Source organism: Pelophylax lessonae, assembly GCF_965119305.1.
Source record: "Pelophylax lessonae genome assembly, chromosome: 4".
Lineage (NCBI taxonomy): Eukaryota > Metazoa > Chordata > Amphibia > Anura > Ranidae > Pelophylax > Pelophylax lessonae.
The window spans coordinates 655,315,575-655,603,932 of NC_138771.1; the positions used below are offsets into that span (position 1 = coordinate 655,315,575).

Below are 288,358 nucleotides of genomic sequence, written 5' to 3' on the forward strand. Positions count from 1 at the left end.
TTCACTTTAAGCATCAATAAATCACTGCTCATTTAAAATGTATGTTTTTTTTACAAACTTTTTTTTATTGATACATTTCCCCCAGAGCAGTACCCGGAACCCCATAACCATTGTATGCCCAATTACTTGCCTAGAAAACTTCAAAATAGTCACTTTTGATTTTTCCAGTTAAGGTCCTATAGACTTCAAAGGGGTTCGTTATTCGGTTTGAAATTTCTGCAATGTTCAAAAGTTTTAATGCAAACTGAACAGGGGTTTGTTCGGCCCATCTCAACTTACAAGCATGAGTCCAAAGTCAGCCTTGCCTCGTGTTGGTAAATTTTAAAAACTTGACTGCATTCTTGCCCAGTGTCAGAGACTTTCACTGTCACTTTGTTTTCTGCTGTCAGGGATGGTGACTGGTGATCTGAGCCTCTCTGGAAGGATGCAGCCACTCTGATTGGCTGTGGAGTGACAGGTAGCCAAGCTTAGCAGGGACTAGCTGTGAGCTGATTAAATTATGCAGCAGATCTATAGTACTCAGTTCCGTGCAGGAACAAGGTCAGAACAGAGCACCTGTTTCCAGAACTGCAATAAACAAAACAGTTTTGCATGTTATGATTGTGGAACTACAAGTAACAAATCAGCTTGCTTGCTGGTCTGTAGGACTACAAGGAACAGTTTATTAGCATTTTTTTTGCTTTAATCTGTGGCAGTTTTATTCTGTGTTTGCATGCCTTTTCATTTGTATGGGGAGAAAATCAGTTCTACATGAAAGTTTGTTGACACCGGCCCTAATTATCACCAAAGTGACCTATATTTTTCCAAGACACGCAAATTGTTATGGATGAGTTTCTTTAAATATTGATGTCTCTCTATATAACGAATCCTATGAATAAAGTACAAGTCACAGCTTAGCCTCACCCTGTGTAGGAGACCATGACCCCTCCCAACTGCATTCTTCCCTGGTGTCAGAGGCTTTCATTTCTCTTGTCTGCTTCAGCAATGGCATCTGCGAATCTGAGAGCTGAGCTGGAATGTTCCATCTGTCTGAACATTTATACAGATCCTGTAAACCTGAGATGTGGACACAACTTCTGCCGGGTCTGTATTGATGGTGTGCTGGATACACAGGAGGGGTCTGGAGGATATTCCTGTCCTGAATGCAGAGAGAAGTTTCCGGATCGGCCTGCACTGCAGAGGAATATAACACTGCGTAACATAGTTGGGAACATCCTGTCTGCTCAACCTGATCAGGAGGAGTCCGAGGTCTTCTGTACTTACTGTGTGGACTCTTCTGTACATGCTGTTAAATCCTGTCTACACTGTGGGTCTTCTCTGTGTGATAAACACCTGCAAGTCCACAAAAAGTCCCCAGAACACATCTTAATTGAACCTACCTTATCAATGGAGAGCAGGAAATGCTCCGTCCATAAGAAGATTCTGGAGTATTACTGCACTGAGGATCATACCTGTATCTGTGTGTCCTGCAGTTTGGCTGGAGAACATCGTGGACACCAGGTGGAGATGTTGGATGAGGCTTCTGAGAAGAAGAAGGAGACACTGATGAATGTTCTGCTGAAACTTCTGCCAAAGAGAGAAAAGGTGGAGGAAAGAGTCCAGAGTCTGCAGGAACACAGGAGGAAAGTAGAAGAACAAGCAGCTGGTGGCACCGAGAGAGTCACTGCCCTGTTTAGAGATCTCAGGAGACATATGGAAGACCTGGAGAAGAGAGTCCTGAAGGAAATCTCCAGGCAGGCAGAACGGATCTCAATCTCCATCCGGGATCTGGAAATAAAGAAGGAGGAGCTGTCAAGGAAGATGCTTTACATTGAGTCACTGTGTAACATGACGGATCCACTGACTGTCTTACAGGAATCAGACACAGGTGACTTGTGTGATACTGAGGATGGAGATAATGACGACAGAGAGAGACATGAAAAGCTCCTCCATGATGGTCTGGATGTGGGTGGGATATCCCACACATTACACACAGGTTTATCTGATATAATAACAGAGTTAAATGTATACTTCTATATACAGGGAGCTGCAGACATATTACTGGATATAAACACAGCTCATAATACTCTACATATATCAGATGACAGGAAAACTGTATCCTGGTCAGAGGGAAACCAGAATCCTCCAGAAACACCAGAGAGATTTCAGGATTGTGGCCAGGTGTTGAGCAGTCAGAGTTTTTCCTCAGGGAGACATTACTGGGAAGTGGAAGTTGGGGGATCAAATAAATGTGTAGTCGGGATGTGTTACCCCAGTATAGACAGGAGAGGAGAGCAGTCACTGATTGGATGTAATAACAAGTCCTGGGGTTTGTTCAGGTCTGGTAATCAGTATTCAGTGATACATGACAGTGATGGGATCCTCTTACCCCCCAATATCTCCAGTAGAGTCAAAATATATCTGGATTATGAGGCCGGGCGGATCTCCTTTTATGATCTGTGTGACCCGATCCGACACCTCCACACCTTCACCACCACCTTCACTGAGCCCCTCCATGCTGGGATATGGGTAGAGAGAGGTTGTGTAAAGATGTGTGGGGGGGATGAGAAGGAGAAGGAAGCCTGAGCACTCAGTCGGTGAAATACTATGAGGTTAGCACTGGAGTGGAGAGATTTTGGCACTTCACATTACTTAGCTAACAAATTTTTTTGGTTTCATCAATGAACTTTAATTTGGCTTCATACTTAAGGGAATTTGCACTTACATAGTTAGTCTGATTGAAAAAAAGTCTATTTAGTTCAACCAATAAAAGGGGGATCTTATTTCTAATATAATTGTTTTCTCTTTTTCTTTTGCTATGTTGATTGCATTTTTTTTATACTTACTTAGTTTCATTGTTTTAAAGGGATATAGCACTTATTATATGTTAAAGAGGAAGTAAACTCCTCAAATTTTTTTTTCTTTTTTTCTTCCCTGCAAAGTAAATGCATAATGTGCTAGTATGCATCGCACAAATATCTCCTAAATGGTGCAAGTTGAGGAGATATTTACAGCACCTATAGGTAAGCCTTAATATAGGCTTACCTATAGATAAAAGTAATTAACATGGGTCTTACAACCACTATAATAGTCCTGCAGGGTTTTCTATAATAAATATATTTCTATGAGACTTCTCCATCACTCACTCTCAGATCACTGTGATTGGCTGGAATAACAATAGCAATGGGGTGGGGACGCACCGATACTGAGTATTTTCATGAGTACTCTATCTATCTACGTTTAACTAAAGGCACATTCTTTTATAGTTTTGAATAGAAGTACAATTTTGAGTGGAGAGGGATTGGAGCCCCTGTCAGGTTTTTATTGCTGTCTCTGTCCCATTTAGAGAGAGCCCCCCCCCCTCTATATTTGTCCTGGTGAATGTGATCACCCAAAGTGAAAGAAATACCCAAATTCCAAGTTGTTACCAGAACTGAAATAGAGGGGGAATCTTGTAATGGGCACACTAATATTGGTGATAACCAGGGATTTTCTAACTTTGGAGGGATCTGCTGTCACTTCCTGTTTTGGGTATTGGACACAAAGCGAAGAGAAGTCTTCCCAATGGAAAACAGACAGTAATAAAATACTAACAGGAGTTATAACCCATTCTTACTCTCTCCAAAATGAAAACAAAATTGCCTCTAGATCTACTTTAATTTTCCAAACAGTAAGTTACCATGTTATATCTGGAATTTCCCTTCCCCCATCCTTCCCCCTATGTTCTGCCTCTCCTCATCATGGTGGTGCTATGTGCAGCCATGATCAGACACAGAATATGGAGATGATCCATCAGTATAGAGAATGCAGTGCAGTCATTGTGATAGGGTAGGATGTGGTCACCTCTTTATCTAAGAGAGGTCACATGAACCCATCTGGGGAAGGGACTGGGAAGGACAAAAGTGAGGTCTGGTAGTCGGTGGTGGCTGATGAGCTCCATCTGTACTTGGAGGACTCATGGAGATTGGCTCCATCCAGGGCCGCTGATAGGGGGGGACCACCAGCCCTCTTGTAGGGGGCTGGAGCACACAGGGGGGCCCACACAGAGAGGGGGATTAGTCATGGACAACAAATACAGAAATCTTCCTACAGCACCTGAATCTGATCTGTCCCTCTCCCTGCTATCAGCTTTTATTTGTTGAGAAAGAGACAGTTGTCCCTCACTACTCCCCCTCCGTTGTGTGGGCCCCCCTCCCAGCACTTATCTCTGATTAGGAGTTTATTTGTAAATTGTAACTTTGAAGAAAGAAAACTTTGTTTCTCTCTCTCTGTCTCTCTGATCACTGAGCTCCAACTGCCCAGCCTGTATATTTTTCTCATCGCATCTTCTTTTTTATTTAACATTTTTTTTTTTTAGATTTAGCGAGTTATGTTATATTTGTGTCTGATAATAGTGATTTTGTTGTAATTTTAGCTAAATACGTCTTTAATATTTTCTTGGGGGGGCCCTGCCAGGTAGTCTGTACGGGGCCCCGCGATTTCTAACAGCAGCCCTGGCTCCATCACACAAAAAGTGGGGGAGGGGAGAGGGTCAGTGGCATTTTCTGCAGATGGGTGAGGGGTGACAATAGAGCAGGTTGGGGGGGGGGGCAGAGGAAGAGGAATGGTATAACCCGGTGTGTGTCTGTACAGAGCAGCATAGAGCTCTCACCTTCCCCAGGATGTACAGAACATAAAAAGGAGACACACACTGCTAATATATCATCACACACTAACCTGTCTGCACCCTACACAGTTGTATTATATGAATCTGTGTGGAGGAAGTATGGTGGCAGCCATTGCTAACTACTTCTAAAGAATACTAGTTCCCTGGATGTCATTCTGATCCAATGGCTTCTGTACTTTCTATGTCAGTAACCCGCAACAAGTATTCAGACTCTGAGTTCTGACTTATCTCTGATTTCCAGATCTGCATGATTGTTCCAGGTCAGTGTCCCCAAATACTGAGTCCACAGACAGCCAGGAGAATAGCATTTTCAGAAGACATCCAGCAATGCCCCCTCCATATTCCCCTCAGTACAGGTGTAATGTAAGTCACAGCCAGGGAATTTCTTGTGTTGTTTATTTTCATTTTACCCGAATACAAAATGCTGAATGATAATCTATAATGACTTTTGGTTGGTTTTATTACATTTTTTGGAATATTTACAGATTCATAAATTGATCTTTTATGTTACTTTTCTTATTACTTGTATGACATTTTCATTTTATAAATAAACATTTAATACAGATCTCTTCCACGACACCGTGTTATAGAGACTTCTGAACTTTCCAATAAGACAGCCCAGCACTAGCTGATCACTTGTGGACTGTCTCCCTCTAATTGTTCTCCCATACAGAGACAAGGAGGAGGTGGAACAGAGACAGGTAGAGGGGGGTGTCCTTCCGCTGACTCATCCAGCTTTGGTCTGAATAGCAGGAAATCAAATTACAATCTTCACCCCCGGACAGAGAAGAATGGGTTAGTTGGAGAATTGACTCATCGGCGTCACCTGCTGGCTGCACTGGACTAATATAAATAATTAACATATCACAATATTTCCTATTGATATGAGTAAAAACACATTTAAAACATTAATTTATAGTCCTAAACATTATACTGTATTTGAACAAAGAACACCTGTACAACAACACTACATTCCCTCCAAGTCTGATTCATACTTGGAGGACATTGTTGGATAAAGAGAGCCCATCAATAGTACATTACCCCCACCAGCCCAGATTATAACTTAGTTTGTCTCCATCCTGTTATGTGTGGAGCCCCCAGTGTTCTTCCAGTGTTAGCATCTGTATAAGAGCTGAAATATAACATCAGGAGCTCCATGTACACTGTGTGTTCACCTCCCCAATTCCTGAGACAGGAAAGGGGAATGTCTTCCTACAGAAAATATTAGAATCAGAAGATCCACCACTCTCACTTCCATCATTTAACAGAAAATACAAGAGTTTTCTATATAAAAAATATTTTAAACATGAAGAAGTTGTTTGATCTGCAGACTGGACCAATGGTCTAAAGCTGGATACTCACTATCCAACTTTTGTGGTTAGATGTCCTTCAGATTTACCTTTTCTATGCAGTGCAAGGGCTCCCAGATTGCATACAAATTGAAAGTGTTTAGGTTTGACCTCATATTATATGGTTTTGGTAAGTCTAAAGGAAAAAGACTTCAGAAAATCCTATAGTGTGTATGGCCCATAAGTTTGACCTACATACAATCCTCTCACTCCTCATTTGTGGTCCTCAGGGTTAAAAAGATCTCAGATGAATGGGGCTCCTGCTGTTCTCTGGGTGATAAAAGTTACACCTCCATATGTCATATTACAGCTGAACACTTCAGGAAATGTTTTATGAAGCTGCCGAGGGAGGAAGGAAGAGGAATACTATAGAGTGGAACTCTGGTCCGGCCACATCTGGAGTATGCTGTCCAGTTCTGGGCACCGGTCCTCAGGAAGGATGTGCTGGAACTGGAGAGAGTCCAGAGAAGAGCAACAAAATAATTAGGGGAATGGAGGACATCAGCTATGAGGAAAGACTACAAGCACTGAACTTATTCTCTCTGGAGAAGAGACGATTGAGGGGGGGATATGATATCAATGTACAAATACTGTACTGGCGACCCTAGCATAAGGAACAAAGTATTCAGAGAAAGGGAATACAATAAGACACGTGGCCACTCACTAAAACTAGAGGGAAAACGGTTTAACCTTAAAATACGTAAGGGGTTCTTCACTGTCAGAGCAGTAAGGATGTGGAATTCTCTTCCACAAGCAGTCGTATCAGCAGGGAGCATCGATAGTTTCAAAAAACTATTAGATGGGCACCTTAAAGACCACAACATACAGGGGTATACAATGTACGGTTAACAGCAAACACACACGCACATCATAGGTTGAACTGGATGGACGGATGTCTTTTTTCGACTTCACTAACTATGTAATATGTTGAGTCTGCTGAGATTAAATCCAAGATGGGGGCACCCAGCAGCAGCCTCAGAACTTTTGAGTGTCTACTCAAGGGATAATTTTACCAACATTAATGGAATGCATTTAATGCACATATAATTGTATGTAAAGATTGTTGTTAGAATGAATGGTCTGGTGACAGAGATTAGAGTGTCAAAGTGCTCTTCTCATCTTCTGGTGTGATCCTCGGTAGATGTAACATAGCCCCATTGAGGTTTTATTCCACTCAGATCAGCCAGTTTTATTTAGATATGACATGTCTGACCTCACTGGCCCAGTCAGCAGTCCAGGTGCTGTCATATCCATCCTCCCGTGTCATTTCCGTCATTTTCATTGTCACAAGCATCTGGAGGGTCATGTTAATAAAAGTATATATAAGAGTATGTTTCAGTCACCGATCCCTAATACCAACGAGAAATCCATCTATTGACAATAGGTCTGAGCCTATTTAGCAAGACTTAACTCCAACCAAGGTTGAGTGATTAGCTAATTAAGCAAAGGTTAAATTGACATTTTCCTTACATTTTTTTTGTATACAATACTTTTTTATTAGGGTGAAAAAATTGTGGTACAAAAGCGTATATTAACAGTGAGGTAAACAAAAATAAACAATAGTCATTGTTACAGAAAGTATGTATAAGTTCTTATGTCAGATATAATTAAACAACAGGATCAAGAAAAAATAAGACTTCGTATGAGTGGTACCGAGTAGCGGACCTATGACAATTTCCATAATACTGCATAAAGCAGTAAACATTCAAGAGTATATAGAGAAGATATCGTTAAGTACAAAATGACTACAAATTACAAACTACATCTTTCACAATCACATCGTAAAGATATACTTGTGATTAGGAGCCCATCGGTGGAAATAGAATGTTAGAGTGATCAAACCAAGGTTCCCATTTGTTATCATAGAATTTTGTTGAATTATAAATTACATGGAAATTTTTCTCCATTTGGTTAATCGAAGAGAGTCTAGCCTTTAATTGGGCCTGGGGGAACGAAGAGGATTTCCAATTCACTGCAATCATGCAATGTATGGCAACACATATAGTGTGAATAAGTCTCATCTGAGGAACAGACAAACCAGGTATCGTAGTGAATAAAAGACAATTGGGGAGAGTGAGGTTTATTTGCCTGTTAGAGATTTTGGAGGCAAAATTATCCAGTTGTTGCCAAATAAAGGATATCTTGTTACATTCCCAAAAAATATGGGTAAATGATCCCGGGGCATCACATCCTCTATAGCAGTTAGGGGAAGAAGATGGGAAGATGGCATGCAGTTTAGATGGGGTAAAGTACCATCTGGTTATTAGTTTGTAGGGGGTTTCATGAATCGTGATAGATCTGGTGCATTTTCTGAGGTTCAAAATACAATCCTGCCATTCATCTGATGTGAGATTTAAATTACATTCTTTCTCCCATTTGTGCATATAAGGGAGTTTTTCCTCCGAGATGGAGTGTGTCATACTTTGATATATTTCAGATATAATACCCCTACCTCTAGGATTTTTAAGGCAAATCTTTTCATAGAATGTTGGGCTGGGGGTGTCTGTTAATTGATAGTGCTTTTGGAAAAATTGCCTGATTTGCAGGAAGTTGTAGTGTTCGCTATGAGGTAATTTATATTTGGATTGCAAAATCTCAAACGATGTAAATGTGGAGTTAGTTATAAATTTATGTAGGAATGTTAAATTTCAATCAATCCAATGTTTGAAAATGCTATAATTATGGAGACCGGGGAGAAACTTTGGATCCCCTAAAAACATAGCACCTGGAGGAGCACATGAGATGAAGCCGAATTTATTACCGAATGATCTCCAAAGAGATAAGGATTGTGAGACTAGAATATTACGTGATGCTATCACATTAATAGGGACATTTCTGGTCCACATTAGACCTGTTATCTGATAAGGTAAAATAGATTCCTTCTCAAAACTAACCCATGGGATTTTCGAATCAGGGATGTGCCACTGAGCAATCTGGGTGAAGCGAGAGGCCAAGTAATATAACCAGAAATCTGGGAGACCAACTCCACCTCTCTGTTGTGTAGTGTACAACACAGATTTGGAGAATCGAGGATGTGAGTCAGCCCAGACAAATTTATTAATTTCTCTCTGGAACTTCGATATGCAAGTTTTATTAATTCTATTTGGGATTGCACGAAACAAATAAAATTTAGGGAGTACAATAATTTTAACAGCGATAATTCTCCCCAGAAAAGAAATGTGATAGGACTTCCAAGCCTTGAGGGATTTTCTGATTTTCAGTAGTAGTGGTGTATAATTTTTGGGAAAGATGTACTTTAATTCCGTGGTAAGGCGTATACCCAGATAAGAGATAGCCTCCATAGACCAAGAAAAAGTGAATGAGCTTTTAAGAGTGTTAAATAAGGAACTAGGGATATTCAACGGCATACCTATTGATTTAGAAACATTAACAGAAAGTCCAGAAATAACAGAAAATTTTTGAAGTGTGTTCAATAGGTTAGGGAGAGAGGTGATTGGTTGTGTGATAAATAATAGCATGTCATCAGCATACATACTCAATTTGTATGTGTTATTTGAGGAGGTATAGCCTTTTATATCTGGGTTATCGATGATTGCTGTGGCTAATGGTTCGATGGCAAGCACAAAAAGAAGAGGGGAAAGTGGGCAGCCCTGTCTTGTACCTCTGCTAACTTTAAAGAACTCTGAGTTACAGCCCGGGAGGCGTATCCTAGTTCTTGGGGAATTCTATAGAGCGTGAAAGCCATGGAGGAAACCATTGTTTAAACCGTACCTGGGAAGAAGTTTGTCAAGGTATTCCCAGGAAACGCTATCGAAGGCCTTGTTAATGTCTAGGCTTAGAAGCAAGAGGGGATTGGTTTTTGCGTTGGCATCTTGTATTATATTAGTCGCCAAGCGAATATTATCAGTGATTTGGCGTCCTGGGATGAAACCAGATTGGAACGGGGAGATAAGGGAGGGAATTACTAATGATAGTCTATTTGCCAAAAGTCTGCTGAAAATTTTTAGGTCATTGTTTATTATTGAAATGGGCCTATAATTCTGCGGGAGGGAGTGATCTTTATCCGGTTTGGGAATCAGGGACATGTTGGCCAGTAGCATTTATTCAGGGAAGATGCCACCTTCAAGGATATTATTATAAAGGGTTGTCAGTCTAGGGGTAAGCTGGGGGGCAAATTGTTTGTAATAGAAGGACGAAAATCCATTGTGGGCCTGGGGCAGAGCCATTTTTAAGCGATTTTATAACCAAAGAGATTTCATCTGCAGTGCATGGGGCATTTACTTGCTCTATCTTTAAAGTGGTTAATTTAGGGACAGGGATATAATCCAACCAAGAATAATCAACAGGTCTAGAGTCATTTGAGGTTTTAGAAAGGAGGTCTTCGTAAAATTTTCGAAATAGAGAGACTACCGTTCTAGGGTTTGTTTCCAATTGGTCGGATGGGTTTTTGAGTTTATATACATGAGGGGGTTTCAGTAATTGATTTAATTTACGCGTGAACATAGTGGAGAAAGAATTGCTGGAGAGAAAAAATCTGGCTTTAGACCATCTAATAGCCTTCTCCGCTTTGTAGGTCATGAGGGAGTCTAATTCAGCCCTCTTGGTATTAATTAAGTCAGCAATCACCGGGTCATGAGTATTCATATGTGTTCTGTAGATTTTTTGTAGATCTTTGGTAATAGCCAGAACTTTTTCCCACCTTTGTTTGTTATGGGCAACAGCTAAACTAATCAATTTACCCCTGAGGACAGCTTTGTGTGCATTCCAAATTGTTGAGATTGATGTTTCCGGGCTATCATTTAGGGTAAAATATTCTTCAATAGCTAAGGCCACTTCAATTTGTTGTGAAGGATCTGATATTAGAGCTTCATTGAGTCTCCAGGAGTAAGGTGTAGGGGAGAGACCTATAAATTCAGTGGAATTGGTATTGATTTGGTGGTTTGACCATACACATGGGGATATAGAGGCATTAATCGAGTTTGATAAAATGATTGGAGTGCAAAAAATGTAGTCTATACGGGAGTATGAATCATGAGGGTGTGAATAAAAAGTGTATTCACTAGCCTTCAGATTTAAAGATCTCCAAGCATCAACCAGCTGCAATGTATTAAGATGGTAGTTTGTGGTTTTGGAGAAAGCGTTAGAGTGTAGAGAGTGTTTGCTACGGTCCCAGTTAGGGTGTGCGACAGAGTTAAAATCTCCTCCTAAAATAATGTTTGGGGAATGGTAACGTTGCAAAATGTCAAAAAACATTGTGAAAAAGGATGTTTGGGCTTCATTGGGAGCATATAAGTTACCTATAGTCAATTCACGGCCTGCTAAGAGGCCTTTTATGACAATAAAGCGACTTTCCTCGTCTCTATAAATCTGCTGGACCTCCATAGGAAAAGAGCGGTGTAGTAGAATCGCCACACCTTTGGTTTTGGAGGTTGAGCTGGTGTAAAAAGATTGGTTAAAGGACTTATGAAAGTATGTGGGATGTTTGTCTTCAAGAAAACGAGTTTCTTGTAGCAGAAGAATTTTAGCATGTAGTTTGTTATATTGAAAAAAAGCTTTTTTCCTTTTGTTGGGAGAATTAAAGCCTTGAACATTGTGTGATAAAATTGTTATAGCCATAATGCAGTAAAGAAATTATAGCTTATGGTGTAGTCAAACATGTAAATCATATATTTCTTACTAAAGTTGTAGGTGTGAATATCAAAGTTTATCCATCCTGAGTAACTAACTAAACCTGAATATAAGGGATATCCGGTAAATAACATCTCTCTGTATACAATTGAAAACATTATATCGAACATATGTACCACAAGAAATAAAGTAAGGTATTACGTGTATTTTTATAGTGTAGAAAATCGTAACAAAAAACATCAAAATTGCATATTTTATATTTGGGGTCCAAGGGAAAGAACCTCCTCAGACAACAGAGTAAAATTAGCAGGAGAACAAAAGATCTCCATCTCCGACTAGCTTTCTCAGGTATCATGGATACAAGCGGGAAAAGAATGAAAAACGTAACCCTGAAAGGGTTGAAGAGACAGGGCATATTCACAGTTTCTCCGCTTGATGCATTTCCCAAAACAGCTAGAGCCGAGTGGGGGAAAATCATGTCGGCATGTGAACGGGCAGCAGCAATATGACGATGGTGTTTGACCGTGCATACCTGTTATGTAAATTGAGTGCAAACAAATATGAACTAACATGCCAGAAGAGCCTCGTATATATAAAAAGAAAAGGGAGAGACTTTGCCTCCGCAAAGAGTGATGAATGGACAGTGGTGTAACTCTCTAGAAGAGCAAGTGGGAGGTAATAAATTGAGGAAAGCAAGAGAGTGAAGAAATAACCAGGGGTTGCATAAAATTAGCTGTATTAAACGATTCAACCCTCAAATGTAGTATTTTCCAAAAGGCATTAGGTGTCACCCATGGGACAGTAAAGTGAGCTTGTGCTCTATAAAGAAACAAAAAAAAAAATTAGAGTAAATCAATTAACCATGTGAAACTGGGTGTAGTATTATCAATTCAGCACTAGGTGTCACCCTATGCAATATTGTCAAACCAGAGAATATCATTCACTGAATACAGTATGGAGAATCTGTTCCAGGACAATATGATCATTTAACAGTGAGGTATAATATCCACAGAACTATACAGTTACATGAAGGTAATCCTGAGAATCTCTTTATGAACCTATTAAGCATCAGTGTCTTTGGAGTCCAAAAATACTGTTAACCCTGGGGATAAAATAAAATTTCCTGAGGGAGCTGAAAATAATGAGGTCAGCATTAAATTGAGGTGATATAGAAACAAAATATATAGAGTAACTACAGAGTCAACCAGATATGACTATTTCAAAAAGGATAGGATTGATTTTGAATATGAATGGTTTTAAACCGAGCCAGAGTTTATCAATCCAGAATAGGGGGTCCTGCATCATGTCTGAATCTGCGTCTGTCTCTACGAGGGGTTGGCATGTTCCAAATAGGGATGGGGCGAGGTGTAGATGGTGTCCGTGGTATAGTGCTTGGGTCCAAAAGGCCTAATTTTATCAATATATCCTGCCCTTCCGGGATTGATGAAGCGATATAGGTAGTGCCATTGTGAGGGACAATCAACTTAAAGGGGAAACCCCAGCGGTAACGAATTCTGGCAGAGGTGAGGGCAGATGTAATCTCCTTTATTTTTCTCCTCCTGTCCAGTGTAGCCTGGGATACATCTGGATAAATTTGTAAATGGATTCCATCTAGCTTAATGTTCCTTGTATTACGTGCTGCTCTCAATATCTCTTCTTTAATGAGAAAGTCTTTTCATCCTTGGGGGGTTTGTCAGGGGGGGGGGGGTTTAGCTCTCAGAGCCCTGTGAACTCTGTCACAAATGAATGCTTGTGCTTCCTGGTCTGGTAATAAACTTTGAAAAAGTTTAGTGGTGAATGCAGTGAGATCCATGATTGATTCTGGGGCTCCTCTAATTCTGAGGTTGTTTCTCATGTTTCTATTATCTAAATCCTCCACATGAGACTGTAACTGGGTGAATGCTGTGGCTAAAGCCTCATGTTCCCTGGAAAGCTCATTGTAAGCTATGGCTAATTCATCACGCTTGTTTTCTAGTAAGTCTGTGCGAGAGCCAAGTGCAGCAATCTCCTGTGAAAGGGTTGTGGTGGATTTTTGTATTTCAGATTGAAATTTGTTCATGAGTTTGGAGCGCAATGTGAGAGGATTATACTCACATTTCTGTGGTTTGCTTGTAGCTGATGGTAGAGCTGAGGATACAGTGGGCAGATGAAGCTCTTCTGGAGAGGCTGCATGGGAGGGGGGGGGGCTGGTGCCATCTTCAGCCATGCTGTATCTCTCTCTGGAACGGAGCAGATAGTGAGTGAGAGACTTCTGAGCACCTCCTCTCTTCTTTTTCTTGCTGGTCGGCATGCATGGAGCATAGGAGACACGGGGGTTAATGTTTGGAATGCTTATCAGCAGTTGATAACCCTGTAATTGCTGTGGAATGCCCTTTGAAGGATGGAGCTCTTATCTGCTGCTTCCATTCAGGTCCATGCCGCACATGCTCCCCCCATTTTCCTTACATTTTAAGATCAAAACTGACATAATAACAAGGAGCACACATTATTTTATCTTTGACATTATGGTCTCTAAGGGACAAATCACAAGTGATACATTGAATCCCTGATTGATATGAGCTTCCATTAGAGCTGGATCCATGTATATCACCAAAGGGTATCTGCTGTATATGGGGACAAGACTTCACTATACATCTACAGATCTCAGTATGACATATAGCTTGGTCTATGGGACAATCATTGTTCATGGGAAAGATACAAAGTTATCTGAGCCATTCTAAGGGAAGGATGTGGATGAGGACAGTGTAATATAGTGATTGTGATTTTTACAGATAATATCCATAAATTAAGAGAGATGGTTTGGAGGTAAGTGTCCAAATAAAAGCTATTACAGCAAGAAAAATATATATTTTTTTATCTGTATATGGATACACATATGATAGAAATAAAACAAATGGTGACAACTAGTGATGGACCAACATTGGCAGGGGCGGTTCCCAAATGCCAGCCGCAAATTTTCTCAAAAGTCCGCGAACCGCGAGTTCACGGCAGGCCCCATTGACTTTAATGGGAGGCGAACTTTAAAAACATTTAGGTCATATTTGCAGCCACAAAAGATGTACTAGCTGTGCACAAATAGTCCCAGCACATGGACAATGTCATAACAGAACTAGTGCAATTGAAAAAGTTGCCCTAAGTTTTTTTTTTTCCAGCAAATTTTTTTTTATTTTTCATAAATCAGCCAGAACTGACAGCAGCCAGTAAATACATTGTCTAATACATATAGGGTCCATTCACACATCTGTAAAATGGGTCCGCATCCATTCCACAATTTGGAGGAACCTTTACAGACCCATTGTTTTTCATTTCCAGTCTGAAAAATTTGGCATTCACAGGATAAAGAAGAAAGTGTTGGCCATTCCAGGCACCAAAAATTAGCCCACATGCATATACCTGACAGCTAAGAACGTAGTATTCTGTGGCTGAAGGTACATTAGGCATTCACATGATACAGAAGTAAGTGTCGGCCATAAAAGGCCCCAAAAATTAGCCCACATGGGTTTAACTGACAGCAAACAACTTCGTTTTTGATGGCTAGAGGTACAGTAGGCGTTCACAGGATACATAAGTAAGTGTCGGTCTGTATAGGCTCCAAAAATTAGCTCACATGGTTTGAACTGACAGCAAAGAACTTTGTTTTTGATGGCTAGAGGTACAGTAGGCGTTCACAGGATGCATAAGTAAGTGTCGGCCTGTATAGGCTCCAAAAATTAGCTCACATGGTTTGAACTGACAGCAAAGAACTTCAATTTGATGGCTAGAGGTACAGTAGGCGTTCACAGTATACAGAAGTAAATGTCGGCCTATATAGGCTCCAAAAATTAGTTCACATGGTTTGAACTGACAGCAAAGAACTTCATTTTTGATGGCAAGAGGTACAGTAGGCGTTCACAGGATACATAAGTAAGTGTCGGCCTGTATAGGCTCCAAAAATTAGCTCACATGTTTTGAACTGACAACAAAGAACTTCGTTTTTGATGGCTAGAGGTACAGTAGGCGTTCACAGTATACAGAAGTAAATGTTGGCCTGTATAGGCTCCAAAAATTAGCTCACATGGTTTGAACTGACAGCAAAGAACTTTGTTTTTGATGGCTAGAGGTACAGTAGGCGTTCACAGGATATATAAGTAAGTGTTGACCTGTATAGGCTCCAAAAATTAGCTCACATGGTTTAAACTGACAGCAAAGAACTTCGTTTTTGATGGCTAGAGGTACAGTAGGCGTTCACAGGATGCATAAGTAAGTGTCGGCCTGTATAGGCTCCAAAAATTAGCTCACATGGTTTGAACTGACAGCAAAGAACTTCAATTTGATGGCTAGAGGTACAGTAGGCGTTCACAGTATACAGAAGTAAATGTCGGCCTATATAGGCTCCAAAAATTAGTTTACATGGTTTGAACTGACAGCAAAGAACTTCATTTTTGATGGCTAGAGGTACAGTAGGCGTTCACAGGATACATAAGTAAGTGTCGGCCTGTATGGGCCGCAAAAAATTAGCTCACATGGTTTGAACTGACAGCAAAGAACTTTGTTTTTCATGGCTAGAGGTACAGTAGGCGTTCACAGTATACAGAAGTAAATGTCGGCCTGTATAGGCTCCAAAAATTAGCTCACATGGTTTGAATTGACAGCAAAGTAGAACTTTGTTATTGATGGCTAGAGGTTCAGTAGGCGTTCACAGTATACAGAAGTAAATGTCGGCCTGTATAGGCCGCAAAAAATTAGCTCACATGGTTTGAACTGACAGCAAAGAACTTTGATTTGATGGCTAGAGGTACAGTAGGCCTTCACAGGATACATAAGTAAGTGCCGGCCTGTATAGGCCGCAAAAATTAGCTCACATGGTTTGAACTGACTGCAAAGAACTTCGTTTTTGCTGGCTAGAGGTACAGTAGGCGTTCACAGTATACAGAAGTAAATGTCGGCCTGTATAGGCCGCAAAAATTAGCTCACATGGTTTGAACTGACAGCAAAGAACTTTGTTTTTGATGGCTAGAGGTACAGTAGGCGTTCACAGTATACAGAAGTAAATGTCGGCTTGTATAGGCTGCAAAAAAATTAGCCATTCAATGGACATGAAATGCCTTTTATGCCGCTGTATTTAGCGAAGACAAGGACCAGGGATTGTTGTGGGTCTGGCAGATATTTGTGGCCTGTGATGAGGAATTTCAATGAAACATGATCTACTGGTGGTCACATGTGTTGAATTTCTCAGAGATCAATGCCTTATTTATTTTTATAAATGTGAGGTGGTCTACACTGTCATGAGCTATCACGATCCCCGCTGCTGTGCTGAACGTCCTTTCGGATAGGACACTGGACGGGGGCAAGCCAACAGTTCCAATACAAATTGTGCAAGCTCTGGCAAGAGGTCAAGCCTGCCCACCCAGTAGTCCAGGGGTTCATCACTCCTCAGAGCATCCACATGGGCCGTTAACCCGATGTTGTCGGACATCTTTTTTTACGCTCCAACATTTGAGCCACAGAAGCCTGCCTTTTTCCAGAACAACGTGACGACGGCATCATGGAAGGTGGAGTGTTGGACAACTGTGAGGAGACAAGAGAAGAAGGAGAAGAGGCTGGACTGTGAGAGCATGGAGTGTGGCTTTGTTGGTTCTGACGGTGTTGCTCCCACTGGGCTTGGTGATGGGATTTCAGGTGCCTTCTTAAGGCGGTTGTCCCTAGGTGAGTGTTGGGCTTACCGCGACTTATGCATTGACTGCAAAGGCTGTAGATGGCAACACTGGTGTCAGCAACGGACAGATTAAAAAAAGCCCACACTGCGGAGCCATGTGCCGGCGTCCTGGGAGCGCCAGATGTGACTGTACATGGTTGACGGCTTGCTCCTGATACATTTGCAGTCTGCTTTGTACCTCTTGTGCAATGCAAGTTCTGCCTGCCTCTCCTCCCTATCTGCCAGTCCATCAGTCTGCCAGTTCTACAAATAATTGGCTAGTAACTGTTGTCACTGTGTGTAGCACAGTTAACACAGCAAAAGAGGTCAAATTTTTGCAGGACTAAAATACAATCTTAGAAAAGTATACTGTTAAATAACACCTCAATTCAATCTGTGGTATTGGGGGGCCACAGGTTTATCACACCAGTTCTACAAATAATTGGCCAGAAACTGTTGTCACTGTGTGTAGCACTGTTTACACAGCAAGAGGCCAAATTTTTGCAAGACTAAAATACACTCTTAGAAAATTATTCTGCTAAATAACACCCCACTTCAATATGTGGTATGGGTGGGGGGGGGGGCATTGGTGTATCACACCAGTTCCAAAAATTGGCCAGTGAGTTTGGCGTTGTGTGTACCAGACTTTACTCAGCAAACGAGGCAATATTGTTGCAGGACACAAATACACTTGAAAAAGTTTACTCAGATAACACCCCACTTTAATATGTGGTATTGGGGGGGGGCATTGGTGCATCACACCAGTTATAATACATTATAAGTGCTTTTGTCACTGTGTGTAGTGTTGCTGCAGAAACGCTTAGTCTCACCACCACACCTGTCACAATGCTGCACAGTGCAAAATAATACTACTAATCCACTATAATATGCTTTCTACAAAGTATATTATACTGTGGATTACCCCCCTCCCCACCCCCCCCCACCCTTTTTAGTGCACTGCACAGCAATACCAAAAAAATTGCAGCCCTTTAAATGACTTTTGTGGACATTAACAGAGCAATTTTTGTCACTGCAGATGACGATCTCTAACTGCCCCTACAGCACAGACTGAATAACCTGTCCCTATACTGAAGAGAGACTGGACCTATACCGAAATACCAGCCTTGAAAAGGACTTTTGTGGATCTTCACAGCGCTATGTGTGTCTAGCAAACTCTCCCTGATGAGCACAGCAGACCTCTCCCTACGCTGGCAAAAAGCGGAATGTGAAATGGCCACCAGGTCAGGTCTATTTATAGGGTAGGGGGACTGTCCATGTGCTGGAATGTTTAAATTGGCTGTCCCGTTCCACCTGACGGCTGTGTCATGGGTCAAAGTTCTCCCCAATGTAAACAAATATGGCCGCCGCGAACGACACCATGTGTTTGCAAATTTGCCAGGTAGCGAACAAGCAAAATTCACCGCGAACCGACCACCGGGCGAACCACAAGGCCATCTCTAGTGACAGCATCCAACATCCAGTATGTCCTATCAGTCTCGCCAATCTGCATCTATGATTTATGAGGAGCTCCAGCTTGGATGGACGATTTTTTGTTCCTTATGTAGCACCCTCCTAGTTAGGTGCTAAAAGAGAGAGTATGGTTTTTGGGTTTTTCTGCTTACCAGGAAGATTGCCAGGTAAATGTATATTGCTTTCTGCCTACCATTGATCAGTATCTATTGGTAGGGTCTGCTTATGGTGCTCAGGTCCAGCCCAGCTTGTCTGAAATGTTTCACACGGATCCAACAGGGAGGCATATTAGACAGTGGGAGGAAACCTGACAAGTGAGGTCACAGGCATTGTTACAGCAGAGGAAAGTGCCTCGGTGCATGCTGGGATACTGTATAAATGCCAGGCGCACATGTACAAAGTAGTTGGGGTCTTTCAGCTGAAGAGTGGGGTCATGGAAGTAGGGGGCGGCTGCCCCTCCTCTGTAGAAGTTGTCATGTGGCCTAAGGTGGTTGAGTCAGAGAGGACCTGAACCCAGTTGTCCTGCAGAGCTGACTGAAAGGGAGACAGTGAAAAGGATCTGAATCTGCCTACAGTGAGTACAGATCTGTGTCATGGGGCCTGTCCTGAGAGGGCCATTCCTCTAGAGGAGTCAGTGGATGGGTGTCAGTAAAGGGGATGCTAGAGAGTGTCCTGAAGAGAAAGTAGTTGCATCAAGTCTGCTGCTGAAGAGAGCAAGAAGACTTAATTCTTCCATACAAGTGGCAGTATGGTTAAAGCAGTGTGTCTGCTTCCAAAAAAAATAATCTGGTGAGGCCGAGTGAGAGTTATACTCATCTACTGTGAATAGTTCAGTTGGAGTATCCCACTATTCCCTTCTCCCATCCAAGTTCCACAATAAATATAAAACCAAATCCCCTGGACTGTTTATTGAGTAACGAGCAACTGGGAGTACAGATGGATGTGTGAAAAATTCCCCTAGTGACTGTCTGTAGGTAATCAGAGGGAGACCCAAGAAGTCAACACACAGCACAGGACAGTGCTACACTTACTTATTAGGCACTTGATGTCTATGTGAAGTCCATGGAAATTGTACCCATCTATTACTAAATTGAAGTACATCCCCCATTATCTCTTTCATAAACATCTATCTGGTGGTTTGGTACATTGTACGTAGACCTCCAGGATTTTCTGGAATTACTGATCAGATCAAATTCATGGGTTGTTCTTGTATCCTATTGACATACTGACACTGCCAGATGGGTTTATACATACAAACCCAATTGCAAAAAAGTTGGGACACTATACAAATTGTGAGTAAAAAAGGAATGGACTAATTTAGAAATCTCATAAACTTATATTTTATTCACAATATAATATAGATAACATATCAAATGTTGAAAGTGAGACATTTTGAAATGTCATGCCAAATATTGGCTTATTTTGGATTTCATGAGAGCTACACATTCCAAAAAAGTTGGGACAGGTAGCAATAAGAGGCCGGAAAAGTTAAATGCACATATAAGGAACAGCCGGAGGACCAATTTATTAGCTCAATTGGCAACATGATTGAGTATAAAAAAAGACCTCTCAGAGTGGCTGTGTCTCTCAGAAGTCAAAATGGACAGAGGATCACCAATTCCCCCAATGCTGCGGCAAAAAATAGCGAAGCAATATCAGAAAGGAGTTTCTCAGAGAAAAATTGCATCATCTACAGTGCATAATATCATCCAAAGAATCAGAGAATCTGGAATAATCTCTGTGCGTAAGGGTCAAGGCCGGAAACCCATACTGGATGCCCGTGATCTTCGGGTCCTTAGACAGCACTGCGTCACATACAGGAATGCTACTGTAATGGAAATAACAACATGGGCTCAGGAATACTTCCAGAAAACATTGTCGGTGAACACAATCCACCGTGCTATTTGCCATTGCTGGCTAAAACTCTATAGGCCAAAAAAGAAGCCATATCTAAACATGATCCAGAAGCACAGGCATTTTCTCTGGGCCAAGGCTCATTTATAATGGACTGTGGCAAAGTGGAAAACTGTTCTGTGGTCAGACGAATCAAAATTTGAAGTTCTTTTTGGAAAACTGGGACGCCATGTCACCCGGACTAAAGAGGACAAGGACAACCCAAGTTGTTATCAGCGCTCAGTTCAGAAGCCTGCATCTCTGATGGTATGGGGTTGCATGAGTGCGTGTGGCATGGGCAGCTTACACATCTGGAAAGGCACCATCAATGCTGAAAGGTATATCCAAGTTCTAGAACAACATATGCTCCCATTCAGACGTCGTCTCTTTCAGGGAAGACCTTGCATTTTCCAACATGACAATGCCAGACCACATACTGCATCAATTACAACATCATGGCTGCGTAGAAGAAGGATCCGGGTACTGAAATGGCCAGCCTGCAGTCCAGATCTTTCACCCATAGAAAAAATTTGGCGCATCATAAAGAAGAAGATGTGACAAAGAAGACCTAAGACAGTTGAGCATCTAGAAGCCTGTATTAGACAAGAATGGGACAACATTCCTATTCCTAAACTTCAGCAACTTGTCTCCTCAGTCCCCAGACGTTAGCAGACTGTTATAGAAAGAAGAGGGGAGGCCACACAGTGGTAAACATGGCCTTGTCCCAACTTTTTTGAGATGTGTTTATGCCATGAAATTTAAAATTAACTTAATTTTCCCTTAACCGCTTGCCGACTGCGCACAGTATATTTACTGCGGCAGTCAGCCCCGTCCAGGCAGAGTGACGTAGATCTACGTCGCTAACCTGTCACCGGGTTTTGAGCCAATAGCGGGCGAGCGCGCGCCCGCCTCGGCTCGTTCACAGAGGAGCCGGGCATGTGACCGGCGGACCCGATGTGCGCCGGTCACACTACGATCGTCGGTACAGCGGGAGAAAGGCGGGCGGCTTATGTAAACAAGCCGCCTGTCATTCTCCCCTGTGTAAAAATGGAGATCAGACGGTTCTACTATATAGAACCGTTGATCTCTATTTTTACAATAGGAGACCTGTCCCATCACAGTTAGAAACACACCCCTAGGACACACTTAACCCCTCCCTCTCCAATACAGTTAACCCCTTCCCTGCCAGTGTCATTTTTACAGTAACAGTGCATATGTATAGCACTGATTACTGCAGTAATGTCACTGGTACCCCCAAAAGTGTCAAAAATGTCAGTCAAGGGTCCGATCTTTCCGCCGCAATGTCGCAGCACCACAAAAAAAATCGCAGATCGCCGCCATTACTCGTTAAAAAAAAAAAAAACACCAAAAATGACAAAAATCTTTCCCTTTGTTAGTAAACGGGATAACTTTTGTGCAAACCAATAAAAATACGCTTTTTGCAATTTTTTTTTACCAAACATATGTAGCATAAAACAAATTGGCCGAAAATGTTAAAAAATTTTGACTTTTACATTTTTTTGGGGGGGAATTTCATATAAAAAAATTTGAAAAATATTGTTATTTTTGCAAAATTTATGCTCTTTTTTTGTTTATAGCGCATGATCAAAAAATTGCACAGGTGATCAAATACCACCAAAAGAAAGCTGTTTGTGGGAAAAAAAGGTCGTGAAATTTGTTTAGGTACAGCGTCGTACGACCGCGCAATTGTCCGTTAAAGTCACGCAGTAAAAAAATCGCAAAAAAAACCCTGGTCAGGAAGGGGGTAAAATCTTCCGGGGCTTAAGTGGTTAAAATTATACATTTTCTCAGGTTAAACATTTGATATGTCATCTATGTTGTATTCTGAATAAAATAATGAAATTTAAAACTTCCACATCATTGCATTCTGTTTTTATTCACAATTTGTACAGTGTCCCAACGTTTTTAGGCTCAGGTTTGTACATACATGTTATCAATGAAGTCATGGCTTAGGTATGTACCAGTGAATGATGGGGGAACTTTGCCTTCGGGGGCAGACACAACTATCACTTTCATGGTCAGAACAAATTCCAGTGGGTTAAGAAGGTGCTAATGATGGAAGAACAGGTTTGCACACCTCATTGGGGCATACTGTACATGTGAGGTCTTTTAGTTTTATTTGCTTATATTTTGCCTCCCCCCAAACCCCTTCATCTACATGTTTACAACGTTTTTAAATAAAATCTTTCTGGTTTCATTACATACCTTAATGTAGACTCAGAGGCATCTTCAATGGATCTCTGTGCTTCTCAATACAATTCAGGCAGATCATGACTGGTGAGGGAGAAAGTAGGGTACTGTACATAGCTTTCTAAAAATATATATATATGGGGACATAAAAAAAGAGAAGAAAAAAGGAGAAACAAACTCAGATTCCAAAGTAAGAAATGACAAAAAAAAAAAAAAAAGCTTTGGATAGTTTTTTTTTTAAATTCAATCGAAACAAAACGAACAGTATAAATATCAGGATAAACATAATAACAAAAAATATATCTTTATTAGCTGATCATCATCTAAGAAACAAAAAATAAAAACAAAACAACATTAGACATGTACTGTACCACTATGACCGATAACCTCAATAAACAGCCACCTCTATACCATAGATTACAAATACTAGAGTTGGACATAGAAATGGGTGAAGCTAATCATATACTGTGTGTGTGTGTGTATGTATATATATATATATATATATATATATATACCGTATATACACACATGCATACATTTTATATATATTGACCTGATATGATCTAATCAATAGCCCTATATATAGATAGAGATCAGATCAATATAGGGTATATGCAACTGACCGATAGATACTTAATGGCCTGATATCTAATCTATTGCCCTATATATAGATATAGATCAGATCAATATAGGGTATACGCAACTGACCGATAGATACTCAATGACCTGATATGATCTAATCAATAGCCCTATATATAGATAGAGATCAGCTCAATATAGGGTATATGCAACTAACCAATAGATACTCAATGACCTGATATGATCTAATCAATAGCCATATATATAGATAGAGATCAGATCAATATAGGGTATATGCAACTGACCGATAGATACTTAATGGCCTGATATCTAATCTATTGCCTTATATAGAGATAGAGATCAGATCAATATAGGGTATACACAACTGACCGATAGATACTCAATGACCTGATATGATCTAATCAATAGATCTATCTATATATAGCGCTATTGATTAGATAGTTATATAGTTCATATGCAACTGGCCGATAGATACTCAATGACCTGATATGATCTAATCAATAGCTCTACATATAGATAGAGATCAGATCAATATAGGGTATACGCAACTGACCAATAGATACTCAATGGCCTGATATCTAATCTATTGCCCTATATGTAGATAGAGATCAATGTATGGCATATGGTCTATGGTATATATACTATAAAGACAAAAAGGTAGCGCCAATACAATGAAAAAAAAAATATATATATTAAAACATATGTATTGAAAGTCCATCATCCACTTATAGGAGGCTAGCCGTAATAATAAAGTCCATATATGATAAAAAAAGAGGTATCCAACACCAGCGTGAAAGGTAATGTGCACACAGCAGTCACCCTGTGAAGATGCAAGCAGCTTACCGGACATATATGACCCGCATTCAGAGTGGTCATATAAGGCAGAGATGGCAGATAACCAAAATGTCAGGCAGCAGATGAATGGATGGAACTCAACTCTCATAGGGAAGAATCAGCAAACTCCATAACATCCATAGCAACCGTCATGACAGGAAAGGCACCAGATGCTCAGCAGGTGACAATTAGCTGACAAGCTAACAGATCTCAGATAGTGTCGGTACAGGTAACCCCAGAGCAAATAAAAAGCCAATAGTGCAATATGTTTCAAACGATGATGAACATTTATTAAAAATTACACTCACATGATTCAGATTGAAAACAGGCATATATAAAATTCAAAAGACCGCGGTGCAAGCGTGCATCCGTCAGAGCGCCTTACGCACGTTTCGTCATAAATTTGACGTCATGAGAGGCGTGGTATATACTGCTCTACTGAATATACTTGACTGTCTGATCTCTTAAAGCGGAGTTCCAGCCATTCCCTCACCTGTCCAACGGTCCAGCGATGCGGCCGCCCGAAGCCTCGATCCTCTCCCTCGGCGCTGGCATCACTGCTGTGGGCACCCGGCTGTGACAGTTTGCGGCTTCACAGCCGGGTACCCACTGCGCATGCGCGAGTCACGCTGCGCGTCTTGATTGGCCGGCAATCTTCTGGGACCTCTGACGTGTCCCAGAAGATTGCAGGGAGGGAGGGGGAGAGGAGAACTTCCGTTCAGGGCGCTGCGGCGCTCCGAGCGGAAGTGGGAGCGGGTACCTGTCAAAACTAGGTACCCGCTCCCCCCCCCCCCCCCAAAAAAAAATGACATGCCTAATGTGGCATGTCAGGGGGTCAGGACTCCCTAAAGCGGAAGTTCCACTTTTGGGTGGAACTCCGCTTTAACTTGTAAAAAGCACAAATCTCTCTCCCTGCCTAACTGCTACCAATGTCTCTAATTACACTAAACTGCACTGACTGAAAAACTGCAAATGACTCTCCTCTCCCTGCCTGAAAAACATGATCCTCTCCTTCCCTATACTCACACTGCTAGCATGGTCTCTAATTAGACTACACTGCACTGTCTGAAAAACTGCAACTCACTTTGCTCTCCCTGCCTGAAAAACACGATCCTCTCCCTCCCTAACTCGCACTGCTAGCAATGTCTCACTACACTGTCTGAAAAACTGCAAAATAACTATTCTCTCCCTGCCTCAAACACGTTCCTCTCCCTGTCTCTTATCTCACCCACACAATCACACTACACTCTGCAGCTGTGCGAGCAGCCTTTATATAGTGTGGGGCGTGTATTTAGCTCCTTAGCAATGATTGGCTAAAGGCAGCCTGCCATTTGTCCAATCATGGCAGAGATGATTTGATTGGAGCATGGAGGTCAGGGTGCAAGCTTTGGCCGATCACATAACGTGTGCGCAGTGTATTATGGGCACTCGAATTTCCCGCGAAGAAACAAAAAATGTGAGGGGTGTACTGACTTTTGTGATACTGTATATATTATATATACTCCAGTAGCTGTCACTGCACACATAGCTGAGATAAAATGGTATAAAAAAAATATAATACAAAAGATAAGGTGCGCACTTCTGTTTGCGTTCCACCCGGACCGGAAGTGGCGTTGCTGAAGACCGGAAATTGCGTCAACGCATTTTACTTCTCCCAGTGGGCGTTGCCACAGACAGAAATTTTCGGTTCTGCAGTACGTTCTTATAGTCCTACGCTGATGGTCACATGACCTATCCCTGACTTCCTGTTTGGTGTACACGGCTTCACAAGCACCCAAAAGTTGCATTTGGGTAAGGAGCTGACTTCCTGGGGATATATACTGCCATCTTCTAAAAACATTTTTAGGTTTGGACAAATTTCAAGCCATACTCTCAAAATGATATTTTTATTCCCCGCCTCCACATAAAATCTATATGAATCTTTAAAATTGTTATTATTAAATAAAAATGTCATTATTAAAATACCCCCAACAGTTTGCGCTTTATATAAACCCAGACACTAAGTGCCAGAGAGAAGTAAAAGACATGACTGAGCATCATGTGACCTGAGTAAAATGGCCGCCGAAGTCAGGTCAGGGCAGGGATAGGAGAATATGGTGGACAGTTCAATGTACAGGAAAAAGTACAAGGGAGGTTCTGAGAGGAACCTGCAACACCAGAGATAGAGATGAAGAGACAAGTCCAAAACCAGACATGAACCCGATATAAAATCACCAAATAAATGTGCGGAGAGTGAAAATAAACAGAACTGGGAGACAATAAACTCAGAACAGGGGGAGCACAGAAGGTTTCCGGCACCCAGAGCAGAGCGCTCCCACAGGCAGCAGACGGATCCATGGAAATACTGAGGAGACCTGTGATAGGGATCTCCATAGGGAAGATGACTGGAGGGTGAGGGGGCGGGACCCAGGAATGGAGGGAAGGCTCTGGAGTGGACAACTAGCAGCAGTGGGCGGGAACAAAGTGTGTTAGTATCACAGACTGTAAAGCACAGATCCAGTGACATTCATATATATATATATGTATAGTACAACATTTTATATACCTGTAAGCATTAAAAGGTGACAAAACCTGAGTACAAGAAGTCATCCACAGCCGGCCTCTATCTCCCTCAGTGTTCTCATCTCCTCACACACCACTTCCTGGTCACACTGTGATGATGAAACCTGGGTGGAGCTTCATGATGTCATCACAGTGTGACCAGGAAGTGGTGTGTGAGGAGATGAGAACACTGAGGGAGATAGGGGCCGGCTCTGGGTGACTTCTTATTACTTCTACTCAGGTTTTGTCACCTATTAATGTGAGTGAATTTTTATCTTATCTCTTCTCCTTCCTCTATAACTCTCCTCTCCTGAAATACTCTGCACTGCTGGAGGACCCTGCTCCTTCCTCTATAACTCTCCTCTCCTGAAGTACTCTGCTCTACTGGAGGACTCCGCTCCTTCCTCTATAACTCTCCTCTCCTGAAATACTCTGCACTGCTGGAGGACCCTGCTCCTTCCTCTATAACTCTCCTCTCCTGAAATACTCTGCACTGCTGGAGGACTCTGCTCCTTCCTCTATAACTCTCCTCTCCTGAAATACTCTGCACTGCTGGAGGACTCTTCTCCTTCCTCTATAACTCTCCTCTCCTGAAATACTCTGCACTGCTGGAGGACTCTGCTCCTTCCTCTATAATTCTCCTCTCCTGAAATACTCTGCACTGCTGGAGGACTCTGCTCTTTCCTCTATAACTCCCTTCTCCTGAAATACTCTGCACTGCTGGAGGACTCTGCTCCTTCCTCTATAACTCTCCTCTCCTGAAATACTCTGCACTGCTGGAGGACTCTGCTCCTTCCTCTATAACTCTCCTCTCCTGAAATACTCTGCTCTGCTGGAGGACTCTGCTCCTTCCTCTATAACTCTCCTCTCCTGAAATACTCTGCACTGCTGGAGGACTCTGCTCCTTCCTCTATAACTCTCCTCTCCTGAAATACTCTGCACTTCTGGAAGACTCTGCTCCTTCCTCTATAACTCTCCTCTCCTGAAATACTCTGCACTGCTGGTGGACTCTGCTCCTTCCTCTATAACTCTCCTCTCCTGAAATACTCCTCTCTGCTGGAAGACTCTGCTCTTTCCTCTATAACTCCCTTCTCCTGAAATACTCTGGACTGCTGGAGGACTCTGCTCCTTCCTCTATAACTCCTCTCCTGAAATACTCTGCTCTGCTGGAGGACTCTGCTCCTTCCTCTATAACTCTCCTCTCCTGAAATACTCTGCACTGCTGGAGGACTCTGCTCCTTCCTCTATAACTCTCCTCTCCTGAAATACTCTGCACTGCTGGAGGACTCTGCTCCTTCCTCTATAATTCTCCTCTCCTGAAATACTCTGCACTGCTGGAGGACTCTGCTCTTTCCTCTATAACTCTCCTCTCCTGAAATACTCTGCACTGCTGGAGGACTCTGATCCTTCCTCTATAACTCTCCTCTCCTGAAATACTCTGCACTGCTGGAGGACTCTGCTCCTTCCTCTATAACTCTCCTCTCCTGAAATACTCTGCACTGCTGGAGGACTCTGCTCCTTCCTCTATAACTCTCCTCTCCTGAAATACTCTGCTCTGCTGGAGGACTCTGCTCCTTCCTCTATAACTCTCCTCTCCTGAAATACTCTGCACTGCTGGAGGACTCTGCTCCTTCCTCTATAACTCTCCTCTCCTGAAATACTCTGCACTTCTGGAAGACTCTGCTCCTTCCTCTATAACTCTCCTCTCCTGAAATACTCTGCACTGCTGGTGGACTCTGCTCCTTCCTCTATAACTCTCCTCTCCTGAAATACTCCTCTCTGCTGGAAGACTCTGCTCTTTCCTCTATAACCCCCTTCTCCTGAAATACTCTGGACTGCTGGAGGACTCTGCTCCTTCCTCTATAACTCCTCTCCTGAAATACTCTGCTCTGCTGGAGGACTCTGCGCCTTCCTCTATAGCTCTCCTCTCCTGAAATACTCTGCACTGCTGGAGGACTCTGCTCCTTCCTCTATAACTCTTCTCTCCTGAAATACTCTGCACTGCTGGAGGACTCTGCTCCTTTCTCTATAACTCTCCTCTCCTTAAATACTCTGCACTGCTGGGGGACTCTGCTCCTTCCTCTATAATTCTCCTCTCCTGAAATACTCTGCACTGCTGGAGGACTCTGCTCCTTCCTCTATAACTCTCCTCTCCTGAAATACTCTGCACTGCTGGAGGACTCTGCTCCTTCCTCTATAACTCTCTTCTCCTGAAATACTCTGCACTGCTGGATGACTCTGCTCCTTCCTCTATAACTCTCCTCTCCTGAAATACTCTGCACTGCTGGATGACTCTGCTCCTTCCTCTATAACTCTCATCTCCTGAAATACTCTGCTCTGCTGGGGGACTCTGCTCCTTCCTCTATAACTCTCCTCTCCTGAAATACTCTGCACTGCTGGAGGACACTGCTGATCTTTGATTGAAAAGAATCCAGCAACAAATTGTATACAAAAGTAAACAACAAAACCACAGTACAATACTCCGACAGAAAGCACCCGTCCCCTTTTCTCCTACCATGGGGGGCTGCCAGTTCTGGCTGTGCTACTGCCCTCCCTCCTGTAAGATCATTGCTCTGTCCGGGGGGTGTTGCGGTTGGCCCGCTAAGAGGAGGCTGAGCTCTGTTACTATGACTGAGAGAGTCAGCCAATCCATGTAGAGAGTAGAGAGGCGGAGGTTTTTGCTGAAGGAGAGTCAGCTGACCAGAAGGGGGAGGAGCTCTCCCCTCTGCGAGGAGACCCCATGTGACACACAGGCACCCTTGGAGGCCCTTTTCGTGACTACTGAGGGGAATCAACTGATGGGCGGCTATGCAAGTTACAAATTGCCAACCTCCACCACTGATCCCAACCTCCCCCACGGATCGCAACCTCCCCCAGGGATCGCAACCTCCACCACGGATCGCAACCTCCACCACGGATCGCAACCTCCACCACGGATCGCAACCTCCACCACTGATCGCAACCTCCACCACGGATCGCAACCTCCACCACTGATCGCAACCTCCCCCACGGATCGCAACCTCCCCCAGGGATCGCAACCTCCACCACGGATCGCAACCTCCACCACGGATCGCAACCTCCACCACGGATCGCAACCTCCACCACTGATCGCAACCTCCACCACGGATCGCAACCTCCACCACGGATCGCAACCTCCACCACGGATCGCAACCTCCACCACTGATCGCAACCTCCACCACGGATCGCAACCTCCACCACTGATCGCAACCTCCACCACGGATCGCAACCTCCACCACTGATCGCAACCTCCACCACGGATCGCAACCTCCACCACGGATCGCAACCTCCACCACGGATCCTAACCTCCACCACTGATCGCAACCTCCACCACGGATCGCAACCTCCACCACGGATCGCAACATCCTCCACGGATCGCAACATCCTCCACGGATCGCAACCTCCACCACTGATCGCAACCTCCACCACTGATCGCAACCTCCACCCCTGATCGCAACCTCCACCACTGATCCCAACCTCCACCACTGATCCCAACCTCCACCACGGATCGCAAACCTCCCCCACGGATCGCAACCTCCACCACGGATCCCAACCTCCACCACTGATCGCAACCTCCACCACGGATCGCAACCTCCACCACTGATCGCAACCTCCACCACGGATCGCAACCTCCACCACTGATCGCAACCTCCACCACGGATCGCAACCTCCACCACTGCTGCCTCTCACTGATCCCACACCACAGATTTCATAATTACCCCCGCCCCGCATCACCTCAACAACAGAGATCCCTGGTGGTGGGGGGATGGGATCAGTAAGAGGCAGAGGTGGTGGTAGTGGGGGAGAATGGCACCACCACTAAACCCATTCCTCCTCACCACCCCTACCCCCTCACCACCACTGATCCCCCCCCCCTCACCACCATCTCTGATCCCACCTCAACCCACCACCATCTCCCCCCACTGATCCCACCCCTCCCCACCATCGCCGCCACTTATACCTCCCCCCACACTACCACCGCCTCCGCCCCTGATCCCACCCCCCCCACCACCACCATCACCACCATCACCATCATCACCCCTACTGATTCCACTCCCCTCCCTACCATCACTCCCACTGATCCCACCCCCCACCACTGATTTCACTCCCCCTCTCTACCACCGGCTGGTAGAGAGGCGGAGGTGGACGCTAAAAGATAGTCAGCTGACAGGCTGACACCAACAGCGTGAAGGGGGAGGGACACACAGGCATCCCTGGTGGCACTTGTGAATACTGAGGGGAATCGACTGACAGCTATGTAAGTGACAAATTGCCAGTGCAAATGATGATCCCAACCTCCACCACTGCTGCCTCTTACTGATCCCACACCCCAGATTTCATCCCTACCCCCCTCCCCCCTCTACAACAGAGATCCTTGGTGGTGGGGGGATGGAATCAGTAAGAGGCACAGGTGGGGGAGGATGGCACCACCACTAATCCCACCCCCCCTCACCACCATTGATCCCACCCCCCTCTCTCCACCTTCACTACCACTGATATCACTCCCCCTCCCTACAATCGCACCACTGATTCCACCCCCTCCCTACCATCGCCCCCACTGATCCCACCCCTTCCCAACTATCGCCCCTACTGATCCCACCCCACCTCCCTACCATCGCTCCAACTGATCCCACCCCCACCACCATCGCCGCCACTGATCCCACCCCCACACCACCATCACCGCCACTGATCCCACCCCTCTCTTTACCATTGTCGCCACTGATCCCTCCCTACCATCGCCCCCACTGATCCCAGCCCCCTCCCTACCATCTCCAGCCAGTGATCCCTCCCTACTATCGCCCCCCCCTGATCCCACCCCCCTCCCTAATATCGCCCCACTGATCCCACCCCCTCCCCACCATTGCCGCCACTGATCCCACCCCTCCACACCACCACTAATCCCCCACACCACCACTGCCACTGATCCCACCCCCTCCCCCTACCGTTGCCCCCACAGATCCCACCCCCATCACCACCACTAATCCCTTCCCCCCACACAACCACCGCCTCCACTGATCCCAACCCCCTCCCCACCATCGCCCCCACTGATCCCACCCCCCTCCCTACTATCGCCCCTACTGATCCTACCTCCCTACCATCGCTAACACCCCCCCTCCCTACCATCGCTTTAACTGATCCCACCCCCTCCCTACTATCGCCCCCACTGATCCCACCCCCAACACCATCGCCGCCACTGATCCCACCCTCAGGCCACCATCACCGCCACTGATCCCACCCCCACCACTATCGCCGCCACTGATCACACCCCCACACCACCATCACCGCCACTGATCCCTCCCTACCATTGCCCCCACTGATCCCAGCCCCCTCCCTACCATCTTCCCCACTGATCCCTCCCTACCATTGCCCCCACTGATCCCAGCCCCCTCCCTACTATCGCCCCCACTGATCCCACCCCCCTCCCTACCATCGCTCCCACCCCCCCTCCCTACCATCGCTCCCACCACCATCGCCGCTACTGATCCCATCCAACTCCCCACCATTGCTGCCACTGATCCCACCCCCCCCCAACACCACTAATCCCTTCCCCCCACACCACCACCACTGATCCCACCCCCTCCCCCTACCGTTGCCCCCACAGATCCAACCCCCACCACCACCACTAATCCTTCCCCCCCCCACACAACCACCGCCGCCACTGATACCACCCCCCCACCACCTTCGCCACCACTGATTGCACCCCCCCCCCGCACACCACCGCGGCCACTGATCCCACCCCCCGCACACCACCACCACTAATCCCTTCCCCCAACACCACCGCCGCCGCTACTGATCCCCCTCCCCCTACCGCCGCCCCTACTGATCCCACCCCCCACCACCACTAATCTCTCGCCCCCACACAACCACCACCGCCACTGATCCCACTCACCACCACCATTGCCACCACTAATCCCTCCCCCCCCACACCACTGCTGCCGCCACTGATCCCACCCCCACACCACCATAACCGCCACTGATCCCACCCCTCTCTTCACCATCGCCGCCACTGATCCCTCCCTACCATCGCCCCCACTGATCCCACACCCCTCCCTACCATCGCCCCCACTGATCCCACCCCCTTCCCTACTATCGCCCTCACTGATCCCACCCCCTTCCCTATCATCGCTCTCACTGATCCCACCTCCCTCCCTATTATCACCCCCACTGATCCCACCCCCCTCCCCACCATCGCTGCCACTGATCCTACCCCCCCCCCACACCACCACTTATCCCTTCCCCCCACACTCCCCACCAGCCCTAATACTGATCCCATTCCCCCTTTCCCCACCAGCCTGCCACTGATCCCATACCCCCCTCCCCACCAGCACTATTACTGATTCCATTCCCCCCTTTCCACCAGCACTGGCACAGGTCCCATACCCCTCTCCCCACACCAGCACTATTACTGATCCCATTCCTCCTTTATCCACCAGCACTGCCACAGGTCCCATCCCCCCCTCCCCACCAGCCCTGCCACATATCCCATTCCCCCTTCCCCACCAGCCCTGCCACAGATCTCATTCCTCCCTCCCCACCAGCCCTGTCACTGATCCCCTCTCCCCTCCAGCACAATTACTGATCCCATGCCCCCTCTCCCCACCAGCACTATTACTGATCCCATTCCTCCCTCTCCATCAGCCCTGCCACTGATCCCATACCCCCCTCTCCCCACCAGCCCTAATACTGATCCCATTCCCCCTTTCCCCACCAGCCTGCCACTGATCCCATACCCCCCCTCCCCACCATCACTATTACTGATTTCATTCCCCCCTCATCACCAGCACTGGCACAGGTCCCATACCCCTCTCCCCACACCAGCACTATTACTGATCCCATTCCTACTTTATCCACCAGCACTGCCACAGGTCCCATTCCCCCCTCTCCTCCAGCCCTGCCACTGATCCCATCCCGCCTCTTCCCACCAGGACTATTACTGATCCCATTCCCCCCTCCCCATCAGTCCTGCCACTGATCCCATACCCTCCTCTCCCCCCCAGCACTGTTACTAATCCCATTCCCCCTCTCCCCACCAGCACTGCCACTGATCCCATCCCTCTCTCCCCACCCAACCAGCACTGTTGGGTCGTATTATATAAAGTATATACAGTAGGTTTTTATACCCTGTCTCTGCCCAGGGGGCCTTACAAACCTGTTAGAGGTTGAGGGTCTTGAAGGAGTTCTAGAGGATGACTAACATTAAAACTTTGATGTCTCTCAGAAGAATAAACGTTTCCTCACACTGGAAGAATATATGAGAATATGTGGCTGCTGTACCATTTACTGGTATGAGGAAGTCTCCTGTTCTCTTTGTATTACTTCCTTTATGTGAAATCCCTGATGTTCCTGCCAGTCCCTCTGCTTTCCTATTAAATACTGCCCACACTAGGCAGGAGAAAGTCAGTTCTATAATTATGCTGGGAACTCAGTGTGATCTCCTCCAATGATCAGACTTGTCCTAACACATCCCCCCGCCCTGCTTAGCCATTCACCGGGAAGCTCAGTGTACTGTTGCTTCTCCTTCCCTTAGATATTAAGCAGCTGAGAACAGGGAATGTGATCATTTGTAAAAAAAAAAGAAAAGTATAAAAAAATGTGATTATAATTGTTTTTTTTCTATATCTATACACAAATGTTTTGGCTTTCATTTCTATTTTAAACTGAATGGGTTGTTTTACAAGGTGATCGTTTACATACAGCAGAGGTGGGGGACTCGAGTCACATGACTTGAGTTAAGTCACCAGTTTGAGGACTTGAGACTTGCTTGACTAAAATGAATAAAAGACTCGACTTGACTTTGACTTGGTATTCATGACTTGAGACTTGACTCTGACTTGAGACATATGACTCGCAATGACTTTACTTTTTTAAGTTATTAAATATTTGCATTTTCTCAAGATGTGTTAAAGCAAAATGAATGTGCCTGTTATGTTTCTGACACCACAGTCACTTAAAACACCTCGGTGTGTATTTTTAGGACACTGGCTGTTTAACAATGGAAATATTTAACATGTTTTTAGTGACTGTGGTGTTGATGACCGGACGAAGGATTTTGAGCTGTTTGGGCATTCAAAGTGTTTCTTTAATATGCCAAGAAAAAAGCACTAAGCAGTTTTGTTAATTTTGAAAATAAAACAAAATTTTTTCTGACCACTGACTTTTAGAGCCCATTCACACTAGCGCGACTTGTGTGCCCTCAAGTCGCCCCAAGTCGCTTGACATAACCAAAGCAATGTTAATCAATCAGTGCCGTCTTAATTGGCACTACTGAAGTCGCTCCGACTTCAGAAAAGGGTCCTGTACTACTTTGAGGCGACTTGTGATCCGACTTGTCCCATATACTTCAATGGGAGTCGCCTCCTTATCTTAATTGACACGACTTGTTATCAGACTTTCCAGGAAGAAGAAAGATTAGCCAGGCATTCCCCACATTGCAGCCATGCTATATGGTGTATATATATATATATATATATATATATATATATATGTAATGGTATATATATTCCATTATCTCTGCTTGGTCTGTGTGAGTGGCACTGGTGGACACAGATAAGTGGCACTGGTGGACACTGATTCGTGGCACTGATATGTGGCACTGGTGGACACTGATATGTGGCACTAGTGGACACTGATACGTGGCACTGGTGGACACGGATACGTGGCACTGATTCGTGGCACTGGTGGACACTGATTCGTGGCACTGGTGGACACTGATTCGTGGCACTGGTGGACACTGATTCGTGGCACTGGTGGACACTGATTCGTGGCACTGATATGTGGCACTGGTGGACACTGATTCGTGGCACTGATACGTGGCACTGGTGGACACTGATACGTGGCACTGATACGTGGCACTGGTGGACACTGATTCGTGGCACTGATATGTGGCGCTGGTGGACACATATGTGGCACTGGTGGGCAGTGGCACTGGTGGACACATATGTGGCACTGGTGGGCAGTGGCACTGGTGGACACATACGTGGCACTGGTGGGCAGTGGCACTGGTGGACACTGATACATGGCACTGGTGGGCAATGAGGAAATGAGTAAAAAAAAAAACAGAAAAGGGGAGTTAGGTCACAACACATCATATTCTGATTGGCCAAATACAAAGTTGTCTGTCATGTAATAAGTCGCGCAAAATAATTCACAAGTCGCGCTGAAGTCGCGGTAAAGTCGCGGTAAATGTGAACCGGCTCTTAACCGATTTAAAGGTGAAAATTGGGGTAGATCAGTATTTTGACTTATGGAGTATGAATGGAGTTCAATGGAGTTCGAAAGTTCTAACGAACTTGGCCCCCCTCCCTTTCGCGGTGTTCTGGTGTGAACCGAACCGGTGGGTGTTCGGCCCATCACTACTCTACAGCAATGCTGGCAGCACTTATATGTCTATTTCCCAAAGACAACCTCTGGATATGACGCTGAGCACGTGCACTCAACTACTTTGGTCAACCATGGCGAGGCCTGTTCTCAGTGGAACCTGTCCTGTTAAACTGCTGTATGGTCTTGGCCACCATGCTGCAGCTCAGTTTCAGGGTCTTGGCAATCTTCTTATAGCCTAGGCCATCTTTATGTAGAGCAACAATTCTTTTTTTCAGATCCTCAGAGAGTTCTTTGTCATGAGGTGCCACGTTGAACTTCCAGTGGCCAGTATGAGAGAGTGAGAAAGATAACACCAAATTTAACACACCTGCTCCCCAATTGTCACTTGGGGGGTGTACTCACTTTTGTTGCCAGCGGTTTAGACATTAATGGCTGTGTGTTGAGTTATTTTGAGGGGACAGAAAATTAACACTGTTATACAAGCTGTACAGTCACTACTAGGGATGGCCTTGCGGTTCGCCCGACGGTCGGTTCGCGGGAAATTTTGCTTGTTTGCTACCCGCCAAATTTGCGAACACATGGCGTTGTTAGTGGCGGCCATATTAGTTTACATTGGGGAGAACTTTGACCCATGACCCAGCCATCAGGTGGAACGGGACAGCCATTTAAAATATTTCAGCACATGGAAATGCCCCCTACCCTATAAATAGACCTGAGCTGTTGGCCATTTCACATTTTGCTTTTTGCTAGCGTAGGGAAAGGTTGCCTATGCTCATGAGGGAGAGATTGCCAGACACAAATAGCTCTGTGAAGATCCAAAAAAGTCCTTTTCAGGGCTGGTATTTCGGTATAGGTCTACTAGTATCTTTTCAGGTTAGGGGCAGGTATCCAGTCGGTGCTTTAGGGGCAGTTAGAGATCGGCAGCAGTCACACAAATTGCTCTGTTAATGTCCACAAAAGTCATTTAAAGGGCTGCAAATTTTTTGGTATTGCTGTGCAGTGCACTAAAAAGGGTGGTGGGGTGGGGGAGGGGGGTAATCCACAGTATAATATACTTTGTAGAAAGCATATTATAGTGGATTAGTAGTATTATTGTGCACTGTGCAGCATTGTGACAGGTGTGGTGATTGAACGTTGCTGCAGCAATACTACACACAGTGACAAAAGGACTTATAATGTATTATAACTGGAGTGGAGACCAATGGCCCCCCAATACCACATATTGAAGTGGGGTGTTATCTGAGTATACTTTTACAAGTGTATTTGTGTCCTGCAACAATATTGCCTCTTTTGCTGTGTTAAGTCTGGTACACACAGTGCCAAACTCACTGGCCAATTTTTTGAACAACTGGTGTGATAGACCAATGGCCCCCCAATACCACATATTGAAGTGGGGTGTTATTTAACAGTATAATTTTCTAAGAGTGTATTTTACTCCTGCAAAAATGTGGCCTCTTTTGCTGTGTTAACTGTGCTACACACAGTGACAACAGTTACTGGCCAATTATTTGTACAACTGGCGGACTGACGGACCGGCAGATAGGGAGAAGAGGCAGGCAGAACTTGCATTGCACAAGAGGTACAAAGCAGACTGCAAATGTATCGGGAGCGAGTCATCAACCATGTACAGTAACATCTGGCACTCCCAGGACGCCATCACATGGCTCCGCAGTGTGGGCTTTTTTAATGTGTCTGTTGCTGACAACAGTGTTGCCATCTGCAGCCTTTGCAGTCAACGCATAAGTCGCGGTAAGCCCAACACTCACCTAGGGACCACCACCTTAAGAAGGCACCTGAAATCGCATCACCGAGCCCAGTAGGAGCAACACAGTCAGAACCCACAAAGCCACACCCCAGGCTCTCACCGTCCAGCCTCTTCTCCTCCTTCTCCTTCTCCTGTCTCCTCACAGTTGTCCTCCACTCCACCTTCCATGATGCCATCGTCACGTTGTTCTGGAAAAAGGCAGGCTTCTGTGGCTCAAATGTTGGAGCGTACAAAAAAGGTGTCCGACAGGTGTCCGACTACATCGGGTTAATGGCCGATGTGAACACTCTGAGGAGTGATGAACCCCTGGACTACTGGGTGGGCAGGCTTGACCTCTGGTCAATAAAAAAACAGGAATATCGGCGCAAGCATGAATAAATAAATGGATGGAAATAGATAAAAGCAGCTGACACCAAGGTAAAAATATGTAAAACCCAATGTAAAACTGATAATGAAAAGTGCAGCGCTAAAACAATAGGACAATAAAAACATCAATGGATAGATGAAGAGTCTATGAATGGCACACAGTAGTCTTGTAAAAAAGAGGAGAAAACAGTCCAATACGAAATCCCAATGAAAGTGCTCAGTGCTGATCAGTAAACAGGACACAAGTGCTTGTTCAGTGCAATCCTTCACCAGAGGTGCTAGCCTCTCACCTGTACCTGTGAAAAGACAGCCTTAAAAGTACACTCCCAGCAATGTGAAAATCCTGACCAGGACAGCAATCACAGAGGGCATCTCTCCTTTTTGTTAAGGTGTTCACAACGATCCCCATGTAATAGAAAGGGGGCAGACCATAGTGCAATATGTTTCAAACACCACAATTTATTAATAAAACAAATGGACAGCCTCTTACTTCAAGGTAATGCAAAAACGAGCAGTACAGCAATCCAGCTGGTCTCCAGACAGAGCGGAAAGCTCTGCTGACAGGGGCTACGAGTGACGTCACGATCTCCTCCCCCTTGCGCACGCGTATCGTCCGTGGGCGGGACTTCCTCAGCGTATGGGCGGAGGGGCGGACGTCACTCTTTTTATATGCATCACTCCGCTCAATTCAGCGTCGCTGCTGGCATAGCAACGTCGGAGGAAAACCGGAAGTGCCCCAGGGCCCGCCCCACACAGGAAGCAGTACATTGACCCAGGAACATAAACAGAGTCCTCCATATACACCGAGACAGCAACAAGGGCTAAAGGGCTAGTAACGCCCATTACTGTTCAAGAGCGGGGGGATATAGAATATCAGAACTAACATAAATATGGCAAAAGATATATTAATAAAAATTACAGAAAAAACATATATTTGGGAACTAATGCCCCTAAATGTATAAATACATGAGGGGATCATGATAAATCACTTGCAGCCCCTGTATACAAAAGAAAGCAGTACAAAAAAAGGCAATATATAATAAAAAACATATGATAAAAACATCAAATGTAAATCCATAAATACAATAGTGTTCAAAGGTCAAAAAAAAACATACATAAAATGGGTATATAATAGAGTCCATATCATAAAAGCCCATATGTATAAGGGACCTAAAATTCATATGTTGATAAAAAGTATTGATAAAAAACTTGAGGGTAAAAACGAAGAAAAACTACCGATCTGAGATAAAACAGTTGAGGTCGAAGTCCACATTTAGACCTCTGGGGACCCCAACTTTTGTCTCAAAGATCCAGTAAGATTCACGCTTACTTATTTGCCTAATAAAACATTGGAGGGGGGGGTAATTTTATTAGGCAAATAAGTAAGCGTGAATCTTACTGGATCTTTGAGAAAAAAGTTGGGGTCCCCAGAGGTCTAAATGTGGACTTCGACCTCAACTGTTTTATCTCAGATCGGTAGTCTGAAAAGCCTGAAATGTGGCAAAAGGCTGCAAAGTTCAAGGGGGCCGAATACTTTCGTAAGGCACTGTACTTCTGTATACTGTGAATGCCTAATGCACCTCTAGCCATCAAATACACTACAAAAAAGATAATAGAATCCGCGCTAAGGAATCAAAGGATATAAATAAGTACTAATAAGCTGCAGCCTCACTTAAACTATAGCCAAAAGACTATATAAATAGATAAGAATGGAGGTGATGGCGCTGCTTATATTATAAGGTGTAATTAGGTGGATATTCCTATGTAAACATATATCATCGGATGAATTGTATATAAAAAAGGCTATGGAGAATAGCCACCAGGTGGCGAAGTGTAATGTGCAAAGAAGTGCGGAGATAAATAAATATGTGTATATATACAATATGCAATAGTGATAAAAATAAATAGTCAACAGAGTGAATCTATAAACAACATTAAATAAATCAATCAATAAATAATATAAAATGACTCAAAAATCACGATGATAAAAATTAGTAAAATAGTGCGGGAAAAGCTTGACCAAACAGAATAAATGTGCAAATATACAGGAGAGTATTATTCAAAGTGTACAAATAGGTGATAGTACTAAAAATATAAAAATTATTATAAAAATTAAAGTTCGTGATCAAAAAATTGTGCAAAAGCAATAAAGTGCGGGAAACTTCTTTCCAAAGTGTGCCAATACGTAATAATCAGTCAATTCATATACTAGAATACATCCATAAGTAGGTGAGTGTACCCAGTGAGATAGGTGGGCAGTGACTTACGGTGACCCCCAAGGTGGGTGACTGGTGAGCTGCAAAGTGGCTACTGATGAAAAACCTACTCACCAGATATACCCACCCCACACAGGGGTATAGAGTGGGTATTGTAGATATGCCTCGCTGGTCCTTACTCTGTGTAGTGGTTCCCTTCCTGGGGGAGAATGGTGTGGGGTCCGCGGGGTATCGCAGATATCCTAGCGTGGGGTCCAGTACTAGGGTCTTGTTCCAATATGTCCGATGCTCCGTGGAGGGATCTAGTATGGCCACTCACAAGTATATGGATGGGAGGGTCATAGGAAGTGGAAAGACTCGATAGTGTGATATCGTAGGGGATATTTTATTCAGCAGTATACAATAAATGAATACTCACATTCAATCATATGGAAAACAGCGTGGTATTGGCGTCCCGGAACGCAATGCGTTCCAACTGGAAACCGGAACCGGAAATGACGTGACGGCGCTGTACGCGTTTCGTCATGTGACGTCTTCTGCAGCGTCGCATCATTTCCAAGCCGGCCCTTTTATATACGGTGGTTACCAAGGCTACGGGACTCGTTATGAAGCATAACGAGTGCTGCATGTAAGCCCTGCTGCGGCTCATGCTTTCCTATGTAAGACAAAACCTATGCCTTACAGTCAGAAAACCGAATTGATTCATATTGATGGAAATATTAATAGAATAAATAAAATGATTAAAGACTGTATATATATATATCCCGTGCCAAAATTAAATCATGAACCACCATATATACATACAGGGAGTGAGTGCAGTATATTAAAAACATAGTATACATTATTTATTAAACATACGTTAAAAATAAAAAAATGTAAAAATAAAGATAAAAAATAAAAAATAAATAATATAAAAGTAATAAGTGTTAAAAATATAATAGGAGGTAATCTTATGTAGTGCGCCATCTTGTGGCTAAAAATATGTATGGTAATAACAGATGGTGAATGTATATTATTACGAACCGAGGATGAGGATAATAATGTATATATATATAAATAGTGTGAGTATGAATAAAAGAATGTACATATAGGAATGTGTATAAAGAAAGAAAATTTAGTGGATATTATGTGTACTTACTTAATTGATAAATAGTAACTGTTAAATTTCATGTAAGTATAAAAAACGTGAAATAAATGAATGAGAACAAAAATACAAAAATACGTAAATTAAATGAATGAGAACAAAAATACATTGTGTATACTCAAAAAATGTGTATGTATAAAAATGTATACATATAAAAAAGGCGACATCTAGTGGAGATTGTGTAGATTGCACAAACCATATGTATATAGATATTAACGATATGTGACCTATAGGCTCAGATACCGTTAGATCATGTTGGGTATTATGCAATATATGAATAGAAATGGTAAATTGGAGTTAGTATTATAAAAATTGGTATATATAGGATGGGATGAATAAAAGACAGATGTTGTGGCATATATAAAAAATAAAAATATAAATATAAAACATATATAGAGAAAGGAGGGAGGATTTAAAATTTAAAAATTGGAGATGAAGCAGTTAAGGTCTATGTCCAGGTTTAACCCCTTAGGCTGGAGAGTATTGAGTCGATAAATCCAACTCGTTTCATTTTTAGAGATTTTAATTTTCTTGTTATCACCTCTCCAGTGTCCAGCAATAGAGTCTATACCCACAAAGGTGAGTCCCCTTGGGTCCTTATTATGTACCTCTGCAAAATGTCTCGGGAGACTATGCTTTGGAGACCCCTTTCTTATATTCTTGATATGCTCCCTGATTCGTACGAACAGAGGTCTGGTGGTCCTGCCGACATACTGAAGTCGACAGGGGCACTCTATTAGGTAGGTTACATGGGTGGTCTGACACGTAATTAATTTATTAATCTTGAACTCTTCTCCACTCCATCTGGATTTAAAATGCAATGTCTTCCTAGGTTGTTTATTCGTAGTTTTACACGGTAAGCACCTATTACACCGAATAAACCCTTTTAAGTCAGGGAACATTTTCACTGGTTTGGGGGGATCAATTGCATTATGGACAAGTTGGTTTCGTAAATTAGGGGCTTTCCGATATATAAATTTCGGTTGTTTGGGTAACAATCTCGACAAAGTTTTATCGGACTTTAATATAGGCCAGTATTTTTTCACGATCTTTTCAGTCTGTCTGAAATTATGATGGAATCCTGTGATAAATGCTAATTCTTTGGGTTTTGCTGGCTTCTTACTCTTATATAAATATTCATCTCTGTCCGTATTTAGTATTTTGTTTCTGGACATAATCAATTTCTGTCTGTCATACCCTTTTTCCTCAAATCTCTTTATTAAAATATCTGTCTGTGATAAATAGTCCTCAGGGTTGTCACAATTTCTTCGGATCCTCACGAATTGACTTCTTGGAATTCCTTCTTTCCATATAGGATGGTGGCAACTACTAGTAGGTATATATCCATTCCTGTCTGTAGGTTTAAAATAAGTTTTGGTTTTAAGTATGTTATTTTCTTTAAAAATATTAAGATCCAAATAATTTATCTGATTAAAACTCCAATCTCCTGTAAACTTGATACCATATGTGTTCTCATTCAGTTTTGAAAAGAAATTGTTTAAAGATTCCTTTGTTCCCTCCCATAAAATGATGATGTCGTCGATATAACGTCGGTAGAATTTTAATTCCGGAATATTTTGGGTATAAATGGTCTTTTCTTCTAGGAGATCCATAAATAGATTTGCTACGCTAGGTGCGTAGCGGGCTCCCATTGCGACTCCTTTGGTTTGTAAATAATAGTCATTCTTATGCCAAAAGAAGTTGCTGCTCATAGTAAGTTTTAGACCGTCCAAAATGTATTTAATTTGTGTTTGTTTTAACTGGGTGCGTTCATGTAAAGCAACATCTACCGCTTGTAGTCCATCTGTTTGTCTTATGCTGGTGTAAAGGGAGTTGGCGTCTATTGTAGCCAAGATGCAGTCTTCTGGTAGCTGTACTTCCTTGAGTATTTTTATCAGCTCCGAGCTATCTTTCAGGTACGATTTGCCCATTTTTACTGCTGGTTGTAAATATCCATCCAGATATTCACCCAATCTGGAAAACAGTGAGTCCACACCGCTCACTATGGGTCGTCCAGGGGGCTTAACGGGGTCTTTATGTATTTTGGGCAAATAATACAGTACTGGAATCTTGCTTGTCTCAGGTAGTAAATATTGTGCTTCTTTATCATTTAGTATTCCTAATTTTGTACCTTTATTAATGAAGTCTTTGAGTTTTTTCCTATATGTCTTAGTTGGATTATTTCTCAGTTTTTCATAGGTGCCTTCTACTCTTAGTAGATTATTCATTTCTTCTTCATAGTCAGTCTTATTTAAAATCACTAGTCCTCCTCCTTTGTCTGCGGGTCGAATTATAATTCCCTTCCTATCCTCTAATTGTTTAATTGCTGATTTTACCTTATCATATTTTTTGTGTGGTTTCTTAATTTTCCTCAGGTCCTCTTCTACCATTTTTTTAAAAGCGCTAATACACTCTCCGCCGGGTACTTGTGGATTAAAAACCGAGTGATTCCTGAGACCTGAGTGTACAAAATTGGGGTCAGGGGTGGAAGATGTGTACCCTTTTAATTTAAAGAACTTTTTAATGTTCAATTTTCTTAAAAATTTGTGAAGATCAATAAAAATTTCAAAGGGGTCGGCATCTTTGGTGGGAGCGAATTTGAGGCCAAGGTCTAAAAGATGAAGTTCTTCATCATTAAAAACAATATCTGTGAGATTAAAAATACCTTGACCTAAAATTCTCGCCTTCGTTTTCTTCCTCCCACCTCTCTTCCCCCTCTTACGTCTTCTTCTTCCCAGTATTGGCTCTGTTGTTGGGGTCTCATATATCCTCCTGGGGGGGGTCCCCTCCATTGATTCTGGTATTCTCCTCCTCTGTATGTGTTGGGTCTTCTGTCTTGAGGGTAATTGTAGTTCCATCTGTTCTGCTGATCTTGTGGTCCTCTCCATCCCATTCTTCCTTGTGGTCTGTACCATCCTTGTTGTCTGTATGGAGGTGGTGGTCTTCTTTGGTGGCCTCCGCGGAAAAAATCCCTCTGTGTATTGTAATTAGGTCTGTCTCTATAATCTCTGACAGGAGTGTGTGTTTCTATCATGGCTAACGGAGAAAATCTATTGTACGTTGGAAGATTATAATTCCTTTGGTTGGGTGTGTTAACTCTATCATAGTCCCTAGGTGGTGTGCGTGGTCTCTCTTGAATTCTAGGGGTATTCCTGGGTGGTAAGAATCTGTTCTCTTGTATAGATGGTCTGTTGTCTTCTGTTTCCCTGTTAGGTCTGAAAGTAAATACCTGTGGGGTTCTTGGAGCTGGCGTGGTTATGGATTCCTCATATTCTTCTTCGTCCACTGATGTTTCTCTAGACTCGAAGGCATTAGGGGTATTGGGAATCTCCATTTCCTCTTCTGCTGCTTGCCACTTATACACTTTGGAGTTTTTATAGTCGGTGACATCTCTGCTGTACTTTTTTTGCTTTTTCTGTTGTATAGCCGAATCGTACTTGGCAATATAAGTTTGTAATTCTTTTTCTTTGTCCTTATATTCTTTATGTAGTAGGAATGGAATAAGTGCCGTTTTCAGATCTGTTATTTGTGTTTCTATATTCCTTAATTTAGTCTGTCTCCTTTTAATGATAAGTGTGAGGAGATCTGTCTCGCACCGGTTAAAAAATATATACCATTCCTCTGTTAAGGTGATGTCATTAAGACCATCATTGGGATTGATATCCCACCTTAGTCGTCTGGGGGTAATTTTATCTCTAATGTACATTTCTAAAGTAGAAATGTCCCACCAGACCCTGAGCTGCTTCTCCAAAGCGTGTTTAAGTTGTTTAAAAAGCCCGTCCATATCCTGTCTGTTGGTTACTCTCTCCTGATTAAAAATATCTTCAATATTGATTTTCCTATTATTTATATATCCGAAGATATCCGAAGCTGCAGGATTGGCCATGCCCAAGAAAGGGTATGTGTATGTAAAAAGATAATAGAATCCGCGCTAAGGAATCAAAGGATATAAATAAGTACTAATAAGCTGCAGCCTCACTTAAACTATAGCCAAAAGACTATATAAATAGATAAGAATGGAGGTGATGGCGCTGCTTATATTATAAGGTGTAATTAGGTGGATATTCCTATGTAAACATATATCATCGGATGAATTGTATATAAAAAAGGCTATGGAGAATAGCCACCAGGTGGCGAAGTGTAATGTGCAAAGAAGTGCGGAGATAAATAAATATGTGTATATATACAATATGCAATAGTGATAAAAATAAATAGTCAACAGAGTGAATCTATAAACAACATTAAATAAATCAATCAATAAATAATATAAAATGACTCAAAAATCACGATGATAAAAATTAGTAAAATGGTGCGGGAAAAGCTTGACCAAACAGAATAAATGTGCAAATATACAGGAGAGTATTATTCAAAGTGTACAAATAGGTGATAGTACTAAAAATATAAAAATTATTATAAAAATTAAAGTTCGTGATCAAAAAATTGTGCAAAAGCAATAAAGTGCGGGAAACTTCTTTCCAAAGTGTGCCAATACGTAATAATCAGTCAATTCATATACTAGAATACATCCATAAGTAGGTGAGTGTATATCTGGTGAGTAGGTTTTTCATCAGTAGCCACTTTGCAGCTCACCAGTCACCCACCTTGGGGGTCACCGTAAGTCACTGCCCACCTATCTCACTGGGTACACTCACCTACTTATGGATGTATTCTAGTATATGAATTGACTGATTATTACGTATTGGCACACTTTGGAAAGAAGTTTCCCGCACTTTATTGCTTTTGCACAATTTTTTGATCACGAACTTTAATTTTTATAATAATTTTTATATTTTTAGTACTATCACCTATTTGTACACTTTGAATAATACTCTCCTGTATATTTGCACATTTATTCTGTTTGGTCAAGCTTTTCCCGCACTATTTTACTAATTTTTATCATCGTGATTTTTGAGTCATTTTATATTATTTATTGATTGATTTATTTAATGTTGTTTATAGATTCACTCTGTTGACTATTTATTTTTATCACTATTGCATATTGTATATATACACATATTTATTTATCTCCGCACTTCTTTGCACATTACACTTCGCCACCTGGTGGCTATTCTCCATAGCCTTTTTTATATACAATTCATCCGATGATATATGTTTACATAGGAATATCCACCTAATTACACCTTATAATATAAGCAGCGCCATCACCTCCATTCTTATCTATTTATATAGTCTTTTGGCTATAGTTTAAGTGAGGCTGCAGCTTATTAGTACTTATTTATATCCTTTGATTCCTTAGCGCGGATTCTATTATCTTTTTACATACACATACCCTTTCTTGGGCATGGCCAATCCTGCAGCTTCGGATATCTTCGGATATATAAATAATAGGAAAATCAATATTGAAGATATTTTTAATCAGGAGAGAGTAACCAACAGACAGGATATGGACGGGCTTTTTAAACAACTTAAACACGCTTTGGAGAAGCAGCTCAGGGTCTGGTGGGACATTTCTACTTTAGAAATGTACATTAGAGATAAAATTACCCCCAGACGACTAAGGTGGGATATCAATCCCAATGATGGTCTTAATGACATCACCTTAACAGAGGAATGGTATATATTTTTTAACCGGTGCGAGACAGATCTCCTCACACTTATCATTAAAAGGAGACAGACTAAATTAAGGAATATAGAAACACAAATAACAGATCTGAAAACGGCACTTATTCCATTCCTACTACATAAAGAATATAAGGACAAAGAAAAAGAATTACAAACTTATATTGCCAAGTACGATTCGGCTATACAACAGAAAAAGCAAAAAAAGTACAGCAGAGATGTCACCGACTATAAAAACTCCAAAGTGTATAAGTGGCAAGCAGCAGAAGAGGAAATGGAGATTCCCAATACCCCTAATGCCTTCGAGTCTAGAGAAACATCAGTGGACGAAGAAGAATATGAGGAATCCATAACCACGCCAGCTCCAAGAACCCCACAGGTATTTACTTTCAGACCTAACAGGGAAACAGAAGACAACAGACCATCTATACAAGAGAACAGATTCTTACCACCCAGGAATACCCCTAGAATTCAAGAGAGACCACGCACACCACCTAGGGACTATGATAGAGTTAACACACCCAACCAAAGGAATTATAATCTTCCAACGTACAATAGATTTTCTCCGTTAGCCATGATAGAAACACACACTCCTGTCAGAGATTATAGAGACAGACCTAATTACAATACACAGAGGGATTTTTTCCGCGGAGGCCACCAAAGAAGACCACCACCTCCATACAGACAACAAGGATGGTACAGACCACAAGGAAGAATGGGATGGAGAGGACCACAAGATCAGCAGAACAGATGGAACTACAATTACCCTCAAGACAGAAGACCCAACACATACAGAGGAGGAGAATACCAGAATCAATGGAGGGGACCCCCCCCAGGAGGATATATGAGACCCCAACAACAGAGCCAATACTGGGAAGAAGAAGACGTAAGAGGGGGAAGAGAGGTGGGAGGAAGAAAACGAAGGCGAGAATTTTAGGTCAAGGTATTTTTAATCTCACAGATATTGTTTTTAATGATGAAGAACTTCATCTTTTAGACCTTGGCCTCAAATTCGCTCCCACCAAAGATGCCGACCCCTTTGAAATTTTTATTGATCTTCACAAATTTTTAAGAAAATTGAACATTAAAAAGTTCTTTAAATTAAAAGGGTACACATCTTCCACCCCTGACCCCAATTTTGTACACTCAGGTCTCAGGAATCACTCGGTTTTTAATCCACAAGTACCCGGCGGAGAGTGTATTAGCGCTTTTAAAAAAATGGTAGAAGAGGACCTGAGGAAAATTAAGAAACCACACAAAAAATATGATAAGGTAAAATCAGCAATTAAACAATTAGAGGATAGGAAGGGAATTATAATTCGACCCGCAGACAAAGGAGGAGGACTAGTGATTTTAAATAAGACTGACTATGAAGAAGAAATGAATAATCTACTAAGAGTAGAAGGCACCTATGAAAAACTGAGAAATAATCCAACTAAGACATATAGGAAAAAACTCAAAGACTTCATTAATAAAGGTACAAAATTAGGAATACTAAATGATAAAGAAGCACAATATTTACTACCTGAGACAAGCAAGATTCCAGTACTGTATTATTTGCCCAAAATACATAAAGACCCCGTTAAGCCCCCTGGACGACCCATAGTGAGCGGTGTGGACTCACTGTTTTCCAGATTGGGTGAATATCTGGATGGATATTTACAACCAGCAGTAAAAATGGGCAAATCGTACCTGAAAGATAGCTCGGAGCTGATAAAAATACTCAAGGAAGTACAGCTACCAGAAGACTGCATCTTGGCTACAATAGACGCCAACTCCCTTTACACCAGCATAAGACAAACAGATGGACTACAAGCGGTAGATGTTGCTTTACATGAACGCACCCAGTTAAAACAAACACAAATTAAATACATTTTGGACGGTCTAAAACTTACTATGAGCAGCAACTTCTTTTGGCATAAGAATGACTATTATTTACAAACCAAAGGAGTCGCAATGGGAGCCCGCTACGCACCTAGCGTAGCAAATCTATTTATGGATCTCCTAGAAGAAAAGACCATTTATACCCAAAATATTCCGGAATTAAAATTCTACCGACGTTATATCGACGACATCATCATTTTATGGGAGGGAACAAAGGAATCTTTAAACAATTTCTTTTCAAAACTGAATGAGAACACATATGGTATCAAGTTTACAGGAGATTGGAGTTTTAATCAGATAAATTATTTGGATCTTAATATTTTTAAAGAAAATAACATACTTAAAACCAAAACTTATTTTAAACCTACAGACAGGAATGGATATATACCTACTAGTAGTTGCCACCATCCTATATGGAAAGAAGGAATTCCAAGAAGTCAATTCGTGAGGATCCGAAGAAATTGTGACAACCCTGAGGACTATTTATCACAGACAGATATTTTAATAAAGAGATTTGAGGAAAAAGGGTATGACAGACAGAAATTGATTATGTCCAGAAACAAAATACTAAATACGGACAGAGATGAATATTTATATAAGAGTAAGAAGCCAGCAAAACCCAAAGAATTAGCATTTATCACAGGATTCCATCATAATTTCAGACAGACTGAAAAGATCGTGAAAAAATACTGGCCTATATTAAAGTCCGATAAAACTTTGTCGAGATTGTTACCCAAACAACCGAAATTTATATATCGGAAAGCCCCTAATTTACGAAACCAACTTGTCCATAATGCAATTGATCCCCCCAAACCAGTGAAAATGTTCCCTGACTTAAAAGGGTTTATTCGGTGTAATAGGTGCTTACCGTGTAAAACTACGAATAAACAACCTAGGAAGACATTGCATTTTAAATCCAGATGGAGTGGAGAAGAGTTCAAGATTAATAAATTAATTACGTGTCAGACCACCCATGTAACCTACCTAATAGAGTGCCCCTGTCGACTTCAGTATGTCGGCAGGACCACCAGACCTCTGTTCGTACGAATCAGGGAGCATATCAAGAATATAAGAAAGGGGTCTCCAAAGCATAGTCTCCCGAGACATTTTGCAGAGGTACATAATAAGGACCCAAGGGGACTCACCTTTGTGGGTATAGACTCTATTGCTGGACACTGGAGAGGTGATAACAAGAAAATTAAAATCTCTAAAAATGAAACGAGTTGGATTTATCGACTCAATACTCTCCAGCCTAAGGGGTTAAACCTGGACATAGACCTTAACTGCTTCATCTCCAATTTTTAAATTTTAAATCCTCCCTCCTTTCTCTATATATGTTTTATATTTATATTTTTATTTTTTATATATGCCACAACATCTGTCTTTTATTCATCCCATCCTATATATACCAATTTTTATAATACTAACTCCAATTTACCATTTCTATTCATATATTGCATAATACCCAACATGATCTAACGGTATCTGAGCCTATAGGTCACATATCGTTAATATCTATATACATATGGTTTGTGCAATCTACACAATCTCCACTAGATGTCGCCTTTTTTATATGTATACATTTTTATACATACACATTTTTTGAGTATACACAATGTATTTTTGTTCTCATTCATTTAATTTACGTATTTTTGTATTTTTGTTCTCATTCATTTATTTCACGTTTTTTATACTTACATGAAATTTAACAGTTACTATTTATCAATTAAGTAAGTACACATAATATCCACTAAATTTTCTTTCTTTATACACATTCCTATATGTACATTCTTTTATTCATACTCACACTATTTATATATATATACATTATTATCCTCATCCTCGGTTCGTAATAATATACATTCACCATCTGTTATTACCATACATATTTTTAGCCACAAGATGGCGCACTACATAAGATTACCTCCTATTATATTTTTAACACTTATTACTTTTATATTATTTATTTTTTATTTTTTATCTTTATTTTTACATTTTTTTATTTTTAACGCATGTTTAATAAATAATGTATACTATGTTTTTAATATACTGCACTCACTCCCTGTATGTATATATGGTGGTTCATGATTTAATTTTGGCACGGGATATATATATATACAGTCTTTAATCATTTTATTTATTCTATTAATATTTCCATCAATATGAATCAATTCGGTTTTCTGACTGTAAGGCATAGGTTTTGTCTTACATAGGAAAGCATGAGCCGCAGCAGGGCTTACATGCAGCACTCGTTATGCTTCATAACGAGTCCCGTAGCCTTGGTAACCACCGTATATAAAAGGGCCGGCTTGGAAATGATGCGACGCTGCAGAAGACGTCACATGACGAAACGCGTACAGCGCCGTCACGTCATTTCCGGTTCCGGTTTCCAGTTGGAACGCATTGCGTTCCGGGACGCCAATACCACGCTGTTTTCCATATGATTGAATGTGAGTATTCATTTATTGTATACTGCTGAATAAAATATCCCCTACGATATCACACTATCGAGTCTTTCCACTTCCTATGACCCTCCCATCCATATACTTGTGAGTGGCCATACTAGATCCCTCCACGGAGCATCGGACATATTGGAACAAGACCCTAGTACTGGACCCCACGCTAGGATATCTGCGATACCCCGCGGACCCCACACCATTCTCCCCCAGGAAGGGAACCACTACACAGAGTAAGGACCAGCGAGGCATATCTACAATACCCACTCTATACCCCTGTGTGGGGTGGGTATATCTGGTGAGTAGGTTTTTCATCAGTAGCCACTTTGCAGCTCACCAGTCACCCACCTTGGGGGTCACCGTAAGTCACTGCCCACCTATCTCACTGGGTACACTCACCTACTTATGGATGTATTCTAGTATATGAATTGACTGATTATTACGTATTGGCACACTTTGGAAAGAAGTTTCCCGCACTTTATTGCTTTTGCACAATTTTTTGATCACGAACTTTAATTTTTATAATAATTTTTATATTTTTAGTACTATCACCTATTTGTACACTTTGAATAATACTCTCCTGTATATTTGCACATTTATTCTGTTTGGTCAAGCTTTTCCCGCACTATTTTACTAATTTTTATCATCGTGATTTTTGAGTCATTTTATATTATTTATTGATTGATTTATTTAATGTTGTTTATAGATTCACTCTGTTGACTATTTATTTTTATCACTATTGCATATTGTATATATACACATATTTATTTATCTCCGCACTTCTTTGCACATTACACTTCGCCACCTGGTGGCTATTCTCCATAGCCTTTTTTATATACAATTCATCCGATGATATATGTTTACATAGGAATATCCACCTAATTACACCTTATAATATAAGCAGCGCCATCACCTCCATTCTTATCAAATACACTACGTTCTTTGCTGTCAGTTAAACCCATGTGAGCTAATTTTTGCAGTCTATACAGGCCGACACTTACTTCTGTACACTGTGAATGCCTAATGCACCTCTAGCTATCAAATACTACATTCTTTGCTGTCAGTTAAACCCCTGTGGGCTAATTTTTGGGGCCTATACAGGCCCGACACTTACTTCTCTATCCTGTGTGAATGCCTAATGTACCTCTAGCCATCAAATACACTACATACTTTGCTGTCAGTTAAACCCATGTGGGCTAATTTTTGGGGCCTTTTATGGCCAACACTTACTTCTGTATCCTGTGAATGCCTAATGTACCTTCAGTCACAGAATACTACGTACTTAGCTGTCAGGTAAACCCATGTGGGCTAATTTTTGGGGCCAATACTGGCATACACTTACTTCTGTATCCTGTGAATGCCTAATGTACCTTCAGCCACAGAATACTACGTTCTTAGCTGTCAGGTAAATGCATGTGGGCTAATTTTTGGGGCCTGGAATGGCCGACACTTCTTTGTCCTGTGAATGCCTAATTTTTCAGACTGGAATTGAAAATCTATGGGTCTGTAAAGGTTCAGCCAAATTGTAGAATGGATGCAGACCCATTTTACAGATGTGTAAATGGACCCTATATGTATTAGACATGTATTTACCGGCTGCTGTCAGTTCTGGCTGATTTATGAAAAAATATATATATTTTTTGCTGTAAAAAAAAAATAAATTAGGGCAACTTTTTCAATTGCAATACTTCTGTTATGACATTGTCCATGTGCTGGGACTATTTGTGCACAGCTAGTATGTCTTTTGTGGCTGCAAATATGACCTAAAGGTTTTTAAAGTTCGCCTCCCGTTAAAGTCAATGGGGCCTGCCACATACTCGCGGTTTGCAAACTTTTGCGGCTGACCTTCGCGAATCGCCCCGGCCGATGTTTGTCCATCTCTACTCACTACTTTACATTGTAGCAAAGTATAATTTATTTAGTGTTGTCACATGAAAAGATATAATAAAATATATACAAAAATGTGAGGGGTGTACTCACTATTGTGAGATACTGTATATATGTGTATTTACTGTACATTTTGTTTATGGCTCTATGTATGTTTGATTGTTTTACTTTTTCCAACATTGCTAATACAATTCAGTCTTATTTTCTCTGACTTTCTAGAACTACAGGTTTAATATTTGAGGGTGTTATCTTACAAAGTAAAAGGTCTAAATTCTCTCCTGAGGAGATGGTTTGCCCTAAAAGAATTTAAAGCCTCTCATACAAATGTCATATTTGTACAAAGACATTTTTGTGAGGGGAGTGATCTCAATTTTGTTTTGAAACATTTCTCAACCTATTTTGTAGCCTCATACTTCCGGCAAAGCAGGTATTGCTACTTTGATTAAAAATACTTGCCTTTTAACCACCTCAACCTCAACCCACTTCTGTACACTGTGAATTCCTATTGTACCTCTAGCCATCAAATACACTACCTTCTTTGCTGTCAGTTAAACCCATGTGGGCTAATTTTTGGGGCCTATACAGGCCCGACACTGACTTCTCTATCCTGTGTGAATGCCTAATGTACCTCTAGCCATCAAATACACTACATACTTTGCTGTCAGTTAAACCCATGTGGGCTAATTTTTGGGGCCTATACTGGCCGACATTTACTTCTGTATCCTGTGAATGCCAAATGTACCTTCAGCCACAGAATACTACGTTCTTAGCTGTCAGGTAAATGCATGTGGGCTAATTTTTGGGGCCTGGAATGGCCGACACTTCTTTGTCCTGTGAATGCCTAATTTTTCAGACTGGAATTGAAAATCAATGGGTCTGTAAAGGTTCCGCCAAATTGTAGAATGGATGCAGACCCATTTTACAGATGTGTGAATGGACCCTATATGTATTAGACAATGTATTTACCGGCTGCTGTCAGTTCTGGCTGATTTATGAAAAAAAAATTATTTTTTGCTGTAAAATAAAAAATTAGGGCAACTTTTTCAATTGCAATACTTCTGTTATGACATTGTCCATGTGCTGGGACTATTTGTGCACAGCTAGTACGTCTTTTGTGGCTGCAAATATGACCTAAAGGTTTTTAAAGTTCGCTTCCCATTAGTCAATGGGGCCTGCCGCATACTCGCGGTTCGCGAACTTTTGCGGCTGACCTTCGCGAACCGCCCCGGCTGATGTTTGTCCATCTCTACTCACTACTTTACATTGTAGCAAAGTATCATTTCTTCAGTGTTGTCACATGAAAAGATATAATAAAATATATACAAAAATGTGAGGGGTGTACTCACTATTGTGAGATATATGGGTATTTACTGTACATTTTGTTTATGGCTCTATGTATGTTACAAATGTCATACATTGTACAAGAAAGACATTTTTGTGAGGGGAGTGATCTCAATTTTGTTTTGAAACATTTCTCAACCTATTTTGTAGCCTCATATACTTCCGGCAAAGCAGGTATTGCTACTTGGATTAAAAATACTTGCCTTTTAACCACCTCAATACCAGACACTTTCACCCTCTTCCTGATCAGGCCATTTTTAAATTTTCAGCATGTTTTTTCCCCCTGGTAGGTGATGAGCAGCTTGATGGAGTGACCCCATTGGTAGACAATTTTTTGGGTTGCGAAAAGCTTTCGTAATAGTGGAAAGTTGACGTCAGGCTTGTATAGTGGCTGTGGAGAGATCAGTGTAGTGGGAAATCCTTGCAAATTTTGCAGATAACTTAGGGTTTCTTCTTGTGGCTGTCCTAGGTTGCTCTTTGATGTGGTAAAAATGTATGCGTGCAAGGACATCTCATGGAATAGAGTCCAGAAGGTGGCTTAGGGACCCGATGCACCCGTTCAATAATTAGGTGGACATCCAAAGCTGAAGGAAGCAGTTCCATCAGAAGCTGACAAAAGAAATCTTGTAAGGGAGGCTGAGTGACCATCTCAGGAAAATCTGGAAATTTTATGTTATTGCGGCAAAATCAGTCCTCCAGGTCTGCAAGCGAAAATGCGTTGAATCGCAGCATCATGATCAGTGAATCCATCTACGAGATCATTGTGGGCATGACAAATGTCAGTGAACTTGGTTTCAGCATGAAACGTTCTTAGGGACAGCTCTTGTACAGCTGCGTAGACATGATCTATCATGGATGACATGTCAGATAGTAGAGAGCCTCTCAGGGCCAGCAACGTATTACATAAGTCAGACAAAGTGGAAGGCTGGGAAACTCCTCTAATGGGCGCTCTGGAGGGCTACAATACAGGTACCTCATGTGGGGTATGGTGGGAACCCTGTGTGTCTCCCTGTCTAGATTTTTTTAGTTTTAGCTGGGCTTCATGTAGTGGGAGTAGTGGGATTATTGGGGGAAGAGGAGGACTCACCAGAGTGCAGCCGAAGGAGTTCTGTGTCTGTGTCACAGAAACCATCCACTGAGTGCCCCGTACTAGCCCTGACACCAGGGGTGGAGGCGGGAGAGAGGCTGCCACTGCCATGCTGGATGAGTTGGTCTCCGGCCAGAGGGAAGAATTCTATACGCTTCTGCAGGCCAGAGTGTGTATTGCCTCTCTTTGCCATGTCAGCAGAAGGCATGGGAGTCAACAGGATAGAGTTGGCTGGTGCTGCTAGGTCTCCAGTACCTTGTGAGCCACTAATAGAACTTTGCGCCAGAGCTCTCTCACTCTGCATCCATTCAGGTCCACGGCCGGCCACGTACCCTACATCCCTCTTTCGAGACAAAGATACATGAGAGTTTTATGTCCTCCCTTTAGCTACCCAAGTTAACCCCAACTGACTTATCATCCTGAAATGAGGAAATTACTTTAAAAGAATTTATGGCTGTCATTAAACAGCTTCCTCTCCACAAATCCCCTGGAACAGAAGGCTTACCCTATTCCTATTATAAACAATTTGTACCCGTATTAGCCCCTTATTTTTTAGAACTCTTCATTTCTTTACTCAGGGAAAATACTCCACCCCAAATATTTGCATTTGTATATAACTGTTATACCCAAACCTGGAAAAGATACAACCTCTCCAGGGAACTATAGACCAATAGCTCTACTTGATTCAGACTATAACATTAAATCACTCTGTGAAAAGTGATGTGTCCTTCAGTGTGAAGTCCATGTAAACTATATAAACAGCAAAATGTGTCCAAAATAATCCAATTATCTTCCAAGATAGCAGTCCAATATAACCCACTCAAACATTCCAACGTCCACACCTCCATGCATAAAAGTGATTTATTTTACCACAGGCCACCACACTCACCAAATGGATTTGCCTCTCATTTCAATGATTCAAAATGCGTTTCTTTCAATTTTCCTTAAAATGGCTCCTTCGGTTTTCACCTCTTTTAGTCTCTAGCACCACTCTTAGCGCCACTGGGAAAGGTTCCATAGCGCCATACCTTATTAGCTCGTTTATTAACCACTGCCTTACCGCTGGACCTCATATGATGTCCAGGGCTTTAGTTGGGGATATCTGAATGATGCCTGCATCTGTAGGCATCATTAAGATATCATTTTTTTCAGCTGGTGATTCCCTTCACCATAGGAACAATCATATCGGCTGTTCAGCAGCTTGATAGTTCTTATAGGTGGTGGGGGGGGACATCCCCCCTCCCGCCGCCCTCCGGTGCTACTATCGGCTCGCCCATGCAATTGACGAGCCGGAGAAGGAATCGGCCGCCGGCGGAAGTACACCATAGAGACTGCCGAGGACCAGATGGACCCCGGAAGTCTCTATGAATCTCAGAGGCCCGTGCGCGACGTAAGGACGTCACACACGACCCAGCAGTTGTCAATACTGCCGTAAACTCAGGTTGTAATAGGAATAAAAGTGATTAAAAAAATAAAAATAAAGGGAAAGTGTAAAAATAAAAAAGTAAACATAAAATAAACAATTAAAAAAATAAATAAAGTGCCCCTGTTCCTGCATGCTCGCACGCAGAAGCGAACGCATATGTTAATCTCAGCCACATATGTAAACAGCGCTCATTCCATACATGTGAGGTATCACCACAAACGTTAGAGTGAGAGCAACAATTTTAGCCCAAGACCTTCCCTGTAACTCTAAACTGGTAACCCATAAACATTTTGTAAAGCATTGCCTATGGAGATTTTTTAGGTACCGAAGTTTGGCTTCATTCCACTAGTGTGCGCAATTTTACAGCGTGACATGTTAGATATCTATTTACGCGGGGTAACATAATCTCACATTATACAAAAAAAATTGGGCTAACTTTAGTGTTTTTTTTTTTTTAACCAGTTCCATACCGGGCCATAGTAAAATGACACCAGCAGGAACATCTCACCGATCTGGGGGGCCGTCATATGTTGTCCGCCCGCTCTCACCGCTACTGCACGCCCCCGGGGGCGCCCAGCGCGGCGATCAGGGATGAGGCTCGTCCCTTGGACAGAGCCCATTCCCGATCAAGGTAAACAGTCAATGAAATTGGCTTTTTACCATGTGATTGGCTGTGTCCAATCACAGCCGATCACATGAGAGGCTCCAGTGCGAGCCGCTCGTTCTCTCCACAGTGTGCGCCCCCGGGGGCGCACAGCATGGCAATCGGGGACGAGGTTCGTCCCTCGGACAGAGCCCATCCCTGATCTAGGTAAAGAGCCAATGAAATTGGCTTTTTAACACGTGACCGGCTGTGCTCAATCACAGCCGGTCACAAATGTCAACAAATATGTGGTAACTCACTGTTACCAGGTTCTCCTCCTCAGACACTGATCCAGTGTGAGGAGGAGATTTGGAAACAGTGAGTTACGACTATACTGTGAATACTACTTTGCCTTGATTGCCCCACCAAATAAAGAGGACCTGTCACCAGCTGAACTAGTACCTATCTGTGAGCCCATCAGAGTACCTGTCCCCTGCCCATCTGAGTACCTGTCAGCTGCCCATCAGAGTACCCGAGTACCTGTCACCTGTCCATCAGAGTACCCGAGTACCCGTCACCTGCCCATCAGAGTACCCGAGTACCTGTCACCTGCCCATCAGAGTGCCCGCGTACCTGTCACCTGCCATCAGAGTACCCGAGTACCTTCCACCTGCTCATCAGAGTACCTGCTGCCTGCCTATCAAAGTACCCAAGTACCTTCCACCTGCTCATCAGTACCCGAGTACCCGTCACCTGCCTGTCACCTGCCCATCAGAGTACCCGAGTACCTGTCACCCTTCATACAGCCACCATGTCCAGGTCCAAAAAAAGTTTTCACTGCCGAAGAGGCATATCAACTTCTAAAAATGATGGATGAGAGCAGCGGGGAGCTCTCACTGTCCGATTCCAAATCCAGTTCAGAAACCGGTTCAGAATCCGAGCCCTTTGAAGGCTTTACATCGGGGACTGAATCGGAGGAGGAAAAAGTTTGGCCTAAAAGAAGACGCACTGAAAACCAGGCAGACACCAGCAGCGCCATACACTCCAATGGCCAATCGGCAAACGCCAACGGCGCTAGACCCCAGGAGGAAAGGCCCAGTACAAGCACTGGAATTTCACACCAGCCCCAAAGAATTAGAGCCCAAATGCAGCTTCTGGATGCCTTAGCAAACCCATTGTGGCTGCTTTCTAGCTCAGTGTCAGCTACACACAGCCAGGTTTGCAGGTGTAGCACTGTACAGGTAAGTGCTAGGTAAAGTATAGTGGGCTTTGGCTGCTTAACAGCAGGGCCATGATTTCAGCTGTACTGTCATGTCTCCCAGGTTAGGTTACTGAGAGGGGAGTCTCCCCACTGGCTCTGTGAGAGGATTCTCATAGGGCAGTGGAGGAAACCCAATCAGTGGCTCAGGCAAGCTTGTATCTACCCCAGAAAGCAGATTCTGCCGCAGAGAATTCTGGGAGTGGGTATAAGTTAAAGGGGAACGCATGACGCAGCGTCTTTGGCGGGAAGCAGAGTCCCAGGAGGGAAGAGTACGGCTGTCTCTCCTCCTGTCAGACGAAGCGGGTGTCCCAGGTGGCGGTCTGGGAATCCAGAGAGAGTGAAGCTGAGCTGCAGAGGGGATCGGTGTGCCGAGAACCAGTGGAGAGAGAGAGGGGTCCAGTTCCAGGAAAGCCTACAAAGGTCATGAGTACTGTGGACTGCCCCTGGGGGTCTGCCTAGTGTCAGAGGGGACCACTCCAGAGAAGGTTCTAGGGATCCAGGAGCCAGCTGGTGGTTAAAGGGGGTACCTAGTCAGAGGAACCTGAAGTATTAGAGGGGGTACCTAGTCAGAGGACCCTGAAGTGTTAAAGGGGGCACCTGTAGTTTGGGCCCTGAAGAGTCAGTGTGAAGTGTATAGAGTTGAGAGTTGCAGCAGCACAGGAATTTACACGGAGCTACCTCAGCCAATGCAGGGCTGGAGGGAGCCGTTTAGTGACTTTTGAGCTAAAGCAGTGTCAGGAGTCAAGTGTTCTACAGTCCTGCATCTTCTGGATTAAAGATCGAGGATTCCAGCACAGTTTTATTACTTTAATATTGTCAAGTGCCAGTAAGCGCTGGTTAGCTTGCAGCCGGCGTCAGGGCAGCGCCAACAGGCATTTTTCTTCAAAAGTGTCCCAAGTGTATCTAGTTGAGCCAAGGGAGTATCCGACTCATTCCCTTCTCCCATCCCCTAAATACAATTAAACCAACAAACCAAAAGATGCCGGAATGGATCATTGTCTCAGTTCTCACACCTCGGGTCACAACATACATGTGCTGGGAGTGTCCTGGAAAACCTGCTACACATGTCAACACTGAAAATATTTCCTTGAGTTCCTTCAAGGCGTCGTGGACCAAACAAATATTTTTGTCCAACAGTTCATAGAGAACAATCCCACCTCAAATCATGTCCGTCCTTTCGAATGGAGACCCCTAACATTAGAAGAGCTTAAAGTGTTTTTGGGCCTTACCATCAATATTGGGCTTATAAAAAAAAAAAAACAAGTTGCATTCCTATTGGTCCACCAAACCCATCCACCACATGCCAATTTCTTCATTGGTCATGTCCAGGTCCCGCTATGACATTATAATGTGCTTCCTGCATTTCAACAATAACTCGCAGTGCCCTCCCCGAGATCATCCCAATTTTGACCTACTCTATATAATTTGCCCCCTAATGGATTTATTTTCTAAGCGGTTTCCCGAAGTTTATGTCCCTGACCAGAACATCTCTGTGGACGAATCACTGGTCCATTTCACAGGCCGGCTGGGATTTAAGCAGTACATTTCCAGCAAGAGGGCTAGGTATGGCTTAAAACTAAACAAGCTCTGTGACAGTACCACTGGGTATGTGTACGCCTTTCGCGTGTACGAAGGCAGATACTCCCAGCTCCAGCCCCCTGAGTGCCCAACGTACATGGGAATAAGTGGAAAAATTGTATGGGACCTAGCCTTCCCACTGTTGCAAAAGGGGTACCACATTTATATGGACAATTATTATACCAGTTAGCCCCTTTTCCGCCACCTGTACCTGAAGAAAACCTTGGCCTGTGGTACAGCAAGAAAAAACAGGAAGGGCTTCCCGCAGCATCTAGTCACCACAAAATTACAAAATGGGGAATCTGCAAGCCTTACGAATGAGAAAGTGTTGGCTGTGAAGTGGAGGGATAGGAAAGACGTTTACATCATGTCCACAATCCAAAAATGACACCTCAGTGGAACTTCGAAGAAGACGCGATCCTGTTCGAAAGCCTGGTTGTATCCACGGGTACAATAAGTTCATATGGGGGGGGGGGATTTAAATGATCAAATGCTGCAGCCCTATCTCCCGACACGAAAGTCCCTCTTTTGGTATAAAAAAGTCGCAATTTACTTTTTCCATTTGGCCATGTACAACGCATATGTCACCTATCAAAAATCTACAGAAACACCAAGCACCTTCTTCTAGTTTATTGAAATTATTGCCACTGCCCTGATTTACCAGCAAGGATCCCCCCCAGAAAGCATTTGTTCCGATTGTGTCAGCAGACTTCATGAACACCATTTCCCTGACCATATCCCACCATCAGAAACCAGAAGAAGACGCAAAAAAAGGTGTCGGGTGTGTAGCAGGAATTAGGAAAGAACCAGGTTTTTATTGTGCCCAATGTCCCTCCCAACCTGGCCTATGCATCAGAGATTGCTCTAGACCATGGGTGTCCAACCTTTAGGCTTCTCTGGGCCACATTGAGTGTAGAGAAATTTTCTCGAGCCGCATATAAAATATATACTATAGTTAAGATATGTAAGTACTAAAACGCTGCCGTGGCCTTCCCGCGGCACCGCGCCCCGTCCCCCAGCACTAATTTAACACAACTAGAGGATGATCAAATCCAATGGAATCAGTATACAGAGGTTTACTTCTGAGAGATATTAAAGGAACACTCTAACCACCATGACCACACTTCAGTGATTTGAAGTGGTGATGGTGGTGGGTGTCAGAAACACTGCACATGCTGGGATATTTACAGTTATGTGCTTGGGGCTAGTTGCACCCCTAGCACATGTGACTTAGGCAGCCAGAAAAGGTCATGTCCTTATTTGTACATGTATGAACAAGGACATGACATATTATGACAAAACACAACTAGTTATTAAAAAACACATTGCAACAATTTACACACGCTAATGCACATACCTTTTCTACTTATTTTTCAGACTGCAGGCGGTTACTGCTGGCAGGTACTGCTGGTGTGGTTACTGCTGGCAGGTACTGCTGGTCATGCGGGTACTGCTAGAGGAAGTAGCGGCTGCAGTAGAGAGCAGACCTTCTGCTTCCTGTATGGCTCCTGTCACAGGCGGAGGAGGGGTGCATTTCATAATAAATGTGTAAATCCTGCGAGCAATCCCGGGGTCTCAAATATATGGGCAATCTGCTGCAGACACTCCACTTCTCAAAATGGTGTAAGTGATAAAGTAAATAAATAGTGTCGCGCAAATCTATATTAACCACTTGCCGCCCGCCCGCCGTCAATTGACGACGGAGCGGTGCGACCATTATCCTAGGAAGACGTCATATGACGTGATCCCAGGAAACAGGGCAGGCGTGCGATCGTGTGCGCGCCGCCCTGCACTGCCGGTGTCGGGGTGTCCCCGGGACACCCCCCGTCACCGGCAGGGGGGAAACAGCCAATGGGCGTGGCTGTTTCCCACGTGATCGGCTGTGTTCTAATGACACAGCCGATCACAATAGAGGAGCCCGGGAGATGACCGCGCATGCGTGATCGGGAGCGCACAGCGCGGTCATGTCAGTGGCACTGTGTTCCGTAGGAACACAGCTGTCACCGGCAGTAGTAAACAGTCACTGACAGTGACTGTTTACTATGTGATCGGCTGTGAATCCATTCACAGCCGATCACAAAATGTAAACAAAGAGCAGTAACTGACTGTTACTAGCTCTTCTCCCCTCATACAGTTTCCAGTGTGAGGAGAGCAGAGCTAGAGACAGTGAGTTACTGCTCTGTACACCTGTAAAATGTAAAATCACACTAATAAAGGTCCCCACACAGTCCTCAGCCCCCCCCAATGTCACCTGTCACCCAACAGTCACCTCATCAGTGCCCAGAAATTGACACCCATAAGGCTACGTTCACATGTGAGCGTAGCGATCGCAGGCAGAATCACTGCGATTCTGCCCGCGATCCGGAAATCATTGCGAATTGCGGGACGCCTGTGCGTTGCCCGTTTTTTGCAATAGCATCCCAAACGCTGTGCAATGTTGCCGCCATTTCTGCCTGCCGAATGGCGGTAACATCGTGCAAACAACGCAAGAAGCCCAAAAAAGGTACAAGAGCTTCTTTGGGGCGTCATGCGTTGTTTGCGTGAAGTTACCTCGATTCGGCAGGCGGAAATCGCAGCAACATCGCACAGCGTTTGGGGTGCTATTGCAAATCACGGGCAACGCACAGGCGTCCCGCAATTTGCAATGATTTCTGGATCGCGGGCAGAATCGCAGTGATTCTGCCCGCGATCGCTACGCTCACATGTGAACATAGCCTAAAGTTCACCGGTCACCAGAGACTGCCATCAGTACCGCCGTGCACCATCACCCGTCACCTGTCACCCATCAGTGACCATCGCCCGTCACCTGTCACCCCATCAATCACCGTCACCTGTCACCCCATCAATCATCGTCACTTGTCACCCCATCAGTGATCGTCACTTGTCACCCCATCAGTGATCGTCACTTGTCACCCCATCAATCATCGTCACATGTCACCCCGTCACTTGTCACCTCATCAATCATCATCACCTGTCACCTCATCAATCATCATCACCTGTCACCTCATCAATCATCGTCACCTGTCACCTCATCAATCATCGTCACCTGTCACCCCATCAGTCATCGTCACCTGTCACCCCATCAGTCATCGTCACCTGTCACCCCATCAATCATCGTCACCTGTCACCCCATCAGTCATTGTCACCTGTCACCCCATCAGTCATCGTTACCCGTTTGCCATATACATGCAATCACTTACTGACCGCCTAACGACTATATGCGTCGGCCATTAAAAGCTAAATACTGGGGTTATGGCAGCAGATAGCCCCCATAACCCCGGTATTTTTGAAACGGCGGGCGGTCGGCTTTCAGATAAGGGTGGTCCCAGGGGCGGATTCGCCGCGGAATTACCCTTACGGTGCACGGGAAGAGGTGCCCCCCCCCCCTCCCGCCGTGTCCCAGACGTTTTCCCAGCTTACCGGGGAAAACTATCCGGTCCCGGATCCTCAGAGACAGGAAGTCGAGTGAGGGCAAGATGGCCCTCACTCGACTCTATGGTCTTGGAGGACCGGAGCTACGTCAAAAGACGTTGCCTAGCAACCGGTTTAAAGGGCCGCTTTTTTTCTTTTTTCCTCTTTCAACAATTTTTTTTTTTCTTTTTTAGTGTAGTTGTGAGTAGTGATGTCGCGAACCTAAAATTCGCCGTTCGCGAACGGCGAACGCGAACATCGGCAAATGTTCGCGAACCGGCGAACCGGGCGAACCGCCATAGACTTCAATAGGCAGGCGAATTTTAAAACACACAGGGACTCTTTCTGGCCACAATAGTGATGGAAAAGTTGTTTCAAGGGGACTAACACCTGGACTGTGGCATGCCGGAGAGGGATCACGCAAAAAAAAGTTCTTAAAAATTTTTTGATAGAGAGCCAATTATTGGAAAAATTAAAAAAAAATAAAAATAAAAAATTTCTTTGGATTTAGCATCTGGGGGGTCTAAAAAGTGTACCTGTGAAGTTTCAGCTCTGTAGCATGTCCAGAACCCCTAAAAAACAGCATTTGTCTTATATTTTCAGGAATATGGCTTCTCTGCGGCTGGCTTTTTCTCTTGCAGGCATTTATCGGGCATTTTTTTAGGCAGGCATGTCATTTTTTGTATTTAGTGTCTGGGGGGTCTAAAAAGTGTACCTGTGAAGTTTCAGCTCTGTAGCATGTCCAGAACCCCTAAAAAACAGCATTTGTCTTATATTTTCAGGAATATGGCTTCTCTGCGGCTGGCTTTTTCTCTTGCAGGCATTTATCGGGCATTTTTTTAGGCAGGCATGTCATTTTTTGTATTTAGTGTCTGGGGGGTCTAAAAAGTGTACCTGTCAAGTTTCAGCTCTGTAGCATGTCCAGAACCCCTAAAAAACAGCATTTTTCTTATATTTTCAGGAATACGGCTTCTCTGCGGCTGGCTTTTTTTCTTGCAGGCATTTAGCGGGCATTTTTTTAGGCAGGCATGTCATTTTTTGTATTCAGTGTCTGGGGGGTCTAAAAAGTGTACCTGTCAAGTTTCAGCTCTGTAGCATGTCCAGAACCCCTAAAAAACAGCATTTTTCTTATATTTTCAGGAATACGGCTTCTCTGCGGCTGGCTTTTTCTCTTGCAGGCATATATATCAGTGGTGGGTGGGCAGTGGCACAGTACACTCTCTGTGGACCTGACAGCAGTCACTGGCACCCAGGCAACTGCAATTTAAAAAATATATATATATTTTTTTACTTTGCAAGCTGCTGTGCCACTTTATATATCAGTGGTGGGTGGGCAGTGGCACAGTACACTCTCTGTGGACCTGACAGCAGTCACTGGCACCCAGGCAACTGCAATTTAAAAAATATATATATATTTTTTTACTTTGCAAGCTGCTGTGCCACTTTATATATCAGTAGTGGATGGGCAGTGGCACAGTACACTCTCTGTGGACCTGACAGCAGTCACTGGCACCCAGGCAACTGCAATTTAAAAAAATATATATTTTTTTTTACTTTGCAAGCTGCTGTGCCACCTTATATATCAGTGGTGGGTGGGCAGTGGCACAGTACACTCTCTGTGGACCTGACAGCAGTCACTGGCACCCAGGCAACTGCAATTAAAAAATATATATATTTTTTTTTACTTTGCAAGCTGCTGTGCCACCTTATATATCAGTAGTGGATGGGCAGTGGCACAGTACACTCTCTGTGGACCTGACAGCAGTCACTGGCACCCAGGCAACTGCAATTTAAAAAAATATATATTTTTTTTTACTTTGCAAGCTGCTGTGCCACCTTATATATCAGTGGTGGGTGGGCAGTGGCACAGTACACTCTCTGTGGACCTGACAGCAGTCACTGGCACCCAGGCAACTGCAATTTAAAAAATATATATATATTTTTTTACTTTGCAAGCTGCTGTGCCACTTTATATATCAGTAGTGGATGGGCAGTGGCACAGTACACTCTCTGTGGACCTGACAGCAGTCACTGGCACCCAGGCAACTGCAATTTAAAAAAATATATATTTTTTTTTACTTTGCAAGCTGCTGTGCCACCTTATATATCAGTGGTGGGTGGGCAGTGGCACAGTACACTCTCTGTGGACCTGACAGCAGTCACTGGCACCCAGGCAACTGCAATTAAAAAATATATATATTTTTTTTTACTTTGCAAGCTGCTGTGCCACCTTATATATCAGTGGTGGGTGGGCACACAGTGGCACTGCAGTGGGCACAGTACACTCTGTGGACCTGACAGTAACTGGCAGCCCAGGCAACTGCAATAATAAAAAATATATTTTTTTTTCAATTTATTGCAACAAGATGCTGTGCCACCGTATATATATCAGTGGTGGGCAGTGCACTGCAGTGGGTACAGTGCACTCTGTGGACCTGACACAGCACTCACTGCAATTATGACAGAGGAAAAAAAAAATATTTTTTAAAATGCAAGGTACTGTGCCTGTGCCACCCGAAATGAGTGTGGTGTGCACACAGTACAGTCTGTGGTGGGTCTGTGGCCTCTCACACACAGCGGGCAGGCAACTGCAGTGTACAATAGATATATATAGATATATATATAAGGAAAAAACTCTATTACCTTACCAGCCCTTAAAAGGGCTTTTGGGGACACTATATATATATATATATATATATATATGTATATATATAAATAAAAAAAATCCTCAATTACCAGCCCTTAAAAGGGCTTTTGGGGACACTAGATAGATATAGATATATATATATATATATAAGAAGAAACAACTCAATTACCAGCCCTTAAAAGGGCTTTTGGGGACGCTAGGTATATATATATATATATATATATATATATATATATAAAAAAAAAAACACAAATACCAGCCCTTAGAAGGGCTTTTTGGGGTGCTGATATTACAGCAGTAGTGGACCAAGAACACTGCAAGACCAGGAACACTGACTAACTGTCCCTAGCTTAACAGCAGCAGCAGCTCTCTCCCTACTCTCATTACACACACTGCTTCAGAATGATCTAAGATGGATGCTGCCCTTGCTTATTTATAGGAGGTGGGAGGGTGTGGGAGGGAGGTATGCTGATTGGCTGGAAATGTGTCTGCTGACTGTAAAGTTCAGGGTCAAAGTTTGCCTCAATGATGTCTTATGGGGGGGCGGACCGAACATCGCATATGTTCGCCGGCAGCGGCGAACGCGAACATGCTAAGTTCGCCGGGAACTGTTCGCCGGCGAACAGTTCTATACATCTCTAGTTGTGAGGTGTGAGGTCTTTTTGACCCCAGATCTCACAATAAAGAGGACCTGTCATGCCTATTTCTATTACAAGGGATGTTTGCAATAGGAATAAAAATGATCAAAACATTTTTTTTTAAACTGTGTAAAAATAAAAAAATAATAAATAAAATAAATAGGAAAAAAAAAAAAAATTAAAGCGCCCTGTCCCCGTTAGCTCGCGCGCAGAAGCAAAACGGTGTTCAAACCATACATGTGAGGTATCTCCGCGATCGTTAGAGCGAGAGCAATAATTTGAGCCCTAGACCTCCTCTGTAACTCTAAGCTAGTAACCTGCAGAAATTTTTAAAATGTTGCCTATGGGGATTTTTAAGTACCAATGTTTGGCGCCATTCTGTGAGCATGTGCAATTTTGAAGCATGACATGTTGGGTATCTAATTACTCGGCGTAACATTATTTTTCACATTAAGGCAAGAAAGTGGGCTAAATTTACTGTTTTCTTATTTTTTAGTTCAAAAAAGTGAATTTTTTTCAAAAAAATCGCATTTGGAAGACTGCTGCGCAAATATGGTGTGATAAAAAATATTGCAACAATCTCCATTTTATTCTCTAGGGTCTCTGCTAAAAAAAAATATATAATGTTTGGGGGTTCTAAGTAGTTTTCTAGCAAAAAAAATGATTTTAGCTTGTAAACACCAAGTGTCAAAAATAGGCCCAGTCTTAAAGTGGATAAATGGACAACTTTGTGTAAAGCGCTACTTGGATGTTAGGCCTATGTATGTGGCCAGGCTGTGAAAAAGTGTTACACATGTGGTATCGCCATACTCAGGAGGAATAGCAGAATGTATTTTGGGGTGCAATTTTTGCTACGTACATGCTATGTGTTAGAAATATTGCATAAATGGACAGCTTTGCGTAAAAAAAAATGTGTTTTCATTTTCTTTCCACATTTTCCAAAAACTTGTGGAAAAAAATCACATATTCAAAAGACTCATTATGCCTCAAAAATTATACGTTGGGCTGTTTGCTTTCCAAAATGGGGTCATTTTATGGGGGTTTCCATTGTCTTGGTGCTCCAGGGCCTTCAAAAGTGCGATAGGTTGTCAGGAAATTATATGTGTAATTTGTGCTCCTAGAATGCCGGACGGTACTACTTGGATGTTAGGCCTCTGTATGTGGCCAGGCTGTGAAAAAGTCTCATACATGTGGTATCGCCATACTCAGGAGGAGTAGTAGAATGTGTTTTGGGGTGTAGTTGCAAGTATACATATGCTGTGTGAGAGAAATAACCTGTTAATACGTCAATTTGTAAAAAAAAAAAAAAAAAAAAAAAAATCTTCATTTTGCAAAGAGTTGTGGGAGAAAATGACAACTTCAAAAAACTCACCATGCCCCTTATTAAATACCTTGGAATGTCTACTTTCCAAAAAGGGGTCATTTGGGGGGTATTTGTACTTTCCTGACTTTTTAGTGTCTCAAGAAATGAGATAGGCCTTCAGTACATCAGGTGTGATCAAGTAAGGTCAATTTACAATGATTAGCGCCATAACTTGTGGACTCTAGAACTTTCACAAAGACCAAATAATATACACTTATTTGGGTTATTTTTACCAAAGATAAGTAGCAGTATAAATTTTGGCCAAAATTTGTGAAGAAAAATGACTAATTTGCAAAATTTTATGACCGAAACAAAGAAAAATGTGTTTTTTCACAATATTTTCAGTCTTTTTTTATTTATAGCACAAAAAATAAAAAACCCAGTAGTGATAAAAAAAGCCATCAAAAGAAAGCTCTATTTGTGTGAAAAAAAGGACACAAATTTTTTATGGGTACAGTGTTGCATGACTGAGTAATTGTCATTCAAAGTGTGAGAGCGCTGAAAGCTGAAAATCGGTCTGGGCAGGAAGGGGGTGAAAGTGCACTGTAGGCAAGTGGTTAAAGAAGATTCTTCCTATTCTTTCCCTCAAAGCAATCTCCAGCCTGACCCTACAGTAATCTCCTATCTCTCCCTCAGCAGAAGTATCAGGATCCTCTCCCTAGTATAGCTATAGCAGAGTGACGCGCGGCGCTATGTGACTCCAGCTTATATAGCCTCTGGGTGACATGCTGCACTGGCCAATCACAGCCATGCCATTAGTAGGCTTGGCTGTGATGGCTTCTAGGGCACACTAGTTAAACGCTTGCTGATTGGCTGCTGTTAAATATTTATTCCAAATTCATAATTCGGCACTTATTGGAATTATATTATATTCACAGCAAGCTTGCAAAATATATGTAATTTTATGATTAATCATAGTATTATTATGTGTGAATGACCTTGATCCAGTGATTAACAATGAGATTCTTCATCTGAGCTGAGACAGTAAAATGTCAGATAATTCTGGAGTATGTAGCTAGTTGGAAGATGACATATAAGGTATCTGTGGGATAGTATGTCATGGAAGTCAAGAATAGGATCCATGTGTAATACTAGGAATAGCATATATTAGTTTAAATAATGTTAGGATTAGTGTAATCCCAGTCATAATTAATCGTATTTGTAAGTCGTATAAGTTGGTTATATGTGTTAATTTTGTGTAAGATAAATGATGGTTATATGGTTTACATGACATAAGCCACATTAAACGTCAAGAATAGAGTGTTACATGTGGGCTTGTCAATCAAAGTAGTTCAAGACTTATCAGCTTTTTGGTCATATACATATTAGGAATTATGACTTTATGGGCTTAGTACCTCCTCTTGTATAGAATAACTGACGTTAGCAGAAGTTATGATGCCATACAAGGCTTGGAGTATTGGAAGCTCATGACGTATACATGTAAGATAAATTGCCACGCGATTCGGACCTCGACAGAACAGACAGACACACAGACTAGCGAAGATCACACACATTACTTCTGCTCTACACAAATCTATTCATAGACTTTTTTTTACAACCTAAGCAGGTGTTTTGCTCTCTGAAACCTAGCAATGTCATTTCCTGCTTCTAAACTAGACATTTGACACTGAAGTAGGACACTGAGGATCACACATGTCTATATTGCCATGAATTCAGGCTGAACACATTTTTCCCATGAAATATTGTTTTTGTTCTTCATATTTTTTGACCTACACTGAACTGAACTGTTATACTTTTTACATTGTATTGTTGATGCCACGTGTGTTTGAATAAAATCACACTTTGTTTTTGAATCAGTCTGGCTATCAATGCTAATCAAATCGAAACGCCTAAAGAGATTAGAATATTAGAGATATTCTATATTTTACAGCTGCCTTGCACCTGTTGAAACCGCGCCATTAAAACCACGCCAAAACATCAAATAACGTTAAAGAACAACGGACAGTACCCGAACATACAGTGAAATGTTCTGGTTCAGGTCCGGGTACCGAATACCCAAAAGTCCAGTACAAACCCGAACAATACAGTCCGGGTTCGCTCAACACTAATGATTATCTATCGGACATGATATCTTGTGTATCACAAAAATCAACCAACATTATATAAAAAACAGTGTACTGTAATGGTCGCCTCTGTATAAATGGTCAGGTAGTATAGCTTAGTGCAGTGGTTCTCAACTCCGGTCCTCGGGACCCACCAACAGGCCAGGTTTGTAAGATAACTAAATTACATCACAGGTGATCTCATTTGCTGCTCAGTGATTGCAGTATTCTAGTCTGCATCCCCCAAGGTAATACTTAAAATCTGGCCTGTTAGTGGGTCCCGAGGACCGGAATTGAGAACCACTGGCTTAGTGTAGCATCACCTGTACCAGTCCCTATTCCTATAAGCCAAGCAAGCCTAACCTACTGGCAGCCACCAGGAATGCCATGTTCCCTGGCCAGGAAGTACAAGAGGCTGTACACAGGGTGAACAATGAGTTTCTGTGGTTCATTGTGTTGTCTGTGGTGTAGTGCATTTGTCCAAAAGGGATGGCTGGGACTGTTGTCTCACAAGATCATAGTCAGTAGGAGGTACAGGTGGGTTAGTTATGGCGGCAGGCAGAGATGTGATCAACAAACAGGTGAAGGATCGGTCCAGGCAGCAGACATAATCATGGTCAAAACACAGGCCAGGTCAGTACAGGAGGCTGACAGAGGCAGCACTGCACTGGTTTGGCAGCGGTCAGGAAACTGTTGTTTGCTGCACTGGCTCTGCTGACACTGTACTGATGTGATAGTATTTAGGGACTCTATTGATAGCTGCAGTGACTCTGATGACACTGGCACAGGTGTGAAGTGATTGTGAAGTGATCCAGAACATTGTTGCTGGCTGCACTCATCTAGTGACACTGTCATGGGTGTGGCAGCTATCAGGAACACTGTTGCTGACTTACACATGTCTTATGGCACTGGGACTGATGTGGCAGTGATCACTGTTTCATTCTTACATTGGTCTGGTAAAACTGGGACTATTTTGGCGATGATCAGAAACATTGTTGTTGGATCAAACTGGGACTGGTGTGGTGGCAATCAGGGACACTGTTGCTGGCTGCACTGGTGTGGGGTAATCAGGAACACTTTTTTTGTCATAGACTGGTGTGGTGACATTGGGATTGGTGTAGTGGTAATCAGGAATACTGTTGCTGGCTTACACTGGTCTGGTAATAATGTGACTGGTGTGGCAGTGATCAGGAACATTGTTGTTGGCTGCACTGGTCTCGTGACAGTGGAACTGGTGTGGCAGAGTATTGTTGCTTCCTGCACTAGTTTGGGTCACTGACACTGGTATGGTGGTGATCAGGAACACTGTTGCTGGCTTGTACTGGTCTGATGACACTGGGACTGGTGTGGTGACAATCAGGATCACTGTTGCTAGCTACACCGGTCTTTTGACACTGGGACTGGGGTGGTGGTGATGAGGAGCACTGCTACCAGCGTACACTGATTTCATGACATTGGGACCCATGTTGTGGTGATTAGGAACACTGGTACTGGCTGCACTGGTCCGGTGATACTGGGCCTGCTGTGGCTAGCAATCAGAAAGACCATTGCTAATTTGCATCAGTCTGGTGGCACTGGGAATTGTGGGGTGTTGATTAGGAACACTGGTACTGGCTGCATTGGTCTGGTGACACTGAGACTGGTGTGGTGGCAATTGGGAACACTGTTGCTGACTTACACTGGTCTGATGACACTGAGACTGGTGTGGCAGCAAATAGGAACACTGTTCCATGTTTACGTTGGTCTGGTGAAACTGGGACTATTGTGGCAGTGATCAGGAACACTGTTTTTGGATGAAACTGGGACTGGTGCAGCGGCAATCAGGGACACTGTTGCTGGCTGTACTGAATGTGATGACACTGGCACTGGTGTGGGGGTAATCAGGAACATTAAAACATGACGGTTGTATCCATACCATACTGGGCAGGCTAGGATCCCAGGAACATCTGAGGACATACAGAACATAAAAAACATTCCGAGGAAACTTCACCTTCCCATTTTGTTAAACAAAACCATTCTCTTTACTCAGGTTCCGTCAATAGATTTTATGATGTCTCTGGCATTTTTGAGGCAATCAGCATTTCCAGCAGTGTCACAAAAATAAGCATCAAGGTGCTCAATGAACATAAACATCAGAAACCACCTCATATGATCTCTGGAGAGTAGAGGACCAGGCATGGAAAGAAGGAGTTCATCTTGGGCTCACCATTAATTGGCTGATTTTTGGAAATGATGATCCCCGTTTGAGAATCACTTGTGATGAATGGACACTATTGTCCTTGAGGACAGCAATGGACACCTCATAACGTCAGAGGCTTACAGCGCACAGAGGTGTTCCATCTTGTTGGAAACTGTTAGATGTGCAGCCACTGTTCCTTCTCTCTTTATTGGTGATAGGGAGAGAAGAGTATGAATGCAGACCCAACATTGTCCTACATCAGCTGAATTTCATGGCCAGTACGGGCACTCTGGCAATAGGATGCAGGATGAGCAAAAGTCTATTCTCTTGTTAGTCACTTTGGTCTTTTAGTAAAGAGGATTTCACAGGAAGAATGCACGTTTCCAAATCCACAGAATATTTGTCCCATAATGGCCTTTATTTTCCCCAGACAGACATTTCTCTGTATGAGATCCTTTTATGATTTGTTCCTCCATATAACTAATTATATGAATACAGTATGTAGGCGGGGCATTAAGAACGTGAGTATAACGTTTTTTTCCCAAACAGCACTAACTGGTCTCTGGCCCTAAATCCACGTTAGTGTAAGTTCCCACACCCAGAGGATGCAAATAAACCAGCACATGTACAATACTATGCCTGGCACTTCACCCTGGCAGAGCCAGGTACCCGTTCGATGGATAGATCAATGGTAGCAAGAAGAGGCGAGGCTAATAACTTTTCAAAGTTTTACTTTAACAACATCAAGGTAGACAACTTCAGGACATACAACGAGATCGTTGGCACTTTCCAAGGTAATCTATGTCCTGCCCCATCTTCCTCTTATCTAGGGCACCAGGACCCCTTCAGGTATACCCCAGCTGGGGAATACTAATCACTGAAAACACTACATTTCTGTAGAAAGGGCCTCACCAAGTCCCATGGGGGCCATATCCAGAGTCTCACTCCTCTTCCCCACACCTCGTACCCAAACTCCTCCTACTCCCAAACATAACTCACCATTTGTCTATGGGGAGGATGCCACCTAGTAGCCAAACTGTAAATTGCACCTACACCCTCTTACAAGCATGAGTCCAAGGTCAGCCTTGCCCCAAGATGGTATTTATTAAAAACTTGACTGCATTCTTCCCCAGTGTCAGAAACTTGAAAGGGTTTGTAACCTTACACTATGATTCACTGCCAGCCCTTCTCTTTTAAGCAGCCATAATGCACTGTGTAAGTGTTTGGTAAAAATGAAGCCTCTAAATACATTTTTTTCAAGTATCTTCAGGCCGGTCATGTGACTCTTGGCCGCTCTAATACTCCGATCCAGGGCTACAGTGGGAGGGGCCAAGATCTCCCTCTGACATCAGCCCCTTCTGCTGTAGCCCTTAGATAGGGGAGGAGAGTGGTCAGGAGTCACGTGACTGGCCTATAGATACATGAAAAAGGGTATTTACAGGCTTTGTTTTTAACAACACAGTGCATTATGGCTGCCCAACCCCTTTATGACTAAACCTTTTTCTGACATTTGTTGCTTCAGTATTTTTTGCTAGAAAATTACTTAGAACCCCCAAACATTATATATATTTTTTAGCAGAGACCCTAGAGAATAAAATGGTGGTTGTTGCCATATTTTATGTCACACTGTAATCGCAAATCTTACAAATGCAGTTTTTTTTGGACAAACACACTTTTTTTTACTTAAAAATAGGAAAACAGTAAAGTTAGCCAATTTATTTCTGTAATGTGAAATATAATGTTATGCCGAGTAAATTGATACCCAACATGTAATGTTTTAAAATTGCGCACACTTGTGGAATGGTGACAAACTTTGGTATTTAAAAATGTCCATAGGTAATGTTTTAGAACTTTCTACAGGTTACCAGTTTAAAGTTACAGAGGAGGTCTAGGCCTAGAATTATTGCTCTCGCTCTAACGATCGCGGTGATATCTCACATGTGTAGTGCAAACACCGTTTACATACGCAGGCGTGACTTGCGTATGCATTCACTTCTGCACGGAGCGCTTTAAATCTTTTTCCTATTTATTTCATTTTCATTTTATTTTTTTTTTACACTGTCCCTTAAAAAAATGTTTTGATCACTTTGATTGCTGTCAGAAGGAATGTAAACATTACTTGGGACAGTAATAGGCAGCAACAGGTACTGTTTATGGAGGGATCATTTTTTTAAATTGGGCACCTTTAAGGCTCCAGTACCCAGAAGTGATTTCATGATATCGCTTCCCGGTTTTTACATTGGAGATCCGATCGGAGCCGAATCCGGCTTTGTTTGGGTCTTCGGCCAGCCGGTGGATGTGCCGGCTGGTCGCTTGGGTCCCCCCGTGGGATGGGAGACACGGGCGAGCCACGGAAGGCGGGGGGGGGTTACAAAGAGGAGGGCAGAACCAGGCAGGATCAGCCAGGTTTTATACAGCTTCCAGAGGGACAGGGTAGACAGTACAAGCACTGTGCAACCTGCTATAAGGGGACAGGAGCTCTTATTTTTTTTTTAGGGTTACAAACACTTTAAATGTCACTTTGCTTTCTGCTGTCAGAGATGGCGTCTGCTGATCTAAACCTCTCTGGAAGGATGCAGCCACTCTGATTGGCTGTGGAGTGACAGGTAGCCAGGCTTAGCAGGGATTAGCTGTGAGCTGATTATATTATTCAGCAGGTGAGGCTGGCCGACGTCTATAGTACTCAGTCCCGTGCAGGAACAAGGTCAGAACAGAGCGCCTGTTTCCGCAACTGCAATAAACAAAACAGCTTTGCATGTTATGATTGTGGAACTACAAGTAACAAATCAGCTTGCTTGCTGGTCTGTAGAACTACAAGGAACAGTTTAGTAGCAGTTTTATTGCTTTAACCACTTCATCCCCGGAAGGTTATATCCCCCTTATCCACTATTATACGGCGGCAGGTCGGCAGGTTCCCGCAAATTGCCGTACCCGTAGGGCAGTTTGCAGGAGTGATCCTGTGGGCGTGCACCCACTCGCCAGTGGGGAAGCTGATCCACGGGGCCGGCCACCCGCGATCGCTACCCATGGAGAGAGAACAGTGGTCTGCTGGTGTACACACGGCAGACCGTTCTTCTTTCTGGAATCCAAACAGAGTTCCTGTGTTCCTCCCATTTAGGATCACAGGTCTCTGTATTGATTTCACAAGCCCATCCCCCACACAGTTAGAAAACACCCTCCAGGATCACATTTAACCCTTTGAACGCCCCTTTCCTGCCAGTGTCATTAGTACAGTGACAGTACATATTTTTAGCACTGATTACTGTAGTGATGTCAATGCCCCCCCCCCCCCCCCGCAAAAAGTGTAAAAAATTTAAGTTAGGGGTCCGATCTGTCCGCAGCAATATCGCAGTCCTGCTAAAAATCGCCACCATTACTTGTAAAAATAAATAAATAAATAAAAATGACAAATCTTTCCCCTATAGACGCGATAACTTTTGCGCAAACCAATCAAAATACGCTTATTGGGATTTTTTTACCAAAATATGTAGCAACATACAAATTGGCCTAAAATGATGAAAACAATTTAATTTTTTTTTATTGGGAATGTCATAAAGCAGAAAGTGAAAAATATTATTATTTATTTATTTTTTTTCAGAATTGTCGCTCTTTTTTGTATATAGCACAAAAAATAAAGAAAATAAATACATTTTGGTTACAGCATCGCACAACCACTCAATTGTCCGTAAAGTAACGCAGAGCCGAATCGCAAAAAATGGTCTGGTCATTAGGGGGAAAATCTTTTGGTCCAGAAGTGGTTAATGACCAGGCCATTTCTTGCGATACGGCACTGCTGACAATTGCGCGGTCGTGTGGTGCTGTACCCAAATAAAATTTATGTCCTTTTTTTCCCCACAAATAGAGCTTTCTTTTGGTGGTATTTGATCACCTCTGTGGCTTTAATTTTTTGCACTATAATCAAAAAAAAGAGCAAAGATTCTGAAAAAATAAATAAAATAAAAAAATAAATCTTTTTTATTTTCTGCTTTAAAACATCCAATAAAAAAAAAAAAAAAAAATTTGTTTTCATCAATTTAGGCCAATATGTATTCTGCTACATGTATTCTGCTACATCTGTTTGGTTAGGAAAATCCCAATAAGGGTATATTGATTGGTTTGTGCAAAAGTTATCGCATCTACAAACTAGGGGAAAGATTTAAGTCTTTTTTATTAATTATTTTTTTTTACTAGTGTAGCAGGATTCCCAGACGTTTTTCTGGATGTGGGTCCGCCAGGGTTACCGCTAGCAACAACAGCACATTTAATCATGTTCTCCAAGTGTGAGCACTGAGACAATGACCAGTCTAGTATCTTTGGGTTTTTGTATTTATTGAGAACTTGGATGGGAGAAGGGATGAGTGGGATACCCCTTTGGCTCAACTATGCACAAATTGCTAGGGACAACTGAAAAATGCAGAGTGGCGCTGACTTGACGCTGGCTAAATGCCGGTCAACGCCAGTTGATGCTGATTAACGCTGGCTTGCTGCCTGTTAACTCCAAACTGACTTTGGACTTTCTTGCATAAAGAAGTCCTCTTTGAGCTCCCTTAAGCACTCCTTGCTGAGGTAGCTACCTGTATGACTGCTGCACTGCTGAACACTTCAGGGCCCACACCGGCACCCCCTTCACATATCTTCAGGGCTTAGACTCTGGCACCCCCTTTTCTAAGCCTTCCTCTACTGGTTAGCTGGCTCCCGGATCCCTCTAACCTTCTGGAGTGGTCCCCTCTCCTACGCAGACCCCTGGGCTGTTTTGAGTACCCACAATACTGTTTTTCCTGGAAACCTTTGCCCAGCAGCTCCACTCGGTCTACAGTACACTGGATCCCTCTCTGCAGCTCAGCTCAACCTTTATCCTCTAGGCCGAATGCCCAGGACACCCTCATTAGCGCTGACAGGAGGAGAGACAGCTGTCACCCTCCTCCTGGCACTCTGCTTCGCGCCAAAGATGCTCTGTCATGTGCTCCCCTCAGACTTATACCCCATCCCAGGGTGCATTGCAGCAGGTTCCGCCCACTGAGACTAATATAAGCCCCAGGGCGCTATTGGCCAGGTTTCCTCCACTGCCCAACAAGAGCCCTCATTGGACACAGTGGGGAGACTCCCCGGACTCAACAGACATCCCTGGAAACACATGACAGCCTAGCTAAAATTATCAGGCCCCCCTGATAAGCAGACAGGGCCACAATATGCTCTTTCCTAGCACCTACCTAGGAGGGTGCTACACTATTAATGGCAACAATATTTTGGGGGACTGCGACATTTCAGCGGACAGATCATACCTCTAACTGACATTTCTGAGGGGACCAGTGACATTACTGCAGTAATCAGTGCTAAACATATGCACTATTACTGTACTAATAACACCGACAGGGAAGGGGTTAACACCAGGGGCGACCAAAGGGTTAAGTGTGTCCCTAGGCCTAGGGGTGCTTTCTAACTGTGTGGGGGATGGATTCAATAGATAAACACAGAGATCAGTGTTCCTAAATAGCAAGAACATAGGATCCCTGTGTTCATCTGTGAAAGAATGGCGGTCTGCCTTGTTTACATCAGCAGACCGTCATTCTGTCTCTATGGAGAGCGATCGTGGGTGGTCGGCGGCCATCGCGTCTACCTAACCCGCTGATTGGCTCCCCCTCTGGCCATCACGCGTGCGCCCACTGTCTATTACACTAAAAATTTTGCGTAATAGAGCCAACCTGCCACAGTAAAACTATGGCAGGCAGTCGGCAAGAGGTTAATCTGTGACAGTTTTAATTGTTTTTTGCATTCCTATTCACTTGTATGGGGAGAAAATTAGTTCCACACGAAAGTTTGTTGACACCGGCCCTAATTTTCACCAAAGTGACCTATATTTTCCTGAGACACGCACATTGTTATGGATGAGATTCATCCAATATTGGTGTCTGTAACGGATCAACCGACACCCCGACTGGGTACCTCCATTGACGGATGCTCCTAATGCTTCCCGAGGGCTCCAAGCACTCCACCAGACACCATAAACACCTCAGACCCCACGAACCGCCGCAGCTTGGTTGGGGTCTCACCGCCTCCTACCCATCCTGGACCTATGACAAGGCTCCAGGTTCCAGTGGGTGAACCTCTCTTTCCCCAGAGAGTGAAGCAGGAACAGGTACAAGCTCTTACAAGAGCTTAATGATTATCCAAGGGAGTATGAAGAACATAACAATCCCTTGTAGTATATTCCCCCAATAAGAGACAGAACTCTAGATTGAGGGTGAACTAGAACTCTTTATTGAACAAGAAACAGACTTTTATACAGTTTTCCCCCACAAGGTTACCGCCCAGGTAGACCTTGTGGAGGGCAGGACATGACATTCACAATCCAATGAAAACAGAGTTTTACACTCCCATACAGTGTACACAATCCCTCCCCCCTGCCTGATTACAGTAGCATATGCAGATGAAAGTGTATACAGGAACATAATCAACCTAAACTAATTATCTAGCCACCTGGACTGAACAATGTGAGGTTAATAACATTTAACAATGGGACATGCACAATCCCCAGGGAAATGGTCTATAACAGTCTAAGTCTCCCAGTGTAAAGTGGGAATAAATCTTCATATTTCTATATGAAGATATTGCTGCCAAATATTACTGTCCCATCTGAAGCAATTCAAACCATCAATTATCTGCTCCTCACCTCCAGTGACGGTGAAGACATATCTTCCCCCCAAAGGTAGCCTATCCAGGTACAAGACCTCCAACTGGTCTGTGCCTGAGTTAGTCGGGTAACAAGTCCCCAGTGTCAATCCATCATGGCAGCTTCCTTGACAAAGTTCCACATAGTTTGTAAGTTTGTCCTGGCAAGGCGCATGGAGCTCTCATAGCCGATCAGTCTGTGGAAGTCTGGTTTGGGCAGGCCAGACTGGGCTTCTTGGGCACCCTGTGTCCCTAATAGACACAGGGGGACTTAGACATAAGAGGGGCCTAGTGGGCTGAGAGATGGGCTTTCCAGCCTCTCTAAGGTAGGCTGTGTTCCACGGGCCCTCCCAATGTCTGCACCCACCCAGTACCCCAAATTGTCCAGAAAACAGCATTATTTATTCACCCAGCCAACCTCTGCCTCTTTCATAGCACATACTCACCACTGGGGACTGGTCCTTCTCCTGGGAGTCCTTTCAGCCGCTGGAGAGAAGACAGGGTGGTGGGGCTCACTTCATCAGGCTGTTGGGGATCTGGGCCGACTGTCCAGCATCCCTGGGATATAAACGTGAAGACTGCAGTCTCATCCACTACCACAGGAACTCCATGTTTTGTACATTGAGAGCAGAGTCCAGCTGCACTCTGCTCTGTTGCCAGCCCTTCTGCTGGGTTGGAGTCATCATTCTGGGGCACCAACTGCTTCTGGGAAGGGGAGTCAGCTGCTCCATCTTTCTTACCCCCATCTGGCGGTTGGGGCAACCTTTATCCGATACTGTCTCCCAGATGCACAGATCCTGGCTGGAGAGAGAAGACAGTTTCCTCCGCTCTGACTGACTGTTGGGGAGGGAGGGCAGCAACCTCCTCTTCCTTCTCACCCTGGGCCTCCGGAACTGCCACAGGTGTGGGGCAGAGGTTATTAACCCTCTGTCCGGCTGCCAGCGCTTCAGCTGGGTGTAGAAGCTTTAGTTCATCAGCTTGTTGCTGGGGCAAGGGGCCGATTTCCCCAGCTTCCTGGAACTCTGTAGCTTTTGCGGGTGCTGGGCAGAGGTTGTTAGCACTTTGTCCTGTTGCCAGCACCTCTGCTGGAAAGTAAACTGTAAAGTCAGTGGCCTTGCACACATCTTGCTTGGTCACCAATTGTTGCAGGCAGAGGTCAGCAGCAATAGGCCTGAATGCCCGGTATTCTGCTGTAGGCTCACTGGGACGCTCCTCCTCAGCAGCAAAATCTATTAAATCCCCAGCCTCTGGAATTGCTGAAAGTCCAGGGCATGGGCTGGTGACAATTGAGTCCAGTGCCAACACTTTGGCAGGTGACTTATCATCCATAACATCCTCAGATGAAACGTCAATTACATCTATGATCCGTGGTTGGGGAATGAAGATGGCTTTCTCTTCTCCCATACCTTTATCCAGTGGCTGGACAGACGCATTTCTCCATCCAAGCGCGTCCCGTGCAGAAGCAGGTTTGTCCAGGTGAGTCAGCACTTTCTGTATCCGCCATAAGACATCCGCATCCAAGACCGTGGGTGCAGGTGAGCAAAGCACACTACTAATGTGCCATATTGTCGATTCTTCAGTTAGGATTTCTGGACTGTCAGCTGGTTCTTCTGGATATTCCCAGGCAAAGGGAGCCCAGCCCTGGTGCTCAGCAGAGTCTAGCAGCCGTCTGTAGGCGATCTCCAGCTCCCATTCCTGAATGCCCAGAAACTCCACATCTTCCAGTGCCCAGAGCACTTCTGAGATGTTCAGAATCCTTTCTCTGTAATCCATAATTTTCTCCAACTGCCACTCCAAATCGCTTCCAAAGTTAGGGTCCCCTGACAGCTTCTCGTACAACAGGCCCCGGCTGCAGTAGCCAAAGCCATCCGTTGGGCAGTCATCCGCTATCCAAGGGCATGTTTGGGATACATGCACCCAGAGGGCTCTATAGCTCTTTTCCAACTGCATCGCTGCCCAGACCAGCCTGCTTAATTCAGCTGTCTGCTCCTTGTGCGGTGTATCTCCCAAAAACAGCTCCCGCAATCCATACTGCGACCAGTACCTTTTCTGGAAGGACAGAAGGATTTTTCCCTGATAGTGCTGCTCACAGGCTAGCGTTTCCTTCCATAGATCCAAGCGCACAGAATCATGCCATCCTAGCAGGACCTGGTATGACACTGATCCCCTGTGCTGTATCTGCATCTCTCGCAACCTCCTTACGAATTCCTCTTCCATGGCGGCTGATATCTGTACCTCCCCCACACGAGTGTTAGCTCACTCTATAACGTTACCGGTGTCTCCAAGAGCTGCTTCTCCTCGCACAAGGATGCCCTCCCACCGCTTGCCACCAATGTAACAGATCATCCAGATAACTGACTGGGTACCTCCATTGACGGATGCTCCTAATGCTTCCCGAGGGCTCCAAGCACTCCACCAGACACCATAAACACCCCAGACCCCACGAACGGCCCCAGCTTGGTTGGGGTCTCAGCGCCTCCTACCCACCCTGGACCTACGACAAGGCTCCAGGTTCCAGTGGGTGAACCTCTCTTTCCCCAGAGAGTGAAGCAAGAACAGGTACAAGCTCTTACAAGAGCTTAGTGATTATCCAAGGGAGTATGAAGAACGTAGCAATCCCTTGTAGCATATTCCCCTAATAAGAAGCAGAACTCTAGATTGAGGGTGAACTAGAACTCTTTATTGAACAAGAAACGTACTTTTATACAGTTTTCTCCCACAAGGTTACCGCCCAGGTGGACCTTGTGGAGGACAGGACATGACATTCACAATCCAATGAAAACAGTTTTAAACTCCCATATAGTGTGCACAATCCCTCCCCTCTGCCTGATTACAGTAGCATATGCAGATTAAAGTGTATACAGGAACATAATCAACCTAAACTAATTATCTAGCCATCTGGACAGAACAATGTGAGGTTATTAACATTTAACAATGGGACAGGCACAATCCACATTCCCTCCCAATACACAAACAATAGGGAAGTCTGCCAAGGACAGTCTGTGTGTGTCTCTCACAGACAAGCACACGGAATACACATTATCTAGAAGTCAGACTTCATGGAAATGGTCTATAACAGTCTAAGTCTCCCAGTGTAAAGTGGGAAAAAATCTTCATATTTCTATATGAAGATATTGCTGACAAATATTACTGTCCCATCTGAAGCAATTCAAACCATTAATTATCTGCTCCTTGCCTCCAGTGACGGTGAATACCATCACAGTGTCCCTCCATACAACGAATACTATGAATAAAGCACAAGTCACAGCCCAGCCTCACCCTGTGTAGGAGGAGGTCACTCCTCCCAACTGCATTCTTCCCTGGAGTCAGAGAATTTTACTTTAATTTCTCTCTTCTGCTGTCAGCGATGGCGTTTGCTGATCTGAGAGCGGAGCTAGAATGTTTAATCTGTCTGAACTTTTATACAGATCCAGTAACGCTGAGATGTGAACACAACTTCTGCCGGGTCTGTATTGATTGTGTGCTGGATACACAGGAGGGGGCTGGAGAATATTCCTGTCCTGAATGCAGAGAGAAGTTTACGGATCGGCCTGCACTGCAGAGGAACACAACACTGCGTAACATAGTGGGGAAAATCCTGTCTGCTCAGCCTGATCAGGAGGAGTCCGGGGTCTCCTGTACTTACTGCGTGGACTATCCTGTACCTGCTGTTAGATCTTGTCTACACTGTGAGGTTTCTCTGTGTGATAAACACCTGAGAGTCCACAAAAAGTCCCCAAAACACATCTTAACTGACCCCACCTTGTCCATGGAGAGCAGGAAATGCTCCATCCATAAGAAGATCCTGGAGTATTACTGCACTGAGGATGATACTTGTATCTGTGTGTCTTGTTGTATGATTGGAGAACATAAAGGACATGGGATGAAGTCACTGTATGAGGTTTCTGAGAATAAGAAGAAGACACTGAGGAATGTTCTGCAGAAACTTAGAACAAAGAGAGAGGAGACAAAGGAAAGAATCCAGAGTTTGCAGGAACAAAGGAGGAAAGTAGAAGAAAAAGCAGCTGGTGAAACCAAGAGAGTCACTGTCCTGTTTAGAGATCTCAGGAGACGTCTGGAAGACCTGGAGGAGAGAATCCTGAGGGAGATCTCTGGACGGGCAGAACTTATCTCCATCTCCATCTGGGATCTGGAAATAAAGAAGGAGGAGCTGTCCAGGAAGATGCGTCACATTGAGGAGCTGTGTAACATGACGGATCCACTGACTGTCTTACAGGAATCAGACACAGGTGACTTGTGTGATACTGAGGATGGAGATAATGAGGACAGAGAGAGACATGAGGAACTCCTTCATGATGGAGGGGGTCTGGATGTGGCCGGGATATCACACACATTACACACATTATCTGATATAATAACAGAGGGAAATGTATACTTCTATATACAGGGAGCTGCAGACATATTACTGGATGTAAACACAGCCCATAATTCTCTACATATATCAGATGACAGGAAAACTGTATCCTGGTCAGATAGATACCAGAATCATACAGAAACACAGGAGAGATTTCAGGATCGTGTTCAGGTGTTGAGCAGTCAGAGTTTTTCCTCAGGGAGACATTACTGGGAAGTGGATGTCGGGGGATCAGATGGGTGGAGAGTCGGTATGTGTTACCCCAGTATAGACAGGAGAGGGGAGCAGTCACAGATTGGATATAATAACAAGTCCTGGGGATTGTACAGGTATAGTAATCGGTATTCGGTGATACATGACAGTAAAGAGATCCCCTTACCCATCAATATCTCCAGTAACAGAGTCAGGATAGATCTGGATTATGAGGCCGGGCGGATCTCCTTTTATGATCTGTGTGACCGGATCCGACCCCTCCACACCTTCACCACCACCTTCACTGAGCCCCTCTATGCTGGGATAGGTGTAGGCAAAGGTTGTATAAAGATCTGTGGGGGGGATGAGAAGGGGAAGGAAGCCTGAGTACTCGGTGGGTGGAATACAATGAGGTTAGCACTGGAGTGGAGAGATTTTGGCACATAACATTACTTGGATAAAGAATTTTTTCAGCTTCACTAGTGAACTTTCATTCATATGGCTTCATACTTAAAGCAATATACACTTATTTCTTGCACTGATTTCTAATGCAATTGTTTTCAATTTGTATTTCTACTATGATGATTGCAATTATTTTATACTAATTGATTGTTTTAAAGGGATAGAGCATCTATTATATGTTAATGGTCCCAAAGGGTTTTCTATGATAAATACATTTCTATGAGACTTCTCCATCGCTCCCTCTCAGATCACTGTGATTGGCTGGAATAACTGTATAATTATAGGAATGCAGTGCGATTCCTATCTGAATTGCATAAGGTTTCCCGGACTGCTCCTGTGTGAATTCAAGCTGAAACCACTATGACAGGCCTGGGTACACACATGAGCGGTGTGGGAAACCACATGCAACTTGGACAGGAATCGCACTGCATTCCTGTTTAAATGACATGCAATTATTTGCAGTGCGATTTGAACCCATTCATTTTCTATGGACACAAATTGCAAAGTATTAGTACTCAGACTCACCGATAAAAAAAACAGCATCAATGCATCCCTAGCGAGGGGGATGTCATCTATCTATCTATCTATCTATCTATCTATCTATCTATCTATCTATCTATCTACTTAAGACACATCTTTTTATAGTTTTGAATAGCGAGTAGAGGAATTTGAGCCCCAGTCCGATTTGTATTGCTGTCTCCGTCCCATTTAGAGAGAGCCCCCCCCCCTCCCTCTATTTGTCCTGGTGAATGTTATCACCCAATGTGAAAGAAAATCCCAAATTCTGAGTTGTTACCAGAACTGGAATAGAGGGGAAAACTGGTTTTAGTGACAACCAGGGATTCGAGAGATTTCCTGTCACTTCCTGTTTTGGTTATTGGAGTTATTGGAGGGGAAGTCTCCTCGATGGAAAACAGATGGTAATAGAATACTAGCTGGAGTTATAACCCTTCCTTACTTATCCAAAATGAAAAAAAAAATTTGCCCTTAGTTCTACTTTAATTTTCCAAACAGTAAGATACCATGTTATATGAGCAATTTCCCTTCCCCCACCCTTCCCCCTATGTTCTGCCCCTCGTCCTCATGGTGGCGCTATGTGCAGCCATGATCAGACACAGAGGGTGGAGATGATCCAACAGTGCGGTGCAGTCATTGTGATGGGATAGGATGTGGTCACCTCTACATCTAGGAGAGGTCACATGACCACATCTGGGGGGAAGGGACTGGGAAGGACAGAAGTGAGGTCTGGTAGATGGTGGTGGGTGATGAGCTCCATCTGTACTGGGAGGACTCATGGAGATCGGGGGAGGGGAGAGGGTCTGCAGAGGGGTGAAGGGTGACAATAGAGCAGGTTGGGGGGCAGAGGAAGAGGAGCGGTATAACCCGGTGTGTGTCTGTACAGAGCAGCATAGAGCTCTCACCTTCCCCAGGATGTATAGGACATAGAAAGGAGACACATACTGCTAATATATCATCACACACTAACCTTTCTGCATCCTACACAATTGTATTATAGGAATCTGTATGGAGGAAGTATGGTGGCAGCCAATGCGAACTACTTCTAAAGAATACTAGTTCCCTGCCTGTCATTCTGATCCAATGGTTTCTGTTCTTTCTATGTCAGTAACCCGGAACAAGTATTCAGACTCGGAGTTCTGACTTAACTCTGATTTCCTGATCTGCATGATTGTTCCAGGTCAGTGTCCCCAAATAGTCCACAGAAAGCCAGGAGAATAGCATTTTCAGAAGACATCCAGCAATGCCCCTCCATATTCCCCTCAGTACAGGTGTAATGTAAGTCACAGCCGGGGAATTTCTTGTTGCGTTGTTTATTTTCATTTTACCCGAATACAAAATGCTGAATGATAATCTATAATGACTTTTGGTTGGTTCTATTCATTTTTTTGGAATATTTACGAATTAATAAACTGATCTTTTATGTCACTTTTCTTATTACTTGTATGAAATTTTCATTTTAAAATTAAACATTTAATACAGATCTCTTCCATGCCACCGTGTTACAGAGAATTCTGGGCTTTCCAATAAGACAGCCCAGCACTAGCTGATCATTTGTGGACTGTCTTTCTCTAATTATTCCCCCATACAGAGACAAGGAGGAGGTGGAACTGAGACAGGTAGAGGGGGGTGTCCTTCCTCTGACTCATCCAGCTTGAATCTGAATAGCAGGAAATCAAATTACAATCTTCACAGGACAGAGAAGAATGGGTTAGTTGGAGAATTGACTCATCGGTGTCACCTACTCCTCTTCCTCATCCTCCCTTTAGGGGCCTAGTCTGTGTTTGTACGTGTGAGATACACAGTTTTATATACTTTTTTCTATTCCGCTATTCAATATACACCCTTTTGGGGTGAAAAAAATTAAATTGCAGGATAGTCTGTATCGCTACGTGTGAGATACACCTTTTAAATTTGTTTGGCGCATCTCCCTCTACCGCCGAGGATTGCAGGGCGCTTCAGTTTGCCTCCTGTTCCCAAACTCCTCCTACTCCTCTTCCTCATCCTCCCTTTAGGGTACAAAAAATTGTAATCGGGGCCTAGTCTGTGTTTGTACGTGTGAGATACACCGTTTTATATACTTTTTTCTATTCCACTATTCAATATACACCCTTTTGGGGCTAAAAAAAATTGAATTGCGGCATAGTCTGTATCGGTACGTGTGAGCTACACCTTTTAAATTTGTTTGGCGCATCTCCTTCCACCGCCGAGGATTGCAGGGCGCTTCAGTTTGCCTCCTCTTCCTCATCCTGTAACGCTCTAGCGTTTGTTTAGAGAGTTGGATTTGCAGCTGCAGAATCTCCACTCAGTAGTCATGTAGAGATGTGTTGAAACACCATGTCCAACTCTCCAGACTCATCATTGTGGCCAGCCTGCTGTTCTTTCTATGTCAGTAACCCAGAACAAGTATTCAGACTCGGAGTTCTGACTTAACTCTGATTTCCTGATCTGCATGATTGTTCCAGGTCAGTGTCCCCAAATAGTCCACAGAAAGCCAGGAGAATAGCATTTTCAGAAGACATCCAGCAATGCCCCTCCATATTCCCCTCAGTACAGGTGTAATGTAAGTCACAGCCGGGGAATTTCTTGTTGCGTTGTTTATTTTCATTTTACCCGAATACAAAATGCTGAATGATAATCTATAATGACTTTTGGTTGGTTCTATTCATTTTTTTGGAATATTTACGAATTAATAAACTTATCTTTTATGTCACTTTTCTTATTAATTGTATGAAATTTTCATTTTAAAATTAAACATTTAATACATATCTCTTCCATGCCACCGTGTTACAGAGAATTCTGGGCTTTCCAATAGAGCTGCACGATTAATCGTATGAAAATTGCGATCTCGATTCACCCCCCCTGACGATCTAAACCTGAAATTTGCTCGATTCTTTGCATAGCTGCATAGCAGAGAGAACAGCTGTGGAAAAAAAAAGAATAAAAGCCTCCCGGCAAACGCCTATCAGCAAAGTCTCCCAGTAACTATAAACAAAAATGATTACATTGTATCTTTCCTCCCGCAAACGCCTATCAGCATCAGTCTCCCAGTAACTATAAACAAAAATGATTACATTGTATCTTTTCCTTCCCTCTGCCAGGGAGAAAGGAAGTTTAACCTGTTAAAGACTAGACCTTTCTCTGACATTTGTTGCTTGCAAGTTAAAATCAGTTTTTTTTTGCTAGAAAAGTACTTAGAACCCCCAAACATTTTATATATTTTTTTAGCAGAGACCCTACAGAATAAAATGGCGATTGTTGTAATATTTTATGTCACACTGTATTTGCGCAGCAGTCTTTCAAATGCAATTAATAGACTTTAATGAATAAAAAAAAAAACATAACAGTAAAGTTATCCCAATTTTTTTTGTTACACAGAGAATCGTGAGAGAATCGTGATCTTTATTCCAAGCTAAAAAATCGTGATTCTCATTTTGGCCAGAATCTTGCAGCTCTACCTTCCAATAAGACAGCCCAGCACTAGCTGATCATTTGTGGACTGTCTTTCTCTAATTATTCCCCCATACAGAGACAAGGAGGAGGTGGAACTGAGACAGGTAGAGGGGGGTGTCCTTCCTCTGACTCATCCAGCTTGAATCTGAATAGCAGGAAATCAAATTACAATCTTCACAGGACAGAGAAGAATGGGTTAGTTGGAGAATTGACTCATCGGTGTCACCTACTCCTCCTTCTCATCCTCCCTTTAGGGGCCTAGTCTGTGTTTGTACGTGTGAGATACACAGTTTTATATACTTTTTTCTATTCCGCTATTCAATATACACCCTTTTGGGGTGAAAAAAATTAAATTGCAGGATAGTCTGTATCGCTACGTGTGAGATACACCTTTTAAATTTGTTTGGCGCATCTCCCTCCACCGCCGAGGATTGCTTGCAGGGCGCTTCAGTTTGCCTCCTGTTCCCGAACTCCTCCTACTCCTCTTCCTCATCCTCCCTTTAGGGTACAAAAAATTGTAATCGGGGCCTAGTCTGTGTTTGTACGTGTGAGATACACCGTTTTATATACTTTTTTCTATTCCGCTATTCAATATACACCCTTTTGGGGGTAAAAAAAATTGAATTGCGGCATAGTCTGTATCGGTACGTGTGAGCTACACCTTTTAAATTTGTTTGGCGCATCTCCTTCCACCGCCGAGGATTGCAGGGCGCTTCAGTTTGCCTTCTGTTCCAAAGTCCTCCTACTCCTCTTCCCCATCCTCACCCTCCCTTTAGGGTACAATAAATTGTAATCGGGGCCTAGTCTGTGTTTGTACGTGTGAGATACACCGTTTTATATACTTTTTTTTATTCCGCTATTCAATATACACCCTTTTGGGGGTGAAAAAAATGAAATTGCGGCATAGTCTGTATCGGTACGTGTGAGATACACCTTTTAAATTTGTTTGGCGCATCTCCTTCCACCGCCGAGGATTGCAGGGCGCTTCAGTTTGCCTCCTCTTCCTCATCCTGTAACGCTCTAGCGTTTGTTTAGAGAGTTGGATTTGCAGCTGCAGAATCTCCACTCAGTAGTCATGTAGAGATGTGTTGAAACACCATGTCCAACTCTCCAGACTCATCATTGTGGCCAGCCTGCTTCAGCATACAATATACAAACACTCAATAAGATGTTCCTGGAGTGATAGGTTGTATATGATAGTATAGAGGTGATGTGCTGAAAGGACAGGCGTGAGTTGTGATAGCAATGATGAGTACTCAATAGTAATGTTCAGGAGAGTAGTAGATGATGGTAGATAGGTTAGCAATCATGTGCAACAACAGGTGGTAGGGGACAGCAGATGGAGTGTACAAGAGAGGCTAACTTAGTGCAAGGATATAGATGGTATAGTATGGTGGCAGCCAATGCTAACTACTTCTAAAGAATACTAGTTCCCTGCCTGTCATTCTGATCCAATGGTTTCTGTTCTTTCTATGTCAGTAACCCGGAACAAGTATTCAGACTCGGAGTACTGACTTAACTCTGATTTCCTGATCTGCATGATTGTTCCAGGTCAGTGTCCCCAAATAGTCCACAGAAAGCCAGGAGAATAGCATTTTCAGAAGACATCCAGCAATGCCCCTCCATATTCCCCTCAGTACAGGTGTAATGTAAGTCACAGCCGGGGAATTTCTTGTTGCGTTGTTTATTTTCATTTTACCCGAATACAAAATGCTGAATGATAATCTATAATGACTTTTGGTTGGTTCTATTCATTTTTTTTTATTTACGAATTAATAAACTGATCTTTTATGTCACTTTTCTTATTACTTGTATGAAATTTTCATTTTAAAATTAAACATTTAATACAGATCTCTTCCATGCCACCGTGTTACAGAGAATTCTGGGCTTTCCAATAAGACAGCCCAGCACTAGCTGATCATTTGTGGACTGTCTTTCTCTAATTATTCCCCCATACAGAGACAAGGAGGAGGTGGAACTGAGACAGGTAGAGGGGGGTGTCCTTCCTCTGACTCATCCAGCTTGAATCTGAATAGCAGGAAATCAAATTACAATCTTCACAGGACAGAGAAGAATGGGTTAGTTGGAGGATTGACTCATCGGTGTCACCTACTCCTCTTCCTCATCCTCTCTTTAGGGGCCTAGTCTGTGTTTGTACGTGTGAGATACACAGTTTTATATACTTTTTTCTATTCCGCTATTCAATATACACCCTTTTGGGGTGAAAAAAATTAAATTGCAGGATAGTCTGTATCGCTACGTGTGAGATACACCTTTTAAATTTGTTTGGCGCATCTCCTTCCACCGCCGAGGATTGCAGGGCGCTTCAGTTTGCCTCCTGTTCCCGAACTCCTCCTACTCCTCTTCCTCATCCTCCCTTTAGGGTACAAAAAATTGTAATCGGGGCCTAGTCTGTGTTTGTACGTGTGAGATACACCGTTTTATATACTTTTTTCTATTCTGCTATTCAATATACACCCTTTTGGGGGTGAAAAAAATGAAATTGCGGCATAGTCTGTATCGGTACGTGTGAGATATACCTTTTAAATTTGTTTGGCGCATCTCCTTCCACCGCAGAGGATTGCAGGGCGCTTCAGTTTGCCTCCTGTTCCGAACTCCTCCTACTCCTCTTCCTCATCCTCCCTTTAGGGTAAAAAAATTGCAATCGGGGCCTAGTCTGTGTTTGTACGTGTGAGATACACCGTTTTATATACTTTTTTCTATTCCGCTATTCAATATACACCCTTTTGGGGGTAAAAAAAATTAAATTGCGGCATAGTCTGTATCGGTACGTGTGAGATACACCTTTTAAATTTGTTTGGCGCATCTCCTTCCACCGCCGAGGATTGCAGGGCGCTTCAGTTTGCCTCCTCTTCCTCATCCTGTAACGCTCTAGCGTTTGTTTAGAGAGTTGGATTTGCAGCTGCAGAATCTCCACTCAATAGTCGTGTAGAGATGTGTTGAAACACCATGTCCAACTCTCCAGACTCATCATTGTGGCCAGCCTGCTTCAGCATACAATATACAAACACTCAATAAGATGTTCCTGGAGTGATAGGTTGTATATGATAGTATAGAGGTGATGTGCTGAAAGGACAGGCGTGAGTTGTGATAGCAATGATGAGTACTCAATAGTAATGTTCAGGAGAGTAGTAGATGATGGTAGATAGGTTAGCAATCATGTGCAACAACAGGTGGTAGGGGACAGCAGATGGAGTGTACAAGAGAGGCTAACTTAGTGCAAGGATATAGATGGTAGTAGACTCAAGAGCTAGCAATCTATGTAACAGTGCAGATGATAGAAATAGTAATGCGTAGATATTAACAGTCCTTAGTATGCAGAGGTAGATAGTGTAAGTTTGATAGGAAGGAATCCCCTGTGGGGTACTTATCACTAGTTAGATTAGTAAGCTGAAGGGTCCGGTAATGAGTGAATGATCGGGTAGCGAGATACGGGATCAAGAGCGAAGTTCCGGTCTATCCAGGTATGGCAATAGCTGGAGGCTCCGGCAGCGTAAGAAAAGGCTGTATACCATGCGGTTTGAACGAACAATTTGTGAGAGAGAAGCCGGCGATTGAAATAGTCGCTCAGAGCGGCGCTTAGTGATGACGTCATGCGGCTTAAAGGTATATGCGTTCCACCTAGCTGAAAAGGTGGGACGCAATATGAAGAAGGAAATGACCTATAAGGGTACCGAAGGTACCAGAATCTTACAGTACCCCCCCCCCCTTAAGGCCGGCTCCGGAAGGCCTATAGCACTGGTCTCTCCGGGTATTTGGAGTGAAACCTTCGTATAAGCCTGGGTGCGTGAACGTCAGAAGTATCCAACCAGGTGTCGTCTTGGGGTCCATAGTTCTTCCATCTTATGAGATATTGGAGTTTTCCTCTGTGGATACGAGAATCCAAAATCTCCCTAATCTCAAATTCCTCTCCGCCTTCAACTTGTACTGGAGGTGGAGGCGAGATGGTAGGCCTTATTCCTTGGTTGGGAACATGTGGTTTCAGTAACGACACGTGAAAGATGGGATGTATTCTAAGATCTGCCGGTAAAGTGAGTTGCACTGCAGCTCTTCCAATGAGCTTTTTAATTGGAAAAGGTCCGAGAAATAGAGGTCCAAGCTTTTTACTGGGTATCTTTTTTGTAGTGTCAATTTTGGACCTTGCACAGATGTCACATGAGGAAACAAACTTTTGTACAGACGTTTTCATATCAGGCCACCAAAACTGCCTGGTGAGCAAATTAAATGTCTTAGTCATACCCATATGTCCTGCCATAGGTACGTCATGTGATAATTCCAAGATCTTGGTACGCATACTAGGAGGTATGTAGAGTCTGTCGTTAAAGTAGAGGAAGCCTTCTGCATCAGCACTTAGTTGTGGTGGAGGTGAATCCAGTGCTATACTGTGCATAATCTCTTCCTTCAGGGTGCGAACAACACCAACAATACGATCATAGGGTATTATAGGAAATGAAGGGATTTCGGCGCAGTTATCTTCGGTTAATCGTGATAGCGCATCCGCTTTTTTGTTTTTGTCTGCAGGCGTGTAGGTCACTAGGAAGTTGAATCTTAGGAAGAATAGTGACCAACGTACCTGCCGGTGGGAAAGGGTCTTGTTAGTCTGAAGGTATTGGAGATTTTTATGATCTGTATATATGAGTATTGGCAATCGAGTACCTTCAAGTAGATGTCGCCAATTCTCTAGTGCCAGTTTTATGGCAAGCAACTCTTTTTCACCCACTGGGTAATTCACCTCTGGGTTGCTTAATGATTTAGAGAAGAAAGCAACTGGGTGAAGTGGTGAAGTATTTGTTGGTCGTTGGGAGAGAACTGCTCCTACTGCCATATTTGACGCATCTACCTCCAGTATATATTGGAGGGATGGGTCTGGATGGCGTAGTATGGGAGCGGAAGTGAAGCTTGATTTTAACAAGCGGAAAGCTCCATTGGCTTCTTCAGACCATTTAAATGGTTTCTTTACACTTGTAAGTTGTGTGAGAGGTCTCATAATAGCAGAGAAGTTCTTGATGAACTTCCTATAGAAGTTTGAGAATCCAAGGAATCGTTGTAATGCTTTACGAGTTGTTGGTACAGGCCAATCCAGAATATCCGATATCTTGCTCATATCCATTTTGATTCCGTTCTTAGATATGATGTATCCTAGGAATAGTACTTCTTCTTTATGGAATAGGCATTTTTTTAATTTTACGTATAAATTGTGTGCGAGTAATCTGGACAACACAAGTCTTACATGTTTTATATGTTCAGACAAAGATTGAGAATAAATGAGTATATCATCCATATATACCACAACACAAACATCAAGTAAGTCTCTGAAGATGTCATTTATGAATCGCTGAAAAGCTGCGGGAGCATTACACAACCCGAAAGGCATCACAAGATATTCGAATAATCCGTATCTGGTTCTGAATGCTGTTTTCCACTCATCCCCGTCACGGATTCGGATTAGGTTGTATGCCCCTTTGAGGTCCAATTTAGAGAAATAGGTAGCTCCGCACACTTGTTCAATGAGTTCAGGAATGAGAGGTAAAGGATAGCGATCCTTTATCGTAATGGTATTTAATTGCCTATAGTCAATATTAGGCCTAAGACTTGAATCCTTATTGCGGACAAAGAAAAGTCCTGCAGCTGTGGAAGAAGTAGAGGGTCTGATGAACCCTTTCGCTAAATTCTCATCCAAGTATTCCTTGAGATGAGAAAGTTCATCCTGAGAAAGAGGATAAACATGACCGAAAGGTAATTTGCTATTAGGGAGTAGATTAATAGAACAATCATAGTCCCTATGGGGAGGCAACATTTGAGCGTTTTTCTCAAGGAAGACTTCTGACAGATCCTGGTAGCATGGTGGTGGTGTAATTTCATCTGACACCATAGACAGGATTTTTTTATATGATTGGAGGTTACACATGATCTCGCAATAGTGAGAAGGGAAGGTTAGAGTCCGTGTCTTCCAATCAATGGTTGGTTGATGTATGTGTAACCAGGGGAGTCCCAAAATAATGGGAAAATGTGGTGAAGGTAATACATCAAAAGTGGTTGTCTCCGCATGAGACTCGTTAGCAGTAACAAGGAGTGCTGGTGTCTGATTGGTGATTGGACCAGAAGATAACGGGATACCGTTAATGAAACTAACAGAGACAGGTTTAGGTTTTGAAATAATAGGTATTTTATTTAAGGTAACAAAACGAGTATCGATGTAGTTCCCACAAGATCCTGTGTCGATCATAGCCTTGGTGGTGATCCTAATTTGGTCCCATTGTAGCGTCAAATGAATAAATAGATAGGGATTAGAAAAGGAATTCGTTAAACCCCTCAGCAAGACATGTGAACACTCACCGTCTTTTTTGCGGACAAGGGGACAGACGCTTATCAAATGATCCAAGGAGGCGCAGTACATGCAGAGGTTTTCGGATCTTCTCCTGGCTCGTTCAGTAGTCGATAAAGGTGGGCGTATCGTTCCTACCTCCATAGGAGTAGGGTCAACGGGCGAAACCCGAGAAGAACTGGACAATGGCATTCCCATCTTCTCAGCCTTTCTTTCTCGGAGTCGCCTGTCAATATTGATGCTGAGCTGTATTAAGGCATCCAAAGTGCCAGGTAAATCCGCTCGGGCGAGCTCGTCTTTAACGGCTTCTGATAACCCGAGTCTGAACTGTGTTCGCAGAGATGCATCATTCCACCCAGAATCAAGGGTCCATCTTTTGAACTCTGCTATGAAGTCTTCAACAGGTCTCCTTCCTTGTTTTAACGCCCTCAATTGGCTATCAGCAGTACTCTGCCTATTGGGGTCTTCATATAAGCTAGCGAGTTCTGCTATGAACAAAGGATAGGAGTTGAGAAGAGGGTCCTCTTTCTCAAAGAGAGAGTCTGCCCAAGCCCGTGGATCACCCGATAAATATGAAATAGTAGTACAGACTTTAATTTGGTCTGTAGTATAAGTACGAGGTTTTAAAATAAAAAGCCATTGACATGCCTTTTTAAATTCACGAAATTTTTTCCGATCACCTGTAAACACTAAAGGAGGGTTTATTTTAGGCTCACGAGGTTGAGCAGCAGTGAGTTGTGAAACACGGGCTATCTGCTGTCTTAAAGTCTGATTTTCATTTTTTACTTCAGTAAGAGCAAGGATTAATGCATCTACCTTTTGTGTTAATTGTATCACTTGAGTGGTTAATTCTGCTGAATCCATGTTTTAAAGGTTCGTTCAATCTGTAACGCTCTAGCGTTTGTTTAGAGAGTTGGATTTGCAGCTGCAGAATCTCCACTCAGTAGTCGTGTAGAGATGTGTTGAAACACCATGTCCAACTCTCCAGTTTAATCATTGTGGCCAGCCTGCTTCAGCATACAATATACAAACACTCAATAAGATGTTCCTAGAGTGATAGGTTGTATACGATAGTATAGAGGTGATGTGCTGAAAGCACAGGCGTGAGTTGTGATAGCAATGATGAGTACTCAATAGTAATGTTCAGGAGAGTAGTAGATGATGGTAGATAGGTTAGCAATCATGTGCAACAACAGGTGGTAGGGGACAGCAGATGGAGTGTACAAGAGAGGCTAACTTAGTGCAAGGATATAGATGGCAGTAGACTCAAGAGCTAGCAATCTATGTAACAGTGCAGATGATAGAAATAGTAATGCGTAGATAGTAACAGTCCTTAGTATGCAGAGGTAGATAGTGTAAGTTTAATAGGAAGGAATCCCCTGTGGGGTACTTATCACTAGTTAGATTAGTAAGCTGAAGGGTCCGGTAATGAGTGAATGATCAGGTAGCGAGATACGGGATCAAGAGCGAAGTTCCGGTCTATCCAGGTATGGCAATAGCTGGAGGCTCCCGCAGCGTAAGACAAGGCTGTATACCATGCGGTTTGAACGAACAATTTGTGAGAGAGAAGCCGGCGATTGAAATAGCCACTCAGAGCGGCGCTTAGTGATGACGTCATGCGGCTTAAAGGTATATGCATTCCACCTAGCTGAAAAGGTGGGATGCAATATGAAGAAGGAAATGACCTATAAGGGTACCGAAGGTACCAGAATCTTACACATCCTCCCCTTAGGGTACAAACATGAGATACACCGTTTTATATACTTTTTTCTATTCCGCTATTCAATATGCACCCTTTTGGGGTGAAAAAAATTAAATTGCGGCATACTTTGCATATTTGACTGTGAGATACACCCGTTGTATTTGTATACTGTTTTTCTATTCCGCTATTTAATAAACACCCTTTTGGGGTAAAAAAAATTAAATTGCGGCATAGTTTGCAGTTTGTGAGATACACCCATGGGATACTGTTGTTGTTTTGTTCCGCTATTCAATAAACACCTTTCTAAGGCAAGATCATAAATTACAGAAATATGAGGAGAACGTCAAATAGGGGCCGTGGCTTGGGTCGTGGTGCTGCTAGTAGAGCTCCTGTTGCAAGGAGAGGACGTGGTCGATCTGTGCCAGCTACACGCACAAGTGAAACACCTTCCTCAAGTGTGAGTAGGCGACAGAACCTGCAGCAGTATTTGGTAGGGCATCATGCGCCTCTACAAGTGTTGAGGCAAGAACAAGTACAGGCGATAGTAGATTGGGTTGCTGACAGTGCCTCCAGTTCCTTCACATTGTCTCCCACCCAGTCTACTGCAGAAAGGTCAGAGTTGGCACCTGCAGCCGATGTCCAACCGTCTTTCACCTCACCCCCTTGCAAATCAGGCAAGCAGTCTGAGCCCCAAGTCATGCAGCAGTCTCTTCTTCTTTTTGATGACTCTGTCAGCAGGGTTTCCCAGGGCCATCCACCTAGCCCTGCCCCAGAAGTGGAAGAGATTGAGTGCAGCGATGCCCAACCACTTATTTCTCAAGAGGATTACATGGAAGGACCATCGCAGCACGTCTCAGATGATGACAAAACACAGGTGCCAACTGCTGCGGCACTCAGAATTGTGGAGACCGACAAGGAGGGCAGGGGTGAAGACTGGGTGGAAGATGATGTGGAGGACGATGAGGTCCTCGACCCCACATGGAATGAAGGTCATGCAGGTGACCTGAGTAGTTTGGAGGAAGAGGCGGTAGTCGCACAGAACCACCAGCACCGCAGAAGAGGGAGCAGGGTGCAGAAGCAGAGCGGCCGTGCCCTAGACACTACGCCTGCTACGCAGCAAGGGACCGAGCGCACCAAAGCCAGGTCAAAGGATTTCTCTAGTGTGGAAGTTCTTCAGACAATGTGCTGATGACAGGACATGAGTGGTTTGCACGCTGTGCAATCAGAGCCTGAAGCGAGGCATAAACCTTCTCAACCTGAGCACAACCTGCATGATTAGGCATCTAAGTGCAAAGCACGAGCTGCAGTGGAGTAGACACCTTCAAAACCAAGAAAGGTCTCTGGCTCCTCCTGCTTCCTCTTCTGCTGCAGTCTCGGCCTCTTCATCCACCTCTGTAGTGATACCGGCACCTGCCACCCTGCAAACAGATGATCTGTCAGCAACACCACCACCTGGGTCACCAACCATCTTTACAATGTCCCGTTGAAGCGTTCAGCTTTCCATCTCCCAAACACTTCAGAGGAAGAGGAAGTACCCCCCTACCCACCCGCGATCCCTGGCCCTGAATGCCAGCATTTCAAAATTCTTGGCCTTTGAAATGCTGTCATTCCGTCTGGTGGAGACGCACAGTTTTAAAAGCCTTATGTCGGTGGCTGTCCCACAGTACGTCGTGCCCAGCCGCCACTACTTTTCCAGGCAAGCCATCCCTTCCCTGCACAACCAAGTGGGGAAAAAAATCAGGTGTGCACTGTGCAACGCCATCTGTGGCAAGGTCCACCTAACTACCGATACGTGGACCAGTAAGCACGGTCAGGGGCGTTATATCTCTCTAACGGCACACTGGGTAAATGCAGTGGCGGCTGGGCCTGAGGCGGATAGCAATTTGGCGCATGTCCTTCCACCACCGAGGATTGCAGGGCGCTTCAGTTTGCCTCCTGTTCCTAACTCCTCCTACTCCACTTCCTCATCCTCTACCGCCTCCTCATCCGGTCAGCGTAACACGTTCACCACCAACTTCAGCACAGCCAGGGGTAAACGACAGCAGGCAGTTTTAAAACTTGCCTGTTTGGGGGAAAAACCACACACCGCGCAGGAGTTGTGGAGGAGCATGAAACAGCAGACCGATGAGTGGTTGCTGCCAGCGAGCCTCAAGCCCGGCCTGGTGGTGTGCGATAACGGGCGAAATCTCATAGCAGCTCTGGGCCTAGCCGGTTTGACGCACATCCCTTGCCTGGCGCTTGTGCTGAATTTGGTGGTGCAGAGGTTCCTTATAAATTACCCCGATATGTCAGAGCTGCTGCAGAAAGTGCGGGCCGTCTGTGCTCATTTTCGGCGTTCTCACCCTGCTGCTGCTCGCCTGTCAGCGCTGCAGCGTAACTTCGGCCTTCCCGCTCACCGCCTCATATGTGACGTGCCCACAAGGTGGAACTCCACCTTGCACATGCTGCAAAGACTGTGCGAGCAGCAGCAGGCCATAGTGGAGTCTCAGCTGCAGCACGAACGCGTGAGTCGCTCTGCGGAACAGCACCACTTCACCACCAATAACTGGGCCTCCATGCGAGATCTGTGTGCCTTGTTGCGCTGTTTTGAGTACTCCACCAACATGGCCAGTGCCGATGATGCCGTTGTCAGCTTAACTATCCCACTTCTATGCCTCCTACAAAAAACGATTCTGGCGATGATGGAAGAGGATGTGGCACAGGAGGAGGAGGAAGAGGGATCATTTCCAAGACTTTCAGGGCAGTCATTCACAAGTGGCTCCGAGGGTGGGTTTCTGCACCCACAAAACGCCAGGTACACAATTGTCCAGCAGGGGCACAGTTCTGGAGGATGAGGAGGATGAGGAGGAGGAGATGGAACCATGTTCACAGCAGGGTGGCACCCAGGCCAGCTCATGGCCATCACTGGTGCGTGACTGGGGGGATACAGAGGACACAGACGATACACCTCCCACAGAGGACAGCCATTCGTTGCCTCTGGGCAGCCTGGCACACATGAGCGATTACATGCTGCAGTGTCTCCACAACGACCGCCGAGTTGCCCACATTCTAACTTGTGCTGATTACTGGGTGGCCATGCTGCTGGATCCCCGTTACAAGGACAATGTACCGTCCTTAATTCACTCACTGGAGCGCGATCGCAAGAGGCGCGAGTACAAGCGCACGCTGGTAGACGCGATGCTGCTGGCATTCCCACCTGACAGTGGGGGCCACAGTGGAAGCATAAGGTCAAGGCAGAGGAGGAGGAGGAAGAGGTCGCCAACGCAACCAGGGCACCGCCAGCACCTCAGAAGGCAGGGTTAGCATGGCCGAAATGTGGAAAAGCTTTGTCAGCATGCCACAACAAACAGCAGCACCAGCAGCTCATATGGAACGTCTTAGCAGGAGGCAGCATTTCACCAACATGGTGGAGCAGTATGTGTGCACACGCCTACATGTAGTGAATGATGGGTCTGCCCCCTTCAACTTCTGGGTCTCCAAATTGGGCACATGGCCTGAGCTTGCCCTTTATGCCTTGGAGGTGCTGGCGATTTTAGTGCCTGAAAGTTCGGGTCCCCATTGACTTCAATGGGGTTCGGTCTCCGGGTCAAGCTCGGAAAAAGTCCGGGTCACGGACCCGGACCCGGACTTTTTTTTTCAAGTTCGGCCGGACCCACCGAACACGGACATCCAGGTGTCCGCTCAACTCTAGTCCTAAACATTATATTTGAACAAAGAACCTCTGTACAACAGCACTACAAACACATCTATTTCATATATGGAGGACATTGTTGGATAAAGAGAGACCATCAGTAGTACATTGCCCCCACCAGCCCGGATTATAACCTAGGTTGTCTCCGTTATGTGTGGAGTCCCCGGTGTTCTTCCAGTGTTAGTGTCTGTATAAGAGCTGAGATATAACATCAGAATATCCATGTACGCTGTGTGTTCACCTCCCAAATTCCTGACACAGGAAAGGGGAATGTCTTCCTACAGAAAATATTAGAATTGTAAGATACCCCACCCCACCCCCACTTTCACTTCCATCATTTAACAGAAAAAAAGAGTTTTCAATATAAAAAAATATTTTAAACACAAAGTTGTTTGGTCTGCAGACTGGACCAATGATCTAAGTTTGGCCTACATACATTCCTCTCGCTCCTCATTTGTTGCCCTCAGTGTTATAAAGACTTCAGATGAATGGGGCCCCTGCTGTTCTTTGGGTGATAAAAGTTACACTTCCATATGTCATATTAAAGCTGAACACTTCAGTAAATGTTTTATGAAGCTGCCGGGGGAGGAGGGAAGAGGAATACTATAGAGTAGAACTTGAGTCTGCTGAGATCAAATCCAAGATGGGGGCACTCAGCAGCAGTCTCAGGACTTTTGAGGGTCTATACAAGGGATACTTTTACCAACATTATTGGAATGCATTTAATGCACATATAATTGTATGTAAAGATTGTTGTTAGAATGAATGGTCTGGTGACAGGGTTTAGAATGTCAAAGTTCTCTTCTCATCTTCGGGGTTGAGGTCGGTCTGATCCTCAGTAGATGTAACATGGCCCCATTGAAGTTTTATTCCACTCAGCTCAGCCTGTTTTATTTAGATATAACATGTCTGACCTCACTGGCCCAGTCAGCAGTCCAGGTGCTGTCATATCCATCCTCCGGTGTCCTTTCCAAGAGATCCCAGTGGTGTAAATTGTCACAAGGGTCAGGAGGGTGATGTTAATAAAAGTGAGTATGTTTTAGTCGCCGATTCCTAATACTAACAAGGAATCCATCCATTGGCAACAGATCTGAGCCTGTTTAGCAATGACTTGACTCCAACCAAGGTTGAGTGATTAGCTATGGATATATGGTCCATGATTCATACCAAGCTATGACCGGGCATTGTTAAGAAGGAGTTCATCTTGGGCTCACCATTATTTGGCTGATTTTTGGAAATGATGATCCCCATGTCTGAATCACTTGTGATGAATGGGCACTATTGTCCTTAGAGGACAGTAATGGACACCCTATAACGTCAGAGGCTTACAGCACACAGAGGTGTTCCATCTTGTTGGAAACTGTTAGATGTGCAACCACTGTTCCTTTATCTTTATTGGTGATAGGGAGAGAAGAGTATGAATGCAGAACCAACATTGTCATACATCAGCTGAATTTCATGGCCAGTATGGGCACTCCAGCAATAGGATGCAGGATGAGCAGATGTCTCTTCTCTTCTTAGTCATTTTTGTCTTTTAGTGAAGAGGATTTCACAGGAAGAACGCATGTTTCCAAATCCACAGAATAATTGTCCCACAATGGTCTTTAATTTCCCCAGACAGACACATTTTTCTGTATGAGATCCTTTTATGATCTGTGTTCCTCCATATAACTAATCATATGAATACAGTATGTAGGCCCTTCTCTAAGTGCTGTTTGATATTCAGCTTCTACCAACATCCTGTTTCCTGTTTCCTGTGATTCCTGGTTCCTGACTCGGCTTGTTGCACCTCCATCTCCAGCTTGCTTCCTGACTTTGACCTCGGCTTGTTTAACAGATCTCCTCTGCCTGCTACCTGTCCAGACCTTGGCTACCACTTGACCTTGTCTCCTCCGCTACCCACCTGGCATCGAACCTTGGCTTGAATCAACCACCCTCTGTCTCAGCGATCCCAAGTACCTGCTTCATCTCACAGGTGCCACCTGCCTGCAGTAACCCCGCAGCACAACAGCGGTATCCCTGAACCCTTTTCTGCAAGCAACTCTGCAGGCGACCTGTGCGACTTTGGGCCTAACTCCTCCTGTCTCATCTCCAGGGGAGTTTGGAACTTAGCTGCAAGGGAAGCCCTCTCTCCATTGGCCTCCAGCACTTGATACCTGATAGTATCAAACAGCCAGGATGTCTGAGGCCGAGAGAGGTGCTTCTGCACTTGAAACCCTATGTCAGCAGATGGCGGCTCTGACGCAAGCAGTCAAAAATCTGCAGGAAGGTTACTTCAAACTTGAGGGGCGGTTCCATGCCCTCACAGGTTCTATGACTTCCACCGAATCCAACCAAGCCTCTAGCCCCGCCTTTACACCAGCGTCCTCCACATCAGCTGTTGCCGCTCCACCCGCTGTGGTGCTGCCTCCTCCAGAGCCCAGAGTTCCGACTCCTGAGTGCTTTTCAGGCGACCAGCGGAGGTTCAGAGCTTTCAGGAATGCCTGCGAACTTTACTTTGCCCTGCAACCTAGGACCTTTGCTTCAGAAACTGTCCGAGTGGGGTTCATCATCTCCCTTCTATCTGATGAACCACAATCCTGGGCCCATAACCTCCTAGAACGAAAGGATGAGGTGCTGAACTCAGTCTTGTTTTTTGAAGCCATGGCTACTTTATATGATGACCCACAGAAAACTGTCACCGCAGAGTCTGCCCTTCACTCCCTGGTGCAGGGAAGACGACCAGTAGAGGATTACATTGGGGAGTTCCATAGATGGGTAGCTGATACCGGATGGAATGATGCAGCTTTGAAGTATCAATTCCGTTTAGGCCTATCTGAAACAATCAAGGATGAGCTGGCCAGGTCTGAAGCTCCCGCCACGCTAGAGACTCTGATCCAAACTTCCATCCAGCTAGATAGGCGTCTACGGGAGCGACGCTTTGAGCGTGCTCAGACCTTTCAGGCCAACCTGGGTACTGCCCAAGGTCCCGGCTCCAACACCTCCTGCCGCTGCTCCTCTAAATACCTCCAATATAGAACCAATGCAGATTGGTCTGCTTCGACCCACTCTAACCCCAGAAGAAAGAGGACGCAGGCGGCAAAACAATCTCTGTCTCTACCGTGGAGCATCAGGACACTACCTTCGCAACTGTCCGATTCGGCCAAGTAAGTCCAGGCACCGGTACCCTGCATATCTTCAGCTATCCGGATCACTATCTACTCACATTATTCTCCCCATCTCTCTGCAGGTGGCTGGAAGAGAGGTCAAACTGCAGGCAATAATTGACTCTGGAGCTTGCAGCTGCTTCCTGGACATCAACCTGGCTAAAGACCTGCACATTCCTCTGACTACCAAGGATCAAAGACTAGACATACACCTGATACACAGCTGATGGAAGTCCACCTAGTTCAGGACCTGTTACCCAAGAAACAGTCCCTATTTTCACAACCACAGACACAGGGCACCAGGAACTTCTCCGTTTTGATGTGATCAGATCTCCCATTTTTCCAGCTATTCTTGGAATCCCGTGGCTACAAGCCCACAACCCATCAGTGGACTGGTCCCGAGGGGAGGTCGCCTTCTCATCCAGCTACTGCCGCCAGCATTGCGGTATCCCCATGCTAACCAACCCCCATACCAGCCTGACCATACAACCAGCAACAGACACCAGTCTAGCAGTCCCTTCAGTCTACCATGACTACCTTGACGTCTTAGACAAAAAGAAAGCCGAAACCCTGCCTCCACACCGATCATATGACTGTCCTATTGAATTGCTCCCTGGAGCAGAAATTCCCTTCGGGCGCATCTTCCCTTTGTCCGAGGTGGAATTGGAGACTCTCAGACAATACATAGATGAGAACCTAGCCAAAGGTTTCATTCGTCCCTCTTCCTCACCTGCTGGAGCAGGCATCTTCTTTGTTGAAAAAAAAGACCACTCCCTCAGACCCTGCATCGACTACCGGGAACTCAACAAAATTACCATCAAGAATAGGTACCCTCTTCCCCTCGTTCCGGAGTTGTTCCAGAGGTTTCGAGCGGCCCGGATATTTACAAAACTGGACTTAAGAGTGGCTTATAATCTGGTTCGCATCAGAGAGGGGGACGAGTGGAAAATGGCCTTCAGAACACGCTTTGGCCACTTCGAATACCTCGTAATGCCATTTGGGTTAAGCAACGCCCCCGCAACATTTCAACACCTGGTCAATGATATATTCCGAGAGTACCTTGACTTATTTCTGATCGTCTACCTGGATGATATCCTGATCTTCTCCACCTCTCTCGAGCTCCACCGAATTCACTTCAAGAAGGTATTGAGTACCCTCCGCAGGCACGGTTTGTATGCCAAGGCCGAGAAATGCGATTTTGAAAAACAATCTATTCAATTTTTGGGCCTCGTAATCTCCCTCCATTGGGGGAATCTCTATGGATCCCCAGAAGGTCGCAGCAATCCTAGACTGGCCTGCACCTACAGACCGAAAGGGAGTCTGAAGATTCGTAGGCTTTGCCAATTTCTACCAGAGATTTATTAAGGACTTCTCCACTATCATCGCCCCAATTACTCAACTCACACGTCTCCATACCCGTTTCCTCTCGAATCAGGAAGCCCAAGTAGCCTTTGAAAAACTTAAAACCTTGTTTACCTCTGCTCCGGTGCTGCAACACCCGGACCCAGCACTCCCTTTCGTTCTTGAAGTAGATGCTTCTGAAGTGGCAACGGGAGCCGTGCTTTCTCAGCGGCTGGGCCCAAAAGCTCTATTACACCCAGTAGCCTTCTGCTCTAAGAAATTAAACCAGGCAGAGAGAAACTACGACGTAGGTGACCGAGAGCTTCTGGCTATTAAAGTGGCCTTCGAAGAGTGTAGATATCTATTGGAGGGCGCCAATCACCCGATCATGATCTTTACTGACCACAAAAACTTAGAGTATCTGAGGTCCGCCAAACGTCTAAGACCCCGACAAGCTAGATGGGCATTATTCTTCTCAAGATTCAACTTCCAATTAACCTATAGACCAGGATCCAAGAACGGGAAGGCAGACGCCTTGTCCCGGATGTTCCCTGAATCCACAGAACCTGCTCCACCGAGCACTATTCTTTCCGCCCAGAACTTTTTATTGATTCAACCCAGCTTGAAATCGGTCATTGAACGAGCCTCTGCTTCATGCCCTGAATCTGAGCAGGTCTCGTTAAGGAAACAAGATGGACTACTCTGGCACCAGGATAAGATCTTCGTGCCTCAGGAGGCAAGGCTTCAGGTCTTCAAGACGTACCACGACCAACAGTTAGCTGGCCACTTTGGAGTTCGTAAAACAAGTGAGCTCATCCAACGGTCCTTCTGGTGCCCCAACCTTAGTCGAGACAATAGAGCCTATGTTAAATCCTGCTCTGTGTGCCTACGTAGCAAGGGTGACAACACAAGGCCCTGGGGACTACTGAGACCCTTAGCTATTCCTAACCGTCCATGGGAAGGTATCTCGATGGATTTTATTGTGGAGCTTCCGCCCTCGGAGGGTTTTACTGCCATTATGGTGGTGGATCGCCTGTCGAAGATGGCCCATTTCCTACCCTTGGTAGGCACTCCTTCAGCAACCGAGACTGCCCACATCTTCCTCAAGGAAATTGTGAGACTCCACGGCTTTCCCAGAAGCATTGTTTCTGATCGGGGGGTTCAATTTACCTCCAAGTTTTGGAGAGCTCTGTGTAACGCCCTGAAAATAGAACTTTGCCTCTCATCAGCTTACCATCCTCAGAGCAATGGACAAACAGAGCGTACGAATCAAACCTTGGAGCAGTACCTCCGCTGTTTCTCAGCCTTTTCACAGGATGACTGGGCCTCGTTGCTTCCATTTGCGGAGTTTGCTTATAACAATTCACTACACTCTGCCACAAACCAGTCTCCATTCTGGGCCAACTATGGATTCCACCCACTTGCCTTGCCTGACACTATATCCAAATCTGCAGTACCTGCGGTCCAGGACAGACTCGCTTTTATACAGCAAAACTATCAAACCCTTCAAGAATGCATACTGAAGGCTCAAACCGACTACAAGAAATTTTTTGACAAGAAACGCAGGGGGAATTCCTCCTTTAAAATTGGGGATGAGATATGGCTGTCTACGGCCAATCTGAAACTGCCTTGCCCATCGAAGAAGCTGGGGCCTAAATACATTGGTCCGTTTCCAATTAAACGAGAGGTAAACCCAGTGGCTTTTGAATTATCCCTGCCAGATTCTTATAGGATTCACCCAGTTTTTCATGCCTCTCTCCTAAAATCGGCCATTCCGGATCCATTTCCTGGGAGAGTGGACCTTCCTCCACCATCAGTAACTGTTGGTGAAGAAACAGAATATGAGGTGGAGTCAATATTGGATTGCAGGAAACATGGCAGGCAAATCCAATATCTGATCAAATAGAAGGGGTATCCACCCGAAGAAAGCTCTTGGGAACCTAAGATCAACATACATGCCCCTAGACTCCTTCGGGAATTTCATGCCAGATATCCGAGGAAGATGGCCCGGTTGGGCATCCGGAGGCTGCCCATTGGGGGGGGGGCACTGTCAGGGTACCAATAGCAGGAGGGCTCTAGGACCCAGTATCCGTCAGAATAGGAGAAGGGCTCTAGGACCCAGCATCTCCGTCAGCCCCTCACCTGGGCCTTTATAAGGGAGCCAGCCCTTCTCTAAGTGCTGTTTGATCTTCAGCTTCTACCAACATCCTGTTTCCTGTGATTCCTGGTTCCTGACTCGGCTTGTTACACCTCCATCTCCAGCTTGCTTCCTGACTTTGACCTCGGCTTGTTTAACGGATCTCCTCTGCCTGCTACCTGTCCAGACCTTGGCTACCACTTGACCTTGTCTCCTCCGCTACCCACCTGGCATCGAACCTTGGATTGAATCAACCACCCTCTGTCTCAGCGATCCCAAGTACCTGCTTCATCTCACAGGTGCCACCTGCCTGCAGTAACCCCGCAGCACAACAGCGGTATCCCTGAACCCTTTTCTGCAAGCAACTCTGCAGGCGACCTGTGCGACTTTGGGCCTAACTCCTCCTGTCTCATCTCCAGGGGAGTTTGGAACTTAGATGCAAGGGAAGCCCTCTCTCCATTGGCCTCCAGCACTTGATACCTGATAGCATGAGTCCAAGGTCAGCCTTGCCCCGAGTAGGAAATTAATAAACACTTGACTGCATTCCTTCCCAGTATCAGAGACTTTAAAGGGTTTGTAACCTTACACTATGGTTCACTGCCAGCCCTACTCTTTTAAGCAGCCATAATGCACTGTGTAAGTGTTTGGTAAAATTGAAGCCTCTAAATACATTTTTTCATGTATCTTCAGGCCGGTCATGTGACTCCCGACCGCTCTAATACTTCGATCCAGGGCTACAGGGGGAGGGGCCAAGATCTCCCTCTGACGTCAGCCAGGGAGGTCACATGACCACCATGCTGGCTGCTCAGCCTCTCCTGCTGTAGCCCTTAGATAGGGGAGAAGAGCAGTCAGGAGTCATGTGACCGGCCTATAGATACATGAAAAAGGGTATTTACAGGCTTCGTTTTTAACAACACCGTGCAATATGGCTGCCTAACCCCTTCATGACTAAGCCTTTTTCTGACATTTGTTGCTTTAAAATTAGTTATTTTTTTCTAGAAAATAACTTAGAACCCCCCCCCCCCCACACACACACACACACATACACACACATACACATTATATATATATATATATATATATATATATATTTTTTTTTTTAGCAGAGACCCTAGAGAATAAAATGGCGATTGTTTCAATATTTTATGTCATAGGGTATTTACGCAGCAGTCTTTCAAATGCAATTTTTTTGGAAGAAATACACTTTCATGGAAAAAAAAAAGAACCAAAACAGTAAAGTTAGCCCAATTTTTCTATAATGTGAAAGATAATGTTATGCTGAGTGAATATATACCCCACATTTTTAAAATTGCACACACTTGTGGAATGGTGACAAACTACAGTACTTAAAAATCTCCAAAGGCGATGCGTTAAAAAATGATAACGGTTACCTGTTTAGAGTTACAGAGGAGGTTTTGTGCCAGAATTATTCCCCCTAAAGATTGCAGCGATAACTCACATGTGTGGTTTGAACACCGTTTACATATGCGTTCACTTCTGCACGTGTGCATAAAGGGATGGGGCGCTTTCATTTTTTTTTTCTCCTTAGTTTTTTTATTAATTTTATTTTTACACTGTCCCTTTAAAAAAAATCTTGATCACTTTTATTGCTGTCAAGGAATGTAAACATTTCATGTGACGGTAATAGGCAGTGACATGTACTCTTTATGGAGGGATTGGGGGTCTAAAAGACCCCAAATCCTTCTGCTGCACTTCAAAGTATTCAAAACGCCAAGTTTGGCTGTTTTGAATGCTGTCATTTTTTTTTATTTTTAATTTGGCACCTTTAAGGCTCCGGTACCCAGAAGTGATGTCATGACGTCCCTTCCAGGTTTTTACATCAGAGCTCCGATCAGAGCTTAATCTGGCTTTGTTTGGCTCTTTGGCCAGCCGGTGGACGTGTCGGCTGGTCGCTCGGGTCTCCCAGTGGGACGGGAGACCCAGGCGAGCCGCGGAAGGCGCCACCTCCCACTCCTTGCAGTAACAACTGAGTGGCTGCTCAGCTGCATCGGTTTTATTACAAGAAAGCCGACTATTGGCTCCAAACAACGGTACCGGGGTGATGCCTCTAGCTGCAGGAGTCACTCCAGTACAACCCCTTAAAGCTGAAGCCGCATATTTGCGTTTTGTCAGCACGACGGGGTAAAAGAGAGGGGCTGGTAGTAAATTTTTAGAAGTTTTGTTTATTACTAACAGCAGCAGGGGGGGGGTGCTGACAGCTCACACAGACACAGGAGCTAACAGGCAGGGAGAGGGAGGGGAGAGGAAGACAGAGGGGAGCTGCGGACAGCAGGGACACGTAAACGAACCACGGTGTCAGGGCTCAGAGGAGGGCAGAACCAGGCAGGGTTAGCCAGGTTTTATACAGCTTCCAGAGGGACAGGGTAGACAGTACAAGCACTGTGCTGTTTAACCTTCTATAAGGGAACAGGAGCTCTTTTTTTTTTTTTTGGGTTACAAACACTTTAACTGTCACTTTGCTTTCTGCTGTCAGCGATGGCGTCTGCTGATCTGAGCCTCTCTGGAAGGATGCAACCACTCTGATTGGCTGTGGAGTGACAGGTAGCCAAGCTTAGCAGGGACTAGCTGTGAGCTGATTATATTATTCAGCAGGTGAGGCTGGCCGACGTCTATAGTACTCAGTCCCGTGCAGGAACAAGGTCAGAACAGAGCGCCTGTTTCCGCAATTGTAGCACCCTCTATAGGTAGGTGCTAGGCAAACTATAAGGGGGCCTTGTCTGCTTATCAGATGGGCCTAATTGTTCAGCTAGGCTGTCATGTGTTTCCAGGTGTGACTGTTTAGTCTGGGGAGTCTCCCCACTGTGTCCAATGAGGGCTCTTATTGGACAGTGGAGGAAACCTGGCCATTAGCACACCAGGGCTTGTATCTATCCCAGAGGGCAGATTCTGCCACAATGCATCCTGGGAAGAGGTATAAGTCTGGGGGGAGCACATGACAGGATGTCTTTGTGGGAAGCAGAGTCCCAGGACGGAGGTGACGGCTGTCTCTCCTCCTGTCAGCGTGAGGCAAATGTCCTAGGCATTCGGCCTAAGAGGACAGAGGGTTAAGCTGAGCTGCAGAGAAGGGATCCAGTGTGCTGAGGACCAAGCGAAGCTGCTGGGGCAGGAGTTTCCAGGAAAGCAGTGTCGGAGTACTGTAAACTACCCCCGGGGTCTGCCTCGGATAGGGGAACACTGCGGAAGGTCAGTTGGATCCAGGAGCCAGCTAAGCAGTAGAGAAGGCTTAGAAAGGGGGTGCCAGAGTCTAAGTCCTGAAGATAAAGGGGGTTCCAGTGTGGGCCCTGAAGAGAAAGGGGGTGCCAGTGTGGGCCCTGAAGCGTTAAGAGTTGCAGCAGTATTCACAAGTAGCTACCTCAGCCAGGAGGGCTAAAGGGAGCAGCATAAGGACTTTTGAGTCACAAGGAGGTGTCAGAAGTCAGTTCAAGTGCACAAACAGCAAATCAGCGTTAACTAGCGCCATCGGGCATTGACCGGCATTCAGCCAGCGTCAAGAGGCATTTTTCTCAGTGTCCCATTCTTTTGTGTATAGTTCAGCCAGAGGAGTATCCCACTCATTCCCTTCTCCCATCCAAGTTCCTAAAATATATACAAAACCAAAGATCCCGGACTGTTCCTTTTCTCAGTGCTCATACTTGGAGAACATGCTTAAATGTTTTATTTTTGCTAGCGGTAACCCTGGCGGACCCATATCCAGCAACGTGGCTGGGAAAAGTGCTACACAATAAAAAAAAAAACAGCTTTGCATGTTATGACTGTGGAACCACAAGTAACAAATCAGCTTGCTGGTCTGTAGGACTACAAAGAACAGTTTAGTAGCTGTTTTATTGCTTTAATCACTTCAGTCCTGGAAGGTTTTACCCCCCTTAATGACCAGGCCATTTTTGGTGATCCGGCACTGCGTTACTTTGACTGACAATTGCGCGGTCGTACAACAATGTACCCAAATTAAATTCATGTCCTTTTTTTCCCCTCAAATAGAGCTTTCTTTTGGCGGTATTTGATCACCTCTACAGTTTTTATTTTTTTGCGCTAGAAACAAAAAAAGATCAACAATTTTGAAAAAAATATATATTTTTTTTACTTTTTGCTATATAACATCCAATAAAACATAAATAAAATTAAAAAAATTTAATGTTTTCATCAATTTAGGCCAATTTGTATTCTGCTACATATTTTTGGTAAAAAAAATCAGAATAAGTGCATTTTGATTGGTTTTGCACAAAAGTTATCACGTCTACAAACTAGGGGAAAGATTTATGTCATTTTTATATATTTCTATTTTTTTTTTTTTACTAGTAATGGCGGCGATGAGCGTTTTTTTTTTTTTTGCGGGACTGCGACATTGCGGCGGACAGATCGGACACCTAACTGACACTTTTGAGGGGACCAGTGACATTACTGCAGTAATCAGTGCTTAAAATATGCACTGTCACTGTACTAATGAAACTGGCAGGGAAGGGGTTAACACCAGAGGCAATAAAAGAGTTAAGTGTGTCCCTAGGGCAGTGATGGCGAACCTTGGCACCCCAGATGTTTTGGAACTAAATTTCCCATGATGCTCAACTACACTGCAGAGTGCATGAGCATCATGGGAAATGTAGTTCCAAAACATCTGGGGTGCCAAGGTTTGCTATCACTGCCCTAGGGGGTGCTTTCTAACTGTGTGTGGGATGGACTCAATAGATGAACACACAGATCCGTGTTCCTAAATAGTAGGAACACAAGATCCCTGTGTTCATCTGTGACAGAACGGCGGTCTGCCTTGTTTACATCGGCAGGCTGCCATTCTAACTCTATGGAGATCGATCGCGGGTGGTCGGTGGATATCGTGTCCACCTGACCTGCTGATTGGCTCCCCCTCTGGCCATCACGTGCGCCCCCACTGTCTATTACATGAAACAACGTACAGGAACCTCATTTTGCGTAATAGAGCCAACCTGCCACAGTAAAACTATGGAGCTGGTCGGCAAAAGGTTAATCTGCGACAGTTTTAATCGGTTTTTGCATTCCTATTCACTTGTATGGGGAGAAAATCAGTTCTACACGGAAGTTTGTTGACACCGGCCCTAAGTGACCTATATTTTCCTGAGACACGCACATTGTTATGTATGATATTCCTCCAATATTGGTGTCCCTCCATATAACGAATCCTATGAATAAAGTAGAAGTCACAGCCCAGCCTCACCCTGTGTAGGAGGAGGTCACCCCTCCCAACTGCATTCTTCCCCGGAGTCAGAGACTTTTAGTTTCATTTCTCTCTTCTGCAGTCAGCGATGGCGTCTGCTGATCTGAGAGCTGAGCTAGAATGTTCCGTCTGTCTGAACATTTATACAGATCCTGTAATGCTGAGATGCGGACACAACTTCTGTCGGGTCTGTATTGATTGTGTGCTGGATACACAGGGGGGGTCTGGAGGATATTCCTGTCCTGAATGCAGAGAGAAGTTTCCGGATCGGCCTGCACTGCAGAGGAACATAACACTGCGTAACATAGTGGAGAATTTCCTGTCTGCTCAGCCTGATCAGGAGGAGTCCGGGGTCTTCTGTACTTACTGTGTGGACTATTCCGTACCTGCTGTTAGATCCTGTCTACACTGTGAGGTTTCTCTGTGTGATAAACACCTGAGAGTCCACAAAAAGTCCCCAGAACACATCTTATGTGACCCCACCTTGTCCATGGAGAGCAGGAAATGCTCCGTCCATAAGAAGATCCTGGAGTATTACTGTACTGAGGATGATACCTGTATCTGTGTGTCCTGCACTTTGGCTGGAGAACATCGGGGACACCAGGTGGAGATGCTGGATGAGGCTTCTAAGAAGAAGAAGGAGACACTGAGGAATGTTCTGCAGAAACTTCTGATAAAGAGAGAGGAGACGGAGGAAAGAGTCCAGAGTCTGCAGGAACACAGGAGGAAAGTAGAAGAAAAAGCAGCTGGTGACACCGAGAGAGTCACTGCCCTGTTTAGAGATCTCAGGAGACGTCTGGAAGATCTGGAGGAGAGAATCCTGAGGGAAATCTCCGGGCAGGCAGAGCGGATCTCCATCTCCATCCGGGATCTGGAAATAAAGAAGGAGGAGCTGTCCAGGAAGATGCGTCACATTGAGGAGCTGTGTAACATGACGGATCCACTGACTGTCTTACAGGAATCAGACACAGGTGACTTGTGTGATACTGAGGATGGAGATAATGAGGACAGAGAGAGACATGAGAAGCTCCTCCATGATGGAGGGGGTCTGGATGTGGCTGGGATATCACACACATTACACACATTATCTGATATAATAACAGAGGTAAATGTAGACTTCTATATACAGGGAGCTGCAGACATATTACTGGATGGAAACACAGCCCATAATAATCTACATATATCAGATGACAGGAAAACTGTATCCAGGTCAGATAGAAACCAGAATCGTCCAGAAACACCAGAGAGATTTCAGGATTGTCCTCAGGTGTTGAGCAGTCGGAGTTTCTCCTCAGGGAGATATTACTGGGAAGTGGATGTCGGGGGATCAGATTGGTGGAGAGTCGGGATGTGTTACCCCAGTATAGACAGGAGAGGAGATCAGTCAGCGATTGGATGTAATAACAAGTCCTGGGGTTTGTACAGGAAAGATGATCAGTATGTGTTGATACATGACAGTAAAGGGATCCGCTTACCCCCCAATATCTCCAGTAACAGGGTCAGGATATATCTGGATTATGAGGCCGGGCGGATCTCCTTTTATGATCTGTGTGTCCCGATCCGACACCTCCACACCTTCACCACCACCTTCACTGAGCCCCTCCATGCTGGGATAGGTGTAATGAGAGATTGTATAAAGATCTGTGTGGATGAGAAGGGGAAGGAATCCTGAGCACTCGGTCTGTGGAATACAATGAGGTTAGCACTGGAGTGGAGAGATTTTGGCACATCACATTACTTGGATAAAGAATTTTTTCGGCTTCACTAATGAACTTTCATTCATATGGCTTCATACTTAAAGGGATATACACTTATTTCTTGCACTGAGTTCTAATGTGATTGTTTTCAATTTTTATTTCTACTATGATGATTGCAATTATTTTATACTAATTGATTGTTTTAAAGGGATAGAGCATCTATTATATGTTAATGGTCCCACAGGCTTTTCTATGATAAATATATTTCTATAAGACTTCTCCATATGCTCCCTCTCAGATCACTGTGATTGGCTGGAATAACTGTATAATTATAGTGAGGGGTGGGGATGCACCGATACAGATTATTTTTACTAGTACTCGTGAAAATGCTCCCCATACCGAAACCGATACTTTGTGTCCATAGAAAATGAATGGCCGCAAATCACACTGCAAAGAATCCCATGGAATTTGAACAGGAATGGGGTGCGATTCCTGTCTGAATCACATAAGGTTTCCCGCACTGCTCCTGTGTGAACCCAGGCTGAAATCACTATGACAGCCCTAGGTACACACAGGAGCGGTGCGGGAAACCGCATGCAACTTGGACAGTAATCACACTGTATTCCTGTTTAATATTACATGCAATTCTTTGCAGTGCGATTTGCACCCATTAATTTTCTATGGCCATGAATTGCAAAGCAAATGATCAGTACTCAGACTCACCGATAAAAAAAAACAGCATTGGTGCATCTCTAGCGAGGGGGATTCTATCTATCTATCTATCTATCTATCTATCTATCTATCTATCTATCTATCTATCTATCTATCTATCTATCTATCTATCATATAACTAAAGGCACATCTTTTTATAGTTTTGAATAGAGTGGAGAGGGATTAGAGCCCCTGTCAGGTTTTTATTGTGGTCTCCTATTTAGACAGAGCCCCCCTCTCTATTTGTCCTGGTGAATGTTATCCCCAAATTCTGAGTTGATACCAGAACTGGAATAGAGGGGAAATCTTCTAAAGGGGACACTGGTTTTGGTGACAACCAGGGATTGGAGGGATTTCCTGTCACTTCCTGTTTTGGCTAGTGGAGAGGAAGTGAAGGGAAGTCTCCCCAATGGAAAACAGATGGTAATAAAATACTAAGAGGGGTTAAAAAAAAAATGTTTCCTTTAGTTCTACTTTAATTCTCCAAACAGGAAGTTCCCATGTTATATCAGCAATTTCCCTTCCACCACCCTTCCCCCTATGTTCTGCCCCTCCTCCTGATGATGGCGCTATGTGCAGCCATGATCAGACACAGAGGGTGGAGATGATCCATCAGTACAGAGAATGCAGTGCGGTCATTGTGATGGGATAGGATGTGGTCACCTCTACATCTAGGAGAGGTCACATGACCCCATTTAGGGGGAGGGGACTGGGAAGGACAGAAGTGAGGTCTGGTAGATGGTGGTGGGTGATGAGCTCCATCTGTACTGGGAGGACTCTTGGAGATCGGGGGAGGGGAGAGGATCTGCAGAGGGGTGAAGGATGACAATAGAGCAGGTTGGGGGGCAGAGGAAGAGGAGCGGTATAACCCGGTGTGTGTCTGTACAGAGCAGCATAGAGCTCTCACCTTCCCCAGGATGTACAGGACATAAAAAGGAGACACATACTGCTAATATATCATCACACACTAACCTGTCTGCATCCTACACAATTGTATTATAGGGGACATGTAGGGAGGAAGTATAGCAGCAAACCTTGGGAACTACTTCTTCAAAAAATACTAGTTCCCTGGCTGCCATGCTGATCCCATGGCTTCCATACTATCTAGGTAATTGACCCAGAACAAGTATTCAGATTGGTAGTTTTGAATGAACTTTGGATCTGCATGATTGTTCCAGGTCAGTGTCTCAAAGTACTGAGAAAATACCAGAGACAGCCAGGCAAACAGCATTTTCAGAAGGGGTGTAGCATTGTCCTCTTCATAGTTCCCTCATTACATGTTTCCTTTAAAGTCTTAGCATGGGAGTCTTTTGATTTTTTTTTTTTTTTATCATTTTACTGAAATACAAAATGCTTAAAAAGAACAATAATATGTTGCAGGTCGCTTTAAAAAAAAGGTTTTGGGAATATTTACTCATTTATAAATAATCTTTTGTGTCACTTTTTTCTATAACATATATATATATACACTGGTAAAAATATATCAATTGATGACAGGGCGCTTCCACGACACGGTGTCACTGGAAATTCTGGGCTTCCCTATCAGACAGATCAGCAGCAGCTGCTGACTTTTGGGTTGTGTCTCTCTCATTGATCCTCCACACAAATCTGTATAAACTAGAGGCAGGGAGGTGGGCGTGTCCTTCCTCTGACTCATCCAGCTGTGTGTGGCCTGAATAGCAGGAGATCAAATTACAGATTTCACAGCACATAAGGCTGGCCATACATTATACAATTTTCTTACAATTTTCTGTACAATTTTCTTTAGATTTACCCTTAACTATGTAGTACAAAGGCCTGCCTTATAGGATACAATTGAAAGTGTTGTTTACTTTTGACCTCATATTATATGGATTTTGGAAAATCTCACAGAAAATTGTACAAGAAAATTGAACATGTATGGCCAGCCTAAGTCAATAACTGGAGGAGTGCTGGAGAACTGACCCAATAGCACCACCTGCTGTCTGCACTTGGGAAATGTGAAATATTCATAAATAATATTTTATATGTACCTGGGATTAAAAAAAGTTTTACATTTTTATCTAGACCTGAACATAATCATTATATAATGAAAAGGTTCAGGAACAGAATTCATTCACCAACTCCAAGGAAGGAGCAACCACACCTCTAGTCTATACAACTAAGTTCCATATGGAGGAAACCCGTCAGAGGGAGGAGTTTGTGCAGTTGGTGTTGTATCAATAAAGTTTATTGTCAGTTCAGAAATCTGAGTGTGGATATTGTTTTTTTGGAATTGGTGAATATTTGGCTTGGATGAGCCCAAAGATCCCCCCCCCCCCCATATCGCCAGCAGGACCGGTCTTAGGTGTTCAGGTGGCTGTGCAAGCTAATCCTGTGGCGCCCCCCCCAGCACATTTCCATGCACCTTTTTTGCACTTCATTTGACTCTTCTTTTTTATGATCACTAATAATTTAGCCCCCCTTACATTAGAGACCCCCCCTTACATCAAAGACCCCCCATGGAGCCCCTTACATCAGAGACCCTCACAGAGGCCCTCCTTACATCAGTGACCCTCACAGAGCTCCCCTTACATCAGAGAACCCCCCACACAGAGACCCCCTTACATCAGAGAATCAGAGAGCCCCCCCCCACACAGAGCCCCCTTTACATCAGAGACCCTCCACACAGAGCCCCCTTTACATCAGAGAACCCCCCACACAGAGACCCCCTTACATCAGAGAATCAGAGAGCCCCCCCACACAGAGCTCCCCTTACATCAGAGAACCCCCCACACAGAGACCCCCTTACATCAGAGAATCAGAGAGCCCCCCCCACACAGAGCCCCCTTTACATCAGAGACCCTCCACACAGAGACCCCCATACATTTGTTGCAGGAGAAAGAGCTTACTTACCTCAGTATGGAGGCTCACGCTGTCTGCAGCTTTTCTTTTCTTCTTTAAACTTCCCGCCCACACATCCCTGGGGAGTGTGGGCGGGGCAGACCCAGGAGGAGAAGGGGTAGGAGGAGGAGCTGACAATCTCTCTCCTCTGGCATCCCTGCAGAGAGGAGGAGAGGAGGGAACTGTCAGTGGTGGCAGATCTGAGGCAGAGCAGTGTGAGATACACAGCTCAGCCCTGCAGCTATAGGAGACCGAGGCACAGCCGCACAGCTGGAGGTAAGCAGCGGCCGTGGCCTGTGTTAACCCTGTCCAGGCTGTGGCCGCCGCTTACCTCCCACTGTGCGGCCTGATCATCTGCGAGCTGTGATGGCCGCATGGCGCCCCTGTTGCCCATGGCGCCCTGTGCGGCCGCACAGCTCGCACACCCCAAAGGCCGGCCCTGATTTGATGATTTAAAGTAAAGTATAATGGTTTATGGTTCTATAATAAAACATTTTAATTATTTTTAATTGGATCCATGTATTTGTTTTTATTTGTTTGAATAATGTAAAGGGCGCATCCATGACACACGCTTTTTTTAGGATCTCCAGACTGCACAGGTAGATTGACTAGACCCAGTTTGCCATCCAAGTGCTGTCATGCCCATCCTCCGGTGTCCTTTCTAAGAGAGAGCGTGGCATGATGATATTATTACACCCATCGAGAGATTGATGGTACAAATGAAACCTTCAGTCCCCTCCCCCTATTACCAATGAATAGATTGCCACCTCTGCCAACACTTCCATCACAGACTGTTCTACAACCTGCTGCCACCATTGTGTCATTCTGATACAATATACAATATCTCACGGAAGTTAGTACACCCCTCACATTTTTGTAAATATTTTATTCTATCTTTTCATGTGACAACACTGAAGAAATGACACTTTGCTACAATGTAAAGTAGTGAGTGAACAGCTTGTATAACAGTGTAAATTTGCTGTCCCCTCAAAATAACTCAACGCACAGCCATTAATGTCTAAACCACTGGCAACAAAAGTGAGTACACCCCTAAGTGACAATGTCCAAATTGGGCCCAATTAGCTATTTTCCCTCCCCGGTGTCACGTGACTCGTTAGTGTTACAAGGTCTCAGGTGTGAATGGGAAACAGGTGTGTTAAATTTGGTGTTATCGCTCTCACTCTCTCATACTGGTCACTGGAAGTTCAACATGGCACCTCATGGCAAAGAACTCTCTGGGGATCTGAAAAAAGTTGCTCTACGAATATTCAAAGAATTGTTGCTCTACATAAAGATGGCCTAGGCTATAGGAAGATTTCCAAGACCCTGAAACTGAGCTGAAGCATGGTGGCCAAGACCATACAGCAGTTTAACAGGACATGTTCCACTCAGAACAGGCCTCGCCATGGTTAACCAAATGAGTTGAGTGCACGTGATCAGCGTCATATCCAGAGGTTGTCTGAGTGCTGCCAGCCCTGGGGAGCTACAGTTCATTGAGTGAACCATGAATGACAACATGTACTGTGACATACTGAAGCAGAGCATGATCCCCTCCCTTCAGACACTGGGCCGCAGGGCAGTATTCCAACATGATAACGACCCCAAACACACCTCCAAGATGACCACTGCCTTGCTAAAGAAGCTGAGAGTAAAGGTGATGGACTGGCCAAGCATGTCTCCAGACCTAAATCCCAGTAAACATTTGTGGGGCATCCTCAAACGGAAGGTGGAGGACCGCAAGGTCTCTAACATCCACCAGCTGCACGATGTCATCATAGAGGAGTTGAAGAGGACTCCAGTGGCAACCTGTGAAGCTCTGGTGAACTCCATGCCCAAGAAGGTTAAGGCAGTGCTGGAAAATAATGGTGGGCACACAAAATATCGACACATTGGGCCCAATTTGAACATTTTCACTTAGGGGTGTACTCACTTTTGTTGCCAGCTGTTTAGACATTCATGGCTGTGTGTGGAGTTATTTTGAGGGGACAGCAAATTTACACTGTTATACAAGCTGTGCACTCACTACTTTACATTGTAGCAAAGTGTCATTTCTTCAGTGTTGTCACATGAAAAGATAGAATAAAATATTTACAAAAATGTGAGGGGTGTACTCACTTTTGTGAGATACTCTATATGATACTGTATATATTATATATACTCCAGTAGCTGTCACTGCACACATAGCTGAGATAAAATGGTCCCGGGTGCTCAGCAAACAATGAAGCCCATAAAATAGAAAAGATAAGGCGGCACTCACAGGTCAGGAAAGGTGAACACTCAGTGATGAGGTTTTATTATGATGTTTCGATGAGGCACAAGCTCGTCTTCCTCAGGACAACAGTGAAGTGACACAAAACAGCATATATACCCTCAAACTCCTCCCATCATCACCACCCACATGTGGTGACTTCATAAAGTGCAAAGGTCAAAAGCTTCAGCTAAAAAAAAAGGCAGTGGATGTCCAAATTAAAGGCACAGAAAAACAACACCAAAGTAGTCCAAACAAAATGGTCAAAATTGAAGAACAAAGCTAAACCCAGACACTGGGAGAACAATGGACGATCGTCCTCCCTGCACTCTGTGTCCATTCATTCTACAAACTGATGCGGCTCTTCATCACCATGTCACTAAAACTTAAATAAAGTAAATACCACAGCGCAAACAGTGAAGTATTAACTAACAAATAAATATACTCACATGTACATATCCCTTTAAATAAATGAACCAACGCAATAGGTGAGTGAATAGTGAAAAAATCTTGTGTGCAAAATATCGATCTTCAAAAATGAAACGGAACAGAAAAAAAAAAAAAACAATTCCCCAAAATCATTTGTGGAAAATCCAAAAATATATATATATATATATATATATATATATATATATATACTGTAAATTCAAAGATTATTATATAACAAGCAAGTGTCCAGTGAAAGTCTGTGCACAAATCTAAAATTCAATAAAAGAAAAAGAAAATTCACCAAAAATATATTTTTTAAAATTGTCCAAAAAATAACAAGCATGTATCCAGTGAAAGTCCATGCACAGTGCTCCTATTTTTCCATTTTCTTAGTTTTATTCGTTTATTTTTATATAACAGTAGTTTTCAGGCTATAGACATAAAGTAAAAATAATTATACATTTATGCTAATTTTTTTAACAATTTTTTTCACTGTTTGATTTTTTAACTTTTTTTTTTTTCAATAAACTGAGGGTTTTTTTAATAATGGCATTTTTTTTAATAATAATTTTAAAGATCCATATAGGTTTTATGTGAAGACGGAGAATAAATATATCATTTGAGAGTATGGCTTGAAATTTGTACAAATATAAAAATGTTTTTAGAAGGTGGTTTGTGAAACGTTCTCAGGCAGTATATATCCCCAGGAAGTCGGCTGCTTACCCAAATACAACTTTTGGGTGCTTGTGAAGCCGTGTACACCCAACAGGAAGTTAATCAAAAATGTTTTAACATTTTAGGCCAATTTGTTTTCTGCTACATATTTTTGATATAAAAAAAAAATCGCAATAAGCGTATTTTGATTAGTTTGCGCAAAAGTTATCGCATCTTATAACTACGGGAAAGATTTATGGAATTTTTTGTTTATTTATTTTTTTATTAGTAATGGCGGCGATCTGCGATTTTTATCGGGACTGCGACATTGCGGCGGACAGATTGGACACCTATGTGTCAGAATCCATGAACAGAGATGTAGGGAGAGATAAAGAGGCCATTAAGGTGAAGGATGATCCCATCTGTTAGCTCGGGGTCTCATCACACGGCAGAAGCAAAAATAATTGTTACATCACTTCCGCTTTCAACGCAAAACACATCGTCACATTCACATCTACAAATCATAGTGTTTCCATTTATTTGTCTAACCCCTGTACTGTATTTATATATAAAACTGTCACAGCAACATCAATAGACTTTATAACGGACAATAGTGAGACTTTCCTCCTTTACCCCCCCCCCCCCCCAAAAACCTCACAATTAAAATAAAAATTGATGTTCCTGTGAAGCCGACCCATCCCTCGATTTGTATGAATTATCACCGGACTCCATCGCTGGTCTGCTCTGCATACAGGAATGAAATAAACAGATTTGTACCCCTGGAAGCAATAAAAGGTGACAAAACCTGAGAAGAAGGAATAAGAAGTCATCCAGAGTCGACCTCTATCTCCCTCAGTTTTCTCATCTCCTCACACACCACTTCCTGGTCACACTGTGATGACATCATCAAGCTCCACCCAGGTTTCATCATCACAGTGTGACCAGGAAGTGGTGTGTGAGGAGATGAGAACACTGAGGGAGATAGAGGCCGGCTCTGGATGACTTCTTATTACTTCTGCTCAGGTTTTGTCAACTTTTAATGTGAGTGTAGATAGATGGATAAACCAATGCGCTAACCGAAGTAAGAATATAATAGGATATAAATAGTAGTATAGCAAAGTAATAGCAGCCAATCACCACATACACAAAAATGAGTATTAACCACTTTTGGACCGGAAGGATTTGCTCCCTTCCTGACCAGGCCATATTTTGCGATTCGGCACTGCGTTCTTTTAATGGACAATTACGCGGTCGTTTGACGCTGTACCCAAATAAAATTGCCGTCCTTTTTCCCCAACATATAGAGCTTTATTTTGGTGGTATTTGATCACCTGTGCGATTTTAATTTTTTGCGCTATAAAAATAAAACAAGGGCGACAATTCTGAAAAAAAAACAATATTTTTCACATTCTGCTATATAACATTCCCGAAAAAAAATGTAAAAATCAAAATTTTTTTAACATTTTAGGCCAATTTGTTTTCTGCTACATATTTTTGGTAAAAAAAAAAAAAATAGTAATAAGCGTATTTTGATTGGTTTGCGCAAAAGTTATTGCGTCTACTAACTACAGGAAAGATTTATATCATCTTTATTGTTTTTTTTGTTTTTTTTACTAATAATGGCGGTGATCTGCGATTTTTTGCGGGACTGCGACATTGCGGTGGACAGATTGGACCCCTAACTGACATTTTTTGACACTTTTTGGGGGGACCAGTGACATTACTACAGTAATCAGTGCTAAAAATATGTTACTGTAATAATGACACTGGCAGGGAAGGGGTTAACATGGGTGATCAAGGGGTTAAATGTGTACCCAGGGGTGTGTTTCTAACTGTGGGGGGAGGGGCTTGTGAAATGATCATAGAGACCTGTGATCCTATATAGAAGGATCACAGGCGCTCTGTGATCATTCCAGGGAGAAGAACGGCCGGCTGTGTTTACAACAGCCGACCATCCTTCTCTTTCAGCAGGGAGCGATCGTGGGTGTCAGGCGGCAATCGGAGTCCCCGCTGACGAGTGCCTGCGTGCGACCGACGTATACCTACGGCGGTTTGCGCAGGAGCGGCTGCCTGCCGCAGTATAACTGCAGTGGGCGGCCGTAAAGTGGTTAATAAATTAAATCGGTGCTAAAATCATAAATAATAAAGTAAATGAAATAAATACCCATATATTGGTGATATAATACACGATCAATCAGATGTGAATAGATAATGAGATGGTGCAGTGAAAACAACTCTCCACTTCATATATACAAATAAATATATAATAAATATGTGCAATAAACTCACAATGTGAGAGAATATATATAAGTTCAGAGTTCTATAACTCTATTCTCCTGAAATACTCTGCACTGCTGGAGGACTCTGCTCCTTCCTCTATAACTCTCCTCTCCTGAAATACTCTGCCCTGCTGGAGGACTCTGCTGCTCCCTCTGTAACTCTCCTCTCCTGAAATACTCTGCCCTGCTGGAGGACTCTGCTCCTTCCTCTTTAACGCTCCTCTCCTGAAATACTCTGCACTGCTGGAGGACTCTGCTCCTTCCTCTATGACTCTTCTCTCCTGAAATACTCTGCACTGCTGGAGGACTCTGCTCCTTCCTCTATAACTCTCCTCTCCTGAAATACTCTGCACTGCTGGAGGACTCTGCTCCTTCCTCTTTAACGCTCCTCTCCTGAAATACTCTGCACTGCTGGAGGACTCTGCTCCTTCCTCTATAACTCTCCTCCCCTGAAATGCTCTGGACTGCTGGAGGACTCTGCTCCTTCCTCTTTAACGCTCCTCTCCTGAAATACTCTGCACTGCTGGAGGACTCTGCTCCTTCCTCTATGACTCTTCTCTCCTGAAATACTCTGCACTGCTGGAGGACTCTGCTCCTTCCTCTATAACTCTCCTCTCCTGAAATACTCTGCACTGCTGGAGGACTCTGCTCCTTCCTCTTTAACGCTCCTCTCCTGAAATACTCTGCACTGCTGGAGGACTCTGCTCCTTCCTCTATAACTCTCCTCCCCTGAAATGCTCTGCACTGCTGGATGACTCTGCTCCTTCCTCTAAAACTCTCCTCTCCTGAAATACTCTGCACTGCAGGAGGACTCTGCTCCTTCCTCTATAACTCTCCTCTCCTGAAATACTCTGCTCTGCTGGAGGACTCTGCTCCTTCCTCTATAACTCTCCTCTCCTGAAATACTCTGCTCTGCTGGAGGACTCTGCTCCTTCTACTATAACTCTCCTCTCCTGAAATACTCTGCACTGCTGGAGGAATCAGCTCCTTTCTCTATAACTCTCCTCTCCTGAAATACTCTGCTCTGCTGGAGGACTCTGCTCCTTCCTCTATAACTCTCCTCTCCTGAAATGCTCTGCACTGCTGGAGGACTCTGCTCCTTCCTCTATAACTCTCCTTTCCTGAAATACTCTGCACTGCTGGAGGACTCTGCTCCTTCCTCTATCCAACTCTCCTCTCCTGAAATACTCTGCTCTGCTGGAGGACTCTGCTCCTTCCTCTATAACTCTCCTCTCCTGAAATACTCTGCACTGCTGGGGGACTCTGCTCCTTCCTCTATAACTCTCCTCTCCTGAAATACTCTGCTCTGCTGGAGGACTCTGCTCCTTCCTCTATAACTCTCCTCTCCTGAAATACAATGCACTGCTGGAGGACTCTGCTCCTTCTACTATAACTCTCCTCTCCTGAAATACTCTGCACTGCTGGAGGACTCTGCTCCTCCCTCTATAACTCTCCTCTCCTGAAGTACTCTGCACTGCTGGAGGAATCGGCTCCTTTCTCTATAACTCTCCTCTCCTGAAGTACTCTGCACTGCTGGAGGAATCGGCTCCTTTCTCTATAACTCTCCTCTCCTCAAATACTCTGCACTGCTGGAGGACTCTGCTCCTTCCTCTATAACTCTCCTCTCCTGAAATACTCTGCTCTGCTGGAGGACTCTTCTCCTTCCTCTATAACTCTCCTCTCCTGAAATACTCTGCACTGCTGGAGGACTCTGCTCCTTCCTCTATAACTCTCCTCTCCTGAAATACTCTGCACTGCTGGAGGACTCTGCTCCTTCCTCTATAACTCTCCTCTCCTGAAATACTCTGCTCTGCTGGAAGACTCTGCTCCTTCCTCTATAACTCTCCTCTCCTGAAATACTCTGCTCTGCTGGAGGACTCTGCTCCTTCCTCTATAACTCTCCTCTCCTGAAATACTCTGCTCTGCTGGAAGACTCTGCTCCTTCCTCTATAACTCTCCTCTCCTGAAATACTCTGCTCTGCTGGAAGACTCTGCTCCTTCCTCTATAACTCTCCTCTCCTGAAATACTCTGCTCTGCTGGAGGACTCTGCTCCTTCCTCTATAACTCTCCTCTCCTGAAATACTCTGCTCTGCTGGAGGACTCTGCTCCTTCCTCTATAACTCTCCTCTCCTGAAATACTCTGCACTGCTGGAAGACTCTGCTCCTTCCTCTATAACTCTCCTCTCCTGAAATACTCTGCTCTGCTGGAGGACTCTGCTCCTTCCTCTATAACTCTCCTCTCCTGAAATACTCTGCTCTGCTGGAAGACTCTGCTCCTTCCTCTATAACTCTCCTCTCCTGAAATACTCTGCTCTGCTGGAAGACTCTGCTCCTTCCTCTATAACTCTCCTCTCCTGAAATGCTCTGCACTGCTGGAGGACTCTGCTCCTTCCTCTATAACTCTCCTCTCCTGAAATACTCTGCTCTGCTGGAGGACTCTGCTCTGCTGGAGGACTCTGCTCCTTCCTCTATAACTCTCCTCTCCTGAAATACTCTGCTCTGCTGGAAGACTCTGCTCCTTCCTCTATAACTCTCCTCTCCTGAAATACTCTGCTCTGCTGGAGGACTCTGCTCCTTCCTTTATAACTCTCCTCTCCTGAAATACTCTGCTCTGCTGGAGGACTCTGATTCTTCATCTATAACTCTCCTCTCCTGAAATACTCTGCACTGCTGGAGGACTCTGCTCCTTCCTCTATAACTCTTCTCTCCTGAAATACTCTGCACTGCTGGAGGACTCTGCTCCTTCCTCTATAACTCTCCTCTCCTGAAATACTCTGCTCTGCTGGAGGACTCTGCTCCTTCCTCTATAACTCTCCTCTCCTGAAATACTCTGCTCTGCTGGAGGACTCTGCTCCTTCCTCTATAACTCTCCTCTCCTGAAATACTCTGCTCTGCTGGAGGACTCTGCTCCTTCTACTATAACTCTCCTCTCCTGAAATACTCTGCACTGCTGGAGGAATCAGCTCCTTTCTATATAACTCTCCTCTCCTGAAATACTCTGCTCTGCTGGAGGACTCTGCTCCTTCCTCTATAACTCTCCTCTCCTGAAATGCTCTGCACTGCTGGAGGACTCTGCTCCTTCCTCTATAACTCTCCTTTCCTGAAATACTCTGCACTGCTGGAGGACTCTGCTCCTTCCTCTATCCAACTCTCCTCTCCTGAAATACTCTGCTCTGCTGGAGGACTCTGCTCCTTCCTCTATAACTCTCCTCTCCTGAAATACTCTGCACTGCTGGGGGACTCTGCTCCTTCCTCTATAACTCTCCTCTCCTGAAATACTCTGCTCTGCTGGAGGACTCTGCTCCTTCCTCTATAACTCTCCTCTCCTGAAATACAATGCACTGCTGGAGGACTCTGCTCCTTCTACTATAACTCTCCTCTCCTGAAATACTCTGCACTGCTGGAGGACTCTGCTCCTCCCTCTATAACTCTCCTCTCCTGAAGTACTCTGCACTGCTGGAGGACTCTGCTCCTTCCTCTATAACTCTCCTCTCCTGAAGTACTCTGCACTGCTGGAGGAATCGGCTCCTTTCTCTATAACTCTCCTCTCCTCAAATACTCTGCACTGCTGGAGGACTCTGCTCCTTCCTCTATAACTCTCCTCTCCTGAAATACTCTGCTCTGCTGGAGGACTCTTCTCCTTCCTCTATAACTCTCCTCTCCTGAAATACTCTGCACTGCTGGAGGACTCTGCTCCTTCCTCTATAACTCTCCTCTCCTGAAATACTCTGCACTGCTGGAGGACTCTGCTCCTTCCTCTATAACTCTCCTCTCCTGAAATACTCTGCTCTGCTGGAAGACTCTGCTCCTTCCTCTATAACTCTCCTCTCCTGAAATACTCTGCTCTGCTGGAGGACTCTGCTCCTTCCTCTATAACTCTCCTCTCCTGAAATACTCTGCTCTGCTGGAAGACTCTGCTCCTTCCTCTATAACTCTCCTCTCCTGAAATACTCTGCTCTGCTGGAAGACTCTGCTCCTTCCTCTATAACTCTCCTCTCCTGAAATACTCTGCTCTGCTGGAGGACTCTGCTCCTTCCTCTATAACTCTCCTCTCCTGAAATACTCTGCTCTGCTGGAGGACTCTGCTCCTTCCTCTATAACTCTCCTCTCCTGAAATACTCTGCACTGCTGGAAGACTCTGCTCCTTCCTCTATAACTCTCCTCTCCTGAAATACTCTGCTCTGCTGGAGGACTCTGCTCCTTCCTCTATAACTCTCCTCTCCTGAAATACTCTGCTCTGCTGGAAGACTCTGCTCCTTCCTCTATAACTCTCCTCTCCTGAAATACTCTGCTCTGCTGGAAGACTCTGCTCCTTCCTCTATAACTCTCCTCTCCTGAAATGCTCTGCACTGCTGGAGGACTCTGCTCCTTCCTCTATAACTCTCCTCTCCTGAAATACTCTGCTCTGCTGGAGGACTCTGCTCTGCTGGAGGACTCTGCTCCTTCCTCTATAACTCTCCTCTCCTGAAATACTCTGCTCTGCTGGAGGACTCTTCTCCTTCCTCTATAACTCTCCTCTCCTGAAATACTCTGCACTGCTGGAGGACTCTGCTCCTTCCTCTATAACTCTCCTCTCCTGAAATACTCTGCACTGCTGGAGGACTCTGCTCCTTCCTCTATAACTCTCCTCTCCTGAAATACTCTGCTCTGCTGGAAGACTCTGCTCCTTCCTCTATAACTCTCCTCTCCTGAAATACTCTGCTCTGCTGGAGGACTCTGTTCCTTCATCTATAACTCTCCTCTACTGAAATACTCTGCACTGTTGGAGAACTCTGCTGATCCTTTATTGAAAATAATCAAGTAACAAATTGTATACAGAAGTAAAAAACAAAACCACAGTACAATACTCCGACAGAAAACCAGGGAATACACATCCATGTTCAGAATATATACAATATATACATAGTCCAATACCAAAATCATTTTCTGAAAACTATTTACATGAATCATCAGAGAGGATCTAATGCTGGCCATACACTAGCCGAAATAACGGGCCAACTCATTTTAGAAAAAAACGGAAAATCAGCGGTGAGAGCAGACGATCGTTCCATCATGGAATGACTGAATTTCGAGCGATAAATCGTTGAATGGACATAAATGAATCCGTTTTTCATTCAGTTTGTCACCAGTTTTGTTACCAGTTACACCGACCTATTTGTATGGTTGAACCTTGCATGCTTGGCTCCAAGTTAAACCAACCAGTTGAGTTGAATCCATGCGAGTTTCAGTAAACCGTGCTAATATATCTACATTTCTATTTTATAGGTCTTCCTTCACAGAAACAAAGTTAAATGTGTGAAATAGTTTAAGTTCTTCAAAAGTTGAAGGTGTTATTGTTGGCCATGTTGTGGACCCTTTTTTATTGAAGATTCTCTTCCACCTCTGTGAAGATTTGTAGTAAGTTTGTGTGTGTCTGTACATGTACAGTGTTTATATTTTACTCATTCATCTCATCCAACATGTTATATTTTACCTCTCTAAATATCTCATTGTAATGTGGATCTTTGACTATAACTTTGTCCAATGCATGTATATATATCTCCTTGATTTATGGTTGTTCTTTATATTTTCCAGGTCCATTCTTATCATTGTGACCTGTCATGTGACCTGTCATGTGACCATGTCCTATCCTGAAGTTACTCTTGACTCTTAGGCTCCATGTACACGGGACGTTGTAAAAAGTCCCTTTGAATGCTGGAATTTTTAGGACGTTTGAAATGTCCGTTCGGTCGCGTTTGTACCCGGTCAAAAAAATTATTCCCCTTTAAAATGGAAAAACGCGAACGCTAAACGCGGGTCATCGCGTTCGGACGCGTTTGTGCATTTGAAACGCCGGGAAACACACGTTCGAACGCAAATAATTGCGTTCTAAAAACAGTCCCTGAACGCAACTGCCTGCAAATGACTGTAAATGACCTGGTGTACATGTACAGATAAGATAAAATGTAGATGGGTTCAGGGGCTTCTGAAAAAAACGCCCAACTGCTCCTAAACGGCCATTTCCAGTGTCCCGTGTACATGGAGCCTTACGGTAAGTTGACCACTTAAGCCCCGGAGGATTTGGCTGCTCAAAGACCCAGGCCCTATTTTGCGATTCGGCACTGCGTGACTTTAACGGACAATTGCGCTTTCGTGCGACGCTGTACCAAAATAAAATTTACGTCCTTTTTTTCCCACAAACAGAGCTTTTTTTGGTGGTATTTGATCACATATGCGATTTTTATTTTTTGCTCTATAAACAAAAAAAGAGCGACAATTTTGAAAAAATAACAATATTTTTCACATTTTTTTATATGAAATTCTCAAAAAAAATGTAAAAATCTAATTTTTTTAACATTTTAGGCCAATTTGTTTTCTGTTACATATTTTTGGTAAAAGAAAATTGCAATAAGTGTATTTTGATCGGTTTGCGCAAAAGTTATTGCGTTTACTAACTACGGGAAAGATTTCTGTCATTTTTATTGTTTTTTTTTTTAACTAGTAATAGCGGCGATCTGCGTTTTTATTTTTTTTGCCGGATTGCGACATTGCGGCGGACAGATCGGACCCCTGACTGACATTTTTTACACTTTTGGGAGTACCAGTAATCAGTGCTATACATATGCACTTTTACTGTTAAAATAACACTGGCAGGGAAGGGGTTAACTTTATTGGTGATCAATTGGTTAAGTGTGTCCCTAGGGGCGTGATTCTAACTGTCAAGGGGTGTGGCTTGTGATGTAACCACAGAGACATACGATCCTATATAGCAGGATTGCATCGCATAGCCTCTGGGATTACATCAGGGAGAATGACAGACGGCTTTGTTTAGATCAGCCATCCATCCTTCTCCCTCTCCTCGGGAGATTGCGAGTGACTGGCGGACATCAGAGCCGCCGGTCACACGCACCGGGAAGGCAGGGTACGAGTGGGGGCGGGAGTGCGCCGCCGGCGGCGTGCGTTCATCCCTTACAGGCTCGTGGGCGAGCAACGTAGGTCTACGTCGCTTTGCCCAGGAGCGGCTGACTGCCGGAGTAAATAGTCGTGTGGCGGTCAGCAAGTGGTTAAAATCAGAAACTGAAATGTTTTGCTCATACAGTGTCGAAAAGTGTCAAAATCATGCTTTTTGGGGGGGGGGGGGGCCTTCATGATTTCTTGCACCGGGCCCTAAAAGTTCTAGTTACGCCCATAGGCGTGCGCAGCCTATTGCATTAGGGTGTGCACCCCAAAGCTCAAACACACATGCGTGTGTATGTATATATATATATATATACATACACACTTGTCAAAAGTATTGGGACGCCTGCCTTTACACACACATGAACTTTGATGGCATCCCAGTCTTAGTCAATATTGAGTTGGCCCACCCTTTGCAGCTATGCCAGCATCAACTCTTCTGGGAAGGCTGTCCACAAGGTTTAGGAGTGTGTCTATGGGAACGTTTGACCATTCTTCCAGAAGCGAATTAGTGACGTCAGGCACAGATGTTGGACGAGAAGGCCTGGCTTGCAGTCTTTGCTCTAATTCATCCCAAAGGTGGTCTGTCGGGTTGAGGTCAGGACTCTGTGCAGGCCAGTCAAGTTGCTCCACCTCAAACTCTCTCATCCATGTCTTTATGGTCCTTGCTTTGTGCTTTGGTCCAAATCATTTGGTGGAGGGGGGATTATAGTGTGGGGTGTTTTTCAGGGGTTGGGCTTGGCCCCCTAGACTCTTAGGGCGTCAGCATACCAAGACATTTTGGACAATTTCATGCTCCCAAATTTGTGGGATGGCCCCTTCCTGTTCCAACGTGACTGTGCACCAGTGCACAAAGCAAGGTCCATAAAGACATGGACTTAGCATGGGTGGTGGAAAATTAACATCAAGTGCAATAATTTACATTATAATAGTAACTAAAACATAAAGTTAAGTGTAACAATCTAAAAAATAAAAATTATAAAGTGCTCTACTGGTGTAAACCTTCCAACTAAAAAGTTTTTGCACTTAAGGTAAATTGTATGGCAAATATCTGTAGAGGGGTTCCACCATCCCTGCTAAGTTTTGAAAAAGTTGTATGCCTTATTTTCCTTTTGATGTGTATTACAGTTGAAATTACATGTGAGTCACTGATATGGACTGATAGGCAGCACTAATAGGCACTTGTTCTCAGCACTGACTGGCACTGATGAGGCTGCACTGATGGGCACTGATTGGCAGCACTGAGAGGTGGCACTTATTGGCAGCACTGATGGGTACTGATAGGTGGCACTGATAGGCAGCACTGATTGGCAGCACTGCTGGGCACTAATAGGCATCACTGATGGCTACTGATAGGCATCACTGGTGGGCACTGATGAGGTGGCACTGGTGGGTACTGATAGGTGGCACTGATGAGGTGGCACTGCTGGGCACTGATAGGCACTATTAGGCGACACTGATGAGGTGGCACTGGTGGGCACTGATATGTGGCACTGGTGGGCACTGATGAGGTGGCACTGATAGGTGGCACTACTGGGCACCACTTATGGACACTAAGAGGGGAGAGGGGGAGTTTCACATTCAGCAGACAGTGAGACTTGCAAGAGCCGCTCAGTGTGTGTGAAGTGGCGTACCTAGAGCATTTGGCACCCGGAGCGGATCCTATATCTGGCACCCCCCTCAATTTTAAAATGTAAAAACACCCACAAAAATTTGTAATGCTTTCAAGAATATTTATTGCACAAAATTCACAGCCCCCCATCACAGTGCCCCCTGCCCCCCGTCTCTCTAATCACAGTTCCCCCTTTTGCACTCTCTGCCTCCCCTGCACAGTCCTACCTTTAGCATAAATAGCTAATATTATTAGCAATGTGTTTATGTTTGAGTAAGAGATTGGAGACTTGCTAAAGGAGATATTCCGAGACTGCAGACAGGATACAGGAGATGGTCAGAGACTGAGGACATGATACAGGAGATGGTCAGAGACTGCAAACGTGATACAAGAGATGGTCAGAGACTGAGGACATGATACAGGAGATGGTCAGAGACTGAGGACATGATACAGGAGATGGTCAGAGACTGCAGACGTGATACAAGAGATGGTCAGAGACTGAGGACATGATACAGTAGATGGTCAGAGACTGAGGACATGATACAGGAGATGGTCAGAGACTGTAGACGTGATACAGGAGATGATCAGAGACTGCAGACATGATACAGGAGATTGTCAGAGACTGCAGACATGATACAAGAGATGGTCAGAGACTGCAGACATGATACAGGAGATGGTCAGAGACTGCAGACATGATACAGGAGATGGTCAGAGACTTCAGACGTGATACAGGAGATGGTCAGAGACTGCAGACATGATACAGGAGATGGTCAGAAACTGCAGACATGATACAGGAGATGGTCAGAGACTGCAGACATGATACAGGAGATGGTCAGAGACTGCAGACATGATGCAGGAGATGGTCAGAGACTTCAGACATGATGCAGGAGATGGTCAGAGACTGTAGACGTGATACAGGAGATGGTCAGAGACTGTAGACATGATGCAGGAGATGGTCAGAGACTTCAGACGTGATACAGGAGATGGTCAGAGACTGCAGACATGATACAGGAGATGGTCAGAGACTGCAGACATGACACAGGAGATGGTAAGAGACTGAGGACATGATACAGGAGATGGTCAGAGACTGCAGACATCACACAGGAGATGGTCAGAGACTGAGGACATGATAGAAGATAGAAGAGCACTAGGGGGGCCGGAGAGCACAGGGGAAGCAGAGAGCACTGGAGGAGCTGAAGGGCACGGTTGGGGGGGGGGGGCTGGAGAGAATTAAGAGGGGGTTTGGAAAGCATTGTAGGGGGGTTGGAAGGCACAGGGGGTGAAGATCACTGGGGGGACGGGGAGCACTTGGGGGGCAGGCAAGGAAAACCAGGGGGGTGGAGAGCACTGGGGGGGACAGGGAGCACTTGGGGGGCAGGCAAGGAAAACCAGGGGGTGGAGAGCACTGGGGGGGACAGGGAGCACTTGGGGGGCAGGCAAGGAAAACCAGGGGGGTGGAGAGCACTGGGGGGGGAGCACTTGGGGGGTGGGCAAGGAAAACCAGGGGGGTGGAGAGCACTGGGGGGGGGACAGGGAGCACTTGGGGGGTGGGCAAGGAAAACCAGGGGGGTGGAGAGCACTGGGGGGGGGACAGGAAGCACTTGGGGGGTGGGCAAGGAAAACCAGGGGGGTGGAGAGCACTGGGGGGGACAGGAAGCACTTGGGGGGGCGGGCAAGGAAAACCAGGGGGGTGGAGCGCACTGGGGGGGACAGGTAGCATAGGGGGGAGGGAGATGAAAAGCACTGTGGGTAACTGAAGAGCATGGGGGGGCTAAAGAACAGGGGGGGTCTAGTGCACTGGGGGGGGCTAAGAGCACTGGGGGGGGGGGGTTAACAACAGGGGGGGGATTAGGAGCACTGGAGGGGGGGTAAGAGAACTGGGGGGCTAGCAAAAGAAGTTGCAATGGGCACGCACTCACCTTCTTCCCGCCGAGGCTCCGCCCCCTTCTTCCCGCCAAGGCTCCGCCCCCTCCTTCCCATCGCGGCCCCGCCCCCTTCTTGCCACCGTGGCTCCGCCCCCCGCTAGCAGCACAGACTGAAGGAGCTGCCACTGCAGCTGCCTTCACACAGCGATGCGGGATCTCAGAGCACGCCGGCTGACACCCCCCAGCGCGTGGCCCCCCGCTCCCCCCATTGGTACCCCACTGTGTGTGTGACACTGTCATGTAATGTAGCTGCTTTCAGGGAGAAAGCCCAGCTGTCAAAACTCAGGGGTGATGTCGGGGGTGGGCGGGATCGAGCAGCTGTCAAACACTAGCCAATGATTGGGCTTCTTAAGAAAGGGGCAGAGCCACATCAATGAAGCGGCCGCCCAGACCCCATCCCATTGGCTGGCGTTTGATAGCTGTTCGGTCCCGCCCACCCCCGACCTCACCTCTGACTTTTGACAGCTGGTCTTTCCCCCGGCAAGCAGTAACATTACCTGACAGTGTCACACACTGAGCGGCTCTGGCAAGCCTCACTGTCTGCTGGAGCCAACAGCACAGCCGCCTCTCCACTAAGTATCTCACTACCCTTGGTGCCAAAGATGGAGATCTTGGGAGACAGCCTTACACTAACAGACACAGGGTGATTAGGGTGTGCCCAGGCACACCCGGCACACCCCGTGCGCACGCCTATGGTTACGCCTCTGGCATTACTGCAGTGTAAATCTCTGAAATATTCCTGTCTGTGTGGCAGCGGGTATTACACACATCTCTTAGAAGTCAGACTTGTTGAAGTGACTTGTGAAGGGTTTGTGTTCCCATTAGATAAAATGATGGCGGCTGTTCCGGTGTGTATTGGGAAATCTGCATAGGTGACTTAGATTGTGGCCGAGAGCTGGAAAAATCTCTGTGCAGGGTGAGGCTGAGAGTGCAAACCTCACATTCCAGGGACAGCGCGGTCTGAGGTTTTACCCACGTTTATCACATCCCATTTTACAGTATAAAGGTCAGCATTTTAGGGCAGTCCTACATTAACATACACTCACCGGCCACTTTATAAGGTACACCTGTTCAATTGCTTGGTAACACAAATTTCTAATCAGCCAATCACATGGCCGCAATTAAATGCATTTAGGCATCTAGACGTGGTGAAGACCACTTGCTGAAGTTCAAACCGAGCATCAGAATGGGGAAGAAAGGGGGTTCAAGTGACTTTGAACGTGGCAGACAGGCTAGTCTGAGAATTTCTGGGATTTTCACACACAACCATCTCTCGGGTTTACAGAGAATGGGGGGAAAACAGAAAATATCCAGTGAGCGGCAGTTGTGTGGAGGAAAATGCCTTGTTGATGTCAGAGGTCAGAGGAGAATGGGCAGACTGATTCCAGATGATAGAAAGGCAACAGCAACTCAAATAACCACTTGTTACACCCAAGGTATGCAGAATACCATCTCTGAACCACAACACATCGAACCTTGAAGCAGATGGGCTACAGCATCAGAAGACCACACCGGGTGCCACTCCTGTCAGCTAAGAACAGGAAACTGAGGCTACAATTGGCACAGGATACCAAAATTGGACAATAGACGATTGGAAAAATGTTGCCTGGTCTGATGAGTCTGGATTTCAGCTGCGTTATTCAGATGGTAGGGTCAGAATTTGGTGCATGGATCCATCCTGCCTTGTATCAATGGTTCAGGCTGGTGGTGTAATGGTGTGTGTGTGTGGGGGGGGGGGGGGGGTGCTGGTGGTGGTTGTGTAATAGTTGGGGGGGGGATATTTTCTTGACACACTTTGAGCCCCTTAGTACCAATTGAGCATGGTTTAAATGTCACAGCCTACCTGAGTATTGTTGCTGACCATGTCCATCCCTTTATGACTACAGTGTCCCCATCTTCTGATGGCTCCTTCCAGCAGGATAATGCACCATGTCACAAAGCTCCAATCATCTCACCACTGGTTTCTTCACCATGAAAATGAGGTCACTGTCCTCCAATGTCCTCCATACTCACCACATCTCATCCAATAGAGCACCTTTGGGATGTGGTGGAACGGGAGATTGGCATCATTGATGTGCAGCCAGTAAATCTGCACCAATTGTGTGATTCTATCATGTCACTAAGGCGCAAAATCTCTGAGGAACATTTCCAACACCTTGTTGTATCTCTGCCACCAAGAATGAAGGCAAAAGGGGGTCCAACCCGCTACTTACAAGGTGTACCAAATAAATTGTCCGGTGAGTGTATATGGAGCTAAAATGAATATATAAATGACACGGGCTCTAGTAAAATAGTGAATAGTCGTAATGTAAGATAATATAAACACCTTTATAAAGCTGAGCGGGATAGAAGAAAAATCAGTACCAGGGAATGGCCAAATAGTTGAATTTACAGAGATGATGTCAGTGTGAAATGAGAATGAATTGTATAACTTGTAACAACAGGAAAAAATAACAAGGAATGACCACTAGAGGGAGACAACATATTATCAGATATAATATCAGTGTAAAAGCAAATGGAATATACTGTATAACTTATAACAACACAATACTAAAGTTACATGGTAAGATGTGCTACTAGACAATCTGTAGCCGACTAAGATAAGTGGGTGTAACTAAAAGCAAATAAATATTCAGGAGACCAATAAATAGAGTCAATAGATCAGGGCTTTTTTTCAGTGGGAATGGGGGGGGAACGCAGTTCCGGCACCTCCAGAACTGAATGTATGTAATGGCGAGGGGTGCTGGGGTGTGCTGGAGGGTCTATTGATGCTGGCTAATAGGGAATCCATTGTTGCTGGAGGGGATCTATTTTTGCAGAGGATGGGGGTCTATTAATGCTGGGGAGGTCTTCTGTTGCTCATGGGGAATTTATTGTTGCTGGGGTGGGTCTTATGTTGCTGGTGGGTCAGTTGTTGCTGGGAGGGATTTATTGTTGAGGTAGGAGTCTATGTTGCTGGCTGCTGGAGGGTCTATTGATGCTGGCTACCGGGGAATCTAATGTTGCTGGAGGGGATCTATTAGCTGCTGGAGGGGATCTATTTGCGCAGAGGGTCTATTGTTGCTGGGGAAGTCTGTTGTTGCTGGTGGGGTATCATGTTGCCGGGAATCAATCATTGCTGGAAGGGATCTAATGTTGAGGGATGGGTCTAATGCTGCTTGCTGCTGGAGAATCTATTGAGGCTGGATGTTGGAAGTCCATTGTTGCAGGGGTGGCTCTATTGTCGCTGGGGTGTCCATTGTTTCTAGATCTATTATATTGCCTTTCTTATTATCATTAATGCTCTAAAAGGGGTGTTACTGGGAGGTGGGTAAGAGGTGAAAGCTAGGAACAATGCTCGGAGGTGGGGTAGGGGACAGAGTCAAGGGGTGACTGAGAAGGGAGGAGTTCCTGCACCTATTCTCTGAGAAAAAAAGCCCTGCAATAGATAGCAATAGATAGCTAAATAAATTCAAACATCTAAAAAAATTATTATTATTCTGCTTACTATAAAAATCCTAAAGTGGTTTTAATGGCAGACAGTTTTTTACTTTAACACATTCTCTGCTTTAAGGTAAAAACCTGCATGCAGTTCCCCCTAGTATTGTGTAGTGTGAGCATAGTGAGTCAGTATAGTGTTGTGTAAGTATAGTGCGAGTATAGTGTAGTGTGAATATAGTATAGTGCTAGTATAGTGTGTCAGTATAGTATATTGTAGTGTGAGCATAGTATAGTGTGAGTATAGTATAGTGTAGTGTGAGTATAGTGTAGTGTGAGTATAGTGATTCAGTGTAGTGAAGTGTGAGTATAGTGTAGTGTGAGTATAGTGAGTCAGTATAGTGAAGTGTGAGTATAGTGTAGTTTGAATATAGTGAGTCAGTATAGTGAAGTGTGAGTATAGTGTAGTTTGAGTATAGTGAGTCAGTATAGTGTAGTGTGAGTATAGTGCGAGTACAGTGTGTCAGTATAGTGAAGTGTGAATATAGTATAGTGCTAGTATAGTGTGTCCGTATAGTATAGTGTGAGTATAGTGAGTCAGTGTAGTGAAGTGTGAGTATAGTGTGTCAGTATAGTGAAGTGTGAGTATAGTGTAGTGCGAGCATAGTGAGTCAGTATAGTGTAGTGTGAATATAGTATAGTGCTAGTATAGTGTGTCAGTATAGTACTGTATATTGTAGTGTGAGTATAGTATAGTGTAGTGTGAGTATAGTGTGAATACAGTGTGTCAGTATAGTGTAGTGTGAATATAGTATAGTGCTAGTATATTGTGTCAGTATAGTATATTGTAGTGTGAGTATAGTATAGTGTAGTGTGAGTATAGTGTGTCAGTATTGTGTAGTATGAATATAATAAAAAGTGTTAGTATAATGTGTCAGTATAGTGTAGCGTGAGTATAGTATAGTGTAGTGTGTGAGTATAGTGTGAGTAGAGTATAGTGCAGTGTGAGTATAGTAGTGTAGTGTGAGTATAGTGTAGTGTGTGAGTATAGTGTAGTGTGTCAGTGTAGTGTGAGTATAGTGTAGTGTGTCAGTGTAGTGTGAGTATAGTGTAGTGTGTCAGTGTAGTGTGTCAGTGTAGTATGAGTATAGTGTAGTGTGTGAGTATAGTGTAGTGTGTCAGTGTAGTGTGTCAGTGTAGTGTGAGTATAGTGTAGTGTGTCAGTGTAGTGTGAGTATAGTGTAGTGTGTCAGTGTAGTGTGAGTATAGTGTAGTGTGTCAGTGTAGTGTGTCAGTGAAGTGTGAGTGTAGTGTAGTGTGTCAGTGTAGTATGAGTATAGTGTAGTGTGTGAGTATAGTGTAGTGTGTCAGTGTAGTGTGAGTGTAGTGTTAGTCTAGTGCTATATTTAGCACAGCATTACATAACATTCAGTGGTGTATACAGTGCTGTATCCCCCCCCCCCCCTTTTTTGTTAGCTGCGTTTTTTTTTTTTTGGTCCCCTGCCTGCCCCCTTTTTTTCAAATTGTCAGCCACGGTTTTTCTGACTGCAACGCCGGTGTTCCCCCTTTTTTTTTCTACTTTTAAATTTTTTTTATAGTTTTTACATTTCTGTCAGCGTTAGTCCTCAATTTAAAGTGCACCAAACACCACTTTTCATTCAGTAAAGTGCATCCAATCACACATTTCCCAGTATCTATTAAATTTGTGTAAACATCATGTCTGGGAGGCCAGCAAGGAGAAGCAGATGTTCCCATTCCACTATGAGGGGGCCAGCAGCGTATGGGTCCACAGGCAAAGTTGGACATAATCCATGCTCAGGCAGGGCAAATTTGTCTCTGTTTAGTGATGTTGCTCATCCTATCCAGCCACAGCATGCAGAGGAGATGGTGGACTCGCTTACTCAACCATCCTCATCCTCCTCATTCCCTGTCACCCAAGCTGAGACTAGTGTGCAGTCCACTGCAGCTGCCAGAGCGGCTTATTCTGCCTCCTTGTCCACAGCTACTCCTGCCATAGCCCCAACATCATGCATGGAGGAGTCAGCTGAATTATTTGAACACAGCGTCAGCCACTTGCTCCTTGATGATGCACAGCCATTACTTGATTCTGATGTTGGTTCTTAGGTAGAGGAAGGTAGGAACATGAGCCTACAGAGAGGGGAGAACACTGATAAACAACAAATTGGCAGTCATGTTCCCCCAGCTACAGCATATTGCCAAGTTTGCTCCAGTGATGATGAGAATGTTAAGAAAAATAAACAGATTTTTTTTTCAAAAGTACCTCTATAGGGTTACAGTGTGAAGGCACCACCAATACCCAAAGCCCAATTTTTCCGCACCTGTTACTTCTATCCAAAGTCTGCGAAAGAGACACCAGAATTTTTCTAAAAACAATTGTTAATCTTGGCCTGAGTGTACTATAATTTTACTTCTTCACATAAGGCTTGCTCATTGTGGTGCAGAACTTTGTTATTTTCATCCAAAGTCCTACAAAGACACACCAATTTTTTTTTTTTTTTTAAATCTCTAAACTTGTTCGTAGTGCACTAAATTGTGGACTCGTCATACAGACTGGCTCCCAAGCCATTGTTTACCAATTAAACAAAGCTTGCAGGGAAAATCTATTTGAATGTCTTTTTTTTTTCTTTACATATGTCAGTTTTGCTGCAGCAGGTTTTATCCATGGTACAGATGCACCCCTTTACTTTACTTTCATTGGGGTTCTGGCGGGGGGTCCTAGGAATCTTAGAAATCCTAGAAGCCCTGGCAGGGATCATTTAAGTACTGAAGGTCCTAGGAATTCTAGAAATCATGAAAGACTCTGCAGGGATCCTATGAGTTACTGAAGATGGGTATTACTGTTACTATAGGAAGATGGGTTAATACAGTCAGAGGGAGTGGTAGGGGCTCACAGAAAAGGAAGGCCAGCCCTTGAATTGAGCACCCTAACAGATTTGCCATGTTGGGTGAAGATGTGGGGGTGGCAAGCTCAGAGGTGGCAGCCCTAGATGTCACTGCTATCCCTAACAGCCGGGAGAGCAGTCCGTCTAGTAGAGATGGTGAGGGGACTGTAGGTAGGCCTAGACAGTTGGTGGTAATTGGGGATTCTATAATCAGAAGGACTGATAGAATAATTTGGTGCCAGGGTTCAGCATGTGGTGGATCGGGTTGATAAATTACCGGGAGGGGCTGGGCATGAACCAGCTGTCTTGGTCCACATTGGAACCAATGACAGAATATATGGAAGGTGGAGGCTCCTTAACCACTTAACCGGTTGCCGACCGCCGCACGACTATATACTGCGGCGGTCAGCCCCGGCCAGGCAGAGTGACGTATGGGTACGTCACTCGCCTGTCACTGACTTGCGAGCCAATTGCGGGCGGGCACGCGCCCGCAGAGGCGCGCGCCCGCCACGGCTCGTTCACTGACAAGTCAGTGCGTGTGACCGGTGGACCCGATCGTCCGCCGGTTACTCACGATCGCTCCGGTGAAGGGAGAAAGGCGGAGCGGCTTATGTAAACAAGCCGCCCGTCATTCTCCCTGGTGTAAAAATGAAGATCAGACAGTTCTACTATGTAGGACAGTTGATCTTTGTTTTTACACCAATAGCCATGTCCCTTTACAGTTAGAAACACGCCCCTAGGACACACTTAACCCCTCCCTCTCCAATACAGTTAACCCCTTCCCTGCCAGTGTAATTTTTGCAGTAACAGTGCATATGTATAGCACTGATTACTGCAGTAATGTCACTGGTAACCCCAAAAGTGTCAAAAAGGTCAGTCAAGGGTCCGATCTGTCTGCCGCAATGTCGCAGTATCGAAAAAAAAAATCGCAGATCGCCGCCATTACGCGTTAAAAATAAAAACACCAAAAATGACAGAAATCTTTCCCTTTGTTAGTAAACGTGATAACTTTTGCGCAAACCAATCAAAATACGCTTTTTGCGATTTTTTTTACCAAACATAGGTAGCATAAAACAAATTGGCCGAAAAATGTTAAAAAATTTTGATTTTTACATTTTTTTGGGGGGGAATTTCATATAAAAAAAATGTGAAAAATATTGTTATTTTTGCAAAATTGACGCTCTTTTTTTGTTTATAGCGCATGATCAAAAAATCGCACAGGTGATCAAATACCACCAAAAGAAAGCTCTGTTTGTGGGAAAAAAAGGACGTCAAATTCGTTTAGGTACAGCGTCGCACGTCCGCGCAATTGTCCGTTAAAGTCATGCAGTAAAAAATCGGTTTTTTTGCGATTTTTTACTGCATAACTTTAACAGACAATTGCGCGGTCGTGCGACGCTGTACCTAAACAAATTTGACGTCCTTTCTTTCCCCACAAACAGAGCGTTCTTTTGGTGGTATTTGATCACCTGTGAGATTTTTACTTTTTGCGCTATAAACAAAAAAAGAGCGTAAATTTTGCAAAAATAACAATATTTTTCTCATTTTTTTATATGAAATTCCCCAAAAAAAATGTAAAAATCTAAATTTTTTAACATTTTTGGCCAATTTGTTTTCTGCTACATATGTTTGGTAAAAAAAAAAAAATCGCAAAAAAAATTATTATAATTTTATTGGTTTGCGCAAAAGTTATTGCGTTTACTAACTAAGGGAAAGATTTCTGTCATTTTTGGTGGTTTTTTTAACGCGTAATGACGGCGATCTGCGATTTTTTTTGCGGTACTGCGACATTGCGGTGGACAGATCGGACCCTTGACTGACATTTTTGACACTTTTGGGGTTACCAGTGACATTACTGCAGTAATCAGTGCTATACATATGCACTGTTACTGTAAAAATGACACTGGCAGGGAAGGGGTTAACTTTATTGGGGAAGGAGGGGTTAAGTGTGTCCCTAGGGGCATGCTTCTAACTGTGATTGGCTGTGGCTACTAGTGTAGGAACAGTGATCAACGGTCCTACATAGTAGAACCGTATGATCACTGTTTCTACACAGGGGAGAATGACAGGCGGCTTGTTTACATCAGCAGCCTGACTTTCTCCCTCTGCAGCGAAGATCGGCGAGTGACCGGCGGACATCGGGTCCGCCGGTCACACGCACTGACTTCACTGTGAACGAGCCGCGGCGGGCGCGCGCTCGCCCACTATTGGCTCACAAGGAAGTGAAAGGCAAGTGATGTATATATACGTCACTTTGCCTGGCCGGGGCTGACCGCCGCAGTATATAGTCGTGCGGCGGTCGGCAACCGGTTAAGAACCAATTTAATGAACTAGGCTGCAAGTTGAAGGGAAGGACCTCCAAGGTGATATTCTCTGTGCTTTGAGCAACACAGGAAAGACAAGGGGAGATTAGAGAGCTGAATGCATGGCTAAAGACCTGGTGTAAGAAGGAGGGATTTGGGTTTTTAGAGCACTGGGCTCACTTTTCATTGGGGTGCAACCTATATGCTAAAGATGGTTTGCACCTAAATAGAAGGGGGTCTTTTGTGCTAGGGGAGAGGTTTATGGGAAGGCTTGAGGAGATTTTAAACTAGGATTGAGGGGGAGGGTGAATTAGTTTATAATGGGTCAGACAGGGTTCAGCCCTATTGGTGGGTGGAATGGGGGAGAGTTATGGTAGAGGATAAGAAGGTTCCCATGTTACAAACAACCATTGGAAATGATACTATTTGTACCAAAATTAAAAATATGCAAAATAAGTGTGCAAAATGGGACATAAATTAAATTGTGATTTAAAGTGTTTGTTCACCAATGCCAGAAGTCTGCCAAGCAAAATAGGTGAGTTGGAAATTTTAAAAATGGCGCCGCCCGGCGCCAACGTGTCACCGCGCATGCGCCGCATGCCCGGGAATAGCCGAACGTGTACGGGCTGGCGGCGCATGTGCGGTGACGTATTGGCGCCGGGCGTCACGATTTTTAAATCGAAGGCGCCTCACCGACAGGTAAGTGAGACTCCTCCACAGCCCCTGCATTTCCTCATGCAGTGCTGTGGGCATGGTACAGGACATTCTCCTGTACCATGCCAGTTCCTATTGTGCCATGCCTGTACCTACTGTGCCATGCCTATACATAAACTGTGCCATGCCTATACCATCACTTGTGCCATGCCTGTACCATCTCCTGTACCATGACCTGTGCCATGCCTGTACCATCACCTGTGCCATGCCTGTACCATCACCTGTGCCATGCCTATACCATCACCTGTACCATGACCTGTGCCATGCCTGTACCATCACCTGTGCCATGCCTGTACCATCACCTGTGCCATGCCTATACCATCTCCTGTACCATGACCTGTACCATGTCTGTACCATCACTTTTGACTACATTAGTAGTCAAAAATGGCAACAAGCTAATTGATAACCCCGCCTCCTTGACTGTAGGACGTTTCCAGTTATCCCCATTAAATCTGATGCGACCTTATGTGTTACTTTTCTGAATAAATTTAGTCCTTTGATGGAAAGGATATTGTTTGGCTGGAACTGACATGTTCCAGATGAAGTGCTAGGGCATGAAACATGTAGAACTAAGTGTCAAAATTGAGGGCACCTTGTCAATGTTGGCATTTCATCATCTTTGTACACTCCTGGATAGGGGTTGAGGCATTCTCCAGGCCTGAGAGTGACCTCTGCTTGCATCGACTTACTAAGGTGTATCCGAGGGTTGTTTTTACTTTTTGATGTATTGTCCAAAAAAAAAAATGTTTTTGTATGTATATTGTATATTGTCTCGTGGAAATTTTAAATTGTAATTATTCAGAATTTGTACTTTGTACAAAATGTATGGTTGTGTGTAAACTCTTGTGCCACTAAAGTCCATCTGGTCATTTAAAACAATATTCAATTGAGAATTAGGACGAGGTACTGTTTCCATTTATGGTGTCCATATTTGCCTCCCTATGGTGACACTTTAATCTAAGGAGAGCCACCTGTTTTGTTTACATAGGCAGGCGGCTCTCCTGTCAGTTTCCCCAAAGATTGCGGGAGGCCGGCGGCGATTGTGTCTAATCACAGCAGGAGCGTGGCTCCATTGGCGGCCGCTGAGACCGCGTGCACATAATCACTTAGATCTACGTGATTATGCGCAGCTGAGCAGCCCTGCCACATTAAATCAGCGTGGGGTGGCTTGCAAGTGGTTAACCCTCCTCTTATGTTAGAATTCCGTTACTATCCATGATGTTTAGGGTCAGTTTTGACCCGTGTTTTAAATCAGCCATAAAATACCCTCTGAATAATTATTTATCATCAAATTTGTTTCTTACCTCTTGGTTACCTTGTTAGGCTTCTTTATCCTTGAAAAGATTGGTTTTAATATTTTTGGTGTGACCCCTAGACCTTTCTTTTGATAGCATACCTCTCATTTTCAAATTTAAAAAATGGTAAAATAAAGTCAGCAACTCTGAAATGAATTTGTCCTATGTTTCTTCACTTTATTTAGAGAAGCAGACAAGCAGGAAAAGAGATAGGCCCCTCCCTAACTACAGCTCACAGGGTTGAGAGGGGATTGGCTGTCACTGTTACTAAGCAGAGAGAGTGTTTATGATTTCAGTTTTGGCACTTATTAGTGTCCTAAAATCCTATATTATAACTGGGTCAGAATCGACCCTAACACCATGAACGTCTTAATTTTCACCACAGTATTTTATAATTTAGTGAAAATGATTATTTTTCTATTACATTGTTTAAATAGAGGTTCCTGACAAAGTAAAAAAATCTTGATGCAATAAACACATTTATGTGATACTTATAGACATTCAAAACCTGAAAACGGGTCAGTTCTGACCCTAACACAAGAGGAGGGTTAAGAAGCGTACCTAGTTTGCATTGCCATCTGTGACGGCATTTGCTTGTCCAGGGCATGGATGGCCTTACGAGGGAAAAAAATTAAAAAGTAAAGAAAAAAATGCAATTTAAAAGAAAAATAAACTTGTAAATAATAATAAAAAAGAAAATGAATAAATAGTGATGGCTTGTGGGAAAATGTTTGGGTCTGAACCACCATTTAGCTTTCAGCAATATCACTACTTCCTCTATGGGTCAGGCAGCACACAAGGTATTAACAAAATGTTAAGAACAATAATCTCTGAAAGAACACATAATGCATGGTAATTAAAGAAAAAATGTTAGTCAGATAAGGAGGAGGACTTTGGATTAGGAGGTGGGAAGAGTCACAGAGTGGAGAATGGTCATAAAACGGTTTGGTAATGATTTAAAAAACCTGAGGTAAACATTTACTCCATTATCTTTTGTATCAAACAGAATTATCTCTCGTAGTTCAAAGTTTTTCTTTTCTGAAGTATGTGATTTCAATGCTAAGGATGGTACACAACTCTAACACACAACTATTTTATTTTTGATCATGACATTTATCTTCAATGTGTGAGTACTGCTATGGGAAATAAAATGGCACCAAAATATGCTAAATAATTTATGGCAGATCTGGAAAATACATTTCTCAGCAGCATACAATAAAGCCATAGATATACTTTAACACTATATTGATGATATTTTCATCATATGAAGGGAAGGGGAAGAAAAATATGCACTCATTGCATAATACGGGGGCGCCCAACTGTTGGCAACCCAACTGCTGCTCTAGGATGGTGGGTCGGCAAGTCCAGATCATGGGTTCACGACCCCCCATCCCAGAGCAGCAGTGTGAAGAACAGAGCTAGCGGTATAGGAAGCATTTGGCTGCAATAGAGTGCAGAGCCAATGCTTCCGGTATAGTGCCAGCTTCTGTCACAGGCGGAGTAATACCAAATGCACTCCTAGGACAGCAGTCACCAAACAAAGTGTTTGTTCACCAATGCCAGAAGTCTGCCAAGCAAAATAGGTGAGTTGGAAGCTCTGGTGCACGAGGAGAACTATGATTTAATTGGTATTGCTGAATCTTGGCTTCATTCTTCACATGACTGGGCTATTAATATTCCTGGCTATGTTCTCTTTCGGAAAGACAGGGTAAAAGGGAGGGGTGGTGATGTCTGTCTCTATGTGAGAAGTGATCTCAAAGTGAGTGTGAAAGAGGACCTAGTTGATGAAGAATGTGATGAGTCTGAAACCGTATGGGTGGAATTGTACATGGGTGTGTGTAATACAAAGATTATTATTGGAGTTTGTTATAGACCTCCCAGTATTAATGAGGAGGTTTAGACTCAGCTCTTGGCACAGACAGAAAGGGCTGCAAGGGCTGGGACAGTGTTAATAATGGGGGATTTTAACTACCCAGACATTGACTGGAGTAATGGCACTTCTGGAACAGTTAAAGGCCAAAAATTTATAAACCTAATACAAGACAATTTTATGGTGCAGTTTATTGAGGCGCCCACTAGAAATGATGCTCTGTTGGACCTGGTAATCTCAAACCATACAGAGCTTATTAATAATGTTCATATAAAAGAACATCTGGGAAGCAGTGACCATAATATGATTTCATTTAATGTTAGCTGTAAGCAAAAAACGCATACAGGAAATACAAAAACACTTAGCTTTAAGAGAGCAAATTTTCCAAGGATGAGGGCTGCTCTCCAGGGTTTAGACTGGGAGGAAATAATTGCATCGATGAGCACAGAACAGAAATGGGAAATTTCCAAAGACTTTATGCAAACTCACTGCAAAGTATATTCCCATGGGTAATAAGTTTAAAAGGCTAAAAATAAAACCTACAGTATATACTCGAGTACAAGCCGAGTTTTTCAGCATGTTTTTTCATACTGAAAAAGCCCCCCTCCGCTTATACTCGAGTCACTGGCTAACTGTCTTTTTAAAAATGGCGCCGACGTGTCACCGCGCATGCGCCGCATGCCCGGGAATAGCCGAACGTGTATGGGCTTTCCCAAGCATCGGCGGCGCATGCGCTGTGACATATTGGTGCTGGGCGGCACGATTTTTAAATCGAAGGCGCCTCACCTAAAGGTAAGTGAGACTCCTCCACAGCCCCTGCATTTCCTCATACAGTGCTGCGGGCATGGTACAGGACATTCTCCTGTACCATGCCCACAGCACTGCATCTCCTGTGCCATGCCTGTTCCTACTGTGCCATGCCTGCTCCATCACCTGTGCCATGCCTGTACCATCTCCTGTAGCATGCCTGTTCCTACTGTGCCATGCCTGTACCTACTGTGCCATGCCTGCTCCATCACCTGTGCCATGCCAGTACCATCACCTGTGCCATGCCTGTACCATGACCTGCTCCATGCCTGTACCATCACCTGTGCCATGCCTATACCATCTCCTGCACCATGACCTGTGCCATGCTTGTACCATGACCTGTGCCATGCCTATACCATCTCCTGTACCATGACCTTTGCCATGCCTGTACCATGATCTGTGCCAAGCCTATACCATCACCTGTGCCATGCCTGTACCATGACCTGTTCCATGCCTTTACCATGACCTGTGCCATCTCCTGTACCATGCCTGAACCATCTCCTGTACCATGCCCGCAGCCCCTGTTTTGTGTCTCGTGGTGGTCCAGTTGGGTCCGGTAGTTGCTGCATTTCCCACCCTAGGCTTATACTCGAGTCAATACTTTTCCCACTTTTTTTGTGGTAAAATTAGGGGCCTCGGCTTATATTCGGGTCGGCTTATACTCGAGTATATAGGGTATGTGGCTCATGGCCAAAATTAAAAAAAGCTATAAATAAAAAGAAAAGAGCTTTTAAAAAATATAAAAATGAAGGAACACTATCGTTGTTTAATTGTTACAAAGAATATAACAGAATATGTAAAAAGGAAATCATGGACGCAAAAATTAAGAATGAACAACAGATTGCAAAAGATAGTAGGACAAACCCCAAAAAATTCTTCAACTATATTAATAGTAAAAAGGTTAGGTCTGAGCATGTAGGCCCTTTACAAAATAATCAGGAGTTAGAGACTGGGGACAAAGAGAAGGCAAATGTATTAAATACTTTCTTCACCTGTGTATACAAAGGAGCATGGGGGAGCTCATGACCATAATGAGGATGGTATTGACACAGCCCCAAATGATCCACAATGGCTCAAAAGTGATATGGTCCAGAAATATTCAGACATAATCAGGGTGGATAAAGTGCCTGGACAAGATGGCATCCGCCCACACATCCTAAAAGAATTGAGCGCTGTAATTTCAAAACCTTTGTTTCTAATTTTTAGGGACTCGTTAGGGCTGGAATAGTTCCACTGGATTGGTGTAGGGCCAATGTGGTGCCTATATTTAAAAAGGGATCAAAGTCTTTGCCAAGTAACTATAGAGCTGGTAGTTTAACTTCTATAGTCGGGAAGATACTGCAGAGTTTAATAAAAGGCCACATAGATGAGTTCTTGCTGGAAAAAAAAAATTTTTCAAGCAACAGACAGCATGGATTCATGAAAGACAGAAGTTGTCAAACAAACCTGATTTCTTTTTATGAGGTGGTAAGTAAAACCTTGGACAGAGGGGTGGCTGTGGACAAAGTATACTTGGACAGAGGGGTGGCTGTGGACGTGGTATACTTGGAGTTTGTAAAAGCGTTTCACTTTGACGCAGTTCCCCACACACAGCTAACGGCTAAAGATCAGTTTGTAAATGGATAGAAAATTGGCTAAAAGATAGAATTCAGAGAGTAGTGGTTAATGATTCTTACTCTGAATGGTCTAAGGTTTTCAGTGCTGTACCCCAAGGTTCAGTGTTGGGACCCTTACTTTTTAATATATTTATAAATGATATCGGGTCTGGGATTAAAAGTACCATTTCAGTCTTTGCAGATGACACCAAGCTTTGCAGTGGAATAACTTCTTTACAGGATGTCTCCAACTTACAAGCTGATCTCAATGCACTGTTTCATTGGGCAACTATGTGGCAAATGAGGTTTATTGTTGATAAATGTAAAATTATGCACTTGTTGGCAAAGAATATGCATGCAGCAAAGATACTAGGGGGAGTAGAACTCGGGGAATCCATAGCGGAGAAGGATCTGGGTGTTCTGGTAGATTATAAACTTAATAATAGCATGCAATGCCAAGCTGCTGTTTCCAAAGCAAGCAAAGTCCTTTCTTGAATTAACAGAGACATGGACCCCAGAGAGATAGATATCATTTTGCCCCTGTACAAATCATTAGTAAGACCTCATCTGGAATATGCAGTTCAGTTTTGGGCACCAGTTCTTAAAAAGGATATTGGGGAACTGGAGAAATTGCAGAGAAGGGCAACCAAACTGATAAGAGGCATGGAGGAGCTCCGCTATGAGAAAAGATTAGGGGAACTGAATTTATTCTCTCTTGAGGAGATTAGATGGAGAAGAGGAGATTAACCGGTTGCCGACCGCCGCACGACTATATACTGCGGCGGTCAGCCCCGGCCAGGCAGAGTGACGTATCGGTACGTCACTCGCCTGTCACTGACTTGCGAGCCTATAGCGAGCGGGCGCGCGCCCGCCGAGGCGCGCGCCCGCCGCGGCTCGTTCACAGGCAAGTCAGTGCGTGTGACCGGCGGACTCGATGTCCGCCGGCCACACTACGATCGCTCCTGTGAAGGGAGAAAGACAGAGCAGCTTGTGTAAACAAGCTGCCTGTCAGTTCTCCCTGTGTAAAAGTAAAGATCTGACCGTTCTACTATGTAGAACGGTTGATCTTTGCTTTTACACCAATAGCAATGTCCCTACACAGTAGAAAGCACGCCCCTAGGACACACTTAACCCCTCCCTGTCCAATAAAGTTAACCCCTTCCCTGCCAGTGTCATTTTTGCAGTAACAGTGCATATGTATAGCACTGATTACTGCAGTAATGTCACTGGTAACCCCAAAAGTGTCAAAAATGTCAGTCAAGGGTCCGATCTGTCCTCCGCAATGTCGCAGTACCGAAAAAAAAATCGCAGATCGCCGCCATTACGCGTTAAAAAAAAAAACACCAAAAATGACAAAAATCTTTCTCTTTGTTAGTAAACGCGATAACTTTTGCGCAAACCAATCAAAATACGCTTTTTGCGATTTTTTTTACCAAACATAGGTAGCATAAAACAAATTGTCCGAAAAATGTTAAAAAATTTTGATTTTTACTTTTTTTTTTGGGGAATTTCATATAAAAAAATGTGAAAAATATTGTTATTTTTGCAAAATTTACGCTCTTTTTTTGTTTATAGCGCGTGATCAAAAAATCGCACAGGTGATCAAATACCACCAAAAGAAAGCTCTGTTTGTGGGAAAAAAAGGACGTCAAATTCGTTTAGGTACAGCGTCGCACGACCGCGCAATTGTCCGTTAAAGTCACGCAGTAAAAAATCGCAAAAAAAACCCTGGTCCTTTAGCAGCCAAATCCTCCGGGGCTTAAGTGGTTAAGGGGGGATATGATCATCATGTATAAATACATAAGGGGTCCATATAGTGAACTTGGTGTTGAGTTGTTCACTTTTTAAGAGTCCATTCACACTGCCGCGACTTGTGAGGCGACTTGTGTGCCCTCAAGTCGCCCCAAGTCGCTTGACATAACAAAAGCAATGTTAATCAATAAGTGCTGTCTTAATTGGCACTACTGAAGTCGCTCCGACTTCAGAAAAGGGTCCTTTACTACTTTGAGGCGACTTGTATCCGACTCGTCCCATAGACTTCAATGGGAGTTGCCTCCTTATCTTATTTGAAGTGACTTGTGATCCGACTTTCCATTAACCACTTAAGCCCCGGAAGATTTTACCCCCATTCCAACCAGGGGGTATTTTGCGATTCGGCACTGCGTGACTTTAACGGACAATTGCGCGGTTGTGCGACGCTGTACCTAAAGGTATTTGACGTCCTTTTTTTTCCCACAAACAGAGCTTTCTTTTGGTGGTATTTGATCACCTGTGCGATTTTTTGATCACGCGCTATAAACAAAAAAAGAGCATCAATTTTGCAAAAATAACAATATTTTTCACATTTTTTTATATGAAATTCCCCCCAAAAAAAGAGGAAAAATCCAAATTTTTTAACATTTTCGGCCAATTTGTTTTATGCTACCTATGTTTGGTAAAAAAAAAAAAAAAATCGCAAAAAGCGTATTTTGATTGGTTTGCGCAAAAGTTATCGCGTTTACTAACAAAGGGAAACATTTTTGTCATTTTTGTTGTTTTTTTTTTTTAACGCGTAATGGCGGCGATCTGCGATTTTTTTTTTGCGGTACTGCGACATTGGGGTGGACAGATCGGACCCTTGACTGACATTTTTGACACTTTTGGGGTTACCAGTGATATTTCTACAGTAATCAGTGCTATATATATATATGCACTGTTACTGTAAAAATACACTGACAGTGAAGGGGTTAACTTTTTTTGAGAGGGAGGGGCTATGTGTGTCCCTAGGGGCGTGCTTTCTACTGTGATTGGCTGTGGCTTGAGATGTATGAACAGTGATCAACGGTTCTACATAGTAGAACCGTATGATCATCATTCATACACCGGGGAGAATGACAGGCAGCTTGTTTACACAAGCCGCCTGACTTTCTCCCTCTCCCCGACGATCGCAGAGTGACCGGCAGACATCGGGTCCGCCGGTCACACGTGCGGGGGCATCCGTGACCACGCGGGAGCGCGCCGCCGGCGGCGCACGCTCGCTCCCCAGAGCCTCACAGGCTAGTGACGTATATATACGTCACTTTGCCTGTGAGGGGCTGACCGCCGCAGTATATCTACTTGCGGCGGTCGGCAAGCGGTTAAAATGGTCCTGAACCAGAAAAAAAGATAATTTTTCTTAGAATTTTTAGTAGCGCAGGGATGGGGCTCCGCTCCACCTGGGCGTTTTTGTTGCAGGCGTTTATCGGGCATTTTTTGGGCGTCTTTGGAGGCAGGCATTACATCTGAACTTCTGTGTAGGGGTATATATACACACACACACATATATGTATATATACACATACACACATATAGGTGTAATAGGAGCGGAGCCACATCCATGCGCTAATGAAATTATTTGCAGGGATGTGGCTCCGCTCCTATTACACCTATATGTGTGTATGTGTATATATACATATATGTGTGTGTGTATATATACCCCTAAACAGAAGTTCAGATGTCATGGCTGCCTCCAAAGACGCCCAAAAAATGCCCAATAAATGCCTGCAACAAAAATCCCCAGGTGTGAAAGGAGCGGAGCCCCATCCCTGTGCTACTAAAAATTCTAAGAAAATTATCTTTTTTTCTGGTTCAGGACTCTTGAAACTTCACAAGTACACTTTTTAGAACCCCCAGACACTAAATCCAAAAAAAAAGTCATGCCTGCCTCCAAAGACGCCCAAAAAATGCCCGATAAACGCCTGCAACAAAAACGCCCAGGTGAAGCGGAGCCCCATCCCTGCGCTACTAAAAATTCTAAGAAAAATTATCTTTTTTTTCTGGTTCTGGACATGCTACAGAGCTGAAACTTCACAGGTACACTTTTTAGACCCCCCCCCCCCCAGACACTAATCCAAAGAAATCTCATTTTTTTTTTTTTCAGTAATTTTTTCAATAATTGGCTATCAAAAACGACAATTTTTAAGAACTTTTTTTTCTGTGATTGAGCATGACCCAGAACCATCATATGCTGATTGGCCCAATACAAAGTCGTCTATCATACAAGTCGCGCTGAATTCGCGCTGAAGTCGCGCTAACAAGTCGCCCCTTCTGAAGCGACTTTCTGGTCGCGGCAGTGTGAATGGGGTCTAAACAAACTTTATTGGAGTTTTACAATTTTTCAACAAAAATACACATACAGAACAAGCAATGAATCCACAGTGAGAAGGAATATGAACCGCTATCCACAATAAGCCACAAAGTCAAAAGATGGGATCCATCTGACAAGAGAGGGGTAAAAGAGGATAGGGTGGGTGAAAACCAATATAGGGGGGGGGAGAATACCTCGGCTGGGGATATAAATGAGGTAATGAATCTGGAGACAGTCACTAGGGGACACAGCTATCAATGGAGCTTACAGCACATCAGGTAGGGTTGGGGATGGCCTGAGGGTAAGCCGTAAGAAAGGGGGGCCATTTGGTGAGGATATGGTCAGAGGGAACCGATAGGAGCTTGGAGTCAAAGAGTTCTTTGGTGTATAGCTTCACAAGTTCTTCCATAACGTCCTAAACAATGGGGGGGTGGGGGACTGTCCACTTTCGGAGTATAGCTCTCCATGCTATCATGAGGCATGTCAATATCCAGGCCTTATGGCTGGCTATTAATGGATATGGTCTGAGAACAATTGGCCGCCAGGGTAGGGCCATGCAGATTACCAAAGAGCAGGAGGAGTGGATTGTTTGTCGGAGATAGGCCTGTTACGGTAAGGATTAGCTGTTGCACCGCCGCCCAGAATGTTGAAATGTGAGGACAGGACCACAGTCTATGGGCTAGGGTGGGCCTATGGAGATGGCACCAAGACAAGGTCTGCGCGGCTGTTGTACCTGATGAGAAAGAAAAGGGGGAGTAGGCCCTGTGCATGATTTTCAGCTGTTGTTACCTCCAAACTTCATTCACGTTAAATTTGCACGTCATGTTATAGCCTTGTAGGATGGAGTCTCCCAAATGTTGGGGATGGCAAAATCTTTGTTCCATGGAGAGGAGGGTGCAGAAATAGGCTGTTGTGAGCGAAGAACCAGTAGTGGTTTGTAGATGTCAGAAGTTTAAGTTTCTGTTTTAGCAATAGTACATCCAATAAGGAGTCCCCGGTTCGCTTGAGCTGTCGTGGGCATAGGTCCTTGGCAAAGGAGATCGCTTGTTGTACATAGATGAAGTGCTGCCTTGGAATGCTGTAGGCGGTGTAGATTTCAGAGTGGGGGCATGGAAGCCCTGAAAGTGGGTCAAAGAGTTGAGCAAAGTGCGTAAGCCCGCCTGAGGACCATTGGGAGAAAGCTCGGTATTGCCTGGTTTGGGGGAATAGGGGGTGTCCCATAATGGTGAGATGCTTTGAGAAATAGGGCGATAGCCTAATTTTCTTGCTGAGTTCTCGCCAGGCTATTATGAGACTGTCATGAGGGGGGGGGAGAAAAAAGTGAATTCCTAATCTAGAGGGTGCGATAACCACCATACATCAGTGAGGTTGAGAGAGGAAGCAAATTCTGAGAGGGGCGTGTAGGCCGGGTGAGGTTGGGGCCTAGAGTGGGTGTCTCTCGATCTGTCCTCCTCAGGATGCATTACTGTGTTGAAATCGCCCCCCAACAGGAGGGGCAATGGACATAGGGAGCCAATTTGGAGGGCAGTTCAGAGAAGTAGGATTTGGGGGTGAGTTGGGAGCATAAATATTTGCAATGACTAAAGTAAATGAGTGGACCTTAATTTTAAGGATGGACAATCTCCCTAAGGTGTCTGAGTCCTCTGAAATTACTTCGTAGGGTAGGTTTTTGTGGAAGAGTATAAGGACTCCCGCTTTGTGTTTCTCCGAGGCTGAACCACAGACCTGGCTCACCCATAATTTGCGCGTTCTGTGGAAGTCGCTAGCCTCCAAATGTGTCTCTTGGAGTAGGGCAATGTCAGCTTTTAATCTTTTTAAGTGTCTGAGGATGGCCATCCGTTTATGTGGGGAAAGCAACCCCTTGACGTTCCAAGATACTATCTTCATATTACGGTGGATCTGAGGGGTGGGTAGAGATAGGAAGGTAATTGTATAGTTTGGAAGTGGAAGGGCTTGGGAGCAAGCTGTGTGTCGGATTAAAGGAATCTAGGGGTGATACGCATTGTGTCTCGTAAGGTGAGTAGGGCCAGATGGAATTCCCAATGGAAGAGGAGGGGGGAAGTGCAACTAGAAAAACATAACTAGAAGTTAGAAGGATAAAAACCAAAAATTCACATACCAACATCTTTTTGGACTTCACTTTTTTCCTGATGGAGTGTCATCTCCCAATGACGTTACCGGAGTTGCAGAGGCGTTGAAGGGGGAAAGCATCAGGTAAGCCATCTCCTACCCCTCCACAGGAAGCTAGATTGCATAGAGGAGATAAAGTCGTGATACAGTCTCTGGGTGTTGAGGAGGAGCGCAGGTACCAATGCAGCTCCAGTAAGGCTGTGAGGGTATATATATGAGACAGAGAAAACACATTAGTGGGAGAGCAAAATAGGGTATAACTCAGGTACATACAATCTAAATACGTAATGCAACAATAAACTGGATTTGTCGATCCAGCACTCAGCACAGGTAGTATGACGGGGCTACCTAGCCCGTAGCCACACCGTGGAGGCTTAGACTGGGACTGGGTGTGAGAAGAAATTCCTGCTAGGACAGGGAGATCCAGAGGGAAGACCTAGGAACAGCTCTAATGCTACTTAGGAGCATAGCGAGGCCTCTTTGGGGAGTCCTTTCTGGGGCTGTGTAAGTCTCTGGTTCCCGGGGAGCGGGAAGACGAGGGTGAGGCCTGGGTCTCCATTGGAATGTGCATGTACGCCTGCATGTAATTTGCCGCTTCTTCCGGGTGTGAGAAAGATTTAGCCTCTCCTGTAGAGGTTGTGAAATGGAGAATGGCTGGATAGGCCAACGTGAATTTGATTCCTTTGTGGAAGAGCGAGGAACAAATCGGTTGGAATGCTTTCCGTCGCTTTGTGACCTCCTGTGAATAATCCGCAAAAAGCAGAATTTTGTGACCATCCATTTGCAATGATTTTGCATTCCAGAAAGATTTTAAAACAGCTACCCTGTCCGCATAATTAAGAAAGCGGGCGATAACCGGGCGCGGGGAGTGCCTATCATTGGAGGGGGGGCCCAGGCGGTGTGCCCTTTCAACTACACACGGAGCAGAGATCCCCAAATCCTGGGGAATCTTAGATGAGCAATATTCTTCCAATGCTGCATTGGTGACAGTTTCTGGTACTCCGATAAAACGAAGATTGTGCTGAGTCTGGGAACAGCGTTGGTCATTGGCCATATTGGCCTGGATTTCTTCCTCCACATCAGATATACGTGATTCAATATCTGTGATTCTTTTAGATTGCTCTCCCGTCTCCTTACGGAGCTGTAAGATTCCTGCAGTGACTGCTCTGTCTACAGCTGACGTTATAGTGGGGGCTGCCACTGCCTGTGCAATCCGGGCATATTGTTCATCCTCCGGGGTTAGTGTGAAGGGGAAGAGTGACATCAGCCCTGGCTCCGCCACGTGGTGAGGTGTAGCATCCGCCATATTGGACGTCTGTGCCACCTGAGCGATCGCGGCTGAGCGGGGATCCCCAGGCGGCGGAGCGCCGTGTGTCACATACCGATCCATCGCAGAGGCTGCTAAGAGGTGCGGGGAGCACAGAGAGGTTTCGCTACCGACCGAAGGGGTGATGAAAGCGGCTTTAATATGCGGGTCAGTCCGGAGCCGCCGCTGCCACGTCTATCCCATCAGGCGCTGGAACCGGAAGTCACCGAGTTGTTCGCTTTAAGGTTAACACAGAGGACAAGGGGGCACTCTTTATGTCTAGAGGAAAACAGATTTCGTCTCCAAATACGGAAAGGTTTCTTCACCGTAAGAGCTGTGAAAATCTGGAATAGACTCCTTCCTGAGGTGGTTCTGGCTAGCTCACTAGATTGCTTTTGCTTTACAAAAAGGCCTGGATTCTTTCCTGGGTGTAGTTAATATAAGTGGGTACTAATATTTATAGGTAAAGTTGATCCAGGGACTATCCGATTGTCTCTCGGGGGATCAGGAAGGAATTTTTTTCCCCTGCTGTAGCAAATTGGAATCATGCTTTGCTGGGGTTTTTTCGACATCCTCTGGATCAACTGCGGATATAGGATTGTGTATATGGGATTGTATGGTTGAGTTTTCCTTACGGTTTTTTTTTTGTTTGTTTTTCTTTTATTGGTTGAGCCAGAGGGACTTGTGTCTTTTTTTAAAACCTGACTAACTATGTATGTAACTGAAGGCCCTGGAATTTCGGAAAATCCTGGAAAACCCAGCATGGATTCTGTGAGTACTGTGAAATGCATGATGCAGATGGACAGGATGGGCCACGCTCCCGATTATATCACACAAAATGTATGCACAATGTTTTCAAATGTACAATTTTTTTTAATCTGCCCAACTAATTTTTAGGAATATTAATTTTCTACTTTGCAGCTATTTCTGTGAAGGTATGAATTAACACTAGATCTGCAACAATAACTGATTGATAGCTAGTCGTTCTATTGTCAACACCTTAGCTATGTTTTATTTATTGGGGTGTTTTATTATTTGTTTTTTTTGCATCTTTTGAAAGGAAAAAAAAAATAAGTGCAAGTACAGTGTGCACCCAAACCAACTCATATTATATCACTCATCATTCATCTCTACCCCTATTCCCATAGATAACATTTAGGCATACACCAGTTAGGCCTATTATTCCTGATTAATACAGGTCTACTTCTGAGTACCTTTACACTGCTGTATCTGCAGTATTTACATTTTTGTAGTAAAGTCCCAGTTTATGTTTGTCTTTAGTAAATTGGGCCTAGTCTTGCTATTTGAAATTTTCTCCCTGCTGGAAATTTTTCACACGGTTCCGCCATCTGTGGTTCCTCAATTCTTATACTAACTCTGGACTCTACCTTTAATACATGGCAGCCAATTACCCCACATTAAATCATCTGGGTTTGGCTGTCAACACTATCAAAGGTCAGGTTTCTGCCCTTTGTGTCTTGTTTTGGAGATGTTGGCTTTCTTTTCTTTGATTAAGACTTTTGCACAAGAAGACTCCCAAATAATTCCTCCTGTGACTCCAAGGGATCTAAAACTGGTTATCTCTACACTTTAGAAACCATCTTTTTAAACCCATCAGAGACTCTCTCTTCTCTCACCTATGAGGTGGTATTGCTTATAGCCGTCACCTCTGTGAGATTAGTGTCGCTTTTTTTTACGCAAGGCTTCCATGTGAAAAAATAGTTTCTGGGGTGTGACATTTTGGGTTTTGGTTGACTTGCAGAATATAATGTTTTTCATTTTATGCTAGTAGGGTCTTCATTTTATGTTAGGTCTTATTTTAAGTTTAGGGTTGCTCAAAGTGCAGAATGCACTAGTTACTGGCTATCTTTTCTTGGAGCTGCCCTTTGTTCATAGACTCATTTGACGTGAGTCTGTAAGCTGGTAGCCTTATTGTGCAAGGTACCTATTTTTATTTTGGTATAGGGACTCTCTATGACCTAGGACTTACCTTTTGCTTAACCACTTCAGCTCTGGAAGGTTTTACCCCCTTAATGACCAGGCCATTTTTTGTGATTCGACACTGCGTTGCTTTAACTGACAATTGCGCGGTCGTGCAATGCTGTACTCAAATACAATTGATGTTCTTTTTTTTCTCACAAATAGAGCTTTCTTTTGGTGGTATTTGATCACCTCTGGTTTTTAGATTTTGCGCTATAAACTAAAAAAGAGCGACAATTTTGAAAAAAAAAAAAAAAAACACAATATTTTTAAATTTCTGCTATAAAACATTCCCAATAATTTTTTTTAAAAAAAATCATTTTTTTATCAGTTTAGGCCAATTTGTATTCTGCTACAAAAAGCGTGTGTTAATTTTTTTGCGCAAAAGTTATAGCGTTTACAAACTATGGGATAGATTTTTGGACTTTTTATTTATTTATTTTTATTAGTAATAGCGGCGATCAGTGATTTTTAGCGGGACTGCGACATTACGGCGGACAATCTGACACGGGGGGCCTAATTCATTAAAGCTCCAGCCTAACTGCTGTGGCTTTTTTTTTTTCTCGCCATGTTCAAATCAATTAACTCCCGCTATGGCGAAGTGGACAGCATTAGAGCAACAGTGAATTCCGCTTTCAGCGGCGTTGATGTAGGCTGAATTGCGATCGCGGCTTTTCAAATTCTCATGCTTATGTGAATGTGAACGCAGCACTTGCACACAGCACCGTGGTCTAGTGGTATCTTGCACAGATCCTCTGATTCATGCATCTCACTCTGCCGTACGCAGGGCCGGCGCTACCACTAGGCAAGTTAGGCAGCTGCCTAGAGCGCACTGCCGCCAAGGGCGCCCTGCATTCCCCTTCTCAGTCTCTTCCCTCCCTCTCCCCTGTGCTGTGCAGCAGCGAGCCGCTCTGGTCTCTGTATAATCTATCAATTACCGACAGGCGCACTGTGATCGGCAACTCGGCAAGTGTCATCACCGTGTCCTGTGAACAGTCGGTCCGCTGTTGTCTGATGTCTGTGACAGTCTGTCTCTGTCACTATCTCTCTCACTCACCCCCCTCAACCCCCTCCTTCCTCCAGATGTAAATAGAGCAGTCAGCCTCGGCTCCCGAAGGTCTGTCCTCTTCTCCTGTCCTGTGCTAAGCTGTGGAGTGATATCATCAATCACTTCACATATCAGAGGGACTGGGCGTGTCAGTGCAGCCAGCGTGGGGGTCTGGGAGTGGGGAGAAGAGGCGGCAGAGAGGAGAAGCATGGAGTGTGGAGTCTATGCTGTTGAGAGAGCAGCAAGCCAGCAACGAACTGATCCGAGGAGGAGAAACCAAAGTAAGAAATGATTGGAAGGTGCGTGCTGGAGCCTGGCTGGAGGACTCAACTCATAGAATCATCATTTAAAATATGTTTTCTACATACTGTTACAATATCCTGGTTCAGGCTCGGGTCACACTTATGCAATGCGGGAAGGCTGTGAATTCGCAGCCTGTTCCCGCATCGCAAACGCACCCCCGGCAGTTCACACTGCCATATGCGATACGCTGGGGGTGTCAATGTAATGTTAACGACACCCCCAGTTTGATTGCATATCGCAGTGCGATCTGACAGTTCGCACAGGATCGGATCACACAAGTGTGAACCGCTGTGCGATCCGATTCTGATGCGGCTAAAAAAAAAAAGGTCATGTGCGTCTTTGCTGCAGGTGCAGTGCGAATTTAGCCATACAAAGTGTATGGCTGAATTCGCACTGCACAGCCGATCGCATGGAATGAAGGAGCAGTGCGCTCCGATATTACATGCGATCGCCGCAGCCGCACTAGTGTGAACCGGCACTTAAGAAGCTATCCTAAAAGATCCTGGTTTAGAATTAGAAGCTATCCGGGGGCCAGGGGGGAGGGTGTTAAGGTGGTTATTTCTGACTGCTATTAAGTTAGACATCTGATTTCAGTAAAGCTGGCCATATACAGTACTTAAAGATTTTTTTTGTTCAACCTGCAGTCTGCAGACTGAATGCCGGTTCACATTTGTGCGGTTTGCAAGATCGCATGTAATTTAGAGCGCACTGCTCCTTCATTACATGTGATCTCATGAGTGGACACTTTGTATGGCTGAATTCGCAGCACATCCGCAGCAAACTCGCACAGGAGGCTTTTTTTGAGCCGCATCCGAATCAGATCGCACAGTGGTTCACACTTGTGCAATCCGATTCTGTGCGAACTTGCAGATCGCACTGCGATATGCGATCGCAACTGGGGTTGTCGTTAACTTTTAATTGATACCCCCAGCGTATCGCATATGGCAGTGTGAACTGCCAGATGTGCGGATGCGATGCAGGACACGCTGCATATTTGCAGCATTCCTGCGTCACACAAGTGTGAACCGGCAGTTCACACTATTGTGATACAGGAACGCTGCGAATCTACTGCGTGTTCCCGCATCGCATTCACAGCACAGGCAGTTCACACTGCCATATGCGATACGCTGGGGGTATCAATTAAAAGTTAACGACACCCCCAGATCAGATCGCATATCGCCGTGCAAACAGAGTTCACACAGGAATCGGATCACACTGGTGTGAACCACCATGCAATCCGATTCTGCTGTTGACAAAAAAAGGGTCCTGTGCGAGTTCAATGCGATTCAGATTTGAATTCAGCCATACAATTTGCATGGCTTAATTCACACCATAGACATCGCATGTAATTTTAGTGCCAGTTCACACTATTACGATGACAGACATTGCATGTGATTCGGAGTACACTGCTCTGCAAATCACATGCGATGTCTGTGCGATGCAAATTCCGCCATACAGATTTTATGGCTGAATTCACATCTGAATCGCATTGAACTCGCACAGGACCCTTTTTTTGTCCACAGCAGAATCGGATCGCATGGTGGTTCAAACCAGTGCGATCCGATTCATGTGCGAACTGTCAGACTTAGATTGCACTGAAATATGTGATCTGATCTGGGGGTGTCGTTAACTTTGAATTGACACCCCCAGCGTATCGCATATGGCAGTGTGAACTGCCTGTGCTGTGAATGCGTTGCGGGAACACGCAGTAGATTCGCAGTGTTCCCGCATCGCAATAGTGTGAACTGCTAAGTTATGTTTTGCATATGAGAAAATGTTTACAATTAAAATCAACTATTTTAAAATTAGCTGGTCTAGTAAAGCGTTGTATGCAAAATGGTAGCAGTCATTAAAAAGGGGAGGTATACATGTGGAGGGCAAAGGAGGTGGAGCCTGGGCGGAGCCTATGGGGCGGATACAATGGGCGGAGCCAAGGGGGCTGCAAAATGAGGTTTCGCCTAGGGTGTCAAAAATCCTTGCACCGGCCCTGGCCGTACGTTCTAGTCTGATCATCTCCACCTAAGTTGTGTTGGGGAGAGATATGCTTTTTGCTAAACTCTGACAGATTGGATCATTTATATGGCTCAAAAATTTACGACAAGTACATGCAGATAACATGATGGCACATACCCTGTGAAGCACTTGCAAAGTCACATCATGCACAGCTATTTAATTATCTCATCTTTGTCTGGATTTGAACTCATGGATGCACTGTGCATAGCAAATAATTACAACCACTACACCACTGAGGTCCACATTAAAACCTCACACTTTTTCAATGGTCTTCTTCCTAGATTCCCTACAATGTTGAGTACCTCAACATACTCAGGACATTAACTCTGGAGCACTGACCGGAGGCGGCGCTGAGAGAAACCGGAAGTGTGTGTACGTGCGGCAAGGGAGCGAGGAGGAAGAGGAGCTGCGGGGACACGTGCGGGGAGAGCCGCACAAGGGGTGCGGGTGCACCGTGCAGGGGGCCGGTAACCATCAACTGAGCGGCGGTGGAGGACGGGAGCCGCTAGAAGAGCAGAGGGAGCGGCAGCAGGGACGTGAACAACCGCATCAGGATACCGGGTGCAGGGACCGAGGCAGAGCGCGGCGGTGGAGGTCGGAAACTGCCTCCCTCCCTTAGTGCCTGGATGAAGAGGAGGAGGACCGTCCGTGCCCAGTGAGGAGGAGGAGACATCCGTCCCAGTGTGTGTGTGTGGCAGCAGCTGTGAGTAAGGCAGCAGCTGCAAACAGGGAGAAAGCTGTGTGACTGAGCTCTGTGAGAAATCAATAGCTGTTTGACAGTGCTGCGACTGACTGCTGTGTGACTGTCTCTGCAACTGAGTACCTGGGAAGTCTGGTGAGTATCCTTGCGACTGGTAAGTATCTTGTGACTGGTGAGTATCCTTGCGACTGGTGAGTATCCTTGCGACTGGTGAGTATCCTTGGGACTGGTGAGTATCCTTGCGACTGGTGAGTGTCCTTGCGACTGGTGAGTATCTTTGCGACTGGTGAGTATCCTTGCGACTGGTGAGTATCTTTGCGACTGGTGAGTATCCTTGCGACTGGTGAGTATCTTTGCGACTGGTGAGTATCCTTGCGACTGGTGAGTATCCTTGCGACTGGTGAGTATCTTTGCGACTGGTGAGTATCCTTGCGACTGGTGAGTATCTTTGCCACTGGTGAGTATCTTTGCCACTGGTGAGTATCCTTGCAACTGGTGAGTATCCTGCGACTGGTGAGTATCCTGCGACTGGTGAGTATCTTTGCGACTGGTGAGTATCTTTGCGACTGGTGAGTATCCTTGCGACTGGTGAGTATCTTGGCGACTGGTGAGTATCTTGGCGACTGGTGAGTATCCTTGCGACTGGTGAGTATCTTGCGACTGGTGAGTATCTTGCGACTGGTAAGTATCTTGTGACTGGTGAGTATCCTTGCGACTGGTAAGTATCTTGTGACTGGTGAGTATCCTTGCGACTGGTGAGTATCTTTGCGACTGGTGAGTATCTTTGCGACTGGTGAGTATCCTTGCGACTGGTGAGTATCCTTGCGACTGGTGAGTATCTTGTGACTGGTGAGTATCTTGTGACTGGTGAGTATCCTTGCGACTGGTAAGTATCTTGTGACTGGTGAGTATCCTTGCGACTGGTAAGTATCTTGTGACTGGTGAGTATCTTTGCGACTGGTGAGTATCCTTGCGACTGGTGAGTATCCTGCGACTGGTGAGTATCCTGCGACTGGTGAGTATCTTTGCGACTGGTGAGTATCTTTGCGACTGGTGAGTATCTTGGCGACTGGTGAGTATCTTGGCGACTGGTGAGTATCCTTGCGACTGGTGAGTATCTTGCGACTGGTGAGTATCTTTGCGTCTGTTGGATCTTGCGACTGGTGAGTATCTTTGCGTCTGTTGGATCTTAGCGACTGGTGAGTATCTTAGCGACTGGTGAGTATCTTAGCGACTGGTGAGTATCTTGCGACTGGTGAGTATCTTTGCGTCTGTTGGATCTTTGCGACTGGTGAGTATCTTTGCGTCTGTTGGATCTTAGCGACTGGTGAGTATCTTTGCGTCTGTTGGATCTTAGCGACTAGTGAGTATCTTGCGACTGGTGAGTATCTTGCGACTGGTGAGTATCTTGCGACTGGTGAGTATCTTTGCGTCTGTTGGATCTTTGCGACTGGTGAGTATCTTTGCGTCTGTTGGATCTTAGCGACTGGTGAGTATCTTAGCGACTGGTTAGTATATTAGCGACTGGTGAGTACCCCAGGTTAGTACCAGGGAAGTTAGAGGTAGTGTAGGTAAGGAAGAGCAGTTCGTTAATATATCCCCATAGAGTAGTGGGTAATAATGTCCAACAGGATTGCGGATGCCACTCAGTGCACTTCTTGCTGCATGTATGCGTTCCTTGATGAACCAATCGAGGGCGAATACTGCTGTGCAAGATATGAGCGACTTGTTGCTCTGTTAGACCAGATCCTGGACCTACAGAACACAGTGGCAACACTGCGTGGCATCAACAACCTGGAAAGGAGCTTGGCAGTGGCGTAGCGTGGGTTGTCAGCGCCCGGGGCAAGGTAAGTCATTTGCGCCCCCTACACAAATCTACTAGACCACTACGCAGACCACTACACTGACACCTACACTGACCTAGCTGATCACCCTACCTGATTCCTACACTGACCTACCTGACCACTACACAAACCTACCTGACAATTACACTGACCACTACAGAGACCTACCTGATTCCTACACTAAGGATGGCTGAGCAGGCTCCTAAATGGCAGCATGACACTGCGCCCCCCCAGATTTTGCGCCCGGTGCGGCTGGCCCCCCCAGCACCCCCCACGCTACGCCACTGGAGCTTGGACATTACCTATCAGGCGCTGGCAGGGGCCAGCATAGAGGAGGGAGGAATAGAGGAGACGCAATCTGTAAAAAAGATCTCGTGAACCAAACAGTTTGTTGTTTACCGGGCGCCCGAGTTCGGCATATCGCAGATCTGGCAGACAGATTGTTGCGCGGGGCTGGGGATGACCCAGCGGTCATGGTGCATGTGGGCACTAATGACAAAGTTAAAGGTAGGTGGAGGATCCTTAAGAACGATTTCAGGGACTTAGGTAATAGATTGAGGAAAAGGACCTCCAAGGTGGTTTTCTCTGAAATACTGCCTGTACCTCGAGCCACACAGGAGAGGCAGGAGGAGATTAGGGAACTTAACAAGTGGCTGAGGAACTGGTGTAGGAAGGAGGGGTTTGGGTTCCTGGAGAACTGGGCTGACTTCTCAGTCGGCTACCGGCTCTTTAGTAAGGATGGGCTGCACCTTAATGGGGACGGTACAGCTCTTTTGGGGAGAAAGATGGCCACCAAGTTGGAGGGGCTTTTAAACTAGGAGACGGGGGGGAGGGCTCAGAAGTAGAATCAGTCAGGAGGGAGCAGAGGACTGAAGGCAGCTGTAGGGTCAGCAGCAACAGTAGGTCCACAATGTCAATTGGCAGGTCTGTGCGGGAAAATCTCAGACCAAACAGGAATAAACATAACCGCCAATTGCGCTTAACTTCCGTAAAACTAAGAGGGGTATATGCTAATGCCAGGAGCCTAGCTAATAAAATGGATGAGTTGGAAATATTGGTACATGAGGAGGACATAGACCTTGTGGGAATAACAGAGACTTGGTTCGACCCCTCACATGACTGGCTGGCCAATATCCAAGGGTATTCGGTGTACCGGAAGGACAGGGTAGGAAAAAGAGGGGGAGGGGTATGTCTCTATGTCAAGAACAATATAAAGGTGATAGAAAGGAGTGACATTACGGATGGGATGAGCATGGATTTAGAATCTGTGTGGGTTGAACTCCATAGGGAAGGAGAAAAGGGGAAAGTAATTGTGGGGGTTTGCTATAGGCCACCTAACCAAGGGGAGGAGGTAGAGCTGGAATTCTTAGCACTAATGAGTAAAGTGGCAAAATTGGGATCAGTCGTCATATTGGGGGACTTCAATTATCCCGACATTGACTGGGACGAGGGGACTACACACTCACAGAAGGCCTGCCTATTCACGGAAACCTTACTGGATAATTACATGTCACAGTTGGTGGATTCTCCGACTAGAGAAAATGCAGTCCTGGATCTATTGATCACTAATGACCCAGACCTAATCTCGCAGGTAGGAGTCCAGGACAACCTGGGCTCTAGCGATCACAGGATGATAACATTTAGTATAAATAACAATATAACAAGGCAAGTGGGGAACATAAGAACCCTAAACTTCAGAAGGGCAAACTTTCCAAAATTGTACTCATTGATGGAAAGGGTAAACTGGGACCGAACCCTGGGATCCCTGACCACAGAGGAAAAATGGGAATGCTTTAGGAACATATTGGGCAAAGGCATCTTGCAGTGCATTCCTATGGGAAATAAATTTAGAAGAGACAAAGCCAAACCTGGCTGGGTAAACCGTAGCGTCAAAAAACTTATTAGGGGAAAAAAATTGGCCTTCAAGAAGTATAAATCAGAGGGCACAGTATCGACTTTCGAGCAATACAAGGAGGCAAATAAGAAAAGTAAACAAGAAATCAAGATGGCTAAAATCAACTTTGAGAGACAAATAGCGGAGGATAGTAAAAAAAAACCAAAGAAATTCTTTAAATATATCAACAGCAAAAAAACTAGGGCAGAGCATATTGCACACATAATTAACAATGATGGGAGGATGGTTACAGAGGACACTGAAAAAGCAACCGTGCTGAATGCTTTTTTCTCGTCAGTCTTTACACAGGAAACGGAGGGGTACACTGACCATGACTGTTTGGTTAGTAGTAATACACAGGACTTGCCACTATGGCTAACAGAGGGTGAAATCCGGGAAAGGCTGGATAAACTCAACACAAACAAATCACCAGGCCCGGATGGCGTACATCCGAGAGTACTCAAGGAACTCAGTAAGGTTATATCCAGACCACTGTTCCTGATCTTTGCTGACAGTATTAGGACAGGAGATGTACCAGGGGATTGGAAGAAAGCTAACGTGATTCCGATATTCAAAAAGGGCCAGAGGCATATCCCGGGAAATTATAGGCCTGTCAGTTTGACATCAATAGTATGTAAACTTCTGGAGGGGATGATAAGGGACTATATCGTAGAGTTTGCTAAAGACAACAACATCATCAGCAGTAATCAGCACGGGTTTACAAATGGGCGTTCTTGTCAAACCAATCTATTAACATTCTACGAGGAGGTGAGCTGTGAGCTAGATAGGGGGAGACCAGTGGATGTGGTGTACTTGGATTTCGCTAAGGCGTTTGATACAGTTCCCCACAAGCGCTTAATTTATAAAATAAGGTCTGCAGGTATCGACAGCAGGGTTTGCTCTTGGGTACGGAATTGGCTTAAAGGGCGTGTCCAAAGAGTGGTAATAAACAGCGCATACTCAGACTGGTCTGAGGTAGTAAGCGGGGTGCCCCAGGGCTCAGTCCTGGGACCAACCTTGTTCAATTTATTCATAAACAACATTGAGGTCGGGATCAGTAGTTCGATATCAGTTTTTGCAGATGACACAAAATTGGCCAGGGCAATAACTGCACAGCATGAAGCAGATATCCTACAGAATGACCTGGACAAAATTACAGAGTGGGCAACGACATGGCAAATGAGGTTTAACGTGGAGAAGTGTAAGGTTTTGCACTTGGGGACTAAAAACATAAAAGCACAATACACGTTAGGAGGGGAACCCTTGGGGGAATCAAAAATGGAGAAGGATCTGGGAGTCTTGGTTGATGATAGATTAGGCAACAGCATGCAATGTCAAGCGGCAGCTGCCAAAGCCAGCAGAATATTAGCATGCATAAAGAAAGGGATGTATTCCAGAGATAAGACTATAATCCTTCCACTTTATAAAACTCTGGTCCGACCGCATCTGGAGTATTCTGTCCAGTTCTGGTCGCCAGTCCTCAGGAGGGATGTGTTGGAGCTGGAGAGAGTCCAGAGAAGGGCAACTAAACTAATTGGGGGATTGGAGGACCTTGACTATGAAGAGCGTCTACAATCGCTCGATTTATTCTCCCTGGAGAAGAGACGTCTGAGGGGGGACATGATAGCAATTTATAAATATCTTAATGGGGATCCCAGCTTAGAAAAAAAGCTGTTCATTCGAAGGGATTGCATGAGGACTCGAGGGCATACAATGCGATTAGAGGAGAAGCGTTTTAACCTCAGGCAACGTGGGGGGTTCTTTACTGTTAGGGCTACAAGATTGTGGAATTCTCTACCACAAGAGGTGGTTTCTGCGGGTAGTATGGTGGCTTTCAAAAGACTCTTAGACTTACATCTCAAGGATCAGAACATTCAGGGGTATGTGAGATGATTACAGCCACACACACCTACACAGGTTGAACTGGATGGACTATTGTCTTTATTCAACCTCACCTACTATGTAACTATGTAACTATGTAACCTTAGCTATATGTACATTTTAGCCTCAAGCCACTCCTTTCTGTTCCCAAAACAACTCAAATCTGCAGAATAGCTAACTTCTTTGCAACTTAACTAGAGCTAACCAGGTCATGGTTTCAAACCCCAACAATGACAACACTTGGATGCATTTTCCCTATAAAGCTTTTTCTTTTCTTTTTTTTTTTTTTTTTTTGGGGGGGAGCCCTAGATAAACATACAGAGCACAAATGGAACAAACCCAATTTTAAGTGTATGAGTGTGGTCATATTTTTCTGGAGCTGCAATCGTTTACACATTACCATGGTTGTTGAATTTGATGAACACCAAGCATATACTGTATGTGTCTGTTATTGGACCCTCTACATATTTTACAAACACAGCCCCTCATAGTCCAACACTACACTTTGCCTCACACCTCAACACAACACTGTCCCATCCCTACCCTATATTCAAAACCCTCAAATCACCAGCAGAAGCAGCATGTTCATGTAAAGTGCAAGGCCCCGGCATTGGCAGCTTAAGTCTGAGGCACCAAAAAAATATGAAATACATGTTCCTTTGCAAATGTATTTGTTTTTATTTGATTACAGCATAAAAAGGGATGCAGCAAGGTCACATTTACAGTTTCCAGTCCCTGTGCCTTTACTGTGCCAGCCCACAATCTTTGCTCCATGGCTACATTAGGCAAAGATGCGGGATTTGGTATCTTGAACAAGTTCATGCATAGTCGAGAAGCAATTCTGCACCTCTACCAGCTCATAGAGGACAGGCATGGCCAGGTTGCTGTTCAGCTTCCAAGCCACTTCTGATGTGCCAGGGTGTTCATGTTGGTGATTGAGGCCAGTTCTGGGCTTGTGCCTCCCAAAATATCCACTGACCACAAATGAAGACGAGTGGAGTCCATGAAGGTGGGTTTCTACCAGCTACAACCGCAAGCAGTACCACTCCTGGAAAATGACATCAAAGGATAAGCCATTTCATCATGACAATCACATCTTACTGCACGCTCGCTTGAGTTTTTATTTCATTCTTTGTTACATCAGGAGTAAAATGACACATTTTCACACAACTTACACAAACCAGAAATAATTTCTGCAAAGATTTGAATACACACCTGTGACGCAAGATAGCCCATCACAACAGGCTTCTCAGGGTACGTGCCATGATTCCCATCCAAGATGTCCATAATCTGAAAAATACATACACCATAAGATACCAAGCAGGCTTTCATGTTGACAATAACTACACAGGTGGCACAGACACAACTAAACACCTGCCAGGTCTTCTCATCCCTCTCCACTATTCCAAAGAGCAACATGTTTTCGATTTGAGGTTTGTGTTATTGCTCAAGTAAAACAGTTTTGGAATGTTGACTACACGTTATCTAGAATGGCAAGTGTAATTGGCAGATGTTAATTGCCATCTGTCTCCCTGTAAGTGTCAACTCTGCAAAGTAGCAAGTTACTACACATTCTGTATCTCGAGCGGTTTCAGTACATACATGTAAAGTGGCTAGCGACCAGTCGATTCTGGGTGGCCATCCCTACAGCGGTGCTCCGCCACCTGGGGACCGCCAGCTGACCGACCTCTGGCTCCCTCTCCTCTGTCAGTTTGTGTGGCTGAATTTGCAACGCAATCACAGTGAAATCACACAGGACCCTTTTTGTGGTCCACAGCAGAATTGGATCACATAGTGGTTCACACCAGTGCCATCTGATTCATGTTCAAACTGTCAGATCCCACTGCGATATGCGATCTGATCTGGGGGTGTTGCTAACTTGCAATTGACACCGCCCATCAATTCACATATGCCAGTGTGAGCTGCCTGTGCTGTGAATGCGATCCATTAATACGCAGTAGACTCACAGTTTTCTCACATGGGTATCAGGTGAACCCAGACTAATAGCCTGGCTTTTTGGATTGTTTCTCCAATGCAATCCTTTGGAGATATGAACAGGCCAGGTTTTCAAAGTCACTCATATACCATCACAGGTGAACAAATTAGCTGCTGTGTTTGCAGTGATAGACATGTGCACAGCTATCTTATGATGGTGAAACTCAGAAAGACATGTAGACCACAAGAGCTTGCAGTGTTTATGTATGTATCTATATATTTTTACCTAATTTCATTATCATATATATTTTTATAATATAATGTGGAAAAGGGTGAATCGATTTGTGTTTCTATAGATATCTTTTTGTATTTCAGATCAATATTTAACTTGTTTGTATATTTCAAAAAGATATATATATATATATATATATATATATATATACATATACAGTATACACACACACACATATATATATATATATATATATATATATATGTGTGTGTGTGTGTGTATACTGTATACATATATATATATATATATATATATACATACATAACTGTGTGTGTCCTGGACTAAAAACCAACATAAGTGCAACTGAAATTTTGAGTGGGATGTTACAGGGATGAATTGCAAAGCTTTGTAGCATGCGTGGTTTATCTAGAAACTGATGAAAATGGCAAAGTCTTGGAGCATGCCCAGTAGATCAGAAATGGCAAATTGCGAGAGAGAGAGAGAGCTAAACACCCGGAACTTTATTGTGGTTGGCCAAACAGTTGCATATATAGCTTTCAAAAGATACTTATATAGATATTCAACTCTCTATCGATAGATAGATAGATAGATAGATAGATAGATAGATAGATAGATAGATAGATAGATAATCTCTCTCTCTCTCTCTCTCTCTCTATATATATACATATATATATCTCCATATTTTTAATGTTTATAAAGAGGTATATAGAAAAATATATATAAACAAATAATATATATATATATATATATATATATATATATATATATATATATACACACACATATATATATATATATATATATATATATATATATATATATATATATATATAGATAGATAGATAGATAGAGAGATCTATATATTTGTATTTTTGATTTGGAGGGGGGGGGCATTTCTTTTGGGGTTCAGGTTGGGGTTTCAATGAAGATTGAACATATAGCTAAGCCCAAAATCATGCTCATCACTCATAAGCATCCTTAATACGTTTTGTGATGTAAGGACTGACAAATAGCACAATGATTAGGGAGTCTGCCTTCCTGCCCTTTGTTTGTGGGTTCACATCCAGAAAGAGCTCTCTCTAAGGACAACAATTCAAGGTCTCCAACCCTCAAAATGTTACCATCAATACTTTTGAAATTGTTTAGGACATAGGCATTTGTATCACCAAACTCTTCATAGAAACAAATTCCCACAAATAAAATAACCACCAAAAAAATATAGATATATCTATATTGAGAGCTATACATATATTTATGTTTTTACCAAATGTGCCAAAATAACCAGGTAGGGGATGCAGCTGCAGTAAAATCTGTTTCAAAATGCAAAGGCTTGGCCATACGTATTTACTCAAAAACGAGTTTTGGGGCAACCCTATATAATGTTGGGGTTCTATATAGAAGCTATATATAAGATTGTTCAAGGGAAAAATGATTGAGCAGGAAACCCCTAAAAAACGTTGTAATGTGATGGTGTTTACTAATGAATCACTTGCTAGAAGTGTGAACTGTGTGCAGTGACAACCTGCATGTTTTCCAAGTTCGCCAGTTAGTTCCAGTTTACATGGGCGAAACGGCGGACTTTACCTTAAAATTCATTTTTTGCGTACGTTTTGCAAAATGTTAATTTTTCAGCCCAGTTGGCATTGCGCATACGCACATGTGCCTTCTTGCAGCTCTGGACTTCAGGAGCTATTTTTACTTTTTACTTTTTTGAAGAAATCTCTCTTTATATTTCACTTTTTGACCCAGTTTAAAAGCCATTCATCTCCAAATGATATCCCACATCTTCCACAGTCATTTGGGCTTTTTTGGGGTGCTAATGTTTTAGAAAAAAGTAGTCGAGCTTTTAGCTGAACTGTTTTTAACGCTCGCCCTGACATTATTGCGTCTTAGTGAATTTGACATTAGGCGTTATTGTCCGCCGGTGGTACAGTGGATTCCAATTTCATTGGTTAAACTTCACCATAGCGCAAAAAGCTTGGCGAAGGCAGAATGGCGGTACAGTGAGTTAGGCCCTAAGTGACACTTTTTGAGGACCAGTGACACCAATACAGTGATCAGTGCTAAATAACATGCACTGTTACTGTATAAAAGATAATGGCAGGGAAGGGGTTAATACTGGGGTGATCAAGGGGTTAAGTTTAAAGCGGAGTTCCACCCAGGGGATACATTTTTTAATAAAAATACCCCCAGGACAGTCAGGGCTAGTACATTCCACAATGGCTAGCCTCTGATCTGTCCCAGGTTGCACTTACCTTTTAGGAGAAATACTTACCTTGAAAAAGTATTCTCCAGCGCTGCCATCTCAGGTGTGGGCAGCTTGAAGCCAGCGCGATCCTCTTCGGCGTCCTCTTCCTTCTTCTTCGGTCCCACGATGCACTGCACCGGCCCCGCCGTCACTTCCGATGTGCGCACGTCATCCCTCCACAACTTCTGGGCATGCCCAGAAGCTGTTTAGAAGGGAATGATGCGCGCGCACCGGAACTGACGTCGGGGCCGGTGCAGGCGCATTGATTCCTGGGAGCGATGACGTTCATCTCCCAGGAATCATTGCAAAAGCCAGGAAGTGACGAATCGCCGTGGCCGCCGAGGGGAGGAAGAAGGAAGTAAGGTAAGTATACTTTTTCTACAAGGTAAGTAAAAAAAAATTGCGATTATCCATTTGTTTTTCAGGTGACCCGGAGCGAGAAGATGGAGGTAAGTATCAATTTAGGGTGGAACTCCACTTTAAGCCTAATTGTGCTTACTAACTGTGGGGAGGGGAGGGCTTTGTGACAGGCACATGGAGATCGGGGTTTCAGCTTAGCTGAGACAAACCATCTCACTGTGCCTGCCTGACAGGAGAGCCGTCTGAAATCTGAGTCAGAGAGAGGGGGGACCCCCATCCGAAATCCAGCAGGTGACACTTACCTAAATGGGAGAAGAAATTTTGTAAAGGCATCTAGTACAGACTACATGGTGTTTGGATTAATTATTCACAATCTACTTATTAATTACTGTGCATTGATACTAATGCCTAATGTGGTTACACCATTTTGTACAGTATTACAGCCATAGAGCAATCCATCTTGAGCCTAAGTACTAGTAGTCAAAAATAGGAACAAGCTAAATATATAACCCCACCTCCTTGACTGGGGGACATTTGCAATTATCCCCCCATTTAATCTGATGCGACCTTATATGTTACTTTTATGAATAAATTTAGTCCTTTAATGGGAGGGATATTGTTCCAGAAGAAGTGCTAGAGCACGAAACATGTAGAACTAAGTGTAAAAATTGAGGGCACCTTGTCCATGTTGGCATTTCATCATCTTTGTACAATCCTGGATAGGGGTTGGGGCATTCTCCAGGCCTGAGAGTGACCTCTGCTTGCATCGACTTACTAAGGTGTATCCGAGGGTTGTTTTTACTTTTTGATGTTTTATAAAAAAATAACTATTTTTTTGGTATGTATATTGTATATTGTCTCGTGGAAATGTTAAATTGTAGTTATTAAAAATTTGTACTTTTTACAAAAATTATGGTTGTTTGTAAACTATGTTGTGCCACTAAAGTCCATCTGGTCATTTAAAACAATATTCAATTGAGAATTAGGACGAGGCACTGTTTCCATTTATGGTGTCCAGATTTGCCTCCCTATGGTGACACTTTAATCTAAGGAGAGCGACTGCTTTTTTTACATAGGCAGGTGGCTCTCCTGTCAGTTTCCCCAAAGATCGCGGGAGGCCGGCGGCGATTATGTCTAATCACAGCGGGAGCGCGGCTCCAGCGGCGGCCACCGAGACCACGTGCACATAATCACGTAGATCTACGTGATTATGCGCAGCTGAGCCGCCCTGCCACATTAAATCTGCGTGGGGCGATCCGAAGTGGTTAAGAAGCGTACCTAGTTTGCATTACCATCAGTTTCGGCATTTGCTTGTCCAGGGCATGGATGGCCTTACAAGGGAAAAAAATTAAAAAGTAAAGAAAAAAATACAATTTAAAAGAAAAATAAACTTGTAAATAATAATAAAAGAAGAAAATGAATAAATAGTGATGGCTTGTGGGAAAATGTTTGGGTCTGAACCACCATTTAGCTTTCAGCAATATCACCACTTCCTCTATGGGTCAGGCAGTACACAAGGCATTAACAAAATGTTAAGAACAATAATCTCTGAAAGAACACATAATGCATGGTAATTAAAGAAAAAGTGTTAGTCAGATAAGGAGGAGGACTTTGGATTAGGAGGTGGGAAGAGTCACAGAGTGGAGAATGGTCATAAAACGGTTTGGTAATGATTTAAAAAACTCAAGGTAAACATTTACTCCATTATCTTTTGTATCAAACAGAATCATCTCTCGTAGTTCAAAGTTTTTCTTTTCCAAAGTATGTGATTACAATGCTGAGGATGGTACACAACTCTAACACACAACTATTTTATTTTTGATCATGACATTTATCTTCAATGTGTGAGTACTGCTATGGGAAATAAAATGGCACCAAAATATGCTAAATAATTTATGGCAGATCTGGAAAATACATTTCTCAGCAGCAAACAATAAAGTCATAGATATACTTTAACACTATATTGATGATATTTTCATCATATGAAGGGAAGGGGAAGAAAAATATTCACTCATTGCATAATACAGGGGTGCCCAACCGCTGGCAACCCAACTGCTGCTCTGGGACAGTGGGTCGGCAAGTCCAGATCATGAGTTCATGACCCCCCATCCCAGAGCAGCAGTGTGAAGAACAGAGCCAGTGGTATAGGAAGCATTTGGCTGCAGTAGAGAGCAGAGCCAATGCTTCCAGTATAGTGCCAGCTTCTGTCACAGGCGGAGTAATACCAAATTCACTCCTAGGACAGCAGCCACCAGCGATATCCGCCTGGAGGACAGCAGCAGCTGCCAGCCATACCTGCCTGGAGGATATCAGCAGCCATCAGTCATACCCGCCTGGGGAACAGCAGCAGCCGCCAGCCATACCCGCCTGGGGAACAGCAGCAGCCGCCAGCCATACCCGCCTGGGGAACAGCAGCAGCCGCCAGCCATACCCGCCTGGGGGACAGTGGCAGCTGCCAGCCATACCCGTCTTTGGGATAGCAGCACAACCAGCCATTCCCGCCTGGGGGAAAGCAGCAGAATGATGCCATTAGATAAAAAACCATAAACATATGATTTGAATCAAACATTTAAATGCTGAATCCTCCACAGAGGACTGAATAAGGAAACAAAAACAAAAAACTGAGAGAAAAGTACTGTGCGAAATCCGTGTTTAACAAACGGTGCACAGAAGCCCTGCTTTAGTCTAAACCATGGAGACTCTCTCTTAAGGCACCTTTTAAAGGTAGGAGCCATAATGATAAAAAATAATAATAAATAAACATGAGATGAGAATCAAATATTCAAATATTAATATCCAAAACAGGAACAAAAAAAAAGTAAAAAGGACAAAAAAAAGGAAAAAAAGGAGAAAAAACAAAAAGAGGATTAAAAATCCAACTAATTATCTATATTAATAAAAGCCCTGTGTCCCTGCGTCCGCTTTCCCTGTGTCCGTGATATTGCGCTACTGCGCATGTGCATCACGGACAGAAGTTGGGATTGGGATGCAGAGGACACCGGCCGCCCACAAGGAAACCATACCTTAAGTGGCGGAGAAGACCGCGGCTCCGGTATGGAGAAGACCGCGGCTTCTGTCTTTCCCCGTTGTACGATCCATCTCACTGCGGCTCCTGTCACTGCGGCTCCTCCATTGAAAAATCCATCTGACGGACTGGGCATGCGCGGTAAATGACGTCACTGAGAGGAGCAGTCAGCTGGGGGAGACGTCAGTATTACGTGTGCGTAGTCCCTCGGCGGGAAGAACAGCTGCGGGGAGGCGATAGCCGACAGGACAGTGGCCGAAAAGTAAAAGCAGCTTCTACATATTGAAAATAGTATTCATAAAAAGTAAAAAATAAGAAATTAAAGAAAATATATATTTATATATACACACACACATATATATACGTATGTATATATATATATATATATATATATATATATATATATATATATATATATATATATACACACATATATATATATATATATATACACACATATATATATATATATATATACACAAGTGCCCCCTTTCAATGCACAGTAACCAGCGTGCCCCCCTTTCAATGAACAGTGACCAGCGTGCCTCCCTTTTAATGCACAGTGACCAGCGTGCCCCCTTTCAATGCACAGTGACCAGCTCTGCGTGCCCCCCTTTCAATGTACAGTGACCAGCATGCCCCCCTTTCAATGCAGATAGACCAGCGTGCCCCCCTTTGAATGAAGATAGGCCAGCGTGCCCCCTTTCAATGCAGAATGACCAGTGTGCCCCCTTTCAATGCACAGTGACCTGCGTGCGCCCCTTTCAATGCACAGTGACCAGCATGCTGCGCTTTCAATGCAGATAGACCAGCGTGCCCCCTTTCAATGCAAAGTGACCAGCGTGCCCCCCTTTCAATGCAAAGTGACCAGCGTGCCCCCCTTTCAATGCACAGTGACCAGCGTGCCCCCCTTTCAATGCACAGTGACCAGCGCTGCATGCCCCCCTTTCAATGCACAGTAACCAGCGTTCCCCCCTTTCAATGCACAGTGACCAGCGTGCCACCTTTCAATGCACAGTGACCAGCAAGCCCCCCTTTCAATGCACAGTGACCAGCGTGCCCCCTTTCAATGCACAGTGACCAGCGCTGCGTGCGCCCCTTTCAATGCACAGTGACCAGCATGCTGCGCTTTCAATGCAGATAGACCAGCGTGCCCCCTTTCAATGCACAGTGACCAGCGCTGCGTGCCCCCCTTTCAATGCAAAGTGACCAGCGTGCCCCCCTTTCAATGCAAAGTGACCAGCATGCCCCCCTTTCAATGCACTGTGACCAGCGTGCCCCCCTTTCAATGCACAGTGACCAGCGCTGCATGCCCCCCTTTCAATGCACAGTAACCAGCGTGCCCCCCTTTCAATGCACAGTGACCAGCGTGCCTCCCTTTTAATGCACAGTGACCAGCGTGCCCCCTTTCAATGCACAGTGACCAGCAAGCCCCCCTTTCAATGCACAGTGACCAGTGTGCTCCCCTTTCAATGCACAGTGACCAGCATGCCCCCCTTTCAATGCACAGTGACCAGCGCTGCGTGCCCCCCTTTCAATGCACAGTGACCAGCATGCCCCCTTTTTAATGCAGAGAGACCAGCGTGCCCCCTTTCAATGCACAGTGACCACAGCATTGCCCTCAATCATTGCAGAGTGCCACAGCATTGCCCCCAATCATTGCAGTGTGACACAGCATTGCCCAGTGCTGCATGCCCCCTTTTAATGCACAGTGACCAGCATGTCCCCCTTTCAATGCAGAGAGACCAGCGAACCCCCTTTCAATGCACAGTGACCAGCATGCCCCCCTTTCAATGTTCAGTGACCAGCACTGCGTGCCCCCCTTTCAATACACAGTGACCAGTGCTGCGTGCCCCCCTTTCAATGCAGATAAACCAGCGTGCCCCCCTTTCAATGCAGATAGACCAGCGTGCCCCCCTTTCAATGCAGATAGACCAGCGTGCCCCCTTTCAATGCACAGTGACCAGAGCTGCGTGCCCCCTTTCAATGCACAGTGACCAGCGCTGCGTGCCCCCCTTTCAATGCATAGTGACCAGCATGCCCCCCTTTCAATGCACAGTGACCAGCACTGCGTGCCCCCCTTTCAATGCACAGTGACCAGCGCTGCGTGCCCCCCTTTCAATGCAGATAGACCAGCGTGCCCCCTTTCAATGCAGAATGACCAGCGTGCCCCCTTTCAATGCACAGTGACCAGCGTGCCCCCTTTCAATGCACAGTGACCAGCGCTGCGTGCCCCCCTTTCAATGTACAGTGACCAGCATGCCCCCCTTTCAATGCAGATAGACCAGCGTGCCCCCTTTCAATGCACAGTGACCAGCGTGCCCCCCTTTCAATGCACAGTGACCAGCGCTGCGTGCCCCCCTTTCAATGCAGATAGACCAGTGTGCCCCTCTTTGAATGCACAGTGACCAGCGCTGCATGCCCCCCTTTCAAAGCACAGTAACCAGTGTGCCCCCCTTTCAATGCACAGTGACCAGCGTGCCTCCCTTTTAATGCACAGTGACCAGCGTGCCCCCTTTCAATGCACAGTGACCAGCAAGCCCCCCTTTCAATGCAAAGTGACCAGTGTGCTCCCCTTTCAATGAAGAATGACCAGCGTGCCCCCTTTCAATGCACAGTGACCAGCGTGCCCCCTTTCAATGCACAGTGACCAGCTCTGCGTGCGCCCCTTTCAATGCACAGTGACCAGAGCTGCGTGCCCCCCTTTCAATGCACAGTGACCAGCGCTGCGTGCCCCCCTTTCAATGCACAGTGACCAGCGCTGCGTGCCCCCTTTCAATGCACAGTGACCAGGATGCCCCCCTTTCAATGCACAGTGACCAGCACTGCGTGCCCCCCTTTCAATGCACAGTGACCAGCGCTGCGTGCCCCCCTTTCAATGCAGATAGACCAGCGTGCCCACTTTCAATGCAGAATGACCAGCGTGCCCCCTTTCAATGCACAGTGACCAGCGTGCCCCCTTTCAATGCACAGTGACCAGCGTGCCCCCTTTCAATGCACAGTGACCAGCGCTGCGTGCCCCCCTTTCAATGTACAGTGACCAGCAAGCCCCCCTTTCAATGCAGATAGACCAGCGTGCCCCCTTTCAATGCACAGTGACCAGCGTGCCCCCCTTTCAATGCACAATGACCAGCGCTGCGTGCCCCCCTTTCAATGCAGATAGACCAGTGTGCCCCCCTTTGAATGCAGATAGACCAGCGTGCCCCCCTTTCAATGCACAGTAACCAGCGTGCCCCCCTTTCAATGCACAGTGACCAGCGTGCCCCCTTTCAATGCACAGTGACCACCGCTGCGTGTTTTACTGATGTCATGGTGAAGGTTGTAGAAGGTCCTGACCAAGGCAAACTGTTGGAAAACTGTGACAGAATATTCACAAGGAATGTTGTCTATAAAGAAATATTATAGAAATTCAACATAACCCCCCCAACCCCAAAAGAACAAGAACAAATATTAAAAAAAAAAAAAAAAAAAAAAACCTCTACTGATTTTGTATGTTTACAATTGTTTGAAAAGGTTTGCACTTAAGCAACATTTACCGTACCCTAATTGTTTTTGTTTACTACATAAAAAAAAAAAAAATTAGAAATGTGAAATTTTTCACATTATTCTTCTGTAACATTTCTAAAGAATAAATATGATAAGATAGAAATCAACTGCATGGTTGTCCACTCTTTTGTGTACTAGAACAAGTCTGTTTTTACAAATGTTTGCCCACATATGTTCTAGCGCCCGTTCATTTAACGGGCTTAATGTCTAGTAATTAAATAAAATGAAATAGAGTAAAAAATAAATGAGTAAAAAATACCGTATATACTCGAGTATAAGCCGACTTTTTCAGCACATTTTTTGTGCTGAAAAAGCACCCCCTCGGCTTATACTCGAGTGAGCAAAAAACGAAAGTGGAGAAATGGCAGGAACGTTTGAGGAATGACCGGGAATAAGTGTGTATTTTACCCCGACCCTCCCGCCCCGCATCCGCCGCCGTTAATATGATAATAGTGTATGCCGGAATGACATGACCCGCCGCTTGACTCCTCTGTAGCAGAGGAGCAGAGGAGACAGTCAGCGGAGAGTCAGTGGATGAGCTGCGCCCGCGCGTCACATCGTGGGAGGAGCCAGTGCTGGCAGCCGCGCTGCTGAAGAAGAAGTGAAGAAGCTGCCGGGAGCGGGAGGCACTGAGGGAACCGTTACCCACACCTGCCACTATGCAGATCAGCAGCATCCAGCACCCCAAGGTTCCTAAATAATTATATTTAATAGTTTATTTTACAGTATATATTTTTATTTATTTATTACCGGTATTTATGGTTGACCTGGGTTGAGGGGGGGAGGGGGGAGGCCTAATGTGCTGTAATGTACAGTGTAATGTGCTGTGATGTACAGTGTAATGTGCTGTGATGTACAGTGTAATGTGCTGTAATGTACTTTGTAATGTGCCAGTAGCTGCTGCATTTCCCACCCTAGGCTTATACTCGAGTCAATCATTTTTCCCATTTTTTTATGGTAAAATTAGGGGCCTCGGCTTATATTCGGGTCGGCTGATACTCGAGTATATACGGTAAATAAAAATGGGAAAATAAAATGTTAAAAAATACTAGAGGTCTAGAATAATCAAGTTCATATGGGGCTTGAAAGGATATAGATTCTCTAGAGACATCTTATTTAGAACTAGGACACAGGGAGGCCTGGGACTACCTAACTTACAATGGTACTACCAAGCGGCACAGTTGGCCCAGATATCAGTAGTTTACTCTCGTGTAGCAAAACCAGACTGGATCTAAATGGAACGTCAAGCGGTTCCTCTCCATACCTTAGACTATCTCATGTGGTGTCTTGCCCCGGCAATTTTAGCACCTACTCTCTCCCATTCGTTCTCCCTACGGGACAGGCTCTGGGGTAGACCTGAAATCACCTCCCCCTTACGTCCTCTGGCCCTCTTATTCCAAAACCCTCACTTCCCTCCAGACCTGAACATTACCTCATTTAAATGGTGGCTGGACAAGGGGTTGTACAGAATAGGACACTTCTTCACCAGATCAGGCCCGATCTCCCTATCGCACTGCAAGTCTAAACTTAAAATGCCTGCTTCTGAACATTTTCGTTTTCAACAAATCTCCCATTTCCTTCATTCAATTTGGAAATCCAAACCCATACCTCCCACGGTGACATCCTATGAAGCTTGGTGCGGCAACGTCATGGAGCAGAGGGGTGATATTTCTGCGATTTACAGGTCACTTTCTGATAATAAGAAGCCTAGCTATGCCAAAGCCTGGAAAAGGGACCTCTCTCATGAATGGGAGGCGGAGTCTTGGTTCTCCGCCATGACTAAGGCTTACAAAGGTGTACTGAATGTTCCCTCATTGAGGCAGATGTCAAAGTCCTCACTAGATGGTATCTTGTCCCTGAGAAGATCCACCAATTTTACCCAGCATCTTCCCCACTCTGCTTCCGGGGATGCTCTCTCCTAGGCTCTGTCATTCATATGTGGTGGGAATGCCCCAAAATAAGGGGCTTCTGGAATAAAGTTTTCCATATGATCAGAAAAGTTACAGGATTGTCCATCACGCAATCCCCACATATTGCACTACTTAACATGCCTATACCCGGCTCGTCCAAACATCAAAAATGCCTCATTCACTTCATTCTCCTGGGAGCCAAAAATGACCCTAGTCAAGGCCTGGAAGCGACCCACAGTCTGCATAGCGTTCACTAAAAGGAACATTTCCTGGATCATGTCACAGGAAATGTTGGCCAGCAAAATCCTAGACACTTACCATTCTAAGCGGTCTGGGAACCATGGGCTTTGTTCACTAAAACCCCTTTACTTGCTCAGTAGTAGTTTCTAGCTCGCACTTGTTTACAAACCCTCCTCCTCAACCTTTCTTTCTCTCTGACCACTCAATTCCACATCACTAGCAAGCCTCTTTTAACGTCTACTCTCTTTTCTGTCCTTTTCTTCCCCTGATTCTGTCTCTCTTTTTCCTGCACTCTTTTTGTTTCCTATATTTCTATCTGATCTGAATATCCCAAGTTTGATGGGAAATTAGTAAGACAATGCTAGCTCCATTTACTTTACAGTTTTGGATAACTTACCCACTAGAAATGTTGCCTATTGGTTTCTTTTGTTCTTCTGCGTGTGGCGTTCTACAACAATCCTTTCTGGGGGTAGATTGCCAACACCCCAATATAGTTAAATGTTTCTAGGTTATAGGAGTGCTGGAGACACCCTCCCTTCCCTGTGGAGATAGTCTTAGTTCCCATTGGGGGTCTCCTTGGGTTGGAATGGACCTCTTCCGGCCCCCTACTCAAGATGCTCATTGTTTGTTCTTCCTTTAATTTTGGAACTTAATGATACGATCTACTTACTTACCCATAGTGGCATATAGAAGTTATTCCCTGACTGTTCATGTCTTTTTTCTTTTGCTCCATATCTGTTTACTGCATTGTCTTTGTTATTTTGTTACATAAATAAAATAAAGTTTTGAAAAAAAAAAATACTAGAGATCCGTGATTCAAACACTAGTCCAACATAGAAACACATAAATAGCAAACATATAAACAGCAAACATAGGGGTATATAAAAACCGCACCAACATCCACCTGAATTATCAATAAAGGCGTTGACATCTATGTCAACGTTTAAACCAAAAGGCACAAAATTCTTCACCCTATGTATCCAAGACATCTCTAACCTAGACAATGCTCTCACTAGTGGTTCACCTCGCCAATGAGGGCTGAACTTATCAATGACCAAAAAAAAAAAAATGGTATTGCTAGGATCTTTATTGTGAACCAAAAGATAATGTATGGAAATGGAATGTTGTTTAAAACCTTTCCTAATGTTGGTTATGTGTTCATTCAAACGCACCTGTAAGGGGCGCTTGGTCCTCCCTATGTATTGGAACCCACAAGAGCACTGGACAGATTGGAGGGCCTATAGTGTAGAGTGGGCTGTGTCCATGTCCGCTCTGCATATGCAGAGTGTACTCAGACCTGGCATCCGCCCGCTCCACTCCCTGTGGCCTGCGACCGGTTACCAAGTCGCTTAAGTGGCCCTCGCTCTTCAATAGGTTGGGCACCCCTGGAAAAATACATGTCATCCTTCTAGGAAACTAAAAATTAACTATTCAAGCACACATTTGAACTTCATAAACATCACAGTACCCATCAGAGATGAAAACCACACACCTCGATGTACAGCAAACCCAATGACAGATGCAACTATCTCCAGTTCCTGCGTTCAGTTTATACACCAAATGATCCATCGTACACAGCCAGGCTGCTAGATACCACAGAATAAGCTCTGATCTAGAAGACAGAAATAAACATCTAAGGGCTCTTTCACACAGCCCGTCCGTCGAACGGACTCAGTTTATCTCAGCGGAGGATCGATCCGCCGATTCCCCGCTGAGCAGGAGGATGACAGCTGTTCTCTGCACTGTGTGCGGAGACACAGCTGTCAGTTCCCATACATCTCTATGGAGGAATCGGATGGGAACGGACCGTCGGTCCGTTCTCATCCGATCCAATCCGCTGGACGGATGGAAAATAGGGTTTCCATCCATCCAGATTTGACGGATCGGATGTCAGCGGACATATATCCACTGACATCCGATGCCCCATAGGGATGCATGGGGGAACCGTTCAGATCCGCCAAAAAAACGGACAGGCGGATCTGAACGGTCCGCCTGAGTGAAAGGGGCCTATGTGTTCTAGCAGAATCCTTCCTTGAGAAAGGTTACAGCAACAAAACCATCCGTACTAGCATAAATGATGCATCAAAATCCCAATAAGAACATATCCTACAATACAAAGAGAAGAAAAAGAAATAGCCATGTACCTCTAGTAATCACATACAATCCATCACTAAAAGGGGAAAGAAAGATAATCATCACAGCAGAGGAAGAAATGCTGAAATAAATATTCCAACAACCCCCAATACTGCAAGCAACCACCCAACCTCAGGCATAAATGAATCAGCAGGAACCTTTTCTGGTTATAACGATGCAAACGAGAATAAAAACATTACAACAATACATGTTGCAAACTGTGCAGCCACATGGATCCAATAAAAAATGTTGCACACACAAAAGGCACCTTCAAGCAGAGTTCTGGTCTCCAAAAAGACTTTGGCCCATCGTCTTGCTCTATGTCACCTGAAAAAGAAATAGATAATGACAATTTTTTTTTTTTTGGTTTACTTACCTTGTTTTTGAAGAAAATATACTCACCTTCCTTCCACTTCCTCCCTCTGCGGCTGCAGCCCGCGCAAATTATTATCTGCTAGGATTGCTTTTACATGTAAGCCGACTGCTGACTGTAAAAAACAATGCCAAGATGATGTCTAAATCTGCCGGCATCATCCTGGTATAACCACTCAAAGTCCAGCAACGTACCAGTACATTGCTGGTCCTTGTTTGGCATATAGTGTAGGTTTTTTTTTTTTCATGCAGCCTGTGGGCTGAACGAAAAAAAAAGAGAACCTAACAGAAATCTCTGCAAGAAAATTGTGTAGTATACACACCATTAACCGCCCAAACATCCAAACCCACTTCTTAATGGCGGGCATACATGACAAAATTCCATGTATATCTAATGGTATTTTAGCTGCAGTGGTGAAATCAACCTACCACAGCGCTGCCATCGGAGGTATCCGTATATGCTGAGCGCAAACGCTGTTTGTGTCAGAATATATAAAATCAGTGTGGCAGCCGACGAGTACCTGCAAGGGAAACAGGTTAACAAAAGAATGAAAAACAAACAAAGTACAGTAATAGTACAGTAGGAAGAGTAGAAGAACAGAAAAATAACTCAAACGACAACTATTTTTGGCTTTTTATTTTATATTTTTTTTTTTTTGTAACTTTTTAAAAAAAAAAATTGTATTTTTTTGTTACACTTTTTTTCTGAACTGCAACTTTCCAGGTTAGGTTCTCTCAAAATGTCGATAGCCATCAAACATCTTTCAAGACCCTTTGTTAGTGTGCCCTACACTGTGTCGTGCTGTACCCTACACTATAACTCCACTAGTGTGTGGTAGCGCTCAAAACATTCCCTGATGCAGAGACCAGGTTGGTCAGGACAGGTGGGACAATAATAACGGGTGTCACGCCTAAATCCGTGCCTGCTACAGACACGACATCTTCTTTAGGGGTATCTTTGGGTAGGGGTACTCGAGAGGACATGTGAAAAATGCCTCTCATGCAGCCGGCTCACTGCATCTGGAAGGGGAAGTTGGGCAGGAACACCTCCTGGGTACAGCTAGGCATTGAAGATCTCTTCCTGGAATTCTCGGAAGGATCTAGCTCGTCCTGACGCTCTGTATAGTACAAAGGCATTCAGCATAGCCAATTGAAATAAATAAACAGACACTTTTTTGTACCAGCGTCTGGCTTTATGGGCAACTAAGTATGGCACCAAAAGCTGGTCGTTAAGGTCCACCCCTCCCATATTAAGGTTATAGTCGTGGACACAGAGGGGTTTCTCCATAACACCAGTTGCCGTAGTAATTTGGACTGTCATGTCTGCGTGTATCCCTCCACTACACTGCAAGCAATTTGTCCGTTTTCAAGCAGGCTCTCTCCCCCCGACTAAGACGGGAATTTACAAGCCGTTGGGGGACGCCCAGGCGATTAGGTCACACAGTGCCACATGCACCAGTTTGTAATTCGAGCAGGTGACTAAAAAGTGGCACGCTTGTGTAAAAATCGTCCACGTACAAATGGTACCCCTTTCCGGATAAGGGTGACACCAAGTCCCAAATTATCTTGCCGCTGCTCCCTATGTAGTCTGGGCAGTTGGGGGGCTCCACAGAGCTATCTTTTCCCTCGTAAACCCGGAAACTAACTGTATAGCCTGTGGCCCTCTCACAGAACTTATACAGCTTGACCCCGTACCTGGCACGCTTGCTGGGGAGATACTGTTTCATAGCAAGATGGCCAGTAAACTTAATCAGGGACTCATCAATGCAGACAACTTGTTGGGGGGTAAACAAGGCTGCAAACCGCTGATTGAAGTGGTTTACAAGGGGCCGAATTTTGTGGAGCCGGTCATATTCAGGGTCTTCCCGAGGACGACAGATTTCATTGTCGTTGAAATGCATAAACAGCATAATTTGCTTGTATCTCGCCCTGGACATGGAAGCAGAGTACACGCGCATATGGTGAATTGGGCTAGTGGACCAATATAACTGCAATTCACTCTTTTTGGTTATGCCCATGTTGAAGGAAGGGCCCAGAAAGGTTTTAAACTCAGAAACCGTTATAGGTTTCCAGCCGAATTGTCTGGCAAGGGATGAATTTGAGTTGGCGGCGATGTATTGACCAGCATATAAATTGCTTTGGTCCACAATAGATCTGAAAAGATCTTCCGTGAAAAACAGCTCATAAAAATTCAGGGGAGTAAAATTGGCTGTTTCCACGTGGATTCCAGGTTGGGCAGTGAAGTATGGGCGCTGTAGTATCAGTAGGCTGCCAATTAGGATATGCCAGAGCATCAGGGAGGGCACTATGGGCTCTACGGGCCTGTCTTTGAATACGCGGTGGCTGCGGGCCACTACTTGTGCTAGCCACCGCACCAGCTTCAACTGCACTTATGGGACTCGCCATGTCACCAAGTGATACTGCATTGCTGGTTGTTCTAGGTCCAGGGTGTACTAGGCCGCTGGTGCTTGCCAGTTCACCAGAAGGGTGAGCGGCACTAGTACTGGCTCTCTGCTCCATGCGAGCACCCTGCGATTCCTGCACCTCAGCAACTCCAGAATGGGGTCGGGTACGCCTGATCCTAACAGGGACCCATCAGGCATCAGAGCTGTCTGTCGGGGAGGCACTGCTCTCTTCAGGTTCCTATACTGACCCTGATTCTGCCAGTGAGGCTTCCCCATCGCTCTCATCTGACATGGTCAGTATACTGTAGGCCTCTGCATTACTGTTCCACCGTCATTTTAGCAACTAAATTTACCGGTACAGTAGTGTGACTCACAGGTAAAAAAGCACCTGGTTGTCAAGGACTATTTCAACCACTAATAAAAAACTGCTAATGCTAGCAGGGATCAGGCCTGACTCTGCTAACACAGCGGTTTTATGTGTTGTGTTTTTTGGAAGTGACAGTAATCTATTGATTATTGCACTTACCTAGGTGGTGTGGGGTAGGCTGGGTGGAGGGGCTAAACGCAGGTGCTGGCAGGAATCAGTGCTGATCATGCAAACACCTCGTTTTGGGAACCCTAAACTATTGGGGACGCTAGTATAGTTCTGATCAGATCAGATATTGATCTGTTCAAACACTATTCTAGTACAGGAAGTGTATGTGTGTGTATGTGGTAATCAAGGGGTTAACTAATATTTCTAACTATGCGCCGGGGGATCTGCGCTGTCCTAGACTGATGCTAACGCTAACTAATGTCACCTGTGACACTAATAATAGTGATCACAAAAAAAACTGTACACTATAAAAGTTACCCTGTGACAGGGCAATGAAGGGGTTAACTGGGGGTTATCAGGGGGGGGGTCGGGGGGTTAAATATTTATTGGGGGGGTGGCGGGGACTCTAAACCTACTTGGGACAGAAACTATCTCGCTTGCGCTAACTCAAGTCACAATCACACTATCACAGATATATAGTGAACCACTATTTAAAATAACGAGGACCAATGCGCTAACCAGAGAAAGTCTGACCCCGAAAAACGCAGGTGAAGTGTAGATAATATAAAACACAGGTGAAGTATATATAAAATGTGCAAATCCACAATGTGAAAAATGTAATCAGAAAAAGCAGCCAATTCTATTCAATGTCCCCACTATGAGTAACAATATTTGAATACATAAAAAATCGTCGCTAATTCATGTAAAATCGTATTCCAAAGGAAATAAAAAACACAATGTAAAAAAAGTAAAAAATCAATATTACTAAAAAACAGTGCAGGTGGACAAATCTATGCAGTAGGATGTGAAGTAAAAAATGTGTATCCTCTCAATGCTAGGTCTGATAAAAGAAGATTAAATAAGCAAAATAATTTTCCTAATTATCCTAATGTGGGTGGACGGTACAGATGGACAAATATGGTGCTAATATCACAAAAATGAATTAAATAAATACATAATCGATCGTGCTTCAACCAGTGATAAATTCAAATGATGCTAATGTGGAATCAATCAATCCAATAATACAAATGTCCCAATAAATAAATAAATATAACCAGTGATGAATTCAAATGATGCTAATGTGGAATCAATCAATCCAATAGTACAAATGTCCCAATAAATAAATAAATACATAAAATCAATTGTGCTACAAAATAAATGTCCAAATCAATCGTGTAGAAGGACGTGCACTCCTATGTGCATAAAAGAATTTCCACAATAGTGCCCAAAATCAGGTGTGATAAAGTAGAAATATAATAGCAGATAACAATCCAAATCTTGATGCTCTAAAGTGTGTAGTGGCCGCTTACCTCAAACACACAGGGGAAACGCATGTGTGTAATCCAATAATAAAGGTTGTTTGTTCCAAAAACGCTCCACAGACAGCCCTTCTCGGATGGATGGATGGCGGGATCTCTGTAGTCTGTAATCAGCAATTCATGTGTAATGGTATGGGTCCTCCGCTACACAATCCTATATCATAGGCACCAGTCTAGCCTCATGGGGATGTAAAGGAAAAACGCTCATGGTGCAGTATCTTCAAAACGGATTTATTAAAGAAAAAGTATTGCACTTACATCTAAAAGCACTAAAACAAGCAGACATTGCTGCAAGCGGTACACAGTAGACACGGCCGTAAACACGGAAGTGACGTCACCCGGCTCCTCCCGACGCGTTGCGTCACTAACACACGTAAATATTACCTTTATATAGTGTGCAATGTGACAGGGGAGAAGGGGTTAACTGGGGTGAACAGGGGTGATCAGGGGGTTAAATCTTTATTGGGGGGGTGGCGGGTATCCTAAGCCTAAAAGGAACAGCCACAAGTGCTAAACCAGGTCACAAGTCACACTAATACAGGTATATAGGAAAATGCTATATACTGTATACAGTGTGTGTTGTGACAGGGGGTGTAGGGGTTAACTGAGGGGGTGATCGGGGGTTAAATGTGCCTAGCTAGGTGTGTGTGCGGGTGTGCTGGTGCAGTACTCACAGTTTTGATGCTCTCTCTCCTCTCGATGAATCCAAAAAGGATTTGGGGAGGAGAGAGCGGGTCTTTCCTGTGCCTGTGTTTACATTACACAGGAACAGTCAGTATCTGATTGGGCAGGACTGATCAACAGGTCCAGGCCAAAAATCATTGACCTGGATCTGATGACTGATCGGTTCTGAACCCAACCAGACCATCAGCGGGGCTGGAGGCGCGCGGGGAGCGGGGCTGGAGGCGCGCGGGGAGCGCGCCCCAGAGTGGTGGGAGCAAGCGACTTAGTACTACCTCGCTTTGCCTGTGAGCGGCTGTCTGCCACAGTAAAACTGCGGCGGGCGGTCGTCAAGTGGTTAAGGGGGAAAATCTTTCGGTCCAGAAGTGGTTAATGACCAGGCCATTTCTTGCGATTCGGCACTGTGTTATTTTAACTGACAATTGCGCGGTCGTGCGACGCTGTACCCAAATAAAATGTATGTCCTTTTTTTCCCCACAAATAGAGCTTCCTTTTGGTAGTATTTTATCCCCTCTGTGGCTTTCATTTTTTGCACTATAAATCAAAAAAAGAGCGACACTTCTGAAAAAAAAAAAAAATCTTTTTTACCTTCTGCTATAAAACATCCAATGAAAATTTTTTTTAAAAATTCTCATGTTTTCATCCGTTTAGGCCAATATGTATTCTGCTACATATTTTTGGTTAAGAAAATCCCAATAAGTGTATATTGATTGGTTTGCGCAAAAGTTATCGCGTCTACAAACTAGGGAAAAGATTTCTGTCTTTTTTATTTATTTATTTTTTTACTAGTAATGGCAACAATTTTTTGCGGGACTGCGACATTGCAGTGGAAGGATCTTACCTCTAACTGGGATTTTTGGGGTTACCAGTGACATTACTGCAGTAATCAGTGCTAAACATATGCACTATTACTGTACTTAAAACACTGACAGGGAAGGGGTTAATACCAGGGGCGATCAAAGGGTTAAGTGTGTCCCTAGGCCTAGAAGGTGCTTTCTAACTGTGTGGGGGATGGACTCAATAGATAAACACAGAGACCCGTGTTCCTAAATAACAGGAACACAAGATCCCTGTGTGATCCCTGTGTTCATCTGTGACAGAACGGTGTTTACATTAGCAGACCGGCATTCTGTCTCTATGGAGAGCGATCGCGGGTGGTCGGCGGACATTGGGTCCACTTGACCCGCTGATTGGCTCCCCCTCTGGCCATCGCGCGCGCCCCCACTGTCTATTACACGAAACAACATACAGGTACGTCATTTTGTGTAATAGAGCCAACCTGCCGCAGTAAAACTACGGCAGGCGGTCAGCAAGAGGTTAATCTGTGACAGTTTTAATCGGTTTTTGCATTCCTATTCACTTGTATGGGGAGAACACCGGCCCTAATTTTTACCAAAGTGACCTCTATTTTCCTGAGACACCAGAGGAGGGCTGGCAGCCTTATGCCTGGGGGGCAAGTCCAGTCAAGTGGCCCAATGAACCACCAAATCAACTCACCATGCATGCACACCTTGTTTTAAAACAGATATTGATGTTATATAGTAAGACAAATTCGATACAATGTGGTATCATCATTTAATTTTAATAGCAACAAAGGAGGTTTAACAAAAAAACTCTCCACCATACCCTCCACACCGATCCATACATCCGTGCACCATACTCTCCATCATACCCTCCACACCGATCCATACATCCGTGCACCATACTCTCCATCATACCCTCCACACCGATCCATACATCCGTGCACCATACTCTCCATCATACCCTCCACACCGATCCATACATCCGTGCACCATACTCTCCATCATACCATCCACACCAATCCATACATCCGTGCACCATACTCTCCATCATACCCTCCACACCGATCCATACATCCGTGCACCATACTCTCCATCATACCCTCCACACCGATCCATACATCCGTGCACCATACTCTCCACCATACCCTCCACACCGATCCATACATCCGTGCATCATACTCTCCATCATACCATCCACACCAATCCATACATCCGTGCACCATACTCTCCACCATACCCTCCACACTGATCCATACATCTGTGCACCATACTCTCCACCATACTCTCCACACTGATCCATGCACCATACTCTCCATCATACCATCCACACCGATCCATACATCCGTGCACCATACTCTCCACCACACCATCCACACCGATCCATACATCCGCACACCATACTCTCCATTATACCCTCCACACCGATCCATACATCCGTGCACCATACTCTACATCATACCCTCCACACCGATCCATGCATCCGTGCACCATACTCTCCATCATACCCTCCACACCGATCCATACATCCGTGCATCATACTCTCCATCATACCCTCCACACCGATCCATACATCCGTGCACCATACTCTCCATTATACCCTCCACACCGATCCATACATCCGTGCACCATACTCTCAATCATACCCTCCAAATCGATCCATACATCCGTGCACCATACTCTCCACACCAATCCATACATCCATGCACCATACTCTCCACACCGATCCATACATCCATGCACCATACTCTCCACACCAATCCATACATCCGTGCACCATACTCTCCCCCATACCCTCCACACCGATCCATACATCCGTGCACCATACTCTCCCCCATACCCTCCACACTGATCCATACATCCGTGCACCATACTCTCCACCATACCCTCCACACCAATCCATACATCCTTGCACCATACTCTCCCCCATACCCTCCACACTGATCCATACATCCGTGCACCATACTCTCCACACCAATCCATACATCCATGCACCATACTCTCCACCATACCCTCCACACTGATCCATACATCTGTGCACCATACTCTCCACCATACCCTCCACACCAATCCATACATCCTTGCACCATACTCTCCCCCATACCCTCCACACTGATCCATACATCCGTGCACCATACTCTCCACACCAATCCATACATCCATGCACCATACTCTCCACACCGATCCATGCACCATACCCTCCACACCAATCCATACATCCGTGCACCATACTCTCCACCATACCCTCCACACTGATCCATGCATCCGTGCACCATACTCTCCACCATACCCTCCAAGCTGATCCATACATCCGTGCACCATACTCTACACCATACCCTCCACACTGATCCATACATCCATGCACCATACTCTCCATCATACCCTCCACACTGATTCATACATCCAATCCATACACCTTCGTGGGGTGCACAGATGTTCTATGCAGCTCACCAGCTGAAATCAATGACAGGTGGCAGCCTGCATGGAACTCCATACACCTCCCAGAATGTACTGTACATTTGTGAGCCCAATATATGGATCAGAACGCAGACAGACTGGTGTTCTCATCTGTGCAATGAACATCAATAGATGTACATTTCCTTGGAGGTGCTCTGAGATCTGTACACAGAGCTGCCGGTCATTGATTCTCTAGCTTTGGAATGTATGGCCAGCATGTTCACCAAACAAGGAATTTGTCTTCAGGCAGGCGCGGACTGAAAACTCATGGGGCCCCCGGGCAATAGGAGATCATGGGGCCCCCAGGTTTAAAGATGGCTGCTAATATGATGCAACATTAATTCATTAGGCCTACGTGGAAGGGCATGAAGCTCATGAACGTGCAGACAGGCAGAAGACTTAAAGCTGGAGACCCAATAAAGAAATGAGGTCAGTGCCACCTTACCAGCATCATGGGCCCCTGGGAAAAGTACTGCCCTGGGACACTTAGCAGGGAGATGGTGACCTGTGGTGTGCATAGTGCATTGTGGCACACAGTGGGTGTGGATAAATTATACCACATTTTGGTGTGATTTTTTTCTTTTTTTTACAATTATTATTTTCCATTTTTATTTTTTCATTTTAATTTAATGATTTTATACTTTATTTTTCACAACGCTGGTGGGGGCAGGGAGTTTGGTGAGATAACAGGGGTCTAAACAGACCCCTGAAGTCTCACATTTGATGCAGAGAAAGGGACTAAGGACGCATGCTAAGGAGGGTATGCTGTTGGGTATTATGTACAGGAGAGGAGTGTGGAGGTATGACAGTGGGCAGTATGTACAGGAGACAAGTGTGGAGGGTATGACAGTAGGTAGCATGTATAGGAGAGGAGTGTGGAGGGTATGACAGTGGGTGGTATGTACAGGAGAGGAGTGTGGAGGGTATGATAGTGAGCATTATGTACAGGAGAGGAGTGTGGAGGGTATGACAGTGGGCATTATGTACAGGAGAGGAGTGTGGAGGGTATGATAGTGAGCAGTATGTACAGGAGAGGAGTGTGGAGGGTATGACAGTGGGCAGTATGGACAGGAGAGGACTATGGAGGGTATGACAGTGAGCAGTATGTACAGGAGAGGAGTGTGGAGGGTATGACAGTGGACAGTATGTACAGGAGAGGAGTGTGGAGGGTATGACAGTGGGCGGCATGTACAGGAGAGGAGTGTGGAGGGTATGACAGTGGGCGGCATGTACAGGAGAGGACTGTGGAGGGTATGACAGTGGGCAGTATGTACAGGAGAGGAGTGTGGAGGGTATGACAGTGGGCAGTATGTACAGGAGAGGACTGTGGAGGGTATGACAGTGGGCAGTATGTACAAGAGAGGAGTGTGGAGGGTATGACAGTGGGCGGTATGTACAGGAGAGGAGTGTGGAGGGTATGACAGTGGACAGTATGTACAGGAGAGGAATGTGGAGGATATGACAGTGGGTGGTATGTACAGGAGAAGACTGTGGAGGGTATGACAGTGGGCAGTATGTACAGGAGAGGAGTGTGGAGGGTATAACAGTGGACAGTATGTACAGGAGAGGAGTGTGGAGGATATGACAGTGGGTGGTATGTACAGGAGAGGAGTGTGGAGGGTATGACAGTGGGCATTATGTACAGGAGAGGACTGTGGAGGGTATGACAGTGGGCAGTATGTACAAGAGAGGAGTGTGGAGGGTATGACAGTGGGCGGTATGTACAGGAGAGGAGTGTGGAGGATATGACAGTGGGCAGTATGTACAGGAGAGGAGTGTGGAGGGTATGACAGTGGACAGTATGTACAGGAGAGGAGTGTGGAGGGTATGACAGTGGGCAGTATGTACAGGAGAGGAGTGTGGAGGGTATGACAGTGGGCAGTATGTACAGGAGAGGAGTGTGGAGGGTATGACAGTGGGCAGTATGTACAGGAGAGGAGTGTGGAGGGTATGACAGTGGACAGTATGTACAGGAGAGGAGTGTGGAGGATATGACAGTGGGTGGTATTTACAGGAGAGGAGTGTGGAGGGTATGACAGTGGACAGTATGTACAGGAGAGGAGTGTGGAGGGTATGACAGTGGACAGTATGTACAGGAGAGGAGTGTGGAGGATATGACAGTGGGTGGTATTTACAGGAGAGGAGTGTGGAGGGTATGACAGTGGACAGTATGTACAGGAGAGGAGTGTGGAGGGTATGACAGTGGACAGTATGTACAGGAGAGGAGTGTGGAGGGTATGACAGTGGGCGGCATGTACAGGAGAGGAGTGTGGAGGGTATGAAAGTGGGCGGCATGTACAGGAGAGGACTGTGGAGGGTATGACAGTGGGCGGCATGTACAGGAGAGGACTGTGGAGGGTATGACAGTGGGCAGTATGTACAGGAGAGGAGTGTGGAGGGTATGACAGTGGGCGGTATGTACAGGAGAGGAGTGTGGAGGGTATGACAGTGGGCAGTATGTACAGGAGAGGACTGTGGAGGGTATGACAGTGGGCAGTATGTACAAGAGAGGAGTGTGGAGGGTATGACAGTGGGCGGTATGTACAGGAGAGGAGTGTGGAGGGTATGACAGTGGGCAGTATGTACAGGAGGGAAGTGTGGAGGGTATGACAGTGGACAGTATGTACAGGAGAGGAATGTGGAGGATATGACAGTGGGTGGTATGTACAGGAGAGGAGTGTGGAGGGTATGACAGTGGGCATTATGTACAGGAGAGGATTGTGGAGGGTATGACAGTGAGCAGTATGTACAGGAGAGGAGTGTGAAGGGTATGACAGTGGACAGTATGTACAGGAGAGGACTGTGGAGGGTATGACAGTGGACAGTATGTACAGGAGAGGAGTGTGGAGGGTATGACAGTGAGCAGTATGTACAGGAGAGGAGTGTGGAGGGTATGACAGTGGACAGTATGCACAGGAGAGGACTGTGGAGGGTATGACAGTGAGCAGTATGTACAGGAGAGGAGTGTGGAGGGTATGACAGTGGACAGTATGTACAGGAGAGGACTGTGGAGGGTATGACAGTGGACAGTATGTACAGGAGAGGAGTGTGGAGGGTATGACAGTGGGCAGTATGTACAGGAGAGGAGTGTGGAGGGTATGACAGTGGACAGTATGCACAGGAGAGGACTGTGGAGGGTATGACAGTGGACAGTATGTACAGGAGAGGAGTGTGGAGGGTATGACAGTGGACAGTATGTACAGGAGAGGCGTGTGGAGGGTATGACAGTGGGCGGCATGTACAGGAGAGGAGTGTGGAGGATATGACAGTGGGCAGTATGTACAGGAGAGGACTGTGGAGGGTATGACAGTGGGCGGTATGTACAGGAGAGGAGTGTGGAGGGTATGACAGTGGGCAGTATGTACAGGAGAGGACTGTGGAGGGTATGACAGTGGGCAGTATGTACAAGAGAGGAGTGTGGAGGGTATGACAGTGGGCGGTATGTACAGGAGAGGAGTGTGGAGGGTATGACAGTGGACAGTATGTACAGGAGAGGAGTGTGGAGGATATGACAGTGGGTGGTATTTACAGGAGAGGAGTGTGGAGGGTATGACATTGGGCATTATGTACAGGAGAGGATTGTGGAGGGTATGACAGTGAGCAGTATGTACAGGAGAGGAGTGTGGAGGATATGACAGTGGGCAGTATGTACAGGAGAGGACTGTGGAGGGTATGACAGTGGGCAGTATGTACAGGAGAGGAGTGTGGAGGGTATGACAGTGGGCGGTATGTACAGGAGAGGAGTGTGGAGGGTATGACAGTGAGCAGTATGTACAGGAGAGGAGTGTGGAGGGTATGACAGTGGACAGTATGTACAGGGGAGGACCATGGAGGGTATGACAGTGGGCAGTATGTACAGGAGAGGAGTGTGAAGGGTATGACAGTGGACAGTATGTACAGGAGAGGACTGTGGAGGGTATGACAGTGGACAGTATGTACAGGAGAGGAGTGTGGAGGGTATGACAGTGAGCAGTATGTACAGGAGAGGAGTGTGGAGGGTATGACAGTGGGCAGTATGTACAGAAGAGGACTGTGGAGGGTATGACAGTGGACAGTACGTACAGGAGAGGAGTGTGGAGGGTATGACAGTGGGCAGTATGTACAGGAGAGGAGTGTGGAGGGTATGACAGTGGGCAGTATGTACAGGAGAGGACTGTGGAGGGTATGACAGTGGGCGGTATGTACAGGAGAGGAGTGTGGAGGGTATGACAGTGGACAGTATGCACAGGAGAGGAGTGTGGAGGGTATGACAGTGGACAGTATGTATAGGAGAGGAGTGTGGAGGGTATGACAGTGGGCAGTATGTACAGGAGAGGAGTGTGGAGGGTATGACAGTGGACAGTATGTATTGGAGAGGAGTGTGGAGGGTATGACATAGGGCAGTATGTACAGGAGAGGAGTGTGGAGGGTATGACAGTGAGCAGTATGTACAAGAGAGGAGTGTGGAGGGCATGACAGTGGACAGTATGTACAGGAGAGGACTGTGGAGGGTATGACAGTGGGCAGTATGTATAGGAGAGGAGTGTGGAGGGTATGACATAGGGCAGTATGTATAGGAGAGGAGTGTGGAGGGTATGACAGTGGGCAGTATGTACAGGAGAGGATTGTGGAGGGTATGACAGTGGGCAGTATGTACAGGAGAGGATTGTGGAGGGTATGACAGTGGACAGTATGTACAGGAGAGGAGTGTGGAGGGTATGACAGTGGGCAATATGTACAGGAGAGGAGTGTGGAGGGTATGACAGTGGATGGACAGTATGTATTGGAGAGGAGTGTGGAGGGTATGACATAGGGCAGTATGTACAGGAGAGGAGTGTGGAGGGTATGACAGTGAGCAGTATGTACAGGAGAGGAGTGTGGAGGATATGACAGTGGGCAGTATGTACAGGAGAGGATTGTGGAGGGTATGACAGTGAGCAGTATGTACAGGAGAGGAGTGTGGAGGATATGACAGTGGGCAGTATGTACAGGAGAGGACTGTGGAGGGTATGACAGTGGGCAGTATGTACAGGAGAGGAGTGTGGAGGGTATGACAGTGGGCGGTATGTACAGGAGAGGAGTGTGGAGGGTATGACAGTGGACAGTATGCACAGGAGAGGACTGTGGAGGGTATGACAGTGGACAGTATGCACAGGAGAGGAGTGTGGAGGGTATGACAGTGGACAGTATGTATAGGAGAGGAGTGTGGAGGGTATGACAGTGGGCAGTATGTACAGGAGAGGAGTGTGGAGGGTATGACAGTGGACAGTATGTATTGGAGAGGAGTGTGGAGGGTATGACATAGGGCAGTATGTACAGGAGAGGAGTGTGGAGGGTATGACAGTGAGCAGTATGTACAAGAGAGGAGTGTGGAGGGCATGACAGTGGACAGTATGTACAGGAGAGGACTGTGGAGGGTATGACAGTGGGCAGTATGTATAGGAGAGGAGTGTGGAGGGTATGACATAGGGCAGTATGTATAGGAGAGGAGTGTGGAGGGTATGACAGTGGGCAGTATGTACAGGAGATGATTGTGGAGGGTATGACAGTGGGCAGTATGTACAGGAGAGGAGTGTGGAGGGTATGACAGTGGGCAATATGTACAGGAGAGGAGTGTGGAGGGTATGACAGTGGGCAGTATGTACAGGAGAGGATTGTGGAGGGTATGACAGTGGACAGTATGTACAGGAGAGGAGTGTGGAGGGTATGACAGTGGGCAATATGTACAGGAGAGGAGTGTGGAGGGTATGACAGTGGATGGACAGTATGTATTGGAGAGGAGTGTGGAGGGTATGACATAGGGCAGTATGTACAGGAGAGGAGTGTGGAGGGTATGACAGTGAGCAGTATGTACAGGAGAGGAGTGTGGAGGATATGACAGTGGGCAGTATGTACAGGAGAGGATTGTGGAGGGTATGACAGTGAGCAGTATGTACAGGAGAGGAGTGTGGAGGATATGACAGTGGGCAGTATGTACAGGAGAGGACTGTGGAGGGTATGACAGTGGGCAGTATGTACAGGAGAGGAGTGTGGAGGGTATGACAGTGGGCGGTATGTACAGGAGAGGAGTGTGGAGGGTATGACAGTGAGCAGTATGTACAGGAGAGGAGTGTGGAGGGTATGACAGTGGACAGTATGTACAGGGGAGGACCATGGAGGGTATGACAGTGGGCAGTATGTACAGGAGAGGAGTGTGAAGGGTATGACAGTGGACAGTATGTACAGGAGAGGACTGTGGAGGGTATGACAGTGGACAGTATGTACAGGAGAGGAGTGTGGAGGGTATGACAGTGAGCAGTATGTACAGGAGAGGACTGTGGAGGGTATGACAGTGGACAGTATGTACAGGAGAGGAGTGTGGAGGGTATGACAGTGAGCAGTATGTACAGGAGAGGAGTGTGGAGGGTATGACAGTGGGCAGTATGTACAGGAGAGGAGTGTGGAGGGTATGACAGTGGGCAGTATGTACAGGAGAGGAGTGTGGAGGATATGACAGTGGGTGGTATTTACAGGAGAGGAGTGTGGAGGGTATGACAGTGGGCATTATGTACAGGAGAGGATTGTGGAGGGTATGACAGTGAGCAGTATGTACAGGAGAGGAGTGTGGAGGATATGACAGTGGGCAGTATGTACAGGAGAGGACTGTGGAGGGTATGACAGTGGGCAGTATGTACAGGAGAGGAGTGTGGAGGGTATGACAGTGGGCGGTATGTACAGGAGAGGAGTGTGGAGGGTATGACAGTGAGCAGTATGTACAGGAGAGGAGTGTGGAGGGTATGACAGTGGACAGTATGTACAGGGGAGGACCATGGAGGGTATGACAGTGGGCAGTATGTACAGGAGAGGAGTGTGGAGGTATGACAGTGGGCAGTATGTACAGAAGAGGACTGTGGAGGGTATGACAGTGGGCAGTATGTACAGGAGAGGAGTGTGGAGGGTATAACAGTGGACAGTATGTACAGGAGAGGAGTGTGGAGGATATGACAGTGGGTGGTATGTACAGGAGAGGAGTGTGGAGGGTATGACAGTGGGCATTATGTACAGGAGAGGAGTGTGGAGGGTATGACAGTGGGCAGTATGTACAAGAGAGGAGTGTGGAGGGTATGACAGTGGGCGGTATGTACAGGAGAGGAGTGTGGAGGATATGACAGTGGGCAGTATGTACAGGAGAGGAGTGTGGAGGGTATGACAGTGGACAGTATGTACAGGAGAGGAGTGTGGAGGGTATGACAGTGGACAGTATGTACAGGAGAGGAGTGTGGAGGATATGACAGTGGGTGGTATTTACAGGAGAGGAGTGTGGAGGGTATGACAGTGGACAGTATGTACAGGAGAGGAGTGTGGAGGGTATGACAGTGGACAGTATGTACAGGAGAGGAGTGTGGAGGGTATGACAGTGGGCGGCATGTACAGGAGAGGAGTGTGGAGGGTATGACAGTGGGCGGCATGTACAGGAGAGGACTGTGGAGGGTATGACAGTGGGCGGCATGTACAGGAGAGGACTGTGGAGGGTATGACAGTGGGCAGTATGTACAGGAGAGGAGTGTGGAGGGTATGACAGTGGGCGGTATGTACAGGAGAGGAGTGTGGAGGGTATGACAGTGGGCAGTATGTACAAGAGAGGAGTGTGGAGGGTATGACAGTGGGCGGTATGTACAGGAGAGGAGTGTGGAGGGTATGACAGTGGACAGTATGTACAGGAGAGGAATGTGGAGGATATGACAGTGGGTGGTATGTACAGGAGAGGACTGTGGAGGGTATGACAGTGGGCAGTATGTACAGGAGAGGAGTGTGGAGGGTATAACAGTGGACAGTATGTACAGGAGAGGAGTGTGGAGGATATGACAGTGGGTGGTATGTACAGGAGAGGATTGTGGAGGGTATGACAGTGGGCATTATGTACAGGAGAGCATTGTGGAGGGTATGACAGTGAGCAGTATGTACAGGAGAGGAGTGTGAAGGGTATGACAGTGGACAGTATGTACAGGAGAGGACTGTGGAGGGTATGACAGTGGACAGTATGTACAGGAGAGGAGTGTGGAGGGTATGACAGTGAGCAGTATGTACAGGAGAGGAGTGTGGAGGGTATGACAGTGGGCAGTATGTACAGGAGAGTACTGTGGAGGGTATGACAGTAGACAGTATGTACAGGAGAGGAGTGTGGAGGGTATGACAGTGGGCAGTATGTACAGGAGAGGAGTGTGGAGGGTATGACAGTGGACAGTATGCACAGGAGAGGACTGTGGAGGGTATGACAGTGGACAGTATGTACAGGAGAGGAGTGTGGAGGGTATGACAGTGGACAGTATGTACAGGAGAGGCGTGTGGAGGGTATGACAGTGGGCGGCATGTACAGGAGAGGAGTGTGGAGGGTATGACAGTGGGCAGTATGTACAGGAGAGGACTGTGGAGGGTATGACAGTGGGCGGTATGTACAGGAGAGGAGTGTGGAGGGTATGACAGTGGGCGGTATGTACAGGAGAGGACTGTGGAGGGTATGACAGTGGGTGGTATGTACAGGAGAGGACTGTGGAGGGTATGACAGTGGGCAGTATATACAGGAGAGGAGTGTGGAGGGTATGACAGTGGGCAGTATGTACAGGAGAGGAGTGTGGAGGGTATGACAGTGGGCGGTATGTACAGGAGAGGAGTGTGGAGGGTATGACAGTGGGCGGTATGTACAGGAGAGGACTGTGGAGGGTATGACAGTGGGTGGTATGTACAGGAGAGGATTGTGGAGGGTATGACAGTGGGCATTATGTACAGGAGAGGATTGTGGAGGGTATGACAGTGAGCAGTATGTACAGGAGAGGAGTGTGAAGGGTATGACAGTGGACAGTATGTACAGGAGAGGACTGTGGAGGGTATGACAGTGGACAGTATGTACAGGAGAGGAGTGTGGAGGGTATGACAGTGAGCAGTATGTACAGGAGAGGAGTGTGGAGGGTATGACAGTGGGCAGTATGTACAGGAGAGTACTGTGGAGGGTATGACAGTAGACAGTATGTACAGGAGAGGAGTGTGGAGGGTATGACAGTGGGCAGTATGTACAGGAGAGGAGTGTGGAGGGTATGACAGTGGACAGTATGCACAGGAGAGGACTGTGGAGGGTATGACAGTGGACAGTATGTACAGGAGAGGAGTGTGGAGGGTATGACAGTGGACAGTATGTACAGGAGAGGCGTGTGGAGGGTATGACAGTGGGCGGCATGTACAGGAGAGGAGTGTGGAGGGTATGACAGTGGGCAGTATGTACAGGAGAGGACTGTGGAGGGTATGACAGTGGGCGGTATGTACAGGAGAGGAGTGTGGAGGGTATGACAGTGGGCAGTATGTACAGGAGAGGACTGTGGAGGGTATGACAGTGGGCAGTATGTACAAGAGAGGAGTGTGGAGGGTATGACAGTGGGCGGTATGTACAGGAGAGGACTGTGGAGGGTATGACAGTGGGCAGTATGTACAAGAGAGGAGTGTGGAGGGTATGACAGTGGGCGGTATGTACAGGAGAGGAGTGTGGAGGGTATGACAGTGGACAGTATGTACAGGAGAGGAGTGTGGAGGGTATGACAGTGGGCAGTATGTACAGGAGAGGACTGTGGAGGGTATGACAGTGGGCAGTATGTACAGGAGAGGAGTGTGGAGGGTATGACAGTGGACAGTATGTACAGGAGAGGAGTGTGGAGGATATGACAGTGGGTGGTATTTACAGGAGAGGAGTGTGGAGGGTATGACAGTGGGCATTATGTACAGGAGAGGATTGTGGAGGGTATGACAGTGAGCAGTATGTACAGGAGAGGAGTGTGGAGGATATGACAGTGGGCAGTATGTACAGGAGAGGACTGTGGAGGGTATGACAGTGGGCAGTATGTACAAGAGAGGAGTGTGGAGGGTATGACAGTGGGCGGTTTGTACAGGAGAGGAGTGTGGAGGGTATGACAGTGGACAGTATGTACAGGAGAGGAATGTGGAGGATATGACAGTGGGTGGTATGTACAGGAGAGGACTGTGGAGGGTATGACAGTGGGCAGTATGTACAGGAGAGGAGTGTGGAGGGTATAACAGTGGACAGTATGTACAGGAGAGGAGTGTGGAGGATATGACAGTGGGTGGTATGTACAGGAGAGGAGTGTGGAGGGTATGACAGTGGGCATTATGTACAGGAGAGGATTGTGGAGGGTATGACAGTGAGCAGTATGTACAGGAGAGGAGTGTGAAGGGTATGACAGTGGACAGTATGTACAGGAGAGGACTGTGGAGGGTATGACAGTGGACAGTATGTACAGGAGAGGAGTGTGGAGGGTATGACAGTGGGCAGTATGTACAGGAGAGGAGTGTGGAGGGTATGACAGTGGACAGTATGCACAGGAGAGGACTGTGGAGGGTATGACAGTGGACAGTATGTACAGGAGAGGAGTGTGGAGGGTATGACAGTGGACAGTATGTACAGGAGAGGACTGTGGAGGGTATGACAGTGGGCGGTATGTACAGGAGAGGAGTGTGGAGGGTATGACAGTGGGCAGTATGTACAGGAGAGGACTGTGGAGGGTATGACAGTGGGCAGTATGTACAAGAGAGGAGTGTGGAGGGTATGACAGTGGGCTGTATGTACAGGAGAGGAGTGTGGAGGGTATGACAGTGGACAGTATGTACAGGAGAGGAATGTGGAGGATATGACAGTGGGTGGTATGTACAGGAGAGGACTGTGGAGGGTATGACAGTGGGCAGTATGTACAGGAGAGGAGTGTGGAGGGTATGACAGTGGACAGTATGTACAGGAGAGGAGTGTGGAGGATATGACAGTGGGTGGTATTTACAGGAGAGGAGTGTGGAGGGTATGACAGTGGGCATTATGTACAGGAGAGGATTGTGGAGGGTATGACAGTGAGCAGTATGTACAGGAGAGGAGTGTGGAGGGTATGACAGTGGGCGGTATGTACAGGAGAGGAGTGTGGAGGGTATGACAGTGGACAGTATGCACAGGAGAGGACTGTGGAGGGTATGACAGTGGACAGTATGCACAGGAGAGGAGTGTGGAGGGTATGACAGTGGACAGTATGTATAGGAGAGGAGTGTGGAGGGTATGACAGTGGGCAGTATGTACAGGAGAGGAGTGTGGAGGGTATGACAGTGGACAGTATGTATTGGAGAGGAGTGTGGAGGGTATGACATAGGGCAGTATGTACAGGAGAGGAGTGTGGAGGGTATGACAGTGAGCAGTATGTACAAGAGAGGAGTGTGGAGGGCATGACAGTGGACAGTATGTACAGGAGAGGACTGTGGAGGGTATGACAGTGGGCAGTATGTATAGGAGAGGAGTGTGGAGGGTATGACAGTGGACAGTATGTACAGGGGAGGACCATGGAGAGTATGACAGTGGGCAGTATGTACAGGAGAGGAGTGTGGAGGGTATGACAGTGGACAGTATGTACAGGAGAGGAGTGTGGAGGGTATGACAGTGAGCAGTATGTACAGGAGAGGAGTGTGGAGGATATGACAGTGGGCAGTATGTACAGGAGAGGATTGTGGAGGGTATGACAGTGAGCAGTATGTACAGGAGAGGAGTGTGGAGGATATGACAGTGGGCAGTATGTACAGGAGAGGAGTGTGGAGGGTATGACAGTGGGCGGTATGTACAGGAGAGGAGTGTGGAGGGTATGACAGTGGGCGGTATGTACAGGAGAGGAGTGTGGAGGGTATGACAGTGAGCAGTATGTACAGGAGAGGAGTGTGGAGGGTATGACAGTGGACAGTATGTACAGGGGAGGACCATGGAGAGTATGACAGTGGGCAGTATGTACAGGAGAGGAGTGTGAAGGGTATGACAGTGGACAGTATGTACAGGAGAGGACTGTGGAGGGTATGACAGTGGACAGTATGTACAGGAGAGGAGTGTGGAGGGTATGACAGTGAGCAGTATGTACAGGAGAGGAGTGTGGAGGGTATGACAGTGGGCAGTATGTACAGAAGAGGACTGTGGAGGGTATGACAGTGGACAGTACGTACAGGAGAGGAGTGTGGAGGGTATGACAGTGGGCAGTATGTACAGGAGAGGAGTGTGGAGGGTATGACAGTGGGCAGTATGTACAGGAGAGGAGTGTGGAGGGTATGACAGTGGACAGTATGTACAGGGGAGGACCATGGAGAGTATGACAGTGGGCAGTATGTACAGGAGAGGAGTGTGGAGGGTATGACAGTGGACAGTATGTACAGGAGAGGAGTGTGGAGGGTATGACAGTGAGCAGTATGTACAGGAGAGGAGTGTGGAGGATATGACAGTGGGTGGTATTTACAGGAGAGGAGTGTGGAGGGTATGACAGTGGGCATTATGTACAGGAGAGGATTGTGGAGGGTATGACAGTGAGCAGTATGTACAGGAGAGGAGTGTGGAGGATATGACAGTGGGCAGTATGTACAGGAGAGGACTGTGGAGGGTATGACAGTGGGCAGTATGTACAGGAGAGGAGTGTGGAGGGTATGACAGTGGGCGGTATGTACAGGAGAGGAGTGTGGAGGGTATGACAGTGAGCAGTATGTACAGGAGAGGAGTGTGGATGATATGACAGTGGGCAGTACGTACAGGAGAGGAGTGTGGAGGGTATGACAGTGGGCAGTATGTACAGGAGAGGAGTGTGGAGGGTATGACAGTGGACAGTATGCACAGGAGAGGACTGTGGAGGGTATGACAATGGACAGTATGTACAGGAGAGGACTGTGGAGGGTATGACAGTGGGCGGTATGTACAGGAGAGGAGTGTGGAGGGTATGACAGTGGACAGTATGCACAGGAGAGGACTGTGGAGGGTATGACAGTGGACAGTATGCACAGGAGAGGAGTGTGGAGGGTATGACAGTGAGCAGTATGTACAGGAGAGGAGTGTGGAGGGTATGACAGTGAGCAGTATGTACAGGAGAGGAGTGTGGAGGGTATGACAGTGAGCAGTATTTACAGGAGAGGAGTGTGGAGGGTATGACAGTGAGCAGTATGTACAGGAGAGGAGTGTGGAGGGTATGACAGTGAGCAGTATGTACAGGAGAGGATTGTGGAGGGTATGACAGTGGGCTGTATGTACAGGAGAGGATTGTGGAGGGTATGACAGTGGGCAGTATGTACAGGAGAGGAGTGTGGAGGGTATGACAGTGGGCAGTATGTACAGGAGAGGATTGTGGAGGGTATGACAGTGGGCTGTATGTACAGGAGAGGATTGTGGAGGGTATGACAGTGGGCAGTATGTACAGGAGAGGAGTGTGGAGGGTATGACAGTGGGCAGTATGTACAGGAAAGGAGTGTGGAGGGTATGACAGTGGGCTGTATGTACAGGAGAGGAGTGTGGAGGGTATGACAGTGGGCGGTATGTTCAGGAGAGGAGTGTGGAGGGTATGACAGTGGGCAGTATGTACAGGAGAGGAGTGTGGAGGGTATGACAGTGGGCTGTATGTACAGGAGAGGAGTGTGGAGGGTATGACAGTGAGCTGTATGTACAGGAGAGGAGTGTGGAGGGTATGACAGTGGGCAGTATGTACAGGAGAGGAGTGTGGAGGGTATGACAGTGGACAGTATGCACAGGAGAGGACTGTGGAGGGTATGACAGTGGACAGTATGCACAGGAGAGGAGTGTGGAGGGTATGACAGTGAGCAGTATGTACAGGAGAGGAGTGTGGAGGGTATGACAGTGAGCAGTATGTACAGGAGAGGAGTGTGGAGGGTATGACAGTGAGCAGTATTTACAGGAGAGGAGTGTGGAGGGTATGACAGTGAGCAGTATGTACAGGAGAGGAGTGTGGAGGGTATGACAGTGAGCAGTATGTACAGGAGAGGATTGTGGAGGGTATGACAGTGGGCTGTATGTACAGGAGAGGAGTGTGGAGGGTATGACAGTGGGCAGTATGTACAGGAGAGGAGTGTGGAGGGTATGACAGTGGGCAGTATGTACAGGAAAGGAGTGTGGAGGGTATGACAGTGGGCTGTATGTACAGGAGAGGAGTGTGGAGGGTATGACAGTGGGCGGTATGTACAGGAGAGGAGTGTGGAGGGTATGACATAGGGCAGTATGTATAGGAGAGGAGTGTGTAGGGTATGACAGTGGGCAGTATGTACAGGAGAGGAGTGTGGAGGGTATGACAGTAGGTAGCATGTATAGGAGAGGAGTGTGTAGGGTATGACAGTGGGCAGTATGTACAGGAGAGGACTGTGGAGGGTATGACAGTGGGCAGTATGTACAGGAGAGGAGTGTGGAGGGTATGACAGTGGACAGTATGTACAGGAGAGGAGTGTGGAGGGTATGACAGTGGACAGTATGTACAGGAGAGGAGTGTGAAGGGTATGACAGTGGACAGTATGTACAGGAGAGGAGTGTGGAGGGTATGACAGTGGGCAGTATGTACAGGAGAGGAGTGTGGAGGGTATGACAGTGGGCAGTATGTACAGGAGAGGAGTGTGGAGGGTATGACAGTGGGCAGTATGTACAGGAGACAATTGTGGAGGGTATGACAGTAGGTAGCATGTACAGGAGAGGATTGTGGAGGGTATGACAGTGGGCAGTATGTATAGGAGAGGAGTGTGGAGGGTATGACAGTGAGCAGTATGTATAGGAGAGGAGTGTGGAGGGTATGACATAGGGCAGTATGTATAGGAGAGGAGTGTGTAGGGTATGACAGTGGGCAGTATGTATAGGAGAGGAGTGTGGAGGGTATGACAGTGGGCAGTATGTACAGGAGAGGACTGTGGAGGGTATGACAGTGGACAGTATGTATAGGAGAGGAGTGTGGAGGGTATGACAGTGGGCAGTATGTACAGGAGAGGACTGTGGAGGGTATGACAGTGGACAGTATGTACAGGAGAGGACTGTGGAGGGTATGACAGTGAGCAGTATGTACAGGAGAGGAGTGTGGAGGGTATGACAGTGAGCAGTATGTACAGGAGAGGAGTGTGGAGGGTATGACAGTGGGCAGTATGTACAGGAGAGGACTGTGGAGGGTATGACAGTGGGCAGTATGTACAGGAAAGGAGTGTGGAGGGTATGACAGTGGGCAGTATGTACAGGAGAGGAGTGTGGAGGGGATGGCAGAGAACAGTATGTAAAGGAGAGGAGTGTGGAGGGTATGACAGTGAGCGGTATGTACAGGAGAGGAGTGTGGAGGGTATGACAGTGAGCAGTATGTACAGGAGAGGAGTGTGGAGGGTATGACAGTGGACAGTATGTACAGGAGAGGAGTGTGGAGGGTATGACAGTGGGCGGTAATGTTCAGGAGAGGAGTGTGGAGGGTATGACAGTGGGCAGTATGTACAGGAGAGGACTGTGGAGGGTATGACAGTGGGCAGTATGTACAGGAGAGGAGTGTGGAGGGTATGACAGTGGGCGGTATGTACAGGAGAGGAGTGTGGAGGGTATGACAGTGGGCAGTATGTACAGGAGAGGAGTGTGGAGGGTATGACAGTGGGCAGTATGTACAGGAGAGGAGTATGGAGGGTATGACAGTGGACAGTATGTACAGGAGAGGAGTGTGGAGGGTATGACAGTGGGCAGTATGTACAGGAGAGGACTGTGGAGGGTATGACAGTGGGCAGTATGTACAGGAAAGGAGTGTGGAGGGTATGACAGTGGGCAGTATGTACAGGAGAGGAGTGTGGAGGGGATGGCAGAGAACAGTATGTAAAGGAGAGGAGTGTGGAGGGTATGACAGTGAGCAGTATGTACAGGAGAGGAGTGTGGAGGGTATGACAGTGGACAGTATGTACAGGAGAGGAGTGTGGAGGGTATGACAGTGGGCAGTATGTACAGGAGAGGAGTGTGGAGGGTATGACAGTGGACAGTATGTACAGGAGAGGATTGTGGAGGGTATGACAGTGGGCAGTATGTACAGGAGAGGATTGTGGAGGGTATGACAGTGAGCAGTATGTACAGGAGAGGAGTGTGGAGGGTATGACAGTGGGCAGTGTGTACAGGAGAGGATTGTGGAGGGTATGACAGTGGGCTGTATGTACAGGAGAGGATTGTGGAGGGTATGACAGTGAGCAGTATGTACAGGAGAGGAGTGTGGAGGGTATGACAGTGGACAGTATGTACAGGAGAGGAGTGTGGAGGGTATGACAGTGGGCTGTATGTACAGGAGAGGAGTGTGGAGGGTATGACAGTGGGCTGTATGTACAGGAGAGGAGTGTGGAGGGTATGACAGTAGGGCTTTCCGATCAGGTCCGCTTGTCAGTTTTTCAGGCGGACCTAATCGGACACTCCATGTACCCCTATGGAGCAGTGGATGTCAGTGGTGACATGTCCGCTGACACCCGCTGCTATCCGATCCTGTCCATGAAATCCTATTTTCCATCCATCTGGAGGATTGGATATGATGAAGATGGACAGGCGGTCCATTATCATCCAATCTCCCATAGAGGACAGCGGGGATCCGACAGGTCCATCTCTGCACAGTGAGCAGAGACTGACCTGTCATTCGCCTGCTTGGCAGGGATCAACGGATCAATCCCTGCTGAGCAAAACAGAGTCCGCCGGACAAAACGCCTGTGTGGAAGGACCTATAGAGTGTTTAGTTAGGTGGTGAGTTTTTGATTGTACAGAGTTTGGTTGACACAGGGTTAAAATGGATGGTCATAAATTAAATTCACATTAACTGGACATAGTAATTGGAGTTTGTGGGTATAGATAGGGCTGTGTGTCAGTTTGGGAAATGTCTGTCAGCTCTGGGGGGGGGGGGGGGGGGGGGGGCTGCTATATTAGACACACACACAGTGGAACATCCTATGGGAGTGGATTTTCACCACACCACATCACATCGCTGGCATGGTTTTGCACAGATTCCTCAGCACTTTTGTGGACTTTCTTTCACTGGCTACTTGCTGAAGCACCTTTTTTGTGATTTTATATGAAATGTTATGCAGAACTTTCACTATACAGGCATACCTCACTTTTAAGTACACAATGGGACCAGAGCATGTATGTAAAACGAAAATGTACTTAAAGTGAAGCAATACATCTTTTCATTTCTCAATGCATGTAAATACACTAGCTCCATAGGAAATCTTGGTCTGCTTGACATGGCACTGCTGACAAGGACACCAAGCTTGGGGAGCATGTTAAGGGGATCCTATGATATGGTAGATTACCTTGGCAAGCTGGCTGGCCAAAATAGGATATGGTGTAGTCCTGGGTCCCCTCTTGGTGCTCCCTACGTTTGGTATCCCTGTCACTTATGGCTTGGGAGCAGTGCCATGTCAAACTGACCAAGATTTTCCCATAGGCACCAATGTTAAAAACAGGGAGTAGTGCCATGCCAAGCTGACCAGGCTGTGCCTGTACTCGCGAGTGTATGTAAAGTGAGTGTACTTAAAACGGGGTATGCCTGTATATTTATTTAATATTGCTAATTCGTTTTCTACATATTTATGGTATTATTTATATGATTTAGAATTCCACAAAATATTGCACATGTTGCACCGTACACTTAACACTCCATTCACACTAGCACGACTTGTCAGGCGAATTGTGTGCCCTTAAGTCGCCCCAAATCGCTTGTCATAACAAATGCAATGTAAATGAATGAGAGCCGTCTTAATTGGCACTACTGAAGTCGCTCCGACTTCAGAAAAGGGTCCTGTACTACTTTGAGACGACTTGTATCCGACTTGTGTCAATAGACTTCAATGGGAGTCACCTCCAAGTCGGATCCTTATCTCATATTAAGGCGACTTGTTATCAGACTTTCCAGGAAGAAGAAAGAGATTAGCCAGGCATTCCCCACATTGCAGCCATGCCTATATGGTGTATGTATATTATATATATATGTAATGGTATATATATTCTATTATCTCTGCTTGGTCTGTGTGAGTGGCACTGGTGGACACTGATTCGTGGCACTGATACGTGGCACTGATACGTGGCACTGATACGTGGCACTGGTGGACACTGATTCGTAGCACTGATACGTGGCACTGGTGGACACTGATTCGTGGCACTGATACGTGGCACTGGTGGACACTGATACGTGGCACTGATACGTGGCACTGGTGTTCACTGATTAGTGGCACTGATACGTGGCACTGATGGACACTGATTCGTGGCACTGGTGGACACTGATATGTGGCACTGGTGGACACTGATTCGTGGCACTGATACATGACACTGATACGTGGCACTGGTGGACACTGATACGTGGCACTCATACATTGCACTGGTGGACACTGATTCGTGGCACTGATACCTGGCACTAGTGGACACTGATTCGTGGCACTGGTGGGCAGTGGCACTGGTGGACACATACGTGGCACTGGTGGGCAGTGGCACTGGTGGACACATACGTGGCACTGGTGGGCAATAGACTTGTGTCAATAGACTTCAATGGGAGTCACCTCCAAGTCGGATCCTTATCTCATATTAAGGCGACTTGTTATCAGACTTTCCAGGAAGAAGAAAGAGATTAGCCAGGCATTCCCCACATTGCAGCCATGCCTATATGGTGTATGTATATTATATATATATGTAATGGTATATATATTCTATTATCTCTGCTTGGTCTGTGTGAGTGGCACTGGTGGACACAGATGAGTGGCACTGGTGGACACTGATTCGTGGCACTGGTGGACACTGATTCGTAGCACTGATACGTGGCACTGGTGGACACCGATTCGTGGCACTGGTGGACACTGATACGTGGCACTGATACGTGGCACTGGTGGACACTGATTCGTGGCACTGATACATGGCACTGATACGTGCCACTGATACGTGGCACTGGTGTTCACTGATTAGTGGCACTGATACATGGCACTGATGGACACTGATTCGTGGCACTGGTGGACACTGATATGTGGCACAGGTGGACACTGATTTGTGGCACTGATACATGGCACTGATATGTGGCACTGGTGGACACGGATACGTGGCACTGATACGTTGCACTGGTGGACACTGATTCGTGGCACTGATACGTGGCACTGGTGGACACTGATATGTGGCACTGGTGGACACTGATTCGTGGCACTGGTGGGCAGTGGCACTGGTGGACACATACGTGGCACTGGTGGGCAGTGGCACTGGTGGACACTGATACGTTGCACTGGTGGGCAGTGGCACTGGTGGACACATACGTAGCACTGGTGGGCAGTGGCACTGGTGGACACATACGTAGCACTGGTGGGCAGTGGCACTGGTGGACACTGATACGTGGCACTGGTGGGCAATGAGGAAATGAGTAAAAAAACAAACAGAAAAGGGGAATTAGGTCACAACACATCATATTCTGATTGGCCAAATACAAAGTCGTCTGTCATATAAGTCGCGCAAAATAATTCACAAGTCGCACTGAAGTCGCGGTAAAGTCACGGTAAAAAGTCGCTCCGACATGGGGCGACTTATGGTCGCGGCAGTGTGAACTGGCTCTTAAGATTTCAATAATTTATTTATTTATTTATTACTCCCATCATTATTCACAACCTTTTTGCGCTGTTTTATTTGCACTGACACACACACATACATACACACACACACAGGACCCTTCACTGCAAAATAAATCCTCCTAGCAGAAACTTTGCAGCTTACCTCCAGACTTCTCCTAGAACAAACTCAGCTCACCTCTCTCCCTTCCTGCAGTGTGTTCTCCGCCTCCCGATTCTCTTATTGCAGGGCACTGATGATCAGAGGGGGAACGGAGATCAGAGATCAAACAGCGAGTGCAGGAGGACACTACGGGGGAAGGGGGACTGGGGGAGAGACAGAAACCAGGAATGGAGCTTCTAACTGCATACACCACTGGCCAGTGTATGTAATTAGAAGCAACGAATGCTGCTGTTCCTGTTCCCACAGTGGCAATGACAATTGGCAAGTAAACTGCCATTGTAAGCATGCACCTCTTCTTCTTCTCTTCTGCAGTGGCCTGACAGTGGAAGATGGAGGGAGGAGCCAAAGGCAGCTGGAGCCAGTAATCGGCACGGAGGACGATCCGCTTTGCATGATGGGTCCTCTCCACTCCTCGCTTTCCTTCTCTGGAGACCGTCCGTGACGTCACTGGTTGCTAGACGCCAAGCGGATGGTGATGTAGCAACCGGGTCTCCGGGGCGGCCAAACCAGTCACAATAAATGCATACTGATAGTGAACTTTAATGAAGAAACTGAGCAGCCTTTTCTGGGGGGGGGGATCAGATCGGCCCAGGGGGAAATTGCCACCCTGCCCCCCGGCCCAGCCCGCCCCAGTGAGACACGCACATTGTTATGGATGAGATTCCTCCAATATTGGTGTCCCTCCATATAAGGAATCCTATGAATAAAGTAGAAGTCACAGCCCAGCCTCACCCTGTGTAGGAGGAGGTCACCCCTCCCAACTGCATTCTTCCCCGGAGTCAGAGAATTTTACTTTCATTTCTCTCTTCTGCTGTCAGCGATGGCGTCTGCTAATCTGAGAGCTGAGCTAGAATGTTCCGTCTGTCTGAACATTTATACAGATCCTGTAAACCTGAGATGTGGACACAACTTCTGCCGGGTCTGTATTGATCGTGTGCTGGATACACAGGGGGGGTCTGGAGGATATTCCTGTCCTGAATGCAGAGAGAAGTTTCCAGATCGGCCTGCACTGCACAGGAACATAACACTGCGTAACATAGTGGAGAATTTCCTGTCTGCTCAGCCTGATCAGGAAGAGTCCGGGGTCTTCTGTACTTACTGTGTGGACTCTCCTGTACCTGCTGTTAGATCCTGTCTACAGTGTGAGGTTTCTCTGTGTGATAAACACCTGAGAGTCCACAAAAAGTCCCCAGAACACGTCTTATGTGACCCCACCTTGTCCATGGAGAGCAGGAAATGCTCCGTCCATAAGAAGATCCTGGAGTATTACTGCACTGAGGATGATACCTGTATCTGTGTGTCCTGCACTTTGGCTGGAGAACATCGAGGACACCAGGTGGAGATACTGGATGAGGCTTCTAAGAAGAAGAAGGAGACACTTAGGAATGTTCTGCAGAAACTTCTGACAAAGAGAGAGGAGACGGAGGAAAGAGTCCAGAGTCTGCAGGAACACAGGAGGAAAGTAGAAGAAAAAGCAGCTGGTGACACCGAGAGAGTCACTGTGCTGTTTAGAGATCTCAGGAGACGTCTGGAAGACCTGGAGAAGAGAGTCCTGAGGGAAATCTCCGGGCGGGCAGAGCGGATCTCCATCTCCATCCGGGATCTGGAAATAAAGAAGGAGGAGCTGTCCAGGAAGATGCGTCACATTGAGGAGCTGTGTAACGTGACGGATCCACTGACTGTCTTACAGGAATCAGACACAGGTGACTTGTGTGATACTGAGGATGGAGATAATGAGGACAGAGAGAAACATGAGAAGCTCCTCCATGATGGAGGGGGTCTGGATGTGGCTGGGATATCACACACATTACACACATTATCTGATATAATAACAGAGGTAAATGTAGACTTCTATACACAGGGAGCTGCAGACATCTTACTGGATGTAAACACAGCCCATAATAATCTACATATATCAGATGACAGGAAAACTGTATCCAGGTCAGATAGAAACCAGAATCATCCAGAAACACCAGAGAGATTTCAGAATAAGGTTCAGGTGTTGAGCAGTCGGAGTTTCTCCTCAGGGAGACATTACTGGGAAGTGGATGTCGGGGGATCAGATGGGTGGATAGTCGGGATGTGTTACCCCAGTATAGACAGGAGAGGAGGACTGCAGTCAGTGATTGGATATAATAACAAGTCCTGGGGATTGCACAGGTATGGTGATCATTATGTGGTGAGACATGACAGTAAAGGGATCCTATTACCCCCCAATATCTCCAGTAACAGAGTCAGGATATATCTGGATTATGAGGCCGGGCGGATCTCCTTTTATGATCTGTGTGACCCGATCCGAGACCTCCACACCTTCACCACCACCTTCACTGAGCCCCTCCATGCTGGGATATGGGTAGGGAGAGATTGTATAAAGATCTGTGGGGGGGGATGAGAAGGGGAAGGAAGCCTGAGCACTCGGTGGGTGGAATACAATGAGGTTAGCACTGGAGTGGAGAGATTTTGGCACATCACATTACTTGGATAAAGAATTGTTTCCGCTTCACTAATGAACTTTCATTCATATGGCTTCATACTTAAAGGGATATACACTTATTTCTTGTACTGAGTTCTAATGCGATTGTTTTCAATTTTTATTTCTACTATGATGATTGCAAATATTTTATACTAATTGATTGTTTTAAAGGGATAGAGCACCTATTATATGTTAATGGTCCTGCCAGGTTTTCTATTATAAATATATTATATAAAACATCTTCATCACTCCCTCTCAGATCACTGTGATTGGCTGGAATAACTGTATAATTATAGTGAGGGGCGGGGATGCACTGATACGGATTATTTTCATTAGTACTCGTAAAAATGCTCCCTATACCGAAACCAATAATTTGTGGTGCGATTTGTGTCCATACAAAATGAATGGCCGCAAATCGCACTGCAAAGAATCCCATGCAATTTAAACAGGAACGCGGTGCGATTTCTGTCTAAAGCGCATAAGGTTTCCCGCACTGCTCCTGTGTGAACCCAGGCTGAAATCACTACGACAGGCCTGGGTACACACAGGAGCGAAGCGGGAAACCGCATGCAACTTGGAAAGGAATCGCACTGCATCCCTGTTTATTATTACATGCACTTCTTTGCAGTGCGATTTGCACCCATTCATTTTCTATGGACACAAATTGCAAAGCAAAGTATCAATACTAAGACTCACCGATAAAAAAACGGCATTGATGTATCTCTTGCGAGGGGAATGTTATCTATCTATCTATCTATCTATCTATCTATCTATCTATCTATCTATCTATCTATCTATCTATCATATAACTAAAGGCACATCTTTTTATAGTTTTGAATAGAGTGGAGAGGGATTAGAGCCCCTGTCAGGTTTCTACTGCTGTCTCTATCCAATTTAGAGAGAGCCCCCCCTCTCTATTTGTCCTGGTGAATGTTATCACCCCAAAGTGAAAGAAAATCCCCAATTCCGAGTTAATACCAGAACTGGAATAGAGGGGAAATCCTCCAATGGATTTGCTGGTTTGCCAAAACTGTTAATGGACACTAGTGTTGGTGGCAACCAGGGATTGGAGGGATTTCCTGTCACTTCCTTTTGCAGCTATTGGAGAGGAAGTGAAGGGAAGTCTCCCCAAACAGTAAGTTACCATGTTATATCAGGAATGTCCCTTCCCCCACCCTTCCCCCTATGTTCTGCCCCTCCTCCTGATGGTGGCGCTATGTGCAGCCATGATCAGACACAGAGGGTGGAGATGATCCATCAGTACAGAGAATGCAGTGCAGTCATTGTGATGGGATAAGAATAAAATGTAATTACCGCGCTTGATGTCCAAACCAATCAGCAGCCAGCACAACACTTGAACTAGTGCAAATATTAAACAATATAAACAAAATGTGCGGCGCTAAACGTGAATAACATCCACTAATAATGATGAACCTAATAAGGGAAATTAGAGGAACTGAATCAATAGTGAGATTATATAAAACAAATTTGGAATGGCTCAAAAGTGAAAAATGTCCAAAAAATGATAAAAAGAATGAAAAGTTCTTATTGGCACAGTAAGGCCTCCTGCACACTGGATGTTATAAAACGCCAGTAGCTTTGTAGTGAGTTTTTTAGCATTTTTTTTACTTTTTTTGCATTGGCGTTTTTACCTAAAAATCACCTCTCTGCTATTTTAGTACCTCTGACTTTCCCACAATGCAATGCTTGCCAGAATTGCATGGCATGAGTGTTCACACCCATGTGATAAGATTTAAGCCCCGTACACACGTACCGATGGTCGGCTTACAAATGTTCCTCTTTTCTCCCCGGGATGTCGGTGTCTGCTGAAAAGTGCAAAGACAGCACAAGGACAGCACAAGAATTTTGTCCGCCGACTGCAGAAGTGATGTCATGTAATGGTTAACTTTCCCTGTGTTTTCTATTTTCTGAGCATGCCCAGTCTTGCAAATCTGCGGTCTGTCGGCCGAATTGTGTACTGACAGGCGAACAATCGTCCGTTCTGGTGTCGGCATACAAATATTTTCATGTTTGCACGAAAGACTTTTGTCCGCGGATTGTGCGCAGACATCTGTCGGAGGCACCATACTAACACGCGTACAATCGGCAGATCCTTCGTCCACCGACGTTTGTATGCCGACGATCGGTACGTGTGTACGGGCCTTTAGGTGCAGCGAAAAAAGGGTCCTACAACCTTTTTGGTGCAAATGTGGACCCTTTTTTTCCCGCATCAAAATCCCATCATATGGGTGTGAACGCCCATGCGATGCGATTCTGTCAAGCTCACTGCATTTTGCAATCTGTTTGGGGGTGTCGTTCATGGAACATTAAGCCCCCGTTTACATTGGGCAGATTTGACATGTCAAATCACATGCCAAATCAAAGCCTATTGCCGGCAACTTCACTGTCTGAATTGGTGCAACCATGACTTTGCACCGATTCCCAAAAGTCGTTTCTGCGCTACTTTTGGCGACTTCAGGGCGATTTCCATAGACATCTGTGCATGAACCCGTACAGATGTCTGTCAAATCGCCCCTGAAGTCGCACTGATATGCGAGTTTGAAATCCTGCGCGTTCAGCTAAATTTTTTTTTAACACGCCCTCAGTGTGAACGGGTGCCATTGCTGGTAATAGGTTCCAATTTGAAATGCGATTCATCATGAAAAATCGCATGCCAAATTGGCAAAATGTCAAAGGGGCTTAATGTTCCATGAACGATACCCCGAAACAGATTGCAAAATGCAGTGCGCTTGCCAGAATCGCATCGCATGGGTGTTCATACCCCTGCAATGTGATTAGGTGTGGAGAAAAAAGGGTCTTACAACATTTTTGTGCAAACGTGATGCAATTTGAGCCATACAAAATACATAGCTCAAATCGCATCGCACAGACATGACATGTGATGTGCACAGGAATGCGGTGCATTTTTGGTGCAAATCACATGCAGTGTTCAGCATGCATCAATGTTACCCCACTGTGTTCCATGAATGACACCTCCAAACAGGACCCAGGCTTAAAAAAAGCAATGGAATAAAAAACGTCAAAAAACGCCAGTTAGCAGCATTATTTTGCATTTATCAGCGTTCGACATTTGAGCGTTTTTACAGCTGAAAAACGCCACTCAAAACCCACTAGTTTTCATTTTTTTTTTTTTTTTTTCAGCCAGAAAATGCCCCTGCCAAAAACTGCTGATAACAGCCTGTGTGTGCATGGAGACCTAGAAGAACATGCTGGGGAGACATAGAAGAACATGCTGGGGAGACATAGAAGAACATGCTGGGGAGACATAGGAGAACATGCTGGGGAGACATAGGAGAACATGCTGGGGAGACATAGGAGAACATGCTGGGGAGACATAGGAGAACATGCTGGGGAGACATAGGAGAACATGCTGGGGAGACATAGGAGAACATGCTGGGGAGACATAGGAGAACATGCTGGGGAGACATAGGAGAACATGCTGGGGAGACATAGGAGAACATGCTGGGGAGACATAGGAGAACATGCTGGGGAGACATAGGAGAACATGCTGAGGAGACATGGGAAAACATGCTGGGGAGACATAGGAAAACATGCTGGGGAGACATAGGAAAACATGCTGGGGAGACATAGGAGAACATGCTGGGGAGACATAGGAGAACATGCTGGGGAGACATAGGAGAACATGCTGAGGAGACATAGGAGAACATGCTGAGGAGACATAGGAGAACATGCTGGGGAGACATAGGAGAACATGCTGGGGAGACATAGGAGAACATGCTGGGGAGACATAGGAGAACATGCTGGGGAGACATAGGAGAACATGCTGGGGGAGACATAGGAGAACATGCTGGGGGAGACATAGGAGAACATGCTGGGGGAGACATAGGAGAACATGCTGGGGGAGACATAGGAGAACATGCTGGGGGAGACATAGGAGAACATGCTGGGGGAGACATAGGAGAACATGCTGGGGGAGACATAGGAGAACATGCTGGGGAAACACAGGAGAACATGCTGGGGGAGACATAGGAGAACATGCTGGGGGAGACATAGGAGAACATGCTGGGGGAGACATAGGAGAACATGCTGAGGGAGACATAGGAGAACATGCTGAGGGAGACATAGGAGAACATGCTGGGGGAGACATAGGAGAACATGCTGGGGGAGACATGGGAGAACATGCTGGGGAGACATGGGAGAACATGCTGGGGGAGACATAGGAGAACATGCTGGGGAAACTTAGGAGAACATGCTGGAGGAGACATAGGAGAACATGCTGGAGGAGACATAGGAGAACATGCTGGGGGAGACATAGGAGAACATGCTGGGGGAGACATAGGAGAACATGCTGGGGAGACATAGGAGAACATGCTGGGGAGACATAGGAGAACATGCTGGGGAGACATAGGAGAACATGCCGGGGAGACATAGGAGAACATGCTGGGGGAGACATAGGAGAACATGCTGGGGAGACATAGGAGAACATGCTGGGGAGACATAGGAGAACATGCTGGGGAGACATAGGAGAACATGCTGGGGTTTTATTGGCTGCAGAAAAAAACATCAGATGCCAAAAAAAGCAGCCGCTGTAAAAATGTCCCATGTGCATGAGGCCTAAAAGTGAAGCCAAAAGTTTAAAGAGGCTTACCAGAATGAGTGGACCCAGCTTGGCATATCCCCGATGGTCGGCTCATGCGTTGGTGTATGTACAACCACTGACCACCATGAGAGGAGGTCAGGTAGGAGAGGTCACATGACCTCCATCTGGGGGGAAGGGACTGGGAAGCAAAGATACATCCCTATATATTCAGCAAAGAGACAGCCCAACACAGCAAAGTGACATTCCTACATATTCAGGAAGGAAACATCCAAATATAGCAAAGAGACTCCCCAAAGAAACAGCCCAATCCAACAAAGAGACAGTCACAGCAAAGGCCCATATCCAGCAACATTGTTATTCAATTTACCATAGTGATGTCTAGCAACTTGTCTCCAGACCAGTCCACAGTGAGCACTGAGTAGTCCTGCATGCTTACACATGGCTGAGCTGCGACTGGCGTGGTGCCCAAACCAGCATCTGGTCTGTAGGGAGATGAGGAGTGCAGGTGATATCACTCCGCCTTCCCCCTGCAGCTGGAATTAAGTGAGCTGCATTTACGTACTCCGTGGCCACCCTGTTTTAGCAATTGCTAGTTACTACCGCAGCAACAACTCAGTCTCATTGGCTGGGGCCCAGCAGGTGAGCCCCTTGGGATGCCTAGGCCCCTCAGGATTCCCGGGCTCCCTACATGTGTATGGGCTGCCTCTGTTGGCGGCCATGTCTGTATAGAGCAGCATAGAGCTCTCACCTTCCCCAGGATGTACAGGACATAAAAAGGAGACACATAATGCTAATATATCATCACACACTAAACTGTCTGCACCCTACACAATTGTATTATAGGAATCTGTATGGAGGAAGTATGGTGGCAGCCATTGCTAACTACTTCTAAAGAATACTAGTTCCCTGGCTGTCATTCTGATCCAATGGCTTCTGTACTTTCTATGTCAGTAACCCGGAAAAACAAGTATTTAGATTCGGTGTTCTGACTTATCTCTGATTTCCTGATCTGCATGATTGTTCCAGGTCAGTGTCCCCAAATACTGAGTCCACAGACAGCCAGGAGAATAGCATTTTCAGAATACATCCAGCAATGCCCCTCCATATTCCCCTCAGTACAGGTGTAATGTAAGTCACAGCCGGGGAATTTCTTGTTTCGTTGTTTATTTTCATTTTACCCGAATACAAAATGCTGAATGATAATCTATAATGACTTTTGGTTGGTTTTAATACATTTTTGGGATATTTACAAATCAATAAACTGATCTTTTATGTCACTTTTCTTATTACTTGTATGAAATTTTCATTTTATAAATAAACATTTAATACAGATCTCTTCCATGACACCGTGTTACAGAGAATTCTTGGCTTTCCGATAAGACAGCCCAGCACTAGCTGATCACTTGTGGACTGTCTCTCTCTAATTGTTCCCCCATACAGAGACAAGAAGGAGGTGGAACAGAGACAGGTAGAGGGGCGTGTCCTTCCTCTGACTCATCCAGCTTTAGTCTGAATAGCAGGAAATCAAATTACAGGACAGAGAACAATGAGTAAGTTGGAGAATTGACTCAATAGCACCACCTGCTGGCTGCATCGGGTAAATGTCAAAAATACACATATCACAATACTTCTTATTGATATAAATAAAAAGAAATAAAAACATATTTTAAAGCATTAATTTATTGTCCTAAAAATTATCATAGACCAAAGAACAGCCGTACAACAACACTACATTCCCTCCAAGTCTGATTCATATATGGAGGACATTGTTGGATAAAGAAAGACCATCGGTAGTACATTGCCCCCACCAGCCCGGATTATAACTTAGTTTGTCTCCATCCTGTTATGTGTGGAGCCCCCGGTGTTCTTCCAGTGTTAGTGTCTGTATAAGAGCTGAGATATAACATCAGGAGCTCCATGTACGCTGCGTGTTCACCTCCCGAATTCCTGAGACAGGAAAGGGGAATGTCTTCCTACAGAAAATATTAGAATCGGAAGATCCCCCATCACACCACCCGCTCCCACTTCCTTTATTTAACAGAAAGTACCAGAGTTTTCTATATTAAAAAAATATTTTAAACACAAAGAAGTTGTTTGGTCTGCAGACTGCACCAATGGTCTAAGTTTGCCCTACATACATTCCTCTCGCTCCGTCTTTGTGGCCCTCCGTGTTGTTAAGTTTTCAGATGAATGGGGCCCCTGCTGTTCTTTGGGTGATAAAAGTTACACTTCCATATGTCATATTACAGCTGAACACTTCAGGAAATGTTTTATGAAGCTGCTGGGAGAGGAGGGATGAGGAATACTATAGAGTGGAACTTGAGTCTGCTGACATCAAATCCAAGATGGGGGCACCCAGCAGCAGTCTCAGGGCTTATGAGGGTCTACACAAGGGTGGATTTTACCAACATTAATGGAATGCATTTAATGCACATATAATTGTATGTAAAGATTGTTGTTAGAATGAATGGTCTGGTGACAGAGATTAGAGTGTCAAAGTTCTCTTCTCATCTTCGGGGTTGAGGTCGATGTGATCCTCAGTAGATGTAACATGGCCCCATTGAAGTTTTATTCCACTCAGCTCAGCCAGTTTTATTTAGATATGACATATCTGACCTCACTGGCCCAGTCAGCAGTCCAGGTGCTGTCATATCCATCCTCCGGTGTCCTTTCCAAGAGATCCCAGTGGTGTAAATTGTCACAACGGTCAGGAGGGTGATGTTAATAAAAGTGAGTATGTTTCAGTCACCGATTCCTAATACCAACAAGGAATCCATCCATTGGCAATAGATCCCAGCCTGTTTAGCAATGACTTCACTCCAACCAAGGTTGAGTGATTGGCTATGGATATATGGTCCATGATTCATACCAAGCTAGGACCGGGCATGGAAAGAAGGAGTTCATCTTGGGCTCACCATTATTTGGCTGATTTTTGGAAATGATGATCCCCATGTCTGAATCACTTGTGATGAATGGGCACTATTATCCTTAGAGGACAGTAATGGACACCTTATAACGTCAGAGACTTACAGCACACAGAGGTGTTCCATCTTGTTGGAAACTGTCAGATGTGCAACCACTGTTCCTTTCTCTTTATTGGTGATAGGGAGAGAAGAGTATGAATGCAGACCCAACATTGTCATAGGGAAGGAGGGAATCAGCGCAAGATGTCTAAATTGGTGGACCATAAGACTCTAATGCATGAGTAAAACCATATACAATAATGATCTTCTCTCAAAAAATACAATGATAATATATAAAGTGCCAAAGTGATCAATCAAATGCTCAAGTGCCAAATAAAAATAAGTATAAATAGAAGTGATGATCCTTATATCACAATCTAAAATATTGAAGTGGTAATAAAATAAAGTGAAAAATATGGTAATTAATGGAAGTACAGCTAAATGATTGTTGTATTAAAAAGAGACAACTATAACATCAAGTTGCACGGTGGTCATCTAGGATAACTGAATAAGGTGCCAGTGAAAATATCAATAAAAATAGGTGACAGTGAAATTCACTTGAAGTGCTTAATAAACTAAAATAGATAAACGCAGTGTACAGCACTAATAAATAAGTCGCATTAAAATTGCAAAGTCCCAAAAAGTGCAGAAAGTGCAAACAATGCCAAAAATAACGATGATAGAAAGTTCATATGTGATGGAGTGACACAGGACACTTCCGGTGACAACTCGGTGCGATCTTTCGTGAGCTTGGAATCCACAATCAAGTGTAATGGCCGCTCACCTCCATTAACACTCAAAAGAGCGTTTTGGGTATAATGGATCACCCTATGGACCCTCTGGATCAATCTCCAATCTGCTGCGAGGCTTAGGTAATCCCTCTGCAATCCTCAAGTATATGGATGTACCAGATGGATCAATCAGTTTTTTTCTATAGTGACATCAGGTATACGGCAACAACTGCAGTGTTCCTAGGGTACTCATTCACCAGAGATAAGCAGGGGGGACTAAATTATGAGCTCCTTCTCTTTACAGCTCTGGTCCATAGGGTCCACACACACACACACACACACACATTATATATATATTTTTTTACCAGAGACCCTAGAGAATAAAATGGCGTTTGTTTCAATATTTTATGTCACAGGGTATTTACGCAGCAGTCTTTCAAATGCAATTTTTTTGGAAGAAATACACTTTCATGGAAAAAGAAAAACCAAAAGTAAAAAGTAAAGTTAGCCCAATTTTCCCATAATGTGAAAGATAATGTTATGCTGGGTAAATAGATACCCAACATGCTTAAAATTGCGCACACTCGTGGAATGGCGACAAACTACAGAACTTAGAAAATCTCCAAAGGCGATGCGTTCAAAAATGTTAACGGTTACCTGTTTAGAGTTACAGAGGAGGTTTTGTGCTACAATTATTCCCCCTAAAGATTGGTGTGGTTTGAACATCGTTTACATATGCGTTCACTTCTGCACGTGTGCATAGAGGGATGGGGCTCTTTAATTTTTTTTTTCTCCTTATTTTTTTTATTCATTTTATTTTTATATTGTCCCTTTAAAAAAATCTTGATCACTTTTATTGCTGTCAAGGAATGCAGACATCCCCTGTGACAGTAATAGCCAGTGACAGGTACTCTTTAAAAGACCCCAAATCCTTCCGCTGCACTTCAAAGTATTCAAAACGCCAAGTTTGGCTGTTTTGAATGCTGTCATTTTTTTTTTATTTTTAATTTGGCACCTTTAAGGCTCCGGTACCCAGAAGTGATGTCATGACGTCCCTTCCAGGTTTTTACATCAGAGATCCGATCAGAGCTTAATCCGGCTTTGTTTGGGGTCTTCGGCCAGCCGGTGGACGTGCCAGCTGGTCGCTCGGGTCTCCCAGTGGGACGGGAGACCCAGGCGAGCCGCAGAAGGCGGAGGGAGGGGGGGGGCGGGTGCCACCTCCTGCTCCTTGCAATAACAACTGAGTGGCTGCTCAGCTGCATCGGTTTTATTACAAGAAAGCCGACTATTGGCTCTAAACAACGGTACCGGGGTGATGCCTCTAGCTGCAGTAGTCACTCCAGTACAACCCCTTAAAGCTGAAGCCGCATATTTGCGTTTTGTCAGCACGACGGGGTAAAAGAGAGGGGCTGGTAGTAAATTTTTAGAAGTTTTGTTTATTACTAACAGCAGCAGGAGGGGGGGGGGTGCAGACAGCTCACACAGACACAGGAGCTAACAGGCAGGGAGAGGGAGGGGAGAGGAAGACAGAGGGGAGCTGCGGACAGCAGGGACACATAAACTAACCACGGTGTCAGGGCTCAGAGGAGGGCAGAACCAGGCAGGGTTAGCCAGGTTTTATACAGCTTCCAGAGGGACAGGGTAGACAGTACAAGCACTGTGCAACCTGCTATAAGGGAACAGGAGCTCTTTTTTTTTTTTTTTTTGGGTTACAAACACTTTAACTGTCACTTTGCTTTCTGCTGTCAGCGATGGCGTCTGCTGATCTGAGCCTCTCTGGAAGGATGCAGCCACTCTGATTGGCTGTGGAGTGACAGGTAGCCAAGCTTAGCAGGGACTAGCTGTGAGCTGATTATATTATTCAGCAGGTGAGGCTGGCCGACGTCTATAGTACTCAGTCCCGTGCAGGAACAAGGTCACAACAGAGCGCCTGTTTCTGCAATTGTAGCACCCTCTATAGGTAGGTGCTAGGCAAACTATAAGGGGGCCTTGTCTGCTTATCAGATGGGCCTAATTGTTCAGCTAGGCTGTCATGTGTTTCCAGGTGTGACTGTTTAGTCTGGGGAGTCTCCCCACTGTGTCCAATGAGGGCTCTTATTGGACAGTGGAGGAAACCTGGCCAATAGCACACCAGAGCTTGTATCTATCCCAGAGAGCAGATTCTGCCGCAATGCACCCTGAGAAGAGGTATAAGTCTGGGGGGAGCACATGACAGGATGTCTTTGGCGGGAGTCCCAGGACGGAGGAGACGGCTGTCTCTCCTCCTGTCAGCGTGAGACAAGTGTCCTAGGCAGTTGGCCTAAGAGGACAGAGGGTAAGCTGAGCTGCAGAGAAGGGATCCAGTGTGCTGAGGACCAAGCAGACCTGCTGGGGCAGGAGTTTCCAGGAAAGCAGTGTCGTGAGTACTGTAAACTACCCCCGGGATCTGCCTAGGATAGTGGACCACTGCGGAAGGTCAGTTGGATCCAGGAGCCAGCTAAGCAGTAGAGAAGGCTTAGAAAGGGGGTGCCAGAGTCTAAGTCCTGAAGATAAAGGGGGTTCCAGTGTGGGCCCTGAAGAGAAAGGGGGTGCCAGTGTGGGCCCTGAAGCGTTAAGAGTTGCAGCAGTATTCACAAATAGCTAACTCAGCCAGGAGGGCTAAAGGGAGCAGCATAAGGACTTTTGAGTCACAAGGAGGTGTCAGAAGTCAGTTCAAGTTCACAGACAGCAAGTCAGCGTTAAATAGTGCCATCGGGCGTTGACCGGCATTCAGCCAGCGTCAAGAGGCATTTTCTCATTCTCCCATTCTTTTGTGTATAGTTGAGCCAGAAGAGTATCCCACTTATTCCCTTCTCCCATCCAAGTTCCTAAAATATATACAAAACCAAAGATGCCGGACTGTTCCTTGTCTCAGTGCTCACACTTGGAGAACATGCTTAAATGCGCTGTTGTTGCTAGCGGTAACCCTGGCGGACCCACATCCAGCAACGTGGCTGGGAAAAGTGCTACACAATAAAAAAAAACAGCTTTGCATGTTATGACTGTGGAACCACAAGTAACAAATCAGCTTGCTGGTCTGTAGGACTACAAGGAACAGTTTAGTAGCTGTTTTATTGCTTTAACCACTTCAGTTCTAGAAGGTCCCCCCCCTTAATGACCAGGCCATTTTTGGTGATCCGGCACTGCGTTACTTTAACTGACAATTGCGCGGTCGTACAACAATGTGCCCAAATTAAATTCATGTCCTTTTTTCCCCCTCAAATAGAGCTTTCTTTTGGCGGTATTTGATCACCTCTACAGTTTTTATTTTTTTGCGCTAGAAACAAAAAAAGATCAACAATTTTGAAAAAAATATATATTTTTTTTACTTTCTGCTATATAACATCCAATAAAACACAAATAAAATTAAAAAAATTTAATGTTTTCATCAATTTAGGCCAATTTGTATTCTGCTAAATATTTTTGGTAAAAAAAAAAATCAGAATAAGTGCATTTTGATTGGTTTTGCACAAAAGTTATCACGTCTACAAACTAGGGGAAAGATTTATGTCATTTTTATTTATTTTTTTTTTTTTTTACTAGTAATGGCGATCAGCGATTTCTTTTTTTAGCAGGACTGCGACATTGCGGCGGACAGATCGGACACCTAACTGACACTTTTGAGGGGACCAGTGACATTACTGCAGTAATCAGTGCTTAAAATATGCACTGTCACTGTACTAATGACACTGGCAGGGAAGGGGTTAACACCAGAGGCAATAAAGAGTTAAGTGTGTCCCTAGTGCAGTGATAGCAAACCTTGGCACCCCAGATGTTTTGGAACTAAATTTCCTATGATGCTCAACTATACTGCAGAGTGCATGAGCATCATGGGAAATGTAGTTCCAAAACATCTGGGGTGCCAAGGTTTGCTATCACTGCCCTAGGGGGTGCTTTCTAACTGTGTGTAGGATGGACTCAATAGATGAACACAGAGATCTGTGTTCCTAAATAGCAAGAACACAAGATCCCTGTGTTCATCTGTGACAGAACAGCGGTCTGCCTTGTTTACATCGGCAGACGCCATTCTGTCTCTATGGAGAGCGATCACGGATGGTCGGTGGACATTGCGTCCACCTGACCTGCTGATTGGCTTCCCCTCTGGCCATCACACGCACCCCCACTGTCTATTACACAAAACAACGTACAGGAACGTCATTTTGTGTAATAAAGCCAACCTGCCACAGTAAAACTACAGCAGGCAGTCGACAAGAGGTTAATCTGTGACAGTTTTAATTGTTTTTTGCATTCCTATTCACTTGTATGGGGAGAAAATCAGTTCTACACGAACGTTTGTTGACTCCGGCCCTAATTTTCACCAAAGTGACCTCTATTTTCCTGAGACACGCACATTGTTATGGATGATATTCCTCCAATATTGGTGTCCCTCCATATAACGAATCCTATGAATAAAGTAGAAGTCACAGCCCAGCCTCACCCTGTGTAGGAGGAGGTCACCCCTCCCAACTGCATTCTTCCCCGGAGTCAGAGAATTTTACTTTCATTTCTCTCTTCTGCTGTCAGCGATGGCGTCTGCAGATCTGAGAGCAGAGCTGGAATGTTCCGTCTGTATGAACATTTATACAGATCCTGTAATGCTGAGATGTGGACACAACTTCTGCCGGGTCTGTATTGATAGTGTGCTGGATACACAGGAGGGGTCTGGAGGATATTCCTGTCCTGAATGCAGAGAGAAGTTTCCGGATCGGCCTGCACTGCACAGGAACATAACACTGTGTAACATAGTGGAGAATTTCCTGTCTGCTCAGCCGGATCAGGAGGAGTCCGGGGTCTTCTGTACTTACTGTGTGGACTCTCCTGTACCTGCTGTTAGATCCTGTCTACACTGTGAGGTTTCTCTGTGTGATAAACACCTGAGAGTCCACAAAAAGTCCCCAGAACACATCTTATGTGACCCCACCTTGTCCATGGAGAGCAGGAAATGCTCCGTCCATAAGAAGATCCTGGAGTATTACTGCACTGAGGATGATACCTGTATCTGTGTGTTATGTGTGATTGGAGAACATAAAGGACATGAGATGGAGTCACTGGATGAGGCTTTTGTGAAGAAGAAGGAGACACTGAGGAAAGTTCTGCAGAAACTTCTGACAAAGAGAGAGGAGACGGAGGAAAGAGTCCAGAGTCTGCAGGAACACAGGAGGAAAGTAGAAGAAAAAGCAGCTGGTGACACCGAGAGAGTCACTGCCCTGTTTAGAGATCTCAGGAGACGTCTGGAAGACCTGGAGAAGAGAATCCTGAGGGAGATCTCCGGGCGGGCAGAGCGGATCTCCATCTCCATCCGGGATCTGGAAATAAAGAAGGAGGAGCTGTCCAGGAAGATGCGTCACATTGATGAGCTGTGTAACATGACGGATCCACTGACTGTCTTACAGGAATCAGACACAGGTGACTTGTGTGATACTGAGGATGGAGATAATGAGGACAGAGAGAGACATGAGAAGCTCCTCCATGATGGAGGGGGTCTGGATGTGGCTGGGATATCACACACATTACACACATTATCTGATATAATAACAGAGGTAAATGTAGACTTCTATATACAGGGAGCTGCAGACATATTACTGGATGTAAACACAGCCCATAATAATCTACATATATCAGATGACAGGAAAACTGTATCCAGGTCAGATAGATACCAGAATCGTCCAGAAACACCAGAGAGATTTCAGAATAAGGCTCAGGTGTTGAGCAGTCGGAGTTTCTCCTCAGGGAGACATTACTGGGAAGTGGATGTCGGGGGATCAGATTGGTGGGCAGTCGGGATGTGTTACCCCAGTATAGACAGGAGAGGAGAGCAGTCAGAGATTGGATGGAATAACAAGTCCTGGGGATTGTACAGGTATGGTGATCAGTATGTGGTGATACATGACAGTAAAGGAATCCCCTTACCCACCAATATCTCCAGCAGAGTCAGGATATATCTGGATTATGGGGCCGGGCGGATCTCCTTTTATGATCTGTGTGACCCGATCCAACACCTCCACACCTTCACCACCACCTTCACTGAGCCCCTCCATGCTGTGATATGGGTATATAAAGGTTGTATAAAGATCTGTGGGGGATGAGAAGGGGAAGGAAGCCTGAGCACTCGGTGGGTGGAATACAATGAGGTTAGCACTGGAGTGGAGAGATTTTGGCACATCACATTACTTGGATAAAGAATTGTTTCAGCTTCACTAATGAACTTTCATTCATATGGCTTCATACTTAAAGGGATATACACTTATTTCTTGTACTGAGTTCTAATGTGATTGTTTTCAATTTTTATTTCTACTATGATGATTGCAATTATTTTATACTAATTGATTGTTTTAAAGGGATAGAGCACCTATTATATGTTAATGGTCCTGCCGGGTTTTCAGTGATAAATATATTTGTGGTCGGTAATTAAATGATGGTTGAAAACCTGAGTATGAAAAGGTTGGTGTGGTGTGCCAGAAACCGACGTAAGGGGTAGGCCTGTAAATAAAGAGGGCCCCCCAAAGGTTAGAATGCCAAGAAAAAAAAAAGGGTGAAGGTGGGTGGGGTGACAGCGTGAGCAGCAGCCCGGAGTAGGGGAGGAGCAGTGCTATAAAAGCCCGCTAGCTCCTCCCACAAATACTGGCCTGCGGCCAAACACTTATATAAAACATCTCCATCACTCCCTCTCAGATCACTGTGATTGGCTGGAATAACTGTATAATCATAGTGAGGGGCGGGGATGCAACAATACGGATTATTTTCAGTAGTACTTGTGAAAATGCTCCCTATACCGAAACCAATAATTTGTGGTGTGATTTGTGTCCATACAAAATGAATGGACTCAAATCGCACTGCAAAGAATCCCATGCAATTTAAACAGGAACGCGGTGCAATTTCTGTCTAAAGTGCATAAGGTTTCCCGCACTGCTCCTGTGTGAACCCAGGCTGAAATCACTATGACAGCCCTAGGTACACACAGGAGCGGTGCGGGAAACCGCATGCAACTTGGACAGGAATCGCACTGCATTCCTGTATAATATTACATGCAATTCTTTGCAGTGCGATTTGCACCCATTAATTTTCTATGGACACAAATTGCAAAGCAAATGATCAGTACTCAGACTCACCGATAAAAAAACGGCATTGATGCATCCCTAGTGCGGGGAATGTAATCTATCTATCTATCTATCTATCTATCTATCTATCTATCTATCTATCTATCTATCATATAACTGAAGGCACATCTTTTTATAGTTTTGGATAGAGTGGAGAGGGATTAGAGCCCCTGTCAGTTTTTAATTGCTGTCTCCATCCAATTTAGAGAGAGCCCCTCCTCTCTATTTGTCCTGGTGAATGTTATCACCCAAAATGAAAGAAAATCCCCAATTCCGAGTTAATACCAGAACTGGAATAGAGGGGAAATCTTCCAATGGGGACACTGGTTTGGTGACAACCAGGGATTGGAGGGATTTCCCGTCACTTCCTGTTTTAGCTATTGGAGAGTGAAGGAAAGTCTCCCGAAACAGTAAGTTACCATGTTATATCAGGAATTTCCCTTTCCCCACCCTTCCCCCTATGTTCTGCCCCTCCTCCTGATGATGGCGCTATGTGCAGCCATGATCAGACACAGAGGGTGGAGATGATCCATCAGTACAGAGAATGCAGTGCAGTCATTGTGATGGGATAAGAATAAAAAGTAATTACCGCGCTTGATGTCCAAACCAATCAGCAGCCAGCACAACACTTGAACTAGTGCAAATATTAAATAATATAAAAAAAATGTGCGGCGCTAAGAGCCCATTCACATTAGCGTGACTTGTCAGCCTGACAAGTCGCGGTCAGTCGCGGTCCATTGAGTAATACAGGACCCATTCTAATAGGAGCGACACAAGTACTACTTTGGGGCGACCTCGGAGCGACTTGCATAGACTTCCATTATGTGAAGTCCCTGCAAGTCGCTCCGAAGTCGCGGTGCACGTGACTTCACAGGTCGCCCCTCGAAGTCGTGTCGCCTCAGTGTGATCCGGCTCTAAATGTGAATAACATCCACTAATAATGATGAACCTAATAAGGGAAATTAGAGGAACTGAATCAATAGTGAGAATATATAAAACAAATTTGGAATGGCTCAAAGGTGAAAAATGTCCAAAAAATAATAAAAAGAATGAAAAGTTCTTATTGGCACAGTAAGGCCTCATGCACACTGGATGTTATAAAAACGCCAGTAGCTTTGTAGTGAGTTTTTTCAGCATTTTAAGCTTCTTTTATTTTTTTGACGTTAGCGTTTTTTGGCGTTTTTAGCTAAAAATTACCTCTCTGCTACTTTAGTAACTCCGACTTTCCCACAATGCAATGCTTGCCAGAGTTGCATGGCATGAGTATTCACACCCATGCGATAAGATTCAGGTACGGTGAAAAAAAGGTCCTACAACATTTTGGTGCAAATGTGGACCCTTTTTTCTCCCGCATCAAAATGGCATTGCATGGGTGTGAACGCCCATGCGATGCGATTCTGTCAAGCGATTCTGTCAAGCTCATTGCATTTTGCAATCTGTTTCAGGGTGTCGTTCATGGAACATTAAGCCCCCATTCACATTGGACAGATTTGACATGTCAAATCGCATGCCAAATCGGAGTCTATTGCCAGCAACGTCACTGTCCGAATTGGTGCAACCCTGACTTTGCGGTGCCGCACCGATTCCCAAAAGAAGTTTCTGCACTACTTTTGATGACTTCAGGGCAATTTTAATAGACATCTGTGCATGAACTCGTACAGATGTCTGTCAAATCGCCCCCAAAGTCGCACTGACATGCGAGTTTGAAATCGTGCGCGTTCAGCTGAATGATTTCAAACCCGTCATCAGTGTGAACCGGTGCCGTTGCCAGCAATAGGCTCCGATATGACATGCAAATCAACATAACAAATCACATGCCAATTTGGCACAATGTCAACAGGGCTTCATGTTCCATGAACGATACTCCGAAGCAAATTGCAAAATTCATTGCGCGTTCCAGAATCGCATCACATAGGTGTTCACATCCATGCAATGTTATTGGGTGTGGAGAAAAAAAGGGTCCTAAAACATTTTGGTGCAAATCAAATGTGATGCAATTTGAGCCATACAAAATATATGGCTCAAATCGCTTCACACAGACATCACTTGTAATGTGCACAGGAATGCGGTGCGTTTTTGGTGCAAATCACATGCGGTGTTCAGCATGCACCAGAGTGAACCAATGCTAAGTTCCATTAAACGACACCTGCAAATACAACCCAGGCTTAAAAAAAAGCAATGGAATAAAAAACGTAAAAAAAATGCAAGTTAGCAGCGTTTTTTGGCGTTTATCTGTGTTTATCAGCGTTTATTGACCTTAGAGCGTTTTTACAGCTGAAAAACGCCACTCAAAACCCACTAGTTTTCATTTTTCTTTTACAGCCAGAAAACGCCCCTGCCAAAAACTGCTGATAACAGCCTGTGTGTGCGTGGAGATATAGGAGAACACGCTGGGGAGACATAGGAGAACACGCTGGGGGAGACATAGGAGAACACGCTGGGGGAGACATAGGAGAACACGCTGGGGGAGACATAGGAGAACACGCTGGGGGAGACATAGGAGAACACGCTGGGGGAGACATAGGAGAAGACGCTGGGGGAGACATAGGAGAAGACGCTGGGGGAGACATAGGAGAAGACGCTGGGGGAGACATAGGAGAACACGCTGGGGGAGACATAGGAGAACACGCTGGGGGAGACATAGGAGAACACGCTGGGGAGACATAGGAGAACACGCTGGGGAGACATAGGAGAACACGCTGGGGGAGACATAGGAGAACATGCTGGGGAGACATAGGAGAACATGCTGGGGGAGACATAGGAGAACATGCTGGGGGAGACATAGGAGAACATGCTGGGGGAGACAAAGGAGAACACGCTGGGGGAGACATAGGAGAACACGCTGGGGGAGACATAGGAGAACACGCTGGGGGAGACATAGGAGAACACGCTGGGGGAGACATAAGAGAACACGCTGGGGGAGACATAGGAGAACACGCTGGGGGAGACATAGGAGAACATGCTGGAGAGACATAGGAGAACACGCTGGGGGAGACATAGGAGAACACGCTGGGGGAGACATAGGAGAACACGCTGGGGACACATAGGAGAACACGCTGGGGAGACATAGGAGAACATGCTGGGGAGACATAGGAGGACATGCTGGGGAGACATAGGTTTACATGCTGGGGAGACATAGGAGAACATGCCGGGGAGACATAGGAGAACATGCTGGGGAGACATAGGAGAACACGCTGGGGAGACATAGGTTTACATGCTGGGGAGACATAGGAGAACATGCCGGGGAGACATAGGAGAACATGCTGGGGAGACATAGGAGAACATGCTGGGGAGACATAGGAGAACATGCTGGGGAGACATAGGAGAACATGCTGGGGAGACATAGGAGAACATGCTGGGGAGTTTATTGGCAGCAGAAAAAACATCTGACGCCAAAAACAGCCGCTGTAAAAACGTCCCGTGTGCATGAGGCCTAAACGTGAAGCCAAAATTCTTCAAAATTGTGCTGCAAACAGTGAATAGAGACCAAAATATTGTGACACAGTCCACCACCAATCCTTTAAAGAGGTTTACCGGAGTGAGTGGACCCAGCTTGGCATACGCCCAGTGGGTCGGCTCATGCGTTGGTGTATGTACACCTGGAGTACCGGGGAAAATGTTGAATGGCACCTCACATCAGTCTCCTTCACAATTCCTTGTATCGATCAGGGTAAAGGTAGATGTAAACTCTCCCACAATGGATCTCTCCAACCACTGACCACCATGAGAGAAGGTCAGGTAGGAGAGGTCACATGACCCCCATATGGGGGGAAGAGACTGGGAAGGACAGAAGTGAGGTCTGGTAGATGGTGGTGGGTGATGAGTTCCGTCTGTACTGGAAGTACTCATGGAGATTGGGGGAGGGGAGAGGGTCTGCAGAGGGGTGAAGGGTGACAATAGAGCAGGTTGGGGGGCAGAGGAAGAGGAGCGGTATAACCCGGTGTGTGTCTGTACAGAGCAGCATAGAGCTCTCACCTTCCCCAGGATGTACAGGACATAAAAAGGAGACACATACTGCTAATATATCATCACACACCAACCTGTCTGCACCCTACACAATTGTATTATAGGAATCTGTATGTAGGAAGTATGGTGGCAGCCATTGCTAACCACTTCTAAACAATACTAGTTCCCTGGCTCTCATTCTGATCCAATGGCTTCTGTACTTTCTATGTCAGTAACCCGGAAAAAGTATTCAGACTCGGAGTTCTGACTTAACTCTTTTTTCCTGATCTGCATGATTGTTCCAGGTCAGTGTCCCCAAATACTGAGTCCACAGACAGCCAGGAGAATAGCATTTTCAGAAGACATCCAGCAATGGCCCCTCCATATTCCCCTCAGTACAGGTGTAATGTAAGTCACAGCCGGGGAATTTCTTGTTGTGTTGTTTATTTTCATTTTACCTGAATACAAAATGCTGAATGATAATCTATAATGACTTTTGGTTGGTTTTAATACATTTTTGGAATATTTAGAAATTCATAAACTGATCTTTTATGTCACTTTACTTATTACTTGTATGAAATTTTCATTTTATAAATAAACATTTAATACAGAGCTCTTCAATGACATGGTATTACAGAGAATTCTGGGCTTTCCAATAAGACAGCCCAGCACTAGCTGATCACTTGTGGACTGTCTCTCTCTAATTGTTCTCCCATACAGAGACAAGGAGGAGGTGGAACGGAGACAGGTAGAGGGGGGTGTCCTTCCCCTGACTCATCCAGCTTTTGCCTGAATAGCGGGAAATCAAATTACAGGCTTCTCCGGACAGAGAACAATGAGGCAGTTGGAGAATTGACTCAATATCACCACCTGCTGGCTGCATCGGGTAAATGTCCAATATACACATATCACAATACTTCTTATTGATATAAATAAAAAAAAAAAACATATTTTAAAGCATTAATTTATAGTCCTAAACATTATCATAGACCAAAGAACATCTGTACAACAACACTACATTCCCTCTAAGTCTGATTCATATATGGAGGACATTGTTGGATAAAGAGAGACCATCGGTAGCCCCCACCAGCCCGGATTATAACTTAGTTTGTCTCCATCCTGTTATGTGTGGAGTCCCCGGTGTTCTTCCAGTGTTAGTGTCTGTATAAGAGCTGAGATATAACATCAGGAGCTCCATGTACGCTGTGTGTTCACCTCCCGAATTCCTGAGACAGGAAAGGGGAATGTCTTCCTACAGGAAATATTAGAATCGGAAGATCCCCCACTCCACCCCCCCGCTCCCACTTCCTTTATTTAACAGAAAGTACCAGAGTTTTCTATATTAAAAAAAATATTTTAAACATGAAGAAGTTGTTGGGTCTGCAGACTGGACCAATGGTCTAAGTTTGCCCTACATACATTCCTCTCGCTCCTTCTTTGTGGCCCTCGGTGTTGTTAAGTTTTCAGATGAATGGGGCCCCTGCTGTTCTCTGAGTGATAAAAGTTACACTTCCATATGTCATATTACAGCTGAACACTTCAGGAAATGTTTTATGAAGCTGCCGGGGGATGAGGGAAGAGGAATACTATAGAGTGGACCAGAGTCTGCTGACATCAAATCCAAGATGGGAGTACTCAGCAGCAGTCTCAGGGCTTTTGAGGGTCTACAGTGGGGATACTTTTACCAACATTAACCACTTGCCGACTGCCTAACGCCGATCTACGTCGGCAGTCAGCCCCTCACAGGCAAAGTGACGTAGGGCTACGTCACTAGCTTGTGAGGGTCTAGGGAGCGAGCGCGCGCCCCCGGAGGCGCGCTCCCGCTCCCGCGTGGTCACGGACCCCCCCGCGCGTGTGACCAGCGGACCCGATGTCCGCCGGTCACTCGGCGATCGGCGGGGGAGAGGGAGAATGTCAGGCAGTTTGTGTAAACAAGCCACCTGTCATTCTCCTTGCTGTTAAGATACTGATCACTCGGATCTAGTATGTAGATCCGTTGATCAGTGTCCTTACAGCTCAAGCCCCAGCCAATCACAGTAGAAAGCACGCCCCTAGGGATACACACAGCCCCTCCCTCCCAAATAAAGTTAACCCCTTCACTACCAGTGTATTTTTACAGTAACAGTGCATATATATAGCACTGATTACTGTAGAAATGCCACTGGTAACCCCAAAAGTGTCAAAAATGTCAGTCAAGGGTCCGATCTGTCCGCCCCAATGTCGCAGTACCGCAAAAAAAATCGCAGATCGCCGCCATTACACGTTAAAAAAAAAAACAACAAAAATGACAGAAATCTTTCCCTTTGTTAGTAAACGCGATAACTTTTGCGCAAACCAATCAAAATACGCTTTTTGCGATTTTTTTTTTTACCAAACATAGGTAGCATAAAACAAATTGGCCGAAAAAGTAAAAAAATTTTGATTTTTACATTTTTTTTGGGGAATTTCATATAAAAAAATGTGAAAAATATTGCTATTTTTGCAAAATTGACGCTCTTTTTTTGTTTATAGCGCGTGATCAAAAAATCGCACAGGTGATCAAATACCACCAAAAGAAAGCTCTGTTTGTGGGAAAAAAAGGACGCCAAATTCGTTTAGGTACAGCGTCGCACGACCGCGCAATTGTCCGTTAAAGTCACGCAGTGCCAAATCGCAAAATACCCCCTGGTCGGAATGGGGGTAAAATCTTCCGGGGCTTAAGTGGTTAATGGAATGCATTTAATGCACATATAATTGTATGTAAAGATTGTTGTTAGAATGAATGGTCTGGTGACAGAGATTAGAGTGTCAAAGTTCTCTTCTCATCTTCAGGGTTGAGGTCGGTGTGATCCTCAGTAGATGTAACATGGCCCCATTGAAGTTTTATTCCACTCAGATCAGCCAGTTTTAGATATGACATGTCTGACCTCACTGGCCCAGTCAGCAGTCCAGGTTCTGTTATGTCCATCCTCCGGGGGCCTTTCCAAGAGATCCCAGTGGTGTAAATTGTCACAAGGGTCAGGAGGGTGATGTTAATAAAAGCGAGTATGTTTCAGTCACCGATTCGTAATACCAACAAGGAATCCATCCATTGGCAATAGATCTGTTTAGCAATGACTTGACCAAGGTTGAGTGATTAGCTCATGAAGCAAAGGTTAAATTGACATTTTACTTACATTTTAATATCAAAACTGACATAATAAGAAGGAAAACACACCATTTTATCTTTGACATTATGTTCTCTAAGGGACAAACCACAAGTGATACATTGGATCCCTGATTGATATGAGCTTCCATTAGAGCTGGATCCATGTATATCATCATAAAGAGTATCTGCTGTATATGGGGACAAGACTTCACTATACATCTACAGATCTCAGTATGACATATAGCTTGGTCTACGGGACAATCAATGTTCATAGGAAAGATACAAAGTTATCTGAGCCATTCTAAGGGAAGGATGTGGATGAGGACAGTGTAATATAGTGATTGTGATTTTTACAGATAATATCCGTAAATTAAGAGAGATGGTTTGGAGGTAAGTGTCCAAATAAAAGCTATTACAGCAAGAAAAATATATTTTTTATCTGTATATGGATACACATATGATAGAAGTAAAACAAATGGTGACAACATCCAACATCCAGTATGTCCCATCAGTCTTGCCAATCTGCATCTATGATTTATGAGGAGCTCCGCCTTGGATGGAAGATGTTTTGTTCCTTATGTAGCACCCTCCTAGTTAGGTGCTAGAATAGGGAGTGTAGTTTTTGGGTCTTTCTGCTTTCCAGGAAGATTTACAGGTAAGTTTATATTGCTCTCTGCCTACCAGGGATCAGTATCCATTGGTAAGGTCTACTCATGGTGCTCAGGTGCAGCTCAGCTTGTCTGAAATGTTTCACACTGATCCAATAGGAGGCATATTGGACAGTGGGAGAAAACCTGACAAGTGAGGGCACAGGCATTGTTCCAGCAGAGTAAAGTGCCTCAGTGCATGCTGGGATACTGTATAAATGCCAGGGCCACATGTAGTTGGGGTCTTTCAGCTGGAGAGTGGGGTCATGGAAGGAGGGAGCGGCTCTCCCTCCTCTGTAGAAGTTGTCATGTGGCCTCAGGTGGTTGACCTGAGGGCCTGAGTCAGAGAGGAGCTGAACCAAGTTGCCCTGCATAGAAGACTGAAAGGGAGACAGTGGAAATGATCTGAACCTACCTACAGTGAGTACAGATCTGTGTCATGGGGCCTGTCCTGAGAGGGCCATCCCTCTAGAGGAGTCAGTGGATTGGTGTCAGTCAAGGGGATGCTAAAGAGTGTCCTGAAGAGAAAGTATTGCATCAAGTCTGCTGCTGAAGAGAGCAAGAAGACTTAATTCTTCCATACAAGTGGCAGTATGGTTAAAACAGTGTGTCTGCTTCCAAAAAAATAATCTGGCGAGGCTGAGTGAGAGTTGTCCTCATCTGCTGTGAATAGCTCAGTTGGAGTATCCCACTATTCCCTTTTCTCATCCAAGTTCCACAATAAATATAAAACCAAATCCCCTGGACTGTTTATTGAGTAATGAGCAACTGGGATAAAGGATGGATGTGTGAAAAATCACCTTAGTGACTGTCTGCAGGTAATCAGAGGGAGACCTAAGAAGTCAACACACAGCAAGCCCTACAGGGACAGTGCTACACTTAGTTATTAGGCACTTGATGTCTATGTGAAGTCCATGGAAATTTTACCCATCTATTACTAAATTGCAGCACATCCCCCATTATCTCTTTCATAAACATCTATCTGGTGGGTTGGTACATTGTATGTAGGCCTCCAGGATTTACTTCTTCTATGAACATTTCTGGAATTACTGATCAGATCAGATTCATGGGTTGTTCTTGTATCCTATTGACATACTGACACTGCCAGATGGGTTTATACATACATGTTATCAATGAAGTCATGGCTTAGGTATGTACCAGTGAATGATGGAGGAACTTTGCCTTGGGGGGCTTGGGGACAGACACAACTAACTATCACTTTCATGGTCAGAACAAATTCCAGTGGAAGTATAGGTTTGCACACCTCATTGGGGCATACATGTGAGGTCTTTAAGTTTTATTTGCTTATATTTTGCCTCCCAACTACTTCATCAACATATTACCAAAATGTTTAAATAAAATCTTTCTGGTTTCATTACATACCTTAATGTATACTTGGAGGCATCATCAATGGATCTCTGCGCTTCTCAATACAATTCAGGCAGATCATGACTGGTGGGGGAGCAAGTAGGGTACTGTACATAGCTTTCTAAATATATATATATGGGGACATAAAAGAAGAGAAGAAAAAAGGAGACACAAACTCAGATTCCAAAGTAAACAAAATTGCAAAAAAAAAAAAAAAAGGCTTTGGATATTTTTTAAAAAAAATTCAATCAAAACAAAACAAACAGTATAACTATCAGAATAAACATAATAACAAAAAGATATATCTTTATTAGCTGATTATCATCTAAGAAACCAAAAATAAAATCAAAACATTAGACATGTACCACTATGACCGATAACCTCAATAAACAGCCATCTCTATACCATAGATTACAAATACTAGAGTTGGACATAGAAATGGGTGAAGCTAATCATATACTGTATGTATATTATATATATATATATATATATATATAATATTATCAAATGATACGTCAATCATATATCCAGAAGCTGAAGGTGAATGGAAGACAGGATCCCTCTACTACAGTCCGATAAATGGGAAGTGTTATTTACCAACTTGAAGGTGTGCATGGTCAACCCCCTTTCATTCTAGGCCATTGTTCAGTTTTCAGTTCTGTCATACTTTGACTAACACTCAGTCATGCAACACAGTACCCAAATTAATTTTATATCATTTTTGAGACAGACAGAGCTTTTTTTTGGTGGTATTTAATTATCACTGGGGTTTTATATTTTACTATACACCGTAAAAGAGAAAAAAGAAACATTTGTGGGGGAAAAAATTGTTTCCCTTAGCTTCTGCTATAATATTTTACACAAATATTCTTCATAAATTTGGGCCACAATATCTACATTTCCTTGTTAGAAAAATCAGTGTATATTATTTAGACTGTGTGAAAGTTATAGAGTCTTCAAACTATGGTATATATATTTAAAAATGTATCAATCTTGCAGTTTTGACGTACTAACTGACTATATCATTTCTTGAAACCATGAAATGCCAGCACAGTACAAACACTTCTAAAATGACACCTTTTGGATAGAAGACACTCCTTTGTTAGAAGTATAGTGATTTTCTTTGACGGTGTAATTATTATTTTTTTTTAAATGAAGAAAGTAAATTAAACTTAATTTTTTTCACAAAGTAGGTGCAATTTTAACAAGGTATTTCTCATGCACATTATGGGCATACTTACAATTACACCCCAAAACATGTTCTTCTACTTCTTCTGAGTATGGGGGTAGCACATGTGTGAGGCTTTTTTTTGCTGCCTTGATACATAGAGGGGCCAAAAATCCAAGGAGCACCTTCTTGCAAGAGGCACAAAATATGCATTTGATTACCTGGCTACCTATCACAGGGCCCTGAAGTGCCAGGACAGGAGAAACACCCACAAAATGACCACATTTTGCAAAATACTCCCCTCCAACACATTTAATTTGATGCACATTGAGTCTTTTGAAATTCATATTTTGCTACACAGGTTTTTGGAAAATGAAGATTTATTTTTTACACACAGCTGTCAATTAATAAGATATTTCTTAAACACAGTATGGGCATACTTGGAATTACACCCCAAAACACTCTTTCCTTTTCCTCCTGAGTATCAGGATTGGAGTCCCTGAAACACCAGGACAGTAGACAGTAAGAGGGATGGTGAGTCTTTTAAAGAGTTTATTTTTTTCCCACATGTTTTTGGAAAATTCTGAAATAAAAATTGCTTTTTTTCAAGCAAAGTTGTCAATTTAATAAATATATATATATATATATATATATATATATATATATATATATATTTCAAACACACAGTACCCCAAATCACATTATGTTACTCCTCCTGAGTGTGGGGATAACACGTGTGACTTTTTGAATGTTTGGACTTATTATCTATCGAACATTGTATCTTGTGTTTCACAAAAGTCCAACCAACATTATATAGAAAACAGTGTACTGTAATGGTCGCCTCTGTATAAATGGTCAGGTAGTATAGCTTAGTGTAGCATCACCTGTAGCAGTCACTGTTCCTATAAGCCAAGCAAGCCTAAATTACTGGTCAGGGCTGCTGTTAGAAATCGCCAGGCCCCGTACAACCTATCTGGCAGGCCCTCCGCCCCCCCTGAATATATCAAGACAATATTTTCACTAAAATCATTATTAGCGAGCACAAACATAACAGAGAACCTGTGTGAATTAGTCCTTTTTGTTTTTTACATTTAAACAAAAAAAAAAAATAATATATATTTTTTAAAATGTTTACAAAAATGTTGCTGGCTGTGATGACACTGGCACTAGTGTGGGGGTAATCAGGAACACTACAACATGACGATTGTATCCATACCATACTGGGCTGGCGAGGACATACAGAAAATAAAAAAAGTTCAGAGGAAACTTCACCTTCCCATTTCCTTACACGCAACCATTCTCTTTACACAGATTCCATCAATAGATTTTCTGATGTCTCTGGCATTTTTGAGACAATCAGCATTTCCGGCAGTGTCACAAAAATAAGCATTAAGGTGCTCAATAAACATAAACATCAGAAACCACCTCATATGATCATTGAAGGGTAAAGGACCGGGCGTGGAAAGAAGGAGTTCATCTTGGGCTCACCATTATTTGGCTGATTTTTGGAAATGATGATCCCCATGTCTGAATCACTTGTGATGAATGGGCACTATTGTCCTTAGAGGACAGTAATGGACACCTTATAACGTCAGAGGCTTACAGCACACAGAGGTGTTCCATCTTGTTGGAAACTGTTAGATTTGCAGCCACTGTTCCTTCTCTCTTTATTGGTGATAGGGAGAGGAGAGTATGAATGCAGACCCAACATTGTCCTACATCAGCTGAATTTCATGGCCAGTATGGGCACTCCCGCAATAGGATGCAGGAGGAGCAGATGTCTCTTCTCTAGTTAGTCTCGTCTTTTAGTGAAGAGGATTTCACAGGAAGAACGCACGTTTCCAAATCCACAGAATAATTGTCCCACAATGGTCTTTATTTTCCCCAGACAGACACATTTCTCTGTATGAGATCCTTTTATGATCTGTGTTGCTCCATATAACTTATCATATGAATACAGTATGTAGGCGGGACATTAAGAACGTGAGAATAAAGTTTCATTCCCAGACAACACTAACAGGTCTCTGGCCCTAATTCCACATTAGTGTAAGCTCCCACTCCCTGAGGAAGCAAATAAACCAGCACATGTACAATACTATGCCTGGCACTTCACCCTGGCAGAGCCAGATACCAGTTCAATGGATAGATCAATGGTAGCAAGAAGAGGCGAGGCTAATAACTTTTCAAAGTTTTACTTTCACAACTTCAAGGTAGACAACTTCAGTGGCACTTACAAAGGCAATCTATGTCCTGTCCTCATCTTCCTCCTATCTAGGGCACCAGGACCCCTTCAGGTATACCCCAGCTGGGCAATACCAATCACTGAAAACACTACATTTCTGTAGAAAGGGCCTCACCAAGTCTCATGGAAGCCATATCCAGAGTCTCACTCCTCTTCTCCATGCCACTCTACCCAAACTCCTCCTACTTTCTAACATAACTGACCATTTGTCTATGGGGAGGACGCCACCTAGTAGCCAAACTGTGAATTGCACCTACACCCTCTTACAAGCATGAGTCCAAGGTCAGCCTTGCCCCGAGTTGTTAATTATTAAACACTTGACTGCATTCTTCCCCAGTGTCAGAGACTTTAAAGGGTTTGTAACCTTACCCTATGATTTACTGCCAGCCCTTCTCTTTTAAGCAGCCATAATGTAAGTGTTTGGTAAAAATGAAGCTTCTAAATATATTTTTTTCATGCATCTTCAGGCCGGTCATGTAACTCTCGGCCGCTCTAATACTCCGATCCAGGGCTATAGTGGGAGGGGTCAAGATCTCCCTCTGACGTCAGCCAGGGAGGTCATGTGAACGCCATGCTCGCCGCTCAGCCCTTCCTGCTGTAGCCCTTAGATAGGAGAGAAGAGCAGTGGGGAGTCACGTGACCAGCCTATAGATACATGAAAAAGAGTATTTACAGGTTTCGTTTTTAACAAGACAGTGCAATATGGCTGCCCAACCCCTTCATGACTAAGCCTTTTTCTGACATTTGTTGCTTCAGTATTTTATGCTAGAAAATTACTTAGAACCCCCAAACTTATATATATATATATATATTTAGCAGAGACCCTAGAGCAGTGATGGCGAAACTTGGCACCCCAGATGTTTTGCAACTACATTTCCCATGATGCTTATGCACTCTGCAGTGTAGTTGAGCATCATAGGAAATGTAGTTCCAAAACATCTGGGGTGCCAAGGTTCACCATCACTGCCCTAGAGAATAAAATGGCAAATGTGGCAATTTTTATTGTCACAAGGTATTTACGCAGCAGTCTTTCAAATGCTATTTTCTTTGGAAGAAATGCACTTTCATGAAAAAAAAAACCAGGAAAGTTAGTATAACGTGAACGATAATGTTACCCCGAGTAAATAGATACCTAACATGTCATGCTATAAAATTGCGCACACTCATGGAAAGGCGACAAACTACTTAAAATTCTCCAAAGGCGTTCACTTCTGAGGCACTTTCAATTTTTTTTCTCCTTATTTTTTTTATTAATTTTATTTTTACACTGTCCCTTTAAAAAAAAAATCTTGATCACTTTTATAGCTGTCACAAGGAATGTAAACATCTCTTGTGACAGTAATAGGCAGTGACAGGTACTCTTTATGGAGGGATCGGGGGTCTAAAAGACCCCAAACCCCTTCACTTCATTTCAAAGTATTGTTTTGAATGCTGTAATATTTTTTACATTTGGCGTCTTTAAGGCTCCAGTACCCGGAAGTGATGTCATGATATCGCTTCCGGGTTTTTACATCGCAAACCCAATCAGAACCGAATCCAGCTTTGTTCAGGTCTTCAGCCAGTCAGTGGACGTGTCGGCTGGTCGCTTGGGTCTCCCAGGGTGATGGGAGGCTGATCACCTCTGCAGATTTATTAACGATTTTATATACAAAGAAAAAAACAAACAATATTTTTCACTTTCTGCTATATAACATTCCAAAAAAAAATGTGAAAATCGAATTTTTCATCATTTTAGGCCAATTTGTATTCTGCTACATATTTTTTGTAAAAAAAAAAAAATCACAATAAGCGTATATTGATTAGTTTGCGCAAAAGTTATTGCAAAAGATTTATGTCACTTTATTAATTTTTTTTACTAGTAATGGCGGCGATCTGCGATTTTTAGCGGGACTGCGACATTGCGGCCGACAGATTGGACACCTAACTGATATTTTTGAAACTTTTGTGTTCCTCTATAGAAGGATCACAGGCGCTCTGCGATCATTTCAGAGAGAACGGTCTGCTGTGTTTACAACAGCTGACCGGTGTTCTCTCTCAGCGGGGAGCGATCGCGGGTTCCCAGGGGCAATCGATGCCACCGGCCCCATGGATCGGCATCCCCGCTACCTAGTGGGGGCGGGCGCATGCGGCCGGTGCACGCTCACCCCCAGGACCGCTCCCATGAGCCGACGTACCCCTACACCGGTTAGCGCAGCCGTGCCAGCCTGTCGCAGTAAATCTGTGGCTGGCGGTTGGCAAGTGGTTAACTGACAATTGCGCGGTCGTGCGACACTGTAACCAAATAAAAAAAACGTTTTTTTCCCACAAATAGAGCTTTCTTTTGGTGGTATTTGATTCCCTCTGTGGTTTTTATTTTTTGCGCTAAAAACAAAAAAAGAGCGACAATTCTGAAAAACAAAACAATATTTTTTACTTTGTGCTATAAAACATCCAATAAAAAAAAAAATTAAAAATCAAATGTTTTCATCCATTTAGGCCAATATTTATTCTGCTTCATATTTTTGGTAAAAAAAGATTTCAATAAGTGTATATTGATTGGTTTGCGCAAAAGTTATCGCATCCACAAACTAGGGGAAAGATTTATGTCATTTTTATTTATTTTTATTTACTAGTAATGGCGGCGATCAGCGATTTTTATCGGGACTGCGACATTGCAGAAGACAGATCGGAAACCTAACTGACACTTTGGGGGGACCAGTGACATTACTGCAGTAATCAGTGTTATGCACTGTCACTGTACTAATGACACTGGCAGGCAGGGCCGCCATCAGGGGGTACAGCCAGTACTCCTGTATGGGGCCCCGGCACATAGGGGGGCCCGGACAGCAGGAAGATCGGTAGGATGACAGCATACCTCCCAACCTGGGCAGGACTGTCCCGCTGTACAGAAGCTTTGTCTGGCATAATTCTGGTGATAAATGTTACCTTCTAGCTCAGAAGGACCTGCAGCAGTGGGAACATTTAGAACAGCCAGGGATTGGCTAACAAACCAGCTGGGTGTGCACTATGCAGCCACAATGAGAGACTGCACCTGTCAAATTCATGCTGTGATGTCGGTAATGGGCAGGACTGCTACTCAGACCCGCCCCCTGTATCAAGCAACACGTGCATAGGGAAGAAGGAGAAGGAAGATATGGCAGCCAGCAACAGAAAGGTATTTTAGAAAGGTAATCATGTGGAAGATGGGGGAGCTTTGGGGAAGATAAGGGCAGAGGAGAGGTGTGTGTGTTGCAGAGGTTGTAGCAGCTGGGAAGAGGTGCAGTACAGAGGCATTTATTCGCTACTATGTACAGCTTGGTATGGCACTACTCCCGATTTTTAACATTGGCCTCAATGGGAAATCTTGGTCACCTTGGTATAGCACTACTCCCGATTTTTAACATTGTCCTCAATGGAGAATCTTGGTCAACTTGGTATGGCACTGCTCCCTGTCTAACATTTGCATCTATGGGAAATCTTGGTCAGCTTAGTAAGGCACTACTCCCTATCTAGCACTCTCCTGAATCCTGTGCAAATTGCACTCCAGAACCCTGCATTCTGTATATAGCATTCTCCTGAACGTATTCCTGACCCCTGCACTCTGTACGTAATGCATTCCTGACCCCTGCACTCTGTATGTAATGCATTCCTGACCCCTGCACTCTGTATGTAATGCATGCCTGACCCCTGCACTCTGTACGGGCCTACGGGGATGGGGTTGTGAATTTGTGGAGGGATTTTGGGGGTTGCACTGTGAGGGGTGATTGGGAGGGATTTCTGCTAGGAAGAGGGATTGGGGGAGGGGGTGATAATATAATTTTGATATTTTCGGTGGAAGGGGAGGCCCTGTCAGGTAGGCCGTATGGGGCCCCAGGATTTCTAGCGGCAGCCCTGATGGCAGGGAAGGGCTTTCTAACTGTGTGGGGATGGACTCAGTAGATGAACACAGAGATCCATGTTCCTAAATAGCAGGAACATAGGATCCCTGTGTTCATCTGTGACAGAACGGCGGTCTGCCTTGTTTACATCAGCAGACCGCCATTCTATCTCTATGGAGAGCGATCATGGGTGGTTGGCGAATATCGCATCTGCCTGACCCACTGATTGGCTCCCCTCTGGCCATCACGCACACCCCACTGTCTATTACAGGAAACAATGTACAGATACGTCATTTCGCATAATAGAGCCAACCTGCCACAGTAAAACTACAGCAGGCAGTCGGCAAGAGGTTAATCTGTGACAGTTTGTATTGGTTTTTGCATTCCTATTCACTTGTATGGGGAGAAAATCAGTTCTACACGGAAGTTTGTTGACACCGGCCCTAATTTTCACCAAAGTGACCTATATTTCCCTGAGACACGCACATTGTTATGGATGATATTCCTCCAATATTGGTGTCCCTCCATATAATGAATCCTATGAATAAAGTAGAAGTCACAGCCCAGCCTCACCCTGTGTAGGAGGAGGTCACCCCTCCCAACTGCATTCTTCCCCGGAGTCAGAGAATTTTACTTTCATTTCTCTCTTCTGCTGTCAGCGATGGCGTCTGGTGATCTGAGAGCGGAGCTGGAATGTTCCGTCTGTCTTAACATTTATACAGATCCTGTAAACCTGAGATGTGGACACAACTTCTGCCGGGTCTGTATTGATCGTGTGCTGGATACACAGGGGGGGTCTGGAGGATATTCCTGTCCTGAATGCAGAGAGAAGTTTCCGGATCGGCCTGTACTGCACAGGAACATAACACTGCGTAACATAGTGGAGAATTTCCTGTCTGCTCAGCCTGATCAGGAGGAGTCCGGGGTCTTCTGTACTTACTGTGTGGACTCTCCTGTACCTGCTGTTAGATCCTGTCTACACTGTGAGGTTTCTCTGTGTGATAAACACCTGAGAGTCCACAAAAAGTCCCCAGAACACATCTTATGTGACCCCACCTTGTCCATGGAGAGCAGGAAATGCTCCGTCCATAAAAAGATCTTTCACTATTACTGCACTGAGGATGATACCTGTATCTGTATGTTATGTGTGATTGGAGGACATAAAGGACATGAGATGGAGTCACTGGATGAGGCTTCTGAGAAGAAGAAGGAGACACTGAGGAATGTTCTGCAGAAACTTCTGACAAAGAGAGAGGAGACGGAGGAAAGAGTCCAGAGTCTGCAGGAACACAGGAGGAAAGTAGAAGAAAAAGCAGCTGGTGACACCGAGAGAGTCACTGCCCTGTTTAGAGATCTCAGGAGACGTCTGGAAGACCTGGAGAAGAGAGTCCTGAGGGAAATCTCCGGGCGGGCAGAGCGGATCTCCATCTCCATCCGGGATCTGGAAATAAAGAAGGAGGAGCTGTCCAGGAAGATGCGTCACATTGAGGAGCTGTGTAACATGACGGATCCACTGACTGTCTTACAGGAATCAGACACAGGTGACTTGTGTGATACTGAGGATGGAGATAATGAGGACAGAGAGAGACATGAGAAGCTCCTCCATGATGGAGGGGGTCTGGATGTGGCTGGGATATCACACACATTACACACATTATCTGATATAATAACAGAGGTAAATGTAGACTTCTATATACAGGGAGCTGCAGACATATTACTGGATGTAAACACAGCCCATAATAATCTATGTATATCAGATGACAGGAAAACTGCATCTATGTCAGATAGAAACCAGAATCGTCCAGAAACACCAGAGAGATTTCAGAATTGTGCTCAGGTGTTGAGCAGTCGGAGTTTCTCCTCAGGAAGACATTACTGGGAAGTGGATGTCGGGGGATCAGATTGGTGGGGAGTCGGGATGTGTTACCCCAGTATAGACAGGAGAGGGGAGCAGACAGGGATTGGAAATAATAAACAGTCCTGGGGATTGCACAGGAATAGTAATCGGTATTCGGTGAGACATGACAGTAAAGTGATCCCCTTACCCACCAATATCTCCAGTAACAGAGTCAGGATAGATCTGGATTATGAGGCCGGGCGGATCTCCTTTTATGATCTGTGTGACCCGATCCGACACCTCCACACCTTCACCACCACCTTCACTGAGCCCCTCCATGCTGGGATATGGTTAGGGAGAGATTGTATAAAGATGTGTGGGGGGTGAGAAGGGGAAGGAAGCCTGAGCACTCGGTGGGTGGAATACAATGAGGTTAGCACTGGAGTGGAGAGATTTTGGCACATCACATTACTTGGATAAAGAATTGTTTCGGCTTCACTAATGAATTTTCATTCATATGGCTTCATACTTAAAGGGATAGACACTTATTTCTTGTACTGAGTTCTAATGAGATTGTTTTCAATTTTTATTTTTACTATGATGATTGCAATTATTTTATACTAATTGATTGTTTTAAAGGGATAGAGCACCTATTATATGTTAATGGTCCCACAGGCTTTTCTATGATAAATATATTTCTATAAGACTTCTCCATATGCTCCCTCTCAGATCACTGTGATTGGCTGGAATAACTGTATAATTATAGTGAGGGGTGGGGATGCACCGATACGGATTATTTTTACTAGTACTCGTGAAAATGCTCCCAATACCGAAACCGATACTTTGTGGTGTGCGATTTGTGTCCATAGAAAATGAATGGCCGCAAATCACACTGCAAAGAATCCCATGGAATTTGAACAGGAATGGGGTGCGATTCCTGTCTGAATCACATAAGGTTTCCCGCACTGCTCCTGTGTGAACCCAGGCTCAAATCACTATGAAAGGCCTGGGTACACACAGGAGCGGTGCGGGAAACCGCATGCAACTTGGACAGTAATCACACTGTATTCCTGTTTAATATTACATGCAATTCTTTGCAGTGCGATTTGCACCCATTAATTTTCTATGGCCATGAATTGCAAAGCAAATGATCAGTACTCAGACTCACCAATAAAAAAAAACAGCATTGGTGCATCCCTAGCGAGGGGGATTTTTCTATCTATCTATCTATCTCATCTATCTATCTCATCTATCTATCTCATCTATCTATCTCATCTATCTATCTCATCTATCTATCTTATCTATCTATCTATCTTATCTATCTATCTATCTTATCTATCTATCTATCTATCATATAACTAAAGGCACATCTTTTTATAGTTTTGAATAGAGTGGAGAGGGATTAGAGCCCCTGTCAGGTTTTTATTGCGGTCTCCCATTTAGAGAGAGCCCCCCTCTCTTTTTGTCCTGGTGAATGTTATCAGCCAAAGTGAAAGAAAATCCCCAGATTCTGAGTTGATACCAGAACTGGAATAGAGGGGAAATCTTCTAAAGGGGACACTAGTTTTGGTGACAACCAGGGATTGGAGGGATTTCCTGTCACTTCCTGTTTTGGCTATTGGAGAGGAAGTGAAGGGAAGTCTCCCCAATGGAAAACAGATGTGGTAATAAAATACTAAGAGGGGTTAAAAAAAAAAATGTTTCCTTTAGTTCTACTTTAATTCTCCAAACAGGAAGTTACCATGGTATATCAGCAATTTCCCTTCCACCACCCTTCCCCCTATGTTCTGCCCCTCCTCCTGATGGTGGCGCTATGTGCAGCCATGATCAGACACAGAGGGTGGAGATGATCCATCAGTACAGAGAATGCAGTGCAGTCATTGTGATGGGATAGGATGTGGTCACCTCTACATCTAGGAGAGGTCACATGACCCCATTTAGGGGGAGGGGACTGGGAAGGACAGAAGTGAGGTCTGGTAGATGGTGGTGGGTGATGAGCTCCGTCTGTACTGGGAGGACTCATGGAGATCGGGGGGAGGGGAGAGGGTCTGCAGAGGGGTGAAGGGTGACAATAGAGCAGGTTGGGGGGCAGAGGAAGAGGAGCGGTATAACCCGGTGTGTGTCTGTACAGAGCAGCATAGAGCTCTCACCTTCCCCAGGATGTACAGGACATAAAAAGGAGACACATACTGCTAATATATCATCACACACTAACCTGTCTGCACCCTACACAATTGTATTATAGGGGACATGTAGTGAGGAAGTATAGCAGCAAACCTTGGGAACGACTTCTTCAAAAAATACTAGTTCCCTGGCTGCCATGTTGATCCAATGGCTTCCATACTATCTAGGTAATTGACCCAGAACAAGTATTCAGATTGGTAGTTTTGAATGAACTTTGGATCTGCATGATTGTTCCAGGTCAGTGTCTCAAAGTACTGAGAAAATACCAGAGACAGCCAGGCAAACAGAATTTTCAGAAGGGGTGTAGCATTGTCCTCTTCATAGTTCCCTCATTACATGTTTCCTTTAAAGTCTTAGCATGGGAGTCTTTTGATTTTTTATTTTTTTTTTATCATTTTACTGAAATACAAAATGCTTAAAAAGAACAATAATGTGTTTCAGGTCGCTTTAAAAAAAAGGTTTTGGGAATATTTACTCGTTTATGAATAATCTTTTGTGTCACTTTTTTCTATAACATATATATATACACTGGTAAAAATATATCCATTGATGACAGGGTGCTTCCACGACACGGTGTCACTGGAAATTCTGGGCTTCCCTATCAGACAGACCAGCAGCATCGGCTCACTTTTGGGTTGTCTCTCTCTCATTGATCCTCCACACAAATCTGTATAAACTAGAGGCAGGGAGGTGGGCGTGACCTTCCTCTGACTCATCCAGCTGTGTGTGGCCTGAATAGCGGGAGATCAAATTACAGATTTCACAGCACATAAGGCTGGCCATACATTATACAATTTTCTGTACAATTTTCTTTAGATTTACCTTTAACTATGTAGTACAAAGGCCTGCCTTATAGGATACAATTGAAAGTGTTGTTTAGTTTTGACCTCATATTATATGGATTTTGGAAAATCTCACAGAAAATTGTACAAGAAAATTGAACATGTATGGCCAGCCTAAGTCAATAACTGGAGGAGTGCTGGAGAACTGACCCAATAGCACCACCTGCTGTCTGCACTTGGGAAATGTGAAATATTCATAAATAATATTTTATATGTACCTGGGATTAAAAAAAGTTTTACATTTTCTATCTAGACCTGAACATAATCATTATATAATAAAAAGGTTCAGGAACAGAATTCATTCACCAACTCCAAGGAAGGAGCAACCACACCTCTAGTCTATACAACTAAGTTCCATATGGAGGAAACCCATCAGAGGGAGGAGTTTGTGCAGTTGGTGTTGTATCAATAAAGTTGATTGTCAGTTCAGAAATCTGAGTGTGGATATTGTTTTTTTGGAATTAATGAATATTTGTCTTGGATGAGCCCAAAGATCCCCCCCCCCATATCGCCAGCAGGACCGGTCTTAGGTGTTCAGGTGCGCTGTGCAAGCTAATCCTGTGGCGCCCCCCTGCACATTTTCATGCACCTTTTTTGCACTTCATTTGACTCTTCTTTTTTATGATCACTAATAACTTAGCCCCCCTTACATTAGAGACCCCCCCCCTTACATCAAAGACCCCCCATGGAGCCCCTTACATTAGAGACCCTCACAGAGGCACCCCTTACATCAGAGACCCTCACAGAGGCACCCCTTACATCAGTGACCCTCACAGAGCCCCCCCCTCCCCTTACATCAGAGACCCTCACAGAGCCCCCCCTTACATCAGAGACTCTCACAGAGCCCCCCCTTACATCAGAGACTCTCACAGAGCCCCCCCCCTTACATCAAAGACCCTCACAGAGCCCCCCTTACATCAAAGACCCTCACAGAGCCCCCCCCTTACATCAGAGACCCCACACAGAGACCCCCCTTACATCAGAGACCCCCACACAGAGCCCCCCTTACATCAGAGACCCCCCTTACATCAGAGACCCCTCCACACAGAGCCCCCCTTACAACAGAGCCCTTTTACATCAGAGACCCCCCCCACACACACAGAGCTCCCTTTACATCAGAGAACCCCCCACACAGAGACCCCCTTACATCAGAGAGCTCCCCCCCCCACAGAGCCCACTTTACATCAGAGACCCTCCACACAGAGCCCCCTTTACATCAGAGAACCCCCCACACAGAGACCCCCTTACATCAGAGAATCAGAGAGCCCCCCCCCCCACACAGAGCTCCCCTTACATCAGAGAACCCCCCACACAGAGACCCCCTTACATCAGAGAATCAGAGAACCCCCCACACAGAGCCCCCTTTACATCAGAGACCCTCCACACAGAACCCCCCCCCCCCCTTACATTTGTTGCAGGAGAGAGAGCTTACTTACCTCAGTATGGAGGCTCACGCTGTCTGCAGCTTTTCTTTTCTTCTTTAAACTTCCCGCCCACACATCCCTGGGGAGTGTGGGCGGGGCAGACCCAGGAGGAGAAGGGACGGGGGGAGGAGGAGGAGCTGACAATCTCTCTCCTCTGGCATCCCTGCAGAGAGGAGGAGAGGAGGGATCTGTCAGTGGTGGCAGATCTGAGGCAGAGCAGTGTGAGATACACAGCTCAGCCCTGCAGCTATAGGAGACCGAGGCACAGCTGGAGGTAAGCAGCGGCCGTGGCCTGTGTTAACCCTGTCCAGGCCGTGGTCGCCGCTTACCTCCCACTGTGCGGCCTGATCATCTGCGAGCTGTGATGGCCGCATGGCGCCCCTGTTGCCCATGGCGCCCTGTGCGGCCGCACAGCTTGCACACCCCAAAGACCGGCCCTGATCGCCAGTCCTGATTTGATGATTTAAAGTAAAGTATAATGGTTTATGGTTCTATAATAAAACATTTTAATTATTTTTAATTGGATCCATGTATTTGTTTTTATTTGTTTGAAAAATGTAAAGGGCGCATCCATGACACACGCTTTTTTTAGGATCTCCAGACTGCACAGGTAGATTGACTAGACCCAGTTTGCCATCCAAGTGCTGTCATGCCCATCCTCCGGTGTCCTTTCTAAGAGAGAGCATGGCATGATGATATTATTACACCCATCCAGAGATTGATGGTACAAATGAAACCTTCAGTCCCCTCCCCCTATTACCAATGAATAGATTGCCACCTCTGCCAACACTTCCATCACAGACTGTTCTACAACCTGCTGCCACCATTGTGTCATTCTGATACAATATACAATATCTCACAGAAGTTAGTACACCCCTCACATTTTTGTAAATATTTTATTCTATCTTTTCATGTGACAACACTGAAGAAATGACACTTTGCTACAATGTAAAGTAGTGAGTGTACAGCTTGTATAACAGTGTAAATTTGCTGTCCCCTCAAAATAACTCAACACACAGCCATTAATGTCTAAACCACTGGCAACAAAAGTGAGTACACCCCTAAGTGACAATGTCCAAATTGGGCCCAATTAGCTATTTTCCCTCCCCGGTGTCATGTGACTCGTTAGTGTTATAAGGTCTCAGGTGTGAATGGGAAACAGGTGTGTTAAATTTAGGGTTATCGCTCTCACTCTCTCATACTGGTCACTGGAAGTTCAACATGGTACCTCATGGCAAAGAACTCTCTGGGGATCTGAAAAAAGTTGCTCTACGAAGATTCAAAGAATTGTTGCTCTACATAAAGATGGCCTAGGCTATAGGAAGATTTCCAAGACCCTGAAACTGAGCTGAAGCATGGTGGCCAAGACCATACAACGGTTTAACAGGACATTTTCCACTCAGAACAGGCCTCGCCATGGTCAACCAAAGCAGTTGAGTGCACGTGCTCCGCGTCATATCCAGAGGTTGTCTGATTGCTGCCAGCACTGGGGAGCTACAGTTCATTGAGGGAACCATGAATGACAACATGTACTGTGGCATACTGAAGCAGAGCATGATCCCCTCCCTTCAGACACTGGGCCGCAGGGCAGTATTCCAACATGAAAACGACCCCAAACACACCTCCAAGATGACCACTGCCTTGCTAAAGAAGCTGAGAGTAAAGGTGATGGACTGGTCAAGCATGTCTCCAGACCTAAATCCTAGTAAACATTTGTGGGGCATCCTCAAACGGAAGGTGGAGGACCGCTGGTGGACTAACATCCACCAGCTGCACGATGTCGTCATAGAGGAGTGGAAGAGGACTCCAGTGGCAACCTGTAAAGCTCTGGTGAACTCCATGCCCAAGAAGGTTAAGGCAGTGCTGGAAAATAATGGTGGGCACACAAAATATCGACACATTGGGCCCAATATGAACATTTTCACTTAGGGGTGTACTCACTTTTGTTGCCAGCAGTTTAGACATTAATGGCTGTGTGCTGAGTTATTTTGAGGGGACAGCAAATTTACACTGTTAAACAAGCTGTACACTCACTACTTTACATTGTAGCAAAGTGTCATTTCTTCAGTGTTGTCACATGAAAAGATAGAATAAAATATTTACAAAAATGTGACGGGGTGTGCTCACTTTTGTGAGATACTGTATACTATACTGTATATATTATATATACTCTAGTAGCTGTCACTGCACACATATCTGAGATAAAATGGTCCCGGGTGCTCAGCAAAGCATGAAGCCCATATAATAGAAAAGATAAGGCGGCACTCACGGGTCAGGAAAGGTGAACACTCAGTGATGAGGTTTTATTATGATGTTTCGATGAGGCACAAGCTCGTCTTCCTCAGGACAACAGTGAAATGACACAAAACAGCATATATACCCTCAAACTCCTCCCATCATCACCACCCACATGTGGTGACTTCATAAAGTGCAAAGGTCAAAAGCTTCAGCTAAAAAAAAAAAGGCAGTGGATGTCCAAATTAAAGGCACAGAAAAACAACACCAAAGTAGTCCAAACAAAATGGTCAAAAATGAAGGACAAAGCTAAACCCAGACACTGGGAGAACAATGGACGATCGTCCTCCCTGCACTCTGTGTCTATTCATTCTACAAACTGATGAGGCTCTTCATCACCATGTCACTGAAATTTAAATAAAGTAAATACCACAGCGCAAACAGTGAAGTATTAACTAACAAATAAATATACTCATATGTACATATCCCTTTAAATAAATTAACCAACGCAATAGGTGAGTGAATAGTGAAAAAATCTTGTGTGCAAAATATCGATCTTCAAAAATGTAATGGAACAGAAAAAAAAACAATTCCCCAAAATGATTTGTGAAAAATCCAAAAAAAAAATATATATAAATTCAAAGATTATTATATAACAAGCAAGTGTCCAGTGAAAGTCTGTGCACAAATCTAAAATTCAATAAAAGAAAAAGAAAATTCACCAAAAATATATTTTTTTAAATTGTCCAAAAAATAACAAGCATGCATCCAGTGAAAGTCCATGCACAGTGCTCCTATTTTTCCATTTTCTTAGTTTTATTCGTTTATTTTTATATAATAGTAGTTTTCAGGCTATAGACATAAATTAAAAATAATTATACATTTATGCTATTTTTTGTAACAATTTTTTTAACTTTTTTCAATAAATTGAGGGCTTTTTTAATAATGATATATTTTTTAATAATAATTTTAAAGATCCATATAGGTTTTATGTGAAAACGGGGAATAAATATATCATTTGAGAGTATGGCTTGAAATTTGTAGAAAACATAAAAATGTTTTTAGAAGGTGGTTTGTGAAACGTTCTCAGGCAGTATATATCCCCAGGAAGTCGGCTGCTTACCCCAATACAACGTTTGGGTGCTTGTGAAGCCGTGTACACCCAACAGGAAGTTAAATCAAAATGTTTTAACATTTTAGGCCAATTTGTTTTCTGCTACATATTTTTGATTAAAAAAAAAATAAAAAAATCGCAACAAGCGTATTTTGATTGGTTTGCGCAAAAGTTATCGTGTCTTCTAACTACGGGAATGATTTATGTCATTTTTATTGTTTTTTTTCTCTTTTTACTAGTAATGGCGGCGATCTGCGATTTTTAGCGGGACTGCAACATTGCGGTGGACAGATCGGACGCCTATATGTCAGAATCCATGAACAGAGATGTAGGGAGAGATAAAGAGGCCATCAAGGTGAAGGGTGATCCCATCTGTTAGCTCGGGGTCTCATCACACGGCAGAAGCAAAAAAATGGTTACATCGCTTCCACTTTCAACGCAAAACACATCGTCACATTCACATCTACAAATCATAGAGTGTTTCCATTTAACCCCTGTACTGTATTTATATATAAAACTATCACAGCAACATCAATAGACTTTATAACGGACAATAGTGAGACTTTCCTCCTTTAACCCCCCAAAAAACTCGCAATTAAAATAAAAATTGATGTTCCTCTGTGAAGCCGACCCATCCCCCGATTTGTATGAATTATCACCGGAGTCCATCGATGGTCTGCTCTGCATACAGGAATGAAATAAACAGATTTCTACCCCTGGAAGCATTAAAATGTGACAAAACCTGAGCAGAAGTAATAAGAAGTCATCTAGAGTCGGCCTCTATCTCCCACAGTGTTCTCATCTCCTCACACACCACTTCCTGGTCACACTGTGATGACATCATCAAGCTCCACCCAGGTTTCATCATCACAGTTTGACCAGGAAGTGGTGTGTGAGAAGATGAGATCACTGAGGGAGATAGAGGCCGGCTCTGGATGACTTCTTATTACTTCTGCTCAGGTTTTGTCAACTTTTAATGTGAGTGTAGATAGATGGATAAACCAATGTGCTAACCGAAGTAAGAATATAATAGGATATAAATTCTAGTATAGCAAAGTAATAGCAGCCAATCACCACATACACAAAAATGAGTATTAACCACTTTTGGACCAGAAGGATTTGCCCCCTTCCTGACCAGGCCATATTTTGCGATTCGGCACTGCGTTCTTTTAATGGACAATTACGCGGTCGTGTGACGCTGTACCCAAATAAAATTGCCGTCCTTTTTTCCCAACAAATAGAGCTTTCTTTTGTTGGTATTTGATCACCTGTGCGATTTTAATTTTTTGCGCTATAAAAATAAAACAAGAGCGACAATTCTGAAAAAAAAAAAACAATATTTTTCACATTCTGCTATATAACATTACCGAAAAAAAATGTAAAAATCAAAATTTTTTTAACATTTTAGGCCAATTTGTTTTCTGCTACATATTTTTGGTAAAAAAAAAAAAAATAGTAATAAGCGTATTTTGATTGGTTTGCGCAAAAGTTATTGCGTCTACTAACTACGGGAAAGATTTATATCATCTTTATTGTTTTTTTTTTTTTTTTTACTAATAATGGCGGTGATCTGCGATTTTTTGCGGGACTGCGACATTGCGGTGGACAGATTGGACCCCTAACTGACATTTTTTGACACTTTTTGGGGGGACCAGTGACATTACTACAGTAATCAGTGCTAAATATATGCACTGTTACTGTAATAATGACACTGGCAGGGAAGGGGTTAACATGGGTGATCAAGGGGTTAAATGTGTACCCAGGGGTGTGTTTCTAACTGTGGGGGGAGGGGCTTGTGAAATGATCATAGAGACCTGTGATCCTATATAGAAGGATCACAGGCGCTCTGTGATCATTCCAGGGAGAAGAACGGCCGGCTGTGTTTACAACAACTGACCGTCCTTCTCTCTCAGCAGGGAGCGATCGTGGGTGTCAGGCGGCAATCGGAGTCCCCGCTGACGAGTGCCTGTGTGCGACCGACGTATACCTACGGCGGTTTGCGCAGGAGCGGCTGCCTGCCGCAGTATAACTGCAGTGGGCGGCCGTAAAGTGGTTAATAAATTAAATCGGTGCTAAAATCATAAATAATAAAGTAAATGAAATAAATACCCATATATTGGTGATATAATACACGATCAATCAGATGTGAATAGATAATGAGATGGTGCAGTGAAAACAACTCTCCACTTCATATATACAAATAAATATATAATAAATATGTGCAATAAACTCACAATGTGAGAGAATATATATAAGTTCAGAGTTCTATAACTCTCCTCTCCTGAAATACTCTGCACTGCTGGAGGACTCTGCTCCTTCCTCTATAACTCTCCTCTCCTGAAATACTCTGCACTGCTGGAGGACTCTGCTCCTTCCTCTATAACTCTCCTCTCCTGAAATACTCTGCTCTGCTGGAGGACTCTGCTCCTTCCTCTATAACTCTCCTCTCCTGAAATACTCTGCACTGCTGGATGACTTTGCTCCTTCCTCTATAACTCTCCTCTCCTGAAATACTCTGCACTGCTGGATGACTCTGCTCCTTCCTCTAAAACTCTCCTCTCCTGAAATACTCTGCACTGCAGGAGGACTCTACTCCTTCTACTATAACTCTCCTCTCCTGAAATACTCTGCACTGCTGGAGGAATCAGCTCCTTTCTCTATAACTCTCCTCTCCTGAAATACTCTGCTCTGCTGGAGGACTCTGCTCCTTCCTCTATAACTCTCCTCTCCTGAAATGCTCTGCACTGCTGGAGGACTCTGCTCCTTCCTCTATAACTCTCCTTTCCTGAAATACTCTGCACTGCTGGAGGACTCTGCTCCTTCCTCTATCCAACTCTCCTCTCCTGAAATACTCTGCTCTGCTGGAGGACTCTGCTCCTTCCTCTATAACTCTCCTCTCCTGAAATACTCTGCACTGCTGGGGGACTCTGCTCCTTCCTCTATAACTCTCCTCTCCTGAAATACTCTGCTCTGCTGGAGGACTCTGCTCCTTCATCTATAACTCTCCTCTCCTGAAATACTCTGCACTGCTGGAGGACTCTGCTCCTCCCTCTATAACTCTCCTCTCCTGAAGTACTCTGCACTGCTGGAGGAATCGGCTCCTTTCTCTATAACTCTCCTCTCCTGAAGTACTCTGCACTGCTGGAGGAATCGGCTCCTTTCTCTATAACTCTCCTCTCCTCAAATACTCTGCACTGCTGGAGGACTCTGCTCCTTCCTCTATAACTCTCCTCTCCTGAAATACTCTGCTCTGCTGGAGGACTCTTCTCCTTCCTCTATAACTCTCCTCTCCTGAAATACTCTGCACTGCTGGAGGACTCTGCTCCTTCCTCTATAACTCTCCTCTCCTGAAATACTCTGCTCTGCTGGAGGACTCTGCTCCTTCCTCTATAACTCTCCTCTCCTGAAATACTCTGCTCTGCTGGAGGACTCTGCTCCTTCCTCTATAACTCTCCTCTCCTGAAATACTCTGCTCTGCTGGAAGACTCTGCTCCTTCCTCTATAACTCTCCTCTCCTGAAATGCTCTGCACTGCTGGAGGACTCTGCTCCTTCCTCTAGAACTCTCCTTTCCTGAAATACTCTGCACTGCTGGAGGACTCTGCTCCTTCCTCTATCCAACTCTCCTCTCCTGAAATACTCTGCTCTGCTGGAGGACTCTGCTCCTTCCTCTATAACTCTCCTCTCCTGAAATACAATGCACTGCTGGAGGACTCTGCTCCTTCTACTATAACTCTCCTCTCCTGAAATACTCTGCACTGCTGGAGGACTCTGCTCCTCCCTCTATAACTCTCCTCTCCTGAAGTACTCTGCACTGCTGGAGGAATCGGCTCCTTTCTCTTTAACTCTCCTCTCCTGAAGTACTCTGCACTGCTGGAGGAATCGGCTCCTTTCTCTATAACTCTCCTCTCCTCAAATACTCTGCACTGCTGGAGGACTCTGCTCCTTCCTCTATAACTCTCCTCTCCTGAAATACTCTGCTCTGCTGGAGGACTCTTCTCCTTCCTCTATAACTCTCCTCTCCTGAAATACTCTGCACTGCTGGAGGACTCTGCTCCTTCCTCTATAACTCTCCTCTCCTGAAATACTCTGCACTGCTGGAGGACTCTGCTCCTTCCTCTATAACTCTCCTCTCCTGAAATACTCTGCTCTGCTGGAAGACTCTGCTCCTTCTTCTATAACTCTCCTCTCCTGAAATACTCTGCTCTGCTGGAAGACTCTGCTCCTTCTTCTATAACTCTCCTCTCCTGAAATACTCTGCTCTGCTGGAGGACTCTGCTCCTTCCTCTATAACTCTCCTCTCCTGAAATACTCTGCTCTGCTGGAAGACTCTGCTCCTTCCTCTATAACTCTCCTCTCCTGAAATGCTCTGCACTGCTGGAGGACTCTGCTCCTTCCTCTATAACTCTCCTTTCCTGAAATACTCTGCACTGCTGGAGGACTCTGCTCCTTCCTCTATCCAACTCTCCTCTCCTGAAATACTCTGCTCTGCTGGAGGACTCTGCTCCTTCCTCTATAACTCTCCTCTCCTGAAATACTCTGCTCTGCTGGAGGACTCTGCTCCTTCATCTATACCTCTCCTCTCCTGAAATACTCTGCACTGCTGGAGGACTCTGCTCCTCCCTCTATAACTCTCCTCTCCTGAAGTACTCTGCACTGCTGGAGGAATCGGCTCCTTTCTCTATAACTCTCCTCTCCTGAAGTACTCTGCACTGCTGGAGGAATCGGCTCCTTTCTCTATAACTCTCCTCTCCTCAAATACTCTGCACTGCTGGAGGACTCTGCTCCTTCCTCTATAACTCTCCTCTCCTGAAATACTCTGCTCTGCTGGAGGACTCTGCTCCTTCCTCTATAACTCTCCTCTCCTGAAATACTCTGCTCTGCTGGAAGACTCTGCTCCTTCCTCTATAACTCTCCTCTCCTGAAATGCTCTGCACTGCTGGAGGACTCTGCTCCTTCCTCTATAACTCTCCTTTCCTGAAATACTCTGCACTGCTGGAGGACTCTGCTCCTTCCTCTATCCAACTCTCCTCTCCTGAAATACTCTGCTCTGCTGGAGGACTCTGCTCCTTCCTCTATAACTCTCCTCTCCTGAAATACAATGCACTGCTGGAGGACTCTGCTCCTTCTACTATAACTCTCCTCTCCTGAAATACTCTGCACTGCTGGAGGACTCTGCTCCTCCCTCTATAACTCTCCTCTCCTGAAGTACTCTGCACTGCTGGAGGAATCGGCTCCTTTCTCTTTAACTCTCCTCTCCTGAAGTACTCTGCACTGCTGGAGGAATCGGCTCCTTTCTCTATAACTCTCCTCTCCTCAAATACTCTGCACTGCTGGAGGACTCGGCTCCTTCCTCTATAACTCTCCTCTCCTGAAATACTCTGCTCTGCTGGAGGACTCTTCTCCTTCCTCTATAACTCTCCTCTCCTGAAATACTCTGCACTGCTGGAGGACTCTGCTCCTTCCTCTATAACTCTCCTCTCCTGAAATACTCTGCACTGCTGGAGGACTCTGCTCCTTCCTCTATAACTCTCCTCTCCTGAAATACTCTGCACTGCTGGAGGACTCTGCTCCTTCCTCTATAACTCTCCTCTCCTGAAATACTCTGCTCTGCTGGAAGACTCTGCTCCTTCCTCTATAACTCTCCTCTCCTGAAATGCTCTGCACTGCTGGAGGACTCTGTTCCTTCCTCTATAACTCTCCTTTCCTGAAATACTCTGCTCTGCTGGAGGACTCTGCTCCTTCCTCTATAACTCTCCTCTCCTGAAATACTCTGCTCTGCTGGAAGACTCTGCTCCTTCTTCTATAACTCTCCTCTCCTGAAATACTCTGCTCTGCTGGAGGACTCTGCTCCTTCCTCTATAACTCTCCTCTCCTCAAATACTCTGCACTGCTGGAGGACTCTGCTCCTTCCTCTATAACTCTCCTCTCCTGAAATACTCTGCTCTGCTGGAGGACTCTTCTCCTTCCTCTATAACTCTCCTCTCCTGAAATACTCTGCACTGCTGGAGGACTCTGCTCCTTCCTCTATAACTCTCCTCTCCTGAAATACTCTGCTCTGCTGGAGGACTCTTCTCCTTCCTCTATAACTCTCCTCTCCTGAAATGCTCTGCACTGCTGGAGGACTCTGCTCCTTCCTCTATAACTCTCCTTTCCTGAAATACTCTGCACTGCTGGAGGACTCTGCTCCTTCCTCTATCCAACTCTCCTCTCCTGAAATACTCTGCTCTGCTGGAGGACTCTGCTCCTTCCTCTATAACTCTCCTCTCCTGAAATACTCTGCTCTGCTGGAGGACTCTGCTCCTTCATCTATAACTCTCCTCTCCTGAAATACTCTGCACTGCTGGAGGACTCTGCTCCTCCCTCTATAACTCTCCTCTCCTGAAGTACTCTGCACTGCTGGAGGAATCGGCTCCTTTCTCTATAACTCTCCTCTCCTGAAGTACTCTGCACTGCTGGAGGAATCGGCTCCTTTCTCTATAACTCTCCTCTCCTCAAATACTCTGCACTGCTGGAGGACTCTGCTCCTTCCTCTATAACTCTCCTCTCCTGAAATACTCTGCTCTGCTGGAGGACTCTTCTCCTTCCTCTATAACTCTCCTCTCCTGAAATACTCTGCTCTGCTGGAGGACTCTGCTCCTTCCTCTATAACTCTCCTCTCCTGAAATACTCTGCACTGCTGGAGGACTCTGCTCCTTCCTCTATAACTCTCCTCTCCTGAAATACTCTGCTCTGCTGGAGGACTCTGCTCCTTCCTCTATAACTCTCCTCTCCTGAAATACTCTGCTCTGCTGGAAGACTCTGCTCCTTCCTCTATAACTCTCCTCTCCTGAAATGCTCTGCACTGCTGGAGGACTCTGCTCCTTCCTCTATAACTCTCCTTTCCTGAAATACTCTGCACTGCTGGAGGACTCTGCTCCTTCCTCTATCCAACTCTCCTCTCCTGAAATACTCTGCTCTGCTGGAGGACTCTGCTCCTTCCTCTATAACTCTCCTCTCCTGAAATACAATGCACTGCTGGAGGACTCTGCTCCTTCTACTATAACTCTCCTCTCCTGAAATACTCTGCACTGCTGGAGGACTCTGCTCCTCCCTCTATAACTCTCCTCTCCTGAAGTACTCTGCACTGCTGGAGGAATCGGCTCCTTTCTCTTTAACTCTCCTCTCCTGAAGTACTCTGCACTGCTGGAGGAATCGGCTCCTTTCTCTATAACTCTCCTCTCCTCAAATACTCTGCACTGCTGGAGGACTCTGCTCCTTCCTCTATAACTCTCCTCTCCTGAAATACTCTGCTCTGCTGGAGGACTCTTCTTTTTCCTCTATAACTCTCCTCTCCTGAAATACTCTGCACTGCTGGAGGACTCTGCTCCTTCCTCTATAACTCTCCTCTCCTGAAATACTCTGCACTGCTGGAGGACTCTGCTCCTTCCTCTATAACTCTCCTCTCCTGAAATACTCTGCACTGCTGGAGGACTCTGCTCCTTCCTCTATAACTCTCCTCTCCTGAAATACTCTGCTCTGCTGGAAGACTCTGCTCCTTCCTCTATAACTCTCCTCTCCTGAAATGCTCTGCACTGCTGGAGGACTCTGTTCCTTCCTCTATAACTCTCCTTTCCTGAAATACTCTGCTCTGCTGGAGGACTCTGCTCCTTCCTCTATAACTCTCCTCTCCTGAAATACTCTGCTCTGCTGGAAGACTCTGCTCCTTCTTCTATAACTCTCCTCTCCTGAAATACTCTGCTCTGCTGGAGGACTCTGCTCCTTCCTCTATAACTCTCCTCTCCTCAAATACTCTGCACTGCTGGAGGACTCTGCTCCTTCCTCTATAACTCTCCTCTCCTGAAATACTCCGCTCTGCTGGAGGACTCTTCTCCTTCCTCTATAACTCTCCTCTCCTGAAATACTCTGCACTGCTGGAGGACTCTGCTCCTTCCTCTATAACTCTCCTCTCCTGAAATACTCTGCTCTGCTGGAGGACTCTTCTCCTTCCTCTATAACTCTCCTCTCCTGAAATACTCTGCACTGCTGGAGGACTCTGCTCCTTCCTCTATAACTCTCCTCTCCTGAAATACTCTGCACTGCTGGAGGACTCTGCTCCTTCCTCTATAACTCTCCTCTCCTGAAATACTCTGCCCTGCTGGAGGACTCTGCTGCTCCCTCTGTAACTCTCCTCTCCTGAAATACTCTGCTCTGCTGGAGGACTCTGCTCCTTCCTCTATAACTCTCCTCTCCTGAAATACTCTGCCCTGCTGGAGGACTCTGCTCCTTCCTCTATAACTCTCCTCCCCTGAAATGCTCTGCACTGCTGGATGACTCTGCTCCTTCCTCTAAAACTCTCCTCTCCTGAAATACTCTGCACTGCAGGAGGACTCTACTCCTTCTACTATAACTCTCCTCTCCTGAAATACTCTGCACTGCTGGAGGAATCAGCTCCTTTCTCTATAACTCTCCTCTCCTGAAATACTCTGCTCTGCTGGAGGACTCTGCTCCTTCCTCTATAACTCTCCTCTCCTGAAATGCTCTGCACTGCTGGAGGACTCTGCTCCTTCCTCTATAACTCTCCTTTCCTGAAATACTCTGCACTGCTGGAGGACTCTGCTCCTTCCTCTATCCAACTCTCCTCTCCTGAAATACTCTGCTCTGCTGGAGGACTCTGCTCCTTCCTCTATAACTCTCCTCTCCTGAAATACTCTGCACTGCTGGGGGACTCTGCTCCTTCCTCTATAACTCTCCTCTCCTGAAATACTCTGCTCTGCTGGAGGACTCTGCTCCTTCATCTATAACTCTCCTCTCCTGAAATACTCTGCACTGCTGGAGGACTCTGCTCCTCCCTCTATAACTCTCCTCTCCTGAAGTACTCTGCACTGCTGGAGGAATCGGCTCCTTTCTCTATAACTCTCCTCTCCTGAAGTACTCTGCACTGCTGGAGGAATCGGCTCCTTTCTCTATAACTCTCCTCTCCTCAAATACTCTGCACTGCTGGAGGACTCTGCTCCTTCCTCTATAACTCTCCTCTCCTGAAATACTCTGCTCTGCTGGAGGACTCTTCTCCTTCCTCTATAACTCTCCTCTCCTGAAATACTCTGCACTGCTGGAGGACTCTGCTCCTTCCTCTATAACTCTCCTCTCCTGAAATACTCTGCTCTGCTGGAGGACTCTGCTCCTTCCTCTATAACTCTCCTCTCCTGAAATACTCTGCTCTGCTGGAGGACTCTGCTCCTTCCTCTATAACTCTCCTCTCCTGAAATACTCTGCTCTGCTGGAAGACTCTGCTCCTTCCTCTATAACTCTCCTCTCCTGAAATGCTCTGCACTGCTGGAGGACTCTGCTCCTTCCTCTAGAACTCTCCTTTCCTGAAATACTCTGCACTGCTGGAGGACTCTGCTCCTTCCTCTATCCAACTCTCCTCTCCTGAAATACTCTGCTCTGCTGGAGGACTCTGCTCCTTCCTCTATAACTCTCCTCTCCTGAAATACAATGCACTGCTGGAGGACTCTGCTCCTTCTACTATAACTCTCCTCTCCTGAAATACTCTGCACTGCTGGAGGACTCTGCTCCTTCCTCTATTACTCTCCTCTCCTGAAATACTCTGCTCTGCTGGAAGACTCTGCTCCTTCTTCTATAACTCGCCTCTCCTGAAATACTCTGCTCTGCTGGAAGACTCTGCTCCTTCTTCTATAACTCTCCTCTCCTGAAATACTCTGCTCTGCTGGAGGACTCTGCTCCTTCCTCTATAACTCTCCTCTCCTGAAATACTCTGCTCTGCTGGAAGACTCTGCTCCTTCCTCTATAACTCTCCTCTCCTGAAATGCTCTGCACTGCTGGAGGACTCTGCTCCTTCCTCTATAACTCTCCTTTCCTGAAATACTCTGCACTGCTGGAGGACTCTGCTCCTTCCTCTATCCAACTCTCCTCTCCTGAAATACTCTGCTCTGCTGGAGGACTCTGCTCCTTCCTCTATAACTCTCCTCTCCTGAAATACTCTGCTCTGCTGGAGGACTCTGCTCCTTCATCTATAACTCTCCTCTCCTGAAATACTCTGCACTGCTGGAGGACTCTGCTCCTCCCTCTATAACTCTCCTCTCCTGAAGTACTCTGCACTGCTGGAGGAATCGGCTCCTTTCTCTATAACTCTCCTCTCCTGAAGTACTCTGCACTGCTGGAGGAATCGGCTCCTTTCTCTATAACTCTCCTCTCCTCAAATACTCTGCACTGCTGGAGGACTCTGCTCCTTCCTCTATAACTCTCCTCTCCTGAAATACTCTGCTCTGCTGGAGGACTCTTCTCCTTCCTCTATAACTCTCCTCTCCTGAAATACTCTGCACTGCTGGAGGACTCTGCTCCTTCCTCTATAACTCTCCTCTCCTGAAATACTCTGCTCTGCTGGAGGACTCTGCTCCTTCCTCTATAACTCTCCTCTCCTGAAATACTCTGCTCTGCTGGAAGACTCTGCTCCTTCCTCTATAACTCTCCTCTCCTGAAATGCTCTGCACTGCTGGAGGACTCTGCTCCTTCCTCTATAACTCTCCTTTCCTGAAATACTCTGCACTGCTGGAGGACTCTGCTCCTTCCTCTATCCAACTCTCCTCTCCTGAAATACTCTGCTCTGCTGGAGGACTCTGCTCCTTCCTCTATAACTCTCCTCTCCTGAAATACAATGCACTGCTGGAGGACTCTGCTCCTTCTACTATAACTCTCCTCTCCTGAAATACTCTGCACTGCTGGAGGACTCTGCTCCTCCCTCTATAACTCTCCTCTCCTGAAGTACTCTGCACTGCTGGAGGAATCGGCTCCTTTCTCTTTAACTCTCCTCTCCTGAAGTACTCTGCACTGCTGGAGGAATCGGCTCCTTTCTCTATAACTCTCCTCTCCTCAAATACTCTGCACTGCTGGAGGACTCTGCTCCTTCCTCTATAACTCTCCTCTCCTGAAATACTCTGCTCTGCTGGAGGACTCTTCTCCTTCCTCTATAACTCTCCTCTCCTGAAATACTCTGCACTGCTGGAGGACTCTGCTCCTTCCTCTATAACTCTCCTCTCCTGAAATACTCTGCACTGCTGGAGGACTCTGCTCCTTCCTCTATAACTCTCCTCTCCTGAAATACTCTGCACTGCTGGAGGACTCTGCTCCTTCCTCTATAACTCTCCTCTCCTGAAATACTCTGCTCTGCTGGAAGACTCTGCTCCTTCCTCTATAACTCTCCTCTCCTGAAATGCTCTGCACTGCTGGAGGACTCTGTTCCTTCCTCTATAACTCTCCTTTCCTGAAATACTCTGCTCTGCTGGAGGACTCTGCTCCTTCCTCTATAACTCTCCTCTCCTGAAATACTCTGCTCTGCTGGAAGACTCTGCTCCTTCTTCTATAACTCTCCTCTCCTGAAATACTCTGCTCTGCTGGAGGACTCTGCTCCTTCCTCTATAACTCTCCTCTCCTCAAATACTCTGCACTGCTGGAGGACTCTGCTCCTTCCTCTATAACTCTCCTCTCCTGAAATACTCTGCTCTGCTGGAGGACTCTTCTCCTTCCTCTATAACTCTCCTCTCCTGAAATACTCTGCACTGCTGGAGGACTCTGCTCCTTCCTCTATAACTCTCCTCTCCTGAAATACTCTGCTCTGCTGGAGGACTCTTCTCCTTCCTCTATAACTCTCCTCTCCTGAAATGCTCTGCACTGCTGGAGGACTCTGCTCCTTCCTCTATAACTCTCCTTTCCTGAAATACTCTGCACTGCTGGAGGACTCTGCTCCTTCCTCTATCCAACTCTCCTCTCCTGAAATACTCTGCTCTGCTGGAGGACTCTGCTCCTTCCTCTATAACTCTCCTCTCCTGAAATACTCTGCTCTGCTGGAGGACTCTGCTCCTTCATCTATAACTCTCCTCTCCTGAAATACTCTGCACTGCTGGAGGACTCTGCTCCTCCCTCTATAACTCTCCTCTCCTGAAGTACTCTGCACTGCTGGAGGAATCGGCTCCTTTCTCTATAACTCTCCTCTCCTGAAGTACTCTGCACTGCTGGAGGAATCGGCTCCTTTCTCTATAACTCTCCTCTCCTCAAATACTCTGCACTGCTGGAGGACTCTGCTCCTTCCTCTATAACTCTCCTCTCCTGAAATACTCTGCTCTGCTGGAGGACTCTTCTCCTTCCTCTATAACTCTCCTCTCCTGAAATACTCTGCTCTGCTGGAGGACTCTGCTCCTTCCTCTATAACTCTCCTCTCCTGAAATACTCTGCACTGCTGGAGGACTCTGCTCCTTCCTCTATAACTCTCCTCTCCTGAAATACTCTGCTCTGCTGGAGGACTCTGCTCCTTCCTCTATAACTCTCCTCTCCTGAAATACTCTGCTCTGCTGGAAGACTCTGCTCCTTCCTCTATAACTCTCCTCTCCTGAAATGCTCTGCACTGCTGGAGGACTCTGCTCCTTCCTCTATAACTCTCCTTTCCTGAAATACTCTGCACTGCTGGAGGACTCTGCTCCTTCCTCTATCCAACTCTCCTCTCCTGAAATACTCTGCTCTGCTGGAGGACTCTGCTCCTTCCTCTATAACTCTCCTCTCCTGAAATACAATGCACTGCTGGAGGACTCTGCTCCTTCTACTATAACTCTCCTCTCCTGAAATACTCTGCACTGCTGGAGGACTCTGCTCCTCCCTCTATAACTCTCCTCTCCTGAAGTACTCTGCACTGCTGGAGGAATCGGCTCCTTTCTCTTTAACTCTCCTCTCCTGAAGTACTCTGCACTGCTGGAGGAATCGGCTCCTTTCTCTATAACTCTCCTCTCCTCAAATACTCTGCACTGCTGGAGGACTCTGCTCCTTCCTCTATAACTCTCCTCTCCTGAAATACTCTGCTCTGCTGGAGGACTCTTCTCCTTCCTCTATAACTCTCCTCTCCTGAAATACTCTGCACTGCTGGAGGACTCTGCTCCTTCCTCTATAACTCTCCTCTCCTGAAATACTCTGCACTGCTGGAGGACTCTGCTCCTTCCTCTATAACTCTCCTCTCCTGAAATACTCTGCACTGCTGGAGGACTCTGCTCCTTCCTCTATAACTCTCCTCTCCTGAAATACTCTGCTCTGCTGGAAGACTCTGCTCCTTCCTCTATAACTCTCCTCTCCTGAAATGCTCTGCACTGCTGGAGGACTCTGTTCCTTCCTCTATAACTCTCCTTTCCTGAAATACTCTGCTCTGCTGGAGGACTCTGCTCCTTCCTCTATAACTCTCCTCTCCTGAAATACTCTGCTCTGCTGGAAGACTCTGCTCCTTCTTCTATAACTCTCCTCTCCTGAAATACTCTGCTCTGCTGGAGGACTCTGCTCCTTCCTCTATAACTCTCCTCTCCTCAAATACTCTGCACTGCTGGAGGACTCTGCTCCTTCCTCTATAACTCTCCTCTCCTGAAATACTCTGCTCTGCTGGAGGACTCTTCTCCTTCCTCTATAACTCTCCTCTCCTGAAATACTCTGCACTGCTGGAGGACTCTGCTCCTTCCTCTATAACTCTCCTCTCCTGAAATACTCTGCACTGCTGGAGGACTCTGCTCCTTCCTCTATAACTCTCCTCTCCTGAAATACTCTGCACTGCTGGAGGACTCTGCTCCTTCCTCTATAACTCTCCTCTCCTGAAATACTCTGCACTGCTGGAGGACTCTGCTCCTTCCTCTATAACTCTCCTCTCCTGAAATACTCTGCTCTGCTGGAGGACTCTGTTCCTTCCTCTATAACTCTCCTCTCCTGAAATACTCTGCACTGCTGGGGGACTCTGCTCCTTCCTCTATAACTCTCCTCTCCTGAAATACTCTGCACTGCTGGATGACTCTGCTCCTTCCTCTATAACTCTTCTCTCCTGAAATACTCTGCTCTGCTGGGGGACTCTGCTCCTCCCTCTATAACTCTCCTCTACTGAAATACTCTGCACTGCTGGAGGACTCTGCTCCTTCCTCTATAACTCCTCTCTCCTGGAATACTCTGCACTGCTGGAGGACTCTGCTCTTTCCTCTATAACTCTCCTCTCCTGAAATACTCTGCACTGCTGGAGGACTCTGCTCCTTCCTCTATAACTCCTCTCTCCTGGAATACTCTGCACTGCTGGAGGACTCTGCTCCTTCCTCTATAACTCTCCTCTCCTGAAATACTCTGCTCTGCTGGAGGACTCTGCTCCTTCCTCTATAACTCTCCTCTCCTGAAATACTCTGCACTGCTGGAGGACTCTGCTCCTTCCTCTATAACTCTCCTCTCCTGAAATACTCTGCACTGCTGGAGAACTCGGCTGATCTTTTATTGAAAATAATCAAGTAACAAATTGTATACAAAAGTAAAAAACAAAACCACAGTACAATACTCCGACAGAAAACCAGGGAATACACATCCATGTTCAGAATATATACAATATATACATAGTCCAATACCAAAATCATTTTCTGAAAACTATTTACATGAATCATCAGAGAGGATCTAATGCTGGCCATACACTAGCCGAAATAACGGGCCAACCCATTTTCGGAAAAAAAATGAAAATCGGCGGTGAGAGCAGACGATCGTTCCATCATGGAATGACCGAATTTCCAACGATAAATCGTTGAATGGACATAAATAAATCAGTTTTTCATTCAGTTTGTCACCAGTTTTGTTACCAGTTACACCGACCTATTTGTATGGTTGAACCTTGCATGCTTGGCTCCAAGTTAAACCAACCAGTTGAGTTGAATCCATGCGAGTTTCAGTAAACCGTGCTAATATATCTACATTTCTATTTTATAGGTCTTCCTTCACAGAAACAAAGTTAAATGTGTGAAATAGTTTAAGTTCTTCAAAAGTTGAAGGTGTTATTGTTGGCCGTGTTGTGGACCCTTTTTTTTATTGAAGATTCTCTTCCACCTCTGTGAAGATTTGTAGTAAGTTTGTGTGTGTCTGTACATGTACAGTGTTTATATTTTACTCATTCATCTCATCCAACATGTTATATTTTACCTCTCTAAATATCTCATTGTAATGTGGATCTTTGACTATAACTTTGTCCAATGCATGTATATATATATATATATATATCCTTGATTTATGGTTGTTCTTTATATTTTCCAGGTCCATTCTTATCATTGTGACCTGTCATGTGACCTGTCATGTGACCATGTCCTATCCTGAAGTTACTCTTGACTCTTAGGCTCCATGTACACGGGACGTTGTAAAAAGTCCCTTTGAATGCTGGAATTTTTAGGACGTTTGAAATGTCCGTTCGGTCGCGTTTGTACCCGGTCAAAAAAATTATTCCCCTTTAAAATGGAAAAACGCGAACGCTAAACGCGGGTCATCGCGTTCGGACGCGTTTGTGCATTTGAAACGCCGGGAAACACACGTTCGAACGCAAATAATTGCGTTCTAAAAACAGTCCCTGAACGCAACTGCCTGCAAATGACTGTAAAGCCCCGTACACACGTACCGATCGTCGGCATACAAACGTCGGTGGACGAAGGATCTGCCGATTGTATGCGTGTTAGTATGGTGCCTCCGACAGATGTCTGCGCACAATCCGCGGACAAAAGTCTTTCTTGCAAACATGAAAATTTTTGTATGCCGACACCAGAACGGACGATTGTTCGCCTGTCAGTACAGAATTCGGCCGACAGACCGCAGATTTGCAAGACTGGGCATGCTCAGAAAATAGAAAACACAGGGAAAGTTAACCATTACATGGCATCACTTCTGCAGTCGGCGGACAAAATTCTTGTGCTGTCCTTGTGCTGTCTTTGCACTTTTCAGCAGACACCGACATCCCGGGGAGAAAAGAGGAACATTTGTATGCCGACCATCGGTACGTGTGTACGGGGCTTTAATGACCTGGTGTACATGTACAGATAAGATAAAATGTAGATGGGTTCAGGGGCTTCTGAAAAAAACGCCCAACTGCTCCTAAACGGCCATTTCCAGCGTCCCGTGTACATGGAGCCTTACGGTAAGTTAACCACTTAAGCCCCGGAGGATTTGGCTGCTCAAAGACCCAGGCCCTATTTTGCGATTCGGCACTGCGTGACTTTAACGGACAATTGCGCTTTCGTGCGACGCTGTACCAAAATAAAATTGACGTCCTTTTTTTCCCACAAACAGAGCTTTTTTTGGTGGTATTTGATCACATATGCGATTTTTATTTTTTGCTCTATAAACAAAAAAAGAGCGACAATTTTGAAAAAATAACAATATTTTTCACATTTTTTTATATGAAATTCTCAAAAAAAATGTAAAAATCTAATTTTTTTAACATTTTAGGCCAATTTGTTTTCTGCTACATATTTTTGGTAAAAGAAAATTGCAATAAGTGTATTTTGATCGGTTTGCGCAAAAGTTATTGCGTTTACTAACTACGGGAAAGATTTATGTCATTTTTATTGTTTTTTTTTTTAACGAGTAATGGCGGCGATCTGCGTTTTTTTTTTTTTTTGCGGGACTGCGACATTGCGACGGACAGATCGGACCCCTGACTGACATTTTTTACACTTTTGGGAGTACCAGTGACATTACTACAGTAATCAGTGCTAAAAATATGCACTGTTACTGTCAAAATGACACTGGCAGGGAAGGGGTTAACTTTATTGGTGATCAAGGGGTTAAGTGTGTCCCTAGGGGTGTGATTCTAACTGTCAGGGGGGCGTGGCTTGTGATGTAACCACAGAGACATACGATCCTACATAGCAGGATCGTATAGTCCCTGCAGTTACACCAGGGAGAATGACAGACGGCTTTGCTTACATCAGCCGCCTGTCTCTCTCCCTCTCCTGCGGAAGATCACAAGTGGCCGGCGGACATCGGAGCCGCCGGTCACACGCGTGGGGAAGGCAGGGAACGAGGGGAGGCGGGAGCACACCGCCGGCAGCGCGCGCTCGCCCCCTTCAGGCTTGAGGGCGAGCGACGTAGGTCTACGTCGCTTTGCCCAATAGCGGCTGACTGCCGCAATAAATAGTCGTGCGGCGGTCAGCAAGTGGTTAAAATCAGAAACTGAAATGTTTTACTGCTTTTTTTTGGGGGGGGGGGGGGGGGGCCTTCATGATTTCTTGCACCGGGCCCTGAAAGTTCTAGTTACGCCTCTGGCATTACTGCAGTGTAAATCTCTGAAATATTCCTGTCTGTGTGGCAGCGGGTATTACACACATTTCTTAGAAGTCAGACTTGTTGAAGTGACTTGTGAAGGGTTTGTGTTCCCATTAGATAAGATGATGGCGGCTGTTCCAGTGTGTATTGGGAAATCTGCATAGGTGACTTAGATTGTGGCCCTGTGAGCTGGAAAATCTGTGTGCAGGGTGAGGCTGAGAGTGCAAACCTCACATTCCAGGGACAGCGCGGTCTGAGGTTTTACCCACCTTTATCACATCCCATTTTACAGTATAAAGGTCAGCAATATTAGGGCAGTCCTACATTAACATACACTCAACGGCCACTTTGTTAGGTACACCTGTTCAATTGCTTGGTAACACAAATTTCTAATCAGCCAATCACATGGCAGCAACTCAATGCATTTAGGCATCTAGACGTGGTGAAGACCACTTGCTGAAGTTCAAACCGAGCATCAGAATGGAGAAGAAAGGGGGTTCAAGTGACTTTGAACGTGGCATGGTTGTTGGTGCCAGACAGGCTAGTCTGAGTATTGCTGGGATTTTCTCACACAACCATCTCTGGGGTTTACAGAGAATCGGGGGGGGGGGGGAAGAAAATATCCAGTGAGCGGCAGTTGTGTGGAGGAAAATGCCTTGTTGATGTCAGAGGTCAGAGGAGAATGGGCAGACTGATTCCAGATGATAGAAAGGCAACAGCAACTCAAATAACCACTTGTTACACCCAAGGTATGCAGAATACCATCTCTGAACCACAACACATCGAACCTTGATGCAGATGGGCTACAGCATCAGAAGACCACACCGGGTGCCACTCCTGTCAGCTAAGAACAGGAAACTGAGGCTACAATTTGCACAGGCTCACCAAAATTGTTTAATAGAAGATTGGAAAAACGTTGCCTGGTCTGATGAGTTTCGATTTCAGCTGGTACATTCAGATGGTAGGGTCAGAATTTAGCTCATGGATCCATCCTGCCTTGTATCAATGGCTCAGGCTGGTGGTGTAATGATGTGGGGGAGGGGGGTAATGGTTCAGGCTGGTGGTGGTGGTGTAATAGTTGGGGGGATATTTTATTGACACACTTTGAGCCCCTTAGTACCAATTGAACACAGTTTAAATACCACAGCCTACCTGAGTATTGTTGCTGACCAAGTCCATCCCTTTATGACTACAGTGTCCGAATCTTCTGATGGCTCCTTCCAGCAGGATAATGCACCATGTCACAAAGCTCAAATCATCTCACCACTGGTTTCTTCACCATGACAATGAGGTCACTGTCCTCCAATGTCCTCCACACTCACCACATCTCATCCAATAGAGCACCTTTGGGATGTGGTGGAACGGGAGATTGGCATAATTGATGTGCAGCCAGTAAATCTGCACCAATTGTGTGATTCTATCATATCACTAAAAGGCGCAAAATCTCTGAGGAACGTTTCCAACACCTTGTTGTATCTCTGCCACCAAGAATGAAGGTAAAAGGGGGTCCAACCCGCTACTTACAAGGTGTACCAAATAAATTGTCCGGTGAGTGTATATGGAGCTAAAATGAATATATAAATGACACGGGCTCTAGTAAAATAGTGAATAGTCGTAATGTAAGATAATATAACACCTTTATAAAGCTGAGCTGGATAGAAGAAAAATCAGTACCAGGGAATGGCCAAATAGTTGAATTTACAGAGATGATGTCAGTGTGAAATGAGAATGAATTGTATAACTTGTAACAACAGGAAAAAATAACAAGGAATGACCACTAGAGGGAGACAACATATTATCAGATATAATATCAGTGTAAAAGCAAATGGAATATACTGTATAACTTATAACAACACAATACTAAAGTTACATGGTAAGATGTGCTACTAGAAAATCTGTAGCCGACTAAGATAAGTGGGTGTAACTAAAAGCAAATAAATATTCAGGAGACAAATAAATAGAGTCAATAGATCAGGGCTTTTTTTCAGTGGGAATGGGGGGAACGCAGTTCCGGCACCTCCAGAACTGAATGTATGTAATGGCGAGGTGTGCTGGAGGGTCTATTGATGCTGGCTAATAGGGAATCCATTGTTGCTGGAGGGGATCTATTTTTGCAGAGGATGGGGGTCTATTAATGCTGGGGAGGTCTTCTGTTGCTCATGGGGAATTTATTGTTGCTGGGGTGGGTCTTATGTTGCTGGTGGGTCAGTTGTTGCTGGGAGGGATTTATTGTTGAGGTAGGAGTCTATGTTGCTGGCTGCTGGAGGGTCTATTGATGCTGGCTACTGGGGAATCTAATGTTGCTGGAGGGGATCTATTAGCTGCTGGAGGGGATCTATTTGCGCAGAGGGTCTATTGTTGCTAGTGAAGTCTGTTGTTGCTGGTGGGGTATCATGTTGCCGGGAATCAATCATTGCTGGAAGGGATCTAATGTTGAGGGATGGGTCTAATGCTGCTTGCTGCTGGAGAATCTATTGAGGCTGGATGTTGGAAGTCCATTGTTGCAGGGGTGGCTCTATTGTCGCTGGGGTGTCCATTGTTTCTAGATCTATTATATTGCCTTTCTTATTATCATTAATGCTCTAAAAGGGGTGTTACTGGGAGGTGGGTAAGAGGTGAAAGCTAGGAACAATGCTCGGAGGTGGGGTAGGGGACAGAGTCAAGGGGTGACTGAGAAGGGAGGAGTTCCTGCACCTATTCTCTGAGAAAAAAAGCCCTGCAATAGATAGCAATAGATAGCTAAATAAATTCAAACATCTAAAAAAATTAATATTATTCTGCTTACTATAAAAATCCTAAAGTGGTTTTAATGGCAGACAGTTTTTTACTTTAACACATTCTCTGCTTTAAGGTAAAAACCTGCATGCAGTTCCCCCTAGTATTGTGTAGTGTGAGCATAGTGAGTCAGTATAGTGTTGTGTAAGTATAGTGCGAGTATAGTGTAGTGTGAATATAGTATAGTGCTAGTATAGTGTGTCAGTATAGTATATTGTAGTGTGAGCATAGTATAGTGTAGTGTGAGTATAGTGTAGTGTGAGTATAGTGATTCAGTGTAGTGAAGTGTGAGTATAGTGTAGTGTGAGTATAGTGAGTCAGTATAGTGAAGTGTGAGTATAGTGTAGTTTGAATATAGTGAGTCAGTATAGTGTAGTGTGAGTATAGTGCGAGTACAGTGTGTCAGTATAGTGAAGTGTGAATATAGTATAGTGCTAGTATAGTGTGTCCGTATAGTATAGTGTGAGTATAGTGAGTCAGTGTAGTGAAGTGTGAGTATAGTGTGTCAGTATAGTGAAGTGTGAGTATAGTGTAGTGCGAGCATAGTGAGTCAGTATAGTGTAGTGTGAATATAGTATAGTGCTAGTATAGTGTGTCAGTATAGTACTGTATATTGTAGTGTGAGTATAGTATAGTGTAGTGTGAGTATAGTGTGAATACAGTGTGTCAGTATAGTGTAGTGTGAATATAGTATAGTGCTAGTATATTGTGTCAGTATAGTATATTGTAGTGTGAGTATAGTATAGTGTAGTGTGAGTATAGTGTGTCAGTATTGTGTAGTATGAATATAATAAAAAGTGTTAGTATAATGTGTCAGTATAGTGTAGTGTGTGAGTATAGTGTGAGTAGAGTATAGTGCAGTGTGAGTATAGTAGTGTAGTGTGAGTATAGTGTAGTGTGTGAGTATAGTGTAGTGTGTCAGTGTAGTGTGTCAGTGTAGTGTGAATATAGTGTAGTGTGTGAGTATAGTGTAGTGTGTCAGTGCAGTGTGAGTATAGTGTAGTGTGTCAGTGTAGTGTGAGTATAGTGTAGTGTGTCAGTGTAGTGTGTCAGTGTAGTATGAGTATAGTGTAGTGTGTGAGTATAGTGTAGTGTGTCAGTGTAGTGTGAATATAGTGTAGTGTGTGAGTATAGTGTAGTGTGTCAGTGTAGTGTGTCAGTGTAGTGTGAGTATAGTGTAGTGTGTCAGTGTAGTGTGAGTATAGTGTAGTGTGTCAGTGTAGTATGAGTATAGTGTAGTGTGTGAGTATAGTGTAGTGTGTCAGTGTAGTGTGAGTGTAGTGTTAGTCTAGTGCTATATTTAGCACAGCATTACATAACATTCAGTGGTGTATACAGTGCTGTATCCCCCCCCCCTTTTTTGTTAGCTGCGGTTTTTTTTTTTTGGTCCCCTGCCTGCCCCCTTTTTTTCAAATTGTCAGCCACGGTTTTTCTGACTGCAACGCCGGTGTTCCCCCTTTTTTTTTCTACTTTTAAATTTTTTTTTATAGTTTTTACATTTCTGTCAGTGTTAGTCCTCAATTTAAAGTGCACCAAACACCACTTTTCATTCAGTAAAGTGCATCCAATCACACATTTCCCAGTATCTATTAAATTTGTGTAAACATCATGTCTGGGAGGCCAGCAAGGAGAAGCAGATGTTCACATTCCACTATGAGGGGGCCAGCAGCGTATGGGTCCACAGGCAAAGTTGGACATAATCCATGCTCAGGCAGGGCAAATTTGTCTCTGTTTAGTGATGTTGCTCATCCTATCCAGCCACAGCATGCAGAGGAGATGGTGGACTCGCTTACTCAACCATCCTCATCCTCCTCATTCCCTGTCACCCAAGCTGAGACTAGTGTGCAGTCCACTGCAGCTGCCAGAGCGGCTTATTCTGCCTCCTTGTCCACAGCTACTCCTGCCATAGCCCCAACATCATGCATGGAGGAGTCAGCTGAATTATTTGAACACAGCATCAGCCACTTGCTCCTTGATGATGCACAGCCATTACTTGATTCTGATGTTGGTTCTGAGGTAGAGGAAGGTAGGAACATGAGCCTACAGAGAGGGGAGAACACTGAAAAACAACAAATTGGCAGTCATGTTCCCCCAGCTACAGCGTATTGCCAAGTTTGCTCCAGTGATGATGAGAATGTTAAGAAAAATAAACAGATTTTTTTTTTCAAAAGTACCTCTAGAGGGTTACAGTGTGAAGGCACCACCAGTACCCAAAGCCCAATTTTTCCACACCTGTTACTTCTATCCAAAGTCTGCGAAAGAGACACCAGAATTTTTCTAAAAACAATTGTTAATCTTGGCCTGAGTGTACTATAATTTTACTTCTTCACATAAGGCTTGCTCATTGTGGTGCAGAACTTTGTTATTTTCATCCAAAGTCCTACAAAGACACACCAATTTTTTTTAAAAAAAAAATCTCTAAACTTGTTCTGAGTGCACTAAATTGTGGACTCGTCATACAGACTGGCTCCCAAGCCATTGTTTACCAATTAAACAAAGCTTGCAGGGAAAATCAATTTAAATGTCTTTTTTTTTTCTTTACATATGTCAGTTTTGCTGCAGCAGGTTTTATCCATGGTGCAGATGCACCCCTTTACTTTACTTTCACTGGGGTTCTGGGGGGAGGTCCTAGGAATCTTAGAAATCCTAGAAGCCCTGGCAGGGATCATTTAACCACTTGCCGCCCTCCTGCCGTCATGTGACGGCGGGACGGTGCGGCCATTATCTTGGGCGGACGTCATATGACGTGATCCAGGAATGCAGGGCAGGCGTGCGATCGCGTGCACGCCGCCGTGCACTGCCGGTGTCGGCGTGTCCTCGGGACACAGCCGGTCACCGGCAGGGGGGAAACAGCCAATGGGCATGGCTGTTTCCCACGTGATCGGCTATGTTTCAATGACATAGCCGATCACAACAGTAAATGCTGGAAGAAGACCGTGCATGCGCGATCGGGAGCGCGCAGCGCGGTCATGTCGGTGGCTATGTGTTCCCTAGGAACACAGCTAGTCACCGACAGTGTAAAACAGCCAATGACAGTGGCTGATTACCACGTGATGGGCTGTGAATCCATTCACAGCCCATCACAAATGTAAACACAGAGCAGTAACTGACTGTTACTAGCTCTTCTCCCCTCACACACCGTTTCCAGTGTGAGGAGAGCAGAGCCAGAAACAGTGAGTTACTGATCTGTGTCTGTCAGTGTAAAAAAAAAGTGTCATCAGCCCCCCCCAATTGCACCTGTCACCCAACAGTCACCTGTCACCATCAGTGCCCAAAAATCGCTACCTATAAAGTGCACCTGTCACCAGAGACTGCCATCAGTATCGCCAGCGGTGCACCTGTCACCCATCGGTGACCAGCGCCCGTCACCTGTCACCCCATCAATCACCGTCACCTGTCACCCCATCAGTCATCGCCACTTGTCACCCCATCAGTGATCGTCATCTGTCACCCCATCAATCACCGTCACCTGTCATCCCATCAGTGATCGTCATCTGTCACCCCATCAGTCATCGTCACCTGTCACCCCATCAGTCATCGTCATCTGTCAGCCCTTCAGTGACCGTCCCCTGCCACCTATCAGTCACCTGCTACCCATCAGTGATCATCCGCAGTCACCCGTCGCACAGCCAGAATGTCAAAAAGGATGTACAGCAGCGAGGAGGTGTTTCAGTTCATCTCTATGACTAATGAGAGCACCGGGGAGCTTTCATCAGTATCTGAATCCAATGCCGAATCCAATTCGGAATTTGAAGTTGCTAATAGTAGCGGATGGGAGATGGACTCGGAGGAAGAATGGGTCCCTCCCAAAAGGGCACGGCGCTCTGGAAACCAGGCAGCCACAAGGGATACACCCCAGGATCCTATGCCCAGTACCAGCGCTGCCACCACCAGTACACCCCAGGATCCCATGCCCAGGCCCAGTACCCGCTCTGCCCCCAGCGAAACACCCCAGGAGCGAATGCCCAGGCCCAGCACCAGCGCTGCGGCATCACTCCCAATTTCGAATCCCCCTTCTACCAGCACTGGAGTGTCACATCCCCCAAGAGCCAGGGCCACTATCCACCTCCCAGATGCTCTTGCCAACCCAAGATGGCTGCCCTCCAACTCGGGATCATCAAATATTCCCCCTTTTACCGCACAGCCAGGTGTGCAGGCCAATACAGAGAATTTTTTGTTTATTGATTTTCTCCATTTATTTTTGCCCAACGATTTTCTGCAATACATCGTGGACCAAACGAATCTGTATGCCCAGCAGTTTATTGTTAACAACCCCCAATCTTCCTATTCCCGTCCGTTTGAGTGGAGAGAGTTATCCTTGGAGGAGTTCAAAATGTTTTTGGGCCTCACAATAAACATAGGGGTTACAAAAAAAAATGAAGGACATGCCTATTGGTCCACCCACCCCATACACAGTATGCCCATATATTCTGCCCTAATGTCCAGGTCCAGGTATGAAATTATCATGCGCTTCCTTCATTTCAGTGACAACAGCCAGTGCCCCCCAAAATCATCCAAATTTTGACAAGCTATATAAAATTCGCCCCCTCATAAATTTTCTTTCCCAAAGTTTTGCAGAACTTTACGTCCCTGATCAAAACATATGTATAGATGAGTCCCTGCTACACTTCACAGGCCGGCTAGGAATAAAGCAATACATTCCGAGCAAAAGGTCCAAATATGGGGTCAAATTATACAAACTGTGCGACAGAGCTACGGGATATCTGTATGCGTTCCGCATATACGAAGGAAGAGATTTCCAGCTCGATCCCCCTGATTGCCCGGCCTACATGGGCACAAACGGAAAGGTTGTAAGGGACCTGGCGTACCCACTGCTGAGGAAAGGCTACCACCTTTACCTGGATAATTTTTATACCAGCCTGCCCCTTTTCAGACATCTGAACCTTGAAATAACCCTGGCCTGCGGAACCACCAGGAAGAACAGGAAGGGCTTCCCACAGTCCTTGGTGAATAAAAAAAATGAGAAAGGGGGAAATAGCAGCCTTGAGAAACAACGAAGTGCTGGCCTTGAGATGGAAGGATAACAGAAATGTGTACATGATGTCCACCATTCATAACGACACCACAGTGGAGGTTCGAAGAAGAAGAGGTCCCATTGAAAAGCCAAAATGTGCCCATGATTACAATCTTTACATGGGGGGGGGGGGGTGGATTTTAACGACCAAATGATTCAGCCCTACTTAGCCACAAGGAAGTCCCGATTCTGGTATAAGAAAGTTGCAATTTATTTATTTCAATTGGCCTTTTATAACGCTTATCTAATCTACTCCAAATCCACTGAAAGCCCCATCTCCTTCCTAAAATTCATTGAGGAAAATGTCACGACCAGTGGCGGCTGGTGCTCAAAATTTTTTGGGGGGGGCGCAAAAACAAAAATGTAATAGGTATTGCTTCGCAGCAAAAAACGCGGTAAAAAAATTGCATGACTTTGAGGTCATGGTACAGGCATGGCACAGGTGATGGCATAGGCATGGCACATGTGATGGTATAGGCATGGCACAGATGGTACAGGCATGGCACAGGTGATGGAATAGGCATGGCACAGATGGTATAGGCATGGAACAGGTGATGGAATAGGCATGGCACAGGTGATGGTATAGGCATGGCACAGGTGATGGAATAGGCATTGCACAGGTGATGGTACAGCCATTGCACAGGTGATGGTACAGGCATGGCACAGGTGATGGAATAGGCATGGCACAGATGGTATAGGCATGGCACAGGTGATGGAATAGGCATGGCGCAGATGGTACAGGCATGGCACAGGTGATGGTACAGGCATGGCACAGGTGATGGAATAGGCATTGCACAGGTGATGGTACAGGCATTGCACAGGTGATGGTATAGGCATGGCACAGGTGATGGAATAGGCATTGCACAGGTGATGGTACAGGCATGGCACAGGTGATAGAATAGGCATGGCACAGATGGTATAGGCATGGCACAGGTGATGGAATAGGCATGGCACAAATGGTACAGGCAGGGCACAGGTGATGGTACAGGCATGGCACAGGTGATGGTATAGGCAGGGCACAGATGGTACAGGCATGGCACAGGTGATGGAATAGGCATGGCACAGATGGTATAGGCATGGCACAGGTGATGGAATAGGCATGGCACAGATGGTATAGGCATGGCACAGATGGTACAGGCATGGCACAGGTGATGGTAAGGTCATGGCACAGGTGATGGAATAGGCATGGCACAGATGGTATAGGCATGGCACAGGTGGTGGAATAGGCATGGCACAGATGGTATAGGCATGGCACAGGTGGTGGAATAGGCATGGCACAGATGGTATAGGCATAGCACAGGTGATGGAATAGGCATGGCACAGATGGTACAGGCATGGCGCAGGTGATGGAACAGGCATGGCACAGGTGATGGTATAGGCATGGCACAGGTGATGGTACAGGCATGGCGCAGGTGATGGAATAGGCATGGCACAGATGGTACAGGCATGGCACAGGTGATGGAACAGGCATGGCACAGGTGATGGAACAGGCATGGCACAGGTGATGGTACAGGCATTGCACAGGTGATGGTACAGGCATGGCACAGGTGATGGAATAGGCATGGCACAGGTGATGGAATAGGCATGGCACAGGTGATGGAATAGGCATGGCACAGGTGATGGAATAGGCATGGCACAGATGGTACAGGCATGGCACAGGTGATGGTACAGGCATGGCACAGGTGATGGTATAGGCAGGGCACAGATGGTACAGGCATGGCACAGGTGATGGAATAGGCATGGCACAGATGGTATAGGCATGGCACAGGTGATGGAATAGGCATGGAACAGATGGTACAGGCATGGCACAGGTGGTGGAATAGGCATGGCACAGATGGTACAGGCATGGCGCAGGTGATGGAATAGGCATGGCACACATGGTACAGGCATGGCACAGGTGATGGAATAGGCATGGCACAGGTGATGGTAAGGTCATGGCACAGGTGGTGGAATAGGCATGGCACAGATGGTACAGGCATGGCGCAGGTGATGGAATACGCATGGCACAGATGGTACAGGCATGGCACAGGTGATGGAATAGGCATGACACAGGTGATGGTAAGGTCATGGCACAGGTGGTGGAATAGGCATGGCACAGGTGGTGGAATAGGCATGGCACAGATGGTACAGGCATGGCACAGGTGATGGAATAGGCATGGCACAGGTGATGGAATAGGCATGGCACAGGTGATGGTAAGGTCATGGCACAGGTGGTGGAATAGGCATGGCACAGATGGTACAGGCATGACGCAGGTGATGAAATAGGCATGGCACAGATGGTACAGGCATGGCACAGGTGATGGAATAGGCATGACACAGGTGATGGTAAGGTCATGGCACAGGTGGTGGAATAGGCATGGCGCAGGTGGTGGAATAGGCATGGCACAGATGGTACAGGCATGGCACAGGTGATGGAATAGGCATGGCACAGGTGATGGTAAGGTCATGGCACAGGTGGTGGAATAGGCATGGCACAGATTGTACAGGCATGGCGCAGGTGATGGAATAGGCATGGCACAGGTGATGGAATAGGCATGGCACAGGTGATGGTAAGGTCATGGCACAGGTGGTGGAATAGGCATGGCGCAGGTGGTGGAATAGGCATGGCACAGATGGTACAGGCATGGCACAGGTGATGGTAAGGTCATGGCACAGGTGGTGGAATAGGCATGGCACAGATGGGACAGGCATGGCGCAGGTGGTGGAATAGGCATGGCACAGATGGTACAGGCATGGCAAAGGTGGTGGAATAGGCATGGCACAGATGGTACAGGCATGGCGCAGGTGGTGGAATAGGCATGGCACAGATGGTACAGGCATGGCACAGGTGGTGGAATAGGCATGGCACAGATGGTATAGGCATGGCGCAGGTGGTGGAATAGGCATGGCACAGGTGATGGAATAGGCACTTACCTGGCGACGGCTCGGCTCCCAGCAGCGGCTTCTCCCCTCCTCGCGACTCCGACGTCCGTCCTCTTCTGCTCGGCTCCCGGCGGCGGCTTCTCCCCTCCTCGCGACTCCTCTTCTGCGGCGGGAAGGTGACCGGGCGGTGACGGTGAGTGACTGATGCACGCACGAATCATGATTGATCCAGGCTGGAGTCTGGACCAATCATGATCCAAGACATCACAAAAGGGGGTGGTGTAGCGCATTGCTCTGCGCTACAGTTACGCCCCAGAAGGCCGTCTATCGGCGCCTCTGCGGGTGGAAAACCCCACCCCCATAGGCACCAATGAGACGGGCGCCCCTTGTGGGCAAAAATTTTTTTTTTTTTTTTTTTAATCTTTTTTTTTTCTTTTTCTTTTTTTGGGGGGGGGGGGCGGCGCCCCTGCGCCCCCTATGGGCCGGCCGCCACTGGTCATGACCCTCATCTACCCACAAGGACTCCCCCGAGAAAACCTTCGCTCTGAGGCTGTTAGCCGACTTAGTGGGCGCCACTTCCCAGACTACCTTCCACCGTCTGAAGGAGGCCGAAGACGCCAAAAAAGATGCCGTGTATGCAGCAGAAGGGGGTTTCGTAAAGACACCAGCTTCTATTGTCGGTACTGTCCCTCCCAACCTGGCCTGTGCATTGGAGAATGCTTCACACGTTACCATACATTCGTAAATTACTAGCCCATTTCCCCGTTTTCATCTGTGCTGACCAATTTTCCTCATGCCACTGCCTTCCACATAAACTGACCCTGGCCTGTTTTTCCACTATGCCTCTGCCTACTGTTTGGACTGCTTTCACGTGAACTGACCCTGGCTTGTTTTACCGATTACGCTTCTTCTTACTGTTTGGATTGCTTCCCTGTGAACTGACCCTGGCCTGTTTTTTCAACTACGCTTCTGCCTGCCGCTTGGATTGCTTGCATGTGAACTGACCCTGGCTTGTTTTGCAGACTATTCTTCTGCCTACCGCTTGAACTGATCTGTCGCCCCCTGCTACTGTAGTACACAGGGGTCTTACATATGTGAGGGGCTCCAGAGTTGTTTTTCCGGATAGAGAAAACCATTTTTTTTGTTTTTTTTCTCTCTGGGTTTCGTAAATTCCGGATTAGGGTCTAGAGTCCGAAGGCTTCAAAGAGATTTGGGTGGGAGAAGCCTCTACCCCTCTACCCCCTCCTGCTGCATGATATTAGCTGGAGAGTGGTACAATGATTGTCTGCAGTGTACCGGGACCAATATTATGGCCGTGCTGACCATGTCTCTGCCTGGAAAATTCCTTTGGACAAATGCTGCGGCTGTGCTGACAATATAATATCCCAGTATTGACTATAGACTATAGCCAGACAGATAGCTGCCATAACCCCGGTATTTTTTTAAACGGCGGGCGGTCGGCTTTCAGATAAGGGTGGTCCCAGTGGCAGATTCGCCACCGAATCCGCCGCAACGGTGCATGGGAAGAGGTGCCCCCCCCCCCCTCCCGCCGCGTCCTAGACGTTTTCCCAGCTTACCGGACCGGCCGGCAGCGGGAAAAACTATCCGGTCCAGGATCCTCAGAGACAGGAAGTTGAGTGAGGGCAAGATGGCTCATTATGCCTCAAAAATTATACACTGGGGTGTTTGCTTTCCAAAATGGGGTCATTTTATGGGAGTTTCCATTGTCCTGGTGCTCCAGGGCCTTCAAAAGTGCGATAGGTTGTCAGGAAATTATATGTGTAATTTCTGCTTCTAGAATGCCGGACGGGGCTACTTGAATGTTGGGCCTCCTGTATGTGGCCAGGCTGTGAAAAAGTCTCACACATGTGGTATCAGCATACTCAGGAGGAGTAGCAGAATGTATTTTGGGGTGCAATTTTTGCTATGTACATGCTATGTGTTAGAAATATTGCATAAATTGACAACTTTGTGTAAAAAAAAAATGCATTTTCATTTTCTTTCCACATTTTCCAAAAACTTGTGGAAACAAATTACATGTTCAAAAGACTCATTATGCCTCAAAGATTATACGTTGGGGTGTTTGCTTTCCAAAATGGGGTCATTTTATGGGGGTTTCCATTGTCCTGGTGCTCCAGGGCCTTCAAAAGTGCAATAGGTTGTCAGGAAATTATATGTGTAATTTATGCTCCTAGAATGCCAGACGCTGCTACTTGGATGTTAGGCCTCTGTATATGGCTAGGCTGTGAAAAAGTCTCACACATGTGGTATCGACATACTCAGGAGGAGTAGTAGAATTTGTTTTGGGGTGTAGTTGCAAGTATACATGTGCTGTGTGAGAGAAATAACATGTTAATAAGGCAATTTGTAAAAAAAAAAAAAAAAAATCTTCATTTTGCAAAGCATTGTGGGAAAAAATTACAACTTCAAAAAAACTCACCATGCCCCTTATTAAATACCTTGGAATGTCTACTTTCCAAAAAGGGGTCATTTGGGGGGGTATTTGTACTTTCCTGACTTTTTATGACTTTTTAGTGTCTCAAGAAATGAGATAGGCCTTCAGTACATCAGGTGTGATCAAGTGTGATCAATTTTCAATGATTCGCACCATAGCTTGTGGACTCTATAACTTTCACAAAGACCAAATAATATACACTTACTTGGGTTATTTTCACCAAAGATAAGTAGCAGGATAAATTTTGGCCAAAATTTGTGAAGAAAAATGACTAATTTGCAAAAATTTTATGACAGAAACAAAGAAAAATGCGTTTTTCACAATATTTTCAGTGTTTTTTTATTTATAGCACAAAAAATAAAAAAAACAGTATTGATCAAATACCATCAAAAGAAAGCTCTATTTGTGTGAAAAAAAGGACACAATTTTTGTATGGGTACAGTGTTGCATGACTGAGTAATTCTCAGTCAAAGTGTGAGAGCGCTGAAAGCTGAAAATCAGTCTGGGCAGGAAGGGGGTGAAAGTGCACTGTAGGCAAGTGGTTAAGTACTGAAGGTCCTAGGAATTCTAGAAATCATGAAAGACTCTGCAGGGATCCTATGAGTTACTGAAGATGGGTATTACTATTACTATAGGAAGATGGGTTAATACAGTCAGAGGGAGTGGTAGGGGCTCACAGAAAAGGAAGGCCAGCCCTTGAATTGAGCACCCTAACAGATTTGCCATGTTGGGTGAAGATGTGGGGGTGGCAAGCTCAGAGGTGGCAGCCCTAGATGTCACTGCTATCCCTAACAGCCGGGAGAGCAGTCCGTCTAGTAGAGGTGGTGAGGGGACTGTAGGTAGGCCTAGACAGTTGGTGGTAATTGGGGATTCTATAATCAGAAGGACTGATAGAATAATTTGGTGCCAGGGTTCGGCATGTGGTGGACCGGGTTGATAAATTACTGGGAGGGGCTGGGCATGAACCAGCTGTCTTGGTCCACATTGAAACCAATGACAGAATATATGGAAGGTGGAGGCTCCTTAACCACTTAAGCCCCGGAAGATTTTACCCCCTTCCTGACCAGGGGTTTTTTTGCGATTTTTTTACTGCATGACTTTAACAGACAATTGCGCGGTCGTGCGACGCTGTACCTAAACAAATTTGACGTCCTTTTTTTTCCCACAAACAGAGCTTTCTTTTGGTGGAATTTGATCACCTGTGAGATTTTTACTTTTTGCGCTATAAACAAAAAAAGAGCGTAAATTTTGCAAAAATAACAATATTTTTCACATTTTTTTATATGAAATTCCCCAGAAAAATGTAAAAATCAAAATTTTTTAACATTTTTGGCCAATTTGTTTTCTTCTACATATGTTTGGTAAAAAAAAAATCGCAAAAAACGTATTTTCATTGGTTTGCGCAAAAGTTATTGCGTTTACTAACTAAGGGAAAGATTTCTGTCATTTTTGGTGTTTTTTTTTTTTTAACGTGTAATGACGGCGATCTACGATTTTTTTTGCGGTACTGCGACATTGCGGCGGACAGATCGGACCCTTGACTGACATTTTTGACACTTTTGGGGTTACCAGTGACATTACTGCAGTAATCAGTGCTATACATATGCACTGTTACTGTAAAAATGACACTGGCAGGGAAGGGGTTAACTTTATTGGGGAAGGAGGGGTTAAGTGTGTCCCTAGGGGCGTGCTTCTAACTGTGATTGGCTGTGGCTACTAGTGTAGGAACAGTGATCAACGGTCCTACATAGTAGAACCGTATGATCACTGTTTCTACACAGGGGAGAATGACAGGCGGCTTGTTTACATCAGCAGCCTGACTTTCTCCCTCTGCAGCGAAGATCGGCGAGTGACCGGCGGACATCGGGTCCGCCGGTCACACGCACTGACTTCACTGTGAACGAGCCGCGGCGGGCGCGCGCCTCCGTGGGCGCGCGCTCGCCCACTATTGGCTCACAAGGAAGTGAAAGGCAAGTGATGTATATATACGTCACTTTGCCTGGCCGGGGCTGACCGCCGCAGTATATAGTCGTGCGGCGGTCGGCAACCGGTTAAGAACCAATTTAATGAACTAGGCTGCAAGTTGAAGGGAAGGACCTCCAAGGTGATATTCTCTGTGCTTTGAGCAACACAGGAAAGACAGGGGGAGATTAGAGAGCTGAATGCATGGCTAAAGACCTGGTGTAAGAAGGAGGGATTTGGGTTTTTAGAGCACTGGGCTCACTTTTCATTGGGGTGCAACCTATATGCTAAAGATGGTTTGCACCTAAATAGAAGGGGGTCTTTTGTGCTAGGGGGAGAGGTTTATGGGAAGGCTTGAGGAGATTTTAAACTAGGATTGAGGGGGAGGGTGAATTAGTTTATAATGGGTCAGACAGGGTTCAGCCCTATTGGTGGGTGGAATGGGGGAGAGTTATGGTAGAGGATAAGAAGGTTCCCATGTTACAAACAACCATTGGAAATGATACTATTTGTACCAAAATTAAAAATATGCAAAATAAGTGTGCAAAATGGGACATAAATTAAATTGTGATTTAAAGTGTTTGTTCACCAATGCCAGAAGTCTGCCAAGCAAAATAGGTGAGTTGGAAGTTTTAAAAATGGCGCCGCCCGGCGCCAACGTGTCACCGCGCATGCGCCGCATGCCCGGGAATAGCCGAACGTGTACGGGCTTTCCCGAGCATCGGCGGCGCATGTGCGGCGGCTGCTCTCCAGGGTTTAGACTGGGAGGAAATAATTGCATCGATGAGCACAGAACAGAAATGGGAAATTTCCAAAGACTTTATGCAAACTCACTGCAAAGTATATTCCCATGGGTAATAA

The 288,358-nt window shown here is 45.1% G+C and overlaps 3 protein-coding genes across 3 annotated transcripts; all 3 read left to right on the forward strand.

The window, feature by feature from the left end:
• Positions 1 to 976: 976 nt before the first annotated feature.
• On the forward strand, positions 977 to 84,643 carry LOC309553050 (uncharacterized protein; the record flags this gene model as incomplete). The annotated part of the gene is made up of 5 exons (XM_082253948.1): positions 977 to 2,533; positions 44,850 to 44,953; positions 46,894 to 47,595; positions 53,849 to 53,870; positions 83,055 to 84,643. Exons 1-5 carry the CDS (start codon positions 985 to 987, stop codon positions 84,641 to 84,643), a joined length of 3,966 nt encoding a protein of 1,321 aa, XP_082110074.1. The 5' UTR covers positions 977 to 984.
• Positions 84,644 to 112,344: 27,701 nt separating this feature from the next.
• On the forward strand, positions 112,345 to 228,333 carry LOC309553051 (uncharacterized protein; the record flags this gene model as incomplete). Its single annotated transcript, XM_082253949.1, has 3 exons — positions 112,345 to 113,653; positions 212,299 to 213,865; positions 226,695 to 228,333. The coding sequence occupies 3 exons, from the start codon at positions 112,345 to 112,347 to the stop codon at positions 228,331 to 228,333; spliced, it is 4,515 nt and encodes a 1,504-aa protein (XP_082110075.1).
• An 18,020-nt stretch (positions 228,334 to 246,353) lies between these two features.
• Positions 246,354 to 247,922, forward strand: LOC309552279 (E3 ubiquitin/ISG15 ligase TRIM25-like; the record flags this gene model as incomplete). The annotated part of the gene is made up of 1 exon (XM_082253173.1): positions 246,354 to 247,922. Exon 1 carries the CDS (start codon positions 246,360 to 246,362, stop codon positions 247,920 to 247,922), a length of 1,563 nt encoding a protein of 520 aa, XP_082109299.1. The 5' UTR covers positions 246,354 to 246,359.
• Positions 247,923 to 288,358: the final 40,436 nt, after the last annotated feature.